The sequence below is a fragment of the Bufo bufo genome, chromosome 5 (assembly GCF_905171765.1).
Source record: "Bufo bufo chromosome 5, aBufBuf1.1, whole genome shotgun sequence".
In the NCBI taxonomy this organism is placed as follows: Eukaryota; Metazoa; Chordata; class Amphibia; order Anura; family Bufonidae; genus Bufo; species Bufo bufo.
The window spans coordinates 55,976,221-56,264,578 of record NC_053393.1 but is presented as its reverse complement, the minus strand read 5'-3'; the positions used below and the strand labels follow the sequence as shown (position 1 = coordinate 56,264,578).

Genomic DNA, 288,358 nt, shown 5'->3' with positions numbered 1-288,358 from the left:
TAAATAGAAAACCCTGCTGAAGTATGATGCTCCAGAATTATTAAGAGGCCATAATTCCAGCACTTCATCTGGAGTTCTGTGTGCCAGAAAAAAGAAATCTACTCCAGTTAGGGAGCTTATGTAGATTTCTGGTCTGATGTGCAAAAGTTTAAAAGCACACATATTGTTAAATGAGTTGAGCCATGGGGACCCTGACCATACCCCTCCCACTTTTTGCACAAAAAAAAAGGAGGTGCAAGGATGGACAATCATTCATTGAATTGTCCTCTTTCCCCACTAATCCCTAGTGTTCCCATTTGTACAAGGAAACAATTGGTTTAAAAAAAAAAAAAATTTTTAAATTTTAAATCATAAATTGAATGAATCGCCTACATACATATAGTGCAATGACTAGTAGACACCTGCCTACTCTGACTACCCCTTGTCCCACTCGCTTGGTTTCCTGCCCTAGAACAACTAGGTACAAAATAAAGAACATTGTGTGGTCTCTTCTCTGCCTTGACAGACTTTGAGCTTGTTCATATGGTGGACTGAAAATATGTGTGAAAACAGACAGACTTATTTAGAGCATTTGCAGTACCTCAGAATAGGGTACTTGCAAAATTATTTTTTGTTATGTAATGTTATATGATGTTCTGATGCACTGCAAATTGCATAGTTATGTATGGATAGGTCAAGGTTAAGATTCTGACTGTTCTCGCAGAAGACTAGGAGATGGACTTAGGTCTGACTCTAGATCATTCTAGTGTTGACTGAGGAAGAGAGAGGAAGTGCATATGCTCAGTTCTCTGAAGACTAGTCCTGAATCCCAGAGAATCACTATTTCTGAGATATTTTGCATTAAGAGAGCCATCACTACTCTACAGTACTCCAGAGAGCACTCCAATGCTTGGCCAGAATCTGCATGGCAAAACATTGGAGTCAGTCAGTAAGGTATTTGCGGTTTAAGGCTGATAGAGACTTTACTGCAGTGAGAAGGACATTGGTAATATACCTTTTAACACCTGGACATGGTCTTGGCCACTGTATCTTAACTCTGCACCCCTCAGCTAAGAATTGCAGACAAGTTTTCAAGAACCTTATTCCCAGCCCTTGATTCTGCAGATATAGAATTTGGAAGATAGAAAGAAAAAGTACTACAATCACCATCATTGCTTCTACGTGAGAAGATTTGCATTCTGTTTGGGACCATTTTGCGATATCGATGGCTGTACTACAACCCTCATTCTGCACTTTAGTAAAGACTTTTCTATTTTCTACATCTGGCCTGCTTACTGAGTCCAGCACCATTTTACAGTTACAGCAACGTCATCTCCTGCCTTGCACCTGTACTAAACACCAAGGGCACCACAGCTACCATCAGGCAGGAGCCTGATCAAGGTGTGCCCTGAAGGAAGAAAGGGGGCATGTTCCTGTCACTACCATGCCCTAGGAAGCCTCTGTGTGAGGACTACCATTGTGACATATGTGAATAACTGTTGCAGCCAGAGCCACTACCACTCCCATCCTCCACTTAGAGACAGTGGTTATATATAAGTTGAGGCAACAGAACACATTCCTGAAGAAATTCACTCACAAGAAAGCCTAAACACCTGCTAATATGGAGAAAGAAAAGTGGGAAAAGCATTCCAGAGTTGCGAGGAGGTGAGTGTAAAAGCTCTGTGGAGATAAACTGCTTAAAAGAGAAGCTTATAGACTCCATACCAGACATTGTCCAGAAAGTGTAATGCTTAAGGACCTGGACAAGCTTAAACAAGGCAGAATCCGGATATTCCCACCGTACTACATCCTGCAGTGGAAACTTGTAGCTTTAAATGTGAGTATGGCAACTTGCATACTCATACAAAAAAAGGTGCAGAACTTAGTCTGATGTTGGGGTGTGCCCTGTGGAGGCATAGAGAAAATTTAATTCAAAATGTTGCACCCAAATTTCTGGATGCTTATGCTAAATTTAGCTAGAGAAGTGCAGTGTCAGGAAAATTGAGAGACAACTTGACCTACCGTATTAATCATTACTGCAGCCATGAAACCTTTAAGAACTGTGGAAATTGCAGATTGTGTAGGAGCTGCCAGTCCATGCATACTGAGAACTGTGCTCTTGAGCTTGATTCTTTAGTCAAGGACCGTACTGCTGTTAACTTAGCCTTATTATTTCATACACCACAAGAGTGTACCAACATCTGCAGCTGTCAAGGAACCCTGCCTTTCACTTCAGAATTCATTACCACCAAGGGCACCCTGAACCAACACCAGGCAAGACAATCCTAAAACCAGGTTGTGCCCTAAAGAAAATAAAAAATGTGTGAGTAACTACAATCACCATTTTTTTGCTACTATCACTCATATCATCTGTTCTCTTGGGCTCGCTGCAGTAGTCCTGTTGAATGGACAGCCGCAGGTGGATCTGTGGGGTTGAAAGAACTGTGGCAGGGTGTAAACATAGCTTCATTGTGATGAACCTTTGAGGCAATGTTCCCCAACCTGTAGCTCTCCAGCTGCTGTAATCCTAAAAACTCCCATCATGCCCTGAAGGCCTTCAGTTATCAGGTATGATGGGAGTTGTAGTTTTGCAACAGTAATAATGTATCTCACAGGACCACTGCATTTCTGGTTGACCCAGTGTCCCTTAGGGTTTCATTAGCATATCTGGGTGGTCTAGCATGGTTTAGGGATTCCAGCATTATTAATATATTTGGTGGTTTATAATTATTCTGGGGGGGGTGATTTTCACATTTAAGTGAACACTGTCTGGGATCGGCCAACCAACAGCCATTGAGGAACTTCTTAATACATCCTTGATACTTGCTGGGCATGAGGATGAGAAACCTGGGGTTGCATGAAAGGGACCTAAAATCCATACGTGGCATCTGAGCCACGTGGCTCTTTTATATTGTAATGTATTTAGAAGTACTGTATTTATGAAGATGGAATTTCATATTAATATTGGCTGCTGTGGTTACTTTCCCAGCAAGGTCTCCAGCAATATTAGGCCATGCATGCTTCATTAATGTGTTAGACAGTCTCCATGGCAATCTTGCCGCCCTTGTAAAATGTCCATGTCTGATATAACACTGCAGATGTGATTCACGTACAGAAGGACATTTCAATTTAAAATGATAATGCTGCATTCATATTTCTAAAGGAGCATAAAATCTAAAGTCCACAGATAATAAAAGTGTAACTTCTGAGACATCTACAGAAATCTAGCAGACATACAGTAGTTGAGGGGCCAGTGTCCACTGTTAACCCTTTCCCTGTCACGGACAAAATACTGGATGGAATAAGCTGCACTAGCAAAAGACATGAGTCTTCTTCCCTAGTTGGAGATAACACTATAAGCAAATTATCTCAAAATCATGGCTAGAGCCATGATTTAGGTCGAGAAACATGGACTGGAGCATATCACAGGAAGAATCTGGGAATAAAAAGGGTCATTATCAATTCTTTTGATATTTTGCACCATTTAAAGGGGCTGCCCAAATTTGTATTTAACTTGGACAACACCTTTAATGAAGACTGCTTTGTGCTATAATGGAAATTGGCTTTTTACACATTGACCCACATTTACTAACGTGACTGCACCTACACCTTGTAAAATGCATCAAGATTTTGCACAATTTGACGCTTCTGTTTTTAGAAGAATGCACTGTGTCTAGCTTTCCAGGGGACGTAGGTTAGAGGGAATGGGACGTGACTAAGTGAGAAAGGAGACGTGGCTTGAGATGCAACATTTTAGCCCAAATTTCTTTTGCAAACTAAGCACACCAATAGTGGTATAAAGTTAGATTAAAAGAAAGTGTTTATCCCACATTTATCATTCAGCCTGAGCCATTGTGATAAATCCGGTGCATCTTTAGACTGCCCACACGATTAGTAAATCTGCCACCATAGTCATACGTCCTTTCCAAATGGGGGACACAAGTAAGACACTTAGAATTGGTCTTGTAAGTCTTATTGTCACACCCTTACTGAAGAAGAATTGATGGTGTTTCCTATTGGTGTTTCAAAAATATTGACTTTTTATAGGGTTGAATACTTTTGCAAGGAATTGTGCACACACACACACACACACACACACACACAGCAGGCAGAATTTGTAAGATACAGAGCGTATAATTTTTTTTAAAGAAAACAGGATTGATCAGAAAATTAACACACCTGGTATGCTTCACATAATAACATAACCATTCAACAAACTAGAGCAGAAGGGTAATGAAATTCTTCTGTTCTTCATGTTTCACTTCTCAATCAGAATTTCAACAGAACTGGTTGGTAATTTCAAACCTTTGGATTAAGGATGAGCAAATTTGTTAAAATTCATTTTGTTCTGATTTGCCTGAATTAGCAAAGAAATTAAATTCTAGCTGTATCAAAAGTACAAAGAAAAAATGTTCTCCTTATGGAAAGTGACTAGAAAGCCTGGGGAGTCATATAGGCCAGACAAGGCTCCTCTGGTTTTCTATGAAACAGATATGCAAATTAGCTTTCATTCAAAAAAGGAAAAGTACATTTTCAACCTTTTAAACAGGCCTTGAAGTATAATTTGGATCTCATTTACAGACAGCTGTATTGGGGTGATTGCCCCTTGTCTGGCTTAGCTAGGTGACAGACCTTGGTCAGGATTCAGGGGGTACTATTTATCCTTATCTATGTCTTTGTCTATAGGTCAGGCAACGCTCGTCTGGGTTTCTGGGAAAAAGGTATGCAACTTATCTTTTATTCCAAAAGGAAAAGGAAGTTAAGCCTCTCATGCCACCAAATGTAAGGTATCTATCCTATAAGCCAATGCTCAACCTTTTAAACAGTCTTTGAGGCATAACTTGGATAATAGCTAAGCCAGATCTTTTCTCTAAAAAAAAAAAATATATAATTCTACCCAAATGAATCTAAATAAATTCTTATTCCCACGAATCAGATTTATTTTTTTAATTAAATTTTGATTCTAACAATTCACTCATCCCTACTTCGGATATCTACCTTTATCCTATTTCTGATTTATAATAAACTACTTTTTCCTCACAGATTCTTTGAAAGTTCTTTTGCTTCCTCCATACTTTAGTATCCAGTAAATTTAGTGCAGTTTAGATGAGGCACACATGGGTTTCTCAAGAGGTAAGAAGCTCATTGGGGAGATTTTAGTAAGACTGATGTTTCATACTGGCATGCATTCCAGTTTTCTTGCATGTAGAATTTTAAATCAGTCACTCCACCTAGGTCCTGTCCTGTCTCCTCCCACCCAAACGTACACACCTAAATTATCGTATGGCGTTTTGCAAGATCACTCATATTTTCCAAAACTGCTACTCAAATTCTGCCTGGGGTATGTGAAGTGATGTACAAGTGCCTTACATAGGAGGAGCATGTAGGATCTTGGAGACATCAAACTGCGCCTCATTCTCACCTTCCAAGAAGTCTATGGGGAAGGCTGCATGAAAAACTGCAAGGCGCCAGAAGGTTTTTTGATTGACTGACAATCCTCGTTGTGGAGGTGATGGACTATTGTACCCAATCTAGCTCTGTTGGCTAAGGAGATGCCAGACGCAGAGGGCATGTGAGAGCCTTCTTTATTGGTTACAGTGTGGTCTGCTTGTGGGAAAATGAATACAATGGAAACTGCTCAAGAGTCTTGGAAGAGGCTTGGAAAGAGGTGTCAAAGAGACAATAACATGCGCCTATGACCTGCTTCAATTTGAATAGTTATATAGTAACTCTGGTTGAAAAAGTCCATCAAGTTCAACCTTTCTTAGATCAATTATACAACATTAATCGTTAGATTAAATATAACCCTCAATGTCATCTGCTATTAGGTAAGCATCTAGCCTGTTTTTAAAGCGAACCTTTCACCTCATTTTCACTTTATAAACTAGCAACAGTACCTTATAGATTATCTTCAGTGTGTTCTTATACATGTTAGTGCCGCTTTCCTGCGCTGTTTATTCTTGAAAAAATCGTCTTATAAAGTTCACATTTCCTGCTCCAACAGTCACGCAACAAGTCAAGGGGGTATCCCTTCCCTCACCTCTGGCTGTACCTCCCCTGCCCTAACCCCACCTCTATGCTCTGTAATTGACAGCCGGCTCAGTCGCCGGGACCGCGCTTGTGAATCCTGCGAATGCGCCGTCTACAGTGATCACGTGGGGCACTTGGAGCCTGAAGATAGGGGAGCGCGCGCACGGAAGGGAGAGCAGATAGGAGAGCAGACAGGCAGGCATCGCGTACGGCGCTTGTGTCCGCAAGAAAGACGGGATCGTGCGGCGAATGAGGAGGACGGCGCATGCGCAGGATTCACAAGCTCGGTCCCGGCGACTGAGCCGGCTGTCAATTACAGAGCATAGAGGCGGGGTTAGGGCAGGGGAGGTACAGCCAGAGGTGAGGGAAGGGATACCCCCTTGACTTGTTGCGTGACTGTTGGAGCAGGAAATGTGAACTTTATAAGACGATTTTTTCAAGAATAAACAGCGCAGGAAAGCAGCACAAGGATGTATAAGAACACACTGAAGATAATCTATAAGGTACTGTTGCTAGTTTATAAAGTGAAAATGAGGTGAAAGGTTCGCTTTAAATGTTGTCATACTATATGCCATTATACCTCTTAGGCTAGGGTGTTCCAGTTTGACTACTCTAACTGTAAAGAATCCTTTCCTCCACATATAATGAATGCCCCCTGGTCCTTTGTAAAATCTTTGGAATGAAATAATCATTTAATAATCGGGTCACCTGTCTCTGAACCCTTCCTAGCTCCCCCATACCCTTTATGGCTGAATCCCATATTCAAGATGTGTCTTTACGAGGATTTATAAAGGGATAATATTACATTGGGATCACAGGTTTTTATCTCTCTTTTTTTACACCATAAAATCTTATTTGCTTTTGCAGCTGCTGCCTGAGTACCTTTGCTTAGTTTACTTGTAGCTTACTTCAGCCATACGATTACTGTGGCCTAGTTACCGTACATTTTTTTACATTTATTGACATTAAACTTCATCCACCATGTTCTTGCCCATGTCACCAGGTTGTCTAGGTCTTGCTGTAACATTTAACAAAATCTCCTTTGCTGCCGGGGTCGTCATCATAAATTATGCACAACTTTGGCTGTTCATACGTCAGTGTGAAATCTACAGCAGCTTTCTGTGGATAAGGGATTATTTTACAAAGCCGGAATACCCCATTAACGAAAATAAATCTTTTCTTGTAAAATTATTTATTTATGCTTTCATAACAAACCAAAGTATACAAAAAAAAAATATATGATCCATATACGCAAAAGCTTACATTCCAGTGAAAGTTGCAGCATCAAAGCATTTTATAATGGTAACAACAAAATAGTTAAAAGCATAAATTCACAAGGTACAGTGGATATAAAAAGTCTACACACCCCTGTTAAAATGTCAGGCTTCTGTGATGTAAAAAAATGAGACAAAGATAAATCATTTCAGAACTTTTTCCACCTTTAATGTGACCTATAAACTGTACAACTCAATTGAAAAACAAACTGAAATCTTTTAGATAGAGGGAAGACAAAATATAAAAATAAAATAATATGGTTGCATAAGTGTGCACAACCTTAAACTAATACTGTACTTTGTTGAAGCACCTTTTAATTTTATTACAGCACTAAGTCTTTTTGGGTATGAGTAGAGTTGAGTGAACCCAAACTGTAAAGTTCGGGTTCGTACCGAACTTTAGGGTTTTCGGCACCCGGACCCGAACCCGAACATTTATGTAAAAGTTCGGGTTCGGGGTTCGGCGATTTTTATGGCGCTTTTTGAAAGGCTGCAAAGCAGCCAATCAACAAGCGTCATACTACTTGCCCCAAAAGGCCATCACAGCCCGTCACTCTGCTCGGATTAGTGTAGGGAGAGGCTGCAGCTGCTGTGAGGGAGAGATCATGGAGAAATTTTATCAAGAACTGGTTTATGTACTCAGCGATCTACAGAAAAAGTGTTTTGTAGGTGCAGTGCACAATTTTTTTAAGCCTGCCCTGAGCCAACTACTGCTGAAAACGAACTTTTTTTTCTTCAGTTTGTCAATATCAATACATAATCGGCAGCCATTTTATGCAACGTTAGTGCACCAGCATAGGCTATCTGCAAGTCCAGAAATACAGTTTTGGCATACTGGGGTGACAAAACCCTCTAATATACTGCACATCTGGGATTAGACAAGCATAAGTGACTGTCACATTTAGGACAGAAATACAGCTTTTTGGTTAGGGTGAAAAAAAACCTCTAATATACTGCACATCTGGGATTACACGTGCATAAGTTATTGTCACATTTAGGACAGAAATACAGCTTTTTTGTTAGGGTGAAAAAAGCCTCTAATATACTGCACATCTGGGATTACACGTGCATAAATCACTGTCACATTTAGGACAGAAATACAGCTTTTTGTTTAGGGTGAACAAACCCTCTAATATACTGCACATCTGGGATTACACATGCATAAGTCACTGTCACATTTAGAACAGAAATACAGCTTTTTGGTTAGTTTGAAAAAACCCTCTAATATACTGCACATCTGGGATTACACGTGCATAAGTGACTGTCACATTTAGGCCATAAATACGGCTTTGGCATACTTGGGTGAAAAAAGCCTCTAAAATACTGCACATCTGGGATTACACGTGCATAAGTGACTGTAACATTTAGGACAGAAATACAGCTTTTTGGTTAGGGTGAACAAACCCTCTAATATACTGCACATCTGGGATCACACGTGCATAAGTCACTGTCACATTTAGGACAGAAATACGGCTTTGGCATACTGGGGTGAAAAAAGCCTCTAATATACTGCACATCTGGGATTACACGTGCATAAATCACTGTCACATTTAGGACAGAAATACAGCTTTTTGGTTAGAGTGAAAAAACCCTCTAATATACTGCACATCTGGGATTAGACAAGCATAAGTGACTGTCACATTTAGAACAGAAATACAGCTTTTTGGTTACTGGGGTGAAAAAACCCTCTAATATACTGCACATCTGGGATTACACGTGCATAAGTCACTGTCACATTTAGGACAGAAATTCAGCTTTGGCATACTGGGGTGAAAAAAGCCTCTAATATACTGCACATCTGGGATTACACGTGCATAAGTCACTGTCACATTTAGGACAGAAATACAGCTTTTTGGTTAGGGTGAAAAAACCCTCTAATATACTGCACATCTGGGATTAGACAAGCATAAGTGACTGTCACATTTAGAACAGAAATACAGCTTTTTGGTTAGGGTGAAAAAACCCTCTAATATACTACACATCTGGGATTACACGTGCATAAGTCACTGTCACATTTAGGACAGAAATACAGCTTTTTGGTTAGGGTGAAAAAACCCTCTAATATACTGCACATCTGGAATTACACGTGCATAAGTCACTGTCGCATTTAGGACAGAAATACAGCTTTTGGTTAGGGTGAAAAAACCCTCTAATATACTGCACATCTGGGATTACACGTGCATAAGTCACTGTCACATTTAGGACAGAAATACAGCTTTTTGGTTACTGGGGTGAAAAAACCCTCTAATATACTGCACATCTGGGATTAGACAAGCATCAGTGACTGTCACATTTAGGCCAGAAATACGCCTTTTTGGTTACTGGGGTGAAAAAAACCCTCTGATATACTGCACATCTGGGATAAGACGTGCATAAGTGAGTGTCACATTTAGGCCACAAATACCTCTGTCATATAGAGTTAAAAAAAAAAATAGAGTGCAATACCCTACATCAGGGTTTATATTGGCGGTTAATTATTTTTAACATACTTAACCACTTTTTACTTTGCTTTGTGAACGCTAACTATAAGGCAAACAAGGGAAGCGGTCGTGATGGTGGTGTTGGTGGAGCCTCTGGTGCAGGGAGAGGACGTGGCCGTTCAGCAACAGCTACACGTCCTACTGAACCTACTACCTCAGGTCCCAGTAGCCGCCAGAATCTACAGCGATATTTGGTTGGGCCTAATGCAGTTCTAAGGATGGTAAGGCCTGAGCAAGTACAGGCGCTAGTCAATTGGGTGGCCGACAGTGGATCCAGCACGTTCACATTATCTCCCACCCAGTCTTCTGCAGAAAGCGCACAGGTGGCACCTGAAACCCATGCCCATCAGTCTGTCACATCACCCCCGTGCATATCGGGGAACCTGTCTGAGCCTCAAGTCATGCAGCAGTCTCTTATGCTGTTTGAACATTCTGCTGGCAGGGTTTCTCAAGGGCATCCACCTAGCCCTTCCCCAGGGGTGGAAGACATAGAATGCACTGACGCACAACCACTTATGTTTCCTGATAAGGATTAGAGATGTCCCAAACTATTCGCCGGCGAACAGTTCCCGGTGAACATAGCTTGTTCGCGTTCGCCGCGGCGGGCGAACATATGCGATGTTCGGTCCGCCCCCTATACATCATCATTGAACAAACTTTGACCCTGTACCTCACAGTCAGCAGACACATTCCAGCCAATCAGCATACCCTCCCTCTCAGACCCTCCCACCTCCTATCAAAAAGCAAGGACAGCATCCATCTTAGATTCATTCTGAAGCTACAGTGTCACAAATTTGACTAAGTTGTAATCGCAATGCAATTAATACAGGTTATATTAATCGCATTGCGAATTCAACTTACAGCTGGGTTCCTAATGGTTGTATTGCTAGAATATAACGAAGATTGAGAATATAGTGCTATATTCATTATATTCGTCAATTCTAGCAATACAACCATTAGGAACTCAGATCTAAGTTGTAATAGCAATGCGATTAATACAGGTTATATTAATCGCATTGCGAATTCAACTTAGAGCTGGGTTCCTAATAGTTTTATTGCTAGAATATAACGAAGATTGAGAATATAGTGCTATATTTGTTATATTCGTCAATTCTAGCAATACAACCATTAGGAACTCAGATCTAAGTTGTAATCGCAATGCGATTAATAAAGGTTATATTAATCGCATTACGAATTCAACTTAGAGCTGGGTTCCTAATGGTTGTATTGCTAGAATATAACGAAGATTAAGAATATAGTGCTAGGAATTTAGCTCTAAGTTGAATTCGCAATGCGATTAAGGCCTCATGCACACGACCGTTTTTTTTTTGCGGTCTGAAAAAACGGGTTCCGTAGTTCAGTGATCCGTGTCCGTTTTTTCTTCCGTGGGTCTTCCTTGATTTTTGGAGGATCCACGGACATGAAGGAAAGTAAAAAAAAAGTCATTTTGGTGTCCGCCAAACGGATTCGTCCTGACTTACAATGCAAGTCAATGGGGACGGATCCGTTTGACGTTGACACAATATGGTGCAATTGCAAACCGATCCGTCCCCCATTGACTTTCAATGTGAAGTCAGGAGTCCCTATTAATAAACCATCGGATCTGAGTTTTCTCCAATCCGATGGTATATTTTAACTTGAGTTAGATCGTGAAACTCAGATCCGACAGTATATTCTAACACAGAGGCGTTCCCATAGTGATGCGGACTCTTCAAGTTAGAATATACTAAGAACTGTGGACATAACTGCCCCCTGCTGCCAGGCAGCACCCGATCTCTTACAGGGGGCTGTGATCCGCACAATTAACCCCTCAGGGGCCACACTTGCGCTGTCTGTGTCCGGCTGGGCGCTTTGCTTATAGCACAGACCTGTCACTTACCAGTAGGAGGAGCGCCCGGCTGGTCACAGACATCGCAGGTAAGTATAATGCTTCTAAAATTGCTAAGTAACCATGGCAGTCAGGACTGCAGTAGCGTCTTGGCTGCCATGGTAACGGATTGGAGCCCCAGCGATTAAACTGGGACTCCGATCGGAACCCTCTGCTGCCACCAATGATGGGGGGGGTTTAATTAGGGGGGGAGAGGGGAGGCCGCACTGGCCACCAATGAATATAATACTGGGGAGGGAGGGAGGGGGGCCGCACTGGCCACCAATGAATATAATACTGGGGAGGGAGGGAGGGGGGCCGCACTGGCCACCAATGAATATAATAGTGGGGAGGGAGGGAGGGGGGCCGCACTGGCCACCAATGAATTTAAAACTGGGGAGGGAGGGGGGTCTGGCCCCTGCTGCCTGGCAGCACCTGATCTCTTACAGGGGGCTATGATACGCACAATTAACCCCTCAGGAGGGGTTAATTGTGTGGATCACAGTCCCCTGTAAGCAGGGATGGGACAAGGTCCACCACCAACAGAGACTGAGCTGCCCAAGTGCGCCCCCCCCCTCCGTCGCCGCCGCCATTTAGATATGTATGTTTGTTATTAATCATCATCCAGATCCCTTTCCCCTAAACAGTGCCATCCACAGATCCCCCTCCCCTAAATAGTGCCATCCACAGATCCCCCTCCCCTAAACAGTTCCATCCACAGATCCCCCTCCCCTAAATAGTGCCATCCACAGACCCCCTCCCCTAAACAGTGCCATCCACAGATCCCCCTCCCCATAGCAGTGCCATCCACAGATCCCCCTCCCCGACGCCCCCAGGAGTACATTTCCGGATCCGGCGGACAGTTCCGGTGTCGGAATTGAACGCCGGATTTAAACAACGCTAGTGTGAAAGTAGCCTAACACTTTCAGGCCAGTCTTTTAAAAGTGGCTCAGAAAGAGGATTTTTGCAACAGCAGAGGCCAGGTACAAATTTGGCCAGCCAGGGCCCACTACTGGTGGATGAGGAGGATGAGGAGGAGGATGGGGATGAAGCATGTTCACAGCGGGGTGGCATCCAACGCAGATCGGGCCCATCACTGGTGCGTGGCTGGGGGGATACGGAGGACGCAGACGATACGCTTCCCACAGAGGACAGCTTGTCCTTACCTCTGGGCAGCCTGGCACACATGTGCGACTACATGCTGCAGTGCCTGGTCAACGACAGCAGAGTTTCCCACATTTTAACGTGTGCTGACTACTGGGTGGCCACCCTGCTGGATCCCCGTTACAAAGACAATGTGCCGTTCTTAATTCCCTCACTGGAGCGTGATCGGAAGATGCGCGACTACAGGCGTACGCTGGTAGATGCGCTCCTGAGAGCATTCCCGACTGACGCCGGGAGACAAGTGGAAGCACAAGGCGAAGGCAGGGGAGGAGGAAGAGGTCGCCAACGCAGCTGTGTCAGCGCCAGTACCTCAGAAGGCAGGGTTAGCATGGCCGACATGTGGAAAAGCTTTGTCACCTCGCCGCAACAACCGGCCCCAACTGCTGATATGGAGCGTGTTAGCAGGAGGCAGCATTTGAACAACATGGTGGAACAGTACCTGTGCACACGACTACACGTTCTGACTGATGGTTCTGCCACATTCAACTTCTGGATCTACAAATTGTCCACATGGCCAGAGCTTGCCCTGTATGCCTTGGAGGTGCTGGCCTGCCTTTTAGCCAGTGTACGCTCTGAACGTGTATTTAGCACGGCAGGAGGCGTCATTACAGACAGACGTAGCCGCCTGTCCACAGCCAACGTGGACAAGCTCACATTCATTAAAATGAACCAGGCTTGGATCCCACAAGACTTGTCTGTACCTTGTGCAGAATAGACATTTATACCACCATCAAACATACATTCTTGTACTCAAGTCAAGTGCAATGATTCTTTTTTTTATTTTATTTTTTTATTTGTCCTAATATTTTGGGGGCTACCTACCCCAATAAAAAATAAAAAAAAACATTGTTGGCTACCTCCTCCTCCTCCATTGCTGCCTCCACCTACAACACCACATTCACCGCCTCCTCAACCTCCGACTCCATATCCACCTCCTTCTCTCAGTTTTAGTTATTTTATTTCATTTTAAGTTATTTCCCTATCCACATTTGTTTGCAGAGCAGTTGCCATGCTCTTAAGCACATTTTACTGCCTTTTACATCCCTCTAGATTTTTTCAAGGACTATTTTAGAGCCATTTTAATTTAAAAAAGTGCCAATTTTAGTGAAAAAATTCTTATTTTTAATTGTAGGATGACATTTTACCATTTTTGGCGTATACAAACCCCTGCTGTGCCTGGGTGACAAGGGCCTAAATCTCTCAAAATCCTCTGTTGTATTGCTGGGTGACATGAACCCCCTTTTGCCGTGAATGAACCCCTGCTGTGCCTGGGTGACAGGGGCCTAAATCTCTCAAAATCCTCTGTTCTATTGCTGGGTGACATGAATCCCCTTTTGCCGTGAATGAACCCCTGCTCTGCATTGCTGACAGGGGCCTAAATCTCTCAAAATCCTCTGTTGTATTGCTGGGTGACATGAACCCCCTTTTGTCGTGAATGAACCCCTGCTCTGCATTGCTTACAGGGGCCTAAATCTCTCAAAATCCTCTGTTGTATTGCTGGGTGACATGAACCCCCTTTTGCCGTGAATGAACCCCTGCTCTGCATTGCTGACAGGGGCCTAAATCTCTCAAAATCCTCTGTTCTATTGCTGGGTGACATGATCCCCCTTTTGCCGTGAATGAACCCCTGCTGTGCCTGGGTGTCAGGGGCCTAAATCTCTCAAAATCCTCTGTTGTATTGCTGGGTGACATGAACTCCCTTTTGCAGTGAATGAACCCCTGCTGTGCCTGGGTGACAGGGGCCTAAATCTCTCAAAATCCTCTGTTCAATTGCTGGGTGACATGAACCCCCTTTTGCCGTGAATGAACCCCTACTCTGCATTGCTGACAGGGGCCTAAATCTCTCAAAATCCTCTGTTCAATTGCTGGGTGACATGAACCCCCTTTTGCCGTGAATGAACCCCTACTCTGCATTGCTGACAGGGGCCTAAATCTCTCAAAATCCTCTGTTCTATTGCTGCGTGACATGAACCCCCTTTTGCCGTGAATGAACCCCTACTCTGCATTGCTGACAGGGGCCTAAATCTCTCAAAATCCTCTGTTCTATTCCTGGGTGACATGAACCTCCTTTTGCCGTGAATGAACCCCTGCTCTGCATTGCTGACAGGGGCCTAAATCTCTCAAATCCTCTGTTCTATTGCTGGGTGACATGATCCCCCTTTTGCCGTGAATGAACCCCTGCTGTGCCTAGGTGACAGGGGCCTAAATCTCTCAAAATCCTCTGTTCTATTGCTGGGTGACATGAACCCCATTTTGCCGTGAATGAACCCCTGCTCTGCATTGCTGAGAGGGAACTAAATTTAGTGAAAACATCTGTTACTGATCGGAAGATGCGCGACTACAAGCGCACCCTGAAGATAGCATTCCCACCTGACAGCGGGGGCACAGTGGAAGCACAAGGCAAAGGCAGAGGAGGAGGAAGAGGTCGCCAACGCAGCTGGGGTACCACCAGCACCCGAGAATGCAGGGTTAGAGGTGCTGACCTGCCCTGCAGCCAGTGTATAGTGTGAACGTGTGTTTAGCACGGCAGAGAGAATTATCACAGGCCACAGCCAATGAGGACAAGCGTACGTTTATTAAAATGAACCAGGCATGGATCCCACAGGACTTGTCCGTACTTTGTGCAGAAAAGACATTTATACCAGGCTCAACCATCCATTCTTGTACTCAAGTGCACTTATTCTTAGTTTTATTTTGTTATATGTCCCAATATTTTGGGGGATACCCCAATTTAAAAATAAAAAATAACACAAATCAGTGTTGGCAACCTATTTCTCCTTCACCGCCGCTTCCATCTACACCGCCACGTTAAACTACACCGCCACATCCACCCATCCACCGCCTCCTCAACCTCCTACTCCTAGATCCAGATTGTTATTTTTAATTTTTCTGTATTTTATGTTATTTTTAGTTATTACCCTATCCACATTTGTTTGCAGAACAGTTGTCATGCTCTTAAGCACATTTTGATGGCTTTTGCAGCCCTCTAGCCCTTTCCAGGACTATTTTAGTGCCCAAAAGTTTGGGTCCCCATTGACTTCAATGGGGTTCGGGGTCAAGTTCGGGTCCCGAACCCAAACTTTTTTTTCAACTTCGGCCGAACCTGCCGAACCCGAACATCCAGGTGTCCGCTCAACTCTAGGTATGTGTCTATCAGCATGGCACATTTTGACTTGGCAAGATTTGCCCACTCTTCTTTGCAAAAACACTTCAAATCTGTCAGATTGCGAGGGCATCTCCTGTGCACAGCCCTCTTCTGATCACCACACAGATTTTCAATCGGATTCAGGTCTGGGCTCTGGCTGGGCCATTCAAAAATTCCTTTGTTGATTTGGATGTATGCTTTGGTTCCTCTTCATGTTCAGCTTTCTAGCAGAAGCCTGAAGGTTTTGTGCCAATATTGACTGGTATTTGGAACTGTTCATAATTCCCTCTAGCTTAACTAAGGCCCCAGTTTCAGCTGAAGAAAAACAGCCCCAAAGCATGATGCTGCCACCACCATGCTTCACTGTGGGTATGGTGTTCTTTTGGTGATGTCCAGTGTTGTTTTTGCGCCAAACATATCTTTTGGAATTATGGCCAAAAAGTTCAACCTTGGTTTCATCAGACCATAACAACTTTTCCCCACATGCTTTTGGGAGACTTCAGATGTGTTTTTGCAAAATGTAGCCAGGCTTGGATGTTTTTCTTCCTAAGAAAAGGCTTTCGTCTTGTCAATCTACCCCATAGCCCAGATATATGAAGAATACGGGAGATTGTTGTCACATGTACCACACAGCCAGTACTTGCCAGATATTCCTGCAGCTCCTTTAATTTTGCTGTAGGCCTCTTCGTAGCCTCCCAGACCAGTTTTCTTCTCGTCTTTTCATAAATTTTGGAGGGACGTCCAGTTCTTGGTAATGTCACTGTTGTGCCATATTTTCTCCACTTGATGATGATTGTCTTCACTGTGTTCCATGGTATATCTAATGCCTTGGAAATTCTTTTGTACCCTTCTCCTGACTGATAACTTTTAACAATGAGATCCCTCTGATGTTTTGGAAGCTCTCTGTGGACCATGGCTTTTGCTGTGGGATGGGACTAAGAAAATTGTAGGAAATACCAACTAGAGCAGCTGAACTTTATTTGATGGCAGGTGTATGCTGACTCCTATTTAACATGATTTTGAATGTGATTGCTTAATTCTAAACATAGCTACATCCCCAGTTATAAGAGGGTGTGCATACTTATGCAGCCACATTGTTTTAGTTTTTGTTTTTTTTCTTCCCTCCACCTAAAATATGACAGTTTGTTCTTCATTTGAGTTGTACAGTTTATAGGTCCCATTAAAGGTGGAAAAAGTTTTTTTACATCACAGAAACCTGACATTTTAACAAGGATGTGTAGACTTTTTATATCCACTTTATATAGTAAGAAGAAATTCCACGGCACATCCAAGAAGTAAAATAAATGTAGTGACTTTATTCACCAGGCATGCAACGTTTCGATCCGCTTCCTGGGATCTTTCTCAAGCAATGGCAAAACATCCTTGTGCTATGTGCGTATTTATACAGATTCATGTAATCAATCAATCATTAATCCAATCATCAAACAATTGTGCAAAAATATAATCTGTAGCGTAATATATATCATAATTCACAGTGTAAGTTGTGCATTATATAGTAAAGTGACAATAGTGCAATAAATAAACAAACTTAAAACCATTGATATACTCATAACTTCATATATCATTGGATAATTGTCATAATTAAAATTTCATTCAGGTGTACAATAAAAATCAGATTCCTTAGTGTAGGTGTGTGAATTAAAAACAATACGGGGACGGAGATCCAAGGGAGAGTGGGGGATGAGGTCCTCGTGGAAGTCGGCAAATAAATTTTCCTACTGCGCATGTCAAAGGACCTGTTAATGCTTCCGTATCATGTGATCGCACGTCAGGTCACGTGATCGGAACTTAGACATCACATGCTGTCCACTTTGTTCTCGCGAGATCGCTCTGTATGGTGTGTATTGCGTTCCACCAGTATTGAGGCATGGAACGCAAGCCACATCCTAGAAACAATACACCTGATCCGCACATCACATTCGGGAGACGCAACCCACGGCTCAATCCCTAGTCCAATGGGTTGAAATTTAGGATACTATAAGTTAAATATAGTTAAGATAACTGGAGATAAGGGGGGTCGAAACAGTGACAATAATAAAAAAGATCGAGAACATCCATTTAACTTGTACAATATTGTGACTTCTGATTCCAAATCCCATGTAAGGAATTGTATGACTAGCTGCGGAAGAACCACTGTTCTATTGACCAATTGATGTTTCAGTCCACCATATATTATAAAGTATTCATGATAGCTTGTCCTCTATTCATATGGGATTCCAAGGTCATGCCACGTGGTGTTGGCACATGGCATCACGTCGGACCTCCACCATTGTCAATGGACAACCATTCCTGGATGTCCAACCAGACATTGTGGAGCAATTTTCCCTGATTACAAGGACATCCCTAAAAGATCATACATGATTCCTCACAATATCTATGTCAACTGGTTGATCCCCTAACTGTTACCCCAGTATTGTAATAACAATGATCTCAAATAGTAATGATGAAGCAATTGTAAACCTGAATATCACCCGACTAGGACACTGGAATGCAGCCTAGGACGCAATCTCACCAAGTGAGTGCATAAGCAGATGTCTTGTTAATAACAATAAAACCTAAAGGACAAATGACCACATAAAAGATTGTCACTAAGGAAATGTATTAAAAAACTGCATATTGAGTATAATTGATGCTGATATGTAAGAATACCTAACCCGACGTCCAAGATAACCAGCACCTCACCGCCTTCCCTTTCCAGAATGAATTTTGTCTCCCCATTATCTGCAAGAGATAAAAGCATACATAAATTTACCCTGCAGGTTACAAGGAACATCAATAACATATTCAAATTCAGAAAATGAGAGAATCCTACACAATGTCCACTTAGGAGAATAGTCAAGGTTTATAGTCTACATTCAACCCATTGGGCCTCAATGTGTTCAATGTAGAGATCCAATGGATCTCACGTTTCTTCAAAAGAAGATTCCTGTTTCCCCCTCTCCTGGGGGTTGGAACATGATCAATTAGCATACAACGCAAATCACCTTCTCTGTGACCCAACTCAACAAAGTGTTTGGGAACCGGAAGGTCCGTGCGTTTCCTATTGACAATGGTGGAGGTCCGACGTGATGCCATGTGCCAACACCACGTGGCATGACCTTGGAATCCCATATGACTAGAGGACAAGCTATCATGAATACTTTATAATATATGGTGGACTGAAACATCAACTTGTCAATAGAACAGCGGTACTTCCGCAGCTAGTCAAACAATTCCTTACATGGGATTTGGAATCAGAAGTCACGATATTGTACAAGTTAAATGGATGTTCTCAATCTTCTTTATTATTGTCACTGTTTCGACCCCCCTTATCTCCAGTTATCTTAACCATATTTAACTTATAGTATCCTGAATTTCAACCCATTGGACTAGGGATTGAGCCGTGGGTTGCGTCTCCCGAATGTGATGTGCGGATCAGGTGTATTGTTTCTAGGATGTGGCATGCGTTCCATGCCTCGATACTGGTGGAACGCAATACACACCATACAGAGCGATCTCGCGAGAACAAAGTGGTCAGCATGTGATGTCTAAGTTCCGATCACGTAACCTGACGTGCGATCACATGATACGGAAGCATTAACTGGTCCTTTGACATGCGCAGTAGGAAAATGAATACGCCGACTCCCACGAGGACCTCATCCCCCGCTCTCCCTTGGATCTCCATCCCCATATTGTTTTTAATTCACACACCTACACTAAGGAATCTGATTTTTATTGTACACCTGAATGAAATTTTAATTATGACAATTATCCAATGATATATAAATTTATGAGTATATTGATGGTTTTAAGTTTATTTATTTATTGCACTATTGTCACTTTACTATGTAACGCACAACTTACACTGTGAATTATGATATACATTCACCTAAAGAATTATTAGGAACACCATACTAATACGGTGTTGGACCCCCTTTTGCCTTCAGAACTGCCTTAATTCTACGTGGCATTGATTCAACAAGGTGCTGATAGCATTCTTTAGAAATGTTGGCCCATATTGATAGGATAGCATCTTGCAGTTGATGGAGATTTGAGGGATGCACATCCAGGGCACGAAGCTCCCGTTCCACCACATCCCAAAGATGCTCTATTGGGTTGAGATCTGGTGACTGTGGGGGCCATTTTAGTACAGTGAACTCATTGTCATGTTCAAGAAACCAATTTGAAATGATTCGAGCTTTGTGACATGGTGCATTATCCTGCTGGAAGTAGCCATCAGAGGATGGATACATGTTCTCATTCTGTTTACGCCAAATTCAGACTCTACCATTTGAATGTCTCAACAGAAATCAAGACTCATCAGACCAGGCAACATTTTTCCAGTCTTCAACAGTCCAATTTTGGTGAGCTCGTGCAAATTGTAGCCTCTTTTTCCTATTTGTAGTGGAGATGAGTGGTACCCGGTGGGGTCTTCTGCTGTTGTAGCCCATCCGCCTCAAGGTTGTGCGTGTTGTGGCTTCACAAATGCTTTGCTGCATACCTCGGTTGTAACGAGTGGTTATTTCAGTCAACGTTGCTCTTCTATCAGCTTGAATCAGTCGGCCCATTCTTCTCTGACCTCTAGCATCCACAAGGCATTTTTGCCCACAGGACTGCCGCATACTGGATGTTTTTTCCCTTTTCACACCATTCTTTGTTAACCCTAGAAATGGTTGTGCGTGAAAATCCCAGTAACTGAGCAGATTGTGAAATACTCAGACCGGCCCGTCTGGCACCAACAACCATGCCACGCTCAAAATGGCTTAAATCACCTTTCTTTCCCATTCTGACATTGAGTTTGGAGTTCAGGAGATTGTCTTGACCAGGAGCACACCCCTAAATGCATTGAAGCAACTGCCATGTGATTGGTTGACTAGATAATTGCATTAATGAGAAATAGAACAGGTGTTCCTAATAATTCTTTAGGTGAGTGTATATTACGCTACAAATGATATTTTTGTATTTTTGCACAATTGTTTGATGATTGGATTAATGATTGATTGATTACATGAATCTGTATAAATACGCACATACAGTAGCACAAGGATGTTTTGCCATTGCTTGAGAAAGATCCCAGGAAGCTGATCGAAACGTTGCATGCCTGATGAATAAAGTCACTACATTAATTTTACTTCTTGGATGTGCCGTGGAATTTCTTCTATCTATTAATTTGGAGCAGGATCGTCTCCTCAGCCGCTGGCACTCCATCCATATACAGGAGATTGCAGTGCTGCCCAACTCGTATTTTTTTCCACTGTATATAGTAAGATAGAGCAGAAAATAAGCATATGGAATTGCAAATACATATTTTGTTCATATATATGGAAGAGTCTTATCAGCACAAGTTGTAACAGAAATTCGAATAAGCATAAGACCAAAAATAAAATAGTAAAAAGTATGACATGACTTTTTCTCCGTCAGATCACGAGGTAGTAAGGGTAAGTAAACCTTTATTTAGAATTTTATTTATTGGTCAAGGCCAGATTAAATGCAATAAACCAATAGCATTATAAGAGAGAATGATATAATATGGTCATAGAGCCAGGAGTGAAAAAAGCACGTTATCAAAAAATATAAGTAACGGGATGCTCTTGAGCAAAAGTGTTGTACTGCAATGTAGAAATATATTGCTCTAATTTATATTACAATTCCAACAGAAAATAATGGATATAACAGAGTGGGGGACAGATAAATTAATATAACAGAATCAGAGCAAGGAGGGGAATAGCTAACATTGGAGGCAAACCAAAGAGGCTTCAGCCAAGGGTGTGTGTGTGTAAAATGTATAGAATCGCTGTATAGACACAGAGGCAGTGTTTACGGGCGTTCAAATCCCCACTGATCCTCTATGTAGGAACAGTACATAATATGTTATAATGAGAGAATAAACATAAAAGCTTCTTTTCCAAAAGGTGAGGGAGAGGAAAGAGGAGTATATAGAGACAAAATTAAAAGGATAGTGGAAATGGAAGGAGACGGATGAAGATAACGTAGAGAAAGACTGCGGATATAGAAGCATAGCAACGAAAAAGTCTACTATTAACCTTGCACCAGAGAAACAAACTTGGGCTCCTGTCTAAACGTTTGATATGATAGAGTCATCAGTTAAATTAATAATAGAAAGACATTTGTCAGAAGTTTCAAAACGTATCCATTCATCCCAGATCTCATCGTATTGTTCAGGTTTTCTCATAATTGACCACTTTCTCCTCTCGAATGCACTAATCGAATTGACAAGGCCAAACCACTCCATCAGGGAAGGGGGGCTCCTCTCAAGCCAGTGCTTTGGAATTAATGATTTTGCCGCCACAGGCAGGTGTAGGAAAAGCTTACCTTTTAGTATGGAGTCTCCCTTCCCGGAAGAGTGGAAGAGGACCATTTCCCTGCTTATATGAACTGTAGTCGCAAAAATCTCATTGATAGCTTCATTGAAGCCAGCCCAAAATTTTGAAATAAGGGGACAATCACACCAAATGTGAGAAAGTCTGTAGATTTGTAGCTGTAGTGTAAAGACATGAGTATCTGAGAATATTTTCAGTCTCATATTCATTGAAAGATTTAACTAATTCTGTCACCCAGTTATCCAAAAATAGAGGTTTGGGAAGATTTTGTATCAATTCTCTATAGGATAGAAAAACGATTCCCCTTATGGGCTGTCTACAGTGTAATTGTTTCAAGAATATACTGTCAGGATTATAGGCTGTGTTGTGTCCCCCTGTCTGTGGAAATAGTGATGATAATTGTGCAAATTATTTTGTAGAGAATGATGTGGAAGTAGACAGGGTGTTTAGTTCAGATAGGGGGATAAATATATTATGTTTATAAAGCTGGCCACATCTAATCAGGCGTAAGTAGGGGTCCCTTTTAACCTTTTCCCGTAGGTTCCTGTACTTTCTAGGGAGGTTGGCTTGGAGTGAAATATCCCCTGTAGGAGGTTTAAGCCATTTAAGTTGTTTGCAAACTCTGTCCCATAGCTTGATAGAGGTTTTAGATATAGGGTTTTGAGCTTCTCTAAACATGTAGTGGTTTTTCCCAGTTTTCCAATTCAGGTGAAATAGTTGATGTCCCAGACAATCCTCCTCTATATCTATCCAAAGTTTCCTTAAAGGGAATGCAGACCACTCTAGGACTATATGAGTCGCTTTGTAGTAAAGATCTGTGTCCGGGAGACCTAAGCCCCCAGAGTGTCTAAGTCTGGTCAAACTCTGATAGGCAACCCTGTTTTGGCATTTTTTCCAGATAAAGGACAATAACATTTTCTTAAACGATTTAAAAAATATTATGGGGAGGTATTGTAATATGTACAAAAATCTCGGGAGGACCATCATCTTAATTACATTTGTAACAACAGAGTAGTGTTACTAAACTCTTTAACCCCGCTGCAATCTCTTAAGAGCTTTAAAATTGTCATCTAATGTGATGTTACATAATATCCTCACAAATGTGCATTGTAAACCTTGTTAATTGTATATTGCTGTAATTTACATGTTCACCAGCAGGTGGCAGCAATGTGTTAGCAAGGAGTCAGCTACAGTTTAGTGTTTCTAGACTGGAATAGTTCATTCTAGTTTAGCTCCCCCCTCTGTGAGCAGAAGTTGGCTATGCCCATATCCTGCCTCATGGGGAGGGAAGGAAGTTAGAGTCAGTGTGCCAGCCACCCCAGCTAGGGGAAGGCTGTGCATGTAGGAGCTCCCAGATATAGGGATCCAAGCCAGGATCTTGTCTCGGCTGAGACATTGATCATCATCCCCAGCCTCAGCCTTGCAGCCTCAGCTGGAAGAAACAAGCAGACAACTCCATTTCCAGGAAGAAGCATACCCTGAGAAGATAACTGTGAGTAAAGTCCAGAGACCCAGGAGAAGCCATATTCCTCCTCAGCTAGTCAGTCCCCAGACAGCAGAAGATAGAAAGCATAGATGCCAAATTCCTGCCACAGTATAGAGCTAACAAGCAGACGTCCTTTCCTGCAAAGCTCCAGGTACATGATAGAGCAGAAGATAAATTCCTGCCACACATTGCCAATACCTGCTGGGACCAAAGACTAATGCTGTATCTTGCTTGGATGAAAGCTACAACCAGTAAAGTCAACTTTGAACTTTACCAATGGTCTGGATTTAAATTTTTGCTGCAAATTCCTCTATTACTCCTACTAGCACTACACTCATTTTATTGCAAGTGAGCCAGGATTCAGGAGTCCAGCCGTACCCAGGTAGGAGACACAGTTGACACTATTACCACTACCATACAGAGACATTACACCACTCTGGCATTCCTAACCTGGGGCGTGAGATATAACACCTTAAAGGGCCCTGTGACAGTACCCTGCGCACGCTGCAATTGGCGTCACAAAGAAAACTATAGACAAACCCATATCCTGACCCACTGCATAATTTGGCGTCCGTGTAACCGTACCACGGTCCAGCTCATTGCACATTCACTCTTCCCATCCAGGATAAGAAAAGGTCGTTCCACTCCTCTAACTCTGTGATAGAGAATTGAATGTCATCTGCATATGCTCATATTTTATGAACTTTTGTGCGAGTTTTAACACCAGATATATCTGCATTATGCCTAATCCTTGCCAAAAGATATTCTAGAGACAGAATTAAAAGGAGTGGGGACAAGGGACAACCCTGTCTGGTGCCGTTGCTTATTGTAAAGGGAGGGGATATTAGGGCATTCATTTTCACCGACGCAGAGGGTGTCGTGTATAAGGCCATCATTTTCCTTACAAAATCTGCTGGGATGCCATACTCAAACAGGGAAGCCTCCAAAAACTTCCAGTAAGCGATTGAATGCTTTCTCTGCATCAATTGAAATCTTTTCTATCAAAGGACCTACACAAAAAATCTTAGAGGGTCATTTATTAATAAATAAATTCCACTTTTTGGCGTATTTAAGGTGCGGATTTTGTCACAAAGGTGTTTTGTAGCAAAATCTGTGACTTTTCCCTGCTCATGCCACTTTTCCAAGATGGCGGAAAAGGGGCATGGCAAGGGCAGGGAAGAGGGCGGACTGGCCCCTCACTTACCAGCAAGGGAGAATGTTGCACGGCTGGTGCGGCAACCCCCCTCATGCCAAATTCTTAACCTAACCCCTTCATTCCAGCCAGAGGTGTAACTTGACCAGCATGCACTTTCAAGGATAGGCATTGTTACAATGAATTCGCAAAAAAAAGGATCCAACACTGATGTCACATTTGCAGATCAGTGTTTTGTTGATCGTAAAACACATACAGTCGTGTGAATGTAGCCTTAAGTACTAGCAACATTCTAGAAAACCACTCAAAGACTGCAATTCACAACACAACCACTGGTGGCCACACATAGATACATATAGAATAGATATCTTGTGATACTGTATCACAAAATCATGCTGTTTTGCAAAGCTGGTTATCTCATGACACATAGTTTTCCTATAGAATCTTGTACAATAATGTTCACAAGGTGAGATTCCTTTAAGGAAATGCTCATTGCTATGGCTCTCTCCCAGAAATCCACATGTTTTTCTGATTGGAAGTCGTGAAATGGCAGAATCATTATAATTAGAGGTCTCTTGAATAAAGGTGATCAATGTTCTTCTCCTCTGGGCAGAACGTTATCAGAGCAGAAATTACAGTACGTTACAATTGCTTCCCGCAATCATCATCTTAGTGAAAACTCCTCCAGAAGAGTTATAGTGCCAAAAATACTCCTGGTAAAAGCATAGACAATGTCTAGAATATTGAGTTTCAAATGAATATGACTCATAGGGTCTGGCCTGAAGCAGTCTTGAAAGCCAAAGCCAGGACTAAATTCAAAAAAGAGAAGTTGTATCTGTTCTTTATACTTTCTCCCCTTTTATGATCCACTGCTGACTTCGAAAACTGCAGGCAGAACCCTGACCGTGTGTACGTATCTTTAAAGGGATTCTGTCATCAGGTTTGGGGCTATAGAGATACGGACATGCACGGCTAGATCGCCGCTAGCATGTCCGCAATATATGTGTCCTATAGGGCTGTGTGGTTTTAATTTCTTTAAAAAAGGATTTTATAGATATGCAAATAAGTGTTGAATGTGTCCAAGGGGCTGCACTAACCTTACTTGTGCCCAGCCGTGCCCAGCCACGCCCGCCTGTGAAGGAGCCGAGCACCGCCTATGTCTCCTCCTTTCATCAACGATAGATTGCCGTAATCTCGCGCATGCGCAGTGCCGGTATAGTGTTCCTTCCCTGTGCTGGCATCAGCCTCAGGGAAAGAACTGTGCATGCGCGAGCTCGCGCATCGCGAGATTACGGCAATCTATCATTGATGAAAGGAGGAGACATATATTGCGGACATGCTAGCGGCGATCTAGCCGTGCATGTCCGTATCTCTATAGCCCCAAACCTGATGACAGAATCCCTTTAAGGTATGGCAGGGGCGGGCTGGGCCGGGGGGCAGGGAGGCAATTGCCCCCCAGGCCGCCCTAAAAAAACGGCCGCTGGGCCACCTGTCTTTAACAAAAATTATTTTTATATTTTATTCTTCAGGGCCGCACCGCCGATCACCACAGGTGGCGCGGCCCTGGATGTAATTGCGGTGGCGGCTGTGTGCTGTGGGGCAGGGGAGGGAGAGGCGTGTCCCTCCCCTGTTCTTCTGATAGGCCGCAGGCACTAATGCCTGCAGCCTATCAGAGGCCGGCTCAGGCAGCGCGATGACATCATTATCATCGCGCCGACTGAGCCGGGCAGCACACAGCAGGGACACAGGCCGGAAGAGGCCTGCATCGCTGCTGATGGAGGTAAGTATTAGTGTTTTGTTTTTTCTTTGCAGGGGCTGGCACTATGGGGGCGGGGATCTGGCACTATGGGGGGGATCTGGCACTATGGGGGGGATCTGGCACTATGGGGGGGGATCTGGCACTATGGGGGGGATCTGGCACTATGGGGGGGCTTGCACTATAGGGGGAGCTGGCACTATGGGGGGGCTGGCACTATGGAGGAGCTAGCACTATAAGGGGGCTGGCACTATGGGGGGCTTGCACTATAGGGGGAGCTGGCACTATAGGGGGAGCTGGCACTATAGGGGGGCTGGCACTATGGGGGGGCTGGCACTATGGGGGAGCTATCACTATGGGGGAGCTGGCACTATGGGGGAGCTGGCACTATAAGGGGGCTGGCACTATGGGGGGGCTGGCACTATGGGGGGAGCTGGCACTATGGGGGGGAGCTGGCACTATGGGGGGGAGCTGGCACTTTGGGGGAGCTGGCACTATGGGGGGAGCTGGCACTATGCTGGGTGAGATAAATATCTCTGTCAAATTACAACTTTGTCTAAGAAAAATGGGAAAAGTTGTCTTTTAGAGAGATATTTCTCTCACCCAGCATGGGTATATGTAAAAAGACACCCCAAAACCTATTGCCCTACTTCTCCTGAGTACGGCGATACCACATGTGTGACACTTTTTTGCAGCCTAGGTGCGCAAAGGGGCCCAAATTCCTTTTAGGAGGGCATTTTTAGACATTTGGATTCCAGACTTCTTCTCACGCTTTTGGGCCCCTAAAATGCCAGGGCAGTATAAATACCCCACATGTGTCCCCATTTTGGAAAGAAGACACCCCAAGGTATTCCGTGAGGGGCATGGCGAGTTCATAGAAGTTTTTATTTTTTTGGCACAAGTTAGCGGAAATTGATATTTTTTAGTTTTTTTTCTCACAAAGTCTCCTGTTCTGCCTCTCCAGTCTAAGCATTACAATGTGATCTCTGAACTTACAGTTCTGCTGAGATGGCGATAACCATAATCTTAGGTGAATTGGCGGACAGTGACTCGATCCAAACGACACCTTGTAGATCGTGAAGAAGTTTATTCCAAACTGTGCAGATCATACACCGATGAACAGATGGATAGGTCAAAAAATCATGCTGTGAGCAGCTAATAGAGCAAGTAGCTGAGATGTGGGGTGAAGCCAGAATGAAGAAGAGGGGATGAGACAAGAGAGAGAGCAGAAGCTAGGGGAAGAGAGAAGGGACACACATAATGAAAAGGCAAACCATGCATGTGTAACATGATACTCCCCGTCGAAATCTATGATTTCTAATAACAATTATAACAATAATAACCTTGTTCAAGTCCATGAAATATAGATGTTTTTCTACTGGAACACCTGCAACAAAAAGAACAAGGAACATAAACAAGAAAACATTACTTCAATACTTGAAGAAAAGCTCTTGAAGTGTGGAGGAGAGCACCCAGGCAGAGGAGAGAGGTCCCGTAACAGAGAATCTGGCCTTATGTCAGCGCAGAATCTGTATTCATGTCATAGCAGAGAATCAGGCTTCACGTCACCCACCACTGGAACAGGCCACTGTCACACATTTAGGCCCAGGCACCCAGGCAGAGGAGAGAGGTCCCGTAACAGAGAATCTGGCCTTATGTCAGCGCAGAATCTGTCTCCATGTCATAGCAGAGAATCAGGCTTCACGTCACCCACCACTGGAACAGGCCACTGTCACACATTTAGGCCCAGGCACCCAGGCAGAGGAGAGAGGTCCCGTAACAGAGAATCTGGCCTTATGTCAGCGCAGAATCTGTCTTCATGTCATAGCAGAGAATCAGGCTTCACGTCACCCACCACTGGAACAGGCCACTGTCACACATTTAGGCCCCGGCACCCAGACAGAGGAGAGCGGTCCCGTAACAGAGAATCTGGCCTTATGTCAGCGCAGAATCTGTCTTCATGTCATAGCAGAGAATCAGGCTTCACGTCACCCACCACTGGAACAGGCCACTGTCACACATTTAGGCCCCGGCACCCAGACAGAGGAGAGGTTCATTCAACTTTGGGTTGCCCCGCAATATAATGGTAAAATGAAATTAAAAATAGTATTGAATGAGGAAGTGCCCTGGAGTAGAATAATATATTGTTAAGGGGAGGTAGTTAATATCTAATCTGCACAAGGGATGGACAGGTCCTGTGGGATCCATGCCTGGTTCATTTTTATGAACGTCAGCAAAACGCCGGGCAGGCCAGCACCTCCAAGGCATAAAAGGCTAGCTCTGGCCACGTGGACAATTTGGAGACCCAGAAGTTGAATGGGGCCGAACCATCAGTCAGTACGTGGAGGGGTGTGCACAGGTACTGTTCCACCATGTTAGTGAAATGTTGCCTCCTGCTAACACGTTCCGTATCAGGTGGTGGTGCAGTTAGCTGTGGCGTGGTGACAAAACTTTTCCACATCTCTGCCATGCTAACCCTGCCCTCAGAGGAGCTGGCCGTGACACAGCTGCGTTGGCGACCTCTTGCTCCTCCTCTGCCTTCGCCTTATGCTTCCACTGGTTCCCCTGTGACATTTGGGAATGCTCTCAGTAGCGCGTCTACCAACGTGCGCTTGTACTCGAGCATCTTCCTATCACGATCCAGTGTAGGAAGTAAGGTGGGCACATTGTCTTTGTACCGGGGATCCAGCAGGGTGGCAACCCAGTATTCCGCACACGTTAAAATGTGGGCAACTCTGCTGTCGTTGCGCAGGCACTGCAGCATGTAGTCGCTCATGTGTGCCAGGCTGCCCAGAGGTAAGGACAAGCTGTCCTCTGTGGGAGGCGTATCGTCATCGTCCTGTGTTTCCCCCCAGCCACGCACCAGTGATGGGCCCGAGCTGCTTTGGGTGCCACCCCGCTGTGAACATGCTTCATCCTCATCCTCCTCCACCTCCTCCTCATCCTCGTCCTCCTCGTCCTCCAGTAGTGGGCCCTGTCTGGCCACATTTGTACCTGGCCTCTGGTGTTGCAAAAAACCTCCCTCTGAGTCACTTTGAAGAGACTGGCCTGAAAGTGCTAAAAATGACCCCTCTTCCTCCTCTTCCTCCTGGGCCACCTCCTCTTCCATCATCGCCCTAAGTGTTTTCTCAAGGAGACATAGAAGTGGTATTGTAACGCTGATAACGGCGTCATCGCCACTGGCCATGTTGGTGGAGTACTCGAAACAGCGCAACAGGGCACACAGGTCTCGCATGGAGGCCCAGTCATTGGTGGTGAAGTGTGTCTGATCCGCAGTGCGACTGACCCGTGCGTGCTGCAGCTGAAACTCCACTATGGCCTGCTGCTGCTCGCACAGTCTGTCCAGCATATGCAAGGTGGAGTTCCACCTGGTGGGCACGTCGCATATGAGGCGGTGAGCGGGAAGGACGAAGTTAAGCTGTAGCGCAGACAGGCGAGCAGCGGCAGGGTGTGAACGCCGGAAGCGCGAACAGACGGCCCGCACTTTATGCAGCAGCTCTGACATGTCGGGGTAGTTGCGAATGAACTTCTGCACCACCAAATTCAGCACATGCGCCAGGCAAGGGATGTGCGTCAAACCGGCTAGTCCCAGAGCTGCAACGAGATTTCGCCCATTATCGCACACCACCAGGCCGGGCTTGAGGCTCACCGGCAGCAACCACTCGTCTGTCTGTTGTTCTATACCCCGCCACAACTCCTGTGCGGTGTGGGGCCTGTCCCCCAAACATATGAGTTTCAGAATAGCCTGCTGACGTTTACCACGTGCTGTGCTGAAGTTGGTGGTGAAGGTGTGTGGCTGACTGGATGAGCAGGTCGAAGAAGAGGAGGAGGAAGCTGAGTAGGAGGAGGAGGAGACAGGAGGCAAAGAATGTTGCCCTGCGATCCTTGCCGGCGGAAGGACGTGCGCCAAACAGCTCTCCGCCTGGGGCCCAGCCGCCACTACATTTACCCAGTGTGCAGTTAGGGAGATATAGCATCCCTGGCCGTGCTTACTGGTCCACATATCTGTGGTTAGGTGGACCTTGCCACAGATGGCGTTGCGCAGTGCACACTTGATTTTATCGGACACTTGTTTGTGCAGGGAAGGCACGGCTCTCTTGGAGAAGTAGTGGCGGCTGGGAACAACATACTGTGGGACAGCAAGTGACATGAGCTGTTTGAAGCTGTGTGTGTCCACCAGCCTAAATGACAGCATTTCATAGGCCAGTAGTTTAGAAATGCTGGCATTCAGGGCCAGGGATCGAGGGTGGCTAGGTGGGAATTTACGCTTTCTCTCAAATGTTTGTGAGATGGAGAGCTGAACGCTGCCGTGTGACATGGTTGAGATGCTTGGTGACGCAGGTGGTGGTGTTGGTGGTACATCCCATGTTTGCTGGGCGGCAGGTGCCAACGTTCCTCCAGAGGCAGAGGAAGAGGCCGAGGCGGCGGCAGCAGCAGCAGAAGAGGCCGAGGCGGCAGCAGCAGAAGAGGTAGCAGGGGGAGCCTGAGTGACTTCCTTGTTTTTAAGGTGTTTACTCCACTGCAGTTCATGCTTTGCATGCAGGTGCCTGGTCATGCAGGTTGTGCTAAGGTTCAGAACGTTAATGCCTCGCTTCAGGCTCTGATGGCACAGCGTGCAAACCACTCGGGTCTTGTCGTCAGCACATTGTTTGAAGAAGTGCCATGCCAGGGAACTCCTTGAAGCTGCCTTTGGGGTGCTCGGTCCCAGATGGCGGCGGTCAGTAGCAGGCGGAGTCTCTTGGCGGCAGGTGTTCTGATTTTGCCCACTGCTCCCTCTTTTGCTACGCTGTTGGCTCGGTCTCACCACTGCCTCTTCCTCCGAACTGTGAAAGTCAGTGGCACGACCTTCATTCCATGTGGGGTCTAGGACCTCATCGTCCCCTGCATCGTCTTCCACCCAGTCTTGATCCCTGAGTTCCTGTTCAGTCTGCACACTGCAGAAAGACGCAGCAGTTGGCACCTGTGTTTCGTCATCATCAGAGACGTGCTGAGGTGGTATTCCCATGTCCTCATCATCAGGAAAAATAAGTGGTTGTGCGTTAGTGCATTCTATCTCTTCCACCCCTGGGGAAGGGCTAGGTGGATGCCCTTGGGAAACCCTGGCAGCAGAGTCTTCAAACAGCATAAGAGACTGCTGCATAACTTGAGGCTCAGACAGTTTCCCTGATATGCATGGGGGTGATGTGACAGACCGATGGGCTTGGTTTTCATGTGCCATCTGTGCGCTTTCTGCAGAAGACTGGGTGGGAGATAATGTGAACGTGCTGGATCCACTGTCGGCCACCCAATTGACTAATGCCTGTACCTGCTCAGGCCTTACCATCCTTAGAACGGCATTGGGCCCCACCAAATATCGCTGTAAATTCTGCTGGCTACTGGGACCTGAGGTAGTTGGTTCACTAGGACGTGTGGCTGTGGCAGAACGGCCACGTCCTCTCCCAGCACCAGAGGGTCCACTAACACCACCACGACCATGTCCACGTCCGCGTCCCTTATTAGATGTTTTCCTCATTGTTCCCGTTCACCACAATTTTGAGAATGGCAAATTTGGGAATGCTTTTTCAACCCACAACAAAAAGTCTGCTTTGACGGTCACTACAAATAACTTGACCAGCTAAAACTGTGCAGATTTGGTTGAATAGAGATGTGAGACCTGTTTTTTTTTGCGCTGTGTGACAGTTATAGGTTTAATCACAGAATGACACTTCTATCAGCACGCTAGCGTGTGTCTTAGGTTTTTCTGAATGACACTATCAATAACTTCAATGTAAGATTTTCTTTTTGGGATAGATTTCAAGTAGGCCTGAAATACCACAAACTAGTTATTTTCAGAATGGCAAATTTGGGAATGCTTTTTCAACCCAGAACAAAAAGTCTGCTTTGACGGTCACTACAAATAACTTGACCAGCTAAAACTGTGCAGATTTGGTTGAATAGAGATGTGAGACCTGTTTTTTTTTGCGCTGTGTGACTGTTATAGGTTTAATCACAGAATGACACTTCTATCAGCACGCTAGCGTGTGTCTTAGGTTTTTCTGAATGACACTATCAATAACTTCAATGTAAGATTTTCTTTTTGGGATAGATTTCAAGTAGGCCTGAAATACCACAAACTAGTTATTTTCAGAATGGCAAATTTGGGAATGCTTTTTCAACCCAGAACAAAAAGTCTGCTTTGACGGTCACTACAAATAACTTGACCAGCTAAAACTGTGCAGATTTGGTTGAATAGAGATGTGAGACCTGTTTTTTTTTGCGCTGTGTGACAGTTATAGGTTTAATCACAGAATAACACTTCTATCAGCACGCTAGCGTGTGTCTTAGGTTTTTCTGAATGACACTATCAATAACTTCAATGTAAGATTTTCTTTTTGGGATAGATTTCAAGTAGGCCTGAAATACCACAAACTAGTTATTTTCAGAATGGCAAATTTGGGAATGCTTTTTCAACCCAGAACAAAAAGTCTGCTTTGACGGTCATTACAAATAACTTGACCAGCTAAAACTGTACAGATTTGGTTGAATAGAGATGTGAGACCTGTTTTTTTTTGCGCTGTGTGACAGTTATAGGTTTAATCACAGAATGACACTTCTATCAGCATGCTAGCGTGTGTCCTAGGTTTTTCTGAATGACACTATCAATAACTTCAATGTAAGATTTTCTTTTTGGGATAGATTTCAAGTAGGCCTCAAATACCACAAACTAGTTATTTTGAGAATGGCTAATTTGGGAATGCTTTTTCAACCCAGAACAAAAAGTCTGCTTTGACGGTCACTACAAATAACTTGACCAGCTAAAACTGTGCAGATTTGGTTGAATAGAGATGTGAGACCTGTTTTTTTTTGCGCTGTGTGACAGTTATAGGTTTAATCACAGAATGACACTTCTATCAGCACGCTAGCGTGTGTCTTAGGTTTTTCTGAATGACACTATCAATAACTTCAATGTAAGATTTTCTTTTTGGGATAGATTTCAAGTAGGCCTGAAATACCACAAACTAGTTATTTTCAGAATGGCAAATTTGGGAATGCTTTTTCAACCCAGAACAAAAAGTCTGCTTTGACGGTCACTACAACTAACTTGACCAGCTAAAACTGTGCAGATTTGGTTGAATAGAGATGTGAGACCTGTTTTTTTTTGCGCTGTGTGACAGTTATAGGTTTAATCACAGAATGACACTTCTATCAGCACGCTAGCGTGTGTCTTAGGTTTTTCTGAATGACACTATCAATAACTTCAATGTAAGATTTTCTTTTTGGGATAGATTTCAAGTAGGCCTGAAATACCACAAACTAGTTATTTTCAGAATGGCAAATTTGGGAATGCTTTTTCAACCCAGAACAAAAAGTCTGCTTTGACGGTCACTACAAATAACTTGACCAGCTAAAACTGTGCAGATTTGGTTGAATAGAGATGTGAGACCTGTTTTTTTTTGCGCTGTGTGACAGTTATAGGTTTAATCACAGAATGACACTTCTATCAGCACGCTAGCGTGTGTCTTAGGTTTTTCTGAATGACACTATCAATAACTTCAATGTAAGATTTTCTTTTTGGGATAGATTTCAAGGAGGCCTGAAATACCACAAACTAGTTATTTTGAGAATGGCAAATTTGGGAATGCTTTTTCAACCCAGAACAAAAAGTCTGCTTTGACGGTCACTACAAATAACTTGACCAGCTAAAACTGTGCAGATTTGGTTGAATAGAGATGTGAGACCTGTTTTTTTTTGCGCTGTGTGACAGTTATAGGTTTAATCACAGAATGACACTTCTATCAGCACGCTAGCGTGTGTCTTAGGTTTTTCTGAATGACACTATCAATAACTTCAATGTAAGATTTTCTTTTTGGGATAGATTTCAAGTAGGCCTCAAATACCACAAACTAGTTATTTTGAGAATGGCAAATTTGGGAATGCTTTTTCAACCCAGAACAAAAAGTCTGCTTTGACGGTCACTACAAATAACTTGACCAGCTAAAACTGTGCAGATTTGGTTGAATACAGATGTGAGAACTGTTTTTTTTTTGCGCTGTGTGACAGTTATAGGTTTAATCACAGAATGACACTTCTATCAGCACGCTAGCGTGTGTCTTAGGTTTTTCTGAATGACACTATCAATAACTTCAATGTAAGATTTTCTTTTTGGGATAGATTTCAAGTAAGCCTCAAATACCACAAACTAGTTATTTTCAGAATGGCAAATTTGGGAATGCTTTTTCAACCCAGAACAAAAAGTCTGCTTTTACGGTCACTACAAATAACTTGACCAGCTAAAACTGTGCAGATTTGGTTGAATAGAGATGTGAGACCTGTTTTTTTTTGCGCTGTGTGACTGTTATAGGTTTAATCACAGAATGACACTTCTATCAGCACGCTAGCGTGTGTCTTAGGTTTTTCTGAATGACACTATCAATACCTTCAATGTAAGATTTTCTTTTTGGGATAGATTTCAAGTAGGCCTCAATTACCACAAACTAGTTATTTTGAGAATGGCAAATTTGGGAATGCTTTTTCAACCCAGAACAAAAAGTCTGCTTTTACGGTCACTACAAATAACTTGACCAGCTAAAACTGTGCAGATTTGGTTGAATAGAAATGTCAGGTCTATTTTTTAGGCGCTGGGTGACAGGCTCAACTTGCCCCTGATGTAATATATGGCCAAAAAATAACCACACTGTTGATGGTTAAATGCACTTGGGTGACACAGGCTCAGCCTGCACCAGATGTAGTATACGGCCAAAAAATAACCAGACTGTTGATGGTTAAATGCACTTCTTTGACACAGGCTCAGCCTGCAGCTAATGTAGTATATGGCCAAAAAATAACCAGACTGTTGATGGTTAAATGCACTTCGGTGACACAGGCTCAGCCTGCAGCTGATGTAGGATATAGCACAAAATAACCACACTATCGATGGTTAAATACACTTGGTGATAGCTCGTGCTGGCGCACCACAAGTCACAAAATGGCCGCCGATCACCCCAGAAAAAAAGTGATCTAAAAACGCTCTGGGCAGCCTCAAAAAAGTGAGCAAGTCAATATTAGCACTTCAATGATCCACAGCTGCAGATCGATCACAGAATGAAGTCTTTTGGAGGAGTTAATCTGCCTAATCTCGCCCTAACGTCGCAGCTGCAACCTCTCCCTATACTGATCATAGCAGAGTGACGTGCGGCGCTACGTGACTCCAGCTTAAATAGAGGCTGGGTCACATGGTGCACTGGCCAATCACAGCCATGCCAATAGTAGGCATGGCTGTGATGGCCTCTTGGGACAAGTAGTATGACGCTTGTTGATTGGCTGCTTTGCAGCCTTTCAAAAAGCGCCAAGAAAGCGCCGAACACCGAACCCGAACCCGGACTTTTACGAAAATGTTCGGGTTCGGGTCCGTGTCACGGACACCCCAAAATTCGGTACGAACCCGAACTATACAGTTCGGGTTCGCTCATCCCTATTCATGAGTAAGCTGAGATTTGTGATCCAGCAGCATAGAGTCCAGGATTTTTCTCGAAACTCCGATCACGCGTTCCCAAGAACCTCCCATGTGAGAAGAGTGAGGCGGGTTGAATTCCCACTTACACTTGTTGGTATTAAAGAAGTTCTCCATTTTCTCTGCTCCTGTAAAGTTTGTTCCGCAGTCGGATCTAATTAACTTAACAGGTCCAGGTATGGAAACAAATCTTCTGAAGGCATTAATGAAGCAAAAAGAGCCCATAGTTTCTATAACTTCAATGTGCACAGCACGAATGCTCAAACAAGTGAACAGCACGGCCCAACGTTTATTATTAACGACTCTGCCACGGGTCTTACGTGTAACTATGGTCCATGGGCCGAAAACGTCAATACCGACATTGGTAAAGGGTGGTTCGGTACTCAATCTGTCTGTTGGTAGCTCTGCCATTTGTTGATTTAGATGCTTTCCTCTTAGTCTTTGGCACTTGACACATTTATGGAGTATGGAGGATATACATCTTTTCATCCTGATTATTCAGAAACCAGCAGACCTGATTGCGCCTTTGGTGAAATGCCGGCCTTGGTGTTGAACTTGCTCATGGTAATGTCTGACTATAAGAGCAGTAACGTAGTGACGGCCTGGAACGATGAGAGGATTCCGCTCCTCGCTAATCGCAGTAGACCTTGCAATGCGACCGCCAACGCGAAGTAGTTTATTCTGATCAATTATAGGATTCAACTGGTATAGAGGGCTATCCTTGGATAGGTTGAGTCCTTTTGACAAGTTGTGGATCTCTTGCGAATATACTTCATGTTGGACACATTGGATGATAACTCTTTCCGCTTGAGCAACCTCTGCAAAAGTGGGGAGTCCTTTACAAATGTGCCACTTACGACACTCTTGATTTGTGCTATCCTTGCTTGCGTAGTGATGAGCAATGTGAATAAGACGTGCAGTCGCTCGTACAGCCGAAGACCACTTAGAAAACCGCTCAAATCGACGAGGTTCCAGTTTTAACTTTGCTTCCACAGAGGTGTTAAGTTTAACTGCAATGGTCTTGATTTCCTTATCAGAGTCTGGCTGGACAAGTTCAAAGATAGACTCTACAGGCCTTGAGAAGAATTCTTCATTCAAAAGTACTGGTGGGGATATCCATGATATATCCAGAAATGTAGCAGCAGGCACTGCACGACTGCCTAAGTCGGCAGGGTTAAGATCGGTGGGTACATAGTGCCATTGCTCTGGCGTGGAGAATTTCCTGATGCGTTCCACTCGATTGCCGACATACACATGGAATTGTCTTGTTTGATTGTGTATGTATCCTAGCACGATTTTGCTATCTGTGTAAAAGTCAAAGGAATCAATGTCAAGGTCTGTTTCTTGCTCTATAAGCTCAGCAATTTCAACAGCTAACATGGCTGCACAGAGTTCAAGCCTTGGGATGGTATGTGCAGGCTTCAGAGTTAGCTTGGTTTTGCCCATGACGAATCCTACTCCTATTCCACTGATAGAGTGTACAGCTCGGAGATAAGCTAGAGCAGCTATGGCTTCCATGGATGCATCCGAAAAGACATGGATCTCTAGTCTGGTGGCATTCTTCAAGGACGCAGGAGTGTAAGAGCGTGGTATCTTGAACTGTTCCTATGCCTGGAGAGACTGCTTCCAGGATTCCCACCTTTGTTGTTTCTCCTTGGGTAAAGGGGTATCCCAGTCAGTGTTCTCTGTAGTGAGTTGTCTGAGTAATATCTTACCCTGAATAGTAAAGGGTGCTATGAATCCCAAAGGGTCGTAGATACTGTTCACTGCAGACAGTACTCCTCTTTTTTGTGAAGGGCTTGTCGCAAGCTGATGTTTGAAATGTGAACGTATCTTGCTTAACATCCCACAGCAATCCAAGGCTGCGTTGTGTGAGGGAAAGGTCAGACTCTGGTTGGAATTCCTTGGCACTGACAGCATGATCAAAAGAAGGAAATGCTCCCATTACCTTATTGCTGTCGGAGATGATTTTGTGTAGTCTGAGGTTGGCAGTGGCGAGCATGTTCTGGGTTCTGTTGAGAAGGTCAATGGCCTCTTCTTCCGTAGGTAGGGACTTAAGACCGTCATCCACGTAGAAGTTCCTTTCCACAAACTGACGTGCATCCGTCCCGAACTCCTGTTCACCTTCTTGGGCAGTTTTTCTCAGTCCATAAATGGCAACTGCAGGGGAAGGGCTATTGCCGAACACGTGAACTTTCATCCGATAGTCTATGACCTCGTTGTTGACATCATTATTGCGATACCATCGGAACCTAAGGAAGTTTCTGTTATCTTCACGGACGATGAAACAATGAAACATTTGTTGAATGTCGGCCATAATGGCAATTGGCTCTTGTCTAAAGCGGAGTAGGACTCCCAAGAGGTTGTTGTTCAGATTGGGTCCAGAGAGAAGATTGTCATTGAGAGAAACGCCTTCATAGCGAGCGCTTGAGTCAAAGACCACTCTAATCTGGTCAGGCTTACGAGGATGATAGACACCAAAACACGGTAGGTACCAGCATTCCTCTCCTTGTATAAGAAGGGGTGCAGGTTCAGCATGATCTCTCTCAAACACCTTCTGCATAAAGTCGACAAAATGTTTCTTCATCTCCGGTTTCCGGTTTAGGTTGCGCTCTAAAGAGATGAACCGTGAATCTGCGTGTTGTCTATTATTTGGAATTCTGTTCCTTGGAGTGCGGAATGGTAGCGGCGCCACCCAGCTGTTAGAATCATCTTGATAGAACTCTTTACTCATGGTTCTCAAGAATTCCTTGTCTTCCATTGTGGCTGCTAACTCATTGCCTTTTGTGGTCACTTCAAACACTGTGTTACCAATGTTGTCATCCCGAAAGATAAATGATTTCCTATCATTCACACTATAGTGATGTTGTTGTCTTGGAAAGCAAGTAGTGCGTCCATTGGGCAGGACATGAGTTTTAAAGGAAGAAACCGAGAGAAGTTTCCTGGCGTTGCTACGACAGACATTGCCAATAATGACCCAGCCTAGATCCAGATGCTGGGCGTAAGGTGCATCATGTGGGCCATTGATTTGATGGCGCACATTGTGCACCCTTAGGATGTCTCTCCCGAGTAGCAACAGGATATCAGCATTCTTATCAAAGGCTGGTATTTGACCAGCTTTCAAGTGAGTATGGTGCAAGGCAGCTTCAGGAGTAGGAATCTCATCCTTGTTAGTTGGGATCTGATTGCACTCAATGACAGTAGGCAAGGGTATTTCCAAGTTGCCGTTGAGAGGAGTAACTACAAGGTCACTGGCTCTTATACCCCAGACTTCTGTAATCCCTGCACAAGTACCTAGGGTATAAGGTAGAGCATCTCCTGTTATGCCTAAGAGATCAAAGAACCTTGTACTTGCGAGAGATCGGTTACTCTGGTCGTCGAGAATGGTATACAGTCTTACGGTCTTTTCAGATTTGCCCTTTGCGTATACACGAACCAAGCATATCTCAGCGCAGGATTTCCCACAAAGTCCTTCCCCACAGACTTCAGTGCATGTTGAGAACACTGGGGTGGAGGTTGCTGTTTGTTCAGCGTGCTCCCCGCCAAGTTTTGCCCTGGGGGGAATGTCAGTGGATGGAGTAGTGCTGTGTTGGTAGGGATGAAGGTGGTTGTCACTACCGCATTCTATGCACTTAATGATGGCCTTACAGTCTTTTGCCAGGTGTTCTGTGGAAGCACAGCATCTGAAACAAACTCCAAATTCCTTTAAAAGTTCCTTGCGTTCCTGTAGAGGTTTCTTTCTAAAGCCGATGCACTTCTTAAGTGGGTGTGGCTTGTTATGTATGGGACATTGACGATTCGGATCCTCAAGTTTCTTGTTTTATCCAGTCTTCGGAAGAACTGTAGCAGGTGCAGGTTGAACATTAGTCCTTTTCACTGTCACTGGACCCCTGTGGTCTCTGTGCGTTATGCGCGTGTTTGCAAGTCCTGGAGAAGGTGGACTAAGAGGGTTACAGTCACCGTAGAAGAAACTTGGGTCATTCTTAAAGTCTGCAATTTCCTTTATGAAGGTACAGAAGTAGGAAAAGGGAGGAAAGGCTACTCCATACCTTTTCTTGTAAGTAGATCCTTGACTAACCCATTTTTCTTGGATGCCATATGGTAGCTTAAGGACAATAGGGTTGATGCCACGAGGGGTGTCAAGGTAACTAAGACCGGGTAGGTGGGTGTCAGCCTTAGCTAGTTGAAGCTCTAGTAGAAGATCACTAAGTTCTTGAAGCTTTAGATTGTCTTTAGCTGTCATCCTTGGGAAGCCTTGCAACCTTTTGAGTAAGGCATCTTCGATGGCCTCAGAGCTGCCAAAGCTATGATCAAGCCTGTCCCAAGCAGCGTCGAGACCTGCAGCAGGATTGGAAATGTAAACTTGATACGTTCAGCTGACTGAGGACCTAGCCACCTGATGAGCAGATGCAATTCTTCTGCAACAGTGATATCTAATTCGCTGATTGTTGCTTTAAAGGTGAATTTCCAGCCTCAGTAATTTTCAGGTTTGTCATCAAACATGGTGAGGCCCATCCTAGTGAGTTCTCTGCGAAGGATGTACTTGGCAAACTGCGACATGTCTGTGTTTTCAGACTTTGGGTATACAATTGCATGCGGAAGAAAGTTAGTTGCAGTAGCTGGTACATTGACGTTGGGTGACTTGGGAACATAAGATGATGCTGAGGCGTTTAACACTGGAGCTGGCGTACGGTCCAAAGGTGTGTTGGTTTGTAGCCGTATAATAGTGGATTGGTTAGAGGGTGGCAGGTTAGTGCGATAGTGTGGTAGGTCATTTCTATTTCTACCCGTTTCTGCCACTTGAGAAGGTGTAATAGATGTAGAGACCACACCTTGGTTGAGTTCTTTGGCTGCTATGACAGAGTGATGGAGTTTTGATGAGGTCTGTGATGACACTGATGCATGAGATATAACAGAGTGACGGCTACTGACACTTCTTTCATTGTCACTTACAGCCTGCTCTAAGACTCTTAGTCTTGCCATGTCTTTGGCATGCTCACATTGTTTTTCTAAGACTTCTATTTCTGCTCTCTTCCGTGCAGCCTCAGCTTCCATTTCTGCTTTCTTCTGTGCAGACTCAGCTTCCATTTCTGCTTTCTTCTGTGCAGCCTCTTGGGCAAAAACTGCCTGCATTTTAGAAGCTTCTGCATCAGCGCGGGCTTTGATGAGTCGTTGGCTGAGAGTAGAAGATGTTGATCTTAAGGATTTGGAAGATCGTGTGGAGCGCTTAGAAGTTGTGGAGAGATGGGATCTAGATTCATGGAGATGTGCGATTTTTACATCTGTTTTTGTCCTTGTTTGTATTACTAGATCGTCTCTTTCAAGATTGAGCTCATTCAATTCCTGTAATTCTAACGAATTTGTACCGCTTTAAGAGATCAGCATATTTAGCAGACAGTCTTTGGTAGTTCTCATAGGCAGCATTCAACTGCTTAACAGCTCCCTCTAGGTGCAATACCTTATGAGTTGGTTGAGACAGAGCTGACATGCATTCAATAGTTTTAGACCATGAGTGGCTGATGTTCTGCAGCAGTTCTTCTTTGTCAGCCTCATAGTTCTCTTGGATTTTCCAGGTTGGCTTCACTAAACGTTTTTGTTTTCTGTGGCCTTGAGGATCTGACTCCTGATCTGTTGGAAGTTCAGGTTCTTTCTGTGTATTAGGTTCCTCAGATTGTACATTGCCTTGCTGGTGCATTGTGATGGCAAGCAAAGGGTTAAATCACAAGGTATGTGTTTGCATAGAAATGTATCAATCTTTTGGCTCTAGGAGAGGGTTTCCTAGGCAACCAGTGGGAGGGGGAGTCAGAGAGAAGTTTAGCAACGGCTGCTGCAAAGTTAGTTTTGATTGCATACAGAGCTTAGATTGACTTGTAGGCAGAATGCATGTGACAATACAGACAGTCTAGGAGCTGATTAAATAACAGTTGCTTGAACAGTTTCTTCAATAATCTGTGCAGAAAACTGATGAATCTTATGCTGAGATTTACTTGCTGGCTGGAGTATACAGGCTTGTACATATATTCTGCTATATTCCAGTGTCCATATACATCTCACTATACGCTAGCAAGGATCCCTTGAAAGATATTTTGCAGATCTTGTAAGATCCCTTCACTGATTTTTTGACTGTTCTGCCTCTCCAGTCTAAGCATTACAATGTGATCTCTGAACTTACAGTTCTGCTGGGATGGCGATAACCATAATCTTAGGTGAATTGGCTGACAGTGACTCGATCCAAACGACAACTTGTAGATTGTGAAGAAGTTTATTCCAAACTGTGCAGATCATACACCAATGAACAGATGGATAGGTCAAAAAAATCATGCTGTAAACAGCTAACAGAGCAAGTAGCTGAGATGAGGGGTGAAGCCAGAATGAAGAAGAATGGAGGAGACAAGAGAGAGAGCAAAAGCTAGGGGAAGAGAGAAGGGACACACATAATGAAAAGGCAAACCATGCATGTGTAACATGATATCTGCCTTTCCGCTAACTTGTGACAAAAAGTTCAATCTTTCATGGACTCAATATGCCCCTCAGCGAACACCTTGGGGTGTCTTCTTTCCGAAATGGGGTCACTTGTGGGGTATTTATACTGCCCTGGCATTTTAGGGGCCCTAAAGCGTGAGAAGAAGTCTGGAATATAAATGTCTAAAAAATTTTACGCATTTGGATTCCGTGAGGGGTATGGTGAGTTCATGTGAGATTTTATTTTTTGTCACAAGTTAGTGGAATTTGAGACTTTGTAAGAAAAAAAAAAACAATTTCCGCTAACTTGTGACAAAAAAAAAAATCTTCTATGAACTCACCATGCCCCTCAAAAGTGATCTTTTTATAGGTGTTTTTGCAGTGATTATAAGAAAAAAAATTCTGTCACTGCGGTGGGGCGGACTGAACGCAAGTGTGCGCACAAGATCAGGCCTGATCGGGCGAACACTGCGTTTTTTGTAGAGCCTATAGAACATGTCCTATTCTTGTCCGCAATTGTGGACAAGAAAAGGCATTTTCTATATAGTTCTGGCAATGTGCGGATCCGCAAAATGCGGAAAGCACATTGCCGATGTCCGTGTTTTGCGGATCCACGGTGTCCGTGTTTTGCGGATCCGTAGATCCGCGGATCCGCAAAACACATACGGACGTCTGAATGGAGCCTTACAGGGGGGTGATCAATGACAGGGGGGTGATCAGGGAGTCTAATATGGGGTGATCACCCCCCTGTCATTGATCACCCCCCTGTCAGGCTCCATTAAGACTTCCGTATGTGTTTTGCGGATCCGCGGATCCGCAAAACACATACGGACGTCTGAATGGAGCCTTACAGGGGGGTGATTAATAACAGGGGGGTGATCAGTGACAAGGGGGTGATCAGGGAGTCTATATAAGGTGATCAGGGGTTAATAAGGGGTTAATAAGTGACAGGGGGGGTGTAGTATAGTGGTGTATGGTGCTACTTGACATGGCTGCCTGTGTCCTCTGGTGGTCGATCCAAGCAAAAGGGACCACCAGAGGACCAGGTAGCAGGTATATTAGACGCTGTTATCAAAACAGCGTCTAATATACCTTTAAGGGGTTAAAAAAAATCGGATCTACAGCCTGCCAGCGAATGATCGCCGCTGGCAGGCTGCAGATCCACTCGATTACCTGCAGTTCCTGTGAACGCGCGCGCCTGTATGCGCGCGTTCACAGGAAATCTCGCCTCTCGCAAGATGACGCATAGATGCGTGATTGTGCCTGAGTCAGCCGCCTCCGGAACTCGATCCTGCGTTAGGCGGTCCAGAGGCGGTTAATGATCACTTTAGATCAGGCATCCTCAAACTGCGGCCCTCCAGCTGTTGAAAAACTACAACTCCCAGCATGCCCGAACAGCCTACAGGTATCAGCCTACAGTAGGGCATTGTAGTTTTACAACAGCTGGAGGGCCGTAGTTTGAGGATGCCTGCCTTAGATGATCACAAAGAAAAATCATGTTTTTTCTATGAAAAATTATCCAGCCGATCGCTTTTGGTCTGTTCACAATGAAGCAATGACCTTATCATCTGGGGTGTGCCAACATTGCCAGCACACTCATAGAGGTGATCGCTTCATTGTGATATGCAAGCCCCTTCACCACAACAAGGTAACGATCACGAAGGGGAATTGACACATGTATGTGCCTTTTTTATTTTTTTGCAGCCACAGTGCAGCACCAGAGGCTAGAAAAATTAGGCATGTACACATGCCTGAAAAATTAGGTATTGTTGCAGCCGCTGCTACAGCGGCCCGGAAAAATTGATGTTTTCCAGGCAGAAGTGTACTAAAACATTGCGGCTTGAACCCTAGTTGGTGGCTGAGAAGTCACGCAAGTCATCCGGCATGCAGAGATTAAATACATCATAGACAATAGACCATTTTTAGCCCAAGGCATCTCATCAGGCCTTTTTTAGTCAAATGCATCCCCCACTGTCAGTCCCTTCGGGATCCATGCCTCATTCATCTTAATAAAGGTGAGGTAATCTAGACTTTTTTGACCTAGGCGACTTCTCTTCTCAGTGACTATACCTCCTGCTGCGCTGAAGGTCCTTTCTGACAGGACACTTGAAGAGGGGCAGGCCAGAAGTTCTATCGCAAATTGGGATAGCTCAGGCCACAGGTCAAGCCTGCACACCCAGTAGTCGAGGGGTTCATCGCTCCTCAGAGTGTCGATATCTGCAGTTAAGGCGAGGTAGTCTGCTACCTGTCGGTCGAGTCGTTCTCTGAGGGTGGACCCCGAAGGGCTGTGGCGATTTGTAGGACTTAAAAAGCTCTGCATGTCCTCCATCAACAACACGTCTGTAAAGCGTCCTGTCCTTGCCGGCGTGGTCGTGGTAGGAGGAGGATTACTTTCAACTCTTCCCCTGTTAGATTCCCGTTGTGCTGTGACATCACCCTTATACGCTGTGTAAAGCATACTTTTTAACTTGTTTTGGAACTGCTGCATCCTTTCCGACTTCCAGTAATTCGGTAACATTTCAGCCACTTTCTGCTTATACCGGGGGTCTAGTAGCGTGGCCACCCAGTACAGGTCGTTCTCCTTCAGCCTTTTTATACGAGGGTCCCTAAACAGGCATGACAGCATGAAAGACCCCATTTGCACAAGGTTGGATGCCGAGCTACTCATGTCCCGTTCCTCGTCCTCACTGATCTCATTGAAGGTCTGTTCTTCCCCCCAGCCACGTACAACCACGGGTCCCAGATAGGTGACAACGAGCACCCTGGGATGCCTGCTGTGGTTGGTCTTCCTCCTCCTCAAAGCCACATTCCTCCTCTGACTCCTCTTCCTCAGACTCCTCTTCCAGCGTAGCCGTAGGTCCAGCAAGCGATGATGATAAGGCTGTTTCTGGTGGTGATGGTGACCACAATTCTTCCTCTTCACGCTCATCTACGGCCTGATCCAGCACTCTTCGCAGGGCATGCTCCAGGAAGAAAACAAATGGGATGAGGTCGCTGATGGTGCCTTCGGTGCGACTGACTAGGTTTGTCACCTCCTCAAAAGGACCCATGAGCCTACAGGCATTACGCATGAGCGTCCAGTAACGTGGCAAAAAAATGCCCAGCTCCGCAGAGGCTGTCCTAGCACCCCGGTCATACAAATACTCGTTGACGGATTTTTCTTGTTGGAGCAGGTGGTCGAACATTAGGAGTGTTGAATTCCAATGTATCGGGCAAATCAAGCGACTCACTGGCATGTTGTTTCGCCGCTGAATATCGGAAAAGTGCGCCATGGCCGTGTAGGAACGCCTGAAATGGCTACACACGTTCCTGGCCTGCTTGATGACGTCCTGTAAGCCTGGGTACTTATACACAAAGCGTTGTATGATCAGATTCAACACATGTGCGATGCACGGCACATGTGTCAACTTGCCCAAATTCAATGCCGCCAACAAATTGCTTCCGTTGTCACACACCACTTTGCCGATCTCCAGTTGGTGCGGGGTCAGCCACTGATCCACCTGTGCGTTCAGGGCGGACAGTAGTGCTGGTCCGGTGTGACTCTCTGCTTTCAGGCAAGTCAACCCCAAGACGGCGTGACACTGTCGTATCCGGGATGTGGAATAGCCCCTGGGGAGTTGGGGGGGTGCAGTTGATGTGGAGCAAGACGCAGCAGCAGAAGAGGACTCAGCCGAGGAGGTTAGCGAAGAGGATGGAGTAGGAGGAGTAGAGTAGGTGCCAGCAGGCCTGCCTGCAAGTCGTGGCGGTGTCACCAACTCCGCTGCAGAGCCACGCATTCCATGCTTGGCAGCCGTCAGCAGGTTTACCCAATGCGCAGTGTACGTGATATACCTGCCCTGACCGTGCTTTGCAGACCAGGTATCAGTGGTCAGATGTACCCTTGCCCCAACACTGTGTGCCAGACATGCCATGACTTCCTTTTCCACAATAGAGTACAGGTTGGGGATTGCCTTTTGTGAAAAAAAAATTCGGCCGGGAACCTTCCACTGCGGTGTCCCAATAGCTACAGATTTTTTGAAGGCCTCAGACTCCACCAGCTTGTATGGTAAAAGCTCGCGGGCTAAGAGTTCCGACAAGCCAGTTGTCAGACGCCAGGCAAGGGGGTGACTCTGTGACATTGTCTTTTTACGCTCAAACATTTCCTTGACAGACACCTGACTGTGGGCAGATGAGCAGGAACTGCTGAAGGTGAGAGGCGGAGTGGCGGGTGGTTGAGAGGGGGCAAGGAGGACAGCAGTGGTTGACGTGGCTGAAGATGCTGGACCAGGAGGAGGATGGTGGCTTTGAGTTTGTGTGCTGCTTGTACTCATGTGTTGATCCCATAGGCGTTTGTGATGTGAGATCATGTGCCTTCGCAAAGTAGTTGTACCTAGGTGGGTGTTGGACTTCCCAAGATTCAGTTTCTTTTGGCACAGGTTGCAAATGGCATCGCTGTTATCAGAGGCAGACACACAAAAAAAATGCCACACTGCTGAGCTTTGCAATGACGGCATTCTGGTGGTGGCAACAGCATGCGTTGATTGGCATGCTGTCTGGCTGACCCCGGGTGCCGATACATGCTGTCTGACTGTGCCACTAGCTCCTTGCGACGACCTCCCCCTGCTTCCAACTCGTCTCCTCCTCCTCTCTGTCTCCTCATCTGAACTTTCCCCCTGTTCTTCTTCTCTTCGAGCGGGCACCCACGTGACATCCACGGACACATCGTCATCATCAACCGCTTCACTTGTATCTGACAACTCAGCAAAGGAAGCAGTAGCAGGTACAACATCATCATCATCACACCGTACGTCCATGTGTGTAATGCTGCCTGACTGAGACATATCCCTGTTATCTACATCCTCTGGCAATAATGGTTGCGCATCACTCATTTCTTCCAACTGATGTGTAAATAACTCCTCTGACAGATCAAGTGAAGCGGCTGTGGTGCTAGTGTTGGTGGTGGTGGCGGCAGGCGGGCGAGTGGTAACTTGAGAGGTGCCCGAAGCTGAGCTGGAGGAGGATGGTGCGTCAAGGTTCCGAGCGGAAGCTGTAGAAGATTGGGTGTCCTGTGCTAGCCAGTCAACTATGTCCTCAGAACCTTTCGAGTTCCGGGTACGTGGCCTCTGAACACTGGGCATTATTCTAGGGCCAAAGGAAATCACAGCACCACGACCACAACATCCCCTGCGGGGTGGCCTGCCTCTGCCTGTCATTTTTTTTTAGATTAGTGGTACTATACCTGCAAGGTACTGTTCCACCCGATATGAGTGGTGGGCAGTGGGCACAGTACACTCTGTGGGCCTGACACACACTGGCAGGCAACTGCAATTATATTACAGAGAAAAAATAGTTTTACTGTTTTAAAGGGAATCTGTCACTAGCAATTTACCCAATTTTTTTTTTCATGAATCCATGTTTAACAGAGTACCTTTTTTCCATCTGTCTTAATCTTTTGATTGTCAGTCTTGTCATTTCTTCAAAAAATCGATTCTTATGATATGCAAATGACGCTGTAAGGAGCCCAGAGGGGCGTTCTTCTTTCTCCACGGTGCCCAGGAACGCCCCTCTGAAGTGCCGTGCCCGGCTAAATTTGAAAACTAATAACGCCTCCAAGTTCATCTAAATCGCCTCCCAGAGGCGAGGCTAAGTGCTCAACACCCCCCCTCCTCAGCGCCGCGGTCTGCGGCAAACACCCCGATCCTCCTCTCGCCGGCATCCCAAATCCCGCGCAGGCGCAGTGGCGGCGATTGCCTGCACTATGATAAGATGACTGACGGCACTGCACCTGCGCGGGTTTTGGGATGCCGGCGAGAGGAGGATCGGGGTGTTTGCCGCAGAGCGCGGCGCTGAGGAGGGGGGGGTGTTGAGCACTTAGCCACGCCTCTGGGAGGCGATTTAGATGAACTTGGAGGCATTATTAGTTTTCAAATTTAGCCGGGCACGGCACTTCAGAGGGGCGTTCCTGGGCACCGTGGAGAAAGAAGAACGCCCCTCTGGGCTCCTTACAGCGTCATTTACATATCATAAGAATCGATTTTTTGAAGAAATGACAAGACTGACAATCAAAAGAACAAGACAGATGGAAAAAAGGTACTCTGTTAAACATGGATTCATGAAAAAAATAAATTGGTAAATTGCTAGTGACAGATTCCCTTTAAATGCAAGCTACTGTGCCACCAGATATGAATGGTGGGCACTGGCAGTGGGCACAGTACACTCTGTGGGCCTGACACACACTGGCAGGCAACTGCAATTATATTACAGAGAAAAAATTGTTTTACTGTTTTATCTGCAAGCTACTGTGCCACCAGATATGAGTGGTGGGCACTGGCAGTAGTGGGCACAGTACACTCTGTGGGCCTGACACACACTGGCAGGCAACTGCAATTATATTACAGAGAAAAAATTGTTTTACTGTTTTAAATGTAAGCTACTGTGCCACCAGATATGAGTGGTGGGCACTGGCAGTGGGCACAGTACACTCTGTGGGCCTGACACACACTGGCAGGCAACTGCAATTATATTACAGAGAAAAAAATGTTTTACTGTTTTATCTGCAAGCTACTGTGCCATCAGATATGAGTGGTGGGCACTGGAAGTGGGCACAGTACACTCTGTGGGCCTGACACACACTGGCAGGCAACTGCAATTATATTACAGAGAAAAAATTGTTTTACTGTTTTATCTGCAAGCTACTGTGCCACCAGATATGAGTGGTGGGCACAGTACACTCTGTGGGCCTGACACACACTGGCAGGCAACTGCAATTAGATTACAGAGAGAAAAAAAAAAGCAGACTGATGTACTAGCCCTAAAAAGGGCTTTTTGGGGTGCTGTCAGGACGCTGTCCTTACAGCAGATCAGATGAGTCTTTGAGGACTGGAGTGGACACAGAACATTGGCCTAGCTAACGATTTCCCTATTAATTCAGCAGCAGCAGCACTCTCCCTGCTCTCACTAACACTGCAGCTTCAGAATGAATCTAAGATGGATGCTGTCCTTGCTTTTTGATAGGAGGTAGGAGGGTCTGGGAGGGAGGGTATGCTGATTGGCTGGAATGTGTCTGCTGACTGTGAGGTACAGGGTCAAAGTTTGCTCAATGATGACGTATAGGGGGCGGACCGAACATTGCATATGTTCGCCCGCTGCGGCGAACGCGAACAAGCGATGTTCGCCGGGAACTGTTCGCCGGTGAATAGTTCGGGACATCTCTACTGGTAAGTACTACTGACACCAGCAGCCTGTGATCCCTTGATCTGCGTGCAGAGGTTGGCTGCCTCCAAAGACAGACCTTGCAATAGTCCAGCTAGTGCAGCGATAGGATCCATAGCCTCACTGACACAGACAAAAAATTAAGGTTTGCAGCAGTTGATAATGTCACGGCGCAGTGTGGTAAATTCACTCCACACTGAACACAGAAGGGAAGGGAAAATGTATTAGGTCTGGAACCTAGGGAAAGGGAAATGGTTACACCTAGTGAGTCCCTACGCCGAGCCCTGACTGTTATCAGTATGAACAGACCTAAATGGTAGGATTGGTCATACGCAGGAAACTAAGCCCTATCTAACCCTAACAGGGCCCTGCAGATAGTGTCAGGACACGGATGGCCTATTCCTTTACAGATGAAAGAATAGGAGACCCCCTCAGGCCTAAAATCAGCAGGTAAGGGAAAACAACAAAGAAGATAAACTTAACTTCCAGAAGTATGAGGATGAGCAGGAACTCAGAGAGAACCAACACCAGGACTTCCTCAAACAAGGAGCTATCCACCAAATAGCATGATGGGTGAGGCCGGACTAAATAGAGGAGAAGGAATGACCACTTAAGCTACACCTGGGACAAGAGGTGTGGTCATCCCCAGCACGGCTAATAGGCCCTTATTTTTTTCCACATATACATGCCACAAAAAGCTTTAGAACATATAACAACCGCTGAACGGCAAATAATATATATTTATTTGCCACTAATACACGCCAAAAAGCGCTTTAGAACATATAACTGCAACACTGAACAGCAAATAAGCCCTTATTTTTTTACACTTATACACACCACAAAAGGCTTTAGAACATATAACTACACTGCTGAACGGCAAATATATATTTTTTGCTACTAATACACACCAATAAGGGCTATAGAACCTATAACTGTACTGCTTATGAGCAAATAATATATATTTTTGTGCCACTAATACACTCCAAAAAGGGCTTTAGAGCATATAACTGCACCGCTGAATGGCAAATATTATATATTTTTTTGCCACTAATACACGCCAAAAAGGGCTGTAATTTTCTCACTTTACCACACAACGGCTAATTTGCCATTTTTCCCCCTCTAATACAAGCCAAAATATGCTTTAGAACATATAACTGCACAGCACAAGGACAAATAAGATATAGAAATATTTCCTTGTAATAAACCCTGTTAATGGCTGTATCAAACAACACTTGCACCCCAATAAAATAATTTTATTACAGAGCTATATAATGCCAATTTGGATCTACTGTCAGTGCAGCAAGGTGTAATAGGATTGTGCCTATTACCCAGGCTGTAACCTCCCCTATTGAACCCTGTTCTGCTCCAATGCTGTGGAATGATTCCTCCCTATCCTTTCCCTGAACTTCTTTTCAGCAAAATAAAAGTTTTAAAGTCTTTTCTACCACTGTCTCTAGCACCTGCTGACATCTCTCCCTGCACTAAGTACACTGGAAAATAGCTGAATCCAAGATGGCTGAGGCTATTTATAGGGCTGTGACATCGCAGGGCTGGCTGGCTGCTGATTGGGTGCATGCATGGCATTGTGGCTGATCCCTCATTCCCAGAGTTCCTTGCTCCATGTCCTCACACGTGCAGCAGCCATTTTAGGAAAAAATGTGATTCATTACCACGAAGCGTGAGGAAATTCGGATTTGGTGCAAATCTAATTTTTCCGGAAATTCGGATCTAATTCCATTTCGTCAACTTCGATTCGCTCATCTCTAATGAGTACCATGTTATCTGATTGTTTAATTAGCTGGCAGTACAAAGAGTGGAGAAAGTGGCATGTTATCTAATAAGCTATATTACAAAGTTTGTTATATTCATAAGCATTATTGTTTTACATGACGTTTGCTGAAAGTACAGTGACCATGTAAATGTTCTTGAAAGTATTATTATGCTGTGGAGGTGATAAAGCTTTTTCTGCTGGTCATAAGTAGTCTTTGGGGCACAATGTACAGATTAAAATTGCCTGCGTTTCTTTCTAGTCTATTCATTACTTTTTGGAACTGTAGGAGATTGCATAAAAATGTTCAATGACAGCACATTGTGGAGAAGAACGCCAATATCAGTCATGTGAAAAAATAAGGTTTGTCTTTGTATCTTTTTACACATGCTATAAGTAGATTTTATAGATGATCTTCATTCAAACAATATATTAAAGATAAAAAAGTTAACCAACTACAATTTTTACAGCTACATATCACAGATATGCCATTTTCCTCTGTGGGGAAAAGTAAGTGGCTTTAATACCTAGTATTACTTGCTTTGACACAACCAGACTTGGAATCAACTGGGAGAGGTATTACAGTATTACAAAAATGTCAGATTTTTATTTCCAGAAGCGGTACCACTCTTGTTTATAGGCTGTGTCTGGTATGACCGCTTAAAAATCATAGAAAAAGATACAAAAAGTCCTGCACGATATGATAAATGAATATGTAGATGTTCATGGCTACATTTAGAGAAGACAAATCACAGAAAATAATGCACTAACACAATGGATGCAAACATTATATATGGACTAAGCCCTCATTCTGGTGTGATAAAATCTGATACTATCAGCCAATATATTTTGATCAAAACACATCTGTGCCCGCCTACCCGCGCCAAGGTGGTCTCAGTTAGGCAGAACCTACTCTAAACCTATCTATGCCGTTGGGCATCTACATTCAGGAGAGCAGATAAATCCCTAAGTTGGCGGTGGTTTCACTGAAGTTATAAAGAGGCGCCGGACTCTTCATAACTTCGGCAGCTCTTCCGCTAATTCTAAATGTAAGAATGCTTCCTAGCTGTCTTACATTTAGACCTTTTTCTACGGCTGAAACAGGTGTGGAAAATGGTAAATGAGACGGGCCTACCGGCCCCTCCCTATCCCCGCCTACTCCTACTTTTTTAGACCTGGCGTAAGTGGGGAGAAGCCGCACAAGCTGTTGTGCCGCAATCTGCGCCTGAAATACGCCTAATATAGGCGTATTTCAGCTTAATAAATGACCCCAATAATGTGCAGCTCCTTGTTACCTTTGTATGCACCAAGTAACCAAGGAGAGGAAGAGCCCGCACAGCTATAAGTACCACCTAATTAATGTCACCTGTGGGATAGGTGCATTATTTTCTTTGATTTTACTTCTATAAATGTTGCCATGCATATTCATTTATCATATGGTGCAGGATGTTTTAGATTTTTCTCAGTGATTTTTGATTAGTCTGTAGTATACACTTGAAGGAGTGGCACATTCAAGTGTGAATGCGCTCCTATTATCTGGGGAGTAGCATTCTTGTGCACTTTTGCCCTGCCCATCCCACAGGCCGCCTTGATTAGGTGGTACATATAGCTCTGCGGGCTCTTCCTCTCATTGGTTGCTTGATGCACACAGAGCTGACTAGGAGCAACACACTATATGTGCAGGGGCATCAATCCTGAATGTAGATGCCTAATGGCATAGGTAGGTTTAGAGTAGCTCCTGCCTGACTGTGACCACCTTGGCGCTGGTAGGCGGGCACAGATGTATTTTGATTAAAATATATTGGCAAAAAATTTCAGATTTTATCACATTGGAATGATAGCTTTGCCCATATATAATATTTGCATCAATTGTATGAGTGCATTATTTTCTGGTATAGCAGCTCGGCTTCATTCCGTCTCATACACTGAAGAAATGGGCAGTAAAAGGATATTAATGATCATACATCACAATTATATGACACAGGTAGAGTTATCATTTTTCTTTGTAGCTCAGAGTATTTTTCCTGTCAGCCTTTGATAAGCTCTATTCACGAACCAGCCACATTGTCTATATCATTATTTCATCTGCATCTCCACCTAGTTATAAATACAGTTAAAGTGCAAGCTTCAGCTAGTCAATGGAGGGAGACAATAAATTCAGAGCTGCCGGTGGAAGAGAGATCTTCCAGACTGATGGCAGGGTATAGAGGGAAGAGAAAGATTATAGTCTACAAGACTTGGACAGAAGTGATGTTTTGCTTCATACATAAGGAATTTTATGCCTTTGATTTGCTCCTGGAATTTATTTTTTTAAGATACAAGAAAGAATGTCCTAAGCATGGTCTACCCATACTGCTCTACCATGGAATTTTTTCCCCCTGAGGAAGCCTGCGGTAGAGGTGATACATGTGGGACTTCTCAACTCTCTTTATTTCATTCGATATTGTTATTGATTGTTTTTTCCACAGATACACTTTATCATTTTTCTTGCTCTTTGTTGTCTCATTAGACATGTTTTTTGGTGTGAACGCACACATTGCACTTTAGGCCCTGGGCGCCTTGACTTTGGAGTATTTTCATAATGTCTTTAGGGTTGAAAATCTCATATCTGAATTTTGCCTTTGTTATGGTATGGACGTTGGTGCATCGTAGACACTTCCTATGTAAAAATGAAACTTGCTTTTAATTGGTTTTAATCATGATAATGTGATTGTGTATACTAATGAAAATCATGTCATTGTGCTCCATTCTTTGTACATGTGTATTTTGGTCCTTTGTTCAGCTTGTCATTAGCACATGGGTAGCACCTTCATAATTTGTATATGGTAGTGCCCGCTTAATTTTTATATATTTTTTTTTGTGTGCCACAGTTTTGACACATGTGCAGTATACTACTTCTCTCCTAAGAAACCAGAAGCAGTGCTGCACATGCGCTGAAATTGTGGCGCACAGCACAAGTGTGAGATTACAGGGCCAGTCGAGGGCAGGATTAAAACACCTAGCCCTGTCAATTAACTAAGGAAAGGAGGAGCTTCATGGACATATGGAGGGACAGCGGGTGCACTGAGGGGCTAGGGGGCCGCCCTTGGTGCTCTGATCGCCTTATTAGCTTACTTGAACAAACTAATTATCCTACTGAATGCAGCAATAGATTAACCGCCTCCGGACCGCCTAACGCAGGATCGCGTTCCGGAGGCGGCAGCTGCAGGCAGAGTCACGCATATACGCGTCATCTCGCGAGACGCGAGATTTCGCTCAAAGCCGGCCCGCGCATGCGCATCGCGGGCCGGCAAAAGTTCAAGGAGTATTTCGTCAGCAACCTGCCAGCCAATGATCGTTGCTGGCAGGTTGCTGATTTTTTAAAAATCGAATCAGAAGCCATATAACACCTTATATTTATAAATATAAGGTGTTAAATGGCTTCTCTGCTCCTCTGCTGGTCCTTTTGGTCGGTTGGATCCAGCAGAGGAGCAGACATCACAGTGAGTACACCCAACACCACACTTAGCCCCCAGATCACCCCCCATCACCCCAATTAACCCCTTGATCACCCCTTGATCACCCCTGTCAATCACTAGTGAAAGGGAAAAAAGTGATCAGTGTAAACTGTCACTTTTTTTTTCACTAGTATTGATTGTTAGGTTTTAGGATAGTTTAGGTCCCTTGGTTAGGTAGTTAGCGTCAGTTAGCGCCCAGCCCACCGCACCGCAGTCACTTATTCGCTGATTAGCGTATCGCTAATCAGCATTTGTACTTTTATAGTATCTGTAAGTGATCAAAACTGATCACAGTCAGATCTATAATAGTATTAGTGTCACCTTAGTTCGCCCTCCACCCAAAACGCAGTGTTTGCCCGATCAGGCCTGATCGGTCGCCCCCACACTTGTGTTCACCCACGCCCGCCCCGCCGCAGTGACAAAAAAAAATATTTTTTTTGATCACTGCACAATCACTTTACAAGCGCGGCGGCGATAAAAAAATCTGTTTTGATATTTTTTATCAACCGCAGCGGCCTCCGGTACTTCGCTAGCCTCCCATTTGTAAGACAGGCTTGCTTTTTTTCTTGGGTAGTCTCAGGGAATACCCCTAAATTTAGTAGTCCAAATGTCAAACAGGGGGTATTCTTCTGAAGAGGCCTACAGGCTTCTGACCCAGTCGGATGAGGAATGGGAACCCTCATCTGACGAATCCAGCGGGTCAGAATACAAACCTGTAGAAAGCAGTGGCAGTCTGACCCAAAGTTCGGACGAGGAGGTTGAGGTCCCTGATACCACCAGGCGTACCCGGCCCCTTGTTGCTAGACCACAGGTTACACAGGATCTGCTTCAAGAGCAGCAGAGTGGGGCTGGCGCTGTCGGATTACGTGGTGAGGCATAGACCAGCAGCGCAGCCCTCCCTGGACCTAGTACCAGCACTGCCGTACAACATTGTGAAGTGGCGAGCACCAGAAGGGCAGTTGAAGCTGGTACGATGGCACGTGCAAAAGTTACCCCGTCGCAGCCACCGCACAGACAGGCCCGTAGAGCCCCTAGAGTCCCTGAGGTGCTGGCAAACCCTGATTGGCAGTCCCCAACTTCAGCCGCACCTGTAGTTCCCCCTTTCACCGCCCAGTCTGGAGTTCGGGTTGAGACAGCTCAGATCGGTTCGGCACTGGGATTTTTTGAGCTGTTCTTGACTGCGGAGCTCTTGGACTTAGTCGTGGCAGAAACAAATCGGTATGCCACTCAATTTATATCCGCCAACCCGGGAAGCTATTATGCCCAGCCTTTCCGGTGGAAACCAGTCCAAGTTTCCGAATTAAAAAAATTTCTGGGCCTTCTCCTCAACATGGGTCTAACCAAAAAGCATGAATTGCGGTCATATTGGTCCACGAACCCAATTCATCACATGCCCATGTTCTCTGCTGCTATGTCCAGGGCACGATTTGAGGCCATCCTGCGTTTCCTGCACTTTAGCGACAACACCACCTCCCGTCCCAGATGCCACCCAGCTTTTGACCGGCTCCACAAAATTCGGCCCCTCATAGACCACTTCAACCCGAAATTTGCAGATTTGTATACCCCTGAGCAAAACATCTGCGTAGACGAGTCCCTTATACATTTTACCGGGCGCCTTGGCTTCAAACAATACATCCCATGCAAGTGCGCCCGGTATGGGGTCAAATTGTATAAGCTCTGTGAAAGGGCCACAGGCTATACCCACAAATTTCGGATCTATGAGGGAAAAGATCAGACCCTGGAGCCGGTCGGTTGCCCTGACTACCTGGGGAGCAGTGGGAAGACAGTCTGGGACTTGGTGTCACCCTTATTTGGCAAGGGGTACCATCTTTATGTGGACAATTTTTACACAAGTGTGCCCCTCTACAGGCATTTGTTCCTAGAACAGATTGGCGGCTGTGGCACCATGCGACCTAGTCGCCGGGGCTTCCCCCAACGGCTCGTTACCACCCGTCTTGCAAGGGGGGAGAGGGCTGCCTTGTGTAACAAAGAACTGCTAGAGGTGAAATGGAGAGACAAGCGTGACGTTTACATGCTCTCCTCCATTCACGCAGACACGACAATACAAATTGAACAGGCAACCAGTGTCATTGAAAAGCCCCTCTCAGTCCACGACTATAATGCGCTCATGGGAGGGGTGGACTTCAATGACCAGATGTTGGCTCCCTATTTAGTTTCCCGACGCACCAGACGCTGGTATAAGAAGGTGTCTGTATATTTGATTCAATTGGCGATGTACAATAGTTTTGTTCTCTACAGTAAGGCTGGGAGAATGGGATCCTTCCTCAAATTTCAGGAAGAGATCATCGCGAACCTCCTGTATCCAGGAGGTTCCGTGGCCCCAACCACCAGTGTAGTGAGCCATCTACACGAGCGACATTTCCCCAATGTCGTTGCTGGTACCTCAACCCAACCGTCACCCCGAAAAAGATGTCATGTCTGTAGCAGGAGTGGAATAAGGCGTGACACCCGCTATTTCTGTCCTGACTGCCCTGACCACCCTGCCCTATGCTTAGGGGAGTGTTTCCGGAAGTACCACACACAGGTACACTTAGCATAGGGATTGCATCTCACAAGACAGGCACACAGGGCTATTAGGGCCCTTTCACTCACAGCTGCTGCAAACCTCTCCTTTCACCTGGGATAAAGTGCATAATGTACTTCGCCACATCTTTGGGCGATTTGCGCTTTGCACATTGTCCCATGGGGAAGGAGAGGTTTGCCTTATAAACGTAAAAAAAAAAAAAACACCGGTAAGCAAAAAAGTTAACAATCAGTTCAAAAAGTTAAATAAAGTTTATATGTTCTGTTCAAATGTTATTATAAAGTTAAAAAATTTATTGCGTTGCGGCCTGGTTTTTTCTTTTTTGTTTTGTTTTTTTTACCTTCCAGGTGGACCAACCGATCGACTAGCTGCAGCACTGATGTGCATTCTGACAGAAGCATTGCGCTGCTGTCAGATTAAACAAAAGTCAGTGTATGCGGCGCTGCAAGACGAGATTTCTCTTCTGCAGTAAAAGATACGTTTGCCGAGGCATATGAGCTGGCAAACACTTTGTATATAAAAAAAAATAAAAAATCCCGGCAATGATTTATTCATCCACATCGATTGATGTGAATGGAGAAATCGGGTTTGCCAGGGCATACAGGCTAAGTGGGTATGGATGTTGGGCGGAGCTCCTATGTCCTGGCAGACGCCTTTCTCCTCCTTTTTTTTTTGGCAGAGATTTTTTCATCCACATTGATCGATGCGAATGAAGAAATCTGTGCCGTTCATTTTTTCTTTCAGCCCAGAGGCTGAGCGAAAAAAAAAAAAATCTCATTACCGGTATGCTCAATATAAGGAGAATAGCAGAAACTCCTAATGCTGGCCATACATGTAATGATTGCGGAGACCCTCAATTGCCAGGGCAGTACAAACACCCCACAAATGACCCCATTTTCACTGAGGGGCATATTGAGTCCATACAAGATTTACATTTTTGTCCCAAGTTAGCGGAAAGGGAGACTTTGTGATAAAAAAAAAAAAAAAATCAATTTCCGCTAACTTGTGGACATTTTTAGACATTTGGATCCCAGACTTCTTCTCACGCTTTAGGGCCCCTAAAATGCCAGGGCAGTATAAATACCCCACATGTGACCCCATTTTGGAAAGAAGACACCCATGCTGGGTAAGATAAATATCTTGGTCAAATGCCAACTTTGTATAAAAAAATGGGAAAAGTTGTCTTTTGCCGAGATATTTCTCTCACCCAGCATGGGTATATGTAAAATGACACCCCAAAACACATTGCCCAACTTCTCCTGAGTACGGCAATACCAGATGTGTGACACTTTTTTGCAGCCTAGGTGGTCAAAGGGGCCCACATTCCAAAGAGCACCTTTAGGATTTCACAGGTCATTTTTTACACATTTTGATTTCAAACTACTTACCACACATTAGGGCCCCTAGAATGCCAGGGCAGTATAACTACCCCACAAGTGACCCCATTTTGGAAAGAAGACACCCCAAGGTATTTCGTGATGGGCATAGTGAGTTCATGGAAGTTTTTATTTTTTGTCACAAGTTAGTGCAATATGAGACTTTGTAAGGAAAAAAATAAATCATTTTCCGCTAACTTGTGACAAAAAATAAAAAGTTCTATGAACTCACTATGCCCATCAGCGAATACCGTAGGGTGTCTACTTTCCGAAATGGGGTCATTTGTGGGGTTTTTCTACTGTCTGGGCATTGTAGAACCTCAGGAAACATGACAGGTGCTCAGAAAGTCAGAGCTGCTTCAAAAAGCGGAAATTCATATTTTTGTACCATAGTTTGTAAACGCTATAACTTTTACCCAAACCATTTTTTTTTTTTACCCAAACATTTTTTTTTTATCAAAGACATGTAGAACAATAAATTTTGAGAAAAATTTATATATGGATGTAGTTTTTTAAAAAAAAATTTACAACTGAAAGTGAAAAATGTCATTTTTTTGCAAAAATTTTGTTAAATTTCGATTAATAACAAAAAAAGTAAAAATGTCAGCAGCAATGAAATACCACCAAATGAAAGCTCTATTAGTGAGAAGAAAAGGAGGTAAAATTCATTTGGGTGGTAAGTTGCATGACCGAGCAATAAACGGTGAAAGTAGTGTAGGTCAGAAGTGTAAAAAGTGGCCTGGTCATTAAGGGTGTTTAAGCTAGGGGAGCTGAGGTGGTTAACATAGCAAAGGTAATGTTTAAATAGACTATTTAGGCTCAACCACTATGCATGGTCTGCTGATAGACTCCATTTAAAAATAGCTACAAGATATTCCCTGTAATGGAAGAATAAATTATCTCTATAGTCACTGAGTGTTGAGGGCCTTATGGGAAATTTCAGACTGCACCAGGAGGAGCCACATTATCATGCCCTATGGTGGTTTAGACGAATAACACTATTTGTAAAGAATCCCTTATCTTTCCAGTCACACACTGCTTATAAATCTGTCAATGTTTCTAGGCCTCTAGGCGGTATAAATAACTCAAACCCAAAAACTGTGTATAATAATGACCTGGTAACACACTAGTCACAGGATAAAATGGAGCAGATTACCCTCATTCCATAATGTAATGTAAATATAAATACATGTTCATAAAAAAATGCAATGATTTACAAATCTTATAGACAAATATTTTATTCACAATAGATCACAGAACACACAGCAGATGATAAAAGTGAGACATTGAGGAAAAAATAAAATCTGAACTTGAGGGCAGCAACACATCTCCAAAAGATGTCTAGGGCCATGTCCACCATTGTGCCGCATCCCCTCTTCTTTTTCCAACAGTCTGTGAATGATTGGGAAGTGAGGAGACCAATGGCTGGACTTTCGAGAGAGAAATCTTGTCCCAATCTTATCTGAGGTAGGATTGTGTCCTTATCTGAGGTAGGATTGTGTCCAGTTCAGTATGGTACCTGGACTTGCTTTTGTGATGGATTTTGACTCTTCTGACAACAGAACAGTTTTATATTTTAAATGAGCTTTGGCCCAGAGAATACAGCGGCAGTTCTGGATTTTGTTGGCATATTGCTTCTTTGCATTATACAGTTTTAGCTTGCATTTGTGTGTTCATTCGGTAATTTCAAGACGATTAAAAATAAAACAAAAAACTCTTTATTGAAGTAAAACCAATGGGATATTCTCCCTCTTCACGGTAGTTTTTCACAGGCAGAATGGTGATCTGAATTATTCAATTGTCAATCTGAGGGTCACCCTCATATACACCCTCCACTATTATAGTAATATATACAGTGCGGTGGGACGGTACTATCAACACCCCCCCCCCCCCCCCCCCATCCAATTCAGATCTCCAATATTAATCCAGATCCAAATATAATCCACATCTGTAAACGATAGTGTTTAGGATTTATTTTTCAAGTTCTCTTTTTGTTATTCTGTTGTTTTTGAAATGTCTATTTATTATACCATGGGAGAAATTTATCAATAATGGTGTAATTTGATCCCAAAAAATACTAACATTACAAATGTGACTTTTATAAATATAAACTTGATTATTCGCCTATTTCTCTTGATTTGCAGCATTTTAATGCATATACCACTAAAATGTGACTTTAAGCAGAAATATGCCATTTCAGCCAACCCTGCCAGACCACACTTGTGACTTTTGAAGCATATTTGTGACATTTCCACTGGTAAATTCTGACTTTTGTCTCAGACTAAAGACAGTTTAGTTTTATTTTTGTTGAATGTCAGTTTACTGACAAAACCCTGTTGTTTAGCTCATTTATATTAGATAAAATTAAAGGCATCCTGTTTTAACACTTACCTATCACTTGTTCCCTCAGCGAGTTGGTTTTCTTTTCATAAATGCGACTTTTTGACAATAAGTTGCATCTTTATGCCATAGATGCGACTTTTTACACAAAACACCACCACATAAGCTGGCTTAATTGAGCCATTTCTGCCCATAAGAGGGTGATAAATGAGGTGTAATATGCGACAATTTGACATTTATAATTTCTGGCGTGATGCATTTTTTATGGTGAAAATTCTGGAGAAAACAGTTGATATATTTGGTGCAAATCAAAACACCGTTCTTTTTGGCACATTTAACACCATAATTCTGGTGCAACATGCTTAGTAAATGTCCCCCCATACCCCCCTGCTGTTTCTTTAGACACTTTGTTATATTATTCCCGATGAAGAAAGCTTGCTATGTAACATCATTGCTTCTAATTCTTCCAATTCTTCTGTTAGCCATTAATAGACATCCTACCGGTGAAACTCGAAAAAGAATATTGTGCAAAAGTCCATTTATTTCAGTAATGTAAATTAAAAGGAATTGCATTAATGCAGCTTAAAATTAGAATTTTGTGAAAAGGTTCAATATTCTAGGCTCAAAGTGTCACACTCTAGTCAGCTAATTAGTCCATACCCCTGAGCAAAGGGTACCTCAAAATTGTGACTTTGGGGTTTCATAAACTGTAAGCCATAATCATCCAAATTATAACAAATAAAGGCTTGAAATATCTCGCTTTGCATGTAATGAGTCTCATATGTTAGTTTCACCTTTTAAGTTGCATTACTGAAATAAATGAACTTTGCAAGATATTCCAATTTTTTTAGTTCCACCTGTATATGTACCTGCAACACTTTTATTTGCTTTTCTTAATTAGCACAATGAACCTTTTTTTCTACAGGCTAACACGATAGCAGCCTTTTTTTTTATTTTGGAAATATCCAGTCATTCAAAACACGTGACCTTTCAAATACTAAGAACCACAAAACAATACAATGAGAATGTAAAGAAATCTGTTGCTAATCTCATTGATGGTAAATGGCAGAGGTTAAAGGGGTTGTCCAGGTTCAGAGCTGAACCCGGACATATCCCCATTTTCATCCAAGCAGCCCATCTGATATAAGTATCAGAGCATGAATCGCATATGGCAAGGGCTTTTTTGTTTATGTTTTTACACGAAAAGTGGAGGTTTCCGCCCAGCAGTGTGTTCGGTGACGTCACCGGCACTGATGGGCGGGCTTTAGTGCTGCCCTAGCCGTTTTAAAGGCTAGGGCAGCTCTAAAGCCCGCCCATCAGTGCTGGTAACGTCACCATGCTCACTGCTGGTCGGAAGCCTCCACTTAGCAGTGTAAAAACATAAACAAAAAAGCCCTTGCCCTACGCGATTCAGTGCAGGTCAAGGGAGAGCATCGGAGCATGAAATGAAATGCTCATATCAGAGGGGCAGCCTGGGTGAAAATGTGGGTATGTCCGGGTTCACCGTTGAACCCAGACAACCCCTTTAAAGGGTTGTCCACCTTTGTAATGCTTTTAGTCAGACAAAGAGATAATCACAGCTAGCTCCAATGCAGAGGTCTGGGGCACGGAAAAGTGTGGCACTCCAACACATGGAAACTGATGAAAAAAGTTCATTGCAGCATCCAGATAAAACAATGGAATAGTCATAAAATGCAGGTATGCCAAACATATAGTGCACAAAAAACACACCTCCTGTGACACATTTCGGATGTGTATAACACCCTCTGAGCTTTTACTACTATAAAAGAGTATTGATGAGAAGAGCCTCCTTGTGAGATCCTTTAACCACTTCCCATCTGGGCCCTTTGCCCCCTTCCTGACCAGGCCAAATTTTGCAAAACTGACATATCTCACTTTATGTGGTAATAACTTTGGAACGCCTTTATTTATCCAAGTCATTCAGAGATTGTTTTCTCGTGACACATTGTACTTCATGATAGTCATAAATTTGAGTCAAAATATTTCACCTTTATTTATGAAAAAATCCCAAATTTACCCAAAAATTTGAAAAATTCGCAATTTTCTAAATTTCAATTTCTCTGCTTTTAAAACAGAAAGTGATACCTCATAAAATATTTATTATTTAACATTCCCCATATGTCTACTTTATGTTGGCATCATTTTGGAAATTTCATTTTATTTTTTTAGGACGTTAGAAGGCTTAGAAGTTTAGAAGGAATTCTTCAAATTTTTAAGAAAATTGCCAAAATCCACTTTATAAGGACCAGTTCAGGTCTGAAGTCACTTTGTGGGGCCTACATAGTGGATACCCCCATAAATGACCCCATTGTAGAAACTACACCCCTCAAGGTATTCAAAACCGATTTTACAAACTTTGTTAACCCTTTAGGCGTTCCACAAGAATTAAAGGAAAATGGAGATCAAATTTTTAAATTTCACTTTTTTGGCAGATTTTCCATTTTAATCAATTTTTTTCTTTAACACATCGATGGTTAACAGCCAAACAAAACTCAATATTTATTACCCAGATTCTGCGGTTTACAGAAACACCCCACATGTGGTCATAAACTGCTGTATGGGCACACGGCAGGGCGCAGAAGAAAAGGAACTCCACATGGTTTTTAGATGCCATGTCCCATTTGAAGCCCCCTGATGCACCCTTACAGTAGAAACTCCCAAGAAGTGACCCCATTTTGGAAACTAGGGGATAAGGTGCCAGTTTTATTAGTACTATTTTTGGGTACATATGATTTTTTGATCATTCATTATAACACTTTATGGGGCAAGGTGACCAAAAAATTGGTTGTTTTAGCACAGTTTCTATTTATTTATTTTTACAGCGTTCACCTGAGGGGTTCAGTCAAGTGACATTTTTATAGAGCAGATTGTTACGGACGTGGCGATACCTAATATGTATACTTTTTCTCATTTATTAAAGTTTTACACAATAATAGCATTTTTGAAACCAAAAAATTATGTTTTAATGTGTCCATGTTCTGAGAGCTATAGTTTTTTTATTTTTTGAGAGATTTTCTTATGTAGGGGCTCATTTTTTGCGGGATGAGGTGACGGTTTTATTGGTACTATTTTGTGGGACATACGCATTTTTTATCACTTGGTGTTGCACCTTTTGTGATGCAAGGTGACAAAAATTGCTTGTTTTGACACAGTTTTTATTTTTTTATTTTTACGGTGTTCACCCGAGGGGTTAGGTCATCTGATATTTTTATAGAGCTGGTTTTTACGGATGCGGCAATACCTAATATGTATACTTTTTTTTATTTGTTTCACTTTAACACAATAATAGCATTTTTGAAACCAAAAAAATGATGTTTTAGTGTCTCCATGTTCTAAGAGCTATAGTTTTTTTATTTTTTAAGAGATTTTCTTATGTAGGGGCTCATTTTTTGCGGGATGAGGTGACGGTTTTATTGGTACTATTTTGTGGGACATACGCGTTTTTGATCACTTGGTGTTGCACCTTTTGTGATGCAAGGTGACAAAAATTGCTTGTTTTGACAGTTTTTTTTTTTTACGTTGTTCACCCGAGGGGTTAGGTCATGTGATACTTTTATAGAGCTGGTTTTTACGGACGCGGCGATACCTAATATGTCTATTTTATTTTAATTTTTCTATTTTTAATTTTTTTTTTTTATTCCTTACTTGGGAACTTTTTTTTTTTACATGTGAAACTTTATTTTATTTTATTTTTTCAACCCTTTATTTATTTTTTTTTATTTTACACTTTTCGTCCCCCATAAGGTCATACAAGACCTCTGGGGGACATTTGCTTCACTTTTTCTTTTTTTTTTTCACAGTTGATTTCTCCTGTAACTGGGGCTGACATAGTAGCCCCAGTTACAGAACAAATGCACCCCTATAGAGGCTGTACAGCAGCAATCCAGCGCTGTACAGCCTCACAGCAGGGCTGATCGAGGTCTCTGAGAGACCTCACACAGCTCCTGCACACTCCGGTCACGGCGGTCACATGACCGCCGGGCCGGAACAGGAAGCGCTGTGCGCTTCCTTCTCTGCAGACACAGCGCTCGGTGAGCGCTGTGTCTGCAGCGATCCGGAAGGCAGGGACACCTGGGCACTGTCCCTGCCTCCTCTCTGGGTTGCCCTGCAGTCACTGACAGCGGGCAACCCGATCAGCAGCTGCACGATTAGCGTGCAGCTGCTATTTCTGACAGGACGTTTTAAAACGTGCTGTCAGAAATAGACGTCCACCCATAGGACGTTTATATCCTATGGGCGGACGTGAGGCGGTTAAGAAAATCTGTGGTGTACATAGAAAAGTAAGGGCCCCATAGCAAGGATCAAACTAGGCCCCCCACACAGGAGAGAAGGGTTTCTGCCTAAACCCTTTTCAATGACCCTTGGGCCATTATTCCACTGCCTCATTTGCTAAAAGTTGTTCCTTTAGAGGGTAGAGTCCTGACCAAGTTTTCACCTCCAGTAGAAGAGGGGATGATCCCAAGTAAGACTGGGCCCCCTCTTGCCCTGGGCCCCATAGCAGTCGCATGGTCTACCGCTATGGTAGTTACGCCCTTGAGGAAAATCATCTGTATTAAACATCTACAAGCGACCTTGGCGGGCAGGGTGGGATTCAATGGTGGACGGCGTTATATGGAGTTAATCTATGGCATCTCAGAGATATCACGGAGATATCACAGACCAGCATAAAATGCTGGTATAGGATGAATTCCCTCCACAATTTTTAATTTGCCAGATCTATATGCTGCATGTGTCATGTTTGTCACCACCGACTGGTTGTTATGTGAACTGCAGCCTGCTGTGGTCTGCTAAGACCCAGCAACTCATGCAGTCCCAACCCCAGAGATCACATGATCCCAGGAATGCCACTCATTGAGTGCCGTGTAAACAGAAGGCAGGGATGGTAAAAAAAAAATCCCTGACTTCTTTATGGGGAGTAACTTGAGCAGGGAGGAATCAAGACTTCAATGGAAATAAATGACGAATATTCTAAAAAATGAATATATAGCCCTGCTGTCACTGCCAGATCTACAGGCTGCATGTGTCTATATATGGCCACCCAGTGGTTGTGATGTGCATTGCACCCTGTTGAGATCTGCTAAGACCCAGCAGCTTGTGCAGTTACCCAACCCACAGTGATTACACGATTGCTAGGAAAGACGCTTCCTGGTCTGTCTATACAGTGCACACTGAAAGTTGTGTATACACTGAAGGAGAAGGCAGGGACGGTAAAAAAAAGAATCTCTGCCTTCTCTATGGGGAGCCCTGCTGTCATGGCCAGTTGGCCTTCCTCTCGTGCAGCTGTATGATCTCCGTGCAGCTGCTCTCTCTGAAAGGACGTTCAGAAATGCCTTAGTTGAATGTGGTCCACCACTGGTTAAACCAATGCAGCTGTATGTATATTCATAAAATGCACCCTTACAGGCAGGACCTGAGCCTGGACCTGGATTATTACACATCATAACCGCTCTGTTACACAAATATTAATCTAATTTCAATAAGCTGATTAGTAAACAAGACAACGCGTTCTCCAGACAGGGAGCAGCAGGTGAGGACCCTCGCCATCTCTCTGGATATTGAATTTCATTAGCGATTCTCTGGCTTGCCATGGAGACTTCTCGATGAATAGATCTGAATGATAATCTTGGTTACATAAGAATAACTGCAGTTCACCAATTATGTCGGACCCCTGGCGTTCTGCAGATTGAATTAACTGTAACACATTGAAATGAATAAGGCATCTGGGAAACTTCTCTAATAATATATCTATAGTGGATTACATACGCACTATACTGCACATGAACTCCTACCAGCCAAACCGGAGACACCTGGCCGCCATGAGTTCATTTGCATACATTTGCCTGAAAACTAGGTCTCTTCAATGAAAACAGTATCCCCTTGTGTTACATATAAACTGCGAAGCATGAAGCTGTGCTTTGGGACAAGTGGTGACAATCATGACTTCTGAATAAAGGAGCGAGCCCAAAAAGTTCACACAATTATCGCACACCGATTTTATTAAAGTCTCATTTCTGACAATGCAGATTCATCGCATTAACATAACCTGCTAGCAAAGCCCTCGATAGGCTGCAATTCACATCACAACCACTGGGTGGTAACACATAAACACGTATAGCAAATAGAGCTGGCAGAGTATAGCGAAATATAGTATGGTGAAGCTGGTGAAGCCGGTCATCTTGTGCTAGATACCTCTGTACTTACAGTATACTGTATGTTGTATTCGTAGCCAAGAGGAAAGGTAAGGAACGCATATCTGTAGACGTACAATGCAGGGATGGTGACATCAGCACAGGTTATGCAGTGACATCAGCAGTCCTGGCCAATCCGAGAGCTGATATATAGTGTTGAGCGCGAATATTCGAATTACGAATATTTATCGTGAATATCGCAACTTTGAGAATTTGCGAATATTTCAAATGAAGTGCTATATATTTGTTTTTCGAATATTTGTCAATTAATTTTTTTAATAGAAAAATCGGCAATGTAATGATCGCGTAATATACGAATATTACGCGATCAGTACAGGCGTGGGTCAAAAAGCAATATATAGCATTATAGAATATAGTGCTATATATTAGTTTTTTTTAGAATATTCATCATTTTTTTTCCATCTGAAGTTATGATTCCTGTCAAGTAAAAGTAACTTAAGCAGGGAGGAATCATGACTTCAGATGGAAAAAAAATGACGAATATTCTAAAAAATGAATATATAGCACTATATTCAATATACTGTAGTGCTATATATTCGTTTTTTAGAAAATTCTTCAATGGCTAAATGTAAATATGGTGATAATGAACAGGATATATATAACAACATGTATATATATATATATATATATATATATAAAATGCAATTACACAGTATTAAACAGTGCAAGTTACCCCTTTTAGGTGAAATAAAGTACGTTTTAACTTTGCATAGGGGAAATTTAATTGAGGGGCATTTTTGGACACATCAATGCCTATGATGTTAGCTTTTCTAATTGTTTATTTATTTTTATTTTCATTTTGGGGAAGGGGGTGATTTGACCATTAATTTTTTTTAATGTTTTAATTTTTTTAAACTTTTTTTATTTACTTTTTGAAGTCATCCTATCTAACTATAACATGCAATGACTGGATTGCTATTTATCTTCTACAATGAATTTATATTTATTACAGGAGACAGATTTCAGTATTTTCCTATACAGTGCTGCAACCTGCAGGCCTATATTGGAAGATACCAGTAATAGTCATTGGAGTGTCGAGCAGGCTCCAGCCTATTACTGCAGTGTAACAGCTTCCCCGATCTCAGCGAGGGAAGGTTGTTGTAAGCAAGAAAGCACAGGGATCTGGCATCTTCTTCCATCAGATGCCGTGGTCATATTCGACCATGGCATCTGAGGGGTTAAATGTCCTCGATCAGCATTACTGATAGTAACATAGTAACATAGTACATAATGATTGCAGACATTAGGCTCAGTTGTCACCCGGCAGCTATATCGCTCGTTCCGCTCTGTCCGGGGCGTCATCTTTAAGGACCCGACATTTTACGTTTTATTATATCACATCTCGGGAAAGGGTTAAAGTAAAAAATGAAAATCAGACATCATACAGTATTTTCTCCTGTTTTTGTGTTGTTTTCTCAAATAATTTCTGTTTCTTCATACACTTGAAAATAAATAAAAAACAACATACTTATAGATTAATTTGGAATTCAGCATGTAAGCCCCAGAGGAGACAGGAACCTCAGGTCTGTACACTGGTTAAAGTAATAAAACGGTTTCAGTGTTCATAGAATGAATTACATAGGTTTTCACAGCACAATCATTGAACATGTCTCATGCAGTGTATTGTAAGCATGGGAGGTCAAAAAACTGAGCATTACACGCGGTCATTCAAGTGAATGGTCACAATATCCAGCAATAGCACTGGCCTGATCCATCTTATTTCTTTGAAGGTTTTGCTCTGGCTCATACAGGGGAGGGTCGCCATATAATATCCATATGGCAAAACGGGTTAGAAAGGGATTGTCAGGATATCAACTTTTCCTGTTTTGATTGTATCATAACAATATTATGTTCTTCTACCTGTCCACTGTCCGCTGTTTCCTAGTCAGCTGGTGGTCTGGACTGTGTCTCATCTCATCTTAGTAACGGCAAGATGGGAAAACTCCTTTAATGTCTATTTATCTCATGTCCACCTAATATCCATCTATCTATCTATATGTACAGTACAGACCAAAAGTTTGGACACACCTTCTCATTCAAAGAGTTTTCTTTATTTTCATGACTATGAAAATTGTAGATTCACACTGAAGGCATCAAAACTATGAATTAACACATGTGGAATTATATACATAACAAACAAGTGTGAAACAACTGAAAATATGTCATATTCTAGGTTCTTCAAAGTAGCCACCTTTTGCTTTGATTACTGCTTTGCACACTCTTGGCATTCTCTTGATGAGCTTCAAGAGGTAGTCCCCTGAAATGGTTTTCACTTCACAGGTGTGCCCTGTCAGGTTTAATAAGTGGGATTTCTTGCCTTATAAATGGGGTTGGGACCATCAGTTGCGTTGAGGAGAAGTCAGGTGGATACACAGCTGATAGTCCTACTGAATAGACTGTTAGAATTTGTATTATGGCAAGTAAAAAGCAGCTAAGTAAAGAAAAACGAGTGGCCATCATTACTTTAAGAAATGAAAGTCAGTCAGCCGAAAAATTGGGAAAACTTTGAAAGTAAGGGCTATTTGACCATGAAGGAGAGTGATGGGGTGCTGCGCCAGATGACCTGGCCTCCACAGTCACCGGACCTGAACCCAATCGAGATGGTTTGGGGTGAGCTGGACCGCAGAGTGAAGGCAAAAGGGCCAACAAGTGCTAAGCATCTCTGGGAACTCCTTCAAGACTGTTGGAAGACCATTTCAGGGGACTACCTCTTGAAGCTCATCAAGAGAATGCCAAGAGTGTGCAAAGCAGTAATCAAAGCAAAAGGTGGCTACTTTGAAGAACCTAGAATATGACATATTTTCAGTTGTTTCACACTTGTTTGTTATGTATATAATTCCACATGTGTTAATTCATAGTTTTGATGCCTTCATAGTCATGAAAATAAAGAAAACTCTTTGAATGAGAAGGTGTGTCCAAACTTTTGGTCTGTACTGTATATCTCTCATATTTACCTTTCTAAAATGTATCTATCTATATCTTATTTTTCTTTCTAAAATCTATCTCTCTATTCCATGGAAACATAGAATGTGTTGGCAGATAAGAACCATTTGGCCCATCTAGTCTGCCCAATATACTGAGTACTATGAATAGCCCTGGCCCTATCTTATATAAAGGACTGCCTTATGCCTATCCCATGCGTAAACTCCTTCACTGTATTTGCAGCTACCACTTCTGCAGGAAGGCTATTCCATGCATCCACTACTCTCTCAGTAAAGTAATACTTCCTGATATTACTTTTAAACTTTTGCCCCTCTAATTTAAAACGATGTCCTCTTGTAGCAGTTTTTCTTCTTTTAAATATTCTCTTCTCTTTTACCGTGTTGATTCCCTTTATGTATTTATAACTTTCTATCATATCCCCTCTGCCTCGTCTTTCTTCCAAGCTATACATGTTAAGGTCCTTTAATCTTTCCTGGTAAGTTTTATCCTGCAATCCATGTACCAGCTTAGTAGCTCTTCTCTGAACTCTCTCCATATCTCTCTATTATTTATCTTTATAAAATGTATATATCTCTATCACCTATCTATCTATCTATCTATCTATCTCTCTATCACCTATCTATCTATCTCTCTATCACCTATTTATCTATCTATCTATCTCTCTATCACCTATCTATCTATCTCTCTATCACCTATCTATCTCTCTCTCTATCACCTATCTATCTCTCTATCTATTATCTATCTATCAACTATCTATCTATCTATCTATCTCGTATTTATCTTTCTAAAATATATCTATCTATCTGTCTATCCCATATCTACCTAAAAAAACTATATAAATGAAGTTTCTGTTTAGTCTACTAGAATCAATCCCGTCGCTTAGTTAAAGCCTGCTTTATAACCCATGTTTTCTAAACTTCAGGAAACTATTTTCCTTCTTACAGCTTTCTTTCTTATTTTTTTAACCATTTCTATATATTTCTTACTGTATTGCAGTCATTCTCACAAGGTTATAGACAGGTATGTACATGATGTCTTATGACATGTTTTATTGCAGAGGCTGACAGCCTGGGACGGTGCATCCAACTGATTTGAACATGGCTTTGAAAGGTGCATCCACTTTTCTGGAAGGTGTGAGGGTGGAATTTTTCCAGATGTGCACAAATGTCAACTCTGGAGGTGATAAAAGCAGAGAGTGCTGTCCTCCCACGACCCTGCTAATGGTGCTGAAAGCTCAGCGTGCTGGCCATGAAAATGGGTCTGCAAGCACAGAAACCCTGTCCAGGCTGAAAGCAGAGAACCCTTCACCATTCTGAAGGTGATGAAAGCAGAGAAACTGTCTGCTCTGATGCTCTGGTGCTGAATGCACAGACGGCTGTCCATGAAGATGGGGCTGAAAGAAGAGAAACGCTGCCCAGTCAAAGGGTGCTGAAAGCAGAGCATGATTTTCCACTCCAGGGGTGCTGAAATCTGAGGGTGCTCAAAGCCAAAAAACCTTGCTCACCCTGAGGATATGTTTACGTTATCATAAAGTTTATTTGATGTATATTTTGCCTTGCCCGTGCTCAAAAATTCCTCTCCATTAAATGTAATGGAGTAGCCACTTGCGAATTCATATGGTTATTTTGTTCTCAACTTGTCATTTTAAAAACCACGCAGTGGAAAAAAGAACCGTAATCCAAATCAACCGCTCACGTTCCTGTTACGGCTGCACGGGAAAAGGGGAAGGATCTCCACACGACATCCAATTTAAGAAATTCCCAGCTGCCTTGTTTGCTTGCTTGCTTCAATCTTTATTTGTCAAATAGCAAAAGTCCTCAAATGGGATGCGTTTTGGCACATGTTGCCTTCCTCAGCCACTGAGGCTGTGCCGAAACGCGTCCCATTTGAGGACTTTTGCTATTTGACAAATAAAGATTGAAGCAAGCAAGCAAACAAGGCAGCTGGGAAGTGACACGTCCAATCTTGATGCGGATTCCGCGCAGAATCTGCATCCAGAGTTTCTATTGAAATGGGCAAAAATGAAAAAACATGCGAAAACCACATAAAAAAAAACAAATGAAAGAAATGTGCCTAAAAAAAAAGACGAACTCTTAAGCAGATGCCTAGGTTTTTTTTTTTAGCAGAGAAAAAAACTGTGTGAAGATATCCCGAGGAGGCAGAAAGCAGTGAACCCTTGTCCACTCTAAGGGTGCTGAAAGAAGGGAAACTTTGTCCACTCTGAGGGTGCTAAAAGCACAGAACCCCTGTCCACTCCGAGGGTGCTGAAGACAGAAACCTTGTTCATTCTGATGGTGCTACTAAAAACACAAACAGTTGTCTATGAAAATGGGGATACCATCACGTAAACTCTGCCCTCTGTAAGACAGCTGAAAACAGAAAGAACTTGACATCTCAGAGGGTGCTGAAAGCAAACACCCTGCCCAGTCCGAGAGTGCTGAAGCCAGATAACCCCTGTCTACTCTGAAAGTACTGAAAGCAGACACCCAGCCCATTCTGAAGCTGCTGAAAATTAAAATCAGAGACACCCTGTCCAATCTGAGGGTGCTAAAAAGCAAAGACACCCTGTCCACTCTGAGAGTGCTAAAAGCAGAGAACCCCTGCCCAATCTGAGGGTGCTAAAAACATAGAAACCTTGTACACCCTGAGGGTGCTGAAAGAGGACAACCTCCCCAATCTGAGGGTGCTAAAAGCAGAGAACCCTTTTCCAGTCTGAGGTTGCTGAAAGCAGAGACACCTTCCTGTCCACTTTGAGGGTACTGAAAACAGTCAAATCTTGTCCATTTTGATGGTGCTGCAAACAACACAGACTGCTTTCTATGGAAAGGAGGCTAAAATCCCATAAACCATGCCCACTGTAAGACAGCTGAAAAGATTTTAACCTTGACCCCCTCACAGAGTGCTGAAAGCAAGAAGAACAGTCACCCGAGCCCAGAGGATGTCCAGTCTGCAGAAGACCATCACACAGAAGGCTGCCACCTCTGCAGGTGCTGAAAGCCCCCACCATCCTCCAGCCATATGAACAGGAGCCGGTGATAGAGGAGTCTGATGTTCACTTCGGTCTAGAGAACTTTCCAACAGCAAAGGGAGGAGGCGGCCAAGACAGAAGAGGCGATCCCCATGCCTCCATGAGCAGCGGTAGGCAGCAGACTCTGTGAGGAGCAGGCAGTCAAGACTGGAGAGCAGCAGGCAGGCAGGAGAACATTTGCTCAGCACCTCGGGTGTCCAGGACCGATGCTCCCGCACTTATTCTGCTCCGATGTCCCACCTCAATCTGATGATGATGAGGGTCTCAGGAAGCCCCCACGTCCTCACATCAGAAACCTGAAGCAGAAGATGTCTTTCTCTGCCATGGGAGATTCGGATTCTGCTCTGTCCCTGGACTCCAGCGTCTTCTACAGCGATTGTTCTGCAGCCCCCCGAGATCATTTCACCATCAATGTGGGGGGCAGCAGATTCGTCCTTTCTCTGCAAACCCTATCCAGTCACCCACAGACACGGCTGGGGAAGCTGGCAACTTCAGGAAGGGATGAGGTGTATGACCTGTGTGATGACGCTAACCTGATGGACAATGAGTATTTCTTTGACCGGAGCTCCCAGATGTTCGAGTACATCATTAACTACTACAAGACTGGACGTCTGCACATCATGGAGCAGCTGTGTGCAGTGTCCTTTCTCCAGGAGATTGAGTACTGGGGGATTGATGAGTTGAGCATTGACCACTGCTGCAGGGACAGGTACTTCAGGAAGAAACTACAGACTGAGACCTTGGACATTAAGAAGGACCAGGAGGAGCTTGAGTCAGAAGAAGATGACTTCACAGGAGTTCCATTTGAAAACTTGAGACAGAAGCTCTGGGATGTCCTGGAGAAGCCTGGATCTTCAGTAGCAGCTAAGACCTTTGGCACGGTTTCTATGACTTTTGTGGTGGTCTCCATAGCTAACATGGTGCTGATCTCCTCTGAGGTCAGCACGATAGACCAACCTCTCTTAAATATCTTGGAATATGTCTGTGTCACCTGGTTTACAGTGGAGTTAGTTCTCAGGTTTCTATGTGTGAGGGACAAATGCCATTTCATGATGAGTGTGGTTAACATGATAGACCTGATTGCTATCCTGCCCTTCTACATCACACTGGTGGTGGAAACCTGGTTTGGGGAGAGAACCGACCTTGAGAATGTGGGGAGGATAGTGCAGGTTCTGAGACTCATGAGATCACTGAGGATGCTGAAGCTGGGAAGGCATTCAACAGGTAAGGACATGGATTAAGTATTCATGGGCATCAGAGGGAGATGTTAATTATGAATGGGCTTCTTCTAGGTCAGGTGCAATTACACACCTGTGCGTCTGTAAGCACACACCACCATTAACATTAAGGAACACAATGGAGTGAACTTATGGGAAGACATATATTCTTCTTTTGTGTAGATAGGTACTTAGAACATGTTCAATTTATGTACAGTATATATATTTCTAGATATATATTAGATAATATATGTTAAATGGATAGATAAGTATAAGATTAATACATATTAGATGGGCACTAGATAAATAGATAGCTAGATAATTAAAGAGGCTCTGTGACCTGGTTCAAGCCTACCCTTACAGGCATATAGCCTGGTAGGGCTGATGACACAGACAAAAACTATACCTTTATTTCTCATGTAGTGGGTCCGGTATGGTCAAAAAAGCAACTTTTAAAAATATCCAAATGAGAAATTCGAGCACTCGGAGGCGGGCTTATGCCTTCCGAGCACTGCTTCTGCGACGCTACCGTTCCTTGCAAATGCCTTCGACACCTAATCATACCTCCATGTACTTTGATTGACAGCGCTAGACCCGCCGATCTAGTGCTGATATCCCGCACCTGCGCACTCGTTTCTATGATGGCGCGTGCGCACTGGACATACACACAAGCCAGGAAGGAAGGTAAAGATCCACTGCGCATGCATCGGCACGGATGCAAGTGCACATGCGCAGGACATCAGCGTTAAACCCGTGTGATTAGGTGCAGAAGGCCGGCATTTGCAAGGAACGGGTTTGTCGCAGAAGCAGTTCTCGGAAGGCATAAGCCCGTCTCCGAGTGCTCAAATTCCTCATTTGCATATTTTTAAGAGGGAACTTTAGCACAGGCCCGAGGTTCCAGAGGCTGGGGGTCGCCCTTCTCAGGGCGGCTGCTCCGATCACAGCCATTGAGGGATTCCTTGCCCATAGACTAGTAGACACAGGGAAAGTGTTTAGGGAGAGAGTTACCCACCTCATCATCTACCATTAGGCCACCCCCCTCTATATAAGGAACAACATCAGGCCATATATGTCACCATATACCTTGCTTACCCTCTAAATAGTGCAGTAATTGACTTCATTTAGTGTCTCATTTATTTTATTAGATAGAAATAAAAGTTACATTTTAACTTTCAACAATAAGGCATACTCAGTCCATTATATACAGTATTTTTAAAAGTTGCTTTTTCGGCCATACCGGACCTACCATGAATTGAAGACCGGCGAGTGCGGCAGTTTTTTTTTTATTCTGGATGATTTGGGGATGATACAGACTGGTATCCAACACTGAGGGCACCACCACCATAGAGACTTTTTGCTATAGATTCACAATTGCTGCTACTTTTTTTCTATTTTGAGCATACCGGACCTACTACATGAGAAATAAAGGCATGGTTTTTATCTGTGTCATCAGCGCTACCATGCTATATGCCTGGTAGGGTAGGCTTGAAACGGGTGACAGAGCCTCTTTAAATGGATAGATAAGTATAAGATAGATAATTATTGGATGACAGATAGACAGATAGATATTAGATGGACATGAGTTAGATAGATAGATAGATAATTAGATATAAGATGGACCTTAGATATATAGACAGTAGTGTTGGTCGAGCACCAAAGTGCTCAGTGCTCGAGTAGAACACTTTGGGATGATCGGGTGCTCTACCGAGCACCCAAGCACAATGTAAGTCAATAGGAGAGCCAGAGAATTTAACCAGGCACCCCCTGCTGTGAAGAAGGGAGGGTGTCTGGTTCATAGTAAAAGGTCAGAAATTGATGGAAACACCACTGAAATGGTCCGGGAACAGCTTGGGGAGGATGTCTGGATGCATCTTGGACTCCCAGGAAAAATTGTTAGAAAACATTCTTTCCTGTATATTTACTTGTATATAAAGTGCAAGTGCTGCCAAAAATTACAAGGAAGAAGCACTCCGATACAACCTGTATATCACACAAAGGAGGGCCTCATTCACATTGTGGTACAATTGTTCAGGTAGTGGGACTCCTACACTTATAAAGCCTATGCACTAAGTGAAAGGGCTGACAAAAATTACAAGGAATCGGCACTACAATACACCCTTTATAACACATTACACATAAGGAGGGCATAATACACAGCCTTGAAAAATTATGATTGATGGTGACCCTCAAAAACTATTGGAGCAAGGGCCTGCTGGTGACCCTCTAAAGCATTAGGGGCGAGGGCCTGCTGCTGATCTGACCATCTAAAACATTAGGGGTGAGCAGGGGCGTAGCTAGAAATGCATGGGACCCATAGCAAAAATAATTTTATGGGCCCCCCCAGTGCCATCCACAGATCCCCCTCCCCTAAACAGTGCCATCCACAGATCCCCCTCCCCTAAACAGTGCCATCCACAGATCCCCCTCCCCTAAATAGTGCCATCCACAGATCCCCCTCCCCTAAACAGTGCCATCCACAGATCCCCCTCCCCTAAACAGTGCCATCCACAGATCCCCTCCCCTAAATAGTGCCATCCACAGATCCCTCTCCCCTAAACAGTGCCATCACAGATCCCCCTCCCCTAAACAGTGCCATCCACAGATCCCCCCTCCCCTAAATAGTGCCATCCACAGATCCCCCTCCCCTAAACAGTGCCATCCACAGATCCCCCTCCCCTAAACAGTGCCATCCACAGATCCCCCTCCCCTAAACAGTGCCATCCACGATCCCTCTCCCCTAAACAGTGCCATCCACAGATCCCCCTCCCCTAAATAGTGCCATCCACAGATCCCCCTCCCCGACGCTCACAGGAGCACATTTATAAACTAATTAGTAACTTGAACTTTAATCATTGACAGTGCTGAATGCTGATCTCTTTACTTGCATTGGATACCTTAGCTCTGGTAACGGTACAGCAGGCAGTGCGGGCGGGCGGCGCTCACTCACTGACGTCATACGCCTGCGCCGCCTAGTGGGAGGAGCAGGCGTGTGACGTCAGTGAGTGAGCGCCGCCCCCCGCACTGCCTGCTGTTACCGTTACCGGAGCTTAGACAGAGTAAGATATCCAATGCAAGTAAAGAGATCAGCATTCAGCACTGTCAATGATTAAAGTTCAAGTTACTAATTAGTTTATAAATGTGCTCCTGTGAACGGCGTGGCCCTGTATATTCTAACCCCCAGGCAAGCGTCCCTGTCACCATGGGAACGCCTGGGGGTTAGAATATACCATCGGATTTGAGTTTTCACGCTCTCACTGAGAGCGTGAAAACTCAGATCCGATGGTATATTCTAACCCCCAGGCAAGCGTCCCCATCACCATGGGAACGCCTGGGGGTTAGAATATGATCGGATCTTCCTTACTCAGTGGCCTGGCTGGAGCCTCCCCAGCCTCTGTGTCGGCCCGGCCCTGCGTGTCCTGATTCCTCCCCAGCCAAGCCTGAGCCGCGGACCGCCCGCGCCCCGCCCACTACATTAGTGTAGTGGGCGGGCGGTCCGCAGCTCGGGCCTGGCTGCTGTTTGTAGTGTGTGTAAAAATAAAAAATAAATCAACAGAAGGCGGCCCGGACGGGCCCCCAGTGGCGTAGGGCCCCATAGCCACTGCTATGGTTGCTATGGCGATCCCTACGCCACTGGGGGTGAGGGTCTGCTGCTGAGCTGACTCTCTAAAACATTAGGGGCGAGTGCCTGCTGCTGATCTGACCATCTAAAGCATTAGGGGTGAGGGCCTGCTGCTGAGCTGACCCTCTAAAACATTAGGGGTGAGGGCCTGCTGGTGACCCTCAAAAACATTATGGGCGAGGGCCTGCTGGTGACCCTCTAAAACTATGTGTGAGGGCCTGCTGCTGAGCTGACCTTCTAAAACATTAGAAGCAAAGGCAGCCTAATAAGCATGTTGATATGATGGAGGAGGAGGACGAGAAAAGGGAGATTGAACCATGTACCCTTTTTAGTGGTGGAAGGGATGCATGGGAATACAGTGTATTCAATACACCATAAAAGCCACATTTAAAGTGCGTTTATGTTCAGCCGCTTTCCTCTGGTGAAGTTGAGAAGTCAGGGGCAATCCAGGCCTTGTTCATTTTGATAAGAGTCTACCGATCAGCATTTTCAGTTGACAGGAGGATGCGCTTATCAGTTATTATGCCCCCAGCAGCACTAAATACACGCTCTGACAAAATGCTGGCGACGGGGCAGGCCAGGACCTCAAAGGCGTAGAGCGCCAGTTCATGCTACGTTTCCAGCTTGGACACCCAATAGTTGTAAGGCACAGAGGGATCACTGAGGACGCTGACACGGTCTGCTACGTACTCCTTCACCATCTTCCAAGATTTTTACCTTCTTGTGACACTAGGCCGCGCATCAGGTTGAGGGTGCTGGTGAGTGTTGCCCTGCCTCTGTTGGCACTACTGTGTGTTCCACTCGTATCCCCTCCTCGGTTGCCAAGGAACTACAGACTCTGCCGCCAGCATTGTCAGCTGAAAATTTTTGGAGCAATTTTTCCACAAGGACCTTCTGGTATTGTGTCATTTTGCTTATCTTCTCCACCACAGGAAAAAGAGATGAGAAGTTTTCTTTGTAGCGGGGGTTGAGAAGGGTGAACAACCAGTAATCGGTGTTGGCCAAAATGCGTACAACGCGAGGGTCATGGGAGAGGCAGGCTAACATAAAGTCAGCCATGTGTGCCAGAGTCCCAACAGACAATACTTCGCTGTCCTAATCAGGAGGATGACTCTCAATTTCCTCATTTTCTTCCTCCTCTTCTATCCATCCACGCTGAACAGATGGAATAAAACTTCAATCGGTACTACCCTCTGTAGCGGAGGCAACCTTCTCCTGCTCCTCCTCCTCATCATCCAATTTGCGCTGAGAAGACGAACTGAGGGTGGTCTGGCTATCACCCTGTGTACTGTCTTCCCCCATTTCCACCTCTTCCACATACAAAGCATACGCCTTAATTGTGAGCAGCGAGCGTTTGAGTAGACACAGAAGTGGTATGGTTACGCTGATAATAGCGTTATTGCCGCTCACCATCTGTGTTGATTCCTCAAAGTTGCTTAAAACCTCACAGAGGTCAGACATCAATGCCCAATCATTGCTTGTGAAGAGCGGAAGCTGACTGGAAAGGCGACGACCATGTTTCAGCTGGTATTCCACTACTGCCCTCTGCTGCTCACAAAGCCTGGCCAACATGTGGAACGTGGAGTTTCAGCGTGTGCTCACAACGCACAACAGTTGGTGAGCTGGCAATTGCAAGCACTGCTGCAGCAATGCCAGACTGGTGGAAGCTGTCGATGACTTGCGGAAATGGGCGCACATGCGGCGCACCTTCACCAGTAGCTCAGGAAAATTGGGGTAGGTTTTGAAAAACCGCTGAACCACTAGCTTGAACACGTGGGCTAGGCATGGTATGTGTGTGAGCTTGCCGAGCTCTAAAGCCGCCACAAAAGTTACGGCCATTATCAGACACAACCATGCCTGGTTCTAGTTTGAGTGGTGAGAGCCACAGCTCACTATGGTCTCTTATCCCCTGCCACAGCTCTGCGGCGGTGTGCTGTTTGTCACCAAAGCAGATCAGTTTAAGCACGACCTGTTGCCGCTTCCCCACTGCAGTGCTACACTGCTTCCTGCTACTGACTGATGTCTGACTGGTGCTGCAAGATGATAATTCAGAGGTGGAAGTGGAGGAGGAGGCGGCAGAGGAGGAGAAGGGGGGTTGCAGCCACTAATGTAGGTGGTGGCGGAAGCCCTGATGGAAGTAGGGCCCGCAATTCTTGGCGTCAGTAGCACCTTTGCCATCCCAGGGTATGACTCGCTCACGGCCTCCACAAATTTCACCCAGTGTGCCGTCAGGGAAATGTAGTGTCCCTGGCCAAAACATTTCTATGGCAAGCAATTTGGAAAGGTGCGCATTTAGTGCTATGTCCTGTGGGTGGGTGGCTGAGTATTTGCGCTTTCATTCAAAGGCCTGGGGTATAGACATCTGTACGCTGCTCTGGGACACAGAAGTGGATGTGCTAGCTGATGGTGCTTGTGAAGATCCAGGCGCATGGCGGGAGGCATCCTGGCCTGCGTCTTGGACAGGGGATTGGCCAGCACATAACACAGTGGAAGAGGAGGCATTGGTGTGGCCCGCCGGCACTGATTGTGGACCCAGGCATTCGGCCGACCTATTAGGGTGCTTTAAAGCCATGTGGCAGATCATGCTGGTGGTGGTGAGGTTGCTAGTGTTCACGCCCCTGCTCATTTTGGTATGGCACAGGTTGCAAATGAAAATTCTTTTATCGTCCGCACTTTCGTCAAAAAAGGCCAGACTGCGGAACACCTACCCCTTGGCAAGGGAGATTGCCGCATGAGGGTGCTCCGGGGAACATTTGCGGGCCTGTTTGGTGTGGCCCACCTTCTGCCTTTTGCCACCCCACTTCCTCTTCCACCCTGTTGTAGTGCTAAGGATCTCTCCCCCTCTGTACTGCTGTCCTCGCTCGACTTGCCACCTTCTCAGGTTGGGTCAGTGACTTAATCGTCCACCACCTCCTCTTCCACTTCCTCACTCTAGTTATCCTCCTGACTTGTTGACCTAACAACAACCTCAGTTATTGACAACTGTGTCTCATCCTCATCATGAACCTCTTGAGACACTAATTGCGGTTGACTTATTGGCAACTGTGTCTTATCATCATCATCCACCTCATGAAACACTAATTGCCGTTCCCCACCGTCATCTTCTTGTGACTGTGGATGCTCAAGAGTTTGGGAATCAGGGCACAATATCTCCTCATGTGCCTCTTCAAGCGGGCTTGTTGAGAGGCCCAAATCAAGGAATGGCGATGAAAAGAGCACCTCGGAATATCCAAGTGTGGGATCACTTGTTTGCCAAGACTCTCCATGGTGGGAGGAAGGAGTATCAGGGTGAGGATTCTACTGACCAGACTCTTGGCTACTGAGACTGGACTTTGTGGAAGACAGGGTGGTGCTTAACTGACTGGATGCATTATCTGCTGCAATCCAACCGACCACCTGGTCGCACTGGTCTGACTTCGAGAGTGGTGTCCTGCGCCGCCCTGCAAACTGGGACATGAAGCTAGGTATCATGGATGAGTGTGTTTCTTGTGCTCTGACAGCAGGCACAGTTCCTCTGCGTGCACCATCAGCAGCAAGTCCACTTCCCCGTCCCTTACTGTTCGCCTTGCGCATATTAAGGTATATATTATGGTATATATGCTTGCAAGTATGTCACACGTACAGTAGCGCAGGTTTTGTAAGTAAAATAAAGTGCAAATAAAGCGCAAATAAAGTACACAGAATGCCACAGATAATTTTAGGATGTGCACATATTAAACAGGAGACGTAGCACAGATAATGTCGCTGTCTGCAGCGTCTATGAAAAAAGTACACTGAATGTGACAGATAATTTTAGGATGCGCAAACATTATACAGGAGGTATAGAGCAAGTAATGTCGCTGTCACCAGTGGCTAATAAAAAAATTACACTGAATGAATGTCACTGATATTTAGGGTGTGCAAACGTTATACAGGAGGTATAGCGCAAATAATGTCGCTGTCACCAGCGGTCAAACAATTGCACTAAATGTCACAGATATTTAGGCTGCGCAAATGTAAAATAAAAGATGTAGCAGAGGTTGTGTCACTATAGAAAGCGGCACTAACAATTGCATGCAATTTAGCGCAGGTTGCGCTTATAATATATATTGCAGCCAGATACAACAATAGTCCTTAAAAGGACTTTTGGGTCTCTAACAAGTTTTTTCACTAAAATATTACTATTTGACTCCCTACACTATCTGTCCCTTCTTCAGCACAGCTCTCCCTGACTAAGACTGATCCGAAAACGTGTCATCGGGTGCTATATAGCACCCGATGACGCGTTCCAGACAGCCAATCACTGTAATGCCAGTAGCCAACATGGCTACGGCATTACAGTGAGTGGCAGGACCTCCGTGCATGTTTTTTGGCTGCGTAGCATCCGACAAACGTGCGGGGAGGAGACTCCAGTATCGCGCTCGAGCACACGCGGTGTTCGGCCGAACACTGCGATGTGCCGAGCATCACGATGCTCGAGTAAAATTAGTGTTCGGCAGAACATGCTCGCCCAACACTAAGAGACAGACATAGATAAATAGATGTAGAGTAGTGTTGGTCGAGCACCAAAGTCTACAGAGCACCCGAGCACAATGGAAGTCAATGGGAGAACCCGAGCATTAAACCAGGCACCCCCTGCTCTGAAGAGGAGAGGGTGTCGGGACACTAGTTCGGCTTAGGAGTCCCTGTTCTCACTCCATATATAGCTATGTCCTTATATGGAGTCAGTATATGGGGAATACACTGGGACACCCAGTGCATTCAAATCTAATTTAGTCTCTATTCCTGAAAATTTTCTGGTGGGATTCGAACTCACAACCTTCTACATTACAGCCAAGAAAGTTAACCACTACACTATAGAGCTGAATGGCCGGTTACTAAATTTAATTTTAATAAATAAATATGAGACTTCTGCTGTATAGGAATAATTACTAGTCTTAAGTATTCCTTTTTTTTTTTTTTATAGTAACTGGCCATGCAGCTCTATAGTGCAGTGGTCAACATTCTTGGCTGTAATGTAGAAGTTGTGAGTTCAAATCCCTTCAGAAATAGAGGCTAAATAAAATTTATATATTTTTTTTGTAATTGTAAAAAATGTGTAATAAAAAAAAAAAAGTGTAATAAAAAAAAATGTGCCAAAAAAAAACAAACTTCTATGAACTCGCCATGCCCCTCACGGAATACCTTGGGGGGTCTTCTTTCCAAAATGGAGTCACTTGTGGGGTATTTATACTGCCCTGGCATTTTATTGGCCCTAAAGTGTGAGAATAAGTCTGGAATCCAAATGTCTAAAAATGCCCTCCTAAAAGGAATCTGGGACCCTTTGCGCACCTAGGCTGCAAAAAAGTGTCACACATGTGGTATCTCCGTACTCAAGAGAAGTAGGGCAATGTGTTTTGGGGTGTATTTTTACATATACCCATACTGTGTGTGAGAAATATCTCTGTAAATGACAACCTTTTAAAAAAATTTATATAAAGTTGTCAATTTACAGAGATATTTATCTCACCCAGCATGGGTATATATAAAAATACACCCCAAAACACATTGCCCTACTTCTCCTGAGTACGGCGATACCACATGTGTGACACTTTTTTTGCAGCCAAGATGCGCAAAGGTGCCAAAATTCCAATGAGTACTTTTAGGATTTCACAGGGCATTTTTACACATTTGGATTCCATGAGGGCTATGGTGAGTTCATGTAAGATTTTATTTTTTGTCACAAGTTAGTGGAATATGAGACTTTGTGAGAAAAGAAAAAAACAATTTCCGCTAACTTGTGGCAAAAAAAAAATCTTCTATGAACTCGCCATGCCCCTCAAAAGTGATCTTTATAGCGCCGCAGCGATTTTACGGTGTTTTTGCTGAACGGAATTGCGGACCCATTCATTTCTATGGGGACAGACTTTGTCCCGCTCGGATCCGGAATTGCGGATCTGCACTTCCAGGTCCGCACTTCCGTTCCGCAAAAATATAGAACATGTCCTATTCTTGTCCGCAATTGCTGACAAGAAAATACATTTTCTATATAGTTCTGGCAATGTGCGGATCTGCAAAAAGCACATTGCCGGTGTCCGTGTTTTGCGGATCCGTGGATCCGCGGATCCGCAAAACACATACGGACGTCTGAATGGAGCCTTACAGGGGGGTGATCAATGACAGGGGGGTGATCAGGGAGTCTATATGGGGTGATCAGGGGTTAATAAGGGGTTAATAAGTGACAGGGGGGGTGTAGTGTAGTGTGGTGATTGGTGCTACTTAAAGAGTTGCCTGTGTCCTCTCGTGGTCGATCCAAGCAAAAGGGACCACCAGAGGACCAGGTAGCAGGTATATCAGACGCTGTTAACAAAACAGCGTCTGATATACCTTTCTGATGCGATTATTTTAACATCTACAGCCTGCCAGTGAATGATCATCGCTGGCAGGCTGTAGTATAACTTCCGAACAGCGCGCCGCTGTTCACAGCAAATCTCGGGTCTCACGGCGTTAGTGTGACCTGAGGGAGCCGCCGCACTGACGCCGATCGGCGTTAGTGTGACGGGAAGAGGTTAATATTAATGGGAGTGGACCTTGGGCAACCCCACAGATCATCCCCCACCCCCCTTGTACTTGTAATTTTCCTCATTTAAGGGGAAAAAATTATTTTCCGACTCCAATCAGGCAATCAGAATAACTCCCTGGATCAATTATCCTTCTCCAGAAATCTAATAACTGTAACCTGTAATATTATTACATTCTAGAAATACATTCTAGACCATGAATATTGGCACCACATTTGCTAAGCGCCAATCATATAGAACAGGGGTCAGCAACCTCCGGCACTCCTGGAGTTGTGAAACTACATCTCCTATCATGCACACTTGCTTGGCTGTTCTCTAAACTCCCACACAAGTGGAAGGAGCATGCTGGGAGTTGTAGTTTCATAACAGTTGGAGTGCCGAAGTTTGCTGCTGTAGAAAAATCCCTATGAATATAGAGTCCTTAAATATCAGAAATAAGGGTCTGGCTATGACATTACTTAATTATCTTAGGATACGGGGGCGTATGCCATCTGGTTCCGACAATTTGTCTATTTCAATCTTTTTAAGACTCCGCTGAACTTCTTCCTGGGTGAGACAGTCTCACAGTGCAGTTCACTGTGACACTTGTTCCCACTGAGGCTGGCTGCATGTGTGCTTACTGGCTGTGGGCCATCACTCATGTATGCTGGTTGCTTGGGTGCTGCGTGCTGGCTGCGGCCTTATAGTGTGTGAACTGTGTCCTGTGAATTTGTGTACTCCCCATGTCTTGTGTGTATCACGTTGCAGTTTACTGTGACACTGAGTTGCCATGTAGGCTGACTGCCTGTGCTCTTGCGTATTGGCTGCAGTTCTCATTCCCGTGTATGCTGGTTGCTTGCATGGTGCGTGCTGGCTGCAGTCTTCTGTAATGTTAACAGTACCCTGTGAATTGTGTGCTCCCTGTTTTCAAATAGGGTTAATGTTTCCCTAGTCTGTTTGTCTGAATATCAGGTGGTCAGGTGTTCCAATCACCCTCTTATTTAGACCTGTGAGCTGTGTGCCTGGGGGCAGTCTGTCTCCAGGAATCCTGTGTGCAGGGTACTTTCTACGGACCAGTGTGTTTGCAGTTCTACCCTGACTTGTGTGGTCAGCCTGATATATTAACAATGTCTTCATGTCTTAGTCCGTCTGGGAGTTTGTAAAATGTCACCATGTCTTAGGCCTCTTTCACACTACCGTATGGCTATTTCAGTGTTTTGCGGTCCGTTTTTCACGGATCCTTTGTTCCGTTTTTTTTTGTTTCCGTTGTGTTTCCGTTTCCGTTCTTCAACGGAACGGAAAAACGGAAATGTGGAAACGGAATGCATGCGGAGTACATTTTTTGCGGAACCATTAAAATGAATGGTTCCGTATACAGACCGTACACGGAACACAAAAAACGGCCCGCAAAACGGAAAAAAAAAAAACGGTAGTGTGAAAGAGGCCTTACTCTGTCTGGGAATTTCTACCATGTTACTTTGTCTCAGTATTTTGTATAAACACCAGACCTATATCCCCACCTTTAATCAACCCATATACACCATAGAATAGAACACCAATAGAAGTAAGTGTGTGTGTATGTATGTCCGCTAAAGGAATCCGCACCGTCGCATTTACAATCACAAAATTTGGCACACAGGTACATCAGGTGTCTAGGAAGCTCTCTAGCACGTACCATTCCTGAGATATTCCCAAAAAATGCTTTAGCCGATAGAAGACTGGTCAATATGACCCATATCAGCCAATAGAAGCTCGCAGGCCCTTATTTTCCACATACACACAGTTTTATTCCAGGTTTCCATAACAACCCAGCCATTTTTCTTCACTGCTGTAGGTCAGCTTTAAAGGGGCAGGGCGCTGTGGATGACACTGTTAAGGGAGCGGAGTTCTGTTGAGGTCACAGTTCAGGGGATAGGTAGGGTGGTCATTCAGGCCACCCTCAAAAGATGGACTTAAAAACCTCGCCCCCAGGTCCCGCTAAGCCCCCGGTTAGGCCACGCCCCCCCCCCCCACTCTACAGCTGATGGGGATTAAAAAAATAAAGGCAAAAATCAACTTCTGTCAGCTGCAGAGGTGGGAGGGAGGGTGACTTTCTCCCTGCAGCTCACGCTCAGACAGCACAGTGCGGCTGTCTGAGAGTGAGCTGTTCAAAAGGACATCCCTGTGTCCGTCCATGCCCTGTGCCGGACGGAGGAAAGGGAGTCTGAAAGACGTACTGTCTGGCCTAAAACCAGACCTCTGGCCACCCTAGGGTCAGGCTGCTCTGGATGTCACAGTTAAGGGGACGGTCCGCAGTGAAGGTCAGTGTTAAGGGGCAGATTTCTGTAGAGGCCACTGTTAAGGGGACAGGTAGTTGTGGAAATCACTGTTAAGGAGATGGGGTACTGTGGAGGTCACTAATAAAGGGGCGGCCACTGTGGAGGTCACTGTTAAAGGGGTGGGCTGCTGTGGAGGTCACTGTTAAGGGGGCGGGATGCTGTGGAGGTCTCTGTTAAAGGGGCGGGCACTGTGGAGGTCTCTGTTGAGGGGGCAAGGAACGATGGAGGTCACAGTTAAGGGGACAGTCCGCTATGGAGGTCAGTGTTAAGGGGCGGGGTGCTGTAAAGGTCACTGTTAAGGGGCGGGGTTTTGTGGAGGTCACATTTTAAGGGAACGGAGCTCTGTGCAGGCTACTGTTAAGGAAGCAGATTATTGTGGAAATCACTGTTAACGAGACGAGGTACTGTGGAGGTCACTAATAAAGGGGCGAACACTGTGGAGGTCACTGTTAAAGGGGCGGAGTAATGTAGATGTCACTGCTATAGTGAATACTGTTGATATCTTTTAACGACATACAAACATTAAATGAAATAAAAGAAATATACCCATGCGAAGAAGAGACATTCTGCTAGTAATAAATAACAAGCTAATCACACATCCATCATGATTATAGTATAAAATGTTTATTAAATATGCATTACAGACATGATTGGCATACACAAATAAATTAAAAAAGGTTAAAAACACCAACACAGTGGCTGTGACCACACAGCACGATAAACGCAATAAAGTGCAAGTGCAAAAAGTATTTTTAGGGAGGTACTATAAAGTGCAGATTCAAGAGTCGATAAATAAGTATTATACACACAGCCTAATGGTATGGCTATAAATAGTACAGATCAAATAACATGTAAACAATAAGCGATGCAGTATAATACAAAGTGCGGTATATAGGCAGATATCTATATAGTATCAACCAAATGATTGTGTCCAGCCTCTGGTTAAACCACCAAGACACTCTAACGTGCGTTTCGCCATCAGCTTTCTCAAGGGGTAGTCATAAGATAGCTTCCTAGATGACGCGGCTGTATCCGCGTCACCTAGCAGTTCAGACTTTAGTATTTTGTTTAGAGCCCAATTTTAATTACTAATTTAAGAGGTAAAAGATTAGAATAATCTCATGAGGAATAAATGCATTTAAATTATGCAATGTTCCCAAGTCTCCGGCGTACCTAGAGGAGATAAAATAAGCTGATTGCAGCTGTCTGTATAGTAATCTATTTTGGAAATGGTGTATTCTCTACACCTGGTCTAGGGTAACAGTCGGCAGCTTAGGCTGGGATCACATCTGCCTGCCAGTACAGGAACAGAAAAGTCAAACTAACGACAGTCCCAGATCCCTCATATGCTGGGCACCAATAGAACCTGACAGACCCCACTGATTATAATACAGTCTGGTTTCTGTTAAAGGAGTTATCCCATGATTATTGTAAAAAATGAAAATCCAATATTATATAGTACCTGACAGTCTCTTTCTAACAAAGCTAGAACCACCCCTGTACCCCAAAAGTGTGGCCGGACCTTCAGTGGGGAGCATACTTACTTGGTCCCCGCCACTGGGTTCTGGCTTAATTTTTCCCCTGAATGCATCTCTAGTCCCAGCTGTACCTGAGTCAAATGATTGGCCACAGTGGTTATGTAACCTGCGTCAAACATTATATTGATGTGGGTACACCCGGGACAAGCAGCGCAAAGGGGTGTTTGATTAGAGCCTGATCTCAGCAGCAGGGACCAGGTAAGTATGCTTACCACCACGGATCCGGCCACGCTGAGAGTAGGTCTCGAAAAAACAAGCCAAAAAATGGACTATACTTATAAGGAAGAAAGTATCCATGTTTCTCTAATCTTAGAGAACCTTTTAAGGAGTTGGATGAATTAAAGGGAGTCTGTCATGTTATTTTCACCTACAGATGGAGCAGGGTTAGCACTCCAGCTCTTAACTCAAATTTCTTAACTCATCGCGTTATCTTGAGACAAAAGGCATTGAAAAGCAATTGAAGGTGTTTGCTTAGATTAGATAACAATTTTTTTTTTGTAACTTAGATTTTTATTGAGAAAAGTTGTTACAATTGCAAAACACATAGACAATCGTTTGAGGTATTTTGTAGTAATAAAGTGCGACAAAAAGAATAGGAAAGTCCAAAAAATAAATAAATACAGTAGTTCATACTACCTAAAGATACAAACAAGAAATGCAACATTTGTTGGTCCAGGAAATCAAATTAAATGCTACAAAGGAGATATTGCAATACAGGACAGTCTAACCATAGGTATCACAAACTTCTTGTTGATGGTTTGGATTGGAGTATACAGTTGCAAGAAAAAGTATGTGAACACTTTGGAATTATATGGATTTCTACATAAAATGTGATCTGATCTTCATCTAAGTCACAACAATAGACAATCACAGTCTGCTTAAACTAATAATACACAAAGAATTAAATGTTACCATGTTTTTATTGAACACACCATGTAAACATTCACAATGCAGGTGGAAAAATTATGTGAACCCTTGGATTTAATAACTGGTTGAACATCCTTTGGCAGCAATATCTTCAACCAAACATTTCCTGTAGTTGCAGATCAGACGGTCAGGAGTAATTCTTGACCATTCCTCTTTATAGAACTGTTTCAGTTCAGCAATATTCTTGGGATGTCTGGTGTGAATCGCTTTCTTGAGGTCATGCCACAGCATCTCAATCAGGTTAAGGTCAGGACTCTGACTGGGCCACTCCAGAAGGCGTATTTTCTTCTGTTTAAGCCATTCTGTTGTTGATTTACTTCTATGCTTTGGGAATACATTTTTCCTTCGATGATAGCAATCCGTCCAGGCCTTGACGCAGCAAAGCAGCCCCAAACCATGATGCCCCCATCACCATACTACACAGTTGGGATGAGGTTTTGATGTTGGTGGATGTGCCTCTTTTTCTCCACACATAGTGTTGTGTGTTTCTTCCAAACAACTCAACTTTGGTTTCTTCTGTCCACAGAATATTTTGCCAGTACTGCTGTGGAACATCCAGGTGCTCTTGTGCAAACTGTAAATCTGCAGCAAAGTTTTTTTTGGACTAGCAGTGGCTTCCTCTGTGGTATCCTCCCATGAAATCCATTCTTGTTTAGTGTTTTACGTATCGTAGATTCGCTAACAGGGATGTTAGCATATGCCAGAGACTTTTGTAAGTCTTTAGCTGACACTCTAGGATTCTTCTTCAGCTCATTGAGCAGTCTGCGCTGTGCTCTTGCAGTCATCTTTACAGGACGGCCACTCCTAGGGAGAGTAGCAGCAGTGCTCAACTTTCTCCATTTATAGACAATTTGTCTTACTGTGGACTGATGAACAGCAAGGCTTTTGGAGAAACTTTTATAACCCTTTCCAGCTTTATGCAAGTCAACAATTCTTAATTGTAGGTCTTCTGAGAGCTCTTTTGTGTGAGGCATCATTCACATCAGGCAATGCTTCTTGTGAAAAGCAAACCCAGAACTGGTGTGTGTTTTTTATAGGGCAGGGCAGCTGTAACCAACACCTCCAATCTCATCTCATTGATTGGACTCCAGTTGGCTGACACCTCACTCCAATTAGCTCTTGGAGATGTCATTAGTCTAGGGGTTCACATACTTTTTCCACCTGCACTGTGAATGTTTACATGGTGTGTTCAATAAAAACATGGTAACATTTAATTCTTTGTGTGTTATTAGTTTAAGCAGACTGTGATTGTCTATTGTTGTGACTTAGATGAAGATCAGATCACATTTTATGACCAATTTGTGCAGAAATCCATATCATTCCAAAGGGTTCGCATACTTTTTCTTGCAACTGTATATTAATTCTTCTCAAAAGGAGATTGTGTTATATTTACATGATAACTAGGGATGAGTGACTCGAAGTTGACGAAGTTGAATTCAATCCGAATTTAAGTAAACATTCGATTTGCACCGAATACGAATTTCCTCACGCTTCGTGGTAACGAATCGCATTTTTTCCAAAAATGGCTGCTGCACGTGTGAGGACATAGAGCAAGGAACTCTGGGAAGGCAGAATCACCCATAATGCCATGCATGCAGCCAATCAGCAGCCAGCCCTGTGATGTCACAGCCCTATGAATAGCCTCAGCCATCTTGGATTCTGCCATTTTCCAGTGTACTTAGTGCAGGGAGAGACGTCAGTAGGCGCTAGCGACAGTGCTATAAAAAACGTAATTGTGCTAAAAAAAATTTTTACAGGTGCAGGGAAAGATTATTCAAGGTGTAGGGAAAGGGTAGGGAGGAATCATTCCACAGCATTTATGTTGAACAGGGTTCAGTAGGGGAGGTTACAACCTGGGTAATAGGAACAATCCTATTACACCTTGCTGCACTGACTGGGCACCCAAATTACCATTATGCAGCACTGTAATTCCAGTAAACCATTCTTATTATTGGGTGCAAGTCCTGTTTGATACAGCCATTAACAGGGTTTATTACAAGGAAATATTTTAACGTCTTATTTGCCCTTGTGCTGTGCAGTTATATATTCTAAAGCATTTTTCGGCTTGTATTAGTGGGAAAAAAGAGCTTATTAGTCGTTGTGTGGTTAAGTGCGAAAATTACAGCCCTTTTTGTCGTGTATTAGTGGCAAAAGAAAAATATGTTTGCTGTTCAGTGGTGCAGTTATATGTTCTAAAGCCTTCTGTGGCGTGTATAATTGTAAAAAATAAGGGCCCATTTGCCGTTCAGCGGTGCAGTTATATGTTCTAAAGCCCTTTTTGTCGTGTATTAGTGGTAAAAGAAAATATATATTTGCCGTTCAGCGGTGCAGTTATATGTTCTAAAGCCTTCTGTGGCATGTATAAGTTGAAAAAATAAGGGCCTATTTGCCGTTCAGCAGTGCAAATATATGTTCTAAAGCCCTTTTTGTCATGTATTAGTGGTAAAAGAAAAATATGTTTGCCGTTCAGCGGTGCAGTTATATGTTCTAAAGCCCTTTTTGTCGTGTATTAGTGGTAAAAGAAAAATATGTTTGCCGTTCAGCGCTGCAGTTATATGTTCTAAAGCCTTTTTTTGCGTGTATAAGTGGCACAAAAAAAAGTATTTGCCGTTGTGTGGTGAAGTGAGAAAATTAGAGCCTTTTTTGGCGTGTATTAGTGGGGAAAAAAGGGCTTATTAGCCGTTGTGTGGTGAAGTGAGAAAATTACAGACTTTTTTGGGGTGTTTTAATTTCCTTTTTATTTATTTATTTGATCTAACAGTATGTCAGACAGAGAAGTGCCAGGCCCTGTACAGAGGAGTGGCAGAGGTCTAAATGTTTCTGGCGCAGGCACAGGTCACAGCAGAGTAAGGGGGCATGTCAGCAGTAGTTGCAGCGAGAGGCCTGAGCTCCCGCTGTCATCTAGTCGTGTCTTGACCAGCAACCCAGCTGTTCTTGAATGGTTGACTCGGTCATCTCTGTTTTGGATCCACTCTTGTTTTTTTTGGCAGTAGCAATACTGATGGATTACTGACCAAATGCTGAACGAGTGAAGGCGGATGCTCAACAGACAGGATCCGTTTTTGGGGGTTATTGTCCTGATGGATCAGAGGAAGGACAAAATAATCAGTGACGTCAATACAGACTTACTGCGGACACCCTCTAAGAGCTGTCATCTGCATACTGACTCACAGTATTATTTCACTACCACAGCAGACTCCCTATGCGTGTTACTACAAGGCACAGTGTTCTACACCACTATAAAGGTTCTTTGCATCCAGGAAATAGCCGTTTTTTAATGTGATTGGCTGCGAATGAATTCAGATCTAACCAACTTTTTTTTTTTTTATTCGGCGAACCGGCCGAATCAAATTTTTAAAAAATTCACTTATCTGTAATGATAACCATACATTCCATTTATTTTTGAAATCCACAATGTTATCCAGTGAAGGTGCAATTATGGATTCATACCAACAGCTATTGATCACCCCTTGTATTACCCTGGCCATTGATGGTATGGCTGGAGATCTTTAGTTATGGGCAATTTGTTCTCTCACTACAGTAAGCACATGGAAAATGATAGTTTTGTGGAATAAAGAAAATTGGCCGGCATTGATATTCAATAATGCCAATGGGGCCTCGAGAATTATTGGAAAACCACATATAAATGATAGAAGTCTCCCAATCCTTTTCCAGAACCTCCGAATACATGGGCACTCCCACCATATATGTAAAAAGGATCTTGTTTCCCGACATCTCCAGCATGAACTGGGAACATTGCTAAACAGGGACATACTTGCAGGTGCCATAAACCATTGATATAACAGTTTCCTAGATAGTTCAATATGATTTCAGCATATAGAGATCTTAGCGTATGCTTCCTGCCATTCATTTTCTGAAAAGGTAGTTTTGAGAGCAGTCACCCATTTTGTTTTATATTTCGCAAGGGGATCAGGGCCTTAATTTATAAGGATCCTATAGCAATAAGATATTCCCTTCCTTGTGGTTGAAGGAGCGGCCAGATTATCTTAGCCAAAGCATGTCTGACTTGTAAATATGTAAAAGTATCTGAGGGTAGTAATAAATATTTGTTCTTTAAACTTTCAAAGCTGGTAGGTCAGTTGTCTGAGATTAGATCTGATAATTTACTTATGCCTTTTGATCTCTAATTAGACAAATTGGTGTTCAGTATGATGGATTTAAGCAATTCAGTACCTGCATCCAGAAAGTTCATGGAAAACAATATACATTTTATAACTGCTGTCCACCAGGAATCCATGATTGCTCCTATAGTCGGATGAGAGTTAATAAGTGGAGTATGAAATAATGTGGCAGCCTCTAATATCGCAGATATACGGTACCTAGTCTACCTAAACTGTATGTATCAATGTCTACCCAGTGTTTAGATGTATCTCGAAACCAGAGAGGTTTTACTTGGTTTAATATGACAGCTCGATAATAGTAGCTAATAGAAGGACATCCCATACCCCCCATCTTAACCTCCTTATAAAGTATGTCCGCTCTAACCCTTGGGGCTTTATTGCTCCAAATATATCTCATTAACAAAGATTGGGTCTTTGTTAGAAAGGCGTTAGATAAGCGAATAGGCAACATTTCTAAACATACGGTATATAGTATTTTGGGAATTTTGACAGCTGCTATCTTTCCAAACCAAGAGACTCCACCAGTTCTAAAACTAATCAGTTCCTTCTTAATTTCAATAAGAAGGGGTAAGTAGTTGGTCTCGAATAGCTTAGAGACAGGGTATGTGAGTGTATGCCTAAATATGAAAGAGCAGGAGTTTCCCATCCAAAAGAGTACCCAGATTTTAATTGTGATACTGTCTTAGATGGAAGACCCATATTCAGGATAGATGATTTGGATTGATTCACTTTATAATATGAAACCTTACTAAAGTTGGTGAGTACCTTGATAATAGCTGGGAGAGACTCTGCAGGGTTTTTGCATATAAGAATAATGTCATCCGCAAACAAATACCATGTATGGAAGGATCAGCTCTTATTGTTTCAGCTAGGGGTTCAATCATAAGGGCAAAGATCATGGGGGATAAGGGGAAGCCCTGTCTTGTACCGTTTGTAATTGGGAAGCTTTGAGATAAAAAACATGATGAAAAGACAGATGCGGATGGGCTGGAATAGAGTGCCATCACAGCAGAAAGAAAGGGGCCATTCATTTCAAATTTACAAAGCACCTATTTAAAATAACCCCAGTGGACTCTGTCGAACACCTTCTCCGCATCCAAAGATAGAAGCAGAGAAGCTTTTCTAGTCTGCTCCACATAGTGAATCAGGTCTACAAATCTTCTGGTGCCATCAATAGTTTGTCTATGTTTTATAAAGCCCACCTGATCTTTTTTTATTAATTTTGGCGAGGATGTTTAGTCTATCAGCCAGTATTTTGAAATAGATTTTCAGATCTCCATTCAGGAGGGATATTGGATGAAAATCTTCTGCTTTATCTGGTGATTTCCCTGATTTGGGGAGGGTGACAATTAAGGCATGAAGCATTTCCCGCAGTATGTTGCCCATGTCCATTACATTGTTAAACACTAATAGTAAATGAGGAATAAGGAGGCGGTTCATTTTTTTATAAAACTCGTTTGAGAGTCTGTCTGGACCAGGAGATTTATTTATTTTAAGTTTCCGAATAACTAATCCAATTTCTAATGCCGAGATAGGGGCATTAAGGTACCATATTTTCCGTCCCATTAGACGCACTTAAGATGTCTTATGGGGCGAATACTAATGAGCGCTTCCATTATGGAAGCGCTCATTAGTGCCAGAGGACCGGGAAGCTTGAAGGCTCTGTACTCACCGCTTCCTGATCTCGTCGGTTGTGCTGTGGCTGCGCACAACATGAGGGTGCTCTGTGAACTTATGCTGTGCGTGTCGGGTCACAGCACAGCTGCAGCAGGAAGAAGACAGAGCGCACTAGAGGTGAGGAGCAGCAGCGTCCAGAGCGGGAGAGGTAAGTTGATTTATTTTATTTTATTTGCTCTGAGGCTGGGGCTGACATGAGGCTGATGGCTGGGGGCTGCCATGAGGCTGATGGCTGGGGGCTGACAAGCTGATGGCTGGGGGCTGACATGAGGCTGATATATGGCTGAAGGTTGGGGGCTGATAGATGGCTGGGGGCTGATATATTACTGGAGGCTGCGGGCTGATAAATGGCTCATGGCTGGGGGCTGATCTGAGGCATGGGGGCTGATATGAGGCATGGGAGGTCTTATAAATATGGGGACTATTAGCTGAGGTCTGGTTGGGGGTCATTCACATTGGGGACTGAGGTCTGATTGTGGGTCTGGTCTGAGGTTGTATTGGGGTCTTATTAACATTGGGGGTCTGATCTGAGGTCTGATTGAGGGTCTTATTAATATTGGGGTCTGATTGGGGCTGTAAGCTGAGGTCTGATTAACATTGGGGGTCTGATTGCTGGTCTGATCTGAGGTCTAATGGAAAATATTTTTTCTTATTTTCCTCCTCTAAAACCTAGGTGTGTCTTATGGGTCGGTGCGTCTTATAGGGTGAAAAATACAGTACATTTCTTCTTTCATTGAGAGAGATAGTAAACCTAAAGCACTCAGTAAAGCTTGTTTAGCTTTTTCATCTGGTCTGGTGGTGACATTGGGGGGTTAGATTGCCACCCAAGGATCCCACCTAGACTACCTTAATCAGGTAGTGTGAAAAAAATATTAAACATTATGTGGTGCACAGAAAGAGAGCAAAAGCTGTGTAAGAAAACTTAGCTGGCAGTCCAAATACAGATATGTGTTAATATATTTAATGACGTTTCGTTTAAGTGGATCCTGGATTTCCAATTTCTCCCATCTTGAGCTTTACGTCTTCAATCAGGTGAACGTTTCGGTGACTTAGAGGATCCAATAACTGTCCACTCTTTCGTTAGGGTTGGTGTTTTCCTGCTTGGCAGTAGTGACTTTTCCATCGTTGAGGGAAATTGGAACCAATTGGCCAACAATTTGGAAGCTGCTTGAGGGGAGTGTAAAGTGTGAGATGATCCATTTCTGTAGCTTATCAGTTTGACTGAGTAGCCCCATCTGTATTGGATACCTTTTTTCTCAGAATTTTCTTTACTGCAGAGAAGTCTTCTGTTGAAAGTGGCAACTGACAGGTCTGCAAACAGAGAAATGTCAGTCTGGCTGCAGCCAAATGGTAAAAATACAGCCTGACCATTACATCTCTAGATGCAGACAGAGGCGATAGTTTTGGTTTGGGGGTTCTTTGTACCCTATCTATGATCATGTCTCTTTGTTCAGAGTCAGGTAGCAGGATGACAAAAAAGTCGATTAGGAAGTCCCTTAATTGTTCAGTTAGTACTGTTTCAGGAATTCACGAAATCTAATATTGTTTTGGTGGGATCAGTCCTCAAGATCTGCCAGTTTAAGCTTAACTGCCCCCATGTCATCATACAACTCATTCTGCGCATCCACTTGTGAGTTGTGTGCATTAGAAAATCCGTCCGTTTTACCCGCTAAATGGGCCATTCTATCCCCTATGTCTTTTATTTCTTTATATAAATTTTGTACTGTTGTTTGAAAGTCAGCTTGAATAGAGCTGTGTAGCTTTTGTAACATGGCTGTCATGCTGGTTTCAGTAATGCCGGCGCCAGTGTTTGCTACTGCTTTTGGTTGTTGAGCCTGTCGGTGGCTGTGTTAGGGGATGAGACTGACCTGGTTGAGGGAGAGCCCTATGGTGTGCAGGATCTAGATGAGCCTTGTGGCGTCTGATAATCAGGATTCGCTGCACTTGTGGGCGATGAGACATATAGCAATCTTTCTTCAGTAACTGTGTCATCCTCTCTCTGTATGGTGCGGGCGCCATCTTGGGAATTGCTCGCCGGTTGAAAGAAGAATGTAATCTTTGTAGGTTCTGCCTTTTTCTGCCTCCCTCTCACCATCTCTGCAGGCCTGGGATGTTTAGCAAGCTAAGTATGAGCCAAATAGTTACGTGTCACTACCAGAGCTTTGAGACGTTCTCACAGCTCTGTTTCTCCACCCCTGTGATGATGTCACTACCAGAGCTTGGAGGAGTTCTCACTGCTCTGTTTCTCCGCCCCTGGGATGAGGTCATTACTTTCTGTTTTCTTCCTTCCAGCTGTTCCTCCTATGTTTGATTCCTCTGTCTTTAAATCACCCCTCCTCCTTTTGTAGAGTGTGGATTATATTTCTCATTTGAGTTGTAGCTCTTGCTTGAGTATCTTCACTTGTATGCTATCTTTTTAATGGACCTTTGTTCTGCTGCAGCAAGTACTCCGGATATTGCCACCTGTCTTTGGATCCGTCTTCTCTGCTGCCGCAGCACCTTCAGCTAAGTGTGCAGACATTGTAGTGTATCTGTTTGTTTTCTGACCGGATCCGAGGCGACCACGGTTCCCTCCATATACTGAGCAGGGCACCGGTGGCCGTGCCCCTTCCACTATTGTAGGGGTTACAGTGGTCATCAGTCTTAGGTACGCGGGCATGCCTCGTTCCACCATTAGGATCCGGGTATGTGCTTAGCAGCATAGGGAAAGCTTTGAGGGTCTGACAGGGGTCACCCTTTATCCTCCCTAGTTTGGGTCTGGTCAGTGGCTCTATTTTCTGTGTATGCTCTAGTTGCTCACTTACAGCCGTGACACTACGTTAGCCGTCTTCTTTCTCTGCTTTGAGCCACTTTTAAAGTAGGCTAGTGGCGGGGAAGATTCTCACACAGCCGTCTTACTCGGCATCCGGCCACCCCCCCATAGCTTCTATTTTATCTATTCCCTACATTTCGCTATATAAACATCTCTTTCCCAGTATTACCCCCTGATGAACCCTTGCTTTGGGATAAACACGTTGGGGTGCAGGGATTATAATATGTTTTTTGTTCATGATTATCATTTATATTATGTAGGGTCTTCCTAGGGTAGTTCAAGGATAGGAACGAGGACAGGGAGCCTCTACCTTCTGGGAGTGACCCTGGGCTGAGGGCGTATTTAGGTTTAATTAGGGAAAGATATTCCTATCTCTAATATTTATGCCTCTTCTCCTTTCCTACACCTTATATTTGTAATCAATTTTACCATTTTTGACAGGTCTTAATTTAGTTTTGTGCACATAATTAATACTTTTAAAATATCTTCAATAAAGTCATGTTTTTAAGGATCCTGTTTGCTTTGGGTTACATTAATCTAAGTTTTGCACCACCAAGATTTAATTCAGACACATATTCAAAATCTATAATAAAAAAGTATAATTTTTGGTAGGGTTTTTCCAATTTTAATGTGACTATGAGGAGATTAAAGGGGTACCCCCTCATCAGACATTTATGGTATATCGCTGGGTTACATTATTCATTTAGCATGATATTTTTTTTTATGCCCGAGTACATCTTTATTTTCTTGCTTTGATCAAAACTTAGATTAGTTGTAGGTTTTTTAGGAACCATTTTGGGGTATATATAGTGTATTAAAGAACTTATTATTTATTTTAAGGGGAAAGATAAAAAACTGCAATTTTTACAATAAAAAGCATAACTTTATTATGTGGGTAACTACAATGATGCTGATAATGCCACATTTCTGTATATTTTTTTTACTATTTTTCCTTTCCTCCTGCAGCCTGTCAGCTCTGCAGCTGCTCCCCCTCCTCCCAGACTGACAAGGAGGGGAGCAGCTGTTTTAGCTGCTCATATCTCTGGATTGGTAGCAGCTAGAGATATGGAGTTGCCTTTTAAAGCTTTCAAACAATACCAGAATCACAGCATGTATCACTGCATGAGAAGATATCACTGTTTGAAATGAGGATGCAGTGAATGTAGCTGAAAGTGAAAGTAAAAGCAGTTTTTACCGCAATTATTCCAAACTCAATTTATAACAGCGATATCTCGTGCTGATGTTCTGCTAATGCTGTCATGGAATGCCAGCTTTCAAACAAGAACAGCCCCATATCTCTAGCTGCTACCAATCTAGAGATATGAGCAGCTAAAGTAGTCTCCCCTCTTCCCCTCTTCCCCTTTCCTTCCAAGCTGGACTCGGGCAAAACAGTTAAAGGGGTTGTCCAAGTTATTTTTATTGCGACCTATCCTTAGGATAGGTCATCAATATCAGGTCGATGGGGGTCCGAACCCCGGCACCCGCCGATCAGCACGAACCATGCCAGCACACTCTCTTTATTGTTTACCTGATCACGGTCAGAACATCAGCAGTGAACAAGTGTAATTACAAGAAGCTGTCCCATTCACTTCAATGGGATGGATCATTGCTATTCAAGTGTATACTACAGAGCCATCCCATGGGACGATGTCTTGTAATTACACCTGTTCACCACTGCGATGTCGACGGCGAGCAGATAAACAAAGAAAAGACTGCGCTGGCATGGCGTGCACCTTGTTTTCAACCAGTTGATTGGCAGGGGTGTCGCCGATCTGATATTGATGACCTAATTACTTGGACAACCCCCTTAAGTGCTTTTCCTACAGCCCGAGCAGAAGGGAAAACAGTTAGGTGGTTAAGGCTGTTTTTTGCTCAGATTGTGACAACCCCTTCTAAGGTGATATTATTACTACCGTAGGACAATCTATTGACAATGCCCTGTATATACCTGTCCATTTTATCCTTTACCACAAAGAGCCAAGTTGCACTGCAATACGCCATCCACTCTATAGCAGGGATGCCCAACCTGCGGCCCTCCAGCTGTTGCAAAACTACAACTCCCAGCATGCCCAGACAGCCTACAGATATCAGCCTACAGCAGGGCTTGGTGGGAGTTGTAGTTTTACAACAGCTGGAGGGGTGCAGGTTGAGCATACCTGCTCTATAGCATTGCAATATACGCTACTTCTAAACTGTAAGATGTAGAGTATCATAGGGGGATTTCTTAGTTACCCTAAACATGAAGGATTCATAGGTCTAAAGTAATATTTTATTCACAAGGCAATGACACTTTTATGAGCCTCATCTGTGTCTTTATCTATTTCATACAAAATGAACTGAAAGGGTCAAATGTATGAGCCGGTGAAGAGCGGCATTATAATTTACACCAATGTCAGGTGTAAGTTATGGTAAATCTGTTTGCTCAAGGCCACAATTCTCTCCCTCTAAACCCAACTCACTTTTCTTGCAACTTTTTGAAACCGAACATCGATTATATGTAAGTATAGTGAGTGACCTCTATTTAATACGTAACTTTTAATAATAACATATAATTAAAAAATATTAGCCCATTAAACAGTAATATGTGACGCACACTGTGCAATGATAATCTGTGTAGAAAAAGGAACGTTCATTCCACTTTGTAGAATCGTGGTCCAGCTTCGTCAGGGTAAATTGCAGGGAGGCCCTAGTATCCAAATTAAAATCATCCCCACTATACTTACAGTACATTGTTCTTAATATAGGGTTGCCCATTATCCATACCTGATGAACCATTGATACATAGGTTGTGTTATCTTGCAAACAGCAAGAAGTCACACAATTGTGCAGAAACATATGACATTTACACACTAAAAAACTTGCAGAAGTGGTCATGTAATTGATCATGGTTCTCAACAATTACATCATGTATGGACGACTTGTCACAACTGCAAGAATGTCAACCATGTTTTTTTCCCGCATTAGGGTTCATTAGGGCCATAGACAGAATGTTGCAGTAAGGCACATGCTCGACCACCATTCCATTCAATTTCCTCCTAGCTATCGTCTTTCAGCTGGGGAAAATGGGGGACTGGGATTCTAGGGATCGGTTGGGATCAGGAGCGTCATTAGGTCAAAACATTCGGGGCTTGAGCCCCGGATGTTTTGTCCAATGCCCCGAATGTTATGCTGGCCCCACCCCCCTTGTACTTGTTCCGCTACTTGCGTGCTGCGCAGGCATGAGTTCAGTCACTTCGGTGCGCAATCCCGTTCTGCAGCGCGTGATCCCGCAAGACCCGCTGCTGTAGGTCATGGGTCTCGCGGGATCACGCGCCGCAGGATGGGATTGCGCACCGAAGTGACTTAAGTTGAACTCATGCCCATGCAGCCAGCAGAACAAGTACAAGGGGGATGAGGGGATGATCTGTGGGGTTGCCCAGACGGCTAGGCCCTTCACAGTAGTTATTAACCCCTTTCAGCAGTCCCCCATTCACTGAAGGGGGGACTGCTGAAAAGGGTTAATAACTACTTTGAAGGGGGTACTGCTGAAAGTGGTTTATAACTACTGTGAAGGGCCTCCCCCCCCCCCCGGTGATGAGGGCATGGCTTCATTGGATGGAGGCAAGGCTTCACAGGGGCGTGATACGGTGGGCTTGTGCCCCGGATGTTTTCAGACCCTAGGGCGTCCCTGGTTGGGATCCTACTCGTCAAAACCCCAGCAATTTATCATTTACAATTATCCAGTGGTTAGGCAATCAGTGCTTCAGGCTGGATTACCCATTTAATGATCTTGAAAAACCAAGTCAGAGGAAACTATGACACTTTTAGAGAATGCAAAGTAAGCAGGGATCTTTGTCCATCCCTTCCTCAAGGTTGGTTAAAGACTTCTGTTCAGTAGTGTGATATGGTAGTAAAACCCTTGATAGTCGGCCATTACCAACACAACCACTTGGTGGCCACATGTAGTTACAGGTAGAGATGAGTGAATCTTCCAAGATTCGTTTCGGATTCACCAAATTTTTTAAAACGTTTGGTTCAAGTCCAAATCTATTTGTTCCAAACCAGAGTTGCTCCAATTGCCCTGGAAATTGGTATATAACCTCCTCTAGTCCTCTAAAACACTGATTTTTAGAAAAGGCTCCTATTTTGTTAAGTTAATTTTTTACAAATGTTTTCATTCTCCCTCACTTGTCGCCTCGGTTTGATACAACATCAGTTGTAACTATATCTACTTTTATCGTTGCCGCCGCAAACTGCGGTTATTGCTTGGCCCCAACTGACTGCAATTACCCCTTGTCTGTTGGTGACAGAACACTATTAATTGCTTAAGCGCTGGGCGCCCTTTTATAAGATTTGTCCGAATTAATCCAGAAAAGATTCAGGTTCGAATCAGTGCCTAAAAAAATCTGAGTGGAATGAATCTCCAAATCTGCGAATAGATTCACTCATCTCCAGTTACATGATGGACATCTCATGACAGAATATCACAAGATCATGTTTTAAAAAAAAAAAGTTGTCATCTTGCTCCACACAACTGGGGGTTAGATCAATAGGATCTTGAATAATGGGAGACCACCATAGACTTCATATATGCAGTACTTATGATTGAACAGAAATATCAAACTACAATGTAGAATGCTGTATTTTAGCTGCGCCATCCAAGTATTTATAACTGTAGTGTGATCTCACCCTGCTAAGGAATATGGGAAGTGTTTTTGTAGGTGTGATAACTTCCTAAGTCTGTAATATTTGAATTCGCCTATCATTATATACTGCATGAGAAAGAAGAATTCACAATGCAAAAATACCAAAGGCCAGAACATCTAGTAATCTAATTTACTATATCATCTTGGATATAGATTATTCTGACTTATACCATAAACTATGATGGTTGTGTACATGTTTGCAGCCAACATTTGATACTCAAGGGAACAAGAAAAATAGTATGCAAATGAGCTCTCGATCTCAAGGTGTAAGGTAGCTAACCTATATGCCAATGTTCAACCTTTTAAATTGGCCTTGCGACATGACTTGGATAATAATTAATCCAGCATCTCATCAGCAGACAGCTGCTTCAGGGTGATTGCCCCTTATCAGTGCAGAGCAGCGAATACTGGCTTAACTGGGTGAGAGGCCTAGGTCAGGATTTGGAGGATGAGAAATCTTATAGGCAATGCCACTATGGAATCCTGGGAAGAGAATATGCAAATGAGCTCGTAGCAAGCTCTGCCTCTGATGCCACCAGATGTAAGGTAGCTGTCCTATAAGTCAATGTTAGACCTTTTAAACAGGCTTTGAGACATGATAATGGATAATAAATAAGCCAGCACCTCATCTGCAGACAGCTCTTTGGGGGGTGATTTCCCCTCATTAGTCCAGATCAAATAGTAGTGACCTAACTGGGTGAGATGCCTCTCTGCTCTGCACTGATGAGGGGAGATCACCCGAAACAGCTTTCTGCAGTTGAGGTGCTGGCTTATTTATTATCCATGTCATGTCTCAAGGCATGTTAAAAAGGTCGAACATTGACTTATAGCAGTGTTTCCCAGCCAGTGTGCCTCCAGCTGTTGCAAAACTACAACTCCCAGCATGTCCGGACAGCCTTTGGCTGTGCGGGCATGCTAGGAGTTGTAGTTTTGCAACAGCTGGAGGCACACTGGTTGGGATACACTGACTTATAGGATAGCTTCCTTACATCTGGTGGCATTAGAGACAGAACTTGCTAAGAGCTCATTTGCATAGCCTCTTCCCAGAATTCCAGAGGAGCATTGATTGGTCTATAAGACTCCTTTACACTATTTAGGTGCTTTACATAAGGAGATATAGTACCCCCAAATCAAGACAACAAAAAATGAAAGGGGTGTCCGAGTTATGTAAAAAAATAAAAAAATAATTAAGCACTTTAAATCCGATGGTCAGCAATATATACATGCTATACAAGCTAAGCAAATTTTAGGCAAAACATATATTTCCTCATTTCCCTAGTTCTGTTCTGCCCCTTTGTTTACATGCAGTTGCAGAGCTGTGGGGCATGTAACAACAATCTCTGAGGCTTTCCTCATGAATATTGTGTGTGCCAACAAAGACTGCCTTCCTCCTCACCCTGCTATGCAAAAGGTGTGAATAAAATTGCTGCCCTGTCTGCAGTCTGACTGCTGGGATACTCATGTTGTATGTTTGGGACTACAAGTCCCAGCTATACAATGACAGTGCTGATACATACAGGATCTTTCCCCTACCTGTTCTTGTGCGATGCTCTGCAGACAGCAGAAGAGTACAGAGGAGAGAGTCAGCTTTGTGTTTGCAGGGTGAGGAGGGAAGTTCTTGTGCACAGCATTTATCTTCTCAGTGCCTGGAGAAGAGGAAACCCTGCAGCTGCTCAGTACCTGAGGCAGAGCCTCCAATCCTGAGTCTGTGCTGCTGATAGTAGAAGGGGTTAAACGGCCACCACACACCACCGATCAGATATTGATGCATACCTCCAACTTTTTGGACGGTCAAAGAGGGACACATGGTTTATTGTGTGAAAGATCTATTTTTATCTCATATCTATACACTTCAATAATTTTCTCTTACGAAATGGCGCAAAAATACTCTGAATATAGAAATTTCAAAAATCCCAACTGCATCAAATAATGAAATCATATACAAGACGGGCTCAAATATACAGAGAGGAACCAGACAAACACTTTCTGGGTTGATATTGTGAATGTAATAATGTAAATGTATACCTCAGATTAAAAAGAGGGACATTTAAGGAGCAAAGAGGGACAAAGGGACTTGAGTCCAAAAGAGGGACTGTCCCTCCAAAAAAGGGACACTTGAGAGGTCTGCTGATGACCTATCAAGAGGATAGGTCATCAGTTAAACTATCTTGGAAAACCCCTTTAATGCACTATAATTGTCAAGTTATAGGTTGTTATGTCTGTATATATTTGCATAGAATTGTTGTTTAGGCAACTGTATGGAAATGTTAGTTGGCCAGTAGATCAGGCACATTAATGTGCCTCCTGTTTCAGGTGTCAAGGTCCTCATACTTGATAATCCTGGGTGCACTGATCTCAAACAGAAGTCACATGTGCTCAGTGTCAGCAGCACAATGGAATCAGCCCCGTGCATTGTATGGTCCCTGCATTGTCTGCATGTCCTTATTATCATACACAGCTGTTAGTCATGTAGAATTCGGTGTACTTTGTAACTCTCCATTTACCTTCGGTGTCTTATATAGTGGAAGGCAGACACTGCATAATACAGGAAGGGAGCCTTTTATGTTCTATGCATTTGCAGTAGCTGTTAGCCATGATATATGGATCAGGGAAAATATCTGTTTCAGAGAAATTGGAATACAGTTCATAAAATGGAAATGTTCACATGGAAACCAGAGAGCACTAAATGCTCTCCTCATTATTTCATCTTTGAATTCTTGTGAATGACTTGCATTTGTGATGCGTTGCCGAAGGGAGGCTTTACAAAGGTTGAAGTAGAAGGTTAGCATAAAAATCACAAGAGGGCGCTCAAGAGCAGATTAAATACAGAGGTAGATAGAGGTAGTAGATAGGAGGTGAGGAAAGAAGAAATAAAAATAGGTGGGACAGAGGGATTCTTTGGGCCCCCTTAGATTACAGGGCCCGGGTGCAACTACATGGCTTGTGCAATCATGGCTTGTAGTGTGTTCAAAAAAACTTTTTGACTTTCTTAACCACCTCAGCCCCTATGGCTTAAACACCCTTAATGACCAGGCCACTTTTTACACTTCTGACCTACACTACTTTCACCGTTTATTGCTCGGTCATGCAACTTAGCACCCAAATGAATTTTACCTCCTTTTTTTCTCACTAATAGAGCTTTCATTTGGTGGTATTTCATTGCTGCTGACATTTTTACTTTTTTTGTTATTAATCGAAATTTAACGATTTTTTTGCAAAAAAAATGACATTTTTCACTTTCAGTTGTAAAATTTTGCAAAAAAAACGACATCCATATATAAATTTTGCTCTAAATTTATTGTTCTACATGTCTTTGATAAAAAAAAATGTTTGGGTAAAAAAAAAATGGTTTGGGTAAAAGTTATAGCGTTTACAAACTATGGTACAAAAATGTGAATTTCCGCTTTTTGAAGCAGCTCTGACTTTCTGAGCACCTGTCATGTTTCCTGAGGTTCTACAATGGCCAGACAGTACAAACACCCCACAAATGACCCCATTTAGGAAAGTAGACACCCTAACGTATTCACTGATGGGCATAGTGAGTTCATAGAACTTTTTATTTTTTGTCACAAGTTAGCGGAAAATGATGATTTTTTTTTTTTTTTCTTACAAAGTCTCATATTCCACTAACTTGTGACAAAAAATAAAAAGTTCTATGAACTCACTATGCCCATCAGCGAATACCTTGGGGTGTCTTCTTTCCAAAATGGGGTCACTTGTGGGGTAGCTATACTGCCCTGGCATTCTAGGGGCCCAAATGTGTGGTAAGGAGTTTGAAATCAAATTCTGTAATAAATGGCCGGTGAAATCCGAAAGGTGCTCTTTGGAATGTGGGCCCCTTTGCTCACATAGGCTGCAAAAAAGTGTCACACATGTGGTATCTCCGTATTCAGGAGAAGTTGGGGAATGTGTTTTGGGGTGTCATTTTACATATACCCATGCTGGGTGAGATAAATATCTTGGTCAAATGCCAACTTTGTATAAAAAAATGGGAAAAGTTGTCTTTTGCCAAGATATTTCTTTCACCCAGCATGGGTATATGTAAAATGACACCCCAAAACACATTCCCCAACTTCTCCTGAATACGGAGATACCACATGTGTGACACTTTTTTGCAGCCTAGGTGGGCAAAGGGGCCCATATTCCAAAGAGCACCTTTCGGATTTCACTGGTCATTTTTTACAGAATTTGATTTCAAACTCCTTACCACACATTTGGGCCCCTAGAATTCCAGGGCAGTATAACTACCCCACAAGTGACCCCATTTTGGAAAGAAGACACCCCAAGGTATTCGCTGATGGGCATAGTGAGTTCATGGAAGTTTTTATTTTTTGTCACAAGTTAGTGGAATATGAGACTTTGTAAGAAAAAAAATAAAAATAAAAATCATCATTTTCCACTAACTTGTGACAAAAAATAAAATATTCTAGGAACTCGCCATGCCCCTCACGGAATACCTTGGGGTGTCTTCTTTCCAAAATGTGGTCACTTGTGGGGTAGTTATACTGCCCTGGCATTCTAGGGGCCCAAATGTGTGGTAAGGAGTTTGAAATCAAATTCTGTAAAAAATGGCCAGTGAAATCCGAAAGGTGCTCGTTGGAATGTGGGCCCCTTTGCCCACCTAGGCTGCAAAAAAGTGTCACACATGTGGTATCTCCATATTCAGGAGAAGTTGGGGAATGTGTTTTGGGGTGTCATCTTACATATACCCATGCTGGGTGAGATAAATATCTTGGTCAAATGCCAACTTTGTATAAAAAAATGGGAAAAGTTGTCTTTTGCCAAAATATTTCTCTCACCCAGCATGGGTATATGTAAAATGACACCCCAAAACACATTCCCCAACTTCTCCTGAATACGGAGATACCACATGTGTGACACTTTTTGCAGCCTAGTTGGGCAAAGGGGCCCATATTCCAAAGAGCACCTTTCGGATTTCACTGGTCATTTTTTACAGAATTTGATTTCAAACTCCTTACCACACATTTGGGCCCCTAGAATGCCAGGGCAGTATAACTACCCCACAAGTGACCCCATTTTGGAAAGAAGACACCCCAAGGTATTCGCTGATGGGCATAGTGAGTTCATGGAAGTTTTTATTTTTTGTCACAAGTTAGTGGAATATGAGACTTTGTAAGAAAAAAATAAAATAAAATAAAAATAATCATTTTCCACTAACTTGTGACAAAAAAAAAAAATTCTAGGAACTCGCCATGCCCCTCACAGAATACCTTGGGGTGTCTTCTTTCCAAAATGGGGTCACTTGTGGGGTAGTTATACTGCCCTGGCATTCTAGGGGCCCAAATGTGTGGTAAGTAGGTAAATGACCTATGAAATCCAAAAGGTGCTCTTTGGAATGTGGGCTTCTTTGCCCACCTAGGCTGCAAAAAAGTGTCACACATGTGGTATCTCCGTATTCAGGAGAAGTTGGGGAATGTGTTTTGGGGTGTCATTTTATATATACCCATGCTGGGTGAGAGAAATATCTTGGCAAAAGACAACTTTTCCCATTTTTTTATACAAAGTTGGCATTTGACCAAGATATTTATCTCACCCAGCATGGGTATATGTAAAATGACACCCCAAAACACATTCCCCAACTTCTCCTGAATACGGAGATACCACATGTGTGACACTTTTTTGCAGCCTAGGTGGGCAAAGGGGCCCAAATTCCTTTTAGGAGGGCATTTTTAGACATTTGGATACCAGACTTCTTCTCACGCTTTGGGGCCCCTAAAATGCCAGGGCAGTATAAATACCCCACATGTGACCACATTTTGGAAAGAAGACACCCCAAGGTATTCAATGAGGGGCATGGCGAGTTCATAGAAACAAAAAAATTTTGGCACAAGTTAGCGGAAATTGATTTTTTGGATTTTTTTCTCACAAAGTCTCCCTTTCCGCTAACTTGGGACAAAAATTTCAATCTTTCATGGACTCAATAAGCCCCTCAGCAAATACCTTGGGGTGTCTTCTTTCCAAAATGGGGTCATTTGTGGGGTGTTTGTACTGCCCTGGCATTTGAGGGTCTCCGCAATCATTACAGGTATGCCCAGCATTAGGAGTTTCTGCTATTCTCCTTATATTGAGCATACGGGTAATGAGATTTTTTTTTTTCCGTTCAGCCTCTGGGCTGAAAGAAAAAAATGAACGGCACAGATTTCTTCATTCGCATCGATCAATGTGGATGAAAAAATCTCTGCCAAAAAAAGAAAAAGGAGGGGAAAGGCGTCTGCCAGGACATAGGAGCTCCGCCCAACATCCATACCCACTTAGCTCGTATGCCCTGGCAAACCAGATTTCTCCATTCACATCAATCGATGTGGATGAATAAATCCTTGCCGGGATTTTTTTTTTTATATATACAAAGTGTTTGCCAAAGTATATGAACACCGCCACCTCCTCAGCTCATATGCCTCGGCAAACGTATTTTTTACTGCAGAGGAGAAATCTCGTCTTGCAGCGCCGCATACACCGACTTGCGTGTAATCTGACAGCAGCGCAATGCTTCTGCCAGAATGCACATCAGTGCTGCAGCTAGTCGATCGGTTGGTCCACCTGGAAGGTAAAAAAAAAAAAGAAAAAAGAAAAAAACAGGCCGCAACGCAATAAATTTATTAACTGTTAAACAGAACATAGAAACTTTTTTTAAACTTTTTTAACTGAACGTTAACTTTTTTACTTACCGGTAATTTTTTTTTTGTTTAGTTTTTTTTACTTTTATAGAACAAACCTCTCCTTCCCCATGGGACAATGTGCAAAGCGCAAATCGCCCAAAGATGTGGCGAAGTACGTTATGCACTTTATCCCAGGTGAAAGGAGAGGTTTGCAGCAGCTGTGAGTAAAAGGGCCCTAATAGCCCTGTGTGTCTGCTCTGTGAGATGCAATCCCTATGCTAAGTGTACCTGTGTGTGGTACTTCCGGAAACACTCACCAAAGCATAGGGCAGGGTGGTCAGGACAGTCAGGACAGAAATAGCGGATGTCACGCCTTATTCCACTCCTGCTACAGACACAACATTTTTTTCGGGGTGGCGGTTGGGTTGAGGTACCAGCAACGACACTGGGGAAATGTCGCTCGTGTAGACGGCTAACTACACTGGTGGATGGGGCCACGGAACCTCCTGGATACAGGAGGTTCTCGATGATCTCTTCCTGGAATTTGAGGAAGGATCCCGTTCTCCCAGCCTTACTGTAGAGAACAAAACTATTATATGCAGCCAATTGAATTAAATATACAGACACCTTCTTATACCAGCGTCTGGTGCGTCGGGAAACTAAATAGGGAGCCAACATCTGGTCATTGAAGTCCACCCCTCCCATGAGCGCATTATAGTCGTGGACTGAGAGGGGCTTTTCAATGACACGGGTTGCCCTTTCAATTTGGATTGTCGTGTCTGCGTGAATGGAGGAGAGCATGTAAACGTCACGCTTGTCTCTCCATTTCACCGCGAGCAGTTCTTCATTACACAAGGCAGCCCTCTCCCCCCTTGCAAGACGGGTGGTAACGAGCCGTTGGGGGAAGCCCACGCGACTAGTTCGCGCGGTGCCACAGGCGCAAATTCGTTCTAGAAACAAATGCCTAAAGAGGGCCACACTTGTGTAAAAATTGTCCACATAAAGATGGTACCCCTTGCCGAATAAGGGTGACACCAAGTCCCAGACTGTCTTCCCACTGCTCCCCAGGTAGTCAGGGCAACCGACCGGCTCCAGGGTCTGATCTTTTCCCTCATAGATCCGAAATTTGTGGGAATAGCCTGTGGCCCTTTCACAGAGCTTATACAATTTGACCCCATACCGGGCACGCTTGCTTGGGATGTATTGTTTGAAGCCAAGGCGCCCGGTAAAATGTATTAGGGACTCGTCTACGCAGATGTTTTGCTCGGGGGTATACAAATCTGCAAATTTCTGGTTGAAATGGTCTATGAGGGGCCGAATTTTGTGGAGCCGGTCAAAAGCTGGGTGGCCTCTGGGACGGGAGGTGGTGTTGTCGCTAAAGTGCAGGAAGCGCAGGATGGTCTCAAATCGTGTCCTGGACATAGCAGCAGAGAACATGGGCATGTGATGAATCGGGTTCGTGGACCAATATGACCGCAATTCATGCTTTTTAGTTAGACCCATGTTGAGGAGAAGGCCCATAAAAATTTTAAGTTCGGAAACTTGGACTGGTTTCCACCGGAAAGACTGGGCATAAGAGCTTCCCGGTGTGGCGGATATAAATTGTGTGGCATACCGATTTGTTTCTGCCACGACTAAGTCCAAGAGTTCCGCAGTCAAGAAAAGCTCAAAAAATCCCAGGGCCGAACCGATATGAGCCGTCTCAACCCGAACTCCAGACTGGGCGGTGAAAGGGGGAACTAATGGTGCGGCTGAAGTTGGTGACTGCCAATCAGGGTTTGCCAGCACCTCAGGGATTCTAGGGGCTCTACAGGCCTGTCTGCGCGGTGGCTGCGACGGGGTAACTACTGCACGTGCCACCGTACCAGCTTCAACTGCCCTTCTGGTGCTCGCCACGTCACCATGTTGTACGGCAGTGCTGGTACTAGGTCCAGGAAGGGCTGCGCTGCTGGTGTATGCCTCACCACGTGATCCGGCAGCGACAGCCCCACTCTGCTGCTCTTGAAGCGGATCCTGCACAACCTGTGGTCTAGTGACACGGGGCCGGGTACGCCTGGTTCTATCAGGGACCTCCACCTCCTCGTCCGAACTTTGGGTCAGAGAGCCACTGCTTTCTACAGGTTCATATTCTGACCCGCTAGATTCGTCAGATGAGGGTTCCCATTCCTCATCCGACTGGGTCAGAATCCTGTAGGCCTCTTCAGAAGAATACCCCCTGTTTGCCATTTGGACTACTAAATTTAGGGGTATTCCCTGAGACTACCCAAGAAAAAAAGCAAACCTGTCTTGCAAAGGGGAGGCTAGCGAAGTACCGGAGGCCGCTGCGGTTGATAAAAAATATCAAAACTGATTTTTTTATCGCCGCAGTGCGTGTAAAGTGATTGTGCAGTGTTAAAAAAACAAAAAAAATTTTGTCACTGCGGTGGGGCGGGTGTGGGAGAACGCACGTGTGGGCGACCGATCAGGCCTGATCGGGCAAACACTGCGTTTTGGGTGAAGGGCGAACTAAAGTGACACTAATACTATTATAGATCTGACCGTGATCAGTTTTGATCACTTACAGATACTATAAAAGTACAAATGCTGATTAGCGATACGCTAATCAGCGAATCAGTGACTGCGGTGCGGTGGGCTGGGCGCTAACTGACGCTAAACTACCTAACCAAGGGGCCTAAACTATCCTAAAACCTAACAGCCAATACTAGTGAAAAAAAAAAGTGACAGTTTACACTGATCACTTTTTGTCTTTCACTAAGTGATTGACAGGGGGCGATCAAGGGGTTAATTTGGATGATGGGGGTGATGGAGGGTGATCAGGGGCTAAGGGTAGTGTTTGGTGGGTACTCACAGTGAAGTCTGCTCCTCTGCTGGATCCAACCGACGAAAAGGACCAGCAGAGGAGCGGAGAAGCCATATAACAGATCATATTTACTAATATGATCTGTTATCTGGCTTCTGATTTAATTTTTTGAAAATCGCCAGCCTGCCAGCCAATGATCGTGGCTGGCAGGCTGGTGACGAAATACTTCTTTAACTTTTGCCGGCCCGTGATGCGCATGCGCGTGCCGGCAATGCCCGAAATCTCGCGTCTCGCGAGAGGACGCACCGGCGCGTCCACCCAGAACAACAGGACCGCCGCAAAGACGCAATCCTGCGTACGGCGGTCCTGAGGAGGTTAAAGCAACAGAATAATTAGTCTGAAGGTCCCAGGGTCTCCAACACTAAGGCAGGGGTGACCACCAAGTTTTAGTGTCATCAGCACTGACGAGTCAAACCTCTTGGTCTTATCAACCCCCTGCCAAACCTTTGCAGCGATCCAACACATGATGCCGGTAAGTAGAAATAAGCAAATTTTAAAAAAATCTGATTTGCCGGTTCGGCAAATTTTCGGGGAAAAGTTGGGTTTAATCCGAATAAATATGCGGCGAATCGCGTTAAAAAGCGTCTATTTCCTGGCTGCAGAGAGCCTTTATAGGGGTGTAGAACACTCTTCCTTGCTTAAACACACATAGGGATTCTGCTGTGGTAGTGAAACAATACTGTGAGTCAGTATGCAGATGACAGGCGTCGCTCTTAGAATCACTGCACACTTCACTTATTAGGACAGTCACGGAGCCAAAACTGACGAAATAACTGAAGTATCAACTCAGCCTTACAGGTCAATGTTAGCGTCAAGAAGAAGCGCACTCCTTTTACACCGTCGTCAGCTGATTCCACATAGATGTCTACAGAACATGTTCTATTAAACGCTTATACAAGAAGAGCCAGGGGCGTAGCTATAGGCTCATGGGCCCTGGTGCAAGAGTTCAGTTTGGGCCCCCCCTACCCTCAATACCGTTTCATAACACCACCAGACCCATGTACGCCTAATGGCAGAACTAAAATCTCACAGAGAAAATACATTTCGATCCAATAAATGCATAATAATAAGGATGCCATAAGTAGTAAATTCTTATTTTTTATTGAAAATATAAAATCTGAGTGAGATAAAGTGTAGTGGCACGATTACGCACAGTGGCAAACCTAGGAGCAGAAAAAATGTTTGTGGTTAGTATTGTTAGTATTTGAAAGTTCTCACTTTAATGTATGATATAAAAAACCTTTCCCTAATGCCACCCCTTGTGATGACCAGATGTCCTCAAATAAATGTTCAGTGCAGTCATATAAAGTACTAATGTAAACAGCAAAACAAAAACGTACCGTCAAGAAATCTGTAAATTCAATAGACAGCAGTCTGTGATCTTCTACATTCTTAATCTTCTCAAAGCAGCCATTAACTGGAAACTAAATTAACCTGCAAATTGAAGGAGAATAATTAGCATGTGGAATGAATCAATATTCATAAAGTAATTTGGTCAGTCAAAGAAAGTGATACTTACTGGTAACTTGAACGAGGTGAACAGTGTTGTTGCCATGATCTATCAAACTTTGATAAACTCCAAAACAGTCAACAAAAACAGGCAAAATGAAAAAGTAAAGTTGAACAGTCATCCTATGGAAAGAAGAATTACAATTAATACTAGATAATTATATATAGTAGACAATTAAAAATTTGTAAGCATCTGCCATAGCTTTCACTACACACAGAACCAATCAACCATGTATGTATCTATGAGAGTGTTTTATAAATGCTATATTGCTTTAAAATTTATTTTTATTTTAGTCATCTCTGTCAAATACACATCTATGTTTAGGGTTTTATCCTGTGGATTCGAGCTAAGCAGATGCTGTACAAATATATCAACCTGAACCATGCAAAAGATTAATGAACCGAAACCTTGCAACGTAATTCAACATGAACCGAAAACGAGTTAGTATGAACCATTTAACTAGTTGAAACTGAAAACTTCAAAACAAAAACTGGTAACTTTTGAACTGGCAAACTTTATACTCACAATCCTACTAAAATGTTTGTCTCCGTGCTTTTGCCTCAGAAAACTTGTCGATCATGCTCTGAATATCAAGTTTCTTGGCCTTCTCGTTTTCGACACTTAGTAGGGCTAGATGACTTAGTCTCTGTTGAGACATTGTGCTCCTGAGATAATTTTTGATCAATTTCAACTTTGAAAATGATCTCTCTGCTGATGCGACTGTAACGGGTAGGGTAAGAAAGAGAAGAAGAGCTATGCAGACGTCCGGTAGAGTGGAAGACAATCCAGTGTTATCAACCATCAGAAGTATGGCTAGATCTCGAACAGATGAAGATTTTTTGATATCTTGTAGAAGTGCTGACCGGAAACTTAGCAGCTGGCCAGGAAAATCATTAGATAAATCATCCTGGTACAAGTTTTGCAATGTTGTTGCTTCTTTAAAGATGGCATCATCTGATTCGTTAGAAAGTGTTGTAGGCTGAAGAATTCTGAATCTTTGCAGAACATTATTCATGCCAATAAACCTATTTTGTAGCTGATTTATGGCAATATCCAAACACCGGTAAAAGACTGTAGTTTTGAACCTTTCTTCGGGGTCTTGTAGCCTTTCATCCAAACACAGCTCATCAAAGTGTCGCTTCACTTTCCTGACTCGTTTATTTTCAAATTTCACTTGAATGCCCCATTTGTCCGCTAAAGAAACTGCTGTCCTTTTAGCTTCTTCATAATTATTTCGGAAGCTGCTGAGAACTTGAGTAGCATTGTGTAATAGTTTGGTTGCATTAGACAGATCCATGTCTTTTGACTGCAGCATTTTAGAAACTGAATTAATATTTTCTAAAATTTTGGCTTGCAGGACTAGTATTAAAATAAACTGGAAGGCCTCCAGTTTTGCCTTCAATGCATTAGCCTCATCTCTCTCTTTTGGCTTGGTTGAAATGATAACGATTTTTGACAAAGCTTGTAAAATATCAGAAAACCTAAACCGTAGTGCTAGCACGGAGTCATAGCGAGAGGCCCATCTTGTTGGGCAAAGCTGCTTTAATGTTAGGGAGGATTCAGAGGTAAAGGATGCTAAAAATGCCCATCTCTTCACACTTTCACCAAAGAAAGTATACAACGACTGAACGTTGTCAAAAAAATTTGAGATTTCGGTAATATTTGAAACTGCATCCTGCAAAACTAAATTGAGGTTATGGGCAGCACAATGTATGTAAAGAGCATTCTTTTCTTTCTTCAGAATGCGCGTCTGTACACCTGTGTAAATTCCACTCATGGTGGCAGCTCCATCATAGCCCTGGCCTCTGCATTTTGATAAATCCAGACCTCTCTTTTCTATGGATTCTATAATCGTTTTTTCAAGGCCAGCTGCTGTTTGATCGTCAACACATTGGAAACCTAGAAATGCCTCTTCTATTCTAATACCAGTTGGCCTAAGGTTTTCATCTCTCTCAATAATTACATATCTAAACACTTGGCTTAATTGATCAATTTTTCCAATGTCTTGGGTTGTATCCATGATTATTGAATAAAACTGTGCTTTCTGGATTTCAGAAACAATCTCCTCCTCCACTTTATTTGCGAGAAGACTTATCAGTTCATTCTGTATTTGTGGACTGAGATATTTAACAGTTCCTTGGGGCCTCTGCAAAAGGTCCTTTAGAACAGTATCATACTCAGCTAGTAACTCAATTATGGTGAGGAAATTGCCATTGTTTACCTCCCCTAACTTTTCCCTGTGACCACGAAAAGCAAGGTTGGCCATAGCCATTGTTAATGTAACATTAACAATTCTATGTAAAGCTTGTCTCCAAAATGTAGTCTCTCTTCTTATTTGTTTTTCATTTTCCTCATCTATGGTTTTGTGACGTCTCCATTGGTCATAAATTATACAGGCGTCTATGTGGGATTGACTGGTTTCATGTATCTGTATTTTTGCTGACAATCTTTGCCACTTTTGTATACCTTTTGCCCATGCTGGTTCAAATCCCTGTTTCTTACGATCTCCAAACAACCAGCAAGGCTCACAATAGGCTGCATTAAGTTTGGGAGAATAACAAAGCCAAGTAACAGGTATTTTAAGACCTGTTTTAGTCACTCTCTCATAGAAACTTGCCGAGAAACACCTTTGGTCTTTTTCATCTCGAGGGAATGGGCCTTTAGGTCTACATGGACCATTACTTATAATAAACCTTTTCAGATTTCCATCTTGAATGGTAATCGGGTAATGGCCTCTGTCTGTTACATGCTCCTCTGCTAGACAACGTTCTATAAGGCTGGACTGTGTCATTGACTCTGACACAGGCTGACTTTCTAACTGTTCCTCTGTACTTGTGCTACAACCTTGATCTAGACTTGATACACTCTGCAATGGTGTCTGCACACTACTGCCTGGACTTACATTTACTTTCTCTGTTGATAAAGTTTCTTCGTTTGTACTGTGAGAAGCAGAGGATGTACTTGCTTCTCCAGGTATTTTAAAGAAACTACTTATTTTTGTAAGTTTGGCAGATTTCTCCTTTTCCTCCCTTTGCTTTTTGCGTTTTTGAGCGCCACTCATATGGTGAGACATGATGCAGATGTCGATAAATAGTTCTGTCAAAAAATACACACAATTTTATACTGTGTGACAACCACATCTCTGGTGCAATAATACCTATACAATCTACCAATAAAGTGTCATATGTACAATTGAGCAAACCTAATTGCGGATGCAAGAAGGGGGACATGGTGTCATGAACCCTAAGTTTGCATGTGCAATTTACTGGTGTGGTGTGTTGGCTTACCTAAGTTACAGATGCAGTTGGAGCAGTCTGAAATCCTTGAGGTGCTGAAGAGGATTTTGATTGGAGAATTGATCGCCTGACAGCACAAGATGGCTGTTAAAAGAAAAACAGTGGTTACTTGCTGTGTATTCATGTAAGGCCCGGCGAAGAAACCCCCTCCCACCCTTTTATATATCACTGTGTTTGTATAGGGTAACACTGTGGCCAAATATTACAAATAAGAGGGTGGCTTCGCTGGTACTTACCTGCAGAGAGAGTAAGGGAGCAGCTGGGCACCTTGAACACTTTAGAGAGAGTAGCTATCAGCAGGTCTATATATTGGAACAAGCTTTCTTCTCCTGTAGAAAGAATGACATTAGGTTATGCAATGCTAGTTAGAGATTATTCTGCATAAATTGCCATTTGGAAATATGAAATGATATAAGGTTTGTAATCTGCACTACGAGGAAGGTAACGATCCGTGTTGCAGAATACACTCACCTAAAGAATTATTAGGAACACCTGTTCTATTTCTCATTAATGCGATTATCTAGTCAACCAATCACATGGCAGTTGCTTCAATGCATTTAGGTGTGTGGTCCTGGTGAAGACAATCTCCTGAACTCCAAACTGAATGTCAGAATGGGAAAGAAAGGTGGGCTACAACAGCAGAAGACCCCACCGGGTACCACTCATCTCCACTACAAATAGGAAAAAGAGGCTACAATTTGCACGAGCTCACCAAAATTGGACTGTTGAAGACTGGAAAAATGTTGCCTGGTCTGATGAGTCTCGATTTCTGTTGAGAAATTCAAATGGTAGAGTCCGAATTTGGCGTAAACAGAATGAGAACATGTATCCATCATGCCTTGTTACCACTGTGCAGGCTGGTGGTGGTGGTGTAATGGTGTGGGGGATGTTTTCTGGGCACACTTTAGGCCCCTTAGTGCCAATTGGGCATCGTTTAAATGCCACGGGCTACCTGAGCATTGTCTCTGACCATGTCCATCCCTCATGACCACCATGTACCCATCCTCTGATGGCTACTTCCAGCAGGATAATGCACCATGTCACAAAGCTCGAATCATTTCAGATTGGTTTCTTGAACATGACAATGAGTTCACTGTACTAAAATGGCCCCCACAGTCACCAGATCTCAACCCAATAGAGCATCTTTGGGATGTGGTGGAACGGGAGCTTCGTGCCCTGGATGTGCATCCCTCAAATCTCCATCAACTGCAAGATGCTATCCTATCAATATGGGCCAACATTTCTAAAGAATGCTATCAGCACCTTGTGGAATCAATGCCACGTAGAATTAAGGCAGTTCTGAAGGCAAAAGGGGGTCCAAGACCGTATTAGTATGGGGGCACTAATAATTCTTTAGGTGAGTGTATATCTCCATCACCGGGTGTGGAGCACATTCCTGTTAGTTTAGCTTTATGACAGTGAAATATGATAGGACTGTGTACACACTGCTATCAGCACAGGTGCCGGTCACACAGAATACCTAGTGGCTGGGAGCAGACGGGTCAGACAGATAGGACAGCATTCTTTTGTGTGACCGGCACCGGTGCTGATAGCAGTGTATACACAGTCCAATCATATCTCACTGTCATAAAGCTAAACTAACAGGAATGTGCTCCACACCCGGTGAAATGTACCACAATGTGGTGTCTGAAGAATTTTTTCACTGCACATTTATCAAATTTATTTTGCCCTGATTTTAATTGCTAATATATTTACAAATTAAATTCAGGGCGAAATTTGATAGATGTGCAGTGAAATTTTTTTTCAGACAGCACATGGTGTGCTGGACTGACCCATCAACCGGCTATATACGGACGGACTGGTAATATCGTATATAGCCGATGTATGGGTCAGTCCAGCATTATTGCACACAAGGCTCACAGACACTGCCTACCCCAGGGCCAGTGCCCGTGCCTGGCGCACACACTGCTTGCCTGTGGCCTGCCCCCTGGCACACACACACTGTCATTAATTTAAGTGCCCAGCGCCAGTCAGCAACAGACAGTCACAGTGGGCATCACGTTGGGGGCCTGGGCCGCTGCCTGCCCCTGGCAGGCTGGCACAGTGGCATGCACCCACACTTGCTTGCAGTGCACTGCCCCTGCCTGGTGCAGGCCCACACACTGCCTGCCTGCGGCCTGAGTCTGACCCTTGGGCCTGGCACACACTCCACACACACAGTAAGTAGTGTGCCCACTGCCCAGCAACCACTTCAGCCACAGAATTCAGAGTCCCAGTCCCAGACTCCCAGTCCCACCACTCACTCCATGATCCCAACTTCCCAAGACCGTCCCAATCCCATTCCATTGCCAATCAATCCCATTCCCCATCATCAAGCTGGCCTGGGCCCTGCGCTGCCGCCGCCTGCCATGCTGCTTCAGTCAGAGACAGACAGTAGAGAGTGAGTGACACTGACACACTGTAGTCAGTACTAGAGACTGCGCTGCCGCCGCCTGCCATGCTGCCACTCAGTCAGAGAGACTGACACTGTACTGTACAGTTACAGACACAGTACTAGAGAGTGAGACACTGACATAGTCTCAAAACTCACCTCGCCGCCAGCCACCGCACGTCCGCACTGCCACTGCCGCCTGCTTCTGATCTGAGTGTGACTTGTCTGACTGGGAGCCGGAGATGCGCGGTAACCACGCCTCCGTCCGGCTCCTCCTCACTTAGTCAGACCCAACATAGACAGACAGCGCTGCGCCGTGCGCACTGCCCCCAGGGCGGGCCCTTAGCCGGGAATTTGAATAGGTGGCGGTGGGGGGGCCGTGGGCCCCCCTGGCTCAGGGGCCCGGTCGCAATTGCGACCGCTGCGACCCCTGTAGCTACGCCACTGAGAAGAGCCCCCCGGACAGAGTAGAGAGGATGTCAGCAGTAAGTTTGTGTTGACGTCACTGATTAATTTGCCCTTCCTCTGATCCGTCAGACCAATAACCCACAAAAAACGGATCCTGTCTGTTGAGCATACGCCTTCATTCGGTCAGCATTTGGTCAGTAATCCATCAGTATTGCTATTGCAAAAAAAAAAACAGGAGTGGATCTAAAACAGAGATGAATGGAATATTTGCATGTCTTCTGTGTTTTGTCACCACTCCTGCTTTTGGCTACCAAATTATAAGCCAATTCTGATGGGACCAATCAGGTCTTATAGCTGCTACACAGACAGGATCCCGACCTCCCACTGCTGCCATCCTGCTGACACCCAGCCATGCTACCACCTTGCTGGCTCAGCCGCCGCCTCATGGGCAAGCTGCCACCCTCTTCTCCTGATGATGATGAAGCCCCTTCTGCACCCAGCTCCCAAGTGCGATCAGCTTCATCATCATCGAGTAGTGTCAGGAGCCTGACCGCTTGCAACATCACCTCCCATGCCACTGTCCTCATCACTACTTGCCCGCCTAGGGGAGAAAGAGGCGGATGTTTCCTCCAGATCTTGGCTGTTCAGTAGCTGCTGACCGCCCTCTAGTAGCTCTTCCTCGCTGAAAGGTGGAGATGAACCTGCAGCATATAATACTTCTCATGGTGAGGGAACAGAAAAGGACAGTGGCAGGTTGAGGACAGGTGAGGACACAGGGCCTGCTCCCGGGCATTTTTTTTACATAGGAATTTATTAGTGCCGGATACGGCATTCAAAATACTGGAATGCGCAGACCGAACAAAAAAGTGAAAAAAATAAATGCCGGATCCGATTTTCCGGCATTTTCAATGCATTTGTAAGACGGATCAGAATCCTGATCAGTCTTACAAATGCCATCAGTTGGCATACGTTTTGACGGATCCGGCAGGCAGTTCCGGTGACAGAACTACTTCCCGGATCACTGTGCCACAAGTGTGAAAGTACCCTTACCTCTCCTGCTCTCGGACGCTGCCGCTCCTCTTATCCAGCGCTCTTCTTCCTTCTGCTGTTGGCTGTGCTGTGATCTGAGGCACACAGCGTGAGGTCACAGAGCGCCCTCACGCTGTGCGCAGCCACTGCACAGCCGACAGCCGATGATCAGGAAGCGGTGAGTACAGAGCCTTCAAAACTTCCTGGTCCTCAGGTACTAATGAGCGCTTCCATAATTAGTTTTCTCCCCATAAGACACAGGGGCATTCCCCCCTCCCTTCTTTTGGGGGAAAAAAATGTGTCTTATAGGACAAAAAATATGGTACATAATAAATATTTGCAGAGACTCCAGGTCTGCAGTACTGCACCATAATATAAAGATTTCCTCTACAAAGATGTTGCAATCCCCAGTATGATATTAGCATTAAAGTGTATAGGCCCCTGTTTACAGATATTGTGGAAGCACTGTGCCTCAAACTGGAAAACGCCTCAAAAATGGAATCCAAAATGAAGGCAGCTGACCTACAGGACATGGACATGGAACTTGTTCAGACTTGGATCAAAACTCCTGGAACCCAGGCAAATAAAGACCAGGCCAAACAGTAACACCAACAGGGATCTGTGCGAACTTGACAGTAACTTCTGGAACCCAAAAATACCAACAATAACAAGCAGACATGGCAATGACTTCTGGAACCCAGACATACATGGCAGGAACAGGCAGACAAAAGAATAAGGCTTCAGGAATAGGCTTTAGTCCTCAGGCCACAGGACGGAAGACAGGTGCAGATTCAGACACAGACTTTAGAAGTAACCCCTATGGAACCAGATTGGATAGACAAATGTCACACTAGAGTAATTCACATCCACAAGTAATCCGCAGCCAGTATGCAAACAACAGAGACAAATGTGCATTGCCACACAGACCCATGGCCCTAGATACACATATAACAGCCCCTTACTGTATTACATCTCCAGGTTGTATGGAGAAATGATAAGCTGGTGTGCATGAGACCTAATATAGTAAATGGATAGATTATCCAGGCTTCATTGGTGCATTTATGTAACACCCCAGAGTGGTGTTACCACTACTGCACCCTGCTACTATCTCTAATGGGCTAATATAATGTCATCTTATCTATGTCTTTTCAGGTCCTCCACAATTTGCATTCATAATCTTGTTATTTAACTGTTTATTACATGTGATGTGCCTGGTTCACCAGCAGGTGGCAGCGTAAATGGCAGAGCTACCCTTAAAGAGAATGGGACTTACCATTCCATTCTCCCCCCTTGTTGCAGAAGTGGGCCAGTCCTGCTTGCTACCAGAAGGAAGTGGGGTAATTCTGGTTTGTTCTTGTTGAGAATCCATGTTAGAGCTGCCAGGATTCTAACCTACTTTTTGGCTGAACATAAGTCCGACTACAAGAGTGAAGTGCAGCATAATGAGGAAACAAAGACATCAAGTTAGCTTGTCAGTACAGCAGAGTGAGAGAAACATATAGCAGAGTTGAGTTTGCCTGCCAGTTTAATGCTAAAGCCTGCTAGAACTGGGTTCCTCAACTCCGGTCCTCAGGGCCCACCTGCCATTCATGTTTTCAGGATTTCCTTAGTATTGAGCAGGTGATATAATTAGTGTCAGTGCATCAGGACTTACCACAGGTATTCATTCTGAGGTATATTCTCAAATCGTGACCGGTAGGTGGGCCTTGAGGACTGGAGTTGAGGAACACTGTGCTAGAACCAAAACAAAGCCTGAAACTGTTTGGAGAAATGTTTATTCAAGTAAAGCTGCCATTGAACTTCATCTCAAGGTCTGGACTCAAGTTATTTCTTCAAATTCCTGAATTATTCCCTCTATTTATTGCTTCAGAGCCAAAGCCTGGAGTCCAGCCATATCCAGGTAGGAGCACCGTGACACACATAAAGAGACATTTTGGCCGCACTACACCATTCGGCATTCCTACCAAACCTGGGACGCAATATAGAGGGCCCTGGGAGGAGGCTGCTCATTGCAATTTGGGTGTCACGAAACAGGATCTACTTTTGCACCTGGAAAGCCCCCTCTATCTGTAACACCCCCTACAAGAGACTTTATAGCATCTACTTACTGCTGGAGAGTGTGAATCTGCATCAGTTGCAGCACTGTGGCAAAACGGGTTAATCGGCCATCTTGGATTTGGGCATCCTTTGTTGAGAGGAAGACATCCACCCAGCTGAGGGGAGGGAACCAAACAGCCTGCCTCCACAGAGGAACCATTCTTACAGCAGAAGGAACTAAAGTGCTCAGTTCAAGTTCCCAGGAGGACAGAGAAACCAACTATACCCCTAACAGGAAATAGAAGCGGTGGCCATTTTGGAAAAGGGAAAATACAGTTCCTTATTCCCTGGATCCTGAGAAGCAATGTCCAGAGGTCTGAGTGAGTACTGCTAGGGAAAATAACCTTGCTAGAGGCCCCCTCTATCTGTAAAACCCCCTACAAGAGACTTTATAGCATCTACTTACTGCTGGAGAGTGTGAATCTGCATCAGTTGCAGCACTGTGGCAAAACAGGGGTTAATCGGCCATCTTGAATTTGGGCATCCTGTGTTGAGAGGAAGACATCCACCCAGCAGAGGGGAGGAAACAAAACAGCCTGCCTCCACAGAGGAACCATTCTTACAGCAGAAGGAACTAAAGTGCTCAGTACAAGTTCCCAGGTGGACTGAGAAACCAACTATACCCCTAACAGGAAGTAGAAGCGGCGGCCATTTTGGAAAAGGGAAAATACAGTTCCTTCTTCCCTGGATCCTGAGAAGCAATGTCCAGAGGTCTGAGTGAGTACTGCTGGGGAAAATAACCTTGCTAGAGACTGTTAGGGGCTATAATCTGCCTGCCAGAGCATCATACTCCCCAAAATTGAGCAGTTGTAGCGACTCATATTGGAGCCACTCACCAGTTCTGCTGCTGTTACCCATAGCAACGTGCACTTAAATCGCATTTTAGCTTACACTGATCCCTCTAGTCTGGTACAGGGTATCAAAAGTGATGTCTGACAGTGAAGATAGCACCCACTTGGACTGCATAGATCCATCATCATCAGCTGCAACTTTGAGATTGAGAAACCGTTCCTAATGTTTGAATACTGCTTGTGGGGACTAAGTTAACAAGACAGTTATTTTGCTGTTTGGCCACAAGAGACCGCTGTTTCCCCACACAGCTAATAGACTGCACAGATTACAATGCATGAGAGGAGGGGCTATAAAGCTACAGAGAGACAGGAAATCACCATCTTGAAAGGAGAGAAACTCAGACAGTGTTGATCCGTCCCCATCTAAGTGTTTGGAAGTATTCTTTGGCATCCAGAATTGCAGCCCAGGGGAGCTGATCATGTCCAGGACCCGGATCTCATCCAGAAAGAGGAGTACTGCTGCCCAGGAGACAGAGGACGTCTGCCAGGAGTGCTGATGAGAGCTGAGGAACAGATTACCCATTCTGTGGTACCGCATGTTCGTTTGGAAGACTGCTTGTTCGGTTCGGAATCATCAGTGGAGACAGAGCATACCTGGGTCGGTAAGACAAATCGTGCACGCAACTCAATATAGAATTGGTGCCTAAAATACTAGAGACTGAGATTAAACCTGCCAGTAGTTAATTAGTTAGTGTTGCTGTGTGGCAGGCTACAAAGAATTGCTGCTTATTTATCACAAGGACTTAACAGTTAAAGTTGTGGTTCTCTCTGGAGAACAGAGAGGTCTTCACCATAATCTCCAGTTATCCCAGCGTGTTTATCGGGAGTGATATATTAGGCACGTGCCACATTACCAGTTTTGGGAAAAAGGAGGGGGAAATTACTTTATAGATTGTAAGCTGCTGTGTTGCACCACGGGCTAGCCTGTATCTTATACCCCAAAAAATTTTTTAATTTTGTTCTTTAGGGTAATAACAGATATGGAGAGGCAGTGCTAACTCTGCTCGCAGTAGGTAAATTTGCTCAAGTGCATTCCAGCTACCATCAGAAGGCGCCGTGCTGTGCAACACAGGGGTCTCGGCTTCCGGGCTGAGTGTATGTAACCTCATGTTATGTCCTTGCATTTGGAATTGTGTTTAATAACCTGTTATAGTAAAAAAAAAAGCCTGTTTTACAAAAGCTGGTATCAGAATTGCTTTCCTCGTTCGTGACTTCGCTGTATCCTGGGGAGCCCACCCCGGTACACGGCTTACATAGCCACATGCATCATGCCTCTTACTATGCCATACTACTTTAGGGCGCCTTGTTATTCAGGAGAACCTCATTCACTCAGGAAATTCTGTCATAAAATGTTGGCTACGTTTAAGCTATATCCAGTATCTCAGGACCAGAGAGTGGAAATCCTAATTGGCCAGTTACAGGGAGCTGCACTCTGGGAGGTTAAGTCCTGGCCTCGGCCAGACTGAAAAACAGCTGAGCTAATCCTAGACCGACTCAGTACAACCTTTGAAACGAGGACCGCCTCCGAGCTTAAGATGCGCTTCTTTGGGAAGCGACAGCAGTCAAAGGAGACTTTGCCCTGTCTCTGCAAGAAGACCTAAGGGCTGTTATCCACATAGATCCCTGTAAAGCTGAGGTACAAGATCAAACCCTCAGAGAGCAGTTTATTGAACGTGTCCTCAATGAATGCCTCAAACGTCAGCTGAAGATGCTGTCATCTCAGCACCTTTTTTGGATTATAAGGACCTTGCTATCGGCATCCTGGGGGAAAGTCACCAATTTGAACCTCCCGAGGACAAGAAAGCATGGCCCGTGCTACGGCCTGCTGCCCGCGGCCAGATAGCTGAGCATGGGGCTCAGGCACCAGTCCCAGATGGCGTCGCAGCACTGACTGCTCGTCTCCCTGATAGCTGAGAATATGGAGAGGATAAGGAATCAGCTACAGCGACTGGAACAGCAGTCTAAGGCTAAGAAAGGGACTTCTGCACCAAGAGACCGTCCTACACACGATCCACAAAAAGATTAGCACCAGTTGCCAGACCCCGGGTATAGAGACACCAGGAAACGCATATGCCTGCATTGTCAGAAGCATGGACACACCGAAAAGAACTGCTGGCAGTTAAACGGGTATCCCCTGAGGTCAAGGATCACCCCTTGGGAGGAAGAATATTAGGTCCCAAATGTCCAGCCTTTATGCCTAGGTATGTGGGCGCCCGCCCCGTGGTTGAAGTTAGCATCAACAGAGTAATGTTTTCTGCTTTGATTGATACTGGCACTCAAGTGACTACCATCCGTCAATTCACATTTGAAAGATGCCGGAATGGAGCCCAGCTGACAGAACCCCCGGAATCCTGTCTCCACATTATAGCTACCAATGGCCAACCAGTGCCTATATTAGGCTATTGGGAACCTACCTTACAGATTGAAGATACCAAATTCCCACACCAAGGGGTAGTCATGATCCAGGTCCCGGAAGATGACAATTGCCCTGTGGTCCTGGGGATAAATGTACTCGGCAACTGTTACACTGAAGTGCTGGAAGCCTTTAAGAGAACCCTACTGACCATACCCTGTGTAACTCAACGTGTCATAAACCAGACCATCCAGGTGCAAGCTGCCCAACAAAAATTTTGCAACCGACAGGGTGAAATCTGCCATGTTCACATCAAGGATGCTCAACCTATTAGACTCCAGCCTGGAGCAGAGACCCTGATATGGTGAAAGGCTTGCATCGGTGTCCGAGGTCAGGATTACCCGGCCCTCGTGGAACCCCTGCATTTACAAGATCATCCCCTTGTACTAGCCGCTAGGAGCTTGGTCATTGTGTCGCATGGAAATGTACCCATTCGCTTGGTTAATCTAAGTGGTGAAGCTGTAGAATTAAAAAAGTACTATCCAGTGGCGAGTCTACATAACATCCGTCAGCAGGATATCCTGGATCCCCCTACTGCTTTGGCCCAACAATCCAAACAGCGGATGCAGCCAAAGACACGCCTGAGCAGCCCTGGTGGGCCGAACTACATATTGGAGATGCCACAACCTCTGCCAAAAAGATCAATGGTGTGCCGGACATAGCCAAGGAACTCTACCAAGTCTTTAGCAGACACCCCTTGGACTAGGGTCAAACTAGCCTAATAAAGCACACTATTCCAACCGGCACTCATCCTCCAATCAAAGAGAGATATAGGCCAGGGCCTCCAGCCCTATACCAGCAGGTGAAGAAGATCGTTCAGAATATGAAGACAGCTAATGTCATCCAGGATAGTCACAGCACCTGGGCTGCCCCTCTGGTCCTGTAAAAAAGAAGGATGGAACCATCTGTTTCTGTGTGGATTACCGCAAGATCAACAACATTACGCACAAGGATGCGTACCCTTTGCCACAAACTGAGGAGTCTCTAGCAGCCCTGCGATCTGCTGCTTATTTCTCAACCCTGGATCTAACCAGTGGCTATTGGCAAGTCCCCATGGCACTGGAAGATAAAGAGAAAACAGTTTTCACCACCCCAATAGATCTGTTCGAGTTCAACTACATGCCATTCGCGCTGTGCAATGCCCCTGGGACATTTCAGAGACTCATGGAGAGATGTCTTGGACACAAAACACTTTGAAACCGTATTGCTGTACTTGGATGATGTGATCATTTACTCCAAGACCTACGAAGAGCATTTACAGCACTTGGGGGAGGTGTTCCAGACTCTGGCCCAATATGGATTGAAAGTAAAGCCTACAAAGTGCCACTTACAGAAGCCCGAAGTGAAATATCTGGGACATGTTAGTGCGGAGGGCGTGAAACCAGACCCTGATAAGATAGAATCAGTACAAAGCTGGCCAGACAGTTAAAGAAGTCAAGAGCTTTCTTGAATGTGCAAGTTACTACCGGAGATTTATTCCGCATTTCACTCAAATTGCGGAGCCTATCCAGGAGCTTTTAAAAGGTCATCCCAAAGGCTGTCAGAGACCAGTAGAGTGGAATGAAGAGAGAGAAGCCGCTTTCCAACTGTTAAAAGAAAAACTTACAGAGCCACCAGTCCTGGGCCACCCTGACTATGGCCTGCCATTCTGCCTCTATACTGACGCCAGTAAGAAAGGTTCAGGAGCCGTACTATCTCAGACACAAGCCGGAACTGAAAGAATCATTGTCTATGCCAGCAGGTCTTTAAGAGAGCCGGAGCGGAATGACCAGAATTATAGCGCTTTCAAACTGGAATTGCTCGACCGGGTACACCCCATACTACCTTATGTTCAGAAGACAGGGCCGTCTACCTGCAGATCTTGCCCTCGACGTCCCTGTGCCGGACTCTGAACCACTCCTTCCCCAATCTGAGTGGGTCAAAGAGCATCAGAGGCGCTGAGAGGATGCCAGAGAAATAGTGGATTTCAAAATAGAGAAGGCACAGCAAAAACAATAAATGCCTGCAGGAACCTGTTCAGGAGCAGCCAAGAGAAGTGGATAGGTCACCCAAACTGCCATTGTCTTCAGAAAGTGAGACTCCAACAGAGTTGCCTTCCATGCTTGACCCCCTTCAGTGGTTCTTTCAGCCTCTAATCCGAGTCCTGATGCCAGTTGCTGAGACCACTGCATCTACAGAACCAAATTTGATGGCTGACCCTCCTCTACCTCAGCCCCCGGAGACTCTGAACTGTCCTTGCGGAGATCCGAACGGACCAACAAGGGTAAGCCACCTGCCCCTTATCAGGAATTCTTAGAGTGAATATTTAGCTGCATAAACTATAGGAGCCAAGCCATGGACACATTTTGACTGGTGAGAAGCATTGCCCCTGTTTTGTGGTTATATTTTTGCCTTTTTCATCCACCCCTTTTGTGCCTGGACTTCATAGACTCCAACCATCAGCCAATAACTATCTCCAGGTGGTGCACGTTATGGGTTCCAGTTTTGTAACGTTACAAGCCAGTACCCAAAGAATGAACTCACATGTTTACCTGATCTGTTTGTGACCTCTACCATGACATTTTTACACCAAAGTTTTAAAGTTTTTGCAACGCTTAAGCATTTTGCCCATTGTATGGACTCTTTTGTGGGTACTACAATGTGACCTCTTTTGCACCTTAAATAAACTTTGGACTTTATGCTGTTAGTTAGCTGAGAATATTTAAAAGAAGAAAAACTGCTCCAAGAGGACATAGTTTTAAATTAGAGGGGCAAAGGTTTAAAAGTAATATCAGGAAGTATTACTTTACTGAGAGAGTAGTGGATGCATGGAATAGCCTTCCTGCAAAAGTGGTAGCTGCAAATACAGTGAAGGAGTTTAAGCATGCATGGGATAGGCAGAAGGCCATCCTTCATATAAGATACGGCCAGGGGGTATTCATAGTATTCAGTATATTGGGAAGACTAGATGGGCCAAATGGTTCTTATCTGCCGACACATTCAATGTTTCTATGTTTAGTCAGATAGTTAGTATCCTTACTTTATTGCTCATATAGACTGCCTCTAAGGACTCAAAAGTATTAATGGTCCCACTTTGCCTTGTGTTAGTTTAGAAAGCCTAGGTATTATATTGTCTGATTTGCATATGCCCTTTAACCTTTTTCTATCCACAGACTTGGGAGGGGAAGGAATCAGTATGTCCTGTGTCTTTGGGTTCATGTGCTGTTGCTACACAGGGAGGACCAAGTGGTAGAATCGCAAGCAGTCTCAACCTCTTTAAAGGGTAACCCCGCTGCAAAAAAATATATATATATATGTTCCTAAGTGCCGTAAGTGTCTTAGGAAAAATGTGTGAAAAGCTACCAGTTCAGACATCAGGGTGACAAAGTTTAAAGCATGATTAGGCCTTGTTGTTTGGAAGGGAATACAGGATTAAGCCACCCTTCTATTTGCAGGCTTTCATTGCATAGTGGTGGGATTACAGAGTGAAGACACCCCTGCTCTTTCTTTGGTACTAGGATCCAGTACACACAAAAGAAAGTCAGGAATGATCACTTGGTGCCGACTCTTTGGTTCTCTGGTTTATACCGAGAGGGAAACAGTAAATAGACACCCTACTCATACGGGCAGAGACCTAGTGGTAGCCATTGCTATATCAGTCAGTAATAGTAAATAGTCTAAAGCAGCACTCTGACTTTCCTTGGGTACCCTTACAGCATACCCTAAGCACAAGCCAAGGGCGGATTGGTTTTAAGTAAGAGGATATGTAACGCCAATCAAGATAAAAACTTCTCAGGTACGTTGCTGCGTTTTCGCGCTGCAGGTCCTTCCTGTGATTTGGGAAAAAATTTAACCAAAGTACTTATCGAAGGACCGCGCTGCTATTCACTGGTAACCGAGCCTCCTTAGCTCCAGCAAAGAACCATTCCTCCCTCTGGACATGGAAAAAGGACCTTCAAGCTGCATGAGTTGGCGTCTCTCCTCCACAGTAGTTTCCTGTTGGATATCAAGGGATCGCAACCATAGTGAAGGTCTGATTTCCTCCATATATTAAAATATTTTATTATACTTACAGATGAAAACTTGTTTCAAAGCATATAAAATCGCAAACTGCATGCACAGTACCGCCTGACCCGGGTTTCGCTTACGCGCTTCTTCAGGAGCGAATATTTTCACTATGTAGTCAAGACCTTTAAAACACTCCCCTAAACCCACCCATTCCCTCATTATCCAATTACATACAACCTACCACTAAAAATGTCACATATACAAAAATGTATAATAATAATAATAATAATAATAATAAATAGGTCACTCTCATCTATTATCATCCATAAGAACCGCTAAACCTATATCATTTGAGTAACTTCCTCATTTGATCCTATTCCTTTTAGCCCGTACAGTTTGTACACGGTGCACATCTCCATTCACTAAAGGTATCTTGTCACGTGACCCATCATGTGATGAGTGGCACATGACAAAATACACCCTATCAGCACTTAGACACACCCCTTACAATCAAAGGTCCTTGTATACAACGTGAATCTCCATTCACTAAAAGTATCTCGTCACGTGACCCAAACTGTGATGAGGGGCACATGACAAAATACACCCTATCAGCACTTAGACACACCCCTTACAACCAAAAGTCCTTGTACACAGAGTGAATCTTCATTCACTAAAAGTATCTCGTCACATGGCCCATCATGTGATGAGGGGCACATGACAAAGTACCCCCTTATCAACACTTAGACACACCCCATACAACCAAAGGTCCGTTATCACATTTGAAGATGCGGCTACATGATCTTTCAACCTGGTAAAAAGGTTAAACTAGACAGGATTTTAAATCACATTCAATATTTAGACCACTGGGTTGGAGAGTATCAAGATTGTACATCCACTCAACCTCTTTTTTATTAATTTTGGCAATTAGATCTCCACCTCGCCAATGTGTCCTAACTAGCTCCACTCCTAAAAAACGCAGACCCCTCGGATCTTTCTGATGATGTTTCTTAAAATGCAACGGGACGCTGTGAGTATCAATTCCCTTCTTAATGTTGCGGACATATTCTTGAATTCTTATCTTAAGTTTTCTGGTAGTTCTTCCCACGTACTGGAGGCCACAAGGGCACTCAAGTACGTAGATTACTCCTATGCTTTCACAAGTGATATTTCCCTTAATATTAAGGGGCTATTCTTTTTTATTGGAGAGTACGGTTTGTGTTGTCCTCACCCTATTAGCCCTTCCTCTATTTTTACAAGGCAGACAAAATCCACACCAAGTGAACCAGGTGCTGTCGAAGGTTAGGCGCCTTTTTAAAGATAATATCGGGCCGTTTGGGAATAATGTCCCCCAAAACAGGATCGTTCTTCAGAATTTCCCAATTTTTCTTAAATGCATTTTTTAGTCTTCCTACATTCGTGTTGTATTGGGTCAAAAAAGAAAATATGAAATACTTATTATTTCTATTTTTAGTTACCTCTTTACCTTTATCACCCCTAGTTTCTATCTCCTTATTGAAGTCATCCAGCTCCTTCTCCACAAACCCTTTCTCTAGAAAACGATCTTTAATAACCTGACTTTGCTCTAAAAAATCCTTATCAGTACAGTTCCAATGTATCCTTTTGATTTGTCCATTTGGTATATTCTTAAGCCATGGGCTATAGTGGCAGCTTGTAACATCGATGTAGGCATTCACGTCCGTGGCTTTAAAGAACGTTTTGGTTTTCAACCGTCCATTATCCACAAAGATTGTGAGGTCAAGAAAGTTAATAGAAGTGGCGCTAATGGTATTAGTAAATAAGAGATTCTAATTATTATTGTTAATCCCCGTAATAAATTCCTCCAGCCCCTCTTTGTCTCCTTTCCAAATTAATAGGCAATCGTCAATGTAACAACGCCAAATGATCAATTCACTTTTTTCTGTTTCTTTATTAATCTTCGGGGTGATATAGTCCCTTTCCTAGGAGGCCATGAACAGGTTAGCGTAACTGCAGGAGAATTTATCACGACTGCACCCTGCTACTATCTCTAATGGGCTAATATATTGACATCTTATGTATGTCTTTCCAGGTCCTCCACAATGTGCATTCATAATCTTGTTATGTAACTGTTTATTACATGTAATGTGCCTGGTTCACCAGCAGGTGGCAGCGTAAATGGCAGAGTTATCCTTAGAGAGAATGGAACTTACCAATCCATTCTCCCCCCTTTGGTCAGAAGTGGGTCAGTCCTGCTTGCTACCAGAAGGAGTTGGGGTAGTTCTGGTTTGTTCTGGTTGAGACTCCATGTTGGAGCTGCCAGGATTCTAACCTACTTTTTGGCTGAACATAAGTACGACTACAAGAGTGAAGTGCAGCATAAAGAGGAAACAAAGTCAGCTTTTCAGTACAGTAGAGTGAGAGAAAGATATAGCAGAGTTGAGTTTGCCTGCCAGTTTAATGCTAAAGCCTGCTGGAACCAAGACAAAGCCTAAAAACTGTTTGGAGAAACGTTTATTCAAGTAAAGCTGCTTGGAAAATTTTCCCCATCAATCAATCAAAGGTCTATTAATAGAAAACACACAAAAGGAGGAGAGTTGGAAAAATACTCCGGGGAAGAAAAAAGACCTATAGAGGAAAAAGTGGAGGAAAAAGAAAATCCACAGGCCAAGAAAGGGAGAGAGTGCAAATAGGGATATACAATCTGAGCTCCTATGAGTTAAAAGAAGAAGAGAAAAAAGTTCTCAATAAAGGTCTCAAATTTGCCCCCACATATAAGGGCAATAAATGTGAAGTATATTTGGACATACACAGATACATAAGGAAACTTAATATCTTCAAATATATGATGTCAAAACCAATAATAGAAGCTGTGGTGACGGAACAACAACCACATACCTCCCTAAAAAATAAATAAAAATTCTAACCGAATAATAAGGATAATGAATGTATCGAGGCCTTCAAGAAAGGAGTAATAAAAGGAGTAGAAGGGATTAAAAACAATAAAAATATAAAAAACAACCTCAGTCGGAAAGAGAAAGAAGCTTTAAGGGATTTAGAGAATAACACCAATATAATAATGAAACCTGCGGATAAGGGGGGAGGGATAGTGGTTCTTAACAAGGAGTGTTATGAAAAAGAAATGGCACGAATTCAAGGTGACAAGGTAACTTACAAATTGTTAAAAAAGGACCCAATCAACTAATATAAAAAAGAACAAAAAATATTACTCGATAGAGGTCTAAAAAAAGGAGTCTTGAATAAAAAAGAATTTGATTATCTCCATAATATTCATCCAATCACACCCTTTATTTATTATTTGCCGAAAGTCCACAAGGATCCAGTCAATCCACCAGGGAGACCCATTGTCTCTGGGATCGGATCTATCACCAGCAGGATCTCAGAATATGTGGACATATTTCTTCAGAAGTATGTGCCCACTACACCATCCTACCTTAAAGACACAGGTCATGTTCTGCAGATCTTGAATGAGGTTGACACGGTGACAGAGGATGTACATCTGATGACAGCAGCTGTTTCATCACTCTACACCATAATTGCCAACGATAAGGGTTTGGAGGCAGTACGATATTTCATGGACAATGATCAATGCATGACAATCGAACAAAAAGAATTTATTTTAAACTGCATTGAATATTGTTTAACCCATAATTACTTCTGGTCCAGTGACTCATTTTACTTACAGACGTCTGGAGTGGCGATGGGTGCGAAATTTCGCCAATCTTTTCATGTCCTACTGGGAAAAAAAATTTATTACCCCAATCATACAGAAAATAGGAGCAGGAGGGATGTTGATTCTTTGGAGAAGATACATCGATGATTGCCTGTGTATCTGGAAGGGTGATGAGTCCTCTCTAACGGCGTTTATTCAGTACATCAACAACAATCAATGGAACATTAAATTTACGGAGGAGAGTAGTAAAGTTAGGGTTAATTTCCTTGATTTGGAAATATCTATCATCAATCAACAACTTACAACTAAAACCTTCTTCAAGCCTACAGATAGGAATGTCTATATCGATGCCACTAGTTGTCATTATAGCCCATGGCTACAGGGGGTCCCCAAGAGTCAGTTCCAACGCATAAAAAGAAATTGCTCCCATCAGGCAGACTATGAGACACAGAGTGATACCATTCTAAATAGGTTTAAAGAAAAGGGTTACAATGAGGAGGTACTACAAGATCAAAGAAGGGAAATTGGTGAAAACCAAGGTGAAACAAAAACAGCCAGAGAGAAAAACACTGATACATTCAAGTGGGCATTTAAAACTGTGTATTCAGCCTCATGTCCTGAGATCAAGCAGGCAATCAGGAAGAACTGGAGAATATTGAAGAATGACGAGGTCATTGGTCCTCTGATCCCAAACAAACCACCTTTTATTTTTAAGAGGGCACCCACTGTACGGAACAAAATAGTACGAGGATGTCTAAAAGCAAAAACTAAAATGTCCACCAAAAATAACTTTGTGTGGTGTGGTTTCTGTTTGGGTTGTAAAAATAGATCCATGATGGATAAAAACTATATCCTCCTGCTCCAATCAAAATGAATTGCGCATGAGAGGACAATTATCTTGTGAGTCCGCAGGGGTAATCTATGTATTAGAGTGCCCCTGCAGGCTACAATATGTGGGCAGAACCTTAAGAAAATTAAAAACTAGGATTGGCGAACATATAGGCAATATAAAACGAGGTCTTGAGTCACACAGTGTATCTGCACACTTTAAAAGAGTCCACCACAAGAATCCTGCCGGATTAAGATTTGTTGGAGTCGAACATGTGCAGAAAAATTGGAGAGGTGGGGATGCGGTACAACAGATGAATAAAATCGAGGCAAAATGGATATATACGAACTGAATACCCTGCAACCCAAAGGTCTTAACATAGAATGGGACATGAAGGCAGTTAGCATGTATTGAACGTGATCACCAGTTTAGATATCTTTAAGTGTCCATCAGCTGCTCCTTATCTAGTATATGTAAGAAAATAGGTGGTTCAGGTACAGGGTGGGCTAATAGAGGATTCAGCGTGGGGTATTTATTAAGTAGTCCCTAGCATATCAATAGTTTCCATGCCATAGGTGTGTTTTTTATATATAAGTAGGTATTGGGGTTATCATAATCCCTTTTATTGTATGAAATGTGTAGAAAAGATAATGAAGTATGATACCCAGATCACATGTGTGGCTCATGCTCAACTCAGAGCGCGCACACTGGCACTGGCTCTAATGTGTTCGTTGAAGCCATGCACCTTTTCAATAATGTAGTAATGTGTTTTGGCGATTTTATGTGTGAAAAATTTTCAGACGATTTTATTGTATGTTTTAAAAGTCTACGACTTTATAATGCGATTTTAAATAATCGAATGTTTATCGAATGTATACGATTTAAATAATCGAATGTTTATCGAATGTATACGATTATATGTGAATCGGGATTCGGGAAACCGGATCTGACATAAGAGTTAATTAGCTTGTAACGCCCTAGACGAAGCAAAGGCGAAACCCGGGTCAGGCATCTACACACGCTTTTTACCTATCGATGTTTGTAAGTACAATAAATCTTACTGAATATTAAACACCCTGGGTATTGCACTATGTTCTGTTTCTCCTGAAGGAGAGAAAAAAAAACTTTGCTGGTCAGTATCGGGATTGTTATTGGAGATGTGCCTGTAACATCGTGGAATCTCCATAGAATCTTCCTGTGAGTGAAACGCCTGCCTGTGGAAATCTAGCGCGGACCCATACATATGTACTTTGGCTGTTTTTCTGGAGAAGGGACTTACTCCAATTTCTGGGACTGCTGCTTCACCTCTTCCGGATATCACACAGAAATTCTCTTTGTGTCTTATTCAAGTAAAGCTGCCATTGAACTTCATCTCAAGGTCTGGACTCAAGTTATTTCTTCAAATCCCTCAATTATTCCCCCCTATTTATTGCTTCGGAGCCAAAGCCAGGGGTCCAGCCGTATCCAGGTAGGAGCAACGTAACACACATAAAGAGACATTTAGGCTGCACTACACCACTTGGCACTCCTACAAAACCTGGGACGCGATATAGAGGGCCCTGGGGGGAGGCACCCGTTGCAATTACAATACACATTTTTTCCTATGCAACTTCTGTTTTTTAGTGTCCGTATTGTCATACAACAGCCACAGTAAAGCAAGAAGCATTTTAATAATTCTCTGCTCTGCAGTCTTAAAAGTACTGCAGGCTCGTTTTATGGGGGTAAAGTGTAAAGTCTTCTGTGTGCACATACAGGGAAAGAGATTTAGATCTTTATAATAAAACTGCTATATTAGAGAGGAAGGAAAAGTCACTTCTTAGTGTCAACGAGGTGTGAATCTGAAAGCCTAGGAAACAGAGCAGAAGGAAATCTGTTCAGAAAGCCGCACAGTGCCACGCGTGAGATGTGTTAATTAATTTAGCAACAAAATTAACCGCACTTTAGGAAAAACAATACTATATGCTTACACATCATTTAAGGTGAGAATGGGAATTGGTAATCAGAAGACGTTAAACTGTGGCTTAATTGTGGCCCCTAAGCAAGAAACTTTAAGGGGTTTAAAGGGATTTTAATATTGATGACCAGGGGCGTAGCTAAAGGCTCATGGGCCCCGGTGCAAGAGTTCAGCTTGGGCCCCCCTTCCCTCAGTGCTTTGTGGCCAGGGGGAAAGGAAGCACATGGCCTTCAAGCTGCCGGGGGCAAAAATTGAAACGGCAAACCCCCCCCATGCTAAATTCTTGACCTAACCCCTTCCCTCCAGCCAGAGGTGTAACTCGACCAGCATGCACTTTCAATAATACCAGTGTCTCCTTATGCGGCACAAGGGTCTTTGGGCCCCCTCAGGCTCCTGGGCCCGGTAGAAACTACTACCTCTGCACCCCCTATATCTACATCCATGTTGATTATTGAGATAAGGTGGTTGAGCGGCACTCCTTTATATGGTGGGCGGTGCTCAGTGGTAAAGGTGCATATAATTTATATCAAGAAACCACGGCACTCTGTAGCTGCTTTTAAGTTGCTTGTTTTATTTCATTATATATCTTTTTTCATTTTTATATCCATCCAAAAATAAGCCACTGGCCAACGTTTCGGTCTAGTCTTAGACCTTGTTCACGGCCTACTACTGAGCCTCATTTTGACTTGTTTTAAGGACATTACATCAAAGTTGGATCAGCCTGTAGTGTGTTTTTCCACTTTAATTTTGAGTGTGACTCCAAATCCAGACCTCCATGGGTTGAAAAATTTGATTTCCATTTTTTTTTTTTTGTGTGATTTTGTTGGTAGCACATTCAACTATGTAAAGAACAAAGTATTTCAGAATAATATTTAATTAATTCAGATCTAGGATGTGTTATTTTTGTGTTCTCTTTATTTTTTTGAGCAGTGTATCTATATCTATATCATTATATCTATATCTTAGTCTATTGGCATTATACTTAAGTGGTCTGAACTATATTACTTGTATCACCTACATGATTAGAATACTATCTTAGTCTCTATCTAATATTATAGTGTTTGGATTCCGCAGATACCCTACGTACATCCTGTCACCGCTATCTGGATATCTCTATCACAGCGTCCCATTTTAGACTACTGCTCTCACCCTGTGCCATACTATGTTATTGATAGATCACTTGACTATACATATGCCTATATGATTTTGGTCCGTTATGTATTCTCTCTTATATGATAGAGATTTTTCTTCCCAATAATAATATAATTATCAATACATTGTCAACTATACTATGTTATCTGACAAACAACTATTTTCTATTGATGTATATATTAATTTAAAACATTTACTTGTTTATATATTAGGCCGTGAACAAGGTCTAAGACTAGACCGAAATGTTGGCCAGTGGCTTATTTTTGGATGGATATAAAAATGAAAAAAGATATATAATGAAATAAAACAAGCAACTTAAAAGCAGCTACAGAGTGCCGTGGTTTCTTGATATAAATTACATCCATGTTGATGACCTATCTTTAGGATAGGTCATCAACATCAGATTGGCGAGGGTCTGACCCCGGGCACCCCCGCCGATCAGCTGGTTGAAGAGAAGGCCATGCTTGACATCGCAACAGCGAACAGCCGTCCCATTTACTTCCTTCCTATTGAAGTGTATACTACAGAGCTGTCCTATAGAAGTGAATGGGACGGCTTCCTGTAATTGCACCTGCTCACTGCTGCAATGTCGGCCACGAGCAGGTAAACAATGAAGGGAAGGCTTCTCTTCAATCAGCTGATCGTCAGGGATGCCGGGTTTCGGACACCCGCTTATCTGATCTAGTGATGAGCAGCAATGGCAATATTCGAATTCGCAATATTTCACGAATTTTTGGTCGAATATACGCCTTAAATTTGGAAAATTCGAGAATTCGTGATCTCCAGTCATTGTTTACTTGATTGCAAAAATCGGCAATGTAATATATTCGCGATAAATTTGCGATAAATTTGCGATTAGAATATTCAACACTATTCACGAATACAAATATATAGCACTATATTCAAAATATTTGCGAATTCTCGAAATGGCGATATTCGCGATTAAAATTCGCCATTCGAATATTCGCGCTCAACACTAATCTGAATCTGAGGATAGGTCATCAATATTAAAATCCCAGAAACCCCTTTCAGCTCCTAAATGTATAATCAGTCAAAGTTTTAAACAGAATGGCTCCATTACACTTTACTAAGGCTATTATCTCCGGGCTGCTTCCATTAGGACCTGATGCCACTGCCTTCATTCACATTTGTCTGGGGGGTATTGGGGTACGGCCATTTACTTTAAATTGCTAGCCATGTGGTTTACAGACATTATCATCACTTGCTGTACCCAGAGTGGTGCTCACTAGGGATGAGCGAACCCGAACTGTATAGTTCGGGTTCGTACCGAATTTTGGGGTGTCCGTGACACGGACCCGAACCCGAACATTTTAGTAAAAGTCCGGGTTCGGGTTCGGTGTTCGGCGCTTTCTTGGCGCTTTTTGAAAGGCTGCAAAGCAGCCAATCAACAAGCGTCATACTACTTGCCCCAAGAGGCCATCACAGCCTTGCCTACTATTGGCATGGCTGTGATTGGCCAGTGCAGCATGTGACCCAGCCTCTATATAAGCTTGGGTCACGTAGCGCTGCACGTCACTCTGCTGATTCAAGCATAGGGAGAGGTTGCAGCTGCGACGTTAGGGCGAGATTAGGCAGATTAACTCCTCCAAAAGACTTCATTCTGTGATCGATCTGCAGCTGTGGATCATTGAAGTGCTATTATTGACTTGCTCACTTTTTTGAGGCTGCCCAGAGCGTTTTTAGATCACTTTTTTTCTGGGGTGATCGTCGGCCATTTTGTGACTTGTGGTGCGCCAGCACGAGCTATCACCAAGTGTATTTAACCATTGATAGTGTGGTTATTTTGTGCTATATCCTACATCAGCTGCAGGCTGAGCCTGTGTCACCGAAGTGCATTTAACCATCAACAGTCTGGTTATTTTTTGGCCATATACTACATCAGCTGCAGGCTGAGCCTGTGTCACCCAAGTGCATTTAACCATCAACAGTGTGGTTATTTTTTGGCCATATATTACATCAGGGGCAAGTTGAGCCTGTCACCCAGCGCCTAAAAAATAGACCTGACATTTCTATTCAACCAAATCTGCACAGTTTTAGCTGGTCAAGTTATTTGTAGTGACCGTCAAAGCAGACTTTTTGTTCTGGGTTGAAAAAGCATTCCCAAATTTGCCATTCTGAAAATAACTAGTTTGTGGTATTTCAGGCCTACTTGAAATCTATCCCAAAAAGAAAATCTTACATTGAAGTTATTGATAGTGTCATTCAGAAAAACCTAAGTCACACAGAGCAAAAAAAAACAGGTCTCACATCTCTATTCAACCAAATCTGCACAGTTTTAGCTGGTCAAGTTATTTGTAGTGACCGTCAAAGCAGACTTTTTGTTCTGGGTTGAAAAAGCATTCCCAAATTTGCCATTCTCAAAATTGTGGTGAACGGGAACAATGAGGAAAACATCTAATAAGGGACGCGGACGCGGACGTGGACATGGTCGTGGTGGTGTTAGTGGACCCTCTGGTGCTGGGAGAGGACGTGGCCGTTCTGCCACAGCCACACGTCCTAGTGAACCTCAGGTCCCAGTAGCCAGCAGAATTTACAGCGATATTTGGTGGGGCCCAATGCCGTTCTAAGGATGGTAAGGCCTGAGCAGGTACAGGCATTAGTCAATTGGGTGGCCGACAGTGGATCCAGCACGTTCACATTATCTCCCACCCAGTCTTCTGCAGAAAGCGCACAGATGGCGCATGCAAACCAAGCCCATCGGTCTGTCACATCACCCCCATGCATATCAGGGAAACTGTCTGAGCCTCAAGTTATGCAGCAGTCTCTTATGCTGTTTGAAGACTCTGCTGCCAGGGTTTCCCAAGGGCATCCACCTAGCCCTTCCCCAGGGGTGGAAGAGATAGAATGCACTAACGCACAACCACTTATTTTTCCTGATGATGAGGACATGGGAATACCACCTCAGCACGTCTCTGATGATGACGAAACACAGGTGCCAACTGCTGCGTCTTTCTGCAGTGTGCAGACTGAACAGGAGGTCAGGGATCAAGACTGGGTGGAAGACGATGCAGGGGACGATGAGGTCCTAGACCCCACATGGAATGAAGGTCGTGCCACTGACTTTCACAGTTCGGAGGAAGAGGCAGTGGTGAGACCGAGCCAACAGCGTAGCAAAAGAGGGAGCAGTGGGCAAAATCAGAACACCCGCCGCCAAGAGACTCCGCCTGCTACTGACCGCCGCCATCTGGGACCGAGCACCCCAAAGGCAGCTTCAAGGAGTTCCCTGGCATGGCACTTCTTCAAACAATGTGCTGACGACAAGACCCGAGTGGTTTGCACGCTGTGCCATCAGAGCCTGAAGCGAGGCATTAACGTTCTGAACCTTAGCACAACCTGCATGACCAGGCACCTGCATGCAAAGCATGAACTGCAGTGGAGTAAACACCTTAAAAACAAGGAAGTCACTCAGGCTCCCCCTGCTACCTCTTCTGCTGCTGCCGCCTCGGCCTCTTCTGCTGCTGCTGCCGCCGCCTCGGCCTCTTCCTCTGCCTCTGGAGGAACGTTGGCACCTGCCGCCCAGCAAACATGGGATGTACCACCAACACCACCACCTGCGTCACCAAGCATCTCAACCATGTCACACGGCAGCGTTCAGCTCTCCATCTCACAAACATTTGAGAGAAAGCGTAAATTCCCACCTAGCCACCCTCGATCCCTGGCCCTCAATGCCAGCATTTCTAAACTACTGGCCTATGAAATGCTGTCATTTAGGCTGGTGGACACACACAGCTTCAAACAGCTCATGTCACTTGCTGTCCCACAGTATGTTGTTCCCAGCCGCCACTACTTCTCCAAGAGAGCCGTGCCTTCCCTGCACAAACAAGTGTCCGATAAAATCAAGTGTGCACTGCGCAACGCCATCTGTGGCAAGGTCCACCTAACCACAGATACGTGGACGCAGTAAGCACGGCCAGGGACGCTATATCTCCCTAACTGCACACTGGGTAAATGTAGTGGCGGCTGGGCCCCAGGCGGAGAGCTGTTTGGCGCACGTCCTTCCGCCGCCAAGGATCGCAGGGCAACATTCTTTGCCTCCTGTCTCCTCCTCCTCCTACTCAGCTTCCTCCTCCTCTTCTTCCACCTGCTCATCCAGTCAGCCACACACCTTCACCACCAACTTCAGCACAGCACGGGGTAAACGTCAGCAGGCCGTTCTTAAACTCATATGTTTGGGGGACAGGCCCCACACCGCACAGGAGTTGTGGCGGGGTATAGAACAACAGACCGACGAGTGGTTGCTGCCGGTGAGCCTCAAGCCCGGCCTGGTGGTGTGCGATAATGGGCGAAATCTCGTTGCAGCTCTGGGACTAGCCGGTTTGACGCACATCCCTTGCCTGGCGCATGTGCTGAATTTGGTGGTGCAGAAGTTCATTCGCAACTACCCCGACATGTCAGAGCTGCTGCATAAAGTGCGGGCCGTCTGTTCGCGCTTCCGGCGTTCACACCCTGCCGCTGCTCGCCTGTCTGCGCTACAGCGTAACTTCGGCCTTCCCGCTCACTGCCTCATATGCGACGTGCCCACCAGGTGGAACTCCACCTTGCATATGCTGGACAGACTGTGCGAGCAGCAGCAGGCCATAGTGGAGTTTCAGCTGCAGCACGCACGGGTCAGTCGCACTGCGGATCAGACACACTTCACCACCAATGACTGGGCCTCCATGCGAGACCTGTGTGCACTGTTGCGCTGTTTCGAGTACTCCACCAACATGGCCAGTGGCGATGACGCCGTTATCAGCGTTACAATACCACTTCTATGTCTCCTTGAGAAAACACTTAGGGCGATGATGGAAGAGGAGGTGGCCCAGGAGGAAGAGGGGTCATTTTTAGCACTTTCAGGCCAGTCTCTTCAAAGTGACTCAGAGGGAGGTTTTTTGCAACACCAGAGGCCAGGTACAAATGTGGCCAGACAGGGCCCACTACTGGAGGACGAGGAGGACGAGGATGAGGAGGAGGTGGAGGAGGATGAGGATGAAGCATGTTCACAGCGGGGTGGCACCCAAAGCAGCTCGGGCCCATCACTTGTGCGTGGCTGGGGGGGAAACACAGGACGATGACGATACGCCTCCCACAGAGGACAGCTTGTCCTTACCTCTGGGCAGCCTGGCACACATGAGCGACTACATGCTGCAGTGCCTGAGCAACGACAGCAGAGTTGCCCACATTTTAACGTGTGCGGAATACTGGGTTGCCACCCTGCTGGATCCCCGGTACAAAGACAATGTGCCCACCTTACTTCCTACACTGGAGCGTGATAGGAAGATGCGCGAGTACAAGGGCACGTTGGTTGACGCGCTACTGAGAGCATTCCAAAATGTCACAGGGGAACCAGTGGAAGCCCAAGGCGAAGGCAGAGGAGGAGCAAGAGGTCGCCAACGCAGCTGTGTCACGGCCAGCTCCTCTGAGGGCAGGGTTAGCATGGCAGAGATGTGGAAAAGTTTTGTCACCACGCCACAGCTAACTGCACCACCACCTGATACGGAACGTGTTAGCAGGAGGCAACATTTCACTAACATGGTGGAACAGTACCTGTGCACACCCCTCCACGTACTGACTGATGTTTCGGCCCCATTCAACTTCTGGGTCTCCAAATTGTCCACGTGGCCAGAGCTAGCCTTTTATGCCTTGGAGGTGCTGGCCTGCCCGGCGGCCAGCGTTTTGTCTGAACGTGTATTCAGCACGGCAGGGGGCGTCATTACAGACAAACGCAGCCGCCTGTCTACAGCCAATGTGGACAAGCTGACGTTCATAAAAATGAACCAGGCATGGATCCCACAGGACCTGTCCATCCCTTGTGCAGATTAGATATTTACTACCTCCCCTTAACAATATATTATTCTACTCCAGGGCACTTCCTCATTCAATACTATTTTTAATTTCATTTTACCATTATATTGCGGGGCAACCCAAAGTTGAATGAACCTCTCCTCTGTCTGGGTGCCGGGGCCTAAATGTGTGACAGTGGCCTGTTCCAGTGGTGGGTGACGTGAAGCCTGATTCTCTGCTATGACATGAATACAGATTCTGCGCTGACATAAGGCCAGATTCTCTGTTACGGGACCTCTCTCCTCTGCCTGGGTGCCTGGGCCTAAATGTGTGACAGTGGCCTGTTCCAGTGGTGGGTGACGTGAAGCCTGATTCTCTGCTATGACATGAAGACAGATTCTGCGCTGACATAAGGCCAGATTCTCTGTTACGGGACCGCTCTCCTCTGTCTGGGTGCCGGGGCCTAAATGTGTGACAGTGGCCTGTTCCAGTGGTGGGTGACGTGAAGCCTGATTCTCTGCTATGACATGAATACAGATTCTGCGCTGACATAAGGCCAGATTCTCTGTTACGGGACCTCTCTCCTCTGCCTGGGTGCCTGGGCCTAAATGTGTGACAGTGGACTGTTCCAGTGGTGGGTGACGTGAAGCCTGATTCTCTGCTATGACATGAATACAGATTCTGCGCTGACATAAGGCCAGATTCTCTGTTACGGGACCTCTCTCCTCTGCCTGGGTGCCTGGGCCTAAATGTGTGACAGTGGCCTGTTCCAGTGGTGGGTGACGTGAAGCCTGATTCTCTGCTATGACATGAATACAGATTCTGCGCTGACATAAGGCCAGATTCTCTGTTACGGGACCTCTCTCCTCTGCCTGGGTGCCTGGGCCTAAATGTGTGACAGTGGCCTGTTCCAGTGGTGGGTGACGTGAAGCCTGATTCTCTGCTATGACATGAAGACAGATTCTGCGCTGACATAAGGCCAGAGTCTCTGTTACGGGACCGCTCTTCTCTGTCTGGGTGCCGGGGCCTAAATGTGTGACAGTGGCCTGTTCCAGTGGTGGGTGACGTGAAGCCTGATTCTCTGCTATGACATGAATACAGATTCTGCGCTGACATAAGGCCAGATTCTCTGTTACGGGACCTCTCTCCTCTGCCTGGGTGCCTGGGCCTAAATGTGTGACAGTGGCCTGTTCCAGTGGTGGGTGACGTGAAGCCTGATTCTCTGCTATGACATGAATACAGATTCTGCGCTGACATAAGGCCAGATTCTCTGTTACGGGACCTCTCTCCTCTGCCTGGGTGCCTGGGCCTAAATGTGTGACAGTGGCCTGTTCCAGTGGTGGGTGACGTGAAGCCTGATTCTCTGCTATGACATGAAGACAGATTCTGCGCTGACATAAGGCCAGATTCTCTGTTACGGGACCGCTCTCCTCTGTCTGGGTGCCGGGGCCTAAATGTGTGACAGTGGCCTGTTCCAGTGGTGGGTGACGTGAAGCCTGATTCTCTGCTATGACATGAATACAGATTCTGCGCTGACATAAGGCCAGATTCTCTGTTACGGGACCTCTCTCCTCTGCCTGGGTGCCTGGGCCTAAATGTGTGACAGTGGCCTGTTCCAGTGGTGGGTGACGTGAAGCCTGATTCTCTGCTATGACATGAATACAGATTCTGCGCTGACATAAGGCCAGATTCTCTGTTACGGGACCTCTCTCCTCTGCCTGGGTGCCTGGGCCTAAATGTGTGACAGTGGCCTGTTCCAGTGGTGGGTGACGTGAAGCCTGATTCTCTGCTATGACATGAAGACAGATTCTGCGCTGACATAAGGCCAGATTCTCTGTTACGGGACCGCTCTCCTCTGTCTGGGTGCCGGGGCCTAAATGTGTGACAGTGGCCTGTTCCAGTGGTGGGTGACGTGAAGCCTGATTCTCTGCTATGACATGAATACAGATTCTGCGCTGACATAAGGCCAGATTCTCTGTTACGGGACCTCTCTCCTCTGCCTGGGTGCCGGGGCCTAAATGTGTGACAGTGGCCTGTTCCAGTGGTGGGTGACGTGAAGCCTGATTCTCTGCTATGACATGAATACAGATTCTGCGCTGACATAAGGCCAGATTCTCTGTTACGGGACCTCTCTCCTCTGCCTGGGTGCCTGGGCCTAAATGTGTGACAGTGGCCTGTTCCAGTGGTGGGTGACGTGAAGCCTGATTCTCTGCTATGACATGAAGACAGATTCTGCGCTGACATAAGGCCAGATTCTCTGTTACGGGACCGCTCTCCTCTGTCTGGGTGCCGGGGCCTAAATGTGTGACAGTGGCCTGTTCCAGTGGTGGGTGACGTGAAGCCTGATTCTCTGCTATGACATGAATACAGATTCTGCGCTGACATAAAGCCAGATTCTCTGTTACGGGACCTCTCTCCTCTGCCTGGGTGCCTGGGCCTAAATGTGTGACAGTGGCCTGTTCCAGTGGTGGGTGACGTGAAGCCTGATTCTCTGCTATGACATGAATACAGATTCTGCGCTGACATAAGGCCAGATTCTCTGTTACGGGACCTCTCTCCTCTGCCTGGGTGCCTGGGCCTAAATGTGTGACAGTGGCCTGTTCCAGTGGTGGGTGACGTGAAGCCTGATTCTCTGCTATGACATGAAGACAGATTCTGCGCTGACATAAGGCCAGATTCTCTGTTACGGGACCGCTCTCCTCTGTCTGGGTGCCGGGGCCTAAATGTGTGACAGTGGCCTGTTCCAGTGGTGGGTGACGTGAAGCCTGATTCTCTGCTATGACATGAATACAGATTCTGCGCTGACATAAGGCCAGATTCTCTTTTACGGGACCGCTCTCCTCTGCCTGGGTGCCTAGGCCTAAATGTGTGACAGTGGCCTGTTCCAGTGGTGGGTGACGTGATGCCTGATTCTCTGTTATGACATGAAGACAGATTCTGCGCTGACATAAGGCCAGATTCTCTGTTACGGGACCGCTCTCCTCTGTCTGGGTGCCTGGGCCTAAATGTGTGACAGTGGCCTGTTCCAGTGGTGGGTGACGTGAAGCCTGATTCTCTGCTATGACATGAAGACAGATTCTGCACTGACATAAGGCCAGATTCTCTGTTACGGGACCACTCTCCTCTGTCTGGGTTCCGGGGCCTAAATGTGTGACAGTGGCCTGTTCCAGTGGTGGGTGACGCGAAGCCTGATTCTCTGCTATGACATGAAGACAGATTCTGCGCTGACATAAGGCCAGATTCTCTGTTACGGGACCGCTCTCCTCTGTCTGGGTGCCTGGGCCTAAATGTGTGACAGTGGCCTGTTCCAGTGGTGGGTGACGCGAAGCCTGATTCTCTGCTATGACATGAATACAGATTCTGCGCTGACATAAGGCCAGATTCTCTGTTACGGGACCTCTCTCCTCTGCCTGGGTGCCTGGGCCTAAATGTGTGACAGTGGCCTGTTCCAGTGGTGGGTGACGTGAAGCCTGATTCTCTGCTATGACATGAATACAGATTCTGCGCTGACATAAGGCCAGATTCTCTGTTACGGGACCTCTCTCCTCTGCCTGGGTGCCTGGGCCTAAATGTGTGACAGTGGCCTGTTCCAGTGGTGGGTGACGTGAAGCCTGATTCTCTGCTATGACATGAAGACAGATTCTGCGCTGACATAAGGCCAGAGTCTCTGTTACGGGACCGCTCTTCTCTGTCTGGGTGCCGGGGCCTAAATGTGTGACAGTGGCCTGTTCCAGTGGTGGGTGACGTGAAGCCTGATTCTCTGCTATGACATGAATACAGATTCTGCGCTGACATAAGGCCAGATTCTCTGTTACGGGACCTCTCTCCTCTGCCTGGGTGCCTGGGCCTAAATGTGTGACAGTGGCCTGTTCCAGTGGTGGGTGACGTGAAGCCTGATTCTCTGCTATGACATGAATACAGATTCTGCGCTGACATAAGGCCAGATTCTCTGTTACGGGACCTCTCTCCTCTGCCTGGGTGCCTGGGCCTAAATGTGTGACAGTGGCCTGTTCCAGTGGTGGGTGACGTGAAGCCTGATTCTCTGCTATGACATGAAGACAGATTCTGCGCTGACATAAGGCCAGATTCTCTGTTACGGGACCGCTCTCCTCTGTCTGGGTGCCGGGGCCTAAATGTGTGACAGTGGCCTGTTCCAGTGGTGGGTGACGTGAAGCCTGATTCTCTGCTATGACATGAATACAGATTCTGCGCTGACATAAGGCCAGATTCTCTGTTACGGGACCTCTCTCCTCTGCCTGGGTGCCTGGGCCTAAATGTGTGACAGTGGCCTGTTCCAGTGGTGGGTGACGTGAAGCCTGATTCTCTGCTATGACATGAATACAGATTCTGCGCTGACATAAGGCCAGATTCTCTGTTACGGGACCTCTCTCCTCTGCCTGGGTGCCTGGGCCTAAATGTGTGACAGTGGCCTGTTCCAGTGGTGGGTGACGTGAAGCCTGATTCTCTGCTATGACATGAAGACAGATTCTGCGCTGACATAAGGCCAGATTCTCTGTTACGGGACCGCTCTCCTCTGTCTGGGTGCCGGGGCCTAAATGTGTGACAGTGGCCTGTTCCAGTGGTGGGTGACGTGAAGCCTGATTCTCTGCTATGACATGAATACAGATTCTGCGCTGACATAAGGCCAGATTCTCTGTTACGGGACCTCTCTCCTCTGCCTGGGTGCCGGGGCCTAAATGTGTGACAGTGGCCTGTTCCAGTGGTGGGTGACGTGAAGCCTGATTCTCTGCTATGACATGAATACAGATTCTGCGCTGACATAAGGCCAGATTCTCTGTTACGGGACCTCTCTCCTCTGCCTGGGTGCCTGGGCCTAAATGTGTGACAGTGGCCTGTTCCAGTGGTGGGTGACGTGAAGCCTGATTCTCTGCTATGACATGAAGACAGATTCTGCGCTGACATAAGGCCAGATTCTCTGTTACGGGACCGCTCTCCTCTGTCTGGGTGCCGGGGCCTAAATGTGTGACAGTGGCCTGTTCCAGTGGTGGGTGACGTGAAGCCTGATTCTCTGCTATGACATGAATACAGATTCTGCGCTGACATAAAGCCAGATTCTCTGTTACGGGACCTCTCTCCTCTGCCTGGGTGCCTGGGCCTAAATGTGTGACAGTGGCCTGTTCCAGTGGTGGGTGACGTGAAGCCTGATTCTCTGCTATGACATGAATACAGATTCTGCGCTGACATAAGGCCAGATTCTCTGTTACGGGACCTCTCTCCTCTGCCTGGGTGCCTGGGCCTAAATGTGTGACAGTGGCCTGTTCCAGTGGTGGGTGACGTGAAGCCTGATTCTCTGCTATGACATGAAGACAGATTCTGCGCTGACATAAGGCCAGATTCTCTGTTACGGGACCGCTCTCCTCTGTCTGGGTGCCGGGGCCTAAATGTGTGACAGTGGCCTGTTCCAGTGGTGGGTGACGTGAAGCCTGATTCTCTGCTATGACATGAATACAGATTCTGCGCTGACATAAGGCCAGATTCTCTTTTACGGGACCGCTCTCCTCTGCCTGGGTGCCTAGGCCTAAATGTGTGACAGTGGCCTGTTCCAGTGGTGGGTGACGTGATGCCTGATTCTCTGTTATGACATGAAGACAGATTCTGCGCTGACATAAGGCCAGATTCTCTGTTACGGGACCGCTCTCCTCTGTCTGGGTGCCTGGGCCTAAATGTGTGACAGTGGCCTGTTCCAGTGGTGGGTGACGTGAAGCCTGATTCTCTGCTATGACATGAAGACAGATTCTGCACTGACATAAGGCCAGATTCTCTGTTACGGGACCACTCTCCTCTGTCTGGGTTCCGGGGCCTAAATGTGTGACAGTGGCCTGTTCCAGTGGTGGGTGACGCGAAGCCTGATTCTCTGCTATGACATGAAGACAGATTCTGCGCTGACATAAGGCCAGATTCTCTGTTACGGGACCGCTCTCCTCTGTCTGGGTGCCTGGGCCTAAATGTGTGACAGTGGCCTGTTCCAGTGGTGGGTGACGTGAAGCCTCATTCTCTGCTATGACATGAATACAGATTCTGCGCTGACATAAGGCCAGATTCTCTGTTACGGGACCTCTCTCCTCTGCCTGGGTGCCTGGGCCTAAATGTGTGACAGTGGCCTGTTCCAGTGGTGGGTGACGTGAAGCCTGATTCTCTGCTATGACATGAAGACAGATTCTGCGCTGACATAAGGCCAGATTCTCTGTTACGGGACCGCTCTCCTCTGTCTGGGTGCCGGGGCCTAAATGTGTGACAGTGGCCTGTTCCAGTGGTGGGTGACGTGAAGCCTGATTCTCTGCTATGACATGAATACAGATTCTGCGCTGACATAAGGCCAGATTCTCTGTTACGGGACCTCTCTCCTCTGCCTGGGTGCCTGGGCCTAAATGTGTGACAGTGGCCTGTTCCAGTGGTGGGTGACGTGAAGCCTGATTCTCTGCTATGACATGAAGACAGATTCTGCGCTGACATAAGGCCAGATTCTCTGTTACGGGACCGCTCTCCTCTGTCTGGGTGCCGGGGCCTAAATGTGTGACAGTGGCCTGTTCCAGTGGTGGGTGACGTGAAGCCTGATTCTCTGCTATGACATGAATACAGATTCTGCGCTGACATAAGGCCAGATTCTCTGTTACGGGACCTCTCTCCTCTGCCTGGGTGCCTGGGCCTAAATGTGTGACAGTGGCCTGTTCCAGTGGTGGGTGACGTGAAGCCTGATTCTCTGCTATGACATGAAGACAGATTCTGCGCTGACATAAGGCCAGATTCTCTGTTACGGGACCGCTCTCCTCTGTCTGGGTGCCGGGGCCTAAATGTGTGACAGTGGCCTGTTCCAGTGGTGGGTGACGTGAAGCCTGATTCTCTGCTATGACATGAATACAGATTCTGCGCTGACATAAGGCCAGATTCTCTGTTACGGGACCTCTCTCCTCTGCCTGGGTGCCTGGGCCTAAATGTGTGACAGTGGCCTGTTCCAGTGGTGGGTGACGTGAAGCCTGATTCTCTGCTATGACATGAAGACAGATTCTGCGCTGACATAAGGCCAGATTCTCTGTTACGGGACCGCTCTCCTCTGTCTGGGTGCCGGGGCCTAAATGTGTGACAGTGGCCTGTTCCAGTGGTGGGTGACGTGAAGCCTGATTCTCTGCTATGACATGAATACAGATTCTGCGCTGACATAAGGCCAGATTCTCTGTTACGGGACCGCTCTCCTCTGTCTGGGTGCCGGGGCCTAAATGTGTGACAGTGGCCTGTTCCAGTGGTGGGTGACGTGAAGCCTGATTCTCTGCTATGACATGAATACAGATTCTGCGCTGAGATAAGGCCAGATTCTCTGTTACGGGACCTCTCTCCTCTGCCTGGGTGCCTGGGCCTAAATGTGTGACAGTAGCCTGTTCCAGTGGTGGGTGACGTGAAGCCTGATTCTCTGCTATGACATGAAGACAGATTCTGCGCTGACATAAGGCCAGATTCTCTGTTACGGGACCGCTCTCCTCTGTCTGGGTGCCGGGGCCTAAATGTGTGACAGTGGCCTGTTCCAGTGGTGGGTGACGTGAAGCCTGATTCTCTGCTATGACATGAATACAGATTCTGCGCTGACATAAGGCCAGATTCTCTGTTACGGGACCTCTCTCCTCTGCCTGGGTGCCTGGGCCTAAATGTGTGACAGTGGCCTGTTCCAGTGGTGGGTGACGTGAAGCCTGATTCTCTGCTATGACATGAATACAGATTCTGCGCTGACATAAGGCCAGATTCTCTGTTACGGGACCTCTCTCCTCTGCCTGGGTGCCGGGGCCTAAATGTGTGACAGTGGCCTGTTCCAGTGGTGGGTGACGTGAAGCCTGATTCTCTGCTATGACATGAAGACAGATTCTGCGCTGACATAAGGCCAGATTCTCTGTTACGGGACCGCTCTCCTCTGTCTGGGTGCCGGGGCCTAAATGTGTGACAGTGGCCTGTTCCAGTGGTGGGTGACGTGAAGCCTGATTCTCTGCTATGACATGAATACAGATTCTGCGCTGACATAAGGCTAGATTCTCTGTTACGGGACCTCTCTCCTCTGCCTGGGTGCCTGGGCCTAAATGTGTGACAGTGGCCTGTTCCAGTGGTGGGTGACGTGAAGCCTGATTCTCTGCTATGACATGAATACAGATTCTGCGCTGACATAAGGCCAGATTCTCTGTTACGGGACCTCTCTCCTCTGCCTGGGTGCCTGGGCCTAAATGTGTGACAGTGGCCTGTTCCAGTGGTGGGTGACGTGAAGCCTGATTCTCTGCTATGACATGAAGACAGATTCTGCGCTGACATAAGGCCAGATTCTCTGTTACGGGACCGCTCTCCTCTGTCTGGGTGCCGGGGCCTAAATGTGTGACAGTGGCCTGTTCCAGTGGTGGGTGACGTGAAGCCTGATTCTCTCTTATGACATGAATACAGATTCTGCGCTGACATAAGGCCAGATTCTCTGTTACGGGACCGCTCTCCTCTGCCTGGGTGCCTGGGCCTAAATGTGTGACAGTGGCCTGTTCCAGTGGTGGGTGACGTGATGCCTGATTCTCTGTTATGACATGAAGACAGATTCTGCGCTGACATAAGGCCAGATTCTCTGTTACGGGACCGCTCTCCTCTGTCTGGGTGCCGGGGCCTAAATGTGTGACAGTGGCCTGTTCCAGTGGTGGGTGACGTGAAGCCTGATTCTCTGCTATGACATGAAGACAGATTCTGCACTGACATAAGGCCAGATTCTCTATTACGGGACCGCTCTCCTCTGTCTGGGTGCCGGGGCCTAAATGTGTGACAGTGGCCTGTTCCAGTGGTGGGTGACGTGAAGCCTGATTCTCTGCTATGACATGAAGACAGATTCTGCGCTGACATAAGGCCAGATTCTCTGTTACGGGACCGCTCTCCTCTGTCTGGGTGCCGGGGCCTAAATGTGTGACAGTGGCCTGTTCCAGTGGTGGGTGATGTGAAGCCTGATTCTCTGCTATGACATGAAGACTGATTCTGCGCTGACATGAAGCCAGATTCTCTGCTATGGCATGAAGAGACTGATTCTCTGCTGACATGAAGCCAGATTCTTTGCTATGGCATGAAGAGACTTATTCTCTGCTGACGTGAAGCCAGATTCTCTGCTATGGGACCTCTGTCCAATTGATATTGGTTCATTTTTATTTTTTTTATTTTAATTTTAATTCATTTCCCTATCCACATTTGTTTGCAGGGGATTTACCTACATGTTGCTGCCTTTTGCAGCCCTCTAGCTCTTTCCTGGGCTGTTTTACAGCCTTTTTAGTGCCCAAAAGTTCGGGTCCCTATTGACTTCAATGGGGTTCGGGTTCGGGACGAAGTTCGGATCGGGTTCGGATCCCGAACCCGAACATTTCCGGGAAGTTCGGCCGAACTTCTCGAACCCGAACATCCAGGTGTTCGCTCAACTCTAGTGCTCACATTGTATAGTCCTTATCACTACAGATGTAGCAGGCGTTAAAGTAATTCCTGGCATATTAACACACAAGCTTATTGCGCTGGCTTTGCTTAAGGGTCCATTCACACGTCCGCAAGTGTTTTGTCCGCAAATTGCAGATCCGCAAAACACGCACACCGGCCCTGTGATAGAAATGCCTATTCTTTTCAGTGGCTGCGGACAAGAATACGACATGCTCTATGTTTTTTTGTGGGGCCACGGAACGGAACCACCGATGCGGTCAGCATACAGTGTACTGTCCGCGTCTTTTGCGGCCCCATTGAAATGAATACGGGACGTGTGAATGGACTTTAACAGTGTGCAAAGCTTCTAAAGTAAGGATAAAGTTACACTGTTGGGATAATGCAATAACCTACTGATGTTGGTGCTTGCTACATCTGTATGTCTTTGGAGTATGAACCCCATGAAAACACAGGGAAAACATACAACCTCCAAGCAGATGTTGTCCTTGGTCAGATTCAAACCTAGGACCCCAGCGCTGCAAGACACCAGTGCTAACCACCGTGCTGCATCAAAGCCCTTTGCAAAGGATGGCACTTTAAACAGAGACTATTTGAAAAAGTCCCTTTACATTTAGGATGATTGAAGCAAAACAAATTTCTTGCAAAATTGCACATAGCCCTCTAAAAAAGTATTCTAGGGTATTATTATTAAAGGGGTATTCCAGTCTTCTGATACAGATGACCGATCCTCAGAATAGGTCATTAAAATCCAATCGATGAGGGTTAAATACCTGGCACTCCTATGATCATCTGTTCCGTGCAGCCGCTGGCATTGGAGCTAGCGCTGTGAATGGAATAGGAAGCAGACAGCTCCGCTCAAAGTGTAGTGGCCGTGACAGGTTACTGCAACTCAGGTCTCATTTACTTTACTGGGAGATGAGCTGCATTAACCCAGAAGGGCTACTAACCTTTGAACGGAGCTGTGCTTTCTGTTCTGGAGGCTACAGGGAACAGCTTATCTGTGGGAGTGCTGGGCGTCAGACCCTCACTGACTGGATATTAGTGACCTATTCTGAGGATAGGTCATCAATATCAGGAGCCTGGGAAACCCTTTTAATAGTATATCCTCAGGAAGAGCCATTAATATCTGATCGATGAGGGTGCAACACCCTGCACCCCCACCAATAAGCTGTTTCAGAGTAGCCTCAGTGCCAGAAGTCGGTGCCAGAAATATACTGATCCATCCATTGTTCAGTGGATGGCGCTGATTACTGCAAAATAACTGGTCAGCAGGGTGCAGGGTGCTGGTCTCCCAACCATCAAATATTGATGGCCTATCTTTAGGATAGGACGTCAATAGTAAAATCCTGTAATACTCTTTTAAAGGGGTCGTATCCTGAAACATATTCTGCATTTTTCAAACCAGCACTTGGATCTGACTTTTGTAATTGCATCTAATTAAATATTGAGTATAGCCAGTGAGCTATTTTATAAAATGAATCTGTATAGCGCCACCGTCTCACCGGACGCGCTCAGTTTAACCACCTCAGCTCCCCTAGCTTAAACACCCTTAATGACCAGGCCACTTTTTACACTTCTGACCTACACTACTTTCACCGTTTATTGCTCGGTCATGCAACTTACCACCCAAATGAATTTTACCTCCTTTTCTTCTCACTAATAGAGCTTTCATTTGGTGGTATTTCATTGCTGCTGACATTTTTACTTTTTTTGTTATTAATCGAAATTTAACGATTTTTTTGCAAAGAAATTACATTTTTCACTTTCAGTTGTAAAATTTTGCAAAAAAAATGACATCCATATATAAATTTTTCTCTAAATTTATTGTTCTATATATCTTTGATAAAATAAAAATGTTTGGGTAAAAAAAAAATGGTTTGGGTAAAAGTTATAGCGTTTACCAACTATGGTACAAAAATGTGAATTTCCGCTTTATGAAGCAGCTCTGACTTTCTGAGCACCTGTCATGTTTCCTGAGGTTCTACAATGGCCAGACAGTAGAAAAACTCCACAAATGACCCCATTTCGGAAAGTAGACACCCTAAGGTATTCGCTGATGGGCATAGTGAGTTCATGGAACTTTTTATTTTTTGTCACAAATTAGCGGAAAATGATGATTTTTTTTTTATTTTTTTTTCTTACAAAGTCTCATATTCCACTAACTTGTGACAAAAAATAGAAACTTCCATGAACTCACTATGCCCATCACGAAATACCTTGGGGTGTCTTCTTTCCAAAATGGGGTCACTTGTGGGGTAGTTATACTGCCCTGGCATTTTAGGGGCCCAAATGTGTGGTAAGTAGTTTGAAATCAAAATCTGTAAAAAATGGCCGGTGAAATCCGAAAGGTGCTCTTTGGAATGTGGGCCCCTTTGCCCACCTAGGCTGCAAAAAAGTGTCACACATCTGGTATTGCCGTACTCAGGAGAAGTTGGGGAATGTGTATTGGGGTGTCATTTTACATATATCCATGCTGGGTGAGAGAAATATCTTGGCAAAAGACAACTTTTCCCATTTTTTTTATACAAAGTTGGCATTTGATCAAGATATTTATCTTACCCAGCATGGGTATATGTAAAATGACACCCCAAAACACATTCCCCAACTTCTCCTGAGTATGGCAATACCAGATGTGTGACACTTTTTTGCAGCCTAGGTGGGCAAAAGGGCCCACATTCCAAAGAGCACCTTTTGGATTTCACCGGCCATTTTTTACAGATTTTGATTTCAAACTACTTCGCACGCATTAGGGCCCCTAGAATGCCAGGGCAGTATAACTTCCCCACAAGTGACCCCATTTTGGAAAGAAGACATCCCAAGGTATTTCGTGATGGGCATAGTGAGTTAATGGAAGTTTTTATTTTTTGTCACAAGTTAGTGGAATATGAGACTTTGTAAGGAAAAAAAAAAATCATCATTTTCCGCTAACTTGTGACAAAAAATAAAAAATTCTAGGAACTCGCCATGCCCCTCACGGAATACCTTGGGGTGTCTTCTTTCCAAAATGGGGTCACTTGTAGGGTAGTTATACTGCCCTGGCATTCTAGGGGCCCTAATGTGTGGTAAGTAGTTTGAAATCAAAATCTGTAAAAAATGGCCGGTGAAATCCGAAAGGTGCTCTTTGGAATGTGGGCCCCTTTGCCCACCTAGGCTGCAAAAAAGTGTCACACATCTGGTATTGCCGTACTCAGGAGAAGTTGGGGAATGTGTTTTGGGGTGTCATTTTACATATACCCATGCTGGGTGAGAGAAATATCTTGGCAAAATACAACTTTTCCCATTTTTTTTATACAAAGTTGGCATTTGACCGAGATATTTCTCTCACCCAGCACGGGTATATGTAAAATGACACCCCAAAACACATTCCCCAACTTCTCCTGAGTACGGATATACCATATGTGTGACACTTTTTGCAGCCTAGATGCGCAAAGGGGCCCACATTCCTTTTAGGAGGACATTTTTAGACATTTGGATCCCAGACTTCTTCGCACGCTTTAGGGCCCCTAAAATGCCAGGGCAGTATAAATACCCCAAATGTGACCCCATTTTGGAAAGAAGACACCCCAAGGTATTCAATGAGCAGCATGGCGAGTTCATAGAATTATTTTTTTTTTGCCACAAGTTAGCGGAAATAGATTTTTTTTGTTTTTTCTCACAGTCTCCCTTTCCGCTAACTTGGGACAAAAATTTCAATCTTTCATGGACTCAATATGCCCCTCAGTGAATACCTTGGGGTGTCTTCTTTCCAAAATGGGGTCATTTGTGGGGTGTTTGTACTGCCCTGGCATTTGAGGGTCTCCGCAATCATTACATGTATGGACAGCATTAGGAGTTTCTGCTATTCTCCTTATATTGAGCATACGGGTAATGAGATTTTTTTTTTCCGTTCAGCCTCAGGGCTGAAAGAAAAAATGAACGGCACAGATTTCTTCATTCGCATCGATCAATGTGGATGAAAAAATCTCTGCCAAAAAAAAGGAGGGGAAAGGCGTCTGCCAGGACATAGGAGCTCCCCCCAACATCCATACCCACTTAGCCCGTATGCCCTGGCAAACCAGATTTCTCCATTCACATCAATCGATGTGAATGAATAAATCATTGCCGGGATTTTTTATTTATTTTTTATATACAAAGTGTTTGCCAAAGTATATGAACACCGCCGCCTCCTCAGCTCATATGCCTCGGCAAACGTATCTTTTACTGCAGAGGAGAAATCTCGTCTTGCAGCGCCGCATACACCGACTTGTGTGTAATCTGACAGCAGCGCAATGCTTCTGTCAGAATGCACATCAGTGCTGCAGCTAGTCGATCGGTTGGTCCACCTGGAAGGTAAAAAAAACAAAACAAAAAAGAAAAAACCAGGCCGCAACGCAATAAATTTATTAACTTTATAATAACTTTTGAACATAACATATAAACTTTATTGAACTGAACGTTAACTTTATTTGCTTACCGGTGTTTTTTTTTTGTTTTGTTTTTTTACCTTTATAGGACAAACCTCTCCTTCCCCATGGGACAATGTGCAAACCGCAAATCGCCCAAAGATGTGGCGAAGTACATTATGCACTTTATCCCAGGTGAAAGGAGAGGTTTGCAGCAGCTGTGAGAGAAAGGGCCCTAATAGCCCTGTGTACCTGTCCTGTGAGATGCAATCCCTATGCTAAGTGTACCTGTGTGTGGTACTTCCGGAAACACTCCCCTAAGCATAGGGCAGGGTGGTCAGGGCAGTCAGGACAGAAATAGCGGGTGTCACGCCTTATTCCACTCCTGCTACAGACACGACATTTTTTTCGGGGTGACGGTTGGGTTGAGGTACCAGCAACGTCATTGGGGAAATGTCGCTCATGTAGACGGCTCACTACACTGGTGGTTGGGGCCACAGAACCTCCTGGATACAGGAGGTTCTCGATGATCTCTTCCTGAAATCTGAGGAAGGATCCTGTTCTCCCAGCCTTACTGTTGAGAACAAAACTATTATAGGCAGCCAATTGAATTAAATATACAGACACCTTCTTATACCAGCGTCTGGTGCATCAGGAAACTAAATAGGGAGCCAACATCTGGTCATTGAAGTCCACCCCTCCCATGAGCGCATTATAGTCGTGGACTGAGAGGGGCTTTTCAATGACACGGGTTGCCTGTTCAATTTGTATTGTCGTGTCTGCGTGAATGGAGGAGAGCATGTAAACGTCATGCTTGTCTCTCCATTTCAGCGCGAGCAGTTCTTCGTTACACAAGGCAGCCCTTTCCCCCCTTGCAAGACGGGTGGTAACGAGCCGTTGGGGGAAGCCCCGGCGACTAGGTCGCACAGTGCCACAGCAGCCAATCTGTTCTAGGAACAAATGCCTGAAGAGGGGCACACTTGTGTAAAAATTGTCCACATAAAGATGGTACCTCTTGCCAAATAAGGGTGACACCAAGTCCCAGACTGTCTTCCCACTGCTCCCCAGGTAGTCAGGGCAACCGACCGGCTCCAGGGTCTGATCTTTTCCCTCATATATCCGAAATTTGTGGGTATAGCCTGTGGCCCTTTCACAGAGCTTATACAATTTGACCCCATACCGGGCGCGCTTGCTTGGGATGTATTGTTTGAAGCCAAGGCACCCGGTAAAATGTATTAGGGACTCATCTATGCAGATGTTTTGCTCTGGGGTATACAAATCTGCAAATTTCTGGTTGAAGTGGTCTATGAGGGGCCGAATTTTGTGGAGCCGGTCAAAAGCTGGGTGGCCTCTGGGGCGAGAAGTGCTGTTGTCGCTAAAGTGCAGGAAACACAGGATGGTCTCAAAACGTGTCCTGGACATAGCAGCAGAGAACATGGGCATGTGATGAATTGGGTTCGTGGACCAATATGACCGCAATTCATGCTTTTTGGTTAGACCCATGTTCAGGAGAAGGCCCAGAAATTTTTTTATTTCGGAAACTTGGACTGGTTTCCACCGGAAAGGCTGGACATAAAAGCTTCCCGGGTTGGCGGATTTAAATTGGGTGGCATACCGATTTGTTTCTGCCACGACTAAGTCCAAGAGCTCCGCAGTCAAGAACAGCTCAAAAAATCCCAGGGCCGAACCGATCTGAGCTGTCTCATCCCGAACTCCAGACTGGGCGGTGAAAGGGGGAACTACAGGTGCGGCTGAAGTTGGGGACTGCCAATCAGGGTTTGCCAGCACCTCAGGGAGTCTAGGGGCTCTACGGGCCTGTCTGCGCGGTGGCTGCGACGGGGTAACTATTGCACGTGCCACCGTACCAGCTTCAACTGCCCTTCTGGTGCTCGCCACTTCACCATGTTGTACGGCAGTGCTGGTACTAGGTCCAGGATGGGCTGCGCTGCTGGTGTATGCCTCACCACGTAATCCGACAGCGCCAGCCCCACTCTGCTGCCCTTGAAACGGATCCTGCACAACCTGTGGTCTAGCGACACGGGGCTGGGTACGCCTGGTGATATCAGGGACCTCAACCTCCTCGTCCGAACTTTGGGTCAGACTGCCACTGCTTTCTACAGGTTCATATTCTGACCCGCTAGATTCATCAGATGAGGCTTCCCATTCCTCATCCGACTGGGTCAGAATCCTGTAGGCCTCTTCAGAAGAATACCCCCTGTTTGACATTTGGACTACTAAATTTAGGGGTATTCCCTGAGACTACCCAAGAAAAAAAGCAAGCCTGTCTTACAAATGGGAGGCTAGCGAAGTACCGGAGGCCGCTGCGATTGATAAAAAAATATCAAAACTGATTTTTTTATCGCCGCAGAGCTTGTAAAGTAATTGTGCAGTGATCAAAAAAAATTTGTCACTGCGGTGGGGCGGGCGTGGGTGAACGCACGTGTGGGCGACCGATCAGGCCTGATCGGGCAAACACTGCGTTTTGGGTGGAGGGCGAGCTAAGGTGACACTAATACAATTATAGATCTGACTGTAATCAGTTTTGATCACTTACAGATACTATAAAAGTACAAATGCTGATTAGCGATACGCTAAACAGCGAATAAGTGACTGCGGTGCGGTGGGCTGGGCGCTAACTGACGCTAACTACCTAACTAAGGGGCCTAAACTATCCTAAAACCTAACAGTCAATACCAGTGGGGAAAAAAAAGTGACAGTTTACACTTGTTAGGAGTTATACATGTTAACATGTTTACTGCCACCTGTAGGCTATATAGATATGACAGTTTATAACCTTTGTTATATTGTTTGTGTCTGAATAAAGTTTGTTGAATTACCTCAGATCGCCTCAGGAAACAACACTGATCACTTTTTTCCCTTTCACTAGGTGATTGACAGGGGGCGATCAAGGGGTTAATTGGGGTGATGGGGTGATGGAGGGTGATCTGGGGCTAAGTGTGGTGTTTGGTGGGTACTCACAGTGATGTCTGCTCCTCTGCTGGAACCAACCGACCAAAAGGACCAGCAGAGGAGCAGACAAGCCATTTAACACCTTATATTTATAAATATAAGGTGTTAGATGGCTTCTGATTCGATTTTTTAAAAATCAGCAACCTGCCAGCGGCGATCATTAGCTGGCAGGTTGCTGACGAAATACTCCTCGAACTTTTGCCGGCCCGCGATGCGCATGCGCGGGCTGGCTCTGACAGAAATCTCGCGTCTCGCGAGAGGACGCGTATATGCGTCCAGGAGGAATCAATCGACCACCTCCAGGACGCGTCGCTGCGTTCGGCGGTCCGGAGGTGGTTAAATCTTCAACTGGCACTAGCCGTATGTCCTGATAGAAGTTGTGACAGTTAGGCTTCATGGACACTAACGTGTGCCAGCCAGGCCCATGCTGCGGACTGCAAATTGCGGTCTGCAATGCATGGGCACCAACCATAGGGCTGCCGCACGCGGATGCAGGACCCTTTCACTTCATGGTTTCGGAGGCACGGACAGAAAACCCACTGAAACACTCTGTAGTTCTTCCATGGGCTTCCAATCCGTGCCTCTGTTCAAGTGAATGGGTCCGCATTCGTGATACTGTGTGCACACGGCCCCGTATATTGCTGACCCGGTGTTTGCAGGCCGCAATGCAGGCACTGCCGAGCAATGGCCATGTGCATGAGCCCTTACAGAGAGAGAGCTGCAGCAGAAGGGATACTCCACCTGAGCTGCCAGGCTGAAGATAATTTAGCAGAGCAATTGGAGCAGTGAATGTCGAGATCGCTGGATCCATGCGAAGTACAGGGCTGGTTCTCGCTGTGTTAGAGAGATAAAGTCATGTACTTTATGATGTCTCATCATCATTTTTGTACATTCATTAGGGCATAACCCCTTTAAGTGTTGGAATGTGAGAAGAACCAACAAATACAATGGGGGAAAAAACTGAAACGCCATACAGATCTTGTCTTGGTTTGGATGCAAGCCCAAGACCCCAATGCTACAAGGCAACATTAAAAAGTTTGAAAAATCTGCTTCTGACATTCTTTCAGCCCCTTGATCATACATATTTGTATTCCTGATTTGACATAGACAAATTAATCGCTGGAGCTTTTTCTTGGATTGTTCAATGTAACTATGGAAACAGTTATAAAAAGGTAGGTCTCTCCCGGGTCTGGTTCTTACAGGCTGTGATCTGTGATGAACTATAGCAATAAAATGCTCACAAGAGCTGGAATACTGAAATCCACAAAAACAGCACTGTAATGTCAGGCACAGCCTGTGGACAAGAGTGCTGCTGCCCCTAGAAGAAAAATCTGACCTGTAGGGTCATAATGTGTCAGATAATCCATCTAATAAGAATATAAGATAAAGACAACAAGTGTAAACACAAATTGTGGCTTTTAAAGAAGCACCCCCAAAAAATGTTCTCTTACCTGTTAGAAAGGTGCATGATGAAATCTGTAGTGAAAGTAATCTTCTTACTAGTGACTGTGTTTTTCAGTTATCCCCTCCCTTCTGATGCCCGGCCGTGTCATGTGACCAGGACTCTCCAACTGATACAGGACAGGAGGTCACTTACTTCTCTCTTCATTCCTATCAGACTGACATTGCAGCTCCCATAGAAATACATAGAGAAGCCTTCCTGTCCACACATAAGATGCTGTGTTATTTGAAAAGTCTGATTGCTGGTCACATGACACAGCTGAGGATCAGAAGGGAGGTTATAGCTCATAAACACAGTCATTGGTAAGAAAAGGACCATCAATACAGTTTACATCATGTACCTTTCTAATAGGTCAGAGAATATACATTTTTGTGGTAGTGCTTTTTAAGTGATCTTTACATTTATTGTAGATAAAAATGTATGCATGTGAAAAATGAATTTCCCCCCCTAAACTAAGAGCAGTTGAAGCTGGCAGCAACCCGAACAGATCACGACCACACCATTGGCAGTACCCTTAAGTTCAGGCACGTCAGTTACAGTTCTCAGCATGCAATGGACTGGCAGGTGTTACACAAATGTACTTTTCACAGATGTCACAGGCTTCACGGCTGCATAGGCCAAAGTGTTTGGAGCATGTTTCCTTACACTGCACTTTTCTAGCTGACTTGTACATAATCATCCAGGCATGGGTTGTAACACTTTAAATCAATGCAACCACAGGGTCCACTATGCTCTGAACCTTCTTTGAACAGGTTGCTGTACTTACAACATACGAGTCCACAGTGTCCTCTGTGGGATGTTGATATTTCATGCAGGCGATCAATCTGCTCTTTGTGTATCCAGGCGCTAGAAGAAAACTCCAGAACATGTGGCAACAGAGACTTATTGGTGCTTTTATGACAGCAATTCTCCAAAGACTTTAGCTCTACACTCTCGCTCTTCATCTGGCCTGCTTTTCCCAGTAAAGATCTTTTTTGGCCTGGCCCTGATGGCACCTAATCCAGAGATGGATCTTCCGTCAGCTATCCCATTTTGCATCTGATTTCCGGGCAGCAGAAAGGAGGAGACGAAAAGACCTGGCCACCTGAAGATCAGGGAATAGGTGAGCAGAGCGGCAGTAGATGAAAGGAGCAGGCCACCTGAAGACCAGGGAGTAGGCGAGCAGAGTGGAGGAGGGAACTGCCCACAACTGTAACAATACATTTTACAGTTATTTGTGGATGATGGCAGTCCACAGAGCCTTAGCAATGGTTTTGTACCCCTATCTAGACCGTTAGATTTCAACGATTTTGTTTGGCATTTGTAGTTGAATCTCTTTAGAACTTGGCATCATGCCCTGCTTTTTGAGTCCTTCTAATCCACTTCATGTTGCTAGGCAAGTTCCATTTAAGTGAGGTTTAGATTCAACTGGTCTGGCAGTAATCATGACCGAACAATATTTTTCCTTCAATAAAATATTGCATAAGTTAATAATCATTGTCTGTTTACTAGGGTTATCTTAGTCTAATATTAAAAGTAGTAACACCTCCCCTCCCTTTTTTAAAATGATTTGTTCTAAATAATTTGATCACCTCATATACTTTAAGGCTTCATTTACACGTCAGCTTAAAATTCAATATGTGCAGAAATCTGAGGATGAAATTTCCTGTTACAGGTAACCGGAGTTGGTTCACTGGCCAATTCAGATTTTTTGGGGGGAAAATATATTATTTTAACTGCAAATAAAAACAGTCAGTCCATGCAGTGGTAATATCTATGGAGACCCCCTAAGTGATCTCTACAATACAGAAAGTCATAGCAGATTGACTATTGTGAAAAATTTTATTTTAGGAAATTTTTCAAACATAGGAATATGAAAACATTGAAAAAAATAATTCAAAATATGTTTAGCAAAGCAAACCTTGAAACAATAGGCCATTTTCTGTTGCTAGAGTCCCTATAGTCTCATATTCCTACAGCTGTTTGTTGTGTTCTGAATATAAATGTGGTTTAAAAAGATTTTATACTCAGAAACCTGTCTCATTTACTGAGAGACATGATTATAATGGCAGTTATTCCGTGCGCTGAATGCTTGAAAAATATGCAACCTATTCCACCGAGAACATAAAAGCAGAATCCAGCGTACAGACCTCTCTAGTGAATACAATCTAAAAGCGTGTTCTCTTCAGAACCCCCGGCAGCAACACTGATAATATAGAAAGATTGTAAGAATATACAGTACAGACCAAAAGTTTGGACACACCTTCTCATTCAAAGAGTTTTCTTTATTTTCATGACTATGAAAATTGTAGATTCACACTGAAGGCATCAAAACTATGAATTAACACATGTGGAATTATATACATAACAAACAAGTGTGAAACAACTGAAAATATGTCATATTCTAGGTTCTTCAAAGTAGCCACCTTTTGCTTTGATTACTGCTTTGCACACTCTTGGCATTCTCTTGATGAGCTTCAAGAGGTAGTCCCCTGAAATGGTTTTCACTTCACAGGTGTGCCCTGTCAGGTTTATTAAGTGGAATTTCTTGCCTTATAAATGGGGTTTGGACCATCAGTTGCGTTGAGGAGAAGTCAGGTGGATACACAGCTGATAGTCCTACTGAATAGACTGTTAGAATTTGTATAATGGCAAGAAAAAAGCAGCTAAGTAAAGAAAAACGAGTGGCCATCATTACTTTAAGAAATGAAGGTCAGTCAGTCAGCCAAAAAATTGTGAAAACTTTGAAAGTAAGGGCTATTTGACCATGAAGGAGAGTGATGGGGTACTGCGCCAGATGACCTGGCCTCCACAGTCACCGGACCTGAACCCAATCAAGATGGTTTGGGGTGAGCTGGACCGCAGAGTGAAGGCAAAAGGGCCAACAAGTGCTAATCATCTCTGGGAACTCCTTCAAGACTGTTGGAAGACCATTTCAGGGGACTACCTCTTGAAGCTCATCAAGAGAATGCCAAGAGTGTGCAAAGTAGTAATCAAAGCAAAAGGAGGCTACTTTGAAGAACCTAGAATATGACATATTTTCAGTTGTTTCACACTTGTTTGTTATGTATATAATTCCACATGTGTTAATTCATAGTTTTGATGCCTTCATAGTCATGAAAATAAAGAAAACTCTTTGAATGAGAAGGTGTGTCCAAACTTTTGGTCTGTACTGTACATTCATCCTTTAAATAAGCTCTGCTTGTCCAGCCATAACCCAGTCATGTGTAAGTCCTCCAACTCAAACCTCCAATAAAAAGAAAGGCCCCAAGAACTTTTACAGTTTGTGTAGGTTACTTTAAATTCCAACTGACTGGTAGCTACAGCAGTGACCCATTCATTCTAATTATACAGATGTAGCAGAGCTAGTTAGTACATCGGAACTGACTTAGTCTTTATCACAGTGAGACTTGTTACAGAGATGGCTCACAGCTGCTTCACTCTCTGGTCCTGAGTTTCTGTATCTTGGAGGCACGAAACTGCTCTGTCCCTCCTCTTAAGGGCCAGTGGGCACGCACCCTAATCTTCACTAGCCAATGGCTGACAGCCCTGGAGTACTTAAAGGGGTTATCACATGACTAATGTAAAAAATGAAAATCAGACATCATATAGACGATGACAACCTCTTTATAACAAAGTTAGAACCAGCCCTGGACCTCACATGGATCCAGAGATCTCCACATTTATTGCTCTGCTAGATTTATATCAAGCTGACAGCTCAAGGGGAGTATCTCTTCTACTGCAGCTCAAGGGGAGTATCTCTTCTACTGCAGCTCAGGAGGCGTGCCTCAGCTCTTCCTATCACAGCTCAGGAGGCAGTTGAAGGATTTAAATGAGCAAGTGCAGCCTTCTCAGTGAGCAGGTCAAAGAAATGAGAAAAATAACAAACAGCAGGTGGCGCTATACAGATACATTTTATTGAATAACTCTGTGGCTATGCTATATTTTTAATTACTTGAAATTACAAAAGTATTGAGATCCAGGTGCTGGTTTGAAAACTATAGAATATTGTTTGTGGGACAACCCCTTTAAGGCACATTCCACTGTAGGAAGGTGCCTAAGCAATAGGTTTTCTAGCGTACTAGTATCCTGCAAAGGTTTTTGTTTGGTTAACTGCCAGTGTACTGACTTTACTGTACCTGTTTACTGGATTCTGACCCTCTGCTGCTTGACCTGACTTGTGCCTGACCTCGGTATTGACCCTTCACTGCCTTCTTGACCTCATACTGTTTATTCTATGGTTGATAAAAAAAATGGCTGCACAACTTTACACATACAAACAATAGAGCTGAGAAATGGGGATCTTTCTGAATTAAAGTGGTATTATACCTGCTATAAATGGAAAAATTGAAGCTCTTAGTGCACATTTTTGATCAAACATGTGTCGGGCCCATCTACCAGGCGTCAATGTGACTTCCGCAGATGGGTCCCTAACACTAAATATACTGCCTCTCTTGGACTTACCTAAGCCTACATTTTCAAGGCAGTGTAGGAACCAGCTACATTTGTACTCTGCTCAGATGCTCCAGGCAGATGGGTGTTGCTTAGTCTGAAAGAGGCGCTACCCTCAATATATACTACAAGAAAATTTAGACTAGCACTTTCATATACATAGTCACAGGTGCATATCCATCAAGCAAACATAGTTGATAAAAAAATGGTTGCACAACTTTACACATACAAACAATAGAGCTGAGAAATGGGGATCATTCTAAATTAAAGTGATATTATACCTACTATAAATGGAAAAATGGAAGCTCTTAGCGCACATTGGGGGTTTCTGAAGCTGGACCTGTGTAGTTCAGCTGATCATCAGGACAGCTTCAGTATAAAAAAGGGTTGAGATGACCCTTTAAAGGCTATGGACACCTTAAGGGCAATTTTTATTTTATGATTCCATTTTGCTCATTTTGCAAAGCCTTATCTCCGATCTCCTGACCTCATAAACACGAATTCAAACCATATTATTATCAATTTAATAGTTTAGCTATAAAGAGTGTTTAAGATATCAGGAGATCAGATATAAGGCTTCATGTGAGCAGTCGGTTGACTGAATTCATGAAGGGTTGTCTGCAAATAGACTGATATTTAAATGGGTTGGCCCATCATATAGACAATTGGGGCATATTGCTAGGATATGCCCCCATTGTCTGATAGGTGCGGGCCCCACCTCTGGGAGCCACACCTACACCGAAAACAAAGCAGGGAAAGATAGTCGAGGGCGCACTGCACATGTGCAGCCGCCCACCATTCATGTCTATAGGGCCGCTGAAAATAGCCGAGCACTGACTCGGCTATTTCCGTCGACCCCATAGAAATTAATGGGAGCGGTGGCTGTGCAAGCGCGGTTCGCTCCCATTCACTTGGCAGTGGCCGGAACCTCCAGTCCCCCAACCAACGCTCTCACAGCTCCGATTTTGGCGTAGTTGCGGGTCTCAGAGGTGGGACCCGCACCTATCAGACAATGGGGGCATATCCTAGCGATATGCCCACATTGTCTATGATGGGCCAACCCCTTTTACTGCATATATCACAAAAACTGCTGAAAAGTTTTAATAGGGACCAGTTGGATGATTTTTGATAATTCACTAATATGCAATCATAAGAGTCACAGACAATACATAATTCCAATTAAGAGGTTGCTGCCTTCTCTTAATTTTCCCCAGTGTGCATTGCACATATAATCATTGACTTGTATATTGTAATATTGTAATAAGAAGATCAGCGCTAATATCCTGCTTTGTATAATGCCATCCCCTTTCTTACTGCAATCTTCATTGGTGATCAGTCCCAACATGGATACTGGTGGCCCCCTGCATATGACCAGTTGTGTCCATCATTGGCCTTCATTGAATAAAACTGACCATGCTCAATGTCGTGAGCATTGCTATTTAGTGGAGGCTGCTGATGGATGGTTCTGGTCACACGTTCCTTCTTAAGCGTCCATGTTGGGAGTGGAGCTTCAGTCAGTGAGCAAAGAAAATTAAACAAAAAGTGGACAACCTCTTATAAATTTACCTTGCAGCAACCTATTTACAAGAAAAAGATCATTTAATCCATTTTGCGTCTTCACCAAACAAAATCTAGCCGCAACTTCTCAGCCCTGGGTTACAGATGACATTTCCACAAATTAGGGTGTTCACTCTTACCAATAAGAACATAGAGCTGATTATCTGCTGCTGTTCAGTGAAGCAAACCGTGATCTAGTCATAGTCAACCATTTCTTGGCAGCCAAAGTGTTGAGTAATATGATGTAATTAGCTTGGGATCATTGTTGCTTAGGTTTGTTGGTGCTGCCATGTTAAGTCTAGTGGAAGAACCTTCAGCTCTAAGATTGTAAAAAGAGCTTTAGGCTATTTTCTATATGTTAAATACATTTGTTACTATAGGACTTGACTTCCAGACATTTCTATTTTCATCTTCTAAGGCATTCTGAATGACGTAGCTATGGACGTTATGAATGCATGAAATACCTTTATAAAGCCATGACTCAGCGATGCGCAAGTTTCTCTGTTTGCCTTTCTCTGTCAATCCCCCAGATTTTAAGTCAAATGGCTGTGCATGTGCTTGACCACCAATCCATTCAAACTTCTTCTCACCATGGGGGACTCAGATCTCCCATTCTAGTTATTAGTGGGGTCCTGAGTAGTGATGGACGAACATCGGGCGGGACGATTCACGAACACGCGTTCACGATCAAATGACTTTAATGGCAGGCGAACCTGAAAAACCTTCAGGTCATATTTGCAGCCACCAAATACTTACTAGAAGTGCACAAATAGTCCCACAACATGGACAGTGACATACCAGAGGGGGATCAATGGCAAAAATTCCCACAAAAAAAGATGTATTTTAATCAGGGGACATTTTTATGTGTCTTAAAGGGAAACTCTCAAAAATGTGCCCTGCTGGAGCCTAGAAAATTTTTCTTTTAGGCCACGAGAGTACAGGCCCCAAAAATTATGCATTCACCTGACAGAAAAGAACAAGTCATTATGTGGCTGGAGGTACATTAGGCGGTCACTTGATAACAATTTTACTGTAGGCCAGTGGAGTAGAGGCCCCAAAAATTAGGCATTCACCTGCCAGAAATGGCCTTTTATGCCGCTGTATATACATAAGACAAGGACCATTCTTTGTTCTTTGTAGTGGCGGATATGTGTGGGCTGGCATTAGGAAATTCAATTACACGTGGATGGTGGATGGCTTGCTCCAGATACATTTGCAGTCTGCTTTTTGCCTCCTGTGTACTGCGAGTTCTGCCTGCTTCTCCTCCCTCTCTGCTGCTCCGTCTCTCCCTCTGAACTCCCCTCCTCTTCCTCTCTTGTGGGCACCCACGTGACGTCCATCGACACGTCATCATCATCACCTTCACCACCACTGACATTAGAGATCTCGGAGTAGGCAGCAGCAGCGGGGACCACCCTCCTTGAGCTGTTCTGGGTACTGCTACCTCCTCTTCCTCATCCGATGCCAAGAATGGCTGCACATTGGTAAGGTCTGGGAATGGATGGGAAAATAATTCATCTGACTCGAGTGGAGGGGCTATGGTGGTGGTGGTGGTGTCTTTGGGGGTGCACACAGCAGAGAGTGAGGAGGGTGCAGATACAGAGGATGAGGAGGGTGCAGAAGCGGAAGGCTGAGTGAGCCACTCAACCAACTCTGGTGCGTCCTTTGACGCAATCGCACGCACATTCTCCAACTTCCCACTTAGGCTACGGCCTGGTGCACCTGCCCGACCCCTACCACCCCTGTGGAACGGCCTACCTCTTCCTCTGCCTGTCATTTTCAAAATGACTGTGGCGAAACAAACCTCGCCACTGGGTTTTGGAGGGGCCTGGTTGCCAGCCTCTTGCCCCAGGATTATGGCCCATACTAACTTTGAAGGAGAAGACAGACCGGCCGAACAACTTAAATCTGTGGAACTGTTTTGGGCAGGAAAGCCATGCTTGTGGTCCGCCAAATATGACTTCCATGGAATTCGGGAACCCCTGCTCGGATCTGGGTGATTTTTGGATATGTTGTTCACCCAGATCAGAGCTATCCATGGATGTATACATTATGGGGATATGTGGGGTTTTGAGGTGTGTGACAGAACCATCTGTCTTTGGAATTGTAGTGTATGTTATGTGAGGGTACCCAGATAGCTAATTTTATTGTATTCGTGTAGTCTGAGTGCCATTCACCTAATAATATGCACTCAGACTTGAGCTATCTGGGGATATGTTAAATGTCTGTGTTTACTGTAAGGGTTGTGACATTGTATGTTTAAATGGTGATTTCTGTCCTGTTGTCCCCACATGTGTATTGGCGATTTCCCTTTGTCCTGAGAGATAATTGAATTACTCCTCGGGTGTCTCCAGGGCAGAGAGGAGGAAACCATGATGCATTGTGGGGATGTATTGTGTCTGTGTATCCTGAATTGCTGCATATCTGTCCTGTGTCACAGTCTTCCATCTGGTCCCCTAGGGGAGTGTCCACCAGATGGGGACCTGCATAAAAACGGGCGGGTAGCCCTCAATAAAGAGTTCCTGTTTTATCCTTCATCATGTTGAGGCTGGTGTTTGGGTAACTGATCGACACTGGGGGATTGCTATACGTTGAAGATTTGCTATACTCCCCTGGCTATAACTACTAGCTCTTGTAAGAGCTGTTCCTGCTCTCTGGATTTAGGAGAGGTTCACCCACTGGAGCCTGGAGCCTTGTCGTAGGTCCAGGGTGGGTAGGAGAGACCGCAACCAAGCTTTGGCGGTTCGTGGGGTCTGCAGTGCTTACGGTGTCAAGTGGAGTGCTTGGACTCCTCGGGAAGCACTAGGAGCACCTATCAACGGAGGTACCCGGTCGGGGTGCTAGGAGATCCGTTACATTGGTGGCAAGCAGTGGAATGGCGTCCTAGTGAGAGGAGAAGCAGCTCGGAGACACCGTTCGTGGATTTACAAAATTGAGGGCAACGCTAGTATCCGTACAGCGCCCCTGGATACAGCAGGATGGAGTCAACTAGTCTTCGGACAGCGTTCTATGACGAGGAGGAGGAGGCAGCCGCAGACTACAGGGATGCAGACAGAAAGGAAGTCTGGTATGATGCCCTGGAAAATGCCCAGCGGCGGCGAGGTGAGAGTCTCCCCAGTTATGAGCAGCAGCTACAGAAGCATGGTGCGATGCGGATGGGTCTCTTGGGAGAGCAGCCCCTGGATGACTGGGTAACAGAGCTCCAGAGCCTGGTATGTAAGCAGCTTTGGCTAGAGGACGCTTACCAGGCCCTAAGGTGGCATGTCATTCAACATTCCCCCTGGGCAGCTGAGCATGACAAGCCAGAGTGAGAGGAGTTTTAGGGTCCTGGCTTGTTATGGGAGTCCTTTGCAGAGCCTGACTTCGGGAGCCCTGCACAGTCCAGACTCCAGAACATTTTCTACGAGAGGGAGGCTAGGCTGGATTGGGATGACCCCCACGAGGTAGAGAAAGACCTGGCTCACCTAGCAACCCTGGAGTGGGAACTGGAGCAGGACTACCAAGATCTCATCCACTCCATTGAGAGGGCTCAGCGAGAGAGCAGAGTGTCAGACCCAGGTCCAGAGCCCTTCAGCTGGAAGGATATTGTGGAGGTGTACTGGGAAGACCCGACTGAAGTATCCCCTGCTTCAGTACCAGCTACAGAGGTAGGGGACCTCATAGACTGGTCCTGGGGGGGAAACCCATATGGCAGGTGGAGATGGGACAGAGATCTCTACACCGGCCCTACAGGGATGCTGGGCAGTCGGCCCAGATCCCCAACAGCAGCCGGAGTTTCAGGGATTAGGGACAGTTGGTCCTGCTCCCCAGCGGCAGTATGTTTTGCAGGAAGAGGAGAGCATCGTCTCCATTCCCCAGCGGCAGTGTACTTTGAAGGGAGAGGAGGCAACCGGTCTCTCTCCCGAACCACAGGGGGACAGCACCCCTAACTCCAATGGTGCAGATGGGACTGCAGTCTCTGCACCAGGTCTACCGGGATGCTGGGCGGCCGGTACAGATTCCCCACCAACCCCACAAGAATGCCAGGAGGAGGAGGTAAGTGATCCATCCTCTCCACAGCTGATCCGCAACAAGGTCCTGGGGGTAGGATTCCCTGACCCCATCCCAGCGGAAGAGCTGGCATCTGGACAGAGCGCAGTTGGCCTCTGCCCTCCTCTATCCTCTTCTCCAGAGGCTTACTCCACACCGGCTTCCCCAGCGGAAGAGCTGGCATCTGGGCAGAACACAGTTGGCCTCTGCCCTCCCCTATCCTCTTCTCCAGAGGCTGACTCCACACCAGCTTCCCCAGAGGAAGAGCTGGCATCTGGGCAGAACACAGTTGGCCTCTTCCCTCCTCTATCCTCTTCTCCAGAGGCTGACTAAACACAGGCTTCCCCAGCGGAAGAGCTGGCATCGGGGCACAACACATTTCTCCTCTGCCCTCCCATATCCTCTTCTCCAGAGCCGGACTTCCCACAGGCTACCCCAGCGGAAAAGCTGGCATCTGGGCAGAGCGCAGTCGGCCTCTGCCCTCCCCTATCCTCTTCTCCAGAGCCGGACTTCCCACAGGCTACCCCAGCGGAAGAGCTGGCATCTGGGCAGAGTGCAGTCGGCCTCTGCCCACCAAGTACCTACAGCTCCAAGCTAGAGAACCACAAGGAAGCAAGGAGTAGCAGATGCCCACTCAACAGCTGGGGACATACAGAACAGATCCAGGCCCCAAAATTCAACAGGTCCAGTATTGGGTTGCGGGTGGACTGCCAGACTAACTCAGGTACCGACCGGCGTGAGGTCAGGTATCTGGTTAGTCTTCCCTGGGAGGGGGAGATGTGTGGCGAAACCAACCTCGCCACTGGGTTTTGGAGGGGCCTGGTTGCCAGCCTCTTGCCCCAGGATTATGGCCCATACTAACTTTGAAGGAGAAGAAAGACCGGCCGAACAACTTAAATCTGTGGAACTGTTTTGGGCAGGAAAGCCATGCTTGTGGTCCGCCAAATATGACTTCCATTGAATTCGGGAACCCCTGCTCGGATCTGGGTGATTTTTGGATATGTTGTTCACCCAGATCAGAGCTATCCATGGATGTATACATTATGGGGATATGTGGGGTTTTGAGGTGTGTGACAGAACCATCTGTCTTTGGAATTGTAGTGTATGTTATGTGAGGGTACCCAGATAGCTAATTTTATTGTATTCGTGTAGTCTGAGTGCCATTCACCTAATAATATGCACTCAGACTTGAGCTATCTGGGGATATGTTAAATGTCTGTGTTTACTGTAAGGGTTGTGACATTGTATGTTTAAATGGTGATTTCTGTCCTGTTGTCCCCACATGTGTATTGGCGATTTCCCTTTGTCCTGAGAGATAATTGAATTACTCCTCGGGTGTCTCCAGGGCAGAGAGGAGGAAACCATGATGCATTGTGGGGATGTATTGTGTCTGTGTATCCTGAATTGCTGCATATCTGTCCTGTGTCACAGTCTTCCATCTGGTCCCCTAGGGGAGTGTCCACCAGATGGGGACCTGCATAAAAACGGGCGGGTAGCCCTCAATAAAGAGTTCCTGTTTTATCCTTCATCATGTTGAGGCTGGTGTTTGGGTAACTGATCGACACTGGGGGATTGCTATACATTGAAGATTTGCTATACTCCCCTGGCTATAATTACTAGCTCTTGTAAGAGCTGTTCCTGCTCTCTGGATTTAGGAGAGGTTCACCCACTGGAGCCTGGAGCCTTGTCGTAGGTCCAGGGTGGGTAGGAGAGACCTCAACCAAGCTTCGGCGGTTCGTGGGGTCTGCAGTGCTTACGGTGTCAAGTGGAGTGCTTGGAGTCCTCGGGAAGCACTAGGAGCACCTATCAACGGAGGTACCCGGTCGGGGTGCTAGGAGATCCGTTACAATGACCCTGTGCCAAAGTCCATATAGAAGACAATGGGGGCATATCCTAGCGATATGCCCACATTGTCTATGATGGGCCAACCCCTTTTACTGCATATATCACAAAAACTGCTGAAAAGTTTTAATAAGGACCAGTTAGAATATTTTTGATCATTCACTAATATGCAATCATAAGAGTCACAGACAATACATAATTCCAATTAAGAGGTTGCTGCCTTCTCTTAATTTTCCCCAGTGTGCATTGCACATAAAATCATTGACTTGTATATTGTAATATTGTAATAAGAAGATCAGCGCTAATATCCTGCTTTGTATAATGCCATCCCCTTTCTTACTGCAATCTTCATCACTAACTATATGGTGAACAGTCCCAACATGGATACTGGTGGCCCCCTGCACATGACCAGTTGTGTCCATCATTGGCCTTCATTGAATAAAACTGACCATGCTCAATGTCGTGAGCATTGCTATTTAGTGGAGGCTGCTGATGGATGGTTCTGGTCACACGTTTCTTCTTAAGCGTCCATGTTGGGAGTGGAGCTTCAGTCAGTGAGCAAAGAAAATTAAACAAAAAGTGGACAGCCTCTTATAAATTTACCTTGCAGCAACCTATTTACAAGAAAAAGATCATTTAATCCATTTTGCGTCTTCTTTAAACAAAATCTAGCAGCAACTACTCAGCCCTGGGTTACAGATGACATTTCCACAAATTAGGGTGTTCACTCTTACCAATAAGAACATAGAGCTGATTATCTGCTGCTGTTCAGTGAAGCAAACCGTGATCTAGTCAACCATTTCTTGGCGGCCAAAGTGTTGAGTAATATGATGTAATTAGCTTGGGATCATTGTTGCTTAGGTTTGTTGGTGCTGCCATGTTAAGTCTAGTGGAAGAACCTTCAGCTCTAAGATTGTAAAAAGAGCTTTAGGCTATTTTCTATATGTTAAATACATTTGTTACTATAGGACTTGACTTCCAGACATTTCTATTTTCATCTTCTAAGGCATTCTGAATGACGTAGCTATGGACGTTATGAATGCATGAAATACCTTTATAAAGCCATGACTCAGCGATGCGCAAGTTTCTCTGTTTGCCTTTCTCTGTCAATCCCCCAGATTTTAAGTCAAATGGCTGTGCATGTGCTTGACCACCAATCCATTCAAACTTCTTCTCACCATGGGGGACTCAGATCTCCCATTCTAGTTATTAGTGGGGTCCTGAGTAGTGATGGACGAACATCGGGCGGGACGATTCACGAACACGCGTTCGCGATCAAATGACTTTAATGGCAGGCGAACCTGAAAAACCTTCAGGTCATATTTGCAGCCACCAAATACTTACTAGAAGTGCACAAATAGTCCCACAACATGGACAATGACATACCAGAGGGGGATCAATGGCAAAAATTCCCACAAAAAATATGTATTTTAATCAGGGGACATTTTTATGTGTCTTAAAGGGAAACTCTCAAAAATGTGCCCTGCTGGAGCCTAGAAAATTTATATTTTAGGCCACGAGAGTACAGGCCCCAAAAATGATGAATTCACATGACAGAAAAGAACAAGTGATTATATGGCTGGAGATACATTAGGCGGTCACTGAATAACAATTTTACTGTAGGCCAGTGGAGTAGAGGCCCCAAAAATTAGGCATTCACCTGACAGAAATGGCCTTTTATGCCACTGTATATACATAAGACAAGGACCATTCTTTGTTCTTTGTAGTGGCGGATATGTGTGGGCTGGCATGAGGAAATTCAATTACACGTGGATGGTGGATGGCTTGCTCCAGATACATTTGCAGTCTGCTTTTTGCCTCCTGTGTACTGCGAGTTCTGCCTGCTTCTCCTCCCTCTCTGCTGCTCCGTCTCTCCCTCTGAACTCCCCTCCTCTTCCTCTCTTGTGGGCACCCACGTGACGTCCATCGACACGTCATCATCATCACCTTCACCACCACTGACATTAGAGATCTCGGAGTAGGCAGCAGCAGCGGGGACCACCCTCCTTGAGCTGTTCTGGGTACTGCTACCTCCTCTTCCTCATCCGATGCCAAGAATGGCTGCACATTGGTAAGGTCTGGGAATGGATGGGAAAATAATTCCTCTGACTCGAGTGGAGGGGCTATGGTGGTGGTGGTGTCTTTGGGGGTGCACACAGCAGAGAGTGAGGAGGGTGCAGATACAGAGGATGAGGAGGGTGCAGAAGCGGAAGGCAGAGTGAGCCACTCAACCAACTCTGGTGCGTCCTTTCACGTAATCGCACGCACCTTCTCCAACTTCCCACTTAGGCTACGGCCTGGTGCACCTGCCCGACCCCTACCACCCCTGTGGAACGGCCTACCTCTTCCTCTGCCTGTCATTTTCAAAATGACCCTGTTCCAAAGTCCCTATAGAAGAGAAGTATTTGTGGAAGCAGGTATATTGCAGGCCTCAGTCAGTATTTGGTGGAAAAAGGTATATCAATCCCCTTAATCAGTATTTTGTGGAAGCAGGTGTATCCCAGGCCTCAATCAATATTTGGTGGAAGCAGGTATATCGCATCCCTCAATCTGTATTTTGTGGAAGCAGGTATTTAAAACCCCTTAATCAGTATTTGGTGGAAGCAGGAATATCGCCCCCCTTAATCAGTATTTTGTCGAAGCAGGTATATCGCCCCCCTCAATCAGTATTTTGTGGAAGCAGGTATATCAAACCCCTTAATCAGTATTTTGTGGAAGCAGGTGTATCGCAGGCCTCAATCAATATTTGGTGGAGGCAGGTATATCAATCCCCTTAATTCAGGTTTTTGTGGAAGCAGGTATATAAAAAACCCTTAATCAGTATATTGTGGAAGCAGGTATATCGCACCCCTCAATCAGTATTTTGTGGAAGCAGGTATATAGACCCCTTAATCAATATTTGGTGGAAGCAGGTATATCGCACCCCTCAATCAGTATTTTGTGCAAGCAGGTACATAAAAAACCCTTAATCAGTATTTTGTGGAAGCAGGTATATCGCACCCCTCAATCTGTATTTTGTGGAAGCAGGCATATAGAACCCCTTAAACAATATTTGGTGAAAGCAGGTATATCGCAACCCTCAATCAGTATTTTGTGGAAGCAGGTATATCAAACCCCCTAATCAATATTTGGTTGAAGCAGATATATCGCACCCCTCAATCAGTATTTTGTGGAAGCTGGTATATCAAACCACTTAAAGGGAACCTGTCACCTCCAAAAGTTATATAAAACTGCCAGCATTACCTTATAGCAGCCCCCAGTCTGTTATTGATCATGTGTGTGAGCCAGAAATTCGATAATCCATACTTGAGAAAAATGCTTTTTTAATCTCCATGAGCACTCTGTTTCCTGTGAGCTTGAAGTCAAGGAAGCAGCGGCCTCCTTTCTTCAAATCAAGCAAAGCCTGCCTCTTACCCCTCCCCTCTTGACTGTGATTTACATATTTTCTATTCCTTGGGATCTGGCAATTCTGGCCCCTAGTGACTGCACGATCCCATCTCGGGCTCCCGCAGTCAGCCGGGCATAATTTTCTCACTTCGCATGCGTTGGCTAGATTCGGCATGCACACGCATGCGCCGGCAATATACCTTGGGGGCATAGTTTCAGCCCCGAAACGCGTTTGGTAAAGACAGCAAAAATAATCTGGATCCTACTTGTGTGTCCCCAATATAAGGATAAAAGCTTGAAACTAATAAGTCTGGCATAGCAATTATACCTACCATTACTGCGGATCAACAAAGAACTCTAGAACCTAGAAGAGTCGCTCTTCCTTCTGCCTCCGTCACGTGGGACGCCACAAGGAGACGGCCAGATCACGTAGGACGTCGCGTAGGTCCTGGCAGATCACAAGAAAGTAAACACTTTGGAGACGATAATACCGAACATGTACCAAGAGTGGCAAAGTACCAACATTCATATTGCTATTTGTTTATCTTATGCAAGTTTTGACCACATTGATCGCATATACAGAGTGAACATTTGGTTCGGTTTTATGGCATATATTGCGAATGTATGAACACCTAGTCCGTTGGTGCAATAAAAGGACTTTGCAAAAGTGGAACATCAATAGCTAATTGATCACTGATCGCTTATAGAGTGGACATCTTTTATGGACTTTTATGATTTTATATGTCTTTCGGCACACATTGTCATTGTATCTGGGTTTTACTCGATCTTTTATTGTTAAGTTTTACACCTTATTGTAGGCTTATGTGTTTATAATTTAAATAATAATAAAAGAGCCTCAAAAAGTACGTTGCCTAATAGCGTCCTAGGTCCCAGTGGTGAAGTGGGTGCAGTTCACACAGGTAAATGCGTTTCTTTTTGTTGGACCGCGCTGCCTCAGGATTAGCAGAAATTCCACATTCGAAACCAGTCAAATAATCGCAGACATGGGAAAGCAAACAGACCAGTTGAAGCCTTTCCTCCTCTCGCTTCCAGGCTTCCATGGAACACCAAGGATGCAGCCAATAGTGAAGTACCGTCACATGAATTGGAGTAAAACAGGGTTTATTATACTCACAATACACAGGTAAAAACGAGTAGTGTACAAAGGATCAATCACCCGACCTGGGTTTCGCTCAGTCGAGCTTCGTCAGGGGTATTTATCCCGCCCTTTCCAGGGCGGTCTTATAAGGGATCCGGTTGTCCTTGTTTTTATGTATTTGTAACTTTTAGGTATTTGACATGTTACTGAGGAATATGTATTTATATTGCTGGATGTTTTAATATTTAATTTTATAATGAATTGGATCATGATTGAGCGGAGAGGTGGGTGCGGACCAACCGGATCCCTTATAAGACCACCCTGGAAAGGGCGGGATGAATACCCCTGACGAAGCTCGAATGAGCGAAACCCAGGTCGGGTGATTGATCCTTTGTACACTGCTCGTTTTTACCTGTGTATTGTGAGTATAATAAACCCTGTTTTACTCCAATTCATATGACGGTACTTCACTATTGGCTTCATCCTTGGTGTTCCATAGAAGCCTGGAAGGAAGAGGAGGAAAGGCTTCGACTGGTCTGTTTGCTTTCCCATGTCTGCGATTATTTGACTGGTTTCGAATGTGGAATTTCTGCTAATCCTGAGGCAGCGCGGTCCAACAAAAAGAAACTCATTTACCTGTGTGAACTGCACCCACTTCACCACTGGGACCTGCGATGCTATTAGGCAACGTACTTTTTGAGGCTGTTTTATTATTATTTAAATTGTCTGTTGTGGGTTTTGCTTCAAGTACACTGCAAGATGGATATATTTGATTTTAGAGCGAATCTGAGGTTTGATATTGAAACCGCTTTCTCTGTAAAAGAGGATTTAAAAACGACTAATATGTTGGAGGTCCTCTTTTCTGATCTGGAGCGGGATCTGATTAATGAACTCCGAATCACCTGGGATATTGGATCTCTGGAAAAATACCTCTGTGAAGGAAAAATTCCTGAAGGTCTGAGGTGGCAATTACTATTGAATTCAGATGACCCAGGTGATTTAGGAGAATGGGAGCAATTAATGAATGATTGCGGCTTCAGAGCCATGCGGTTTATTATTTCAAAGAGGAAAAATAAATTGGAAATGATTAAAACTAATATAGATTCTCTGCAGAAGCAAATGGAACCTTTTAAGGATCAGGAAGTGTATGCTTTGTCATGTGAGAAATGTAAAAATGTCATAATGAAAGTTGAGAAAGATGTGATTATGAAAAAGCAGAAAAAGTAATGATTATAAAAATAATAGAATCTACAAGTGGAAGATAAAAATGGAGGAACAGAAAACCACAATAGAGAAACCAGAAGATAAGGATGTGGGTTTACCGAATCAGGAATACAGCACGGGTAACCAAAGGAATTTGCAAACAAAGGTGACAGGAAATAATAACTATTACAATGGACATAAAGAAAGAGAAGATGACTATAGGTATAACCAGAGGGAGGGTTATAGTGCCTATAGATCTAAACCATGGATGAATACTTATCAGAGTTATGAACATCGTGGACCCTCTTATGGGCAATATAGACCACAGCATTATAGGAATTTTAATCAAAATAGGAATTATTACCCCCCACAGCAAGGAGGTTATTACCCTTCCCGACGGAATAACTATTATGGCGGTAGAAACTACTCCAACCCTTTGCATTTTAGGAATTATGAGAATTCAGGAAAGCCTTCCCAACAAATTGAACAAGTGAATAGAATAGAAGATAGGGAACCGTCGAATGCGGAGCACAGCTGTACTTCAGAGAAACGAAATTTTCCCCACCAGGCAATGAGGGGTGTCCAAAGAACTGGAACAGGGAAACAGGGTACCCCACAGAAAAGAAGTCATGCAGAGGAAAGCGAGGGGGAAAGAAACACAAGTCCAACCCCCCAAAAAAGCAGAGGGATATATTGGGGATCTTCAACCTCAGCTCACACGTCCTAACACAACCCGAGAAAGAGGTTTTGGGAAAAGGCCTGAAGTTTGCTCCCACTGTTGGGATTACCAAATTTGAGGCCTTTTTGGACGTACATAAATTTGTGCATAAATTTAATATTGCCAAATATTGTTTAACCAATCAGGCCCCGTGTAGAAGTTATGAGGAGGAAGGCAATATTGTACATACCCAGCTTAGGGAGAAATCAGAATTTTTTCCGAAAAATAAAGAAAATGAGTGTATAGAGGCCTTTAAAAGGGGAGTCCTTATGGAGATTGAGGGAATTGGCACTAAACCTAGGAGACAGAATTTAACATCAGAACAAAGAATTGCTTTAAAACAGCTTGAAAACAACAAGAGGATAGTGATTATTCCAGCAGATAAGGGGGGGGGGGGTCGTTATTATGGATACTGACATGTATGAGGTGGAGATGTCCAGATTGCTGGCAGATGTGGGAACTTATCAAATATTTAAGAAAAATCCCTCTTTAGAGTTTTAAGCAAAGTTAGAACAATTGCTGACCAGGGGCTTCAAGGATGGGATTATTAATAAAAAGGAATTTGATTATTTGAATAATAAATTTCCAGTAACCCCTGTTATATATTTTCTGCCAAAGATCCACAAAAGTCAGACCAATCCGCCGGGAAGGCCGATTGTGTCTGGCATTAATTCACTTACTAGTCGTGTTGATTTTTTTCTCCAAAAGTATGTCCCTTTAATGCCGTCCTTTTTAAAGGACACTAGCAGTGTCCTGGACTTTGTCAGAGATGTCACAGTTGTCCTGCAAATTTATGGTTGGCCACTATCGATGTGGCTTAATTATATACTGTGATTCCTAAAGAATTGTGGCTCAAAGCTATTGAGCAAGCACTGAATAATGATCCCCTAATGACAGGACAGCAGGAGAGTTTTATTCTTGATTGTGTGGATTTTTGTTTGAGTTCCAATTTTTTGGGTTAAGGAAAAATACTATCTGCAACGGACTGGTACAGCGATGGGGGCGAAATTCGCCCCCAGTTTCACTAATATATTCATGGGGTTCTGGGAAAGTGTGACCATCAAGCCTGTATTGAATAAAAACACGGAAGCTGGAGAGTTAATAGTTTGGAAGAGATTCATCGACAATTGGTTCTATGGAAGGGGGAGAAGCAGGGCCTGTTAGAATTTATTAAAGGGTTAAATGACAACCAGTGGAACTTATCCTTTACCAGCACAGTTAGTGACACTTCCATAAATTTTTTGGATCTGACACTTTTTGTTGAAGATAATCAGCTTAAATCGAAAACTTTCTTTAAAGAAACAGATGTGAACGGTTATATAGATACCTCCAGCTGTCACTACACACCGTGGTTGAAGAATATCCCTAAAGGGCAAATAAAGAGGGTATTTCGAAATTGTACTAAAGTGGAGGACTTTAGGACACAAAGTGAGATCATTTAGGAGCGATTTATGGAATAAGGATATCAGGTAGAGGAATTAGCCCAATGCAGTAGGGCGGTTGAGAAGGAGAAAAGCGAAAAAAGAGAAAAGGTGAAGACTGAGAAAGATTTTCGCTTCTCCTTTTTAACCCAATTTAATACGCAAGCAGGCTTGATAAAGGATGCTGTAACGGACCGATTCAGCAGACAAGGGGTTAAAATCCGTTTAGGCGATGTGCCCCTTTCTGAGAGACAGGCCCAGCTACTGCAGAACACCAACTCCCGAACTGGATGCAAAGTAGCACTCCGAACTGGAACCTCACGAATAGCTGCTAGCAGACGAACAGGAATCAGCTTACACTCCTGGCAATCAGTCTCTAACAGCATACAGCGGATCCCCCCAATAACGAGACAAGGCTCCGTGTGGAGGGTCAAGCAGTGGTCTGAGGTGCTGGCACACCCAGCCTGGTTTTTTATTACAGTTGTTGCAATTACAGGTCCGCCCACAGGGAGGTATAAAACAACCAAGCCCATCTGGTGTACACGCCCCTAGGGGACCAGAATGAAGACTTGTGACATAGGACAGATATGCAGCACTGTAGGATACACAGAGACAATACATCCCCACAATGCATCATGGTTTCCTCCTCTCTGCCCTGGAGACACCCGAGGCGTAATCCAATTATCTCTCAAGACAAAGAGAAATCACCAATACACATGTGCAGACAACAGGACAGACATCACCCTTTAAACACACAATGGGACAATGGCACAATAGAAACACACCCAAAATTTTCCTCCCAAGCTGACAAGTTACACTTATTATAAATTGTTACAACTTTGTGAGTTTACATTGGCCATACATATAACTTACATCAATTTAAACAGTATAACTTGGGGACAAACCTATCCAAAATTCACTTGAATCGGTACAGGGGTTTAAAAGTTAGTATGGGCCATAATCCTGAGGCAAGAGGCTGATAAACAGGCCTCTCCAAAACCCAGTGGCGAGGTTGGTTTCACCACACATCTCCCCCCCCCCCCCCCCCCCCAGGGAAGACTAACCAGATACCTGACCTCACGCCGGTCGGTACCTGAGTTAGTCTGGCAGCCCACCCACAACCCAATACTGGACCTGTTGCATTTGGTAGCCTGTCTCTGTCCAGTGAGTCCACCAAGGTTATGTTGGAAGCTGGTACTCCCGGTCTCTGTGTTGCTCCCTGGCTTAGAGTCTGGTTGTTGGAGGGGGAGACCGACTGTCTCCCCTTTGGATACCCAGCTTTGCTGCTGGAGGGGGAGACCGACTGTCCCTACCCCCTGTGCTGTAAGTGCAGAGACAACGGTCCCATCTGCACTGTTGTGGGGCTTACTGTCTCCCCCTGGTGCGTTAAACTGCCGCTGGGGAGAGGGGGTAACGAGCTCCTCTCCCATACATACTTCCAGCCGCTGGGGAGGGGGACCGACCGTCTCCCCTCCTAATACAGTGTCCTGCTGCTGGGGAAAGGAGACTGGGCTCTCTATTCCCTGCTGGACACTCTGCCGCTGGGGAATGGAGACTGGGCTACCAATTCCCAAAAAATCACTCTGCTGCTGGGGGGCAGGGACAACTACCTCTGCCCCCTGTAACTCAGCCTGTCGCTGGGGAGGGAGGACGCTGCTCTCCTCTCCCTGCATTTCACACTGCCTTCCCGGCATATCACTCTGCTGCTGGGGGGCAGGAACAACTACCTCTGTCCCCTGTAACTCAGCCTGCCGCTGGGGAGGGAGGACGCTGCTCTCTTCTCCCTGCATTTCACACTGCCTTCCCGGCATATCACTCTGCTGCTGGGGGGCAGGAACAACTACCTCTGCCCCCTGTAACTCAGCCTGCCGCTGGGGAGGGAGGACGCTGCTCTCCTCTCCCTGCATTTCACACTGCCGCTGGGGAATGGAGACTGGGCTCCCAATTCCCTGCAATTCACACTGCCGCTGGGGAATGGAGACTGGGCTCCCGATTCCCTGCTGGACACTCTGCCACTGGGGAGGGGAGACTGAGCTCTCTCTGTCCCGCAACTGTAACTTCCGGTGGAGGTCCACCCAACGTGGCAGCTGACCGTCACCTTCTGCCCGGTATAGTAGGGTCTTGAACACTAGACTCCTCACGAACTTCACGTATTTCTCAGCTGGATTGGGTCCGAAGAAGTTCAGCCGCAACCACATCATACGGTCAAATTCCTCCACAGAGTATCTGTACTCCACTGCTGGTTCCATCCTGGTGCTTTTAGGGTCGCTGTACTGAGACATGCATTGCCCTTAAGTTATAAAATCCAAAGAAATGGTGTCTCCTGTAGCTGTCCTTCTGGCTGTAGGAACGATCCCGCTGCTTGCCACCAATGTAACGGACCGATTCAGCAGACAAGGGGTTAAAATCCGTTTAGGCGATGTGCCCCTTTCTGAGAGACAGGCCCAGCTACTGCAGAACACCAACTCCCGAACTGGATACAAAGTAGCACTCCGAACTGGAACCTCACGAATAGCTGCTAGCAGACGAACAGGAATCAGCTTACACTCATGGCAATCAGTCTCTAACAGCATACAGCGGATCCCCCCAATAACGAGACAAGGCTCCGTGTTGAGGGTCAAGCAGTGGTCTGAGGTGCTGGCACACCCAGCCTGGTTTTTATTACAGTTGTTGCAATTACAGGTCTGCCCACAGGGAGGTATAAAACAACCAAGCCCATCTGGTGTACACGCCCCTAGGGGACCAGAATGAAGACTTGTGACATAGGACAGATATGCAGCACTGTAGAATACACAGAGACAATACATCCCCACAATGCATCATAGTTTCCTCCTCTCTGCCCTGGATACACCCGAGGCGTAATCCAATTATCTCTCAAGACAAAGAGAAATCACCAATACACATGTGCAGACAACAGGACAGACATCACCCTTTAAACACACAATGGGACAATGGCACAATAGAAACGCACCCAGCATTTTCCTCCCAAGCTGATAAATTACACTTATTATAAATTGTTACAACTTTGTGAGTTTACATTGGCCATACATATAACTTACATCAATTTAAACAGTATAACTTGGGGACAAACCTATCCAAAATTCACTTGAATCGGTTCAGGGGTTTAAAAGTTAGTATGGGCCATAATCCTGAGGCAAGAGGCTGATAAACAGGCCTCTCCAAAACCCAGTGGCGAGGTTGGTTTCGCCACAGATGCGATTAGGAAGAACTGGTCCACTTTGAAAAATTATCCTGTGCTTGGTAAAGATATTCCACAGCAACCTGTTGTGATTTTTAAAAAGGCTCCCTGTCTACGTACTAAATTAGTGCATAGCTCCAATCACCAAGAGAAAGCAATAAAAAAAGGAAATAAGTTCAGCTGGTGCGGGTTTTGTTTGCCATGTAGAAATCGGAAAAGGGATAATGAACACTCAATCTGTTCACTCAAATGAAAAAAATATAGATATGAAGGTTAAAGGGCAGATCACCTGTGAAAGTGTAGGAGTTTTTTTACCTGTTGGAGTGCCCTTGTGGCCTCCGATATGTGGGACGTACCCTAAGGAAGCTCAAAGTAACAATTCAGGAGCATGTGAGGAACATTAGGAAGGGGCTTGAAACACACAGTGTTTCGATGCACTTTAAAATGGTGCATCAAAAAAATCCTAGTGGCCTATTTTTTGTGGGGTTAGAACAGGTTAAACCTTATTGGCGTTGAGGGGATGGAGTCAAACAGATAAACAAGCGGGAGGTTGAATGGATATACAGAATGGGAACACTGCAGCCAAGAGGTTTAAATGCAGAATTTGATTTAAAACCGTGCCTTACCTGAATGTTGAAGTTTACCCGGTTGATATAGGACCTTTGAGAGTGAAGGATCGAATTGGCTGAGTAGTAGAGTTGAGCGAACCCGAACTTTAGGGTTTTCGGCACCCGGACCCAAACCCGAACAATTACGTAAAAGTTCGGGTTCGGTGTCCGGCGATTTTTATGGCGCTTTTTGAAAGGCTGCACAGCAGCCAATCAACAAGCGTCATACTACTTGCCCCAAAAGGCCATCACACCTACTATTGGCATGGCTGTGATTGGCCAACTGCAGCATGTGACCCAGCCTCTATTTAAGCTGGAGTCACGTAGCGCCGCCCGTCACTCTGCTTGGATTAATGTAGGGAGAGGCTGCAGCTGCTGTGAGGGAGAGATCAGGGAGAAATCTTATCAAGAACTGTTTTTTGTACTCAGCGATCTACAGCAAAAGTGTTTTGTGGGTGCAGTGCACAATTTTTTTAAGCCTGCCCTGAGCCAACTACTGCTGAAAACGAACTTTTTTTTCTTCAGTTAGTCAATATCAATACATGATTGGCAGTCATTTTATGCAACGATAGTGCACCAGCACAGGCTATCTGCAAGTCCAGAAATACAGCTTTGGCATACTGGGGTGAAAAAAAACCTCTAATATACTGCACATCTGGGATTAGACAAGCATAAGTGACTGTCACATTTAGGACAGAAATACAGCTTTTTGGTTAGGGTGAAAAAACCCTCTAATATACTTCACATCTGGGATTAGACAAGCATAAGTGACTGTCACATTTAGGACAGAAATACAGCTTTTTAGTTAGGGTGAAAAAACCCTTTAATATACTGCACATCTGGGATTTGACAAGCATAAGTGACTGTCACATTTAGGACAGAAATACAGCTTTTTGGTTAGGGTGAAAAAAGCCTCTAATATATTGCACATTTGGGATTACACGTGCATAAGTGACTGTCACATTTAGGCCACAAATACCGCTGTCATATAGGGTTAAAAAAAAAAATTGAGTGCAATACCCTACATCAGGATTTTTATTGGCGGTTAATTATTTTTAACAGACTTAACCACTTTTTACTTTGCTTTGTAAACGCTAACTATGAGGAAAACATCTAATAAGGGACGCGGTCATGGTCGTGGTGGTTGTGTTGGTGGAGCCTCTGTTGCAGGGAAAGGATGTGGCCGTTCTGTCTCAGCTATACCTCCTACTGAACCTACTACAAACATACATTCTTGTACTCAAGTCAAGTGCAATGATTCTTTCTTTTCTTTTTTTTTATTTGTCCCAATATTTTGGGGGCTACCTACCCCAATAAAAAAAAAAAAAACATTGTTGGCTACCTCCTCCTCCTCCATTGCTGCCTCCACCTACAACACCACATTCACCGCCTCCTCAACCTCCGACTCCATATCCACCTCCTTCTCTGAGTTGCAGGTTAATAATTTGTAATTTTTAGTTATTTTATTTCATTTTAAGTTATTTCCCTATCCACATTTGTTTGCAGAGCAGTTGCCATGCTCTTAAGCACATTTTACTGCCTTTTACATCCCTCTAGCCTTTTCAAGGACTATTTTATATTTATATAAATTATATAGATGTCCATATGGCTAGATATTGAGTGCCCTCCATACATATATATTTTTATTGTGACTGTGGATTTGGCATAGGGTGAGCCAGTGGAGTGTCCACCGTTTCCGTCTCCAGGTGGATAGGTGAGCCACTTAGTTTGCATCTTATTCAGGTATATCAAACCCCTTAATCAGTATTTTGTGGAAGCAGGTATATTGCACCCCTCATTAATTTATTTGGGGGGCAACAGGTATATCACACCCATTGCAAATAGTTGTTCCAATAGCGCCTGTCCCTCTATATAACTGCGGTATCGCAGCAGAACCGCACACAACTGCTGCACAATACAAATGCACTATATACTTTCTATGTTAGAAAGTATATTATAGGTATATCACACCCCTCAATCAGTTTTTTTGGGGGGCAACAGATATATCACACCAGTTGCAATTAGTTACTCCAATAGTGTTTGTCCCTCTATATAACTGCGATATTGCAGCAGAACCGCACACAACTGCTGCACAACACAAATTCACTATAATATACTTTCTATGTTAGAAAGTATACTATAAGTATATTACACCCCTCAGTATATCACACCTATCGATAGCACACCTATACCAGTCCTTAAAAACGCTATTAGCTAGCGTTTAGTGTCCCTAACAGTCTGTCCCTGCTCCACAAAGCAACCACTCCCTACACTGGCAAAAAACACAGAATGAAAAAAATGTCTGCCAGATCGGGTTCTGTTATAGGGTGGGGGGGGTGTCCGTGTGCTGAAACGTCTCAATTGGCTGTCCTGTCCCACCTTATGTGTGTGTAATGGGTCAAAGTTGGGCGCAATGCAAAAGAATATGGCACCGGCGGACATCGCCATATGTTTGCATGTTCGGCGAATCGCGAACGCGCAAAGTTCGCCGCGAAATGACCGCCGTGTGAACCGCAAGGCTATCTCTAGTCCGGAGTGATCATATGTGTATTAACCAAAAGGTATTTAGTGGAAAAACTCCTTTAATCACTTGGTAGAACAATCTTTGTGCAAGGAGTTTAAAGCAAACTTCTACTGATGGTACCTGACTACAGAGGAGACTGTTTGTAGTCAGGATCTCCTAGTTATCCACTGAATTCTATATTACCTCAATTACCTCCTCCTGCTGAGGAGCCTAAGGGGCAGTTCACACAGGACAGTAGATTTTACATGCAGATTTTCAGGTAGAATCTACAGCAGATAACCAGGGGTTTTACAATCTGCATTCACATGTTTCAGACTTTTTTTCTTGTGGAGATTGGCCTGTGATCCAGATTTTAAAATTCACCTCATGTCATTATCTGTTGAAGATTTTTACTGTGGATTTCAAGGTAGCATGAATTAAAGCCACAGTGAATTCACTGCAAAATCTGCAAGCTACAGTTGCGATTTTTGCTGCAGATATGCCATGGATTTATTTGGGATCCAAAACAAAAAATGAATACTGTTTGAACCTGACTACAGAGAAGATTCTCTGTTGTCAGGATCCAGCAAGGAACCGCAGGCAGGGCTGGTGCAAGGATTTTTGCAACCCTAGACAAAAGCTAATTTTGCCGCCCCCTTGACTCTGCCTATTAACCACGCTCATTGACCCGCCCCTTTTTGTCAGCCACCTATTTAATGATTGTTGCATGCAACATTTTACTTGACCAGCTAATTTTAGATATTCTACAGCAGTCCCGTTACAATCCCCTCCAATCAGCCTTTCGACCAAATAATACAAATAGTAAAATAGAACATTTAATTAAAACATTTTAATTGTAAACATTTTCTCATATGCAAAACATAAGATAGCAGCATTGCACATATACAGCAGCACGTACCTCTCACATCCAGGGCCTCCAGGTGACGTTTCCTCCAATGTAGATCTTCTCTGTCATCATCTTCTCCATTCGGTCCGGACACTTCTCTCAGGAGCCTCATCTCTGCAGAGTGTGACACACAGACATCTTAGTGTCCTCACTTTTCTATCATCATCCCCCAACCTGGAGTCCCCACACTGTTATCCTGCTGCTCTCTGTGCCCCGGCCCCAATACCACAAATACTATACTGAAGAAATAATAGTGCCACCCATAGTAATAGTGCTCCTCATAGTTCCACCAATAGTAATTCCCTTCTAGAATGCCCTACTGCCCCCTACACTGCCCCACATTAAGTAATATGCCCCCCACACTGCCTCACATTAAGTAATTTGCCCCCACACAACCCCACGTTATGCGATTTGCCCCCTACACTGCCCCACATTAAGTAATTTGCCCCCCACACTATGTAATTTGCCCCCCACACTGACCCAAATTAAGTTATTTGCCCCCTCTAAGTAATTTTGCCCCCACACAAGTTAATTTTGCCCCCAGACATCCCTCCATTATGTAGTTTGCCCCCCCCCCCCCGTACTTGTGTCGCTGATCCTGTACAGTCTGTACTTGCCAGCTGCGCGAGCATGAGTTCAGTTAAGTTCAGTGTCTTCGGCGCGCAATCCTGTCCTGCGGTGCATGATACCGAAAGACCCACCTCGGGAGGTCACGGGCCTTGGGGGATTGCGCGCCAAAGTGACTAAACTCATGCCCGCGCAGCCGGCAAGTACAGGGGGGCGGGTGCTAGTGGTGTTGGGAACTTGGGTATAGCGGGTGACACCCCATCAGACTGGTGTCACCCGGTGCGGCCCGCACCCGCTGCACCCACCTCGCAATGCCACTGGCGGCCAGACTCCAGAGCGCCGGCGCCCCCAGCAAGAGTGCACTCTACGTGGTGGCCTACTCTGCTTATGATTGGCGCCGGCCCTGACCGCAGGATTGTGTACACTAATATAAAATACACCCAGGAGTGAAACAGGATAAAGCTGAGGATACATCCTCAGAGAAGACTCTGTTAGGGCAGCTACCAGCCCTTTTTTGCTTAGTACAGTGATGGACACCAAGGCAAAAACTCCATTGTAGTAAATTGGGTTCATCAGGTGTTGCTGGTGTCCACCATGTCACAGCTCTTGCACTATCATTATTATTTGATGAACTTGCCCTTTAACCTGTTCCAGACATAGGGCGTACAGGTACGCCCTGATGTCCTGGTACTTAGGGACACAGGGCGTACCTGTTCGTCCTGAGTAGTTCCGATCACAGCCGCGTGGCGGGCGGTGATCAGAACTGGGTGCCTGCTCAAATCATTGAGCAGGCACCCTGGGACAATGCGCCGGGGGGTCCTGTGACCCCCCCATGTCGGTGATCGCAACAAACCGCAGGTCAATTTAGACCTGCGGTTTGCTGCGTTTCCGGGTTATTCGTTTCTCTGGGGACCCGATAACCCAGAACAGGATGGTGATCGGTGGTGTGATAATACACCACCAATCACCATCCTGTGATCCTGAGAGGTGATGGTGACATCACCTCTCAGGATCGGCTCTCATTGGTCGGCTGGGCGGGCGGGCAGTTCAAATTACAGCAGCGCTCCTCTCCTCCTCCTTTTCTGTCCGGGAGCCGAGGAGAGAGGAGCGCTGCACGTCGGTCTGCAGAGATTATAAGCCAGCACCCCCATCTATGCCCCAGCACCCCCATCTGTGCCCAGCACCCCTATCTGTGCACCACCTGCAAGGTATTTAGGGAACGGTTAGGGACAGGTTAGGTTAGGCAGGGATATTCAGGGAAAGTTAGTGGAAGTGGAAGTTTTTGATTGCATTAGCGTCCGGCCACTGTTAGCGCATCGCACACCCCACCGCTGTTCAGCTTTGGACGGCTGATCAGCGAGTTTGAATATTTTTATTTATTTTTTTCACATTTTTTGACCTTTTTTTAGTTAGTTTTTTTTTTATCTGTTAGGTTTAGGATAAGTTCGTGAACACCCGTCCCCCCCCACACACACACACCAAATAAAGTTTAGCACGCAGACACACGCGCACACACACACTCCCCTATGGCCCGCCGGATGTTCTCGGCCGAGGAGGCATATGCCCAGCTTGCCTCCGAGTCCGAGAGCCCCAGTGAGGACGAGGATGACCCCACTTTCCTTTTGTCATCCGGTCAGTGCAGTCGAGATGAGGACATTTTGGGGCCTCGTGCTGCACATGGGCCTAGTCAAGAAACCTAGTGTCAGGCATTACTGGAGTGGGGACATCCTCTACCAGACCCCACTTTACAGTACGGCCATGACACATACCCGGTTTGAGGCCATCCGGAAATGCCTGCATTATGCAGATAATGCAGCATGTCCCCCCCAAGGTGATCCTGCCTATGACCGCCTGTACAAAATCAGGCCAGTCATCGATCACTTTGGGGCCAAATTTGTGCAGGCCTATGTACCTGGAAGGGAGGTCGCGGTTGATGAGTCTCTCATTGCTTTCAAGGGGAGACTCATTTTCCGCCAGTATGTTCACTCAAAGCAGGCGAGGTATGGCGTCAATCTGTACAAACTTTGTGAGAGTACCTCAGGGTACACTTACAAGTTTCGTCTGTACGAGGGGCAAGATTCCCGTATTCAACCCCCAGAATGTACCCCCACTCATGGTGTTAGCGGGAAACTTGTGTGGGACCTTATGCACCCACTGATAGATAAGGGTGACCACCTGTACATTGATAACTTTTATACTAGTATCCCCTTGTTCCAGTCCCTCACCGCCAGATCCACGTCCGCTTGTGGGACCGTGCGGAAAAATCAACAAGGTCTACCTACCCACCCCCTCCAGGTACCTATCCCCAGGGGTGCGACTCGTGCCCTTACCAGTGGAAACCTGTTGCTGGTCAGATATAAGGACAAGAGGGATGTCCTTGTACTGTACACAATTCACGGTAACGGCATTACCCCTGTCCCTGTGCGAGGTACCACGGCAACAGTCCTCAAGCCCGATTGTATCGTCGACTACAATCGGTATATGGGAGAAGTTGATCTCTCTGATCAAGTCCTCAAGCCATATAATACCATGCGCAAAACCCAGGCATGGTACAAAAAAGTTGCGGTCTACTTGGTACAGGTCGCCTTGTAGAACTTTTTTGTGCTGTCCCGGAGCGCTGGCAACACAGGGACATTCCTTCAGTTCTATGAGGCAGTCCTCAAGGCCCTGATCTTTTCTGATCGGGAAAGAGCAGGCCGGAGTACCTCGAGAACTGGAGGCGCCCGGATTGTCCCTGGCCAACACTTTCCAGGTGTGGTCCCCCACACATACTGGAAAGAAGGGACGGACCCCAAAAAAGTGCAGAGTGTGTCACAGGAGGGGGATACGGAAGGACACCACTACTCAGTGTGACACGTGCCCCGATCATCCGGGCCTCTGCATTGACGGTTGCGTCAGAGAGTACCACACTTCCATGGAGTACTAAATTTATATTCCCCTTCCCCAATGTAGTCACTGACAATCAGATAAAAAACTATGGTTCTCAGACTTGAGACACTAAAACAAAAACAAAAAATTTTCAAAAATATTATTTTGTAAAACTAAAATAAATAAAAAAAAGTAGACATATTAGGTATCTCCACATCTGTAAGAATCTGCTCTATAAAAATACCCCATGACCTAACCCCTCAGATGAACACGGTCAAAAAAATAAAATAAAAATGGTGCAAAAAAAGGTATTTTTTTGTCACCTTACATCACAAAAATTGTAATAGCAAGCGATCAAAAAGTCATATGCCCCCCAAAATAGAGCCAATAAAACCGTACTCTCATCCCATAAAAAATTAAGCCCCTACCTAAGATAATCGGCTAAAAACAAAAACAAAAACGGACTCTTAGACTATGGAGATACTAAAATGTTTTTTTTTTTGTTTATAAAAAGATAATATAGTGTAAAACATAAATAAATTAAAAATAAGTAGACATATTAGGTATCGCCACGTCCGTAAGAATCTGCTCTATAAAAATACCCCATGACCTAACCCCTCAGATGAACACGGTCAAAAAAAAAAAAAAAACGGTGCCAAAACAGCAATTGTTTGGCAAATTTTCCATTTTAATCTGTTTTTTTTCCAGTAACAAAGCAAGGGTTAACAGCCAAACAAAACAATATTTATTACCCTGATTCTGCAGTTTACAGAAACACCACATATGTGGTCGTAAACTGCTGTATGACCAAACAGCAGGGCGCAGAAGGAAAGGAACGCCGTATGGTTTCTGGAAGGCAGATTTTGATGGCCTTTTTTTGTCACCATGTTTCATTTGAAGCCCCCTGATGCTCCCCTAGAGTAGAAACTCCATAAAAGCGACCCCATCTAAGAAACTACACCCCTCAAGGTATTCAAAACTGATTTTACAAACTTTATTAACCCTTTAGGTGTTCCTCAACAGTTTATGGTAAATGGAGATGAAATTTCAGAATTTATATTTTTGGGAACCTTGCCTCACAAAAATGTGATATAGATAAACCAAAAATCATATGTACCCTAAAAATAGTCCCACCTCATACCGTAGTTTCCAAAATGGGGTCACTTTTATGGAGTTTCTACTCTAGGGGTGCATCAGGGGGGCTTCAAATGGGACATGGTGTAAATAAACCAGTCCAGCAAAATCTGCCTTCCAAAAACCACACGGCGCACCTTTCCCTCTACGCCCTACTGTGTGCCCGTACAGTAGTTTACGGCCACATATTGGGTGTTTCTGCAAACTACAGAATTGGGGCAATAAATATAGCATTTTGTTTGGCTGTTAACCCTTTTTTACTGGAAAAAATGGATTAAAATGGAAAATTTGCCAAAAATCTAAATTCTGAAATTTTATCTCCATTTGCCATTAACTCTTGTGGAACACCTAAAGGGTTAACAATGTTTGTAAAATCAGTTTTAAATACCTTGAGCGGTGTAGTTTCTAGAATGGGGTAATTTTTGGGTGGTTTATATTATGTAAGCCTCACAAAGTGACTTCAGACCTGAACTGGTCCCTAAAAAGTTGGTTTTTGAAAATTTCTGAAAAATTTCAAGATTTGCTTATAAACTTCTAAGCTTTGTAACGTCCCCAAAGACTAAAATGGCATTAAAACATGAAGTAGATATATGGGGAATGTAAAGTAATAACTATTCTTGTAGGTATTACTATGTATTATAGAAGTAGAGAAATTTAAACTTGGAAATTTGCTAATTTTAAAAAAAAATTGTAAATTTGGTATTTTTTTATAAATAAAAAAGATTTTTTTTTTTACTTCATTTTACCAGTGTCATGAAGTACAATATGTGATGAAAAAACAATCTCAGAATGGCCTGGATAAGTAAAAGCGTTTTAAAGTTATCACCACATAAAGTGACACTAGTCAGATTTGCAAAAAATGGCCTGGTCCTTAAAGGGACACTGACAGGCCAAATCAGCATATTTAGTTATATATATGACATTACAGGTCTTATACAGTCTATTAAAAGCATCTAAGTATCCCCCCTGTCCACCTTATAAATACCGAAAAATAAAGTTTTATAACCTGCCTGTCTCGTCACCAATCTGCCCAAGGGGCGGCGTTTCATCTCAAAATGCGCCCAGCCAGCCGCTCCCAACTGCCGTTCTGAAGCCCCGCCCAGCTCATCAATATTCACTTCGCTGGGCAGCGGCTACAACTCTCCCGACTCAATGCCAAGCACAGCCACTATACAATGTACGGCGCTGTGCTTGGAGAGCTGACAGAAGACGCAGCACTACTACCTTCTCAATCAGGTTATCAACGAAGATCCCAATTGCCAGCCCCCCACCGGTCTGATACTGATGGCCTATCCTGAGGATAGGTCACGAATAGAAAAATCTTAGAAAACCCCTCTAAGCTTAATATTGTATAATATTCTGTAAACTAAGAAAATCTTGCATTTTGCAAATCTAACCCATGGGATATTAATAAAACGAAATGCATAATGAAGTTCAAGCCGACTAATTCATACTACAATTTTCATGAATAATTAAAACCCATTCATTTCTATGTTACGAGAAGGAAATACATAAATATGAGAACAATAATTATTATTTAACACGTTTGTTCGTCCTTTAACCTTGGCTGTTATTGCTGCTGAAATGCCACAGGCGCTCACTTATTAAGATTCTCAGCAGCTTCCCAGAGGAGCCGGTCTGTGGTAGAACATGGTCAAAGGAAATACATATGTATCAATAGTCACCAGAGCATGAAAGAAAATGCAAAGTTCTTGACGTAAGGAGGCCTTTAGGTTATGCATGATTCTAGTTCATAGCAAACATACTGAATTTTTTCCCTCTGGTATTATCTATTTCCAATGATTTTAGATATAATTCCAAATTGCTAATGGTTTTATGATACTACAAAGGAATCAAAATGATAGTTGTGACCACGGCCATGGCCACATTCCAACCCATGGCTTCAGCAGTAAAAGTGCTAATCACTGAGTCACCATGCCAGGCTTAGGGGTATATTAGACTGCCAGATTGTATGCCCGATCCTATGAACGTTCGTTACTGTCCATCTGGCAGTCTAATACTGCATCTAAATGCCTGATAAATGAGCAAACGCTCATTCATGGGGCAGTCCAGATCTTTCACCATGCTAAAAGATCTGGATTTGCTGGCAACAGATTACACTGTCTAACAGCGATCTGCCACCTGCATGAGGATGAGCGATAGCATAGCGATCGCTCCTCGCCATGCTGTCGAGGACATCGCTGCATGAAATAACAGCAGTCTCCTCTGCTAGCTTTCCTCCCGACAATCGCTGGCAGCATTTGGGTGTCTAATACACCCTTTAGACTTTATAGGATCAATGCATCTCATTTCAAGATATAATTACGGTAATAATATACAATCATATAATAATAATAATAAGGCCTTACTATACTGAGAATAGTTTTTTTTTTTTTGTTGGCTAAAGCCTATTACTACTTTATTCACAGACACAATATATGATTATAAGGAAACCAGTAATATTTATTCGTTTTCTAAAAAACATTATTCTCAATATGATAAGGACATATACTTTTCTTATAGGATAAATGTGGAAGAAAAAAAGCTTCAAAATCTCTCCTAATATTCAAATCAGGGCATAGCTTAACCTCTAAACTACAGCATTACAACATAGAGATACCTAGTTTTTCTATACTTATCAGCTAACACATATTACCAGTGTCTGTATGATCATATCTTCTGCATGTGAATAAAGCAGTGATATGTATATTGGCTTTCTGAGCAGATCTCAATATGGTGAAGCTATAGTACATAGTGTCTATGATATTTACATGCTAGCACACAGCTCTAGGACATGTCTGTGCCCTCAGCCTGATGTCTAGTCCTGTCAATCAAGGGGAGGGGGGCGTGTGCAGAGCACAGGGGGTGTTACAAAGCAGTGCTCAGATGATTCAGCTCTGCCCTTTGGTGCTCCAATTGCTCATTTGCATATGAATAAAAACACACATTTCTCTTCAGCTGTTTATCATATAGACAAAAGAATGGTATAGTTTTAATCAGCATGATCAGTTCTATCAGCCAGTATGTCTGGTTTAATAAGTTTGATCCTGGTGACAGAGCCTCTTTAAAGAGGTTGACTACTTTTTATATGGGAACTGCTGTGCCAATCAACTGTTTGTTATAGCGCCAGCTCCAAAACCCCAGGGAAAAGCATATTTATTTGGGTTAAGTTGCAGCCACATAGATAATAAATAACTGATCCAGCTGAAAACTATGGTGGAACAAAGAGCCATTGGCTTCCAGCTACTTATTTTAAAAGATCAGTGGCCTACCAGAGGTCAGGACTCAGGAGCACTCTGGGGATGTTGGCGGCTAGATGACATCACTGCATCAAACTGCCTACATCATTCTGCAAACAGTAGAGGACCCAGCTTCTAACAACAAGCTGCATGTATAAAGTTGTCCCAGAGGGCCAAGGGAGTCTACTGTTTGATGTGTTGGTCACAGACAACAGAGGACCCTGTAAAAGAACACTATGGACTTGTGTTCTCCAATAGCTCATCATGGATCACTATGTTCTTTAGTAGTTCTTTAGGTCAATCTCATGTAATCTAATTTTGCCACTGATGGTAATGTTGCTGGATGTACTCTTAGAAGCTGTGACAGTAACAGGGAGAGAGCTGCATCATAAAGTATACGCCCCCTGAGAAAGGACAGGCCCCCTGAGATATGAAAGGGAGAGAGTTGAAGCAGAAAGGAGATGGCCATGATAAAGGACACCCACCCCCCCCACACACACACACGAGATGTAATAGGGAGAGAGCTGCAGCAGAAAGGACATGCCCCTTGAGAAAGGATGCACTCCATGAGAAAAACCACACCCCCTGAGGAAGGATACACCTCTTGGGAAAGGAAATGCCCCCTGAGCTGCTAGTTTGAAATAAATCCAACAGAGCAATTGGAGCAATGAATAGCTGTATATAGGCAAACAGCAATAATGATGATAATAGGAGTAGTAGTAGTAGTCCCTGATCTCCTTCTAAACACTTTGCAACCTTTCCAAGATGATTACAGACATGCAAAAATTTCAATAATGTGGTAGGCATCCCAGTATACAAACTGCACATAGCAAAAATGTGTGGTAGGCACCAGAGACTACAAACCATCTACATGCAAAATGTCTCATAATCAGCTCTGAAATTTCCAGATTGAGGGATGCAGATCATCAAATGGTCAGCCAATTCGTAATTTAAGGGGGAAAGGAGGTGTTAACTGTTAATCTTTCCACAAGCATTAAATGTCTTCTCCAGCTTTCCCTCTGGGATTGTTTTCTTAACAGGAATGATGCTTTTCCTGGATTTGAACAAGCATTTGCCCCTTTCACATACAGAGATAAACTCTGAAGTGGCTGATGCAATACTCAAAAGATTTTTCCCTCAAAAGGGAAAGCTAACTCCTTCTGCTGAGTCAGAGCATTACTCAGTACAAACAACTAAATAGTGCCATCTAAAGAGAGCTTATAGAAATACATACAAAATGTTGTTTAATACAAAGCATAATCACATTAAATAACATACATTCAAGAACAAGTTGGATGTACCTTGTTTGAGGGACTATATCTGGCAATAAAACGTACATAACCAGAACTAGGAAAACATGGCTGCCATCTTCTAAGAATCATGCCACACCTGTCCACCACTTGCGTGTGGTATCTCATCTCAACTCCAGTTCACTTCAGTTGAGTTCAACTGCAATACCAGGCACAGGTAATGAACATTTGTGGTGCTGTTGCTGGAAGAACGCAGCCTTTTTTTTCTAATCTTAGATAACCCCTTTCAAAGCCTTTTCATGCTGACATGGACGGGCTCATCTCATTCAGTAGAGTGAATGTTTATTTTCTTTTTACTTTTCAGGTCTAAAGTCTTTAGGAATGACCATTGCTCAGTGTTACGAAGAAGTCGGCCTTCTGCTTCTCTTCCTATCAGTGGGCATTTCCATATTCTCTGCCCTGGAATACGCCATTGAACACAACGTTCCTGACACAAGTTTCACAAGTGTCCCCTGTGCCTGGTGGTGGGCGACAACCTCCATGACAACTGTAGGCTACGGAGACATCAGACCGGACACCACATTTGGTAAAATTGTCGCCTTTCTGTGCATTTTATCTGGCATTTTAGTTTTAGCCCTACCAATTGCTATTATCAATGACCGATTTGCTGCTTGTTACTTCACATTAAAAATGAAGGAGACAGCTCTGAGGCAAAGGGAGGCCTTAAAGAAGCTAATGAAGAACATCAGCACCGAATCCGATATCAACGTGAATCTAAGGGACATTTATGCCAAAAGTGTCATGGAAATGTTACGACTGAAAACCCGAGAACGAGCAAGTACAAGGAGCAGCGGAGGAGATGACTTTTGGTAAATCAGGACTGTTTCTGGTTAATTTTTAAACTTCTTTATGTCTCAGCAATCATTGTGTGTTCCTTGGATGTGACTCTTGGCATTCAAGTGTAGCGGGCATTTGTCACTTCATTTTAGGGGAATTTTCTCATGCTGCACTGTTTCTGCATAGTGATAACTTAAAGAAGAAATTCCTGCTGGATTTTGGAGACCCCATTCAGTTCAATGGCTGCACTGCTTACACAGCTATCTTTGATTGAACAGCAGGTGTCAGGACTAAGATCGTTGTGTAGCCATAGCCTACTAAGCTCCTTTACTGCACAATAAGTCCAAAGTCTGGCTCCAGAAAAAGGTGTCCACCTGCTGTGCAGGTTCTGAATAAGTCATAAGAACTACTGCTCAGGTTCTAGGAGAAACCTTCAAGACAACACTGTGGATTTCGAGATCAGTGGGGACTACCAAAGTGAGACTTTAGTTATGTGTTGTCTGGATTTGCTTATTATCTGCTGATAATATATTGACACCTGAAGGTCTTCTGATCCATTGTCCTCATGACACTTCCTGTTCTTCTTGTCGAGTGTGGATCCTAATTGGCATACATCATATAAGTTAAAAAATCATAATACCGTATTTTTCGCCCTATAAGACGCACCGGCCCATAAGACGCACCTAGGTTTTTGGGGAGGAAAATAAGAAAACAAATTTTTTAAACCAAAAGGTGTGCTTTTGGTGGGTTTGGAGCTAATGGTGGTCTGTGGATGGCACTATTACTGGGGATCTGTGAAGGACACTGTTATGGGGGGATCTGTGGATGACGGACACTGTTATGGGGGGATCTGTGGATGACGGACACTGTTATGGGGGGTTCTGTGGATGACGGACACTGTTATGGGGGGATCTGTGGATGACGGACACTGTTATGGGGGGATCTGTGGATGACGGACACTGTTATGGGGGGATCTGTGGGTGACGGACACTGTTATGGGGGGGATCTGTGACGGACACTGTTATGGGGGGATCTGTGGCTTGCACTGTTACAGGGGGATCTGTGGCTGGCACTGTTACAGGGGGGATCTGTGGATGGCACTGTTAGAGGGGGGATCTGTGGGTGGCACTGTTATATATGTGCCATCCACAGACCCCCCACCCCATAACAGTGCCATCCACAGACCCCCCCAGCCCATAACAGTGCCATCCACAGACCCCCCCAGCCCATAACAGTGCCATCCACAGACCCCCCAGCCCATAACAGTGCCATCCACAGACCCCCCCAGCCCATAACTGTGCCATCCACAGATGTCCCCCATAAAAATGTCATCCACAGATCCCCCCCGCCGCTCCAGTATACTAATATAAAATGTCTTATTCAATTGATAGTTATTAAACATGCCCCCCAACTCCTAATAGTACCGTACATCCTAACCGCTTCAGTACAACCCAGGCAGGCAGGCCGGGTGGGCGGCGCGTCACTCACTGACATCACTTGCCTGCGCCGCCTGCTTTATTCATAAAGTAGGTGGCGCAGGCACATGACATAAGGGAGTTACGCTGCCGCCCGCCCGGCCTGCCTGCATTCTACTGAAGCGGTTAGGATGTACGGTACTATTAGGAGTTGGGGGGCAAAGCGGTTAGGATGTACGGTACTATTAGGAGTGGGGGGGCATGTTTAATAACTATTAATTGAATAAGACATTTTATATTAGTATACTGGAGCGGCGGGGCTATAGTACACTGACTGCACCGCCCCGCCGCTATTGCCGGCCCCCAGCTCCTCCTCCCAGTCCCTCCCCCACTCGCTCGTACATCGCAGCTTGCGATGTAAAACTGCCAGGATTCGCCCCATAAGACGCAGGGGCATTTTTCCCCCATTTTGGGGGGAGAAAAAGTGCGTCTTATGGGGCGAAAAATACGGTATAAAAAAAATAACGTAGTGTACAACGATCATCCGTGAGATTGAAACTACTGACAGGTCAAGTGAATAACCAATTGCTCCTGTCAAGGGGTAGGAAATATTAGGCAATAATTTCTTGATGTTGACGTGTTGGAAGAATATAAGGATCTAAGTGAACTGGACTGAGTCCAAATTGTGATGACTAGATTACTGGGTCAGAGCATCTCTAAAAAGGCCAGTCTTGTATGGTGTTCCAGGTATGCGGTGGTTAGTACCTACCAAAAGTGGACCCAGTAAGGACAATCGGAAACCAGTGACAGGGTCATGAGCTGTTTTGGCTGCATCAGAAGGACCTACACAAGGCAGGTGATTTTAATGTTATGGATGATCAGTCTATGTTATAATTCAATACTAAAAAATACAAGATCTGTAATAACATACAGAATATTACAACAATGTTTGTAAATTGTAGGCCCATATCAATGAATATGTGTTTTAGAATATTAAATAGGATATGCTTGAAGTGAGTCTCCAGTTGGATACTAAAAAAGTCAAATTTTTATTTTATTTAATTTTTTCCGGAATATACATTGATGGAGAATAATTAGAGACTCAGCAAATTGGTGGCGTCCTGTTGTTTTGGGCATCCATCGGTCATACATTAATCAGTTTTACATCAATTTACATCAATATTTTTTCCTGGAAACTCTGAAAATCTTTCAGATAGCTGTCTGCTGTCAACATATCTTATTAAAGAGATTTCTAGGATTTGAAAAAAACATGTCCTCTTTCTTCTAGAACCAGTACCACGCATACGTTGTCAGTGGTATTGCAGATCATCTCCATTGACATGAATGGGGCTGAGCTGCAATACCATGCACAACCAGTGTACAGCTGTGGAGACAGTTTTGAAAAAAATAGGCCATGTTTTTCTAATCTTAGAAAACCCTTAAATATAAAACACCTAGGATGAAGCCATGACATTATGTATACAGGTCAATATGTTACCAAATATTTGAATTAACATACCGGTTATATTTAAAGGGATATTCACACTTCAGACAAATGTTTGATAGGTGAGGGTTCTACCTCTTTGCTCCTGAACTGTCACGTGAATGTGTATCATCTGACTCCCATTAAGTGAGTTGAGATGGACAGTGGTGTCCACATTTGGAAGTGGACTCACTGGAGAACTGACTGCTCATTTTAGGTGACCACTGTTTTCCTGGGAGATAGAGGTTCCAGAGATCCTCTATAATTGTCTGACCGTGGACTATCCCGTCAAGACTAGACAGAATGATTTAAAGAGAATATATCAAGAAAATTCTAGTTTTCTATAGTTAAGTGGAAATGAAGGTTTATACTCGGATCTGGCACCTTTTAAATGTATGATTAGTGGGGTTTTATACATTTACACCTAGTCAAGAGTTGTCTGTTTTAGATAGTCCCCATTTGGAAGACGCCCACCATCTCTGAGACTATTAGCTCTAATATGTGGAAGAGCCTAAGAGCAAGTGATTATTTTTCCTGCAGCTCTGCCTCAAGGCAATTGAAGCATTAGACAGTATCTACTGAAGTAATTAGGCTGTTCAAATCATGGAAAGAAATATTGGGTCCTCCAGCAGGAGAGAAATGCTCTTTGTAGCCATTCTCTTTTCTGACCCCTTTCTATCAACTCCCCAGTAGGGTATTTGAAGATACTGTAGGTCTTCTACACCAAACAACCCTTTTAAATAGCATCTTTCATCACTTACCAGTAGGTGAAACGGTCGGTCCTTGTATGCCGACTTCTTATGTAAAAAAGACTTCTTATAATATGCTAATTATACCCTAGATGAAACGAGGGCATGTCATTGCACATCCTTGCACCCAGAGGCCTGGCTGCCTGTCTCCTATGCCCAGGACTGGTGCAAGGATTTTTGCCACCCTAGGCAAAAGCTAATTTTGCTGCCCCCTTGACTCCGCCCATTGACCACACCCTTTGACCCGCCCCTTTTTTGTCGGCCACCTATTTAATGATTGTTCCATGCAACATTTTACTTGACCAGTTAATTTTTGATATTCTACAGCAGTCCTGTTATAACCCCCCCCCCCCCCAATCAGCCTTTCGACCAAATAATAAAAAATAATAAAATAGAACATTTAATTAAAACATTTTAATTGTAAACATTTTCTCATATGCGAAACATAAGATAGCAGCATTGCACATATACAGCAGCACGTACCTCTCACATCCAGGGCCTCCAGGTGACGTCTCCTCCAATGTAGATCTTCTCAGTCATCATCTTCTCCATTCGGTCCGGATACTTCTCTCAGCCGCCTCGTCTCTGCAGAGTGTGACACACAGACATCTTAGTGTCCTCACTTTCCTATCATCATCCCCCAACCTGGAGTCCCCACAGTGTTACCCTGCTGCTCTCTGTGCCCCGGCCCCAATACCACAAATACTATCCTGAAGAAATAATAGTGCCCCCATAGTAATAGTGCTCCTCATAGTCCCAACAATAGTAATTTCCTTCTAGAATGCCCTCATTAGTAATACTGCCCCCTACACTGCCCCACATTAAGTAATATGCCCCCCACACTGCCTAACATTAAGTAATTTGCCCCACACTGCCCCATATTATGTTATTTGCCCCCTACAATGCCCCACATTATGTAATTTGCCCCCCACACTGCCCCAAATTAAGTAATTTGCCCCCACTAAGTAATTTTGCCCCCACACAAGTTAATTTTGCCCCCAGACTGCCCTCCATTATGTACTTTGCACCCCCCGTACTTGTTTCGCTGATCCTGTACAGTCTGGCAAGTACAGGATCAGATCAGTGACACAAGTACAAGGGGGCGGGTGCTAGTGTTGTTGGGAACTTGGGTCCGGTGGGTGACACCCCATCGGACTTGTATCACCTGGTGCTACCCGCACCCGCCGCACCCACCTCGCAACGCCACCGGCCCTGCCTATTGGTGCCGGCCCTGTCTATTATGCACTCCCACAGCTGTGACCGGCCAGACAGTGAGAGCATATTCATGCCTGGCCTGAAGTCTCGCATGACCACGTTCGGAACATGTTCAGTAAATGGAAGGTCTCCATCCCTTTATTGCACATGTGCTGAATGCACTCCTTCAGGGCCAGACGTGAATATGCTCTCACTGCTTGGCCGGTCTGTCACAGCTGTGGGAGCGCGACATAGGAAAAACGGAGCCGAGCCTCTGGGTGCAACGAGCTATAACTAGGAGGTAATTTGCAAATTATAAAAAGCTACCAAAGATATCATTGGACTCTGCAGACAAGCACCGATCTACGGCAGCCAACCGTTTCACCTACTGGTAAGTGATGACAGGTGCCCTTTAAGATGGTATGTTTTATGTTTTAGAATCAACAAAAAATTCTTGAAATCTTACAAAAATGATGCTGTTGCCCATAATAACCAATTGTCAAAAATCAGAGGTGAAATGTAATGACCATTGACAACTGCTCTACTCTTAACAGGCACAACTTTTGAGACAACTTTCTGCCCAAAATCATAATTCTTTTACTAGCTTCTATTTTCCTATCCGGATGATGATAAATTGTTCCTATGTGCAATGAAAGGGAGAAAAAGCCATAAATACAAAAACAATTCTGAGCCTTCGAAGTTGCTTTTTACCCAAAACATAAAATTATTATTTCAGCCAAAGTTTAGTAATATTTACTCAAAGAGATATTGACCTTTGTTGCTGCAGCAAGTATGCAGCTGTATCTCAGGTCCCTCACTATAAGGCCTTATGCACACGACCGTTGTGTGTTTTGCGGTCCGCAAATCACGGATGGCGTCCGTGTGCGTTCCGCAATTTGCGGAACCGCACGGACAGTCTTTAATATAACTGCCTATTCTTGTCCGCAAAGCACGGACAAGAATAGGCCAGGTATTTTTTTTTTACGGAACTGAGCAACGGATGCGGACAGCACATGCTGTCCGCATCTTTTGCAGCCCCATTGAAGTGAATGGGTCCGCATCTGCCAAAACCTGCGGCTCGGATGCGGACCAAAACAACGGCCATGTGCATGAGGCCTAAGAGACAGCTGAGGATCCTGGAGAGAAGACAGAAGCAGGTTTTTGTTTGTCTTCTCTATTTTTACATACACAGCACTTAAAGAGTGCAGGGGGGGGTCATTATAGGGGTTAGATAACCCCTTTAATCACACAGCAGGACAAGTGACTTCAGAGCAGTGAGCTAAGGAACTGCCTCATCTTCCTCTTTGCTCTGCTTGTTAGGAATTATGAACCTGAACACTGCTGATCAGATCTTCAGCTGAATCTCTGGAATGGAGTTCATAAGGAGACAAAGTACAGAGAGGAGGGGGGGTTAATGAGCAGCAGCTCTTGTATGCAGTCTCCATTACCACAGCCCCACATTACCACAGTCTGTTCTGTCCATTCTCTCTGTACTTCATGTCTCCTCATGAACTCCATTCCCACAGAGATTCAGCTGAAGATCTTATCTTTATTCAGGATCATAATCCTTGACAAGCAGAGCAGAGAGGAGGATGAGGCAGCTCTTTAGCTCAGTGTTCTGAAGTAACTTGTTCTGTTGTGTTTTTAGGATGGATTTTGTGTGGACTAATAGGATGGCAGCCATTTTACTTCCCCTGATGATTGCTCCCCAGACAAAATGAGCCATTGTAACTAAAGAAAGGTATTTGGGAATATATTTATAATGAAGTAATATTTAACTTTTTTTTTTCATTTTCCTAATTCTTGAAGAACCTCTTCAATGAGTACAGTCTATAGAATAGAGGCAGAGGTGCTACTGCAGGTTCTATTCAGCCAGCAAGTTTTGGCTCTAACCACACAAATGGACCAATTTGGAAGAAAAAAAGAAGTGTTCTATTGTAAACATTCACCTTAAAGGGGTTGTCTACCTTTTTAATGCTTTTTTGGTTTACCTCCCATTCACGTGACTGGGGCTGAGTTGCAATACCAAGCACAGCTGCCATCAAATGGATGGCACTTTGTATGGTGAGCTGTGAGGAGGCTGCGGCCTCCTCAAACAGCCAATCAACAGCGGTGCCAGGAGTCAGAACCTCGCCAATCAGATACTTATGACCTACCCTGAGGATAGGTCATCAGTATAAAAACTTGGAAACCTCGTTTAAAAATCTTGACAACTCCTTTAAAGTAATTGTTGGTGTTCATAAATGGTAATAAGTTTATATTCTGAGACATCACTACTATATATGACCCCCCAATACAAAAGAATGTGCACTTTATGTACTGTAAACAGTCATCATTTTGTGATCTAAACCATACTGCATTTTGGAAATCACACATATATGACCAGGATCTTATATATGTCAGCTACAACCTTCACAATAAAATGGAATTCACTCCTTTATATTAATCTTGCATTTCTACAATTAAATCTTAAAAATTTCAATGCCAAAAGTGTAACAAAAATGTAGAAGCACAATATTATTTTTCCATTACGATAATATTTTTAATATTTCAATTATCTTATATATTAGTCTGAATTTTCCTTAACACGCTATTATTCCCTGGACACAGGGATAGTACAGACAGGGTTGTACACAAATACCGTACATTGTATATGTTTTATGTACACTGAACTCCTAAATATAACATTTTGTGATTTTATTTGGTTATATTTAATGCTGGTTAATTTTCCAGTGTGTTGGAAATAGGCCTTAAAAATAATAAAGAAACTGCTAATTTTAATTGTATAGAATTTTGTTTTTCTTTTCTTTGTAAATGTGTCCACAGGGTGAAACACCAGAGGGAATGTATCATGTGGGGCGACGATAGCAGAAGTATGCACTTCCTTCCAATATCGCCTATATATACAGTGCAGCTGTACGTGTGCTTTATGGCAGCAACAATAAATGACATAGAAATAAATAGATCATTTCTATCTCCAGGAAGTATTGGAGTATAACTCCCTCCCACAGATATCAGGGAGTGACAGGGGGGCTGCATGCAAATACATGTATGTATGTATAGTGTATCATTTGCTTTCATAAATTACCTAAGAGTTCAGTAGTACCACTAAGATGGGAATGTCATCAGAAAATGTTTAACATAAAAATGCTTACGCATTCCCTTTAAATGTTGACACATTACCTTTAAATCACCTGCTGACCCCGAATCCATCTACTAAAAAAAAGCTAAGAATGTAGGGAATTGTGTCATTTTCTAACGAGGGTCCTACCGACCCCTAGAACATATCTCAGGAAAACACCACAAGGCAAGCAGCAAGATAACATAGCAAGGACCAAAACAAAGACTTTATTCATAGAGATACAGACATGACAGGAAACTGGTCCAGCAGGTAAGGGGCCAGTGGCAGGTAAGACCACTGGACCAAGTGCACCAGTTTGACTTGGGGCCAAACCCAGAGGGCAGAGACTCAGTGAGCCCCGTTCTTCACAGAGCTCCTGATGGTGGGGATGAACTTAGCCAAAGCCCCCCCTTCGCAACCTCGGGATGGTCCCGGTGCACTTGGCCACTTACCTACAGAGACTGACAAGTACCAGCAGTCCACACAAACATGAGAACGACTGGAACCCAGGCAAACAAACTGGAACCCAAACAACTACACAGTACACAGTTCAGACAAGACAAAACATGAACCAGAACAAAAGCAGATGTCTGGACCCAGGGCCGTCATTAGGGGGGGGGGGGGGGGGGGCAAACTTGGAAATTGCCCAGGGCCCCAATCCTCTAAGGGGCCCCCTGCTTCAGTGCTGCTGAACGTTGGAAACATGAGGTATTCGGGACTCCGGCAGTGTTCCTGTTCCAGCTTAGGAGTCCCTGCTCTATGTCCATATATGGAGTCAGTGCTTCTGGGAGTCACTGCCCTAGCGCCATATATGGCTGTGCGTGCGCTTCCGGTTTGACGCCATGGTGACATTTTACCACGTCACCTGAGTGGTTAAAAGTCCACAGTCAGCATTACCGCAGATCGCGGACATTGGCCGCGAGTGCCTGCCGCTCCAGAGCGGACGCCATCTTTAAAGACCCAACATGCACCATACATTTATGGAGGGGGTAGGGAAGGGGTTAATGGTTACATGACCAAATGTGTCTAGGACAGAGCTTTCTTTTCTTTATGCATGGACTACTGGAGCTCATGGAGGTACTTTCGGAGAGAGGGGTTATGTATGCCTGTAGGCGGTCATGTGAGGGGGGTCTAGTGGTGTGCAGTCCTGGGGTACATGCTGTATGACCACCCGCTTCATTGCTATAGCTTTTTCTGAGGGAGGGAAAGTCATTCCTGTGAGGGGAGGGGGCATGTGGCATATTCTGGGGCCATGAGGGTGCAGATCTGTGTATGGGGGGCTTTATGGGGTGTAAATCTGTGAGGGAGGGCCAGAATCAGCAGACTGTGTTGTTAGTAGATTATTACAAGATTTGAGGCCCCCATTTTTGATTTTGCCCAGGGCCACATTTTGTCTAAAACCGTCCCTGTCTGGACCCCATGCGGAACACATGCAGAGCTGCCCAAACAGACAAACAAGCAGATGCCTGGACCCCATGCAGAATGACACATGACAGTCACAGGCAAAGCTGCGCACATAGACTAGATGTCCTCCCTTCGTAGAACCCAGGAGACCTCTCACCAAAGACTTAGACTCGGACTAGCAGATGCCTGTTCACCATGTGGAGTTAATCAGTGTGCAGACAGAGCTGCACACAAGACATAGAACCGGGTTAGCAGATGCTTGTTCCCCATACGGAGTTAGTTCTGTTTATGTAGTATATGGTTGAGGGAGTGGCACCTTCGAGTGTGAATGAGCTCCTATTTTATCTTGGGAGTAGCATTCCTCTGCACTTTTGCCCTTCCTATCCAATAGAGCGCCTTGATTAGGTGGTACATATGGGTGTGCTTGCTCCTCCTCCCATTGGTTGCTTGATGCACATGGAGGTGACTAGGAGCAGCACACCATATGTGCGGCGTCTGCGCTCCTGAACATAGAAGCCCAATGGCTTAGGTAGGTTTAGCGTGGGACCCGCCTGACCTGAGACCACCTTGGCGCTTGGTAGGCGGGCACAGATGTGTTTTCATCAAAATATATTGGCTAAGTGTCTCAGATTTCTTTACATCAGAGTGAGGGCTTGGTCCATATGCTTGCATCTATTTTATTAAGTGCATTATTATCTTTTTTCTGTAAAATTTTTAGTCCATGGGTGAACAGACAGCTGCACCACAAGGCACAGAACCAGACAAAGTGACCTTGATGTCTCACTAGGTGACCACACAGACAGGGCAGATGGAATATCCCCAGGTCAGTTGTATAGCTCCTTCACCCAGCAAAAGCTGGAGACAGACTGACCCCAAACCCACAGCAAACAGGATAATATAGCAGGGTAACAGATGGCATCTGACCACCTAGCAGACCACACCCAGACAGAACAGGGAACGTTAACCACACACCAGGAGTAACAAGAACCACAGCAGGGAACAGTTCACACAGAGGTCACATACCTATACTGCAGCCAGCACACCCAAACAAACAACCGGCATACACGGAATCCACCATAGCCAGTACGAGTGAAAGGGCAGCCAGCCTACAAAGCCATAAACTGTGCCAATAGGGAACTGAACAGTGAAGGCACAGGGAGACCAATAAAAGCCACAGTTCACACACGCAAGCCGCAACTAAACGTAGGTCATACCAACCAACCTACATGCAATCCACCGGAGTCAGTACGCCAGAGAGCCACTAAAGCGAGTATGTACGGCAACCCAAGACACAGTAAATGACACTGTGACAAATTGTAGCTTATTATGACTGCTCCAGTGGGCAAACGGATATCAAATGTTTCAAGATATTTGATAGATGGAGGGTCACATAAAAAATGAAAAGGCAGCAAAAATTTTATTAAAACGTGTTTATAAAAACCTATAAAATCTGTCATTTTCTAAAGATACATTCTCATAAAGAAGTGTGGCCTGCTGAGTTATGGTACTTCCATAATAAAAGAAGGCTGAAAATTGGAATCTATGTCTCTTTGTTTTTGCATTTTTGTATCTAGAATTTCATGCCAACCACAATGGAATTTAATGAAAATAATTTGTTCCATCGATCTTCTGCTCCTTAATTATAAGAGTTCCAAGACAAGTCTGAGGCAAGTCTGGTTCACCAGATGAGTTTTGAAAAAAGTAAAATGGAGATACTTATTTAGTATGTATTTTCCAAAATCGTCGTAAGTATGACTTAATGGGTTTAGGTTGTTGCTCCTACAGTGATGCAGGAGTCACAATGGTGGGAAAAGTCATCACAGATTTAGATTGTTCCATAGCTGATAAAATAAATATTTCATTTTCCTTATTATATGCAAGCACTGGCGTAGCTATAGGGGCCGCAGCGGTCACAATTGCAACCGGGCCCCTAAATCAGGGGGGCTTCAGCGCTGCACACCTACAGCACTCCCACAGTGAGTCACTTACAGCGTGTGTGTGTGTGTGTGTGTGTGTGTGTGTGTGTGTGTGTGTGCAGCCGGACAGGGAGTGCCAGGGGTGCTGTATTGTGGCGGTGGATCATGCGGGCAGTGGGACTCGGTGAGGAATGTTGGTAATCACTCACCTCCTTAAAAGGGTGGATTAAGTGCATGATAGGCCTGTCTACCCAACTCGGGACCAGCCCGAGTTGGGTATGAAGAGGCTGCGGTGCTTTGTAAGCGCCAAAGTCTCTTCCTAGGCCATATGACATCGTTCACGTGGTCTTGGTGCAGCTCTGTTCCATCTGAGTGATTGGGGCTGAGCTGTAATACCAAGCGCAGTGCTATCAAGTGGACAGCGCTGTGCTTGGTAAGGAGCAAAGAGGCTGCGGCGCTCCCTGGAACTTTGCGGTCTCCTCAATCAGCTGATTGGCGGGGGAATACAGATGTCATAGATGTTACCTGCAGTCCTATGTAGCACCCCACATAACACAGTGAACTATTGTGTTATGTGGGGTGTTACATAGGACTGCATGGAACATCTACTACATTATCTGCACACAGAAAGTCATCACTGTTATCTGGGCTGTTACATAGGACTGCAGGTGACAAATTTTAATTTTAGTTGCCAAATTTAAAATACATACGATTATGATAAAAAAAATAGTAGTGGGTTGTAGTGGCTCACTCCTTAGTGGTTACAAGTAGAGATGGCCCGAACTATCCGACGGCGAACAGTTCCCGGCGAACATAGCTTGTTCGCGTTCGCCTCTGCCGGGCGAACACATGCGATGTTCGGTCCGCCCCCTATACATCATCATTGAGCAAACTTTGACCCTGTACCTCACAGTCAGCAGACACATTCCAGCCAATCAGCAGCATACCCTCCCTCCCAGACCCTCCCACCTCCTGCACAGCATCCATTTTAGATTCATTCTGAAGCTGCAGTCTTAGTGAGAGGAGGGAGACTGTAACTGCTGCTGATTTAATTGGGAAATCGATAGCTAGGCTAGTGAATTCAGTGTCCACTCCAGTCCTGAAAGACTCATCTGATCTCTGCTGTAAGGACAGCGTCCTGACAGCACCCCAAAAAGCCCTTTTTAGGGCTGCAACATTAGTCTGCTTTTTTTTTTTCCTTTATATACATATTGCAGTTGCCTGGCCTGCCTGTGTGTGAGGAGCTGCAGGCCCACAGACTGTAGTGTGCCCACTGCCAGTGCTCACCCCTGTCATTCCGTGTGGCACAGGACTTTGCTTAAAAAAAGGCACTTAATTTTTACACTTTAATCTAAGGTTAGTTGCCTGCCAGTGTGTGTCAGGCTGACTTCCACTGACTGTAGTGTGCCCACTGCCAGTGCCCACCACTCATACCGGCTGGCACAGGACTTTGCTTAAAAAAGGCATTTAATTTTTACACTTTAATGTAATTTCAGCTGCTTGCCTGCTGCTAGTGTGTGTCAGGCCGACTTCAACTGACTGTAGTGTGCCCACTGCCAGTGCCCACCCCTGTCATACCGAGTGGCACAGGACTTTGCTTAAAAAATAGGCACTTAATTTTTACACTTTAATCTAAGGTTAGTTGCCTGCCAGTGTGTGTCAGGCTGACTTCCACTGACTGTAGTGTGCCCACTGCCAGTGCCCACCACTCATACCGGCTGGCACAGGACTTTGCATAAAAAAGGCATTTAATTTTTACACTTTAGTGTAATTTCAGCTGCTTGCCTGCTGCTAGTGTGTGTCAGGCCGACTTCAACTGACTGTAGTGTGCCCACTGCCAGTGCCCACCCCTGTCATACCGAGTGGCACAGGACTTTGCTTAAAAAATAGGCACTTAATTTTTACACTTTAATCTAAGGTTAGTTGCCTGCCAGTGTGTGTCAGGCTGACTTCCACTGACTGTAGTGTGCCCACTGCCAGTGCCCACCACTCATACCGGCTGGCACAGGACTTTGCTTAAAAAAGGCATTTAATTTTTACACTTTAATGTAATTTCAGCTGCTTGCCTGCTGCTAGTGTGTGTCAGGCCGACTTCAACTGACTGTAGTGTGCCCACTGCCAGTGCCCACCCCTGTCATACCGAGTGGCACAGGACTTTGCTTAAAAAATAGGCACTTAATTTTTACACTTTAATCTAAGGTTAGTTGCCTGCCAGTGTGTGTCAGGCTGACTTCCACTGACTGTAGTGTGCCCACTGCCAGTGCCCACCACTCATACCGGCTGGCACAGGACTTTGCTTAAAAAAGGCATTTAATTTTTACACTTTAATGTAATTTCAGCTGCTTGCCTGCTGCTAGTGTGTGTCAGGCCGACTTCAACTGACTGTAGTGTGCCCACTGCCAGTGCCAACCACTGATACCGGGTGGCACAGTAGCTTGCCGATAAATAAGGCATTTAATTTTTAGACAGTAGTCTAAATTCAGTTGCTTGCCTGCTGCCAGTGTGTGTCAGGCCCGCTTCCACTGACTGTAGTGTGCCCACTGCCAGTGCCAACCACTGATACCGGGTGGCACAGTAGCTTGCCGATAAATAAGGCATTTAATTTTTAGACAGTAGTCTAAATTCAGTTGCTTGCCTGCTGCCAGTGTGTGTCAGGCCCTCTTCCACTGACTGTAGTGTGCCCACTGCCAGTGCCAACCACTCATACCGGGTGGCACAGTAGCTTGCCGATAAATAAGGCATTTAATTTTTACACTTTAGTGTAATTTCAGTTGCTTGCCTGCTGCCAGTGTGTGTCAGGCCCGCTTCTACTGACTGTAGTGTGCCCACTGCCAGTGCCAACCACTGATACCGGGTGGCACAGTAGCTTGCCGATAAATAAGGCATTTAATTTTTACACTTTAGTGTAATTTCAGTTGCTTGCCTGCTGCCAGTGTGTGTCAGGCCCGCTTCCACTGACTGTAGTGTGCCCACTGCCAGTGCCAACCACTGATACCGGGTGGCACAGTAGCTTGCCGATAAATAAGGCATTTAATTTTTAGACAGTAGTCTAAATTCAGTTGCTTGCCTGCTGCCAGTCAGTGTGTCAGGCCCTCTTCCACTGACTGTAGTGTGCCCACTGCCAGTGCCAACCACTCATACCGGGTGGCACAGTAGCTTGCCGATAAATAAGGCATTTAATTTTTACACTTTAGTGTAATTTCAGTTGCTTGCCTGCTGCCAGTGTGTGTCAGGCCCGCTTCTACTGACTGTAGTGTGCCCACTGCCAGTGCCAACCACTGATACCGGGTGGCACAGTAGCTTGCCGATAAATAAGGCATTTAATTTTTAGACAGTAGTCTAAATTCAGTTGCTTGCCTGCTGCCAGTGTGTGTCAGGCCCGCTTCCACTGACTGTAGTGTGCCCACTGCCAGTGCCAACCACTGATACCGGGTGGCACAGTAGCTTGTCGATAAATAAGGCATTTAATTTTTACACTTTAGTGTAATTTCAGTTGCTTGCCTGCTGCCAGTGTGTGTCAGGCCCGCTTCTACTGACTGTAGTGTGCCCACTGCCAGTGCCAACCACTGATACCGGGTGGCACAGTAGCTTGCCGATAAATAAGGCATTTAATTTTTACACTTTAGTGTAATTTCAGTTGCTTGCCTGCTGCCAGTGTGTGTCAGGCCCGCTTCCACTGACTGTAGTGTGCCCACTGCCAGTGCCAACCACTGATACCGGGTGGCACAGTAGCTTGCCGATAAATAAGGCATTTAATTTTTAGACAGTAGTCTAAATTCAGTTGCTTGCCTGCTGCCAGTCAGTGTGTCAGGCCCTCTTCCACTGACTGTAGTGTGCCCACTGCCAGTGCCAACCACTCATACCGGGTGGCACAGTAGCTTGCCGATAAATAAGGCATTTAATTTTTACACTTTAGTGTAATTTCAGTTGCTTGCCTGCTGCCAGTGTGTGTCAGGCCCGCTTCTACTGACTGTAGTGTGCCCACTGCCAGTGCCAACCACTGATACCGGGTGGCACAGTAGCTTGCCGATAAATAAGGCATTTAATTTTTAGACAGTAGTCTAAATTCAGTTGCTTGCCTGCTGCCAGTGTGTGTCAGGCCCGCTTCCACTGACTGTAGTGTGCCCACTGCCAGTGCCAACCACTGATACCGGGTGGCACAGTAGCTTGTCGATAAATAAGGCATTTAATTTTTACACTTTAGTGTAATTTCAGTTGCTTGCCTGCTGCCAGTGTGTGTCAGGCCCGCTTCCACTGACTGTAGTGTGCCCACTGCCAGTGCCAACCACTGATACCGGGTGGCACAGTAGCTTGCCGATAAATAAGGCATTTAATTTTTAGACAGTAGTCTAAATTCAGTTGCTTGCCTGCTGCCAGTGTGTGTCAGGCCCTCTTCCACTGACTGTAGTGTGCCCACTGCCAGTGCCAACCATTCATACCGGGTGGCACAGTAGCTTGCCGATAAATAAGGCATTTAATTTTTACACTTTAGTGTAATTTCAGTTGCTTGCCTGCTGCCAGTGTGTGTCAGGCCCTCTTCCACTGACTGTAGTGTGCCCACTGCCAGTGCCAACCACTGATACCGGGTGGCACAGTAGCTTGCCGATAAATAAGGCATTTAATTTTTAGACAGTAGTCTAAATTCAGTTGCTTGCCTGCTGCCAGTGTGTGTCAGGCCCACTTCCACAGACTGTAGTGTGCCCACTGCCAGTGCCAACCACTGATACCGGGTGGCACAGTAGCTTGCCGATAAATAAGGCATTTAATTTTTAGACAGTAGTCTAAATTCAGTTGCTTGCCTGCTGCCAGTGTGTGTCAGGCCCGCTTCCACTGACTGTAGTGTGCCCACTGCCAGTGCCAACCACTGATACCGGGTGGCACAGTAGCTTGTCGATAAATAAGGCATTTAATTTTTACACTTTAGTGTAATTTCAGTTGCTTGCCTGCTGCCAGTGTGTGTCAGGCCCGCTTCTACTGACTGTAGTGTGCCCACTGCCAGTGCCAACCACTGATACCGGGTGGCACAGTAGCTTGCCGATAAATAAGGCATTTAATTTTTACACTTTAGTGTAATTTCAGTTGCTTGCCTGCTGCCAGTGTGTGTCAGGCCCGCTTCCACTGACTGTAGTGTGCCCACTGCCAGTGCCAACCACTGATACCGGGTGGCACAGTAGCTTGCCGATAAATAAGGCATTTAATTTTTAGACAGTAGTCTAAATTCAGTTGCTTGCCTGCTGCCAGTGTGTGTCAGGCCCGCTTCCACTGACTGTAGTGTGCCCACTGCCAGTGCCAACCACTGATACCGGGTGGCACAGTAGCTTGTCGATAAATAAGGCATTTAATTTTTACACTTTAGTGTAATTTCAGTTGCTTGCCTGCTGCCAGTGTGTGTCAGGCCCGCTTCCACTGACTGTAGTGTGCCCACTGCCAGTGCCAACCACTGATACCGGGTGGCACAGTAGCTTGCCGATAAATAAGGCATTTAATTTTTAGACAGTAGTCTAAATTCAGTTGCTTGCCTGCTGCCAGTGTGTGTCAGGCCCTCTTCCACTGACTGTAGTGTGCCCACTGCCAGTGCCAACCATTCATACCGGGTGGCACAGTAGCTTGCCGATAAATAAGGCATTTAATTTTTACACTTTAGTGTAATTTCAGTTGCTTGCCTGCTGCCAGTGTGTGTCAGGCCCTCTTCCACTGACTGTAGTGTGCCCACTGCCAGTGCCAACCACTGATACCGGGTGGCACAGTAGCTTGCCGATAAATAAGGCATTTAATTTTTAGACAGTAGTCTAAATTCAGTTGCTTGCCTGCTGCCAGTGTGTGTCAGGCCCACTTCCACAGACTGTAGTGTGCCCACTGCCAGTGCCAACCACTCATACCGGGTGGCACAGTACCTAGCACGCGTAGTACCACTTATCTAAAAAAAAAATGACAGGCAGAGGCAGGCCACCCCGCAGGGGCCGTCGTGGTCGTGGTGCTGTGATTTCCACTGTCCCTGGAATAATGCCCAGTTTTCAGAGGCCACGTACCCTGAACCCGAAAAATTCAGAGGACGTAGTTGACTGGCTTAGACAGGACACCCAATCTTCAACAGCTTCCGCTAAGAACCTTGACGCACCATCCTCCTCCAACTCAGCTTCGGTCACCTGCTCTCAAGTTACCACGCACCCGCCCGTCGCCACTACCACCACAGCCACCACAGCCGCTTCACTTGATCCGTCAGAGGAGTTATTTACACATCAGTTGGATGCAATTAGTGATGCGCAACCATTATTGCCAGATGATGTAGATTACGGGGATATGTCTCAGTCAGGCAGGATTACACACATGGACGTACAGTGTGATGATGATGATGTTGTACCCGCTGCTGCTTCCTTTGCTGAGGTGTCAGATACAAGTGAAGCGGTTGATGATGACGATGTGTCCACGGATGCCACGTGGGTGCCTGCTCGAAGAGAAGAAGAGGGGGAAAGTTCTGAAGGGGAGACAGAGAGAATGAGGAGACGAGTTGGAAGCAGGGGGAGGTCGTCGCAAGGAGTTAGTGGCACAGTCAGACAGCATGTATCGGCACCTGGGGTCAGCCAGACAGCACGCCAGTCAACGCATGCTGTTGCCACCACTAGAATGCCGTCATTGCAAAGCTCAGCAGTGTGGCATTTTTTTTGTGTGTCTGCCTCTGATAAAAGCAATGCCATTTGCAACCTGTGCCAAAAGAAACTGAGTCGTGGGAAGTCCAACACCCACCTTGGTACAACTGCTTTGCGAAGGCACATGATCTCACATCACAAACGCCTATGGGATCAACACATGAGTACAAGCAGCACACAAACTCAAAGCCACCATGCTCCTCCTGGTCCTGCATCTTCAGCCACGTCAACCACTGCTGTCCTCCCTGCCCCCTCTCAACCACCCGCCACTCCATCTCTCACCTTCAGCAGTTCCTGCTCATCTGCCCACAGTCAGGTGTCTGTCAAGGACATGTTTGAGCATAAGAAGCCAATGTCACAAAGTCACCCCCTTGCCCGGCGACTGACAGCTGGCTTGACGGAACTCTTAGCCCGCCAGCTTTTACCATACCAGCTGGTAGAGTCTGAGGCCTTCAAAAAATTTGTCGCTATTGGGACACCACAGTGGAAGGTACCCGGACGAAATTTTTTTTCAAAAAAGGCAATCCCAAACCTCTACCATGTCATTGAAAAGGAAGTCATGGCATCTCTGGCATACAGTGTTGGGGCAAGGGTCCATCTGACCACTGATACCTGGTCTGCAAAGCACGGTCAGGGCAGGTATATCACGTATACTGCGCATTGGGTCAACCTGCTGACGGCTGACAAGCATGGAATGCGTGGCTCTGCAGCGGAGTTGGTGACACCACCACGACTTGCAGGCAGACCTACTGCCACCTCCTCTACTCCTACTCCATCCTCTTTAATTTCCTCCTCGGCTGAGTCCTCTTCTGCTGCGGCGTCTGGCTGCACATCAACTGATTCCCCCCAGCTCCCCAGGGGCTATTCCACATCCCGGATACGACAGTGTAACGCTATCTTGGGGTTGACTTGCCTGAAAGCAGAGAGCCACACAGGACCAGCACTCCTGTCCGCCCTGAACGCACAGGTGGATCAGTGGCTGACCCCGCACCAACTGGAGATCGGCAAAGTGGTGTGTGACAATGGAAGCAATCTGTTGGCGGCATTAAATTTGGGCAAGTTGTCACATGTGCCGTGCATGGCACATGTGTTGAATCTCATCGTACAACGTTTTGTGTCTAAGTACCCAGGCTTACAGGACGTCCTCAAGCAGGCCAGGAAGGTGTGTGGCCATTTCAGGCGTTCCTACACGGCCATGGCGCACTTTTCCGATATTCAGCGGCGAAACAACATGCCAGTGAGGCGCTTGATATGCGACAGCCCGACACGTTGGAATTCAACACTCCTAATGTTCGACCGCCTGCTCCAACAAGAAAAAGCCGTCAACGAGTATTTGTATGACCGGGGTGCTAGGACAGCCTCTGCGGAGCTGGGAATCTTTTTGCCACGTTACTGGACACTCATGCGCAATGCCTGTAGGCTTATGCGTCCTTTTGAGGAGGTGACAAACCTAGTCAGTCGCACCGAAGGCACCATCAGCGACCTCATCCCATTTGTTTTCTTCCTGGAGCGTGCCCTGCGAAGAGTTCTGGATCAGGCTGTAGATGAGCGTGAAGAGGAAGAGGAAGAGTTGTGGTCACCATCACCACCAGAAACAGCCTTGTCATCATCGCTTGCCGGACCTGCAGCAACGCTGGAAGAGGAGTATGAGGAAGAGGAGTCAGAGGAGGAATGTGGCGGCTTTGAGGAGGAGGAAGACCAACCACAGCAGGCACCCCAGGGTGCTCGTTGTTGTCACCTATCTGGGACCCATGGTGTTGTACGTGGCTGGGGGGAAGAACAGACCGTCAATGACATCAGTGAGGACGAGGAACGGGAAATGAGAAGCTCTGCATCCAACCTTGTTCAAATGGGGTCTTTCATGCTGTCATGTCTGTTGAGGGACCCACGTATAAAAAGGATAAAGGAGAACGATCTGTACTGGGTGACCACGCTACTAGACCCCCGGTATAAGCAGAAAGTGGCAGAAATGTTACCAAATTACCGAAAGTCGGAAAGGATGCAGCAGTTCAAAACCAAACTAAAAAATATGCTTTACACAGCTTATAAGGGAGATGTCACAGCACAACGGGAATCTAACAGGGGAAGAGGTGAGTGTAATCCTCCTCCTACCACGGCGGCAAGGACTGGACGATTTACAGATGTGTTGTTGATGGAGGACATGCGGAGCTTTTTCAGTCCTACTCATCGCCACAGCCCTTCGGGATCCAGCCTTAGAGAACGACTCGACCGACAGGTAGCAGACTACCTCGCCTTAACAGCAGATATCGACACTCTGAGGAGCAATGAACCCCTTCACTACTGGGTGTGCAGGCTTGACCTGTGGCCTGAGCTATCCCAGTTTGCGATAGAACTTCTGGCCTGCCCTGCTTCAAGTGTCCTGTCAGAAAGGAGCTTCAGTGCAGCAGGAGGCATTGTCACTGACAAGAGAAGTCGCCTCGGTCAAAAAAGTGTTGATTACCTCACCTTCATAAAGATGAATGAGGCATGGATCCCGAAGGGACTGACAGTGGGGGATACGTTTGACTAACAAAAGGCCTGATTACATGCCTTGGCCTCAAAATGGTCCCCACGCTGCTGTATTTAATGTCTGCATACCGGATGACTTTCGTGAATTCTCCACCACCAACTAGGGTTCAAGCCGTAATGTTTTAGTCACTTTTCTGCCTGGAAAACATAAATTTTTCCGGCCGCTGCTACAATAGCGTCTGCAACAGTGCCATTATTTTTCAGGCATGTGTACATGCCTAATTTTTCTGTCCTATGGTGCAGCACTGTGGCTGCAAAAACAAACCAAAAAAAAAAGGCACATACAAGTGTCAATTCCCCTTCGTGATCGTTACCTTGTTGTGGTGAAGGGGCTTGCGTATCACAATGAAGCAATCATCATCACCTCTATAAAAGTGTGTTGGCAATGTTGCCACACCCCAGATGATAAGGCCGTTGCTTCATTATGGTCAGACCAAAAGCGATCGGGTGGCCACGCTACTAGACCCCCGGTATAAGCAGAAAGTGGCAGAAATGTTACCAAATTACCAAAAGTCGGAAAGGATGCAGCAGTTCAAAACCAAACTAAAAAATATGCTTTACACAGCTTATAAGGGGGATGTCAATGGGGGATTCGACAATGGTTAATCAATTCGACCGGATAGGGTCCGTAACAGGGATTAAACTGATAGCAATAGTACTAGTTAAGACACCACTCATATAGGGTGTCACAGCACATTGCTCTGTGCACGCGCAGTGCCCCAATTTGGGAGTAAGAGGACCGACCAAGCTGCTTTTTCCATCTCCCGGTTCCTGAAATCAATTCAGTTTAGTGTATGAGAGTTTGGTCTGTCACTGTGAAGGCAGTCGAAGGTACCCGGCCTAAATTTTTTTTCATAAAAGGCAATTCCTGATATGGGACGTAACAGGGATTAAACTGATGAGAATAATACTACAGAAAATACCACTCATATCGGTGGAGGGAGCCAGCGTTTTTTTAACCATCTCCCCGTTCAAAAAATCTATTTAATAAATGGCCCCCAGATTGGGGATGTTAGAGGGATTAAACTGATGAGAATAGTACTACAGAAAATACCACTCATATCGGGTGTGACAGTAAATTGCACGGCGCAGATGCAGTCACCGTGGTTTAAAACAGAGTGGAGGGAGCCAGCGTTTTTTTAACCATCTCCCCGTTCGAAAAATCTATTCAATAAATGGCACCCAGATTGGGGACGTTAGAGGGATTAAACTGATGAGAATAGTACTACAGAAAATACCACTCATATCGGGTGTGACAGTAAATTGCACGGCGCAGACGCAGTCACCGTGGTTTAAAACAGAGTGGAGGGAGCCAGGTTTTTTTTAACCATCTCCCCGTTCGAAAAATCTATTCAATAAATGGCACCCAGATTGGGGACGTTAGAGGGATTAAACTGATGAGAATAGTACTACAGAAAATACCACTCATATCGGGTGTGACAGTAAATTGCACGGCGCAGACGCAGTCACCGTGGATTAAAACAGAGTGGAGGGAGCCAGCGTTTTTTTAACCATCTCCCCGTCCGAAAAATCTGTTTAATAAATGGCCCCCAGATTGGGGAGTCGGGGACGTTAGAGGGATTAAACTGATGAGAATAGTACTACAGAAAATACCACTCATATCGGGTGTGACAGTAAATTGCACGGCGCAGACGCAGTCACCGTGGATAAAAACAAAGGGGAGGGAGCCAGCGTTTTTTTAACCATCTCCCCGTTCGAAAAATCTATTCAATAAATGGCACCCAGATTGGGGACGTTAGAGGGATTAAACTGATGAGAATAGTACTACAGAAAATACCACTCATATCGGGTGTGACAGTAAATTGCACGGCGCAGACGCAGTCACCGTGGATTAAAACAGAGTGGAGGGAGCCAGCGTTTTTTTAACCATCTCCCCGTCCGAAAAATCTGTTTAATAAATGGCCCCCAGATTGGGGAGTCGGGGACGTTAGAGGGATTAAACTGATGAGAATAGTACTACAGAAAATACCACTCATATCGGGTGTGACAGTAAATTGCACGGCGCAGACGCAGTCACCGTGGATAAAAACAAAGGGGAGGGAGCCAGCGTTTTTTTTAACCATCTCCCCGTTCGAAAAATCTATTCAATAAATGGCACCCAGATTGGGGACGTTAGAGGGATTAAACTGATGAGAATAGTACTACAGAAAATACCACTCATATCGGGTGTGACAGTAAATTGCACGGCGCAGACGCAGTCACCGTGGATTAAAACAGAGTGGAGGGAGCCAGCGTTTTTTTAACCATCTCCCCGTCCGAAAAATCTGTTTAATAAATGGCCCCCAGATTGGGGAGTCGGGGACGTTAGAGGGATTAAACTGATGAGAATAGTACTACAGAAAATACCACTCATATCGGGTGTGACAGTAAATTGCACGGCGCAGACGCAGTCACCGTGGATAAAAACAAAGGGGAGGGAGCCAGCGTTTTTTTAACCATCTCCCCGTTCGAAAAATCAATTCAATTGACCTTTCGGGGACCCTTGGTGTTGTACGTGGCTGGGTGGAGGAAGAAACCTTCAATGACATCACCGGGACGTGGCTAGCTTGGTATCCAACCTTGTGCAAATGGGGAGTTTGCGGTTGTGCAAATGAACTGTTTGCGGTGCATTAAAAGGGGAGTTTGGTCTGTCAATGTCTGTGATGCGGGCGTAACCCTTACACTACCTGATCGATACAACATCATACCTGATCGTATACACACACTGGATGTTTTAAAGCACGTTATTCCAAACAATTTAGGAATGTTAGTTGATTTATGCCCTTTATGGATTAAAACCCGACTCTGCGTCCACTACGTAATTTTCCATGGGAGTTTTGCCATAGATCCCCCTCCGGCATGCCACAGTCCAGGTGTTAGACCCCTTGAAACAACTTTCTCATCACTATTGTGGCCAGAAAGAGTCCCTGTGGGTTTTAAAATTCGCCTGTCTATTGAAGTCTATGGCGGTTCGCCCGGTTCGCCAGTTCGCGAACATTTGCGGAAGTTCGCGTTCGCTGTTCGCGAACTGAAAATTTTATGTTCGCGACATCACTAGTTACAAGGTGGTGCTGCAATTCCAAGAATTTTATCATATTCCAAGAATCCTATAAATCTCCAACTTTCAAGATTCCTCAAATCCATTATAAATGTTGGGGAGTATTTATAGTTTTATATCCGGATTTTAATCTAAATAATCTGTTTAATAATATTTTATAATTAAAATGGGATTTTATAAGTGTTAGCAATTAGATATTAAGTTTATATTTCATACATCAGTATATCACACCAATTGGGACATCTAGGCAAAAAAACGCATGTGTCCCCAAAAAAACGCATGGAAATTGCAAGTAGAAAAAAAAAAAATATATATATATATATATAAAAAAAGGAAAACAATGGCGGCACCGGAAGAATAACACAAGAAGGGTGCTATGTCCAGGGATGTAGCAGCTTACCCCGTCAATGGAAGATGAGAAAACGGACAGCACTCCAGGTAAAAGTAAGTGGTGTTTTATTCACCCATGTGGATGGCAACGTTTCAGCTCATACAAGAGCCTTTGTCAAGCAATGAACACAATACAGAGGGGGGTATATAAAGACCAACCCCTATGACATCACAGTGCAATCAATTAACAGCCAAATATAATAAAGTGCAAATAGTGCATGTATAATACATAAAAATGTAGATATAACAGTGTAAAATACAAATATAAATCGATAGTATATATCAAGTACATTATATGATGAATGCATAATCGCAAACAAAGTGCAAACAGATAAATTGATAAATCAATATATATCAGGTGTGTACCAGAGTGTATATTAGGTGGGAGGGACCGAAACGATGCTGCCAAAGGGAGGAGGAGCGATGACATACCCAGTGTCGCCATCCGTGCCATACATGTCAAACTCCGCCACGTCCGGCGTTCAGATGGATGCAGTGCGCAGGCGCCAAGTCGCGTGAGGAACAAGATGTAACTTCCTCCTATGACGTAACCGGAGCATGCGCATAGATGTAAAAAGCTGTGTCGGCCATCTTAGAAGTGGTAAAAAACCTCAGATGAGATACAGCGCAAGGAAAAACCGCATCATAGACGCGATATAGTGTAGTAGCCTCACATATAGCGGTGAGAATATGCGCAAGATGACAAAACACTAAAATCAAACAAAAAGAAAATAGCTAATGTTGATCACTGTGTGTGCGCATAGCCTGATAATGAACAGAATAGCGCAAAACGAAAATTATGCCGTTTATCCAATACTGTATCCATAAGGGACAGGGAGAGGAGAGCGCATACCAAGGATGCAACTCATCTCCCAAATGCGCCACTTGAAGCAATGCACCAAGCAACAAATGCTACGGGCATGCCGCAAAAGGGCCCACAATCCCCAATGGACACACATATATCATAGGACACACAGTAGACCACACAATGCACAAAATATACAAAAGGTTTGAAAAAATGTAACCAAAGCAAAAAACAACATAAGTACTGCATGAAAACATGTAGGCAAATACGGAACACATCGGGTACGTCTCACATTCTCCAACCTGCAGCATCATTCTTGTCTGTGCAAAGAGAAAAAAGAGAATAAAAATAAGAAACTGGCTTAATAGTGTTCATAATACACTAAATACCCTCAAAAGGTAGACACATATCGCACGATAACAATTGTGGGGCAAACCACTCCTCTAAACATATAACCCCGGGTTGTAATCCGCATTAAGCCCATTGGGTCTCAGGCTGTTAAGAGTATAGATCCAAAAGAGCTCTCTTTTTCTAAGGATCAACACCCTGTTGCCCCCACGTCTAGGCATGGGAATGTGGTCAATAGCCCAACATTGAAGATCTCTTTCGGAGTGTTGAAGCTCCGTGAAATGTTTGGCAACAGGGAGGTCCTTTCTTTTTTTGCGAATGGACAATCGATGATTGTTCAACCGCGTTCTAAGATCCGTCGACGTTTCACCCACATACAATAATTTACACGGACAAGTCAAAACATAAATTACATAGTTTGAATTGCATGTAAGGTGAAATCGAATTGGATAAGAAACTCCAGTGGTGGGATGGACAAAGGTAGAACCCCTACCCATATATTTGCAGTCAATGCAACATAAACAGGGAAAACTACCCTTGCCATGTGTAGTTAGGGAGGTTTGAACAGATTTGGACCTAGGCCCAATATCCGCTCTGACAAGTTGGTCACGTAAATTTCTAGATCGACAGAAAGAAAAGAGGGGAGGGGATCTAAATTCTACGATCTCACTGTGACAACCACCCAGGATCCCCCAATGTCGCTTGATAATGCGATTAATGGCCTCACTTCGTTCCGTATATTTGGAGATGAAGGGTATCCGACTGACAGACCTATCCGACACCCTCCTCTCCAAAGTGCTGTTCCTATCTACACTACGGACCTTTTGTATGTGAGAATCAAGGAGCTGGGTGGGATACCGCCTATTCTGAAATTTCCTGGACATGTTGTCCAAAGCCAGGTCAACCTGTTCAGGTTCAGAAACAATGCGTTTCACTCTAAGAAACTGAGAAAAAGGCAAACACTTAAGCATACTACGGGGATGCCCACTATTAAAACAAAGAAGGGTGTTTTTGTCCGTGGGCTTGGTGTACAGTCGAGTATGCAGCTTACCCTGATCATAAATGACCGTGGTATCTAAAAACTGTAGTTCAGTCTCAGAGTGGACCAAGGTGAATTGAAGGTCCCTATTGACACTATTAGGAAACAGATGAAAATCATCAAGTTGGGCAACACTACCTGTCCATATGAGGAAGATGTCGTCGATGTATCTCCACCACCGCAGCAAATGGCTGCGGTGGTGTGATACATGGACGACATCTTCCTCAAAGCACCTCATAAAGATATTTGCATACGTAGGTGCTACATTAGAGCCCATAGCCACGCCCCTTTGTTGTTGAAAAAATGTGTCCTGGAAAAGGAAGTAGTTGTGTCTTAAGATAATTTGTAGTAGATCAATAATAAACTGTCTAGCAGCCATGGAGTAAGATGAGGAACCCAACATGCGTTCGATGGCACCAATACCCAGATCATGGTCAATCGAGGTATATAACGAGGTGACATCGAACGATGCCAGGTGGACCTCATGGAAACCAGCAAAATCAATTTTGTCCAATCTACACAGGAAATCAGTCGTATCCTGTATATACGACTCAGCCCCTGTAGCAAAGCCATGCAAGACTTTATCAAGGAAAATGGCGATGCAACTAAAGATGGAGTCTGAACCGGCCACAATAGGGCGTCCGGGTGGATCTACAAGCGACTTGTGCACTTTGGGAAGAATATACAGAACAGGTGTGACCGGATGGTCAACAGTAAGAAAAGTGCACAGGTCCTCATCGATAGTGCCAGCCAACATGGCCTCAGCCAAGCATTCCCTGATAAGTCTAGCTATACCAAATTTCGGGTCAGCCTGGAGGACCGAATAAACCTCCTTGTCATCCAGCTGACGTAGAATCTCATTGATATATTTACTGGTGTCCATGATGACGACAGCACCACCCTTGTCCGCAGGTTTAATTGTCAAAGAAGGGTCCTGTCTAAGTTGGTCAAGTGCCTCAGCCTCTAACCTAGAAAGATTAGGATGTTTAAAAACATGATCCCTACATCTTAATTTATATGCATTTATATCAGATGTAACAGCAGTAATAAAAGCATCAACAGAGGCCTCATTGACAATGGGAGTAAAATGGCTCTTAATGGACAGATCGAGGCGTCTCAGGGAGAACTCGCTAGCCTGAGGCGCCGCGATCCGTGACCTAGTGTTGAACCATACTTTCAACTTAATTCTGCGAAAGAATGCAGACAAATCTGAGTCCAGTTCAAACCAGTTAGGAGAAGACATAGGACAAAAAGAAAGTCCTCTATTGAGAACACTCACTTGTGCTGGGGTGAGCATCTTGCTGGATAGATTAATAACCGTCACTTCTTCTTGTTCACCAGAAATTTGCTGGTCTGAGCCCTGGTTTTGTTGATTCTGGACACAGTTGATTCTACGGTGTCTACGACCCCCTCTCCTGGTCCGACCGCGTTTTTTCTTTGCGAGTCCGCATTGTTCCCTAAAAAAGGAATAGATGCTGTAGAGGTAGCTGGTGTGTTCCTTTTTCTCTTTCTTGGATCTTTGTAGTTGGAATTCATGGTGTCAGCCTGCCAAGTATAAACCGCATCCCTTTTGTAGTCATCGGAGTCACGATTCCATTTAGATCTTTTGCCTTCCTCCAACTCGGTTTTAGCACGTGCCACATGAGCCAATACGTTATCGCTGAACAATGCATATTCCTCAGTGGACAAGGATGTCCGTAATGTGAGGTCAATCTCAGCCGTATCATTGGCAATAGTGGATAATTCCTGTTGCAAATACTGAATATTTAGCAGGATAAAATCAAGTGAATACCGATTGGATAACATTTCAAACTTCTTGCAAAATAATGCATCGTGTGAAAATAAATTAGGTCTCAAGTTGGACCTCATGCCACGTGGAATTCTCTGCATTTTGAAATATTCACCAAGTGTGGTCATGTGTAGTCGTAGTGAAGCCGTCTTTTTAGACAGAAACTCAAATTTCTTTTTGAGCTCATGGATGGAGGGGGTGTTCAAAAAAGCAGCATCTCCCCCAATGTCACACAATATGCGATCGGTCTCCTCCTGGGAGTACATAGAGCCACATGGGAAATCAATGTCCGTCATAGTGAAATGTCAACGGACAATATTCACAGTATAGGAGTAAAAAGGTAAAAAGTCCGTGCTCAGCCACCCAAACGATATAAAAAAAGGAAAACAATGGCGGCACCGGAAGAATAACACAAGAAGGGTGCTATGTCCAGGGATGTAGCAGCTTACCCCGTCAATGGAAGATGAGAAAACGGACAGCACTCCAGGTAAAAGTAAGTGGTGTTTTATTCACCCATGTGGATGGCAACGTTTCAGCTCATACAAGAGCCTTTGTCAAGCAATGAACACAATACAGAGGGGGGTATATAAAGACCAACCCCTATGACATCACAGTGCAATCAATTAACAGCCAAATATAATAAAGTGCAAATAGTGCATGTATAATACATAAAAATGTAGATATACCCCCCTCTGTATTGTGTTCATTGCTTGACAAAGGCTCTTGTATGAGCTGAAACGTTGCCATCCACATGGGTGAATAAAACACCACTTACTTTTACCTGGAGTGCTGTCCGTTTTCTCATCTTCCATTGACGGGGTAAGCTGCTACATCCCTGGACATAGCACCCTTCTTGTGTTATTCTTCTGGTGCCGCCATTGTTTTCCTTTTTTTATATCGTTTGGGTGGCTGAGCACGGACTTTTTACCTTTTTACTCCTATACTGTGAATATTGTCCGTTGACATTTCACTATGACGGACATTGATTTCCCATGTGGCTCTATGTACTCCCAGGAGGAGACCGATCGCATATTGTGTGACATTGGGGGAGATGCTGCTTTTTTGAACACCCCCTCCATCCATGAGCTCAAAAAGAAATTTGAGTTTCTGTCTAAAAAGACGGCTTCACTACGACTACACATGACCACACTTGCATTATTTTGCAAGAAGTTTGAAATGTTATCCAATCGGTATTCACTTGATTTTATCCTGCTAAATATTCAGTATTTGCAACAGGAATTATCCACTATTGCCAATGATACGGCTGAGATTGACCTCACATTACGGACATCCTTGTCCACTGAGGAATATGCATTGTTCAGCGATAACGTATTGGCTCATGTGGCACGTGCTAAAACCGAGTTGGAGGAAGGCAAAAGATCTAAATGGAATCGTGACTCCGATGACTACAAAAGGGATGCGGTTTATACTTGGCAGGCTGACACCATGAATTCCAACTACAAAGATCCAAGAAAGAGAAAAAGGAACACACCAGCTACCTCTACAGCATCTATTCCTTTTTTAGGGAACAATGCGGACTCGCAAAGAAAAAACGCGGTCGGACCAGGAGAGGGGGTCGTAGACACCGTAGAATCAACTGTGTCCAGAATCAACAAAACCAGGGCTCAGACCAGCAAATTTCTGGTGAACAAGAAGAAGTGACGGTTATTAATCTATCCAGCAAGATGCTCACCCCAGCACAAGTGAGTGTTCTCAATAGAGGACTTTCTTTTTGTCCTATGTCTTCTCCTAACTGGTTTGAACTGGACTCAGATTTGTCTGCATTCTTTCGCAGAATTAAGTTGAAAGTATGGTTCAACACTAGGTCACGGATCGCGGCGCCTCAGGCTAGCGAGTTCTCCCTGAGACGCCTCGATCTGTCCATTAAGAGCCATTTTACTCCCATTGTCAATGAGGCCTCTGTTGATGCTTTTATTACTGCTGTTACATCTGATATAAATGCATATAAATTAAGATGTAGGGATCATGTTTTTAAACATCCTAATCTTTCTAGGTTAGAGGCTGAGGCACTTGACCAACTTAGACAGGACCCTTCTTTGACAATTAAACCTGCGGACAAGGGTGGTGCTGTCGTCATCATGGACACCAGTAAATATATCAATGAGATTCTACGTCAGCTGGATGACAAGGAGGTTTATTCGGTCCTCCAGGCTGACCCGAAATTTGGTATAGCTAGACTTATCAGGGAATGCTTGGCTGAGGCCATGTTGGCTGGCACTATCGATGAGGACCTGTGCACTTTTCTTACTGTTGACCATCCGGTCACACCTGTTCTGTATATTCTTCCCAAAGTGCACAAGTCGCTTGTAGATCCACCCGGACGCCCTATTGTGGCCGGTTCAGACTCCATCTTTAGTTGCATCGCCATTTTCCTTGATAAAGTCTTGCATGGCTTTGCTACAGGGGCTGAGTCGTATATACAGGATACGACTGATTTCCTGTGTAGATTGGACAAAATTGATTTTGCTGGTTTCCATGAGGTCCACCTGGCATCGTTCGATGTCACCTCGTTATATACCTCGATTGACCATGATCTGGGTATTGGTGCCATCGAACGCATGTTGGGTTCCTCATCTTACTCCATGGCTGCTAGACAGTTTATTATTGATCTACTACAAATTATCTTAAGACACAACTACTTCCTTTTCCAGGACACATTTTTTCAACAACAAAGGGGCGTGGCTATGGGCTCTAATGTAGCACCTACGTATGCAAATATCTTTATGAGGTGCTTTGAGGAAGATGTCGTCCATGTATCACACCACCGCAGCCATTTGCTGCGGTGGTGGAGATACATCGACGACATCTTCCTCATATGGACAGGTAGTGTTGCCCAACTTGATGATTTTCATCTGTTTCTTAATAGTGTCAATAGGGACCTTCAATTCACCTTGGTCCACTCTGAGACTGAACTACAGTTTTTAGATACCACGGTCATTTATGATCAGGGTAAGCTGCATACTCGACTGTACACCAAGCCCACGGACAAAAACACCCTTCTTTGTTTTAATAGTGGGCATCCCCGTAGTATGCTTAAGTGTTTGCCTTTTTCTCAGTTTCTTAGAGTGAAACGCATTGTTTCTGAACCTGAACAGGTTGACCTGGCTTTGGACAACATGTCCAGGAAATTTCAGAATAGGGGGTATCCCACCCAGCTCCTTGATTCTCACATACAAAAGGTCCGTAGTGTAGATAGGAACAGCACTTTGGAGAGGAGGGTGTCGGATAGGTCTGTCAGTCGGATACCCTTCATCTCCAAATATACGGAACGAAGTGAGGCCATTAATCGCATTATCAAGCGACATTGGGGGATCCTGGGTGGTTGTCACAGTGAGATCGTAGAATTTAGATCCCCTCCCCTCTTTTCTTTCTGTCGATCTAGAAATTTACGTGACCAACTTGTCAGAGCGGATATTGGGCCTAGGTCCAAATCTGTTCAAACCTCCCTAACTACACATGGCAAGGGTAGTTTTCCCTGTTTATGTTGCATTGACTGCAAATATATGGGTAGGGGTTCTACCTTTGTCCATCCCACCACTGGAGTTTCTTATCCAATTCGATTTCACCTTACATGCAATTCAAACTATGTAATTTATGTTTTGACTTGTCCGTGTAAATTATTGTATGTGGGTGAAACGTCGACGGATCTTAGAACGCGGTTGAACAATCATCGATTGTCCATTCGCAAAAAAAGAAAGGACCTCCCTGTTGCCAAACATTTCACGGAGCTTCAACACTCCGAAAGAGATCTTCAATGTTGGGCTATTGACCACATTCCCATGCCTAGACGTGGGGGCAACAGGGTGTTGATCCTTAGAAAAAGAGAGCTCTTTTGGATCTATACTCTTAACAGCCTGAGACCCAATGGGCTTAATGCGGATTACAACCCGGGGTTATATGTTTAGAGGAGTGGTTTGCCCCACAATTGTTATCGTGCGATATGTGTCTACCTTTTGAGGGTATTTAGTGTATTATGAACACTATTAAGCCAGTTTCTTATTTTTATTCTCTTTTTTCTCTTTGCACAGACAAGAATGATGCTGCAGGTTGGAGAATGTGAGACGTACCCGATGTGTTCCGTATTTGCCTACATGTTTTCATGCAGTACTTATGTTGTTTTTTGCTTTGGTTACATTTTTTCAAACCTTTTGTATATTTTGTGCATTGTGTGGTCTACTGTGTGTCCTATGATATATGTGTGTCCATTGGGGATTGTGGGCCCTTTTGCGGCATGCCCGTAGCATTTGTTGCTTGGTGCATTGCTTCAAGTGGCGCATTTGGGAGATGAGTTGCATCCTTGGTATGCGCTCTCCTCTCCCTGTCCCTTATGGATACAGTATTGGATAAACGGCATAATTTTCGTTTTGCGCTATTCTGTTCATTATCAGGCTATGCGCACACACAGTGATCAACATTAGCTATTTTCTTTTTGTTTGATTTTAGTGTTTTGTCATCTTGCGCATATTCTCACCGCTATATGTGAGGCTACTACACTATATCGCGTCTATGATGCGGTTTTTCCTTGCGCTGTATCTCATCTGAGGTTTTTTACCACTTCTAAGATGGCCGACACAGCTTTTTACATCTATGCGCATGCTCCGGTTACGTCATAGGAGGAAGTTACATCTTGTTCCTCACGCGACTTGGCGCCTGCGCACTGCATCCATCTGAACGCCGGACGTGGCGGAGTTTGACATGTATGGCACGGATGGTGACACTGGGTATGTCATCGCTCCTCCTCCCTTTGGCAGCATCGTTTCGGTCCCTCCCACCTAATATACACTCTGGTACACACCTGATATATATTGATTTATCAATTTATCTGTTTGCACTTTGTTTGCGATTATGCATTCATCATATAATGTACTTGATATATACTATCGATTTATATTTGTATTTTACACTGTTATATCTACATTTTTATGTATTATACATGCACTATTTGCACTTTATTATATTTGGCTGTTAATTGATTGCACTGTGATGTCATAGGGGTTGGTCTTTATATACCCCCCTCTGTATTGTGTTCATTGCTTGACAAAGGCTCTTGTATGAGCTGAAACGTTGCCATCCACATGGGTGAATAAAACACCACTTACTTTTACCTGGAGTGCTGTCCGTTTTCTCATCTTCTATATATATATATATATATAAAAATTTCAATGCTGTATAGAATTATCCCCTGATTATGTGGGAGGATTTCCTGACCAATTGGGAACAGCATGAACAGCAGGTGTTTGAGAGTTGGGAAGTAATTAAGGAATGGATAAAAATGGAGGCCAGGCAGGCAGACACTTGACCACTGTGGAAGGGAGAGCGAATCTACCCGAAACGCGTATGGTAAAACAAGTGATGTACCTGTATTGAGACGCCTCCGATAATACTGTATGGCCATACAGAGAAAGAAATTTTTTTTTACAGTAAAGGAACAACTACTTTTATCGTCGAAAAGCTGTACCGAAGGAAATTGCGGAACAGAGTGTCAACTCCCGCGATCTTCGGAACTCCCGCGATCTTTGGAACTCCCGCGAAATTTAAATCAGCTTGTTGGAAGGAGCGATCAAATAAGCCGGCAGACATTTAAAGCTCCACTCAACAGGGAGACAGCAGACACCAGACGGTAAGCCAAATACCGATTTAACGTTTACCTCGACTTTAAAAGGAAATACCATAAGAGACTTTTTATTCCAACATTATCAGGATTCCTGTGGACATTTTATGAATACATTACGTTCCCAGGGGAAATACACCTACAATATTTAAAGTGACACTCATTTTCCCAATCTGAGATAGATTCACAGAGGAATTACCTCCCCCTTCACAATAACAGCATATATAAGACCTGAAGAATACTTGAAGTTTTTGGTGTGTGATTTATATCAGTGAATTTATCGACTATAGACTAGTATCGAATATTTTATCATCATATATTTTAGCATTCAATACAATATCGACTATACTATTATATCTACTATAGTTTATGTGATTGTAGTTTTTGTATGTGGAGGCTGGTTTTAAAGTCAGTATAAAACTGAGTCTGCTTATATAGAACCTACCAGTAGCCATTTGGCTCCAGGAGAAGTATATGGTGGGCTCAGCATGCATGTTGGTACTTGCATCCCTGGATCCGATGAAAGCTGTAATGGCACCGGACGGGGTTAAAAGCAGAGTGTGCTTGGTGTGCACGCTGACCTGCATTCCCTGGACTTTGTGTGGCTGTCATGGCCCACAAACAGGTAGGAACTAGTGTTAGGGACCACTCCATAGAGGCGACCTTGACGTGGTGAGTGGCTTATTACGCTTTGGCCAAAATGTACACCAATGTCTCATCCAGCATAGAGGCAGGGCAGAATGCTGGATGCAGAGTGCCATTGCATTTGTGTCTTTTTCTTTGTATAGTTTTTGTATGTCATTGCTATAATACACTATTTTTATTATTTTTATTACTTGAATTTTATGGGGATTTAATAATAAATATTTTCTGCATATGTCAATTTGGTTGCCAAGTGTATGAGTGCTCGTTCATTTTTCCATTATGATAAAAAAAAAGACTTGGAGGAGAAGATGAGACGCAGGTCACAGTAGTGAGCCAGCTCTACATATAGGGGAATACAGCACCACAGACCTGTTATATCCAGTGACATCTCCTGCAGGGGCGGACTGACCATTCGGGCACTTGGGCATGGAAGGAGGGCTCGCGGCCACTAGGGGGCCCGCTCACTCCTGCAGCCAGAAGTCGCAATAACTGTTACTCAGTGGCGTACTAAGGTGGGGGCGCGGGGGGCGGTCCGCCCCGGATGTCGGCTCTCACGGGGGTGCCAGAAGCAATGAGCACTTCTGTCAATACAGATGGAAGTGCTCATTGCTGGAGCGCAGGGAGCTGAGTCCTGTCACTTACCACTTCTCCCCTCCTTCAGGCCGGTGGCGCTCTGAACGGTAGAGCAGGAAGACTTCTCCCCGCTCCACCATTCAGCCTGCAGGCACTGATCGCGCTGCCGGCCTGTGTGGGCGGAGCCTGCAGCCCGGGAGTCTGCATAAGCTCCGCCCACACAGTGCTGCAGAGCGATCTGTGCCTGCAGGGGAGAGAGGACTGTGAGCTTCAGGAACGGGACAAGGTGAGTAGTTACTGTGGGGGTTTTTTTTAACACAGAGGGGGCACAATGGTCATTGCTAATGTGAAGGTGGCACAATGGGCATTTCTACTCTAGAAGGGCACAATGGACATTGGTAATGTGAAGGGGGCACAATGGGCATTTCTTCTCTGAAGGGAGCACAGTGCACAGAGGGCATTACTACTCTGAAGGGTGCACAGAGTGCATTACTATGAAGGGGGCACAGAGGGCATTATTACTGTGAAGGGGGCATAATGGGCATTATTACTGTGAAGGGGACACAATGGGCATGATTACGGGGAAGGGGGCACAATGGGCATTATTACTATTAAGGGGGCACAATGGGCATTATTACTAGTAAGGGGGCACAATGGGCATTATTACTGTGAAGGGGACAATGGGCATTACTACTATTAAGGGGCATTATTACTGTAAAGGAGGCACAATAGGGATTATTACTGTGAGGGGGTACAAAGAGGGCATTACAACTGTGAAGGGGCAAAGATAGGGCATTACTACTGTGAAAGGGCCACAGAGAGGGCATAACTACTGTGAGAGGGGCACAATGAGGGCATAACTACTATGAAGGGATAAGTACTTTAAGTAGGCACAATGTGGGCATAACAACTAGTGATGGACGAACATCTGCCGGGACGGTTCGCAAACGCGATCAAATGTTCGCGAACCGCAAGTTCGTGGCGGGTCCCATACATTTTAATGGCAGGAGAATCTGAAAAACCTTCAGCTCATATTTGCAGCCAAGAAATAATTACTAGAAGTGCACAAATAGTCCCACAACATGGACAGTGACATACCAGATGTATTATTCGAATTTGCGATATCGGCAATATAATTTTCACGTACGTGCATGTGCAAATGCGCTATAGAGACAGTATATTGGTATACACCACCCCGCTTCAATCTGTTTTTTTTGGGGGACGACTGGTATATCACACCAGTAGAAATTATTTGTTCCAATAACGCTTGTCCCTCTATATACCCGCAGTATCGCAGCAGAACCGCACACAACTGCCGCACAATACAAATGCACTATAATATAATTTCTAACATAGAAAGTATATTATAACATTGTACAAGGAAGGCAATCCATTAGAATATGCATAAAGATAAAACGTAACCTTTAATAATGTTACTATGAGGGTCCATTCACACGTCCGTAAGTGTTTTGCGGATCCGCAAAACACGGACACCGGCAATGTGCATTCCGCAATTTGCGGACCGCACATCGCTGGCATTATAATAGAAAATGCCTAATCTTGTCTGCAAATGCGGACAAGAATAGGACATGTTCTATTTTTTTGCGGAAACGGAAGCACGGATGCGGAAGTGCGGATCCGCAAATGCGGATGCGGACAGCATATTCCGGCCCCATTGAAAATTAATGGGTCTGCGCCCATTCCGCAAAATTGCAGAACGGATGTGGACCCATTTTGCGGACGTGTGAATGGAAAAGATATCCCTCAAAATGAAAATAAATTAAATGATCAAAGTTAGGGCTCTTTCACACTTGCGTTATTGTCTTCCGGCATAGAGTTCCGTCGTCGGGACTCTATGCCGGAAGAATACTGATCAGGATTATCCTAATGCATTCTGAATGGAGAGTAATCCGTTCAGGATGCATCAGGATGTCTTCAGTTCCGGTACGGAACGTTTTTTGGCCGGAGAAAATACCGCAGCATGCTGCGCTTTTTGCTCCGGCCAAAAATCCTGAAGACTTGCCGCAAGGCCGGATCCGGGATCAATGCCCATTGAAAGGCATTGATCCGGATCCGGCCTTAAGCTAAACGTCGTTTCGGCGCATTGCCGGACCCGACGTTTAGCTTTTTCTGAATAGTTACCATGGCTGCCGGGACGCTAAAGTCCTGACAGCCATGGTAAGTGTAGCGGGGAGCAGGGGAGCAGCATACTTACCGTCCGTGCGGCTCCCCGGGCGCTCCAGAGTGACGTCAGGGCGCCCCAAGCGCATGGATCACGTGATCACATGGATCACGTCATCCATGCGCATGGGGCGCTCTGACGTCATTCTGGAGCGCCCGGGGAGCCGCACGGACTGTAAGTATACCGCTCCCCCGCTCCCCGCTCCTACTATGGCAACCAGGACTTTAATAGCGTCCTGGGTGCCATAGTAACACTGAAAGCATTTGGAAGACGGTTCCGTCTTCAAATGCTTTCAGTACACTTGCGTTGTTACGGATCCGGCAGGCACCTCCGGCAACGGAAGTGCATGCCGGATCCCAACAACGCAAGTGTGAAAGAGGCCTAAAGCAAAAAGCATAGATGTGGTCGGCAATAACAAGGGCTCGGCGGCCTCAAATCAGAAACCATATGTCCTACCACAATCCGGGGGGTTCCAGTGCACATCCATGAATCCCGGAGGGAAAGCAAACACCATCTCTCCCTGGGCTAGATGATGATATGGTATTGAAGGACAGGGTGGGCAAAGAACTGTCCCTGATATTGCCCTACAGGGGGTGCTATTCTGGCCCTGATAGCCTAACCACAGACCACCCGCCCTGATAAGAGCGACCCCGTCCGGAACCTTACCCTATATAAAAATGGCCCTACTAAGCCCCTAGCCCCTAGGCCCCTGACTTTCAGGTGATTATTATATAGATCTATATGTTTTTGACTCATTATAAATGTATAAGTATATCGCACCCCTCTGTGTATCGCACCTATCCATAGCACACCTATACTAGTGCTTAAAAGGACTTTTGTGGCCCTATTAGCTAGCGTTTGGTGTCCCTAACAGCCTGTCCCTGCTCCACACAGCAACCTCTCCCTACACTGGCAAAACACTGAATGTAAAATGGCGGCCAGATCGGGTTTATTTATAAGGTAGGGGGTATGTCCATGTGCTGAAACGTCTCAATTGGCTGTCCTGTACCACCTGATGGATGTGTCATGGGTCAAAGTTCTTCACAATGTAAAAGAATATGGTGGGCGCGAATTTCTCCATATGTTCGCATGTTCGGCGAATCGCGAATACGCAAAGTTTGCCGCAAAACGACCGCCGGGCGAACCGCAAGGCCATCTCTAATAACGACTGTTAGGGGCGCAACGTGGGCATAACTACTGTTAGGGGGCACACATCTGTACAAAACTACTGTGAAGGCTGTACAATGAGGGCAATACTACTGTCAGGGGGTACGATTTTTTTAAAGGATTTTGGGGGGTGCCAGAGAAAGGACCCGTCCCGGGTGCCAAACAACCTAGGCACGCCACTGCTTTTACTAAATAATACATTTTACTCCCTTGAAAAAGTCCCCCACATTCATCAGCGCAGTGAGCGCTGTGAACGGCACAGGCAGGGCAGCAATGCAGCCTGTGCCTGAAATAACCAACAATATAATAATAACAGCAAGCAGCTTTGTTATTGGTTGGGTATTGGCGATACAGGTCGGGTCAGGCAGGGGAAGCCGGCGAGAGCTGGAAGGAGGAGGGGCCGGCTTCCGGAAGTGGCTGTATTAAGGAGAGCAGGACGCGCTGCCCAAGAACCCTGGGGAGCCGCAGACTCGTGTGACTGGACTGGTCCGAGAGAAAAGCTGACCCTGGGCCTGTGACCCCCCCCCCCCCCCCCCCGGCCGTGTTGTTGTGGCAGTGAAAAGCCCTGCCTGTCAGTCTTCAAGTAAGTGATTCCCCCCCCCTCCGCCAATCATGGTTCCGTCCAGTCTCACAGTTCTCTGCTCCACCCTTCTCCTGTCACTAACCCTGATCCACCCTCCTCCTGTCACCACACTAGTGACCCTGCTCCCCCCTCCTCCTGTCACCCCACTAGTGACCCTGCTCCCCCCTCCTCCTGTCACCCCACTAGTGACCCTGCTCCCCCTCCTCCTGTCACCCCACTAGTGACCCTGTTCCCCCTCCTCCTGTCACCCCACTAGTGACCCTGCATCCCACTCCTCCTGTCACCCCACTAGTGACCCTGCATCCCCCTCCTCCTGTCACCCCACTAGTGACCCTGCTCCCCCCCTCCTCCTGTCACCCCACTAGTGACCCTGCTCCCCCTCCTCCTGTCACCCACTAGTGACCCTGCATCCCCCTCCTCCTGTCACCCCACTAGTGACCCTGCTCCCCCTCCTCCTGTCACCCACTAGTGACCCTGCATCCCCCTCCTCCTGTCACCCCACTAGTGACCCTGCTCCCCCTCCTCCTGTCCCCTCTAGTGACCCTGCTCCCCCTCCTCCTCCTGTCACCTCACTAGTGACCCTGCTTCCCCTCCTCCTGTCCCCTCTAGTAACCCTGCTCCCCCTCCTCCTGTCACCTCACTAGTGACCCTGCTCCCCCCTGCTTCCCCTCCTCCTGTCCCCTCTAGTGACCCTGCTCCCCCTCCTCCTGTCACCTCACTAGTGACCCTGCTCCCCCCTGCTTCCCCTCCTCCTGTCCCCTCTAGTGACCCTCCTCCCCCCTCCTCCTGCCACTTCACTAGTGACCCTGCTTCCCCCTCCTCCTGTCCCTAGTGACCTTCCTCCCCCCTCCTCCTGCCCCCCCTATTGACCTTGCTCCCCCTCCTCCTGTCACCTCACTAGTGACCCTGCTTCCCCCTCCTCCTGTCACCCCACTAGTGACCCTACTCCCCCCTCCTCCTGCCCTCCCTAGTTACCCTACTCCCTCTCCTCCTGTCACCTCACTAGTGACCCTGCTCCCTCCTGCTTCCCCTCCTCCTGTCCCCTCTAGTGACCCTGCTCCCCCCTGCTCCCCCTCCTCCTGTCACCTCACTAGTGACCCTGCTCCCCTCTGCTTCTCCTCCTCCTGTCACCCCACTAGTGACCCTGCTTCCCCCTCCTCCTGTCCCCCCTAGTGACCTTCCCTCCCCCCTCCTCCTGTCCCCCCTAGTGACCCTGCTCCCCCCTCCTCCTTTCACCCCCTATTGACCCTGCTCCCCCCTCCTCCTGTCACCTCACTAGTGACCCTGCTCCCCCCTCCTACTGTCACCTCACTAGTGACCTTGCTCCCCCTCCTCCTGTCCCCCCTTGTGACCCTGCTCCCCCTCCTCCTGTCCCCCCTAGTGACCCTGCTTCCCCCTCCTCCTGTCACCTCACTAGTGACCCTGCTTTCCCTCCTTCTGTCACCCCACTAGTGACCCTGCTCCCCCTCCTCCTGTCACCCCACTAGTGACCCCCCCTCTCCTCCTGTCCCCACCTAGTGACCCTGCTCCCCCTCCTCCTGTCCCCCCCTAGTGACCCTACTCCCCCTCCTCCTGTCACCTCACTAGTGACCCTGCTCCCCCTCCTCCTGTCACCCCACTAGTGACCCCCCCCCTCTCCTCCTGTCCCCACCTAGTGACCCTGCTCCCCCTCCTCCTGTCCCCCCCTAGTGACCCTACTCCCCCTCCTCCTGTCACCTCACTAGTGACCCTGCTTCCCCCTCCTCCTGTCACCTCACTAGTGACCCTGCTCCCCCTCCTCCTGTCCCCCCTAGTGACCCTGCTCCCACTCCTTCTGTCACCCCCTTAGTAACCCTGTTCCCCTCCACTAGTGACCCTGTGTGTTCCTGTACAGAGAGGAGCCTGGCTGGAGTGTGGTGAGGCCTAGCTGTGTGTCTCTCCCTGTGTTTCTGTCTGTCCCTGTTTGTGTGTGTGTGTCTGTCGGTGTGTGTGTCTGTCGGTGTGTATGTCTGTCCCTGTGTGTGTGTGTCCCTGTGTGTGTGTGTCTGTCTGTCCCTGTGTGTGTGTGTCTGTCCCTGTGTGTGTGTGTGTCCCTGTGTGTGTGTGTCTGTCTGTCCGTGTGTGTGTCTGTCCCTGTGTGTGTGTGTCTGTCTGTCCGTGTGTGTGTGTGTCTGTCTGTCCGTGTGTGTGTCTGTCCCTGTGTGTGTGTGTCTGTCTGTCCGTGTGTGTGTCTGTCCCTGTGTGTGTGTGTCTGTCCCTGTGTGTGTGTCTGTCCCTGTGTGTGTGTGTGTGTGTGTGTGTGTCTGTCCGTGTGTGTGTCTGTCCCTGTGTGTGTGTGTCTGTCCCTGTGTGTGTGTGTCTGTCCTTGTGTGTGTCTGTGTCACCGCCACCATGCCCACAGTGTTCCTATGTCTTTATGCAGCTGCATCAGGACGTTCTTGCGGGGCAAGAAGAAGATGGAAGAGGGGGCAGCTCCGCCAGCATGAAGTCCGTGGGAGAGACACAGGGAGGCACACTAAGAACGTAGGTAACACTACGACATTATCAGCACTAGTGTTATCTGTGGTTTTACATAGGACTGCAGGTAACACTATTACATTTTCTGTACTCAGATAGCCATTACTGTGTTATCTGTTTTGTTGCATAGGACTGCAGGGGATGTCTACTATATTATCTGTACTCAGAGAGTTATCACTGTATAGGGCGGCCCACTGAGACTATCGCCCAAGGACCCACATGAGCCTGGAGCGGGCGCGACGCGATATGTAGGTGGGGCTGTGTGTGGGTGTTGACTTGAGGGTGGCTGGGGACACAGGGGCCCCATAATCTCCTATTGCCCGGGGGCCCCATGAGTTGTCAGTCCGCGCCTGATCTCCTGTCATGTAGATCTTCTCTTTCGTCTTCTCCTCCGTTTGACCCAGAACGCCATGACTAATTATTTCAGCCGCATCTCGTCTCTACAGAGTTTGTTACACAGACACGTTAGATTTCTCATAATTGGGGTCATTTATCAAACTGGTGTAAAGTAGAACTGGCTTAGGTGCCCATAGCAACCAATCAGATTCCACCTTTCATTTTCCAAAGGAGCTGTCAAAAATGAAAGGTGGAGTCTGTTGCTATGGGCAGCTAACCCATTTCTACTTTACAACATTTTGAAAAAAATACCCCAAAGGTCCCTATAGTGTCTACAGCAATTATAATGTCCCCTAGAATGCCCCAGTAATAATAACACCCTATATTGTGCTCCAGGTAATAATGCCTGTATAGTGTCCCCAAAAATAATGTCCCCTAATAGCAAAGCACCCACACTACCACGATATAGTAATTTCCGCCACACTGCTCCATACAGTAATTTCCCCCACACTGCCCCCATATACTAATTTCCCCCACACTGCCCCCATATAGTAATTTCCTACACACACTCCCAATATATTAATTTCGCCCACACTTCACCCATATACTAATCCCCCCCCACTGCTCCTTAATTTCCCCCACACTGCCCCCATATAGTAATTTCCCCCACACAGCCCCATATAGTAATTTCCCCCACACTGCCCCCATATAGTAATTTCCCCCACACTGCCCCCATATAGTAATTTCCCCCACACTGCCCCCATATACTAATTTCCCCCACACTGCCCCCATATACTAATTTCCTACACACACTCCCAATATATTAATCTCGCCCACACTTCACCCATATACTAATTCCCCCCCACTGCTCCATAAAGTAATCCCCCCCCACTGCTCCATACAGTAATCCCCCCCCCACTGCTCCATACAGTAATCCCCCCCACTGCTCCATACAGTAATCCCCCCCCCCCACTGCTTCATACAGTAATTTCCCCCCCCCCCACTGCTCCATACAGTAATCCCCCCCACTGCTCCATACAGTAATCCCCCCCACTGCTCCATACAGTAATCCCCCCCACTGCTCCATACAGTAATCCCCCCCACTGCTCCATACAGTAATCCCCCCCACTGCTCCATACAGTAATCCCCCCCACTGCTCCATACAGTAATTTCCCCCCCCCCCCACTGCTCCATACAGTAATTTCTTCCACACTGCCTCCCATGTAGTAATTTCCCCCACATTGTTCCCCATGTAGTAGTTTTCCCCCATTAAGTAATTTGCCCCCCACACTGCCCCATCAAGTAATAACCCCCCACACTGCCCTTTATTAAGCAATTTGCCCCCACACTGCCCCCAATTAAGTAATTTGCCCCCACTGTCCCTGTAGTAATATGTCCTCCTCTGCCCCCCAAAGTTGGCACACACACAAAAAAACAAACAACAACAAAATAAATAAATAAATAAATAAATAAATAAAGGCTAATACTTAGGCCTCTTTCACACTTGCGTTGTCTGGATCCGGCGTGTACTCCACTTGCCGGAATTACACGCCGGATCCGGAAAAACGCAAGTGTACTGAAAGCATTTGAAGACGGAACCGTCTTCCAAATGCGTTCAGTGTTACTATGGCACCCAGGACGCTATTAAAGTCCTGGTTGCCATAGTAGGAGCGGGGAGCGGGGGAGCAGTATACTTACAGTCCGTGCGGCTCCCGGGGCGCTCCAGAGTGACGTCAGAGCGCCCCATGCGCATGGATGACGTGATCCATGTGATCACATGATCCATGCGCTTGGGGCGCCCTGACGTCACTCTGAAGCGCCCCGGGAGCCGCACAGACGGTAAGTACACTGCTCCCCTGCTCCCCACTACACTTTACCATGGCTGCCAGGACTTTAGCGTCCCGGCAGCCATGGTAACCACTCTGAAAAAGCTAAATGTCGGCTCCGGCAATGCGCCGAAACGACGTTTAGCTTAAGGCCGGATCCGGATCAATGCCTTTCAATGGGCATTAATTCCGGATCCGGCCTTGCGGCAAGTGTTCCGGATTTTTGGCCGGAGCAAAAAGCGCAGCATGCTGCGGTATTTTCTCCGGCCAAAAAACGTTCCGTTCCGGAACTGAAGACATCCTGATGCATCCTGATGCATCCTGAACGGATTTCTCTCCATTCAGAATGCATTAGGATAATCCTGATCAGGATTCTTCCGGCATAGAGCCCCGACGACGGAACTCTATGCCGGAAGACAAGAACGCAAGTGTGAAAGAGCCCATACCTGTGTCCGGAATGGTGAGGCAGGCGCGCTTACACCAAAGCCCTGCGCACGCCCATATATAGGCGCGCGGTGACGTCACCACGCACACCACGCCAGGCTTTTACTACTACATAGGCCTCAGGCCTACTAGGCTTGAAGCCTATGGCGGTGATAGGCGGCGGGGCAGGGAACTATCTGCTCCTGTGCCCCGCCGCAGTATGTGGGTGTTCAGGTCAGCGTTGGGCCCCCCCGTGATGCCGGGCCCGGGGCTGCCGACCGGAACGTCCCTATTATAATTTGCCACTGCCTCCTCACACCCCTGAAAGGCAGATGTTATTGTAGACCCTACAGAGCTACAGGACCTGACCGTTTGGTAGTATAAAGGACCTTTGATGATGTCATGATCACGTGTGTAGGTGGAGTCAGCACTGCACTTGGCCAGAAGAACAGCAATGGCCGGACTGAGGGGGGGCGGAGCCCCCTTTAGGGGAGGCCTACATGACTAGGGTTTGGTTTTAGTGAGCTGGAGGTGAGGGTGGGGTCAGAATAGGGTGGTGGGAGGGCGATAGGTAGGGATGGAGGTTAGGATAGGTAGTTTGAGCTGGGGAGGTGGAGTTAAGGGGTTAAATAGGGTAGGAGGAGGAAGACGGGGTGCCATTTTAGGTTGAGAGAAGAAGCTAGAAGTAGATTACCTGCAGGGATGGAGCAGCTGGAAGCCATGCTGACGGAGCTGCGGGCGGCAGCGGAGGTGAGGGGCCCAGCGTGGGCTCAGGAGCAGATCCGGACGCTGCTGAGGGGGTCGGTGGAGGCGCCTGTTATGCCTCCACATCCGGCGTTACGGCCGCGGCGGGCCAGGCCGCCGGCGCGCCTGTCGCCATCGGCTTCCCCCCCTCGGGCTCAGCGCCGCATTAGGAGCCCCTCTCGGGACCCTCCACGTCGGGCGCCTATGACGCCAGCTTCTTCCAGGCCCCGACGTGGGAGGAATCCTCTCGGTAGGCGGAGCCTTGCGGGTGGCCGGTCGCGGCCAGCTGCGCCATCGCTTGAGGTCGGCGTGGGAGCGGGACCTGGCACTGCGGGCGCCTCCGTAACTCCAGGCACGGAGGCGGCCCCTCGGCGTGGGAGGTCCGGTGGTCAGCGCGGGGATGCTGCAGGAAGGTCCGGCGGTGGCAGCAGGCCTCAGGATGCCGGCAGTGAAAGAGGCTCCGCCCCCAGGAGCACGTCCAGCCATGAAGTTAACCCCGGCGTCCCTGGTCCGTGCCGGGCCAGGGGACAGGTAACAGCCAGTCCCAGGAGCTGTTCTGAGGGGTCCTGCTGCGGGGTGCATCCCTGCCCTGCCGGGAGGCAGGGTGAGGAGGAACGGTACGGCGTCTTGGTTTATCCGGAAGAAGACGTCCCTGGTCCTAGCGGGATCAGGGGACAGCGAGATGGGGACGGTTCGTCGCGGAGGAGTGATCGTCTGGAGTCCGGACTTGCGGCTGATGGGAACACAGCACCCAGGCAGCCAGGTGAGATGTCGTGGGGACCGCTTGCGCAGGTAGTGCAGGGTGTGGGGGCCGGGGTGGGGGGTGGCTCCCAGTTAGACTTGAGTAGGGGTTTGGGTCAGTTGTTGGGGGGTTTGGCGGGATTGGTGGCGAGTTGGGGTTTGAGTGGGGGGACTCCGTTACAGGCCTGGGGGGTGCACGGTGGGTCTGCGGGCGCGGGGTCGTCGGGGGAGCAGCAGCAGCGGGGGTTGCCGGGCGTGGGGGTGTCGGTGCAAACTCAGGCGGGGACGGACGGGGAGGAGGAGGCGGTTCGGGTGGATGATAAAGCGAAAGGGGAGGTTTATGTTTGTTTTGAGGGCCCGTTGGGGGCGCATTTGAAATCTGAAGTGAGGGAGAGGATTTGGAAGGGGGAGTACGTGGAGATTTTCTCCCTGCTTCCGTTGGAGCGCTTTAATTTGGATAGGGTGCGGAAGGAGGACGGTAAGAGGGAGGAAGAGGAAAAGCGCCGTTATAGGCTGATACCGCGGACGTTTGCAAATTGGCTGCAGGCGTTTGCGATATTAGCAAGTGTGATTGGGGAAAAGGCGCCGGAGGCGTGTTCAGGGTTGTTTTGCTATTTGGACGCAATCGGTGAGGCGTATAGGGTGTACGGGGGAGTTGCATGGTTGCGCTATGACGAGCAATTCCGGCAGCGGAAAGCAGTGCGCCCTGAGATGCGATGGGACCATAAGGACATCGCCTTGTGGTTGAAGGTTACGGCCCCGGTGCGCGCGGTGCAGCCCTTTCGGGGGGACGGAAATAGTGGGGGGACAGGCGGTACAGCGGTTGCCTCGGCGAGGGGACTGTGTTTTGCCTTCAATGAGGGAAATTGTAGGTTCGGCGCTAAATGTAAATTTAAGCACGAATGTTCCGGTTGCGGGGGGGCTCATGGGGCTGTGCGGTGTTTTAGGGGGGGCAGACAGGCTGGAGCCGGTGGGAGAGGGGGAGATAGTGCTGGTAAAGGGGGTGACGCCAGTGCAGCTGGTAAAGATGCAGCCGTACTTAGATAGGTACCCCAATAGAGAGGCTGCGAGATTGTTGGGTTTGGGTTTTGCGGAAGGTTTTAGGATTCCGTTTGTGCCAGGGGAGGCGGTTTTGCTTAAGAAAAATTTACGGTCGGCCAGGGAGCATCATGAGGTAGTGGGGGAAAAGTTGGGGAAAGAGGTGCTGCTCGGGCGGATGGCGGGTCCCTTTGTGGCACCGCCTGTTAACAATTTGAGGGTGTCGCCGTTGGGGGTCGTGCCCAAGAAGGAGGCGAATAAATTTCGCCTTATTCATCATCTGTCGTTTCAGAGGGGCTCCTCGGTTAACGATGGCATTGACCCGGCAGTTTGTTCAGTAGTATACACGTCATTTGATGCGGCAGTGGGTTGGGTGAGGCGTTTTGGGGCAGGGGCGTTGATGGCGAAGACGGACATTGAGGCGGCGTTTCGGTTGTTACCGGTTCATCCGGAGTGTCAGCATTTGTTGGGGTGTTTTTGGGATGGGGGTTTTTTTGTGGATCGTTGTTTACCCATGGGGTGTTCGCTGTCATGCGCTTACTTCGAAACGTTCAGTTCGTTTCTGGAGTGGGCGGTTATGGACTCGTCAGGTTGTGATTCGCTGATTCATTACCTGGACGATTTTTTGTGTATTGGCCCCCCTGGTTCGCGGGTTTGCGCTTTGTTGTTGGAAACGTTGGGCTCTGTTTTTAAGAGGTTTGGGGTTCCGTTGGCAGAAGGTAAGACGGTGGGGCCGGTGACGGAATTGAGTTTCCTGGGCATTGTAATTGATTCGGTGAGGATGGAGTGTCGGTTGCCGGGGGATAAGCTGGAGGATCTGAAAAGTTTGGTGGCAAGGGCGATTCGGGTAAAGAAGTTGCAGTTAAGGGAGATTCAATCGCTTTTAGGGAAGCTTAATTTCGCTTGTCGGATAATGCCCATGGGTCGTGTGTTCTGTAGGCGGTTGGCGCAGGCGACTGCGGGGGTGGGAGTTCCGCATCATTTTATCCGGTTAGGAAGGGAGCAGCGGGCGGACTTACGGGTTTAGAATTCTTTTCTGGACCAGTACAACGGTCGCTCGCTGTTTATGGGTGGAGTGGTGGAGGCTTTTGATTTTGAGTTATTTACTGATGCGGCAGGGGGATCAGGTTTTGGGGCTTTTTGTGGCGGTCAGTGGTGTGCTGGAGTTTGGCCGGCGGCTTGGGTTGAACGGGGTTGGGTGCGGAATTTGGCTCTGTTAGAATTGTTCCCCATTGTGTTGGCGGTTTTGTTGTGGGGGGACCGTTTTCGGGACCGGAAGGTGCGTTTCCACTGTGACAACATGGGGGTGGTTCAGGCGATTAATGGCCTGTCGGCATCGTCGCCCTTTGTGGTACGGCTGCTGCAGCGTTTGGTGTTGGAGTGTTTGTCGCTTAATGCCTGGGTTGTAGCGGTGCATGTGCCTGGGGTGGAGAATTGTATCGCTGACGCCCTTTCTCGTTCGCAGTGGACTCGGTTTCGGCAGTTGGTTCCGGAGGCGGACGCGGTTGGTCTGGAGTGCCCGGATTGCCTGTGGGAGCTGTTGGAGGAACGTTAATGGGGCTTGTTAGGGCGTCCTTAGCTCCGGGTACGTGGGATCTGTATATGAGGGCTTGGAGGGCCTGGGAGGATTGGTGTTCGGTGTTGGGAGAGGGATCTGAGGAGCCGGAGATGGCGTTGTTAATGTTTTTGGGGCATGGTAGGGAGCAGGGTTGGTCGGTCAGCAAGGTTAATGGTTACATGGCGGGGTTGGCTTTTGGTTTTAAGGCACGGAAGATGGTGGATGTCACAAAAGCGTTTCTCGTGGTGCAGGCGCTGAAAGGGTGGCGGAGAATGGGTGCGGGGGTGGACGGGAGAAGGCCGGTTTCGTTTGGGTTGTTGGTTCAGTTGGGGGGTCAGTTGAGGGGTGTTTGTCGGTCAGAGGGGGAAGCGCGGTTGTTTCGGTTGGCTTTCTCGCTGGCGTTCTTTGGGGCGATGCGGGTGGGGGAGTTAGTCTGTCCTTCGGTGAGTCGAGCGGGAGGTTTGTTAAGAGGGGATGTGGAGTTGTTTGCGGACAGAGTGGAGTTTGTCATCCGGCGGTCAAAAACGGATACGATGGGGAAGGGTCGGAAGGTGGTGCTTTTTCAGATTGACGGTTGCGATATGTGCCCGGTTCGATGTTTACAGGAGTATGGGTTGGGGGCCGGGGGGGGAGTGGCGTCCCCCTTGTTGGTCCATGCAGATGGCTCCTTTTTGTCTCGATTTCAGTTCTCGGCGGTTTTTTCTAAATGTTTGACACGGGCAGGGTTGGATAGGGAGGGTTATTCTAGCCACTCCTTTAGGATTGGTGCGGCGACGGAGGCTGCTAGGTGGGGTTTGGGCGAGGATGTGATTAAGCGGATTGGGCGTTGGGAGTCGGCGAGGTTTAAGTCATATGTTCGTCTGGATCGATTATAGTCGGGTGTGCTGGTTTGGTTTGTCAGTGTAAGGTTGTGGTATTGTTCTTTTGTTTTCTTTCGTTGCAGGTGCGGCGCCCGCTCTGGTGTGGATTCTGGGGCATTCGTATGTCTTCTGGGGGGCTGTCCGGGCAGCGGTTCGGCCGGATGGTCAGCAGCTTGGCTTTGATAGAGAGTCTGCGGTGGTAAGGTGGATTGGGAGGCGGGGTATGGTGTGGAAAGGGGTGTTGCCGGAGGTTCACAGGTTTGTGAGGATGGATAGGGCGCCGGATGTGTTGGTAGTACATGCGGGGGGCAATGATTTAGCGGCAAAGCCGATCCCGGAGCTGAACAAGGAAGTGAAATGGGATTTTTTGCGGTTATGGTCGTTGTTCCCGGGTATGGTGACTGTTTGGTCGGACATCGTCCCCCGGCAGGTGTGGAGGGAGGCGAGGTCCGTAGATGCGGTGAATAAGGCAAGGGTGAAGGTAAATAGGGCGGTAGGGCGTTTCATGGCTAGGAATGGGGCCGTGGTAGTTAGGCACAAGGAGTTGGAGGCTGGAGTGGGGGCCTTTTGGAGGTCGGATGGCGTGCATTTGAATGCTGTAGGCTTGGACACGTGGAGTTTGGCGCTGCAGGAGGGTATTGAGGTGGCCTTGAGGTTGTGGAGGGATGCCCGGAGTTGAGGTGGTCAAGTCCGGGCGTTGGTGGCGGTGGGGGGGGTCCTTGGAGTTCGTCATGGTAGAAGCTGAGGACAATTGGGGGGGCCCCACGGTTGGGGCTGGACTCCCAGGTGGACAGAGAGGTGGTGGTGAATCGAGGGGGGGTCATTCGGTGGTGCCTTCGAGCTGGGCGTTACGGCTGGAGGCAAGAATGGCTCACCCTGGTTCGGCAGCTCGATGTTTTGGGGCTTCAAGGACCTCCCCCCATTGGGGTTTTACAGTATTATGTATGTTATGTTGTATTTGTTATTTAATAAACGGCTGCTGTGGCCATTACATTTCCAGTCGGTGGTCTGTGTTTTATTGGTTATGGGGCTCAATGGTGGGGAAGTGTAATGGTGGGATAGGTGGGTTGTTAGAAGTGGGCTATTAAATTGAATAAGAGGTGGCGAACGGGAATTAACCAATACCCTCGTCAAGCAATGGCCGGACTGAGGGGGGGCGGAGCCCCCTTTAGGGGAGGCCTACATGACTAGGGTTTGGTTTTAGTGAGCTGGAGGTGAGGGTGGGGTCAGAATAGGGTGGTGGGAGGGCGATAGGTAGGGATGGAGGTTAGGATAGGTAGTTTGAGCTGGGGAGGTGGAGTTAAGGGGTTAAATAGGGTAGGAGGAGGAAGACGGGGTGCCATTTTAGGTTGAGAGAAGAAGGTCCCGGCCACCCGCCCCTTTTGGTTGGAGTATTTAAGGGAGTCTGGTTTTTGGTTCGGGGGTAGGGTCTTGTGAGGAGGGTCATGTCACGGCGGCTGGTGGGGGTGGGGGGGGGTCCTTGGAGTTGGTCATGGTAGAAGCTGAGGACAATTGGGGGGGCCCCACGGTTGGGGCTGGACTCCCAGGTGGACAGAGAGGTGGTGGTGAATCGAGGGGGGGTCATTCGGTGGTGCCTTCGAGCTGGGCGTTACGGCTGGAGGCAAGAATGGCTCACCCTGGTTCGGCAGCTCGATGTTTTGGGGCTTCAAGGACCTCCCCCCATTGGGGTTTTACAGTATTATGTATGTTATGTTGTATTTGTTATTTAATAAACGGCTGCTGTGGCCATTACATTTCCAGTCGGTGGTCTGTGTTTTATTGGTTATGGGGCTCAATGGTGGGGAAGTGTAATGGTGGGATAGGTGGGTTGTTAGAAGTGGGCTATTAAATTGAATAAGAGGTGGCGAACGGGAATTAACCAATACCCTCGTCATGTCTGTATAAACTGCTGCAGAGCAGTGTATGTAATGTGTACGGTGGTGCTGTGTGTGAATGTGTGTGCAGCAGAGCTGTATGTGTAATGTGTACAGCAGAGCTGTGTGTGAATGTTCGTACAGCAGGGCTATATGTGTAATGTGTAGAACAGCGCTGAGTGTGGGAAATGTGCATGCAGCAGAGCTGTATATGTAATGTGTACAACAGGGCTGTATATGTAATGTTACAACACGGCTGTGTGTGAATGTACATGTAGCAGAGCTATATGTGTAATGTGTACAGCAGAGCTGTGTGTGAATGTGTGTGCTGCAGAGCTATATGTGTAATGTGTAGAGCAGAGCTGTGTGTGAATGTGCGTGCAGCAGAGCTGTATATGTAATGTGTAGAACAGCGCTGAGTGTGGGAAATGTGCATGCAGCAGAGCTGTATATGTAACGTCTACAACAGGGCTGTATATGTAATGTTACAACACGGCTGTGTGTGAATGTACATGTAGCAGAGCTATATGTGTATGTGTAGAGCAGAGCTGTGTGTGAATGTGCGTGCAGCAGAGCTAGATATGTAATGTGTATGGTGAAGCTGTGCGAAAACACCTGTACTGTTAAAATATACAAATATTTATCCCATATAAACGGCAAGATGGAAGAAAACTGTTAAATTGGCTGATTCTACGATTTTTGGTCTCTTCACTTCCCACCAAAAAATTCAACAAAAAGTGATCAAAAAGTCAAAAACACCCCAAAATGGTATCAATGAAAAGTACAGGTCGCCCGCAAAATATGAGCCCTCACACAGCTTCATACACATAAAAATAAAAAGTTAATTGGGTCAGAATATAAAATGTATGGTGAGATTTTAGCTCTGCCATTGGGCAGGCGGGCGGGCATGGGAGCACAGGGATCTGGTGGTGTTAGGAAGGGTACTGAGGGTAGGGGGGCCCAAGATGAACTCTTGCACCAGGGCCCATGAGCCTTTAGCTACGCCCCTGTATGCAAGGCTTTATATCTTTACTGTTATGTGATGCTGCTACATGGAGTCACCTAAACTACAGCATTCATAAGTGGTCAGGGTTGTGGACATACAGCTCTCGGAGCTCCATCTGTAACATCTGGGTACGGTGTATATGATGAGGATATATTGGCTGGGCCTGAGTTTGCTAAACTATACTGATGGGTTATGTGACGGTATGAAAATGTCCCAACCATGAACTAGTAGGAAAGGACATTGAGACTGGCACAAGAGCGAGTAACCATAATCTATGTACACATGTCCTCCATATTTCACAGCTCTCAGATAGAGGCAGTAGTGTAGGTGACTACAACCACCATCAGAGTTTAGCCCTGGTTTTCTGCACTACACAGTAACGCTGATCTGTGATTGGTTGCTAACATCTACAAAGAAACACAGACAAGAAGAAAGTGAAGATCTGAACTTGGTTTTATTGTGCAGTGAACACATGGAATAGAAGATGGAAGTTGCCGCAGGTCCAGTTATAACTAGCCAGCCTGATGGCTGCCATTGATGTGTCCGGAGGTCTTCCCTGAGGTCGTTCTGATCCAATCCTGCAATAATCACATATGAGTTACAAAAACAAAGCCCCAGTTGTCACCAACAAGACACAAGAACAATTTACTATCAAAGTGAACATTAATACATAGTCGGCCTCAGATCTGCCTTAGGCCTCATGCACACAACCGTTTTTCGGGTCCGCATCCGAGCCGCAGTTTTTGCGGCTCGGATGCGGACCCATTCACTTCAATGGGGCCGCAAATGATGCGGACAGCACTCCGTGTGCTGTCTGCATCCGTTGCTCCGTTCCGTGGCCCCGCAAAAAAAATATAGCATGTCCTATTCTTGTCTGTTTTGCGGATCAGAATAGGCATTTCTACAATGAGCCGTAAAAAACGTCACGGTCGTGTGCATGAGGTCTTATGGTGAGGGTTTGCAGCAAAGACCCCTCTGTGCCATACATATGCTATGGTAGGATACTACAAAGGGGTTATTATGAAAGGGCAACCCATAAACACTGAAAATACATTTTACAAGTGGTTAATATTTTCACTACTCCTCACAACTGACCTGCACAGTGATGGTGACAATGCCGTCCAGGTCCAGAATCAGTCGTCCTGTACTTGAGGCTTTTTGTACAAGTCCAGTATTTTATTCAGTGGTATTTTATCTCCGTGCTTATTACAGAAGTCCAGGAGATAACGCAGGCATAAACAGATGCACACCGCAATGATGGCCAGGGCAATCAGGAGCCACTTGACCAGTTGGGAGATGCCCTCCTGTATCCCTTTGATGTGAGAGGAGGATCGGTAGATGTTCTCCTTGCTGGTGGGGGTCTCCAGATCCTGCCATGGAGATGTCGCCTGCACTGTAGGTAGCGGTCTGGCACTGACTTCAGTCCAGAACAAGAAGAGCAGTAGGGCAATGAAGCCGAACTGGGACATTATCAGTCAGGTAGTGGCTTTCCCAATACAGACGAGGTTCTGCAGATGTTCTTCTGCCTCGCTGTAGGATATGGGCGAGCTCTTCTCCACTTGATAAAAAATAGACGCAATCGAACAAAGAGAATAAGATGCACTGTGGCTATTAGAGCAGACAGTGAGCGAATGGAAGGATCAGGCCAGAAACCTTCACCCAGAACCTCTTGTCTGTGAGGTCACAGGCCATGTCTTACATCACAATGACCCAACACACACATCACAGGGACCTGACTGTACACTGGAAAGACAATGGAGATATCTATCATAGATATATATATATATATATATATAGATGTAATCCAGAAAATGAGCGGCACTCCGGTAGGTTGAGAGCAAGTGATTCCTTTATTCACCCATGCGGTGCAACGTTTCAGCTCCAAACTAGAGCCTTTTTCAAGCTTGGGATTTTACTCTGTATTTTATTTCATTTGTTTTTTAATATTAAATGTATGTGATCACTTTATATTGTATCAAGTATTGATTTTATCCACACAAACAGAGTGCCAGTCCATCATTTTCTTTCTATTTCCAATATCCTTATCTGTACGGGTGATACACAGGAGTGAGCTATTCCTATTATTTAAAGTTCACAACCGATCTTAATAAACCCCTGCGCTGGCGGTGAATCCGCCGGAGTTATGTAGAGGGGCCGGCCTCTACATAACTTCTGTGTATCCACCGCCAATTCTAAATGTAAGACAGCATCCTTGCTGTCTTACATTTAGACAATTTTTCAACGCCATCCCCTTCCCCAACAGCACCATGCCCCCTTTTTTAGACCTGGCGTGAGTAGGGAAGAAGTCGCGGATTCCGCTGCAATATGGCAAGCAAAAGAATCTGCACCAGATATACGGCACAAAAGTGGCGTATATCTGTTCATAAATGACCCCCTAACTGTAAATATTTAAAGGGGTTGTCCGGGTTCAGCTCAGAACCTGGACAACTCTTTTAAACATTAACACTTATCCCCTTTTTCACCCAGGCAGCCCCTGTGAGAGGTGCATCGGAGCATTTATTTTTCTGCAGATCCAGTGACATACCGGGTCTCTGCTAGGCAGAGGCTTCCACAGGCTAAGGCAGCACTAAAGCCCACCCGTTAGCGCCTAGCAGAGACCCAGGACGTCACTGGATCTGCAGATCCATGGTGCTGGATCATGTGATGGACCATGTGATGAGCGCAGTGACGTCACCACAGGTCTTTTTCCTCACAGATGAAGACAGAAGAGAAGCTGGGTTGCGCGAACAAGTGGATTAAGGTGAGTTAAATTTTATTTTATTTTTTTAACCCCTTCAGCCCTATTGTACTATGCATCCTGTTTTAAGAATGCTAATATTTTCCCTTATAAATATGTTATAAGGGAAAATAATACAATCTACACAACACCGAACCCAAACCCGAACTTCTGTGAAGTTCGGGTTTGGGTACCAAACATGACGATTTTTCTAGGCAGAACTGGCAACACCCCGTCTTCTGTAGGAGGAAGTAAGTCAGTGTAGAGTGAGTTGTGTTTAACGTCTACAGGACTCTGTGAAGGGTCAACTCATTTTATTTGTGGGGCGATCTGTAGTTTTTATTGATGCCATTTTGGAGTCTGTATGACTTTTTGATCACTTTTTATTTAATTTTTGGAGAGAGGGGGTGAGGAGAAAAAAAAAGGGAATGTGGCATGTGACCTTTATTTTTTATTGTTTATTTATTTTTATTTTTAGTAAGGGGAAAAGGGGGTGAAATAAATTATTATTTTGTAAAACTTTTTTTTTTACACTTTATTTAACCACTTCCTGACCGCCCACAGACTATAAACGTTCTTAGGGTCGGGACTTATCTCTGAATGGATGTTTTAGAATGTCCATTCAGAGATTGCAACTGCATGCTAATTGTGCAGCTGCTAAGCGGGCAGTCTGCTGTCAGTGACAGGGCACCCCATAGAGAAGGCAGGGACCGTTCATCGGTGTCCCTGCCTTCTAGATCACTGTATATATAGTACTGACTGAGCACTGTGTATACAGCTGAGGAAGCAATATGCAGCTTCCTGTTCTGGCCCGGCGGTCGGCCAAAAGGCTGCAGGAGCTGCCGGGTCTTCCTGAGACCGCGATCAGCCCTACAGTAAGGCTGAACAGCATTGTATACCACAGTACTCGTGCCGTACTGGCAGCCAGTCGCAGGCAAATGGAGACGGTAAGTTTTATTTTTTTATTTTATACTATTTCAGGTTAAATCGATTCGCTGACACGAAGCACGAGGAAATTCTGCTTCTAGGCGAATCGAATTTATCCTGAAATTCGGATCGAATTCTACTTTATGGGATTCGATTTGCTCATCTCTAATAATATCTTGTCATGAAAAAGTCTTATGTACCCGAAAATAGTACCGATAAAAAATACAGTCTGGCAGAACAATAAAAATCGTATTGATATTAGTATATAGTGTTGCAAAATATAACAGATTTTTAATAAAAAGGTATTTTATTATGCAAAAGTAGTAAAACATGAAAAAATATATATGCATTTGGTATTACCTGCAGAATAAAGTTATCATATCATATATACCACATGGTGAACCTCATAAAAAATTAAAAACACTGACAGAATTTCAATTTCTGCCTCACCTCACAAAAAATAAGATAAAAAACGGTCAGAAAGTCAAATGTACCTCAAAATGCTGTCAATAAGAACTACAGGCTTACTACGCTTTGGCCAAAATGTACACCAATGCCTTATCCAGCATGGAGGCAAATTGCTGGATGTAGAGTGCTATCACATTTGTATTTTCCGTTTGTATATGTATTTCGCCATAGTGATGTGCACCACATACAGGTTGTGCTGACCCAATTCCCCACATTTTTTCTTTGTAGTATATATTGGAGACGTGGCGATCTCCTTGGAGTCATGCACACCTGACCAGTCAATCTGTCCTGGAGGCTGGTTTTAAAGTCAGTATAAAACTGAGTTTGCTTGTATAGAACCTACCAGTAGCCCTTTGGCTCCAGGAGAAGTATATGGTGGGCTCAGCGTGCATGTTGGTACTTGCATCCCTGGATCCGATGAAAGCTGTAATGCAACCGGACGGGGTTAAAAGCAGAGTGTGCTTGGCGTGCACGCTGACCTGCATTCCCTGGATTTTGTGTGGCTGTCATGGCCCATAAACAGGTAGGAACTAGTGTTAGGGACCACTCAAATAGAGGCGACCTTGACGTGGTGAGTGGCTTACTACGCTTTGGCCAAAATGTACACCAATGCCTCATCCAGCATGGAGGCAAATTGCTGGATGTAGAGTGCTATCACATTTGTATTTTCCGTTTGTATATGTATTTCGCCATAGTGATGTGCACCACATACAGGTTGTGCTGACCCAATTCCCCCCATTTTTTCTTTGTAGTATATATTGGAGGCGTGGCGATCTCCTTGGAGTCATTGCACACCTGACCAGTCAATCTGTCCTGGAGGCTGGTTCTAAAGTCAGTATAAAACTGAGTCTGCTTGTATAGAACCTACCAGTAGCCATTTGGCTCCAGGAGAAGTATATGGTGGGTTCAGCGTGCATGTTGGTACTTGCATCCCTGGATCCGATGAAAGCTGTAATGGCACCGGACGGGGTTAAAAGCAGAGTGTGCTTGGCGTGCACGCTGACCTGCATTCCCTTGATTTTGTGTGGCTGTCATGGCCCATAAACAGGTAGGAAATAGCGTTAGGGACCACTCAAATGAGACGACCTTGACGCGGTGAGTGGCTTATTACGCTTTGGCCAAAATGTACACCAATGCCTCATCCAGCATGGAGGCAAATTGCTGGATGTAGAGTGCTATCACATTTGTATTTTTCGTTTGTATATGTATTTCGCCATAGTGATGTGCACCACATACAGGTTGTGCTGACCCAATTCCCCACAAGAACTACAGCTTGTCCCACAAAAAATAAGCCCTCACACTGCTCAGTCAACAACAAAAAAATTAAAAAGTTATGGCTCTTAAAAACCATTTTAGCAAATTCCATGTTAGAAAATCCAGATGCCGCTCCATTTCTTCTGAGCCCTGGCGTATCCCAATACAGCCGTTTATGACCACAAATAAATTACTTCTGTACTCAAGAGAAAATGGGTAGCAAAGTATGGGGTGATATTCTCCTGTTGTCCCTTGTGAAACAGAAAGTTTGGGGCTAAAGCACAATTTTCTTGTAAAAAACAATGTAGTTCTTCATTTTTACAGCCAAGTTTGAATAAATTATGAAACGCCTGTTGGGTCGAAGTGCTCACTACACCCCTTAACAATTCCTTGGGTAGTATGGTTTCCAACATGTGGTCACTTTTTGGGGGTTTTCACTGTGGGGGTACTTCAGGGTCTCTTCAAGTGCAATTTGGCACCCAAAGACCATTCCAGCAAAATCTGCCATCCAAAAACCATATGGTGCTCCCTGCCCTCTGAGCGCTGTCATACAGAAGTTTACAACCACATGTGGGTTGTTTATGTAAACGGCAGAATCGGGGTAATAAATATTGAGGTTTGTTTTGTTGTTAACCCTTTATGTGTTACAGAAAAAAATAGATTAAAATAGAAAATCTGCAAAAAAAAATTGACATTTTTAAATTTCACCCCCATTTTGCTTTAATTCCTATGGAATACATAAGTATTGAATAGGTTGAGGGTGCAATTTATAAAATGCGGTAATTTATGGATTATTTCTATTATTTAAGCTTCTTAAAGTGACTTTAGAACTGAATTGGTCCTTAAAAGAGTGTATTTTGGAGAATTTCTTGAAAATTTAAAAAATTGCTTCTAAAATTTTAAACATCCTAAAAAATAAAATAAGATTACCAAAATATCAATCTAGCACATATAGTTCTTTCATTGAGGAAAGTGATATAATCTCGATTGACATGAAATTCGCTAGCAAATTTTCGGGTTGTAGCTGATCCGATTTTATAGTTCTAATCACAAACACTAGTAGATACTAGTATAAAGGTTAAAATGTTCGATAAAAATACAGAGAACCCTCCTGTAGATAAATACAGTGTCAGAGGGAGTCTGTCAGAGAACTTACGCGCAGGGTGAAAGTTTTCGGGTAGCTTGTGCCTTAATGCGGCGTCCCGCGACTTCTTCGGCACCTAAATATCGCTTACCTTGTTTTTGTTCTCTTCTACATAGCTCTTTCGATTGTAGATCGATTATAGCCTTACCCGGACTAGGCCTCGGCATCCCACGTGGAGTCTGGTAGTGCGCTTCGCCTGGATTAGAGGGTGCGATTTGTATGCGCTGTCTTCACCAAATATCCTACACACGTGACCAGGATGTAGTTGAACTGGGAAAAGGGCAAAGGTAGTGACGCGATCCAATCACTGATTATATGAACTTTTGTGTTGGAGCACTCCGATTATTATTTTTCGCTATTGTAATTCGATAATATCCAAATTAGTTCCAACTCAGGTCGAGGTATTGGTGAGTCCCCAAAACCTCCCAAACGCGTTTCGGGATGTTATGTCCCTTCATCAGTGACTCACATCAGCTACCCGAAAACTGTCACCCTGCACGTAAGTTCTCTGACAGACTCCCTCTGACACGGAATTTATCTACAGGAGGGTTCTCTGTATTTTTATCGAACATTTTAACCTTTATACTAGTATCTACTAGTGTTTGTGATTGGAACTATAAAATTGGATCAGCTACAACCCGAAAATTTGCTAGCGAATTTGATGTCAATCGAGATTATATCACTTTCCTCAATGAAAGGACTATATGTGCTAGATTGATATATTATTTCTACTATTTTGTACACCAGTTCTCTGGCATTTTTTGGACACCTAGAGCTACTTATTCTTCGAGATTGTTTATATTCATTTTACCAATTGTTTTTATATTGTCGTACTAATTAATTGCATATTTTTATATTCTGTGATTTTATTAATGATATATCCAATACATTGATTATCCTTCATTATCTGTTTCCATTATGATAAGTACTATGTGACTCCAAATCAGAGAGTGCCTGCTATTATATTTTTCAAGACTTCTTATTATTGACTGGGTGAGTCATAGCAGCTGCACCTCAAACCACTGTGATACCCGGTGGAGCTGTCCAATAACAAATTTTACAAGATTACCAAAATGACTCAAACATAAAGTTGACATATGGTGAATGTTAATTAATAAGTATTTTATGAGGTATCACTACCTGTCTTAAAAGTAGAGAGATTCAAATTTCGAAAATAATTGAATTTCTCCAAATTTCTGGTAAATTTTGGATTTTTTATAATAAATAAAAGGTAAACCATATTGACTCAAATTTACCATTAACATAATGTACAATTTGTCACGAAAAAAACAATCTTAGAATGGCTTGCATTCCAGAGTTATTACCACATAAAGTGACATATGTCACATTTGCAAAATAAGGCTTGGTCAGGAAGGGGGTAAATGACCTGGTCTGGAAGTGGTAAAGTCCTCCTAGGGGACTTGAACATGCAATTGTCTGATTTGCTATGTTCCTATGGAGCCCTGCCACAAGTCCTGCATGGACCCATGTCTCCCGGCCACGTCACAACTATGGCTCGGCTGCATGATGACTGTACGACAGCAAGTACATGTAACAGCACTCATAGTTGTTATAGTTACAGCTGAATTTATCTTTTTAAGCCTCATATGATGGCAACTGCATCCCTGCATTCATCACTGGGTGGGCAACTTTATCGACTCTGGTTGGCTTATTGGTTTTATTGTTGCAAAAATGCTTTAGATGTTTTTTTTTAGGACTCATATATTCATACATTTATATATTCATGACTTATCTTTTAAAGCAGTCATCAATATGAGATTGGAAGGGGCCCAACACACTGTACCACCATCCTTCAGCTGTTTTGGACAGCCACCAGCACCGAAAACTATACAGTGGATGGAGCTGGAAGCAGAAGGCTCTGTCCACTGTGTAGTGATAGCACTGCTATCATTCAAATAATTAGAGCCTTGAATAGTTTTTGGCACTGGTGGCTGCCCAAAGCAGCTGATTGTAGGAGTGCTGTGTGTCCAACCACCACAGATATGATTGTTTTGATCTATCCTGAAGGAACCGTGGACAACAACAAAAAAGCTCTAAGAGACTAAGAAAGCGAAAGAGACTTTAAGCATAATCATAGCCAGGTAGAGAAGCATTGTTGTACCTTTATCTGCTCTACACTTGTACTGGATATCAGGATCCTTAAGCATCCTAATCCAACCACGTCTTACAAATTGTTAGAAGACTGAAAATTGGAATCTGTGTCCCTGTTTTTGTATTTTTGTAACCAAAATGTTATGGCAACCACAATGGTATTTCATGAAAATTCTTGGTTCCCTCTGACTATCATCAGCTGAGGCAAGTCTGGTTCAATAGAGATATTAGCTTTCTATTTTTTTCTCTTTATAGAAATCCTTGTCCTGTCAGTATGACTAAGGCCTCATGCACACAACCGATTTTTTTAAGGTACGCAAAAACGGGTTCCGTAGTTCCGTGATCCGTGTCCGTTTTTTCTTCCGTGGGTCTTCCTTGATTTTTGGAGGATCCACGGACATGAAGAAAAAGTCGTTTTTGTGTCCGCCTGGCCGTGCGGAGCCAAACGGATCCGTCCTGACTTACAATGCAAGTCAATGGGGACGGATCCGTTTGACATTGACACAATATGGTGCAATTGCAAACGGATCCGTCCCCCATTGACTTTCAATGTAAAGTCAGGAGTTAATATACCATAGGATCAGAGTTTTCTCCAATCCGATGGTATATTTTAACTTGAAGCGTCCCCATCACCATGGGAACGCCTCTATGTTAGAATATACCATCAGATTTGAGTTAGATCGTCAAAACTCAGATCCGACAGTATATTCTAACACAGAGGCGTTCCCATAGTGATGGGGACGCTTCAAGTTATAATATACTAAGAACTGTGTACATAACGGCCCCCTGCTGCCTGGCAGCACCCAATCTCTTACAGGGGGCTGCGATCAGCACAATTAACCCCTCAGGTGCCGCACCTAAGGGGTTAATTGTGCGTATCATAGCCCCCTGTAAGAGATCAGGTGCTGCCAGGCAGGAGGGGGCAGACCCCCCTCCCCTGTATTTAACTCATTGGTGGCCAGTGCGGCCCCCCCTCCCTCCCTCCCCAGTATTATATTCATTGGTGGCCAGTGCGGCCTACCCTCTCCCCCCCCACCTAATTAAAATCACCTTCCCCCATCATTGGTGGCCAGTGCGGCCTCCCCTCTCCCCCCCCCTCCCTAATTAAAATCACCCCCCCATCATTGGTGGCCAGTGCGGCCTCCCCTCTCCCCCCCTCCCCTAATTAAAATCGCCTTCCCCCATCATTGGTGGCAGCGGAGAGTTCCGATCGGAGTCCCAGTTTAATCGCTAGAACTCCGATCGGTAACCATGGCAACAAGGACGCTACTGCAGTCCTGGTTGCCATGGTTACTTAGCAATTTTAGAAGCATTATACTTACCTTCGCTGTCTGTGACCGGCCGGGTGCTCCTCCTACTGGTAAGTCAAAGGTCTGTGCGGCGCATTGCAAGCACTGCCACCGCTGATGGATTACAGGGTGGTCGTAACCATGGAAATGAGCAGTATGAGCATGTGATGGAAAAATGAACCAAGCCAGCAAAAGAGGCAATATGGACAATCACAATACATTAGTAAGTGCCTTGCCTAGTTTCAAAGGTTACAACCACCCTGTAATCCATCAGCTTGCACACTATAAGAAAAAAGGCCAGCCTCTCTGGTGGCCGAGACTGTGGGAGCTCACATAAGCTGGTACTATTTTCTTTAGTGTACAAGCACGGCCACCGCTGCTGGACTGCAGGGTGGTCATAACCATGGAAACTTTCTCTGCATAATAAATGCTATTTGCTGAAGTGGCAAGACCCCTTTACGCATCATCATTGTACTGTGAAGGGACTTGTGGCTGATTTAGGGCACAGAAAGGTTCGTTCAGAGTAAGGCATAATGAGGAAGGTTTCTGCCAGACAAATTCGTCAGATTAAGAAAGCAGCTGCTAAAATGTCATTACAAAGAAGCAAACAGATATTTGAAGCTGCTGGTGCCTCTGGAGTCCCGTGAAACTCAAGGTGTAGGATCCTCCAGAGCAGTGGCGTACCGCCAATATAGGCAGACCACGCAGCTGTTATGCGGCCCGTGGGAGAAAGGGGCCCGGAGTCTGCTCTGCAGTTATGTATTTATTATCGCCGGGCATTCCATCCCTATCTGGGGCTCATGCAGGCCCTGCTTCCTCAAACCCCCCCTATCTGATCAGACTGCCAGCCCTGCTGCGCTCTCACTATGATAGTAGTGAGAGAGCGCAGCCGGGCAGGCAGGTTGTGATATCACACACTGATCACACTGCAGGCACATCCTCTCTATCATACTGTATGAAGTGTCAGCACAGCCAGGGCCACCAGCAGGGCAGTTACTATACCGTCAGGGCGGCCTGCCTGCAAGGAAGCAAGGGCTGGCTCCCAGCTACCACCACTCGCTGTTCTCTGCTGCTGGACTGCATTTAGTTTTACTTTAGCGAAAGAGACAGCACAATACCTTGCAGGGCTTGTTCCTTTCTCCAAAGTAAACTTCACCAACCCCACATGAGCAGACAGCCCCCCACCTTCTCTCTGCAGTGTGAGATTCCTTCATGTGTGAGGAATGGGCAGAGCCAGAGGAGCCGAGGCAGCAGCAGGAGATAATGGAGACGCTGCACCTTCTGTGCCTCCAGTATAAAGTTCAGTCCCTCACTGGTCCTCCTACACAGCAGCAATGGGGTAAGTTACTGTGGGAGGGAAGTTAGAGTCCTGAAACTGCTTCCCCTGCACATCTTGTTTGGGTGGCCACTGGCTTCACCCTAGAAAGCCGGCCACGCCAAAAACCACGCCCACGATCCACGATGCACAATGCCCCAAACTACGCCTCCAAACCACATGAAGCCACACCCTGCCTCCGTGAACCCACGCCGCACCGCTGGCTGGAAAAACACGGGGGAGGAGATGGTAAAACTTTCAGACTGGAAGCTGAGCTGGGGGCAGCCCAGGACGCTTCTCTCCCCCTCAGTCAGCCACTGGGAGCCATGTCTGCAGCTCTAGCGACTGACTGGGGGTGAGAGAAGCCTCAGTCAATTGCTGCAGCTCATGCTCAGGCAGCGCAGTGTTGCTCTCTGAGCGTGAGCTACTGCAAGGGTGGACATCCCTGTGTCCGTCCAGGCACTGCGCCAGACGTAGGGCAGGGAGCCAGAAAACTGGACTGTCCGGCCTAAAACTGGACGTCTGGCTACCCTACTTGTGTCCCTGTTGTTCCAGCCCCTCACAGACCTCTGACCACTGACTATCCCACCTATACTTCATACAGAGCTAAGAAGTCATGTCTCCCAGTGACTCCCCCCTCCCCCATCAGTGGCATTTAAAATTTTCCCAGCCCTTATCCCCTACGTATGATGTAATGTATCTGGAGGTTATATCAGTGCTGGAGCATTATAAGAGGAGCGGCTGATATCGGTCACATATGATGTAAATGTCTCTGGACAGTGCACCGCCCCCATCATTTAACCCCTCAGGTGCTACGATCAATGCTGATTGCGGCACCTGTGAGTGAAGGCAAATAAATGCGGTTCCCTGTAATAAAAAAAAAATGATTTATCCGTAACGGTTTCAAAAGGTTATTTATACATTGTATTTCTTTATTTATTAGCAAATGGGTGTGGCAGGGGAGGAGCCAGGGGTGGGTAATGGGCGGAGTTTCCTACCCCTTACTATATGGGAAACTCCCCAGCAGCTGTGCTCTGTGCTTTCATCTGGATCCAATTCCTTATCTAATTACATTAGATAGTAAGTTAGCTCATATATATAATACAGATAGTTAGTGGGAGATAGTCAGTGTAGGTTAGATAGTGATAGAGTGTAGCTGATAGGTTCCAGTGCAGGGTGTTAGGTAGTGTGATGATAATAATTACTGTACTGTGATAGGGATTAGTGTGCTGTGATAGCCATATACATGAACTGTACTGACTACCTGAAGACAAGTGATTTAGTAAAAGTTCTGTTGTTTACTACAATTGACTCTTTTTCTTTTCTACCACGAACACAGGGGCCCAGCCACCAAAGCACCTTAAGCATACCCATTACCAACAAGGGCACCTCAACTTCCATCTGGCTGGTGCTCCCTGCAATAGAGAGTGCCCCGGAGGATTTAGTGCTTTCTTCCCCATCACTGCACGCCGTCCCAGGGAGGCTCTGCTAACCGTTAGTACAAACCACTACTACCCCATCGGCCCATCGTGCCTCACGTGTTGCCCCTGTGGTCTCGTTCGCTGCATGAATCCCTATTTTATTTGATTTTTGCCCCATTGGCCCAAACCCAATAAAGTCATCCTAAAGTCCCTCTTTATTTTCTTTGTATAATTTTTTTTCATTACATGTATTGAATGTGCTAATGCTTGTCAGGTGCACCTGGTAGCCTGTGTCACATGGCCTGTTATAGGTGGGGCTCGCAGCCTCCTCCTCCCTCCCATTGTCTTAGGGATCTTACTATGGAGTAGTGTAACAGACTGTGTTCACACACGATAGGTAGTTTAGCGGTAGGACCCACGCCACACTGACATACCTTGATGGGGTGCGCAGGGCTCCGATATGTTCCTGACTAGAAGATATTGGCTAAAGTCTCAGCTTTTAACATCAGCGTGAGGGTCTAGCCAGTATGGTCAGTTGCATATTATTGTGGTCAGGGCTCGAGTCCTGCGGGAACGTGTGGGAACGGCGTTCCTGCACTTTTTTCATAGCAGGAACGCCGTTCCCTTTCAGGGCAAAAGGACCAGGAAGCGGTGAAGGCTTTGTACTCACCGCTTCCTGGCCCTCTGTAGGTAACGCGCTTGAAGTTAAAATATAACGGATATATATATAAAATATATCATCGGACTGGAGAAAACTCAGATCTGATAGTATATTTTAAATCTGAGGTGTTCCCATGGTGATGGGGACGCCTGAACGCTGCATCATTGGTAGGTAGACTTATGCCCCCCCCCAGCCCTTCCCAGTATTGAAAATCATTGGTCGGCGGTGCTCCCTCCATCCGCCCTTCCCAGTATTAAAAATCATTGGTTGGGCAGTGGCAGTTCCGATCGGAGTCCCAGCAGTGTAATGCTGGGGCTCCGATCGGTTACCATGGCAGCCAGGACGCTATGGTCAGTTATGTCAGCAGCATACTTACATGCACTGTGGCCGCCCGGCGCTTCTTCTTCTTGTAACTCGTCACAGGTATGTGCGGCGCATTGCTATAAGCATAAGTAATGCGCTGCACAGACCTGTGAGTTACAAGAAGAAGAAGCGCTGGGTGGCCACAGTGCATGTAAGTATGCTGCTGACTAACTGACCATAGCAGACAGGACTTCAGTAGCTGCCCACCAATGATTTTAATACTGGGGAGGGCGCACTGCCCACCAATTATTTTAATGCCGTGGAGGGCACACTAGGGGCTGATGGAGAGGGTACTGGGGGCTGGTGAGAGGCACTGGGGGCTGATGGAGATGCACTGACTGGGGGCTGATGGAGAGGCACTGGGGGGCGCTGGTGAGAGGCACTGGGAGCTGATGGAGAGGCACTGGGGGCTGATGGAGAGGCACTGGGGGCTGATGGAGAGGCACTGGGGGCTGGTGAGAGGCACTGGGGGCTGATGGAGAGGCACTGGGGGCTGATGGAGAGGCACTGGGGGCTGGTGAGAGGCACTAGGGGCTGATGGAGAGGCTACTGGGAGCTGCTATGAGGCTACTTAGGGCTGCCATGAGGCTACTGGGGGCTGATATATGGCTACTGGGGGTTGCTATGAGGCTACTGGGGGCTGCTATGAGGCATGGGGCTTTTATCTGAGGTCTGATTGGGGGTCATTCATATTGGGGTCTGACCTGAGGTGTGATCTGAGGTCTTATTGGGGTCTTATTAACATTGGGGATTTTATTGGGGCTGTTAGCTGAGGTCTGACTAACATTGGGGGTCTGATTGGTGGTCTGACCTGAGGTATAATGAAAAATATTTTTTTTTCCGGAGCAGCTTGGAGAAAAAAGGCCTCACAGTCTCCCACACTCCTTCTGCCCGGCCAAGCGAACCAGCCAGCACCCCTGAGGCTAAGTCAGCCAGCACCCCTGAGGCCAAGCCTGTCAGCATCCCTGAGGCCAAGCCTGTTAGCACCCATGAGGTCAAGCCTGCCAGCTCCCATGAGGTCAAGCCTACCAGCACCCCTGAGGCCAAGCCTGCCAGCACCCCTGAGTCTTCAGAACTGTAAGTAAATTATACATAAGGAGGGGAGCTTATAATATGAAAGAGACGAATTATGTCTGAACAGACTTCTAGCGCAAATTCCAGTTTTTGTTTACGTTTTATGTTGCACTGAATTTTCTGTGAAATATATATATATACAGGGAGTGCAGAATTATTAGGCAAATTAGTATTTTGACCACATCATCCTCTTTATGCATGTTGTCTTACTCCAAGCTGTATAGGCTCGAAAGCCTACTACCAATTAAGCATATTAGGTGATGTGCATCTCTGTAATGAGAAGGGGTGTGGTCTAATGACATCAACACCCTATATCAGGTGTGCATAATTATTAGGCAACTTCCTTTCCTTTGGCAAAATGGGTCAAAAGAAGGACTTGACAGGCTCAGAAAAGTCAAAAATAGTGAGATATCTTGCAGAGGGATGCAGCACTCTTAAAATTGCAAAGCTTCTGAAGCGTGATCATCGAACAATCAAGCGTTTCATTCAAAATAGTCAACAGGGTCGCAAGAAGCGTGTGGAAAAACCAAGGTGCAAAATAACTGTCCATGAACTGAGAAAAGTCAAGCGTGCAGCTGCCAAGATGCCACTTGCCACCAGTTTGGCCATATTTCAGAGCTGCAACATCACTGGAGTGCCCAAAAGCACAAGGTGTGCAATACTCAGAGACATGGCCAAGGTAAGAAAGGCTGAAAGACGACCACCACTGAACAAGACACACAAGCTGAAACGTCAAGACTGGGCCAAGAAATATCTCAAGACTGATTTTTCTAAGGTTTTATGGACTGATGAAATGAGAGTGAGTCTTGATGGGCCAGATGGATGGGCCCGTGGCTGGATTGGTGAAGGGCAGAAAGCTCCAGTCCGAATCAGACGCCAGCAAGGTGGAGGTGGAGTACTGGTTTGGGCTGGTATCATCAAAGATGAGCTTGTGGGGCCTTTTCGGGTTGAGGATGGAGTCAAGCTCAACTCCCAGTCCTACTGCCAGTTTCTGGAAGACACCTTCTTCAAGCAGTGGTACAGGAAGAAGTCTGCATCCTTCAAGAAAAACATGATTTTCATGCAGGACAATGCTCCATCACACGCGTCCAAGTACTCCACAGCGTGGCTGGCAAGAAAGGGTATAAAAGAAGAAAATCTAATGACATGGCCTCCTTGTTCACCTGATCTGAACCCCATTGAGAACCTGTGGTCCATCATCAAATGTGAGATTTACAAGGAGGGAAAACAGTACACCTCTCTGAACAGTGTCTGGAAGGCTGTGGTTGCTGCTGCACGCAATGTTGATGGTGAACAGATCAAAACACTGACAGAATCCATGGATGGCAGGCTTTTGAGTGTCCTTGCAAAGAAAGGTGGCTATATTGGTCACTGATTTGTTTTTGTTTTGTTTTTGAATGTCAGAAATGTATATTTGTGAATGTTGAGATGTTATATTGGTTTCACTAGGAAAAATAAATAATTGAAATGGGTATATATTTGTTTTTTGTTAAGTTGCCTAATAATTATGCACAGTAATAGTCACCTGCACACACAGATATCCCCCTAAAATAGCTAAAACTAAAAACAAACTAAAAACTACTTCCAAAAATATTCAGCTTTGATATTAATGAGTTTTTTGGGTTCATTGAGAACATGGTTGTTGTTCAATAATAAAATTAATCCTCAAAAATACAACTTGCCTAATAATTCTGCACTCCCTGTATATATATTTTTTTTTTGGGGGGGGGGGGGAATCGGGGTGGCAGTGAATATTGGGTGAGTTCCCACACTTTTTTTCCCCAGGACTTGACCCCTGATTGTGGTGCACCTTTTTTCAGTGATTTATATAGTTTTTTGTCTGTAAATACATTTTTTGCTGATCATGAGCGGCCATGGGTGTGACGGCAGCCATGGTTGTGGTAGGGGCAGTGGTGTACTGCCAATATAGGCAGACCACGCAGCTGCTATGGGGCCCGGAGCGAACGGAAGGCCCTGCCCACTGGTCCTCTGTTCCATTAAAGGCCCTGCTTGCTTACCTTATGCTCAGTCAGGGCCCCCCCTCCGCTGCCAGGTCTGGCACACATAAATCCCCGTCCCTCTCCCGAGAAGTCCCGCCCCTTACATCTCTCTCACCAGGAGCAGCTCCAGACTACATTGTGGTTACAGGACCTGTGGTGATGTCACAGTCATGTGATCAGCCATGTGTGTGGGAGGAGTTAGGGGAACACAGGCTCCCTGTAGGACTGTGATGGTGGAGAATGCAGAGGTACTTTATGTATGGAAGTTGTGTGTAAAGCAAGGCTATGTCAGTGTAACCAGTCTATTGCACAGTTTTCTGTGTGTAATGTGCACACAGTAGTTCTATCTGTGTAATGAACATGTAGCAGAGTTGTGTGTGCAATGTGTATATAGTAAAGTATCTGTGGAATGGGCATGTGGTAGAGCTATGTATGTAATATGTATATAGCAGCGTCAGGTGGGCGCTGTGTATAGCAGCGTCAGGTGGGCGCTGTGTATAGCAGCGTCAGGTGGGCGCTGTGTACGGCAGCATCAGGTGGGCGATGTGTAAGGCAGTGTCTGGTGGGCGCTGTGTAAGGCAGTGTCAGGTGGGCGCTGTGTACGGCAGCGTCAGGTGGGCGCTGTGTATGGCAGCGTCAGGTGGGCGCTGTGTATGGCAGCGTCAGGAGGGCGCTGTGTATGGCAGCGTCAGGTGGGCGCTGTGCAAGGCAGCGTCAGGTGGGCGCTGGGCAAGGCAGCATCAGCTGGGCGCTGTGTACGGCAGAGTCAGGTGAGGGCTGTGTACGGCAGCGTCAGGTGGGCGCTGTGTACGGCAGCGTCAGGTGGGCGCTGGGCAAGGCAGCATCAGCTGGGCGATGTGTACGGCAGAGTCAGGTGAGGGCTGTGTACGGCAGCGTCAGGTGGGCGCTGTGTACGGCAGCGTCAGGTGGGCACTGTGTACGGAAGCGTCAGGTGGGCGCTGTGGACGGCAGCGTCAGTGGGCGCTGTGGTTAGTGCTGTGTACGGCAGCGTCAGGTGGGCGCTGTGTACGGCAGCATCAGGTGGACGCTGTGGTTGGTGCTGTGTACGGCAGCGTCAGGTGGGCGCTGTGCACGGCAGCGTCAGGTGGGCGCTGTGTACGGCAGCATCAGGTGGGCGCTGGGCAAGGCAGCATCAGCTGGGCGCTGTGTACGGCAGAGTCAGGTGAGGGCTGTGTACGGCAGCGTCAGGTGGGCGCTGTGTACGGCAGCGTCAGGTGGGCGCTGGGCAAGGCAGCATCAGCTGGGCGATGTGTACGGCAGAGTCAGGTGAGGGCTGTGTACGGCAGCGTCAGGTGGGCGCTGTGTACGGCAGCGTCAGGTGGGCACTGTGTACGGAAGCGTCAGGTGGGCGCTGTGGACGGCAGCGTCAGTGGGCGCTGTGGTTAGTGCTGTGTACGGCAGCGTCAGGTGGGCGCTGTGTACGGCAGCATCAGGTGGACGCTGTGGTTGGTGCTGTGTACGGCAGCGTCAGGTGGGCGCTGTGTACGGCAGCGTCAGGTGGGCGCTGTGTACGGCAGCGTCAGGTGGACGCTGTGGTTGGTGCTGTGTACGGCAGCGTCAGGTGGGTGCTGTGTACGGCAGCGTCAGGTGGGCGCTGTGTACGGCAGCGTCAGGTGGACGCTGTGGTTGGTGCTGTGTACGGCAGCGTCAGGTGGGTGCTGTGTACGGCAGCCTCAGCTGGGCGCTGTGTACGGCAGCGTCAGGTGGGCGCTGTGTATGGCAGCGTCAGCTGGGCGCTGTGTATGGCAGCGTCAGATGGGCGCTGTGTATGGCAGCAGTGGTCTTATGTTTAGTGTATGATGTTGGATAAATGTAAAATTGTCTACATTTATTTCTGCATAGGAGACTAGCAATGGTTTTCCTGCAGAAATATCAGCCTCATAACGTTATGTGAGCCTATGAATTATACATGTGAATTAACGCAAAATTTGTACTCCTCCTCGGCTAAAAATACTCCTCAAAATTGTTAAGAGGAGTATTTTTACTCTTCTGGAAAAAATGTAGTGCGACCTCTGGGCAGCACGCTCCGCTGGTGTGCCGAGTCCAGACCCTCCGTCTTTCCAGTCCATCCAGGCTCCCAGGCACGCAGCATAGCGATTAGCTCTCTCTCTTGGGCACCGCTGCACTGCACACTGACCATGCTTGACAAAGGCTATCACTAAGCCGAAACGTTGCATCTGGAATAAATTTCCATTTCTTTGGACGTGCGGGATCCATTTTTTATTTTTTAATTAATTTTTTTTTTACATCTGCACACTGACCAATCAGCATTTAGCAGTGCAAAGCTCCTGCTGCTGATTGGCCAGTGTATCGCTGGCAGAAGGAGCACACAGCAGGTTCAAGTAGACAGAACTTTGCGGGTGCGGCAGTTGCATACTGCGCTCACGCGCTGCCCGTCTGCTTCATCAGCCATCCACCGGACCGGACAGTTGGTCACTGAACGCAGCCAGTCCCCCCCCCCCCCAGGACTGCCGAGAAATGAACCTTAATAACCCCACCTTGATACCTTAGCATAGGGTTGCCACCTTTTCTTCAAGCCAAACCCGAAGGGAGGGCTCCCTTCCAGGCCCCACCCATGTCCCACCTCCAGCCACACCCATGCCCCGCCTCCAGCCACGCCCATGTTCCACCTCCACCCCTGGTCGCTGTCGCACCGCGATTGTTACGCCCCTGAAGAGGCTCATTAGCATATTATAAGTCTTTATTTTAAGAGAACGGCGGCAGGCAGGGAGTTATAGATCACACTATTATGTAGCTGACTGACATCAGCCCATCGCTAATGTCAGTCAGCTACATAACGTAACGTTTTTTTCTGATGATCGACAGATTCAGAAACCTGTTTAAAGGGTTTCTACCACCAGAAATACTGTTATGTAGCTAACTGATATTTGCGATGCGCTAATGTCAGCACTACATAACAGTATGTTTCTAACATTAGTCCCTGCAGCTGTTTTTGTTAACAAAGCACTTTTATTATATGCTAATGAGCCTCTAGGTGCTATGTGGGCGTAAAATCAGCACCTAGAGGCTCCGTCCACTCACCCATTATCCCGCCCAGGTCCAGTGTTCTGCCCGCCCAGCTCCTCTTGATTGATGCCACTGTTCCCTGCATCGATGGCGAAATCCCGCGCCTGCGCCGTTCACTTCTGTCTTCGGCGCAGGCGCAGTGAGTGAATAATGCGATCCTGGTGCCGGATTCCTCACTGCGCTTGTGCCAACTACGTCACAGTGAGGAAGTCGGCACCAGGAGAGCAGCCTTCACTCACTGCGCCTGCGCCGAAGACATAGTGAACGGCACAGGCGCAGGATTTTGTCAACGCTGCTGCGAACAGTGGCATCAATCAGGAGGAGCTGGGCGGGCAGAACACTGGACCTGGGCGGCATCATGGGTGAGTGGACGGAGCCTCTAGGTGCTGATTTTACGCCCACATAGCACCTAGAGGCTCATTAGCATATAATAAAAGTGCTTTTTTTTAGCAAAAACGGCTGCAGGGACTAATGTTAGAAACATACTGTTATGTAGTGCTGACATTAGCGCATCGCTATATCAGTCAGCTACATAACAGTATTTCTGGTGGTAGAAACCCTTTAAACACTGTTACATTACACACTTCAAATGTTTTATATACCTTTTTAGAAGTGCCTATCTGGGACAGGTGTCAGGACTGTCTTGGTCACACACAGGTTGAAAAACCACTCTGCAGGCAGGGCACAGTGGGCACTACTTGGGCAGGCTGCTGGAGCTGGGCTGGAGCTGGACTGGAGTTTGAAGAAGAATGATTTCAATTCTCCCTCCCTGCCTCTCTCTCTGATGTCACTTCCTGTGTGGACCTGACTTCCTTATCAGAGAGAAGGAGGGAGGGACTGGGAGGCAGAGGAGGAGCGAGGGAGACTGAAGCTGCTGAACAGTGAGTGAACACAGCACTGCCTGGCATCACTGTAGTGTGTAGACTAGAGGAGGGAGGCTCGGGAGCGCTGCGCTCAGCTGATCACCCGGCTGCAGTGAGTGACAGCTTAAATATGTGATCGGATCGACGGAGTCTCGGTCGGACGTCCGTCCACACACACTGCAGTTAACTTTGAATGAATAATCCTGTGTCCGGGTCTAAGAAAGGCTTGTACTCGGACACAGGATTACAAACCCGGACTGTCCGGGTCAATCCCGGACGGGTGGCAACCCTACCTTAGCAGCTAGGAAAAAACACAACCGGACACAATAAATGTTGGGTGAGAGTCGGTCACAGCTTTATTAATAATTATTTGTTATCAACCAGCTTTTTCTTTTTATCTCCAAACCACCGTAACAACTCTGGGTCTCAAGAAGCGGTATGCCCCATAGACTCCCTCTGTGGGCAAGTCCGCATTCTTCTGCCGTCATGATTTAGATAACCGACCTCTGCTGTGACTTGATGGTAAGAATACCTATAAATTAACATTGAGAAAACAGTCAACAACCAATCACACCATAACAAAACAGGGCGGGAAGGAGGGGCGCTGTAAATCGCGGTGCCTAAGAGGAAGGGGGCAGCCGTCCCTTGAGCCCTTATAAACATCCCGGCCCTACCAACTCCACCACCAATCAAGAACCAGGGGAGGAGGTAGATATAGGAGTGCAGTACCTCCCTAACTTTCCTGTCCTGCTCTGCCTAACCCCCCGCCCCCCCTTATCAGATAACACCACTAGCCTATCTGCTAATCTGCTAACTAACTAACTTAACCCTGAAGCTCCCAAAATTCTCAACAGTCCAGGTCGCCTTCTTTTTAACCCCTCGGCGCCCACTACACTGCAGAGAAATGAACCTTAATAACCCTACCTTGATACCTTAGCAGCTAGGAAAAAACACAACCGGACACAATAAATGTTGGGTGAGAGTCAGTCCCAGCTTTATTAATAATTATTTGTTATCAACCAGCTTTTTCTTTTTATCTCCAAACCACCGTAACAACTCTGGGTCTCAAGAAGCGGTATGCCCCACAGACTCCCTCTGTGGGCAAGTCCGCCTTCTTCTGCCGTCATGATTAACCACCTCCGGACCGCCTAACGCAGGATCGTGTTCCGGAGGCGGCAGCCCTGCGCACAGTCACGCAAATACGCGTCATCTCACGAGACGCGAGATTTCGCTCAAAGCCGGCCCGCGCATGCGCATCGCGGGCCGGCAAAAGTTAGAGGACAAGTTCGTCACCAATGATCGTTGCTGGCAGGCTGGCGATTTTCAAAAAAACGAATCAGAAGCCACATAACACATCATATTAGTAAATATGATGTGTTAAATGGCTTGTCTGCTCCTCTGCTGGTCCTTTTCGTCGGTTGGTTCCAGCCGAGGAGCAGACATCACTGTGAATACCCACCAAACACTACCCTTAGCCCCAGATCAACTTCCATCACCCCCATCATCCAAATTAACCCCTTGATTGCCCCCTGTCAATCACTTAGTGAAAGACAAATATTGGCTAGTATTGGCTGTTAGGTTTTAGGATAGTTTAGGCCCCTTGGTTAGGTAGTTAGCGATCGGTTAGCGCCCAGCCCACCGCACCGCAGTCACTGATTCGCTGATTAGCGTATCGCTAATCAGCATTTGTACTTTTATAGTATCTGTAAGTGATCAAAACTGATCACAGTCAGATCTATAATAGTATTAGTGTCACCTTAGCTCGCCCTCCACCCAAAACGCAGTGTTTGCCCGATCAGGCCTGATCGGTCGCCCACACGTGCGTTCACCCACGCCCGCCCCGCCGCAGTGACAAAAAATATATTTTTTTTTTATCACTGCACAATCACTTTCCAAGCTCTGCGGCGATAAAAAAATCAGTTTTGATATTTTTTATCAACCGCAGCGGCCTCCTGTACTTCGCTAGCCTCCCCTTTGTAAGACAGGCTTGCTTTTTTTCTTGGGTAGTCTCAGGGAATACCCCTAAATTTAGTAGTCCAAATGTCAAACAGGGGGTATTCTTCTGAAGAGGCCTACAGGATTCTGACCCAGTCGGATGAGGAATGGGAACCCTCATCTGACGAATCTAGCGGGTCAGAATATGAACCTGTAGAAAGCAGTGGCTCTCTGACCCAAAGTTCTGACGAGGAGGTGGAGGTCCCTGATAGAACCAGGCGTACCTGGCCCCGTGTCGCTAGACCACAGGTTGCGCAGGATCCGCTTCAAGAGCAGCAGAGTGGGGCTGGCGCTGTCGGATCACATGGTGAGGCATACACCAGCAGCGCAGCCCTCCCTGGACCTAGTACCAGCACTGCCGTACAACATGGTGAAGTGGCGAGCACCAGAAGGGCAGTTGAAGCTGGTACGGTGGCACGTGCAGTAGTTACCCCGTCGCAGCCACCGCACAGACAGGCCCGTAGACCCCCTAGAGTCCCTGAGGTGCTGGCAAATCCTGATTGGCAGTCACCAACTTCAGCCGCACCTGTAGTTCCCCCTTTCACCACCCAGTCTGGAGTTCGGGTTGAGACAGCTCAGATCGGTTCGGCCCTGGGATTTTTTGAGCTGTTCTTGACTGCGGAGCTCTTGGACTTAGTCGTGGCAGAAACAAATCGGTATGCCACACAATTTATATCCGCCAACCCGGGAAGCTTTTATGCCCAGCCTTTCCGGTGGAAACCAGTCCAAATTTCCAAAATTTAAATTTTTCTGGGCCTTCTCCTCAACATGGGTCTAACTAAAAAGCATGAATTGCGGTCATATTGGTCCACGAACCCGATTCATCACATGCCCATGTTCTCTGCTGCTATGTCCAGGGCACGATTTGAGGCCATCCTGCGTTTCCTGCACTTTAGCGACAACACCACCTCCCGTCCCAGAGGCCACCCAGCTTTTGACCGGCTCCACAAAATTCGGCCCCTCATAGACCACTTCAACCAGAAATTTGCAGATTTGTATACCCCAGAGCAAAACATCTGCGTAGACGAGTCCCTAATACATTTTACTGGGCGCCTTGGCTTCAAACAATACATCCCAAGCAAGCGTGCCCGGTATGGGGTCAAATTGTATAAGCTCTGTGAAAGGGCCACAGGGCCACAGGCTATACCTACAAATTTCGGATCTATGAGGGAAAAGATCAGACCCTGGAGCCGGTCGGTTGCCCTGACTACCTGGGGAGCAGTGGGAAGACAGTCTGGGACTTGGTGTCACCCTTATTTGGCAAGGGGTACCATCTTTATGTGGACAATTTCTACACAAGTGTGGCCCTCTTTAGGCATTTGTTTCTAGAACAGATTGGCACCAGTGGCACCGCGCGAAATAGTCGCGTGGGCTTCCCCCAACGGCTCGTTACCACCCGTCTTGCAAGGGGGGGAAGAGGGCTGCCTTGTGTAACGAAGAACTGCTCGCAGTGAAATGGAGAGACAAGCGTGACGTTTACATGCTCTCCTCCATTCACGCAGACACGACAATACAAATTGAGCGAGCAACCCGTGTCATTGAAAAGCTCCTCTGTGTCCACGACTATAATTTGCTCATGGGAGGGGTGGACTTCAATGACCAGATGTTGTCTCCGTATTTAGTTTCCCGACGCACCAGACGCTGGTATAAGAAGGTGTCTGTATATTTAATTCAATTGGCTGCATATAATAGATTTGTTATCTACAGTAAGGCTTGGAGAACACGATCCTTCCTCAAATTCCAGGAAGAGATCATCGAGAACCTCCTGTATCCAGAAGGTTCCGTGGCCCCATCCACCAGTGTAGTTAGCCGTCTACGTTCCTGGTACCTCAACCCAACCGTCACCCCGAAAAAGATGTCGTGTCTTAGCAGGAGTGGAATAAGGCGTGACACCCGCTATTTCTGTCCTGACTGTCCTGACCACCCTGCCCTATGCTTTGGAGAGTGTTTCCGGAAGTACCACACCCAGGTACACCTAGCATAGGGATTGCATCTCACAGGACAGGACAACACACAGGGCTATTAGGGCCCTTTTACTCACAGCTGCTGCAATCCTCTCCTTTCACCTGGGATAAAGTGCATAACGTACTTCGCCACATCTTTGGGCGATTTGCGCTTTGCACATTGTCCCATGGGGAAGGAGAGGTTTGTTCTATAAAGGTAAAAAAAAAAAAAAATTACCGGTTAGTAAAAAAGTTAACGTTCAGTTGAAAAAGTTAAAGTTTATATGTTCTGTTCAAATTTTAATATAAAGTTAATAAATTTATTGCGTTGCGGCCTGGTTTCTTTTTTGTTTTGTTTTTTTACCTTCCAGGTGGACCAACCGATCGACTAGCTGCAGCACTGATGTGCATTCGGACAGAAGCATTGCGCTGCTGTCAGATTACACGCAAGTCGGTGTATGCGGCGCTGCAAGACGAGATTTCTCCTCTGCAGTAAAAGATACGTTTGCCGAGGCATATGAGCTGAGGAGGTGGCGGTGTTCATATACTTTGGCAAACACTTTGTATATATAAAAAAAAAAATCCCGGCAATGATTTATTTATCCACATCGATTGATGTGAATGGATAAATCTGGTTTGCCAGGGCATACGAGCTAAGTGGGTATGGATGTTGGGCGGAGCTCCTATGTCCTGGCAGACGCCTTTCCCCTCCTTTTTTTTTTGGCTGAGATTTTTTCATCCACATTGATCGATGCGAATGAAGAAATCTGTGCCATTCATTTTTTCTTTCAGCCCAGAGGCTGAACGGAAAAAAAAAATCTCATTACCCGTATGCTCAATATAAGGAGAATAGCAGAAACTCCTAATGCTGGCCATACATGTAATGATTGCGGAGACCCTCAAATGCCAGGGCAGTACAAACACCCCACAAATGACCCCATTTCGGAAAGAAGACACCCCAAGGTATTCGCTGAGGGGCATATTGAGTCCATGAAAGATTGAAATTTTTGTCTCAAGTTAGCGGAAAGGGAGACTTTGTGAGAAAAAAACCCCAAAAATCTATTTCCGCTAACTTGTGCCCAAAATTTTTTTTTTCTATGAACTCACCATGCCCCTCATTGAATACCTTGGGGTGTCTTCTTTCCAAAATGGGGTCACATGTGGGGTATTTATACTGCCCTGGCTTTTTAGGGGCCCTAAAGCGTGAGAAGAAATCTGGGATCCAAATGTCTAAAAATGCCCCCCTAAAAGGAATGTGGGCCCCTTTGCGCATCTAGGCTGCAAAAAAGTGTCACACATGTGGTATCGCCGTACTCAGGAGAAGTTGGGGAATGTGTTTTGGGGTGTCATTTTACATATACCCATGCTGGGTGAGAGAAATATCTTGGCAAAAGACAACTTTTCCCATTTTTTTATACAAAGTTGGCATTTGACCAAGATATTTCTCTCACCCAGCATGGGTATATGTAAAATGACACCCCAAAACACATTGCCCAACTTCTCCTGAGTACGGAGATACCACATGTGTGACACTTTTTTGCAGCCTAGGTGGGCAAAGGGGGCCACATTCCAAAGAGCACCTTTCAGATTTCACTGGCCATTTTTTACAGATTTTTATTTCAAACTACTTACCACACATTTGGGCCCCTAGAATGCCAGGGCAGTATAACTACCCCACAAGTGATCCCATTTTGGAAAGAAGACACCCCAAGGTATTCGCTGATGGGCATAGTGAGTTCATAGAACTTTTTATTTTTTGTCACAAGTTAGTGGAATATGAGACTTTGTAAGAAAAAAAGAAAAAAACATCATTTTCCGCTAACTTGTGACAAAAAATAAAAAGTTCTATGAACTCACTATGCCCATCAGCGAATACCTTAGGGTGTCTACTTTCCAAAATGGGGTCATTTGTGGGGTGTTTGTACTGTCTGGCCATTGTAGAACCTCAGGAAACATGACAGGTGCTCAGAAAGTCAGAGCTGCTTCAAAAAGCGGAAATACACATTTTTGTACCATAGTTTGTAAACGCTATAACTTTTACCCAAACCATTTTTTTTTTACCCAAACATTTTTTTTTATCAAAGACATGTAGAACAATAAATTTAGAGAAAAATGTTTATATGGATGTCGTTTTTTTTGCAAAATTTTACAACTGAAAGTGAAAAATGTCATTTCTTTGCAAAAAAATCGTTAAATTTCGATTAATAACAAAAAAAGTAAAAATGTCAGCAGCAATGAAATACCACCAAATGAAAGCTCTATTAGTGAGAAGAAAAGGAGGTAAAATTCATTTGGGTGGTAAGTTGCATGACCGAGCAATAAACGGTCAAAGTAGTGTAGGTCAGAAGTGTAAAAAGTGGCCTGGTCATTAAGGGTGTTTAAGCTAGGGGGGCTGAGGTGATTAAGATAACCGACCTCCACTGAGGAGCCCGTGTACTCCTACACGGTGCTCCGACCCCCACCCAACAAGAACAAAGCCTGCTCCACACCGTCCTGCAAACTCGATAGGAAAATATCCAGCCCTATCTCATTTAAATGTACACCATCTGGCCGCATCACGCGTTCGTTATCACCCTCGAACTGGCGATGCCTAACAACCACACCCGCCCTTGAGCGTACAAACCGAGAAATACGGTTGTTTACCGCATGCCTAGCTCGTTCAATCGCAGAGGAATCCCTTGCTCCCTGCCAAGTAACCCGAGGAATAATCTCTGACCACACCAAAGCTGCTTCCTGAAAGAAAGTAGGGAGTCTCTCTAAATCTGCTGTAAATTAAGGTGATTAATTCGGCAATCTTTAGGAGGCAAAGGTCATTGCCCCCTGCGTGCACCACTAAAACCACCGGAGAACGTGCAGAGTGACTCAGTTCCACCGCTTCCGGAAGGACTTGCGACCAACGTAAACCCCGGACTCCCCGCCAGCGGACTTGGATGTTCCTAAACCCGAGGCAGCGGCCACCCGGGCGACCTTCCGCTCGCTGGCCTGCCCAGAAGACATAGGAGTGACCGATAAAACACACGGTGGGCTGTACCGGACTTATGAGAAATCAAATCAGTAAATGAGGGCGAATATAAGAAGCAAAGCAGGCCGATTTCCACCTGCCAATTCTCTGAACATCAGCCTCCGGAAGGCCAGCGCGAGCTGCCTCGGTGGCCGCCCCTATCCTGAAAGAATGCTTTTCAAATTAAGCAACTGGCAACTGAAGCGCAAGCAAGCAACGATGAAAAATTGACCGAAATTGAAAACGGGTAAGGGGGTGCTATCGGCATGCACCAAAAAGGGGGGGCCTGGTGCGCGGGACGCTAAAAACTGAGCAACAGCCGCATGGGGGCAAGCTGGGCCGCTGATCTTATGTAAAGGGAGCCACGCGCCGTTCGCAAAAACATCAGTTTTTGATCGCCTGATCAAAACCCTAAGGGCAGAATCATTGAGAAAAACATCACTAACGCCTAAACCTCCTAGTCGTGTGACAGAAGGGGATACCAGCTCACCGATCCGAAGCGCTGTGAAAAAGGCTAAGCAAAAAGCTGACCTAAATAATAACACCTCATACGGAGATGAACAAACCGCGGGGAGGACCTGGCAAATGCGCGACAACAAAGAATATGACACAGGGCGACGACATTCACGCCGAACATGTTCCTTACGCCATCCTTTGATAGCCTGTCTAATCATGAAATGCTGTGTGACATCCGTCCAACCCCGCAGTCTAAGATGGAAACCTACTCCCCATAGCCGACGCTGCGCTGTTAATGCTGAAAAACCTCTCGCGCGCAGTCTCAACAGATAAGTCACCTCAAAGCATGCAGCTGGCAATGTAGCCCCCTCGGAGTCAAGCGCCACCGCCCACCATTCTCTCCAGGCCTTACCATATGCCGACCAAGTTGCTGGAGCAACTGAAGCACGTATCATCGCCATCAATCGAGGATCGGTAACTCCCACAGCATCGGCGGGCAAGGTAAACCCTCTGGGATTGCAAGAGAGTCCTGAAGTCCTGCCAACGAAAGCGAGAAAGAGCATCAGCCAACGAGTTGTCAACCCCAGGCACATGACGGGCCCGAAACCAAACATTAAACTCCAAACAACGAAGGACAAGGTGGCGCAGTAATGAGTGGACTGGAAGAGAAGAGGACGTTAGAGCATTAACACAATAAACCACAGACATGTTGTCAGTGAAAAAGCAGATCCTTTTGTTCTGCAAACTGGGGCCCCATAAATTAATGGCCACAATAATGGGGAACAATTCCAACAGAGTGATATTGGAGCAAAGACCAAGATCTCGCCATGTGTCCGGCCACTCGGCGGCACACCACTCACAACCAAAGATGACTCCAAAACCGGTAGACCCTGCAGCATCCGAGAATAATGATAATTCCGGAGAAGAGATTTCACCTGATTGGTAACAAGTATGACCATTATATTGAGCTAAAAAGGAATTCCAGACATGTAAATCCAATTTTATTTGTTTGCCCAAGCGAATTCTATGATCCGGCTTTTTCACACCGCAGGTAGCTAAAGACAGGCGACGGGAAAAAACATGAGCCATGGGCATAATACGGCAGGCAAATACCAATAGTCCCATTAAAGACTGCATCTGCCGTAGGGTCACAGATTTAACTGCCAGGAATCCACAAATCATACCTGTTAACTTTTGTAGTTTGTCAACGGGCAACCGGAACACCATCAATTTGGTATCAATTTCAATACCTAAAAATGTGATGGTCGTAGCCGGGCCGACCGTCTTATCGTCTGAGAGTGGGACACCAAAACGAGACATGAAATAACGGAATGTATCCAGTAGGAATTGACATGCATTTGACTTTTCGGAAGAAACAAAAAGAAAATCGTCCAAATAATGAATAATATTCTGCGAACCGGTTTCATATCGGATGACCCATTCCAGAAAAGTGCTAAACATTTCAAAATAATGGCACGATATAGAGCAGCCCATCGGTAGACACGTGTCATAATAATAAGGGTCCGCAACCATGCAACCTAGCAAATCATAGCAGTCAGGATGAACAGGAAGAAGGCGAAAAGCCGCCTCAATGTCTGATTTGGCCAATAACGCACCTCTTCCTGCCCGCCTGACCAGCAAGACCGCTCTATCAAAAGACACATAGGATATCGAGGCCTCCTCCTTGGAGATGCCATCATTTACTGAGGAACCTTTTGGAAAAGACAAGTGATGGATTAAACAAAATGAACCCGGTTCCTTCTTATGGATAAGGCCTAGGGGAGAAATCCGCATGTTTTTAAAAGGCGGTGAAGGAAAAGGGCCCATAATCCGACCCAGGGACACTTCCTTAGCTAATTTGCTTTGTAATTGGTCTGGGTGATCGTTAGCTGATTTCAGGTTGCGTGCAATTGTCGGATGCGCAGAAAAATAAAAGGGGATGAAAAACCCAAAGGTAAAACCAGAGCGTATTTGGGCAGCCGCTTGTTTATTGGGGTATTGGTCTAGCCATGGGGACATCGCGAGCGTGCTCACCGGGGTCTTTCCCTCCAATGGCAACTGGGGTCTTAGGAAATGCTGTGTTGCGTTGGCAACGTATGGAGGGATGTGAACCTCCGCAGATGGAGCATTCATGCTTATATTTACAGAGGGCAAAGAACTTGCAATGACCCTCGTTATACAGCCAGCAGGCTCCTGGTCTGCGCACGGCCACCGTCCCTTGTGGATTGACTGAGGAAACAGTAGCCGCTGAGGGAAAGGGCTGAGATTTTTGCGACATCATCAATCGTAGCCATAAATCAGTAGCTTTTACACCCCAGCCAATGTCTGGGTGCAGCGCCAACCGGCGGCGGAACTCCTCATCGTATCGCCACCAGGCGGATCCACCATAGGATTTAAAAGCGTTATAGATCGAATCCATATATACAAAGAGTTCAGCCGAACGTTCCGGATGGCGCTGCACAATAGTGTAACCTAGCACTGAAAATGCCTGAATCCAATTCCCTATCGTGCGAGCAACTTTAGGCCTACGATCTATAAAACGTTCAGCGTTAGGACGCCGCTCCTTGTCCACTGTGTTTTGATCTACAGATGTATTACCTGCACCACAGGCAGCTGTACTGCTGCATCAGTGCCAGGGGTGGAGTTCTCAACTAATGCCTGAACTAGATTTTGTTCCACAGTAGGCAGAGGCTCCTCAGCTGAGGACAGCTCGCTCTGCCTGTTGCCCATTGCGACCGGGAGCTGGGAGACTTGCTGCAGTGAAGTGTTTTTCTGTGGCGGGAACAGCGACTGCTGCTCACGCTGAAAAGTAAGTGGGAGGGGAGGGGGCGTGGCCTGTGCCCGTGCAGACGGAGGCGCCGAAGACTGCCGAACACCAGCGGCAGGAGTGCTGGTGCACTGCTTCTGCCACCGGCTCCGGGATCGTCCTTGTTGTGGAAATTTTATTATGCAGACATTTTACTTTAGGATGTGGGTGTGTTTTTATAGATTGTCATCTGTCTCCCTGTGTCTGATTTAGCCAAAGAGCGCTCTAGCAGAGGGTACTTTGGCTGAATCGGACCAGTGGTAAAACCGTCAGTATGAAAACCTTCTCATGGGCTTGGAGACATATCTGCTTTTAAGACATGCATATCTGCCTTGTCGGTATACTAGTACCGTATACTGACAATAGCCGTAGCAATGTCTCGCAGATAATCTCAAACCTATGGGAACCAGTAGAATGATCTTTATTAGATACTGATCACCTTTGAGCAGTATTGAATGAGGTCCATGCTGACAGTGATGGGTGGTGGGCGTCCACCTGGCTGATGGACAATGGACATAACTCATCCTTCCTTATACAGGGATGGGGTGTGTGCATTGTCTGCCCAGCCACATTGATTGCCCCGCCCTGTCCTTTGACATCACTTCCTGCATGTTATCACTTCCTGTATCCTTGTCTTGGGCCAGCCCCTTTTACACCTTTTGTTAGTAAATAAAGGTGAGCAGACTGAGGAGGGCGGGAGGAGTTGCTCAGAGTTTTTCAATCAAGATGGTAACACCTGGGTTTGTCTCTGACTGGGGCTGAGAGAAGGGATTCACCTTTTTCCTTACACAAACTTTGATGCGAGCGGATTACAACTATTAATATTGTCTACAACATCCTGATGCAGGTACCTGTGAGGGGCTGAGGCGAGCGGGTGGGCGGATCGTTCTTGTGGGCCGCCTGCCACCCGCACGCTCCGGTTGTTGTAGTGAACGGGGAGAGGGAGGGGAGGGAGAGGGGGGGCCGCCAGAACAAGCGGCAGCTGCTGGGGCACTTGTAATCCCGCCAGCAAGCGGGAGAGAAAAGTCGGGCCCTCAGCATTCAAATGAGCAGCCGTTCCTTGAGCCCTTATAAACATCCCGGCCCTACCAACTCCAACACCAATCAAGAACCAGGGGAGGAGGGTGATATCGGAGTGCAGTACCTCCCTAACTTTCCTGTCCTGCTCTGCCTAACCCCCCCTCTTATCAGATAACACCACTAGCCTATCTGCTAACTAACTAACTTAACCCTGAAGCTCCCAAAATTCTCGACAGTCCAGGTCGCCTTCTTTTTAACCCCTCGGCGCCCACTACATCACCGCCGCCAGCCCAGAATAAACACTTGCCTGCCCCTGATGTGTGCCACAGCCGAGCTGCCCACAGTAAGAAGAGTAAAAAAAAAAGTGGGTATTCTTGATGGGGGGAGGGCAGCAGCAAACAAGCAGAGTCCCTGTGGAGTTGGGGACGGACACTGTAGGCTCATAGATAGAGGACTCAGGACAGTGTGCTCTCCCCCCATGAACTCTGCTTGCTGATACAGGACAGAGTGCCCAGCCAGCACAGCTGCACATCCCCACTCAGTCACCTTGCAGGGTTATGCACACTAAGCATCAGCAGCAAGGAGTTAACCAACCCCTATAATGCCCCCCAAAATGCCCTCATATAGGTAATACTTAGCCCGCTCTCTGCACATGCATCCCTCCTAATGCTTGCATGGCTGCCACTGCATCCCCCCGTCGCGCAGATGAAAACATCCGAAGACATGGGGGGCAGTCAATAGCAGACCACGATGGGAATGAGCCTCCCTAGCATCTCAGGTGACGCTAGGGAGGCTCATTTCCGTCTCAGCCTGCTATTGGCTGCACCTCTTCCCCACCGGGCATTAGTATTACCTGTATGTGGTGCCCAGCATTTTGGGGGGCATAATAGGGGTTGTATAACCCGTTTAGCCATTAGGATACCGGAGGTTTTGTTTTGTTTCTGCATTTTCATTTTTCTTTCCTATCTTCCTTGAGCCATAACTTTTTTTATTTTTCTGTTAACCTATCCATTTGAGGGCTTATTTTTTGCAGGCCAAGTTGTATTTTAATATGGCAGACAATGTAGTGGGAAGCGGGCAAAAAGTTCCAAATGGGGTGGAATTGGAAAAAAACACACAATTCCTCCACCATTTTACGGGTTTTGCTCCTATGGCATTCCCTTTGTGGAAAAACTGACCTGTGCCCTTTATTCTCTGGTTCAGTAGGAATACAACGGGGACAGGGGGGGGTGGCAGGGGAGGAACCATGGCAGTTGGTGGGGTGGGACAGGGGTGGGTAGTGGGAGGAGTTAGGGGGCCCAATTCAGATTCTTGCTATGGGGCCCAATGATTTCTATGTAGGGGAGTTGGTTCCAGTGCTGGACTGCTGTCAGCACAAAGCCGCTCCTCTACCCACGGAGGGGCGGGCGCAGCTGGCAGGGGCGTCCACCTCATCCGCGATTTTTTTTGGGCCTTGAAACTTTTGGCCATAATTCCAAAAGATATGTTTGGCCCAAAAACAACACTGCACATCACCATACCCACAATGAAGCATGGTGGTGGCAGCATCATGCTTTGGGGCTGTTTTTCTTCAGCTGGAACTGGGGCCTTAGTTAAGCTAGAGGGAATTATGAACAGTTCCAAATACCAGTCAATATTGGCACAAAACCTTAAGGCTTCTGCTAGAAAGCTGAACATGAAGAGGAACTTCATCTCTCAGCATGACAACGACCCAAAGCATACATCCAAATCAACAAAGGAATGGCTTCACCAGAAGAAGATTAAAGTTTTGGAATGGCCCAGCCAGAGCCCAGACCTGAATCCGATTGAAAATCTGTGGGGTGATCTGAAGAGGGCTGTGCATAGGAGATGCCCTCACAATCTGACAGATTTGGAGTGTTTTTGCAAAGAAGAGTGGGCAAATCTTGCCAAGTCAAAATGTGCCATGCTGATAGACTCATACCCAAAAAGACTGAGTGCTGTAATACAATCAAAAGGTGCTTCAGCAATGTATTAGTTTAAGGGTGTGCACACTTATACAACCATGTTATTTTATTTTTATATTATTTCTTCCATCTACCTAAAAGATTTCAGTTTGTTTTTCAATTGAGTTGTATAGTTTATAGGTCACATTAAAGGTGGAAAAAGTTCTGAAATGATTTATCTTTGTCTCATTTTTTTACATCACAGAAACCTGACATTTTAACAGGGGTGTGTAGACTTTTTATATCCACTGTATAGCTGAGGGTGTGTTAATGCAGCGTAGAACAGTAGAGGAGAAGGAAGTTAGTTACAGTATGTGCGAGGAGGTGAACAGAAAAATTCCAATATGTAGCTACCACTTTAGCCCCTTAGCCCTGATCAAGCTGAGGGAGTGTGGATACATTTCTTATAGCTATCTAGCACAGACCAGAGAGTCAATGTATGGATATCGCAAACACGGTCAGTTGACCACCCAATCCCTTTAGGGGTCCTCACTTACATTTAATTTAAAACTACATCTTTTATTATATTTATTTAAAACTACAAACCAAAAAAAGAACCCAATGTGTAATTAAAACTATCAGGGTGAGTACGGGGACAATTGTGGATTACACTAAATACAGCTGCAATGGGGTCAGTACTTTATGCTGTTTCTATTACTTTCAACAATAAACGCTTTATTTGAAAAACACACTGCGTGGTGCTTTATTTGTTATAATTACCAAATCTTTATTCCTTAGGGCTTATTTTCTCATTTACTGTAGATACAGTTGCTATGTAGGTGTACCTCCTCAACAGTTTAATGTGACAACACTCCTAATTGGCTACAATATGTCCTTAGTTCTATTAAATAACCTCCCACATAGTTTATTAAAATTACTATGCGTGGGGAATTAATTCCATTGAGAGGGCAATTGTTCTATATTAAGAGGAAAACCTCTTTGTTGTCCACACACAAACCATGCGATATACCTTCACACGGATATGAGCTTGTTTATTTCTCCTAGTTAGTAATGCACCGTCGTGCTATTCATTTATCTTCCCCATACAATGCTAATGGCTACAATGGGTAATAGGGATCGACCGATTATCGGTTTTACCGATATTATCGGCCGATATTCAGGATTTTGACAGTTATCGGTATCGGCATCTATTTTGCCGATATACCGATAACGTATTGGGAACACAGAACGCGCTGCTCTCAGCGCTCTCTGTGTTCCCTCAGCAGCACAGGGGAGAAGGAAGCAGAGTCTCCCTCCCCTGTGCTGCTGCTGCCGCCAATTAGAGGAGAGAGGACAAAAGAAGGGGAGGGGCTGTGGCCACCGCTCCACCAATGAAGATGAGTCTTTCATTAATTCATATACAGGAGGCGGGAGCTGGCTGCAGAATCACATAGCCGGCTCCCGACCTCTATGAGCGGTAGCTGCGATCTGCGGTAGTTAACCCCTTAGGTGCCGTGGATCGCAGCTACCGCTCATAGAGGTCGGGAGCCGGCTATGTGATTCTGCAGCCAGCTCCCGCCTCCTGTATATGAATTATCAAGAGATTTCTCTTCATTGGTGGCGCAGTGCGCCCCCCCCAAGCCCCCCAGTATTAATCATTAGTGGCGCAGTGCGCCCCCCACCCCCATCCCAGTATTAAAAACGTTGGTGGCGCAGTGCGCCCCCCCACCCAAGCCCCCCCAGTATTAATCATTGGTGGCAGTGGCCACAGGATCCCCTCTCCCCTCCTCCTCTGATCGGAGCCCCAGCTGTGTAATCCTGGGGCTCCGATCGGTTACCATGGCAGCCAGGACGCTACTGAAGCCCTGGCTGCCATGTTCAGCTCCATGCTGCTGTGTGCACAGAGCACAGAGCAGCAGGGACAGTGTGAGATCCTATTCACCCTGATAGAGATCTATCAGGGTGAATAGGACAAGGGTTCTAGTCCTTAAGGGGGCTAAAAGTTAGTAAAAAATAAATAAAATATTAAGTATAAATGAAAAAGAAAGATTTACAAAAAAATATATAATACACGTTAACAATAAACATTCTAGTTTTCAGCAGATTTGTGTAAAAATGAAAATTCCCAGAATATCGGTATAAATTATCGGCTATCGGCCTGAAAGTTCACAAATTATCGGTATCGGCCCTAAAAAATCAATATTGGTCGATCCCTAATGGGTAATACCCTGATTCCCCCGACAAAGCCACATCTAGCGGTGAAACATGTCGGGAGGGGTAGTGTCTATCAGTTTTTAGCCAGGGCGAGTTGAGGGACTGCAATTTATACTTCACAGGGAGCGTGTATAGGGCCAGTATATATCAATATGAACCGCAGCGAAGCTCAATACTATATAGGCACAATTAACAGTGCATGGCAATAGGTATCAGTACATTGCTGATAGGGGTTCCCCCCCCCACTCCTCTCTAAATATAAATGTGGCAACACTGTTTGTCCTAAATGGTAACGTCAGAGTGAATAAACTTAAAGGGGTGGAAAGCAAATGTATAAAAAACATCCTTGCGGTTACTGAAGAGCATTGTATCAACTCCATTTTGCGTGTGAAAAAATCACATCGCTTGTATGAGTACAATATAGAGGAACATCCTCTTCAGTATATAACCTTAGAACACTGTCAGCTTTATACAGTATTGCCCCCAGAACATAAGTATATGGGGAAGATAAATGAATAGCACGACGGTGCATAACTAACTAGGAGAAATAAACAAGCTCATATCCGTGTGAGGGTATATCGCATGGTTTGTGTGTGAACAACAAAGAGGTTTTCCTCTTAATATAGAACAATTGCCCTCTCAATGGAATTAATTCTCCACGCATAGTAGTTTTAATAAACTATGTGGGAGGTTATTTAATAGAACTAAGGACATATTGTAGCCAATTAGGAGGGTTGGACAAGCCTCCTTTTTTGTCACATTAAACTGTTGAGAAGGTACACCTACATAGCACTGTATCTACATTAAACGAGCAAATAAGCGTTTATTGTTGAAAGTAATAAAAACAACATAAAGTACTGACCACATCACAGCTGTATTTAGTGTAATCCACAACTGTCCCCATACTCACCCTGATAGTTTTAATTACACATTGGGTTCTTTTTTCGGTTTGTACTTTTAAATAAATATAATAAAAGATGTAGTTTTAAATTAAATGTAAGTGAGGACCCCTAAAGGGACTGGGTGGTCAACTGACCGTGTTTGCGATTTGTTATTATCCCAAGGGTCCCAATAAGGGCACTGTAGTTTAATGTATAGATATGGAGCAAGTCTAGTGGCGATAGGAGCAGTATTAGCTTATGGACTCCACAGCACTAGTGACCGAGAGAAGCATAAAAGCACCTGGACACAGCCGGACGACTAGGCGCAAAGTTGTCTATTACCACATGTGCAGTGTCCTGAAACACACTGCTTAATACTGTGATCGTGTTTCATGTAAATTGTGCTTGTATAGGAGTTCCAATAAAGTTGCATAGGGAGGGGGAGGTTCTAACAAGCCTCCCAGGGCTGACTCCGCCCTGCACACAGTACAGGAGAAAGAGAAGAAGGTCACTGTTTGTGATGTCTGACCTCAGCAGCCATTTTGGAGAGTTATCCAAACTCCATAGTTAGTTGCACGAACCAGGCCATAGAAGGGAAAGATTACAGAAGAACCAGGCAACTTAGAGAGGGAGTGAGAATATTGGCCAAGGAAGGTAACTGCCGTTTATCAGGCTCTAGTCTCCTTTGCATTAGGTGGAGAGATTCTAAGCTACAAGCTGCCCACCATAACCAAGGACAGAAAGGCCATTTGTCAGAATATAGTATTCCTAGAGAGGATACAGAAGTGTATGATTATACAGTACCGCAGAGATAGTCCATCTCTCCAACCTGGAGAAATAAGGGAGAAAGATTGATTGTCATAGAAAACTGCTCCTTATGCAACTTCTGGGAACTAATCTGAATCACTGTAAAAGCTGCCGACCCAGGGAGCTACAAAACCGTGAGTATGACTACTGCCCCCATCAGCCCACCGTGCACTTACATAC

At 45.5% G+C, this 288,358-nt stretch overlaps 1 protein-coding gene across 1 annotated transcript; it reads left to right on the top strand.

The window, feature by feature from the left end:
• Positions 1-73,751: 73,751 nt before the first annotated feature.
• KCNV1 (potassium voltage-gated channel modifier subfamily V member 1) lies at positions 73,752-198,940 on the top strand. The gene is made up of 2 exons (XM_040433841.1): positions 73,752-74,769; positions 198,432-198,940. The coding sequence occupies exons 1-2, from the start codon at positions 73,752-73,754 to the stop codon at positions 198,938-198,940; spliced, it is 1,527 nt and encodes a 508-aa protein (XP_040289775.1).
• Positions 198,941-288,358: the final 89,418 nt, after the last annotated feature.

What these genes read in the sequence shown, in the direction of transcription:
- KCNV1 (XM_040433841.1), top strand. Translation starts at nt 73,752, where the DNA reads ATGCTCCCGCACTTATTCTGCTCCGATGTCCCACCTCAATCTGATGAT. An exon ending in GCTGGGAAGGCATTCAACAG is followed by an intron (nt 74,770 to 198,431) that starts GTAAGGACATGG and finishes TTTACTTTTCAG; the next exon opens with GTCTAAAGTCTTTAGGAATG.